This window comes from Argopecten irradians, chromosome 16 (genome assembly GCF_041381155.1).
Source record: "Argopecten irradians isolate NY chromosome 16, Ai_NY, whole genome shotgun sequence".
NCBI classification, from domain to species: Eukaryota; Metazoa; Mollusca; class Bivalvia; order Pectinida; family Pectinidae; genus Argopecten; species Argopecten irradians.
Genome location: NC_091149.1, coordinates 27149322 through 27437679, shown reverse-complemented (window position 1 = coordinate 27437679; position 288358 = coordinate 27149322). Strand labels below are relative to the sequence as shown.

At 35.4% G+C, this 288358-nt stretch overlaps 3 protein-coding genes across 13 annotated transcripts in view; 1 reads left to right on the top strand and 2 right to left on the bottom strand.

Annotated features, from left to right (window-relative positions):
* Positions 1-24865, bottom strand: part of LOC138310479 (tyrosine-protein kinase transmembrane receptor Ror-like) — a 160858-nt gene extending 135993 nt beyond the window's left edge. The window contains exon 1 of the mRNA XM_069251706.1: positions 24483-24865. Within this exon, the coding sequence (XP_069107807.1) occupies positions 24483-24507 (25 nt within the window). The 5' untranslated portion in view covers positions 24508-24865. The remainder of the gene's footprint in view (positions 1-24482) is intronic.
* A 26902-nt stretch (positions 24866-51767) lies between these two features.
* On the top strand, positions 51768-77458 carry LOC138310660 (uncharacterized). Of its 6 annotated transcripts, none has more exons than XM_069251950.1 (11): positions 51768-51909; positions 56804-56894; positions 65308-65664; positions 65938-65970; positions 67115-67237; positions 67973-67991; positions 73901-74040; positions 74598-74663; positions 75156-75263; positions 75881-75982; positions 77079-77458. In XM_069251950.1, exons 1-11 carry the CDS (start codon positions 51907-51909, stop codon positions 77102-77104), a joined length of 1068 nt encoding a protein of 355 aa, XP_069108051.1. In that variant the 5' UTR covers positions 51768-51906; the 3' UTR covers positions 77105-77458. The 6 variants fall into 6 exon arrangements, with proteins under 6 accessions (XP_069108051.1, XP_069108054.1, XP_069108053.1 ...); XM_069251952.1 differs by lacking the exon at positions 51768-51909 and adding an exon at positions 56634-56657; XM_069251951.1 differs by lacking the exon at positions 51768-51909 and adding an exon at positions 56650-56672.
* Positions 77459-80632: 3174 nt separating this feature from the next.
* LOC138310658 (innexin unc-9-like) lies at positions 80633-257370 on the bottom strand. Of its 6 annotated transcripts, none has more exons than XM_069251946.1 (3): positions 256704-257370; positions 195914-195984; positions 80633-89003 (listed from the first exon to the last, which is right to left on the bottom strand). In XM_069251946.1, exon 3 carries the CDS (start codon positions 89000-89002, stop codon positions 87782-87784), a length of 1221 nt encoding a protein of 406 aa, XP_069108047.1. In that variant the 5' UTR covers position 89003; positions 195914-195984; positions 256704-257370; the 3' UTR covers positions 80633-87781. The 6 variants fall into 6 exon arrangements, with proteins under 6 accessions (XP_069108047.1, XP_069108048.1, XP_069108045.1 ...); XM_069251947.1 differs by lacking the exon at positions 256704-257370 and adding an exon at positions 204980-205212; XM_069251944.1 differs by lacking the exons at positions 195914-195984; positions 256704-257370 and adding an exon at positions 171081-173228.
* Positions 257371-288358: the final 30988 nt, after the last annotated feature.

Genomic DNA, 288358 nt, shown 5'->3' with positions numbered 1-288358 from the left:
ACGTAAATAATATCTTTTCATTCATCAAACCATCTTGTTTTCAATAACATATCAAAACTGTCACCCAGTTATAGCACATGGATTTGAACTAGTTCGTATACAGATCACTAGACCGTTCTCACAGGGACATCAACATTCCAATAAAACTTAACGTTGATGAAATAATTAATGTTATCACAGGAAAACTGGTCTCCTGTTACGATATGGTATTTAATCACTGTTCCAAATATCCATGTATTATTTTAATTAAAATTCGTTGTCCCTCAATTACCCTAGTTGTTAAGATGACGTTAATCAAGCAATTAAATATATTTTTATGGTCCATTGGAAATGAGATGCCATAAACGATAGGTAAATGTTCATATTAACTCATTTTGTGATTCTATGCTTTAAAGTTGTTGATGTTAGACTAGTAAAACCGTTTATCCACTATGATGATTTAATATATTAGATGAAACATTTTGATGGTAGTCGTGTCAATATTAGTGACGTCATTATGGTCATGTTTAAATATCATTTACAGTTCTTCATACTTTGACTTGGTTAGTTTATATCATAATCGTGACATGTGAAAGTAATTATATGTATATCTTAAATAGTTAATCAAAACAACAATTTCCAGTTTGTTCACTTGATCCTATGCCATTAAACACATATTGATATATGTTACAACACATTTTAAGAATAACATTTAAATCAGTTAATGAAGTGTATCATAGGAGTTTGTTTTACAGTAGTAAAACAAATGAAATGTAAGAACATACGAGCTATCGATAACACAGATACATGTATCAACTGCAAATAAAGGTATGATTACAGATCGTGTTATAGCTGGAGTCTGTGTCACGTATTTCTGGAAAGGAGTGCCTCTAGAAATGATTTCTGCACATGCGTAGGGTACATTCTTGATGAAATTATATACGCCTATATTTTCACAAATGTCGGTTTTAGATTAAAAGTTGTTTTTAAACATGGCCGACGACTAATAAATTTTATCTTTTAAAAGTTGAGGCAGATGATATTTTCTTCAGTAAAAAGAGTTACTTATTTTACACCATTACTATAATTGAAAAGTTTGAGGTTTTATATTACTTTGATATAAAAGTATTTCAAATAATTAATTGCATCCTGAAAAAAACCCCAATGACACTATGTCCTATGTATATGAAATGGTATACTGATTATGCAAACAACAAAAGCAAAATAAATTATTTTTATTTATTTTGGTATTAACTATACATAAACATGCAATATCAAACATCAATTATTGTCCGTTTGCATTAAATAATAACCTTTCAAATATTTATTTTCTGTTGAATATGGGTCAAAGAAGTAATTCCAACCGTGTGGACAAAAAATGTTATATTTTCGAGGAGATCAGCCCCTTTATCAAGACATACAAACACGATTGCATAATATTTTCTGTTGAATAGATATTTTGTTGTAACCTAATGTTCGTTCCTATATAAAGCTTCAGTTATATATGATACAGACATATAAACAAGCCAATATTAAAACATTAAGTAACATATTATTCTTTTGTAACTGATATAGACATTTCTGTGTATTTATAATAAACACTGTCTACACATAACCTTCACCGTAAACTTCCTGTATGCTGAGCGCTAAGCAGGAACAGAAACTACCACTTTTATAGACTTTGGTGTGTCATGGCCAGGGGACAGAACCCAGAGCCTTCCTCACAAGGGCGAACGCTCAACTCAAGGCCAAAAGTGAGGCGGTGCCAAGGGAGGCATAAGGAAAGATCAAGTCAGTTACAGACAGATAAACAAGCCAATATTAAAACATTAAGTAACATGTTACTCTTTTTAACTGATATAGACATTTCTGTGTGTTTATATTAAACGCTGCTTATACATAACCTTCACCGTAGACTTCTAGTGGTAAACCTTGTTATTATTGACAGCATGTGTCCCAGACCATCATACCTAGACGTCTAGAACGATTTGAGGGAGGGTCTCCCGTATACTGGTATATACGGGTATGGCAAAATAACGTTATTGATAATCGACACATCACTTGCCCAATTCACATTGTGACCATCTAAACAGAAGCGTTAACGTTTTAAGACAATGGTGTGACAGACCCCGTCAAGAATAGTGTCTATCAATCTAAATAAAATACAGATCCTTATTATCACTACGTTTGACAAGAGGATCTGACAACATCCCATTAGGGATCAATTTCTGGTGACCTTTGTAAATGGCCAAACATATTGTTAGAATCTTGAATGTAAATTTCAGGGGACAAAATAGTTGGAAAAAAGCTGTTAGAATTATTTTCGTGTATATAGTCGTGTATATTTTTCAATGGTCGTTTTTACGGCCTATTAAGCCGTTTTAACAAAATGTATCGAAGTATATTTCATAAAATATTCCTATTGTTTAGGTTTGTATATAATCGTTTTCCATGCGTAGGAATACTTTTTACTCGGAATCTCAACGCAGGTAGTTTATATTGCACCTGTGTATTAAGCAAAATTTATGAAATGGCTTTATAAAACCGGAAGACTAGGCAATATAATAAATCATATAGAAACATATAGCAATTACGCTACCTGTGGAGAAATTACAGTGAATATATAATCGAATAATTCATTTGTGTTAAGTCAAACTGAAACTAAAACATATATAAATGTCCCGACTCGTTATGTCAGGATTATATCAGCGATAAAGTTCTCGACACGTTTTTGAGTCTCTGCAGTTTATATTCGGACATAATAACTAAATCACCCATATTGCTTGATAATAGCAGTGAAAACTTTCTCCGCGACGTGTAGTTTTTGTAGTATATGCTTGTAACATGATCATTTAGGTCGTTAAAGCATTCTTAATAGTGTATATTAATAACACAATGCCTCATTCGTTACACAGAAAGCGTGTCACATTCCCGCTCGTTATTCATCTGACTGTCCAGTCTGACCGTGCCGTCACACCTTCGACCAGACGGTACTAGAGCAGTCATACGGTGACCTGACGGTGAACCGACTTATTGTTGTATACAGTACTGACCAGGCAAAAAAGTAGATTTGAAACAACAGCCTTGTATAAACATTGGGCTTTGTACCATGAAACATCACATTCAAATGAATGTACAATACTCCTACCAGATATTCGGCTAATCGCGAACATGTTTTTCGTTGTGTCTGCTTCGTTTATATCAAGGGATCATAGCCGGTCCGGACAAATTACATACCGGTCAAATTTACAGGTAGATAATAGTTAAAGACGCTCCATCGCCGACACAGCATACACAATACCCATCATTTGTACAATAGCTGATGTGTTATCCTGTATATATGTGTCTAATGAACTCAAAAATACACACACGAAATAATTTATTTTGATTTTGGTACATGCGCAATCAGTACCTTGTATTCGTTTGTTTGTTTGATTAATTAACGTCCTATTAACAGCCAGAGTCATGTAAGGACGTCCTCCCATGTATGCGTTTTGCTGCGTGTATGTTGTGCGAGGTGCGTGTTTTGGGAGACTGTGGTATATTCTAATGTGTCTTCTTGTATAGTGGAACTGTTGCACTTTTATATAGTGCTATATCACTGAAACATGCAACCAAAGATACCGAGCAACACACACCACCCGGTCACATCATACTGACAACAGGCGAACCAGTCGTCCCACTCCGTGTATGCTGAGCGCTAAGCAGGAGCAGAAACTACCACTTTTATAGACTTTAGTCTGTCTCGGCTAGGGGACAGAACCCAGAGCCTTCCTCACAGGGGCGAACGGCATAGGTCAAAGTACCATATATTTTTTTTCGGGACGCAAATAATCATTTTTAATATTTTTTATCTTAACTTAAAAAAAGAAGTTCAAACTTTCAACTTTTGTAACTGAAGAAAAATACTCATTCGTCTGCTCCTGTTTCTTTGTCAGCGATGGAACATCTTTAAGATGCTTCAACGACGACAACTAATTTGTTTTTATTTTTAGATAGGTCAAAGTACCATATAAAACATGTTTGGGTATTGCTATCTGTTTTTAATGTTCATATTACTTCATAATACTGGACATGTTGCTGTTTTTACAGTGCCGAGCAGGAGCAGAAACTACCATATATATAAACTATGGTGTGGCTCAGCCATGAAACAAAAACCAGAACCTTCATCACAGGGGCGAACGCTTAATTCAAGGCCAATTGTTAGGCGGTGTCTAGGGACACGTTAAGAAGGACAACATTGATAAGATTCACATTTTTGGAAAATGTCAATTATTATACCAATAATATTAACTATTTTTCTAGTCTGTCAGCGGTGTAGCGTCTCCAGGTTCTCCCGTGCGTTTCTAAATCACTCAGAATGAGATTACCGTCATCTCGGAACATGTAGATTCTCTTTTGTTCTGATTCCTGTCATACTATCTCGACAATAACAACTCTACGTTTATCCTGTATTGATCGGTTAGACATTTTCCGAAAGAGTACTTTTATACACACATAACGAGAACTTGCATGAAACGAGCCAGGCAAAACATAGCGTCTTCAATTGGCAATTTAACGGTGGTTTGTTTGTATAGGAATTCCTCACGTGAAGGGATGTACGAGGTAATTGGCTGGGTTCACAGTCGAGGTCACTAATAAGACCTTTTCTTTGCCCGTCAGACCATTTTTGTCTCATGTGCATCACCGTAAAAAATACATTCGCTTTGTTGTTAAATTTCCGCTGTAAAGGTAATCATATTACTGACAAGTTACCATTGTTACCAGTAAAACATGGACTGGATATGTTTACTATAAATGAAGTTCTGTGGCTTGATTATGAAACATGTGTCGACATACTGATATATGTTCCATTAATGTGTGAAGCAAGGCCAGCATGTTCAATGAAACAGCAATATGTTGTGCGGTGGTATTTCCTGCTCCCGTAAAGCACTTGTCATAAACCGGGTGCGGTATGACGGGTGTTGGAGTGGAATGGTTGATCGGTGTTTTTAGCTTCAGGGTGATAACACTATAAAAACCTTGTTCCACTCACCAGACAAATATACAGCAATCTCTTAAAGGACTTTTATACTAATATACATTTTACTATTTTGTCTGTAATACATATAAATCCTCATCTTTATGACTTTACAACAAATACGTCTTTGTAAGCATTTCCTCGATAAGATAATCAAAATGTCAAATATTTAAAATAAAATTGTTGGCGCGTCGTACCGACTGATTCTTACGAGAAATGTTGACGTGTCATTAAATGTGGAAGGTCCCTTTAAATTAATGTTCATGTCTGGTGTTTGATCAATGAGTTATGTTTATGTCGATTATTTGTAAAACAAATCCCAGTTATTATCAATAATTTGTTTTCCCATATTTGCGGACGTGATATATGTTTCAAAACAGTTTTTTGTTAATAGAAATGCAATGCTACCATAGCTAACGCCATTCATTTGAGTTCATTTTTACAAGATGTAATCTCATAAGCTAATGATAAGTCAATGATATTGAATTACAGACTAAGCCTATCTTGTTATGGCTCATATGTTTCTCAAATTGTGTATAATGTGGAAAAATGATATATCTAGCTTAGTGTTTGAATTCATAGCAAATCAAAACGCCACTTATATAATTCTACCTACTTATACCCACATGCAATGGATCAATACCTACCAGAAGTTAAACACTATGTTCGTTTGCTGTCAAAGGATTGCATACCATACCGCCGGTTTTTAGTGTGGGAGGGGAGACAACCCGCGCGGTCTTAATGGCTTTAATACATAGGTTATTCTATCAACAAGTGGACGTGATATTGACATACAAAGAAATCACTACAAGCCATTCAATGTCTGGTGAAACTAATATCTCTTTAGATAGTTTGGTTATTTAGAAACCCCTCAGTATCACAGTTTCGTAATATTGGTAAAAATGCACCACCGCCGTCAGAGCATACACGATACTTATCATTTAAACTATAATTGTGGTTTTAATCATGTAAATGTTAAAATTAACACAAAAATAACATAAATGACTTAGTTTTGCTTTTGGTACATGCACAATTTTGCTTCATTCCATATAGAGCATAAGGTCATGGATATTTTTTTTTCGGAATGTAAATAAAAAGCTCTAACTTTCAAATGGTGGAAATGACATCCTTCATATCTGAAGACAAATACTAGTTCGCCTGTTCCTGTGTTTATAGAAAAAACACCATTCGTGTAGCACCTTAAAGTTATGTTTGACTTATAATATATATATAAAGGAAAAAACGTTTAATGTTTCACAAATCACATACAGGAACATTGAATTTGGACATTGTTCTGAATTTGATAATTTAGGTAGTGTTCATTATAAGAACGAAACGGGCAATAATTTAAATAATCCGCAATCTGACATTTAAACAGTTTTATGGCTTTCTTCGACAGGAGACATTTACAAATTGTACGATCTTTTTTTTCCCTTTCAAGTAGTTGATTTACTCTTTTGCGATAATATCAACATAAACAATAATACTGATAGTTTAACACCAACACACGCTTCGCATGTATGTTGTATAATATACATTGTAATATAGAAATGAGATCAGATCAACTGCATACGTATTACATTGTAAAATGTTCGATATTGGGGTTACTTCTGAAATCCGAACTCTCTCTAAACCGGTAGAAATTATATGCATCAATCATAATCGGGTTAGGATATTTCCCCTGTACTTATTAGCTAGTAAAACATAATAGGCATATATTTTTTGTTTGTTTGATTAAATTAACGTCCTATTAAAGTGAACAGTCGGGCAAGGATGGCTAAAGTCGGTAAAAATGGTGTGAATGTATCCAGTATAATTTCTTATGAAATAGAAAAATAAAATCTCTCACCAAAATCTGTCTGCGTACGAAGAAATTAATTTAAAGTATAGGAATCCTAAAACGTCCTCCCGGCTGACTATGTCCGTGGTTAATTTACACGCAGCCTCGCTTTCAATGCTTTCAATTTTCCTTTACTTTAATGGTCAGAACTGGGAAACGTAAGCAGAACTTGGCCGTCGTATTAATATGTGAGGCCAATGAACGCATTTAGACTGGTTTTCTTTGCCCGACTATTCACTTTAACGTCCACGGTCAAAACACACATGATTGTCCTAATAGGCAAGACCAAATTTATAATAACCATGTACTTAGCGTTTATGGTTATAGAGTGAGTCACCTTTATGGTATGCTGACTGTACAACATTAATTGGTATGTTGATATAAATATGCCAATTGTGTTACAAAACAAATCCTCATAACATTATTTTATTATCACTATTAATTTATGGGCCATTATTTTTTCCGTTTTATTAAATAATGGATATCAATATAAAGGTGTTAATAATTCCAGTTTTTGTTATTATGCAAAAATAAAATAATGACTCATTTAAATTATTAATTTACACTTCATATTTAAGGTTATACAATTAATTAACGTGCCTTTTTACTTATTTAAAACCCACTCGGCATAATGACATGGTTATCAATGTGACGTCGATCTGATTTACATTTGGCCTTAGCAGTAAGACGGTCAAATAATTAAATTGTATAACGAACGGGTTTAAAGTTAACCTGTTGAATCATTGCATTTCATTTATGATTTGTTATCAACGCATGCCAATGGACGTGATTCATGTTTATCTTGTAAATGTAGGAGATGAATTCATTAGTCACAAACTTGTTATTTAATTAAATTATTCGAATGAATACATAAGACACGTGGCGCATAGGTACTATGTAATGAAATTAAATTTTTAACTTTCATTCCTCTTTTTTTTAGACACGACCCTTCATTTTGTTTAATTTGTACGAGTATCTTAATTCAATGATATTTAATATATAAACGTAGTCGTAGTACGGATCACCGCGATAGTAATAAAGCAATGATTCAAGTAATAATGGCTCATAACGTATCGCCGGTTATAAGTTTTAATACATGCTTAAAACTTTAAAAATCATATTTGCTAGTACTAAATACATAACTTCATTTCAACTGCTGCTTCTACTACATACTGTTACCAGTAGTGATAACACTACTTCTTTTTAATGATATTCACCACAAGCACTAATCATAGTACTGCTTCAACAACTAGTGCCCTTTTTATTATAAATTGCTACCACCACCTTACCTACCACCACTGCTTAAAATATATTACCATTTCTGCTATTACTATTGATTGCTACCACCACCTTACCTACCACCACTGCTTAAAATATATTACCATTTCTGCTATTACTATTAATTACTACCACCACATTACTTCACATACTACTAATGTACAGTATAAACTACTAGCACTATATTACTAATACTTACACTACAACTATTAGTACTACTGGCATTCATTCTATCAGTATTTGTATTATTTGGCATATTATTTGGCAATTATTGGTGTTAAGTCGTCAATATATATGTCTTAATTATACAAAAATACATATATACATGTATATAATGATTTGTTTTTGCTTTTGTTCTCTGAACTCGCAGTATGTCACTCTGTATAGGGCATATTGTTTGGAATTCATATATTTATTCAAAATATATTCATGCTAAACAAATCAAACTTTTCAATGTTGGTAATTGATACAAAATAATTATTCTTATTCGTCTGCTCCAAGCTGCAATATTGTAGCTCAAAGGACTTTTTGACAGAAAATGGTGTCGTCTTAAGAGCTACAATTGGTGCCTATTACTGCTAATGGAGCAAATTAATGATTATGCAAACCATTATAAAACGTTTGTTTGCATTTTTATCGTACTTGTTTGATATCGCTTACCTACTAGGCAATAAAACTGAACCACATAAAATATTAAATTCTCATCGAGGCATTATTTTTTTACATAATACATATGGAGGTCTTTCTGAAGGGAATTTATACGGCAAGTCCACAAATTATGAATTTGACGTCTAGGTAGATATTAAGAATGGTAGTTATGTTTGTTTTGGACAAAAATAATGTAAATGTATGTATACGCATAAAATAATTGGAAACCTACAAAAAAGTATAGAAAACTATTCCCGAGTGATTTTTAGAGGCAGTGCTCCACTACGACACATAGGGACCAATTCGTACCCGGCCGAAAGCTATAGTAGGCCGGGTACGTATATTCGTTCTAGTCTGCTCCCTCTGTAATAGATAAACTTTCGTCAGCACTGTATCACCTTATTATTTGATAGACGTGTTAAAACATTTAAGCAGCTATAATATAACGAACATAAGCATTGTAGGGCAATTAGGAAGGGACGCTTTTCTTAATCTAAGACATATTTTGGATCTCAACAACTATATAAATGCACTTAATTTGAAGAAGAGATTTGATTTCTTCCATTTGTTGACATCATGCAGCTGTATCTGTGTTAGCTGCAATATTGTAGCTCAAAAGACTTTTTGACAGAAAATGGTGTCGTCTTTAGAGCTACAATTGGTGCCTATTACTGCTAATGGAGCAAAGTAATGATTATGCAAACCATTATAAAACGTTTGTTTGCATTTTTATCGTACTTGTTTGATATCGCTTACCTTCTAGGCAATAAAACTGAACCACATGAAATATCAAATTCTCATCGAGGCATTATTTTTTTTACATAATACATATGAATGTCTTTCTGAAGGGAATTTATACGGCAAGTCCACAAATTGTGAATTTGACGTCTTGTGAGCGGTACGGTAGATATTAAGAATGGTAGTTATGTTTGTTTTGGACAAAAATAATATGTAAATGCATGTATACGCATAAAATAATTGGAAACCTACAAAAAGTAAAGAAAACTATGCCCGAGTGATTTTCGGAGGCAGTGCTCCACTACGACTTTCGGGACCAATTCGTACCCGGCCGAAAGTTATAGTAGGCCGGGTACGTATATTCGTTCTATATCTGTGTATGTCTTCTAGTTTTCTAGTATTATGTGATCGGATGGGGTGTGTTGCTTTGTGTCTTCGGCGACATGCTTTGGTGATATAGCACTATAAATAGGGCAAGAGTTCCACAATACAAGAGGGCACACCATTAATATACCACAGTCTCCCAAAACAGGCACCTTGCACTTCATACACACTACACACCGCATACATGGGAAGCCGTCCTTACATGACCCTGGCTGTTAATAGAAAGTTAATTAATCAAACAAACAAACAATCTCTTCTCGTCATAGTCAACCTGATGATAATCACCAGAGACTATATGTGAGAAATTGTGCTGCCTGGCAATCCGCCAGACGAAAAAATACCTCATTACCGTAGCCTGTCGTTGGTCATATTAAACAAACCCCCGGTCAATACATTAATGAGCCCAGCTATAGATAAACGGCACCACACGGCGGCATTAAAAGATAAATGGAAAATTAGGCCCTTGAGTCGCGTTCTGTATCTTGCAGGAGGATGGTTGTCTTCAATGCGTGTCAGTGGCACATTGTACTTAATTTCTCTGTATTGTTGAATAATATCAATGTTTTGCCGATAAAGTTCTTTTTACCTCAGGATGAACACATAGAACAAGTTTAAAACCCTAGTGTATTGTAAACTCATGATCTTTGATGTTAGACGAACATCGGAAAGTTATGTTTTTTATTGTTCTTTTCTGAATAATCTAATTATAATTACATTTATATAAATATCAACAAATATCAATTTTCAAACCCTAGTGTATTGTAAACACATGATCTTCGATGTTAGACGAACATCGACAACATGATGTTTTTTAATTGTTCTTTTCTAAATAATCTAGTTTTAGCTACATTCATATAAAATATCAACAGATATCAATTTCCAATTACGTTTGCATAAATAGGCATCATATCTAACATTTCATGAAAACATATATGGAATTGTAAATGAAGCACGTATCATAAGTTAATATTTCTAATGAATGTGATTGTTTAATGTAAATATTACTCACGTTTTTCAAAGTCAAGACACAATAGAATATACATCCATGTATATACTATTGTTACTAATTTACGTGTGACCTTTTGGTTGTTACATGAGCTGACAGCTGGAATGTTTAAACTACAATTAAAAACCTATCTCTTTCTTAGGTTAAACCAGGTAAACATATACAATCTATATAACTTTATTACATATATAAATCATTCCTATTCTTAGACCAGTATCTGACTCATCGCAACTAAATATCACAACTTGATATGCTTACCCATTAGAAATGCTAAATGCTTAATTAAGACATGTTCCTTTTAATATTTTATAACAAGTTTTATAACAATTCATTTTGGTCATTTGGCTGCTAGCTCGAAGGATGATTGATTTTGCATACTCCATGGAACTTGAACTCGTCGCCAAGAGTCAGAGGTCTTGTGGTAATGAGTCCAATAATGGGGGCATCGAATATCACCTTATCGTATACAATGTGTTGCATGCGAGATATAGAGGATAGTCTCAGCATCTACAGACCTTATTTGAACAGTACACCGAGGCGTTCAGGAAATTACATCGTACAGTAGGGCTCAACAGATCACCTGTTATCGACAATGGACAAATCAGTCGTCCACATCCCTTTCAGCTTTAAGACGAACAAAAGCCACTATTTGATAGACTTTGTTGTGCCTCATTCGGGAAACAGAGCCCAATGTATTTGTTACGATGGCAAAAGGCCAAAAGTGACGCGTTGTCAAGGAAGACGTTAAAAAGTAAAACAAAAACATTTAGAAAAATATGAGTTATATATATGAGATAAAGAAAAATATACATCTAATATATTTAAATTTTATCATTCAATGATAAAGGACAAATCGTACGGCTTAAAAATTAAAATCAAAGCTACCCAATTTGACTAATGATATAGTACGGAAATGTAGATATAAAAGAAATAAAAAGTCACTTCCTACTTTCGATGACCCTGATTTAACCTTCATATTGAACACGTCGAAGACACTAACAATAACAAACATATAGAAAGTATTAAACGTGGCGAAAGAGTTCTTTTATACGATACACGTGTAAACTCAGCTTCCGGTCGTTTCTGCGAAGATCAATCAACGGACATCTTATGGATATAAACAAATGTAATTAAGTATTCTACTTTTACTCTGGTAGGGCAACCAAGACTCCTTTACAAAGAAGAACTTTAACTCACAGGGTTTCTCAGGCAATGTTTTTTTTTTAAAAAAAGAACGTTGAACTCTGTGGAAACTGATAAATTCTCAAAAAACTGCTGTTGAAATTCCGATTCTCTCTTCATATGTGTTGAACGATGAAGTAAGAATTGTTTTTGTTTATTGGATAAATTTAAATAGCACTGACCGTTGCGTGTGTGAATATCTATATCTTTTGGGAAGCTGTGGTATATTCGTGTTGGGATGTGTGAATGTCTATATGTTTTAGGAGGCTGTGGTTAATTCGTGTTATGTGTGAAAGTCTATATGCTTTGGGAAGCTGTGTATTCGCATTATGGTGTTTGAATGTCTATATGTTTTGGGAGGCTAAATTTTATTCGTGTTGTGATGTGTGAATGTCTGTATGTTATGGGAGGCTGTGGTATATTCGTGTTGTGGTGTGTGAATAGCTATATGTTTTGAGAAGCTGTGGTATAATCGTGTTGTGTTGTGTGAATGTCTATTTGTTTTGAGAAGTTGTGGTATATTCGTGTTGTGGTGTGTGAATGTCTATATGTTTTGGGAAGTTTTGGTTTATTCGTGTTGTGATATGTGAATGTCTGTATGTTTTGGAAAGCTGTGGTATATTCGTGTGGAGGGCTATTGTAATAGGTTATGCCCAAATGCTATTTAACGTGGATTACATGACTTCCTTGCTTGTTCCGTGTGGTAAGCGCGTGTGTGTTTTGGGTGAATGCCGCATGTTGGTGTCCTGACGCTTTGTAAAAAAGAACTATATTTTATAGTGCCATTTCACGAACACATGCTACTACAGACAAACAGCCGGTCATATTAAAATGACAAAGGGTATCATCCATACTACTCCCTTAATGCTGACCGCTACGCATATAACAAATCTACCATGCTTTTCGTCACCCATACGTCTTTGAGTTAAACTGCAGATGACACCAGATAACCAATATCACGATGCGACAGAACAAGAAAGTTGATCGCAGTTCCCCAAAATATACGCACTCATTCCACACAACCATAGCATTCAGCAGAGGCTCTTGTCCCCAAATGGCCATCAAGCTAACTAATACACCTATCTATCGGTCAAGTAACACAGAAATAATTCTATCCTATATCTCGCTCTCTAATTTTCTTGGTATGTTTTTATTGAAATGGTTTGTTTGCGCTCAAAAATGACCTTGACTTAAAGCTGTATTATATAGGGAATTTTATATAGAAAAGGAAAATATACAATCCTGCTATTTCCTGACCAAATAAGAGGATACCAATAAGTAAAGATATTGACAATAAGTGAACTGCATGTGATGTATTTCTTCATTCAAACAGTCATTTCCTTCACCTCCAGGAAGCTTGTAAAATCATAACATCGCAAGACAACAATTATACCTCAGCAATTGGCAATTAAAAAAATCAAACGCTGCATAAGTGTCCTTAACAGCAGTTGGACGCAAACAGTGGGTGTTTCGTTTGAGAATGCCTCCTAGGTGATTTAGAGTGAAGACAGTTACACAATTGATCTAACGAATCACTCAATTTTCTATACAAGGCAGACTTCTGATAAAAGAGCCCTACGTGCTTAACGTTCATCTTACCACTTTGCAACAATTATTGTTTTATACGAAACATAATGGATTTTATTAATGGTTTATTTACATAATATTATTAATAGCCAGTGTCATGTAAAGACGGCCTACCCTATATGCAATGTCTCTACAATGCTGGAACACTTTTATCATTGTGTTATGTGTATAGTGCTATGTCAATGAAGTATACCATGTGACAGTTTGTTTGTGTGTTTGTTGAACTTACTATCTTAATTTTTTTACAAATTTATTAATATAAATTAGAATCCTTCAAATTCCAACGAACTGTGTTATGGGATAATAAAAGCCGCAAGTACGTTAAACATGTAAAGCGAGGATACATATTCTTTGACATTTTAATGCAATAGTTATGCATAGGTGTGTCCTTATTATGAGAAATAAGAAATATAATGCACGCGATGCAGTGCTATATCGAGGACACTTAATTGTTTTATCTCGTCATAACGTGGTTTGGTTGTTTCAATTAACGGCCATGGTCATTTAAGGACGGCCGTTCATGTGTAGAAATTGTTGCGGTCGGTGAAGCATCTGTATGATAATGGAGGCTACGGTATATTTGTCCATGTAATAGTGGCCATTATTTAAAGATGCTCCACCGCCGACAGAGCATAAACGATACTCATCATTTGAACAATAATCAGCGTTTAATCGTGAATATGTATGTCTACTTAATACTTTTGTTTGTTTGTTTGTTTGTTTGATTAATTAACGTCCTATTAACAGCTATGGTCATGTAAGGACGGCCTCCCATGTATGCGGTGTGTTGTGTGTATGTTGTGCGAGGTGCGTGTTTCGGGAGACTGCGGTATAATCATGTAGTGTCTTCTTGTATAGTGGAACTTTTGCCCTACTCTACTTAATACAACAAGTAATATAAATAACTTATCTACTTAATACAACAAGTAACATAAATAATTTATGTTGCTTTTATTGCATGCGCAATCAGTACTTCAATCCATATAGGACATAGTGCCGAAAAATTGTTTTTCGGGATGCAATTAATTATTTTTAATATTTTTATCTTAGAAACCCAAACTTTTCAATGGTGTTAATGGTGCAAAGTTAGTAACTTTTGTAACTGAAGAAAAATACTAAATCGTCTGCTTCTGTTTTTGATAGAGAAGAAATACTATTTGTTAGCGATGGAGCATCTTTAATGTGAAGAGAAAATTTATTGTGGCACACGAACCAACAAAAAATAAATTTCTTAGTCAAGATACACGTAATATGACATATTAGGTCATCTTTACTTTATTATACATACAGTATCCATATCGATATCTTTGGTTAAGTTTATTATATTTACATCCTATTGTATTGATATCAAGAATTCGGAAAGTCGAAGCACACAACTAACGAGTATTTATAGGCCATGGGCTAGGAGGGTCCCACATGCACCCCCCCCCCAAACCTCCGAACCAATATTTTTCTAAACCCTTATGACCTTCTGATCACAAATCAAAATGTTAACATTGCATAAGTTGGGATGTACTTCCGGTAATGACCATAGCCTATAGCTCCTAACTGACCATAGCCTATAGCTCATAAGTGACCATAGCCTATAGTTCCTAACTGACCACAGTCTGAAGCTCCTAACTGACCAGACTGAAGCTCCAAACTGACCAAAGCCTATAGCTCCTAACTGCCCATAGCCTATAGCTCCTAACTGACCACAGACTGAAGCTCCAAACTGACTACCGTCTGTAGCTCCTAAATGACCACAGTCTGAAGCTCCTAACTTACCACAGTCTGTAGCTCCTAACTGACCAATGCCTATAGATCCTAACTGACTATAGCCTATAGCTCCTAACTGACCACCGACTGAAGCTTCAAACTGACCACCGTCTGTAGCTCCTAACTGACAACAGCCTGAAGCTCCTAACTGACCAGTCTGTAGCTCCTAACTGACCACAGTCTGTAGCTCCTAACTGACCACAGTCTGAAGCTCCTAACTGACCACAGTCTGAAGCTCCTAACTGACCAGTCTGTAGCTCCTAACTGACCACAGTCTGTAGCTCCTAACTGACCAGTCTGTAGCTCCTAACTGACCAGTCTGAAGCTCCTAATTGACCAAAGCCTATAGCTCCTAACTGCCCATAGCCTATAGCTCCTAACTGACCACAGACTGAAGCTCCAAACTGACCACCGTCTGTAGCTCCTAAATGACCACAGTCTGAAGCTCCTAACTTACCACAGTCTGTAGCTCCTTACTGACCAATGCCTATAGCTCCTAACTGACTACATCCTATAGCTCCTAACTGACCACAGACTAAAGCTCCAAACTGACCACCGTCTGTAGCTCCTAACTGGCCACAGTCTGAAGCTCCTAACTGACCACAGTCTGAAGCTCCTAACTGACCACAGTCTGTAGCTCCTAACTGACCAGTCTGTAGCTCCTAACTGACCACAGTCTGTAGCTCCTAACTGACCACAGTCTATAGCTCCTTACAGACCAGTCTGTAGCTCTTAACTGACCACATTTTGTAGCTCCTAACTGACCACAACATATAGCTCATAAATGACCACAGTCTGTAGCACCTTTACTTTTAACATATTTTATTGTAAATGACAAAAGGATCAGGCACAAGTTATTCAAACTTAAACAGCCGTCTCCTAACATTATAACACAATTAACATATTATACATGATTAAACAAATCAAATATTATTACTTTAGATAAATTTTATAACAATTATTTTGTAAAGTCAAATTTTCATCACCAAAAAGCAGCAAATTAAGGTGTATTGCCAGATTTTGCTCATTAATTTCGCTAATTAACATTGTACGGACATCTAAATAATTTGGACATTCTAAGAAATAATGATAAGCATTTTCACAATGATTTCTAGTTTGTACAACGAGAATTTTCGATTATATTTGAACGGAAAAGATCGTCATTTAGAGTGCTACATTTTTGCCTCAATCTGGTGTGAAAAATATTTAATTTTCTGTCACCATAGCTACAATAAATTGGTCGGTGAGAGACTATTTGTTGGGAAAGAGCAATCTTAAAAGAAGAAATGGGTGATAACTTATTATCATTATCTAAATTATTCCAGTTTCTTAAAGTAGAAGGTAAGAAAGACTTGAGAGTAGAGGAGAGTAAGCACATAACTAAAGAGTATTTAACTACGTCAGCCAAACCTGTCTATCGACACCACCATAAAGACCATGAAAAATTATATTAATAGCCAAGTGGTTGAAATTGACCATTCGGGACAAACAAAAATCTTAGAAAGTCCGGTTCATTTAAGAACGGCTATATCAAGCAGGTAATCTTAAGACAAAGGAGTCCCTAAGGTAGGATAGGCTACAAGGTTTAAACGCTTCTCTGTGTTGTATTGGATATAATTCGCCTGATCCTCACAGTAAATGTATGTTGGTATCATTTAGTTTAGTACAAAAATGTGAATGTTATGGTAATAGAATTACGTGTAGAATTATAACATTATAAAATTATCAGCATCAGACGTTGCCCTTTTTCGTATTTTGTCACTAGTAGTATGATCTAAGAATGTTACAATACCAGAAATAACAGCGAAATCGACAGGTGACAGGTGCTCATACAACGATGAGACACAAGTGCATTAAAATTAAAGTAAACTCATGAACAAGACGTTGGCCAAGAGCTTTATGATCATTTATGTGTAGCAATGTTTGTAATAATTTGTAATATATATCCCCCCAAAAAAGTGAAGTTTTGGATTTTACTTCCTTGTTTATGACACTTTCTGAGTAGGTTTATATCAATGGTGAATTCCTGGTGCATGTCTAGAAATAAGAAATCTTTACAAAAACTCACAGAACATGAACAAAATCAACATCTCGTGTGTTGTTTTCAGTTGAATTTCTCCTAATAAGGACAGTGACAGTGAGACAGTTATTACATTTTGAGACAGACATGAATGAATGCTACTTGAGATACACAACATAATTCTAACGTTGTATGTAGAGTATCTGATCCACAAGAGGTCACGTTCTGGTAACATTTCCTGCTGATCAATCCAAATATTGCTTGCAGAAACTGAATGTTACATTTTAGGGAACAAAATAGTGTATAATAAATAATAGTATTTTGCCCTTGCCGTGGCCAATAGCTACATGGATATTGTCGTTTTCAGCTGGAAAAGCTAGATAGAGATTTTCGGTTGGTTGGCCGTAATGTCCTATTAACATCTAAGGTCATAAAACGACGGTGTGCACTGGCCACAATCTGTCCATGTCTGCATGTTTTAGGACGATGTGATATAGTCTTGTTGTCAAGTATGACGTCAGTATGTATGTCAAAACTTAAAACCTAATAGTTTATCCCGTTCCTACAGTTTGCACCTCACATTAGGCCTTAAGTTTAGCGTTACCGCTGTGGACAATATTTGGGATTGGTACCCTGGCCAAGACATTATGATCTATGAAGAAGTAATTTCTACTCCCTTTTTAATGCTCAGCATAAATGGAGTGGTTTGCATGTTGTCCGTATCATGTCACGGGGAGGGTGTGTTGTTCGTTCTCTCTAGCAGTATGCTTTCGATAGACATGCAAAATGTTCCAGTATTTCAAAGGGACATTACTCCCACGGTAATTAGGAACAAAACCTACCAAGTTTAACATACTATGTTGTGTTGCGGCAAGATGTCGACACGCTCAAATTAAGGCTAAATGAGTCCTATTATTATCAGATTCTCTATGAAAAGGAGTGAGAAGAAAGGTCTGAATTCGAGATTGAACTGAAGCCAGCCATGAGTAAGATACAGCCTATAAAACATATAGATAATACATCGGCTTTATTTCCAAACTCATTAAGAGAAAATGGCTATTTAATGTCGTTTTCTCTCGTTTTAGAATTAATTAGTTTCAAATCCTTGGATCTGCCGTCGTTTAAATACCAAACAAGGTTAAATTATTTCCGGTTAAGCAGGAGAAAGTAATTACTTAGGCGCATTTTATATATAGATATTAATTTAGGTTAGGCTCCCTAAGTTGATGAGGTGCATTACTACTGTTTCCAATATTCATAAAACGGTAAATAAAAAATGATACATGCTGAGAAAGGGAGAGGCGAAAGTAAGATATATTATTTTCCACTTGCATTTCGTGTTATGCATTAAGAGGTAAATAATGACTAATCAAATTTAGATGCTGACTTGATTACGAAGCCAATTCACTTTCAGAAACCTTATTTATTTAATTAGCTGCGTTATCATTAAACGTGCTAGTCGTATCTACTATCAACGTATCGGATTTAAAGCTGTAAGAAGCCAGCGAAGCCCTTAAAATCCGTAGTATAGTAAAGGATAACTTTTCTCTGTTGGTTTTTCATTACTTACAAACCATATTTGATTAAAAAACAGCATTCGTTTTCTTCAGTTAGATAAGGTCGACCTTAAATGACCGTTACGGTTAATAGGACGTAAACTTGTTTGTTTGATAAATTAACGTCCTCGCAATAGCCAGGGTCATGCAAGGACGACCTCCAGAGTTGTGTTGCGTATATGAAGTGAGGTTAGCTGCGTTATATTTGTGCGGTGGCTTTACCACTGACGACACCAAGCAACACATTTTACGCGGTCACATTATACTGACAACGAACGAACCAGTCGTCCCACTCCATTAATGCTGAGCGCTAAGCACTTTTAAAGACTAAGGTATGTCTGCTTCAGGGTACCGAACCCAGAACCTGTATCACAGGGGCAAGCGAGATATTAGGAAGGAAAAAGTAATTCAGAAATAAATAAAAGATAGCTCCTAAATTAAGTCGCCTTTTACGAGCAAACAATAGGGGCAGCAGGTATGAAATACTTACACCTTACAAGTTATAACTTTACCAAACTATTTGTAAAAACAATGTGTAAATTGATTGTATTATGTTCGAGATATATTTGTTACACGATAATATAAAATGATATTGAATTACACTGACGCTGTATTTCTTCTATACCCAACTAAACATTTTAAGTTGGAAATTAATTGATGTCTAAGATAATGAATGATGTGTCAATTTTAAATACACTTTAAAGTAGGCATAGATAATTCCTATTGAATGAATAAGAATATATTCCACAATAGCGACAAGGGTCCTGATTAGTGACACATGCAAACAAAACATAAAACTCAATCATTCTGTGATGCCATGATCTCATGAAAAGAAATAAATACGGCTGATTATTGGACATTTTGTTTGTTTGTTTGTTTTAGTGTTACAGCCAATCGACAACTAAGGTCATTAATGGCCAAACTACAAGTCATGTACTAGATCCACATAAAAGATATATATTGATTGCATCTAAAAGATCGGGTTAAAATATGGGCAGATATGAATCGATATGAATAAAAACACAGATTATAAATCTAGTTTTGATCAAATATTATTGGTGATTAAAATACATGAAAAAATTCATGCACAATGATGATGAGACGATAGAATGTTGTATTGATATAAGATTGTAAAACGTTCATATTTTGTTAAAGGTAGCGTGATATTGGATATGATGTGTTGGAATAAGAGTTCAATCTGAAAGGCTATGTAAATGTTGGTGCTAAATCATGAAAAATGGATACCGATGTGGACAATAGAACAACGATTACAATAAGTCATTGCAGAATGTAACTGGTTAAAAACCAGAACGCTTGATTATAAAACAGTTCGTGACGTAATATAAAATATTTAAAAGTTAGAGTTGATTGTTTTATTATAGATAAAACATAATTAATTGTTTTATTATAAATAAAACAATCAATTCTAGCAACAATTTGAGTTATTTATGTCCGACCTATGTGATGGTTAATTATTTGGATTACCATTAAATACCATATATACATCCGAGGTTGTGTAAGGACGTCTTCAACTGCATATGACGATATCCATGTGATTTAAATGAGTAAGATCAACATTGTAGGTCGTGTATGAATTACATATTAATGTATATTTATCAGAAATAAACACATTTCCAAATTTCAGATTTACGGCCGAAATCATGTTACCTTTTCTGTAACTTACCCCATCTAACTGTGAATATACTGTAAACAAACTGTCATTAGCGGGAGATTTCCTTTCACGAATTTTGCGATCCAAGTAAATTTGCAAAAAATTATCTCCGCGAATTAATATCTGCGTCATCATATATATTGATAGGAATAATCACTCAATTATTAAATCTGCGAAATCTAATAGCCATGAAAGAAATTTGGTTTACAGTATAAATGATACCCTCAGTTCTCGATTGATAACATAATTAGGGTAAATAGGTGTCTAGACTCTTACCGCCACAACTATCACCCCTCCCGCTTAATTATTCCTCGCTTACTAATTGAGTGCAAACGTGGGACCGTGCACTTTGAAAAAACAAAGAATTATTAAATCCAACACAAGTAAAATTTTGCTGCATGTATGTTTGTCTTTGTAGACAGTGACATCTGTTCAAAGTGAAGTGACGGAATATTCAAACAATTTTAAGCAATACATGTACTGCTTAGTGAGTTCAAAGACATTTTTCAGAGTTGACATAAAGATAAGAACGCTTATTAGAGTATCGTTTTATTAACAGCCAGGCTCATTTATGAACACTGCCAATTTCAGAATTTTCAACGAGATTTCCGAATAAGATAATATATCAAATCTTACCAAAAGTAACATTAACCAAAACGATATCTGGTCTTAGCATCACCGAAACAATATCTAGTCCAAGCATCATCAAACAATATCTTGTCCTAGCATCACCAAAACAATATTTGGTCCTAGCATCACTAAAACAATATATGGCCCTAGTATCACCAAAACAATATCTGGTCCTAGCATCTCCAAAACAATATCTGTTCCTAGCATCACCAAAACAATATCTGGTCCTAGTATCACCAAAACAATATCTGGTCCTAGCATCACCAAAACGATATATGGTAATAGTATCACCAAAACAATATCTGTTCCTAGCATCACCAAAACAATATCTGGTCCTAGCATCACCAAAACAATATCTGGTCCTAGCATCTCCAAAACAATATCTGGTCCTAGCATCACCAAAACAATATCTGGTCCTAGCATCACAAAAACAATATACGGTCATGGTCCTGTGACAACCCTTCCTACCGTATGGTGGGACTGTTACAACCCCTACCTACCGTATGCTGGGACTGTGACAACCCCTACCTAACGTATGATGGGACTGCGACAACCCCTACCTACCGTATGATGGGACTGTGACAACCCCTACCTACCGTAAGATGGGACTGTGACAATCCTACAATGTACCTACCGTATGACAGGACTGTGACAACCCCTACCTACCGTATGATGGGACTGTGACAATCCCAACCTACCGTATGATTGGACTGTCACAACCCCTACCTACCATATGATGGGACTGTGACAACCCCTACCTACCGTATGATGGGACTGTGACAACCCCTACCTACCGTATATACCGTATGATAGCACTGTGACAACCCCTACCTACGTATGTGGGACTGGTACAACCCCTACTACCGTATGATTGGACTGTTTGTTTGTTTGTTTGTTTGATTTATTAACGTCCTATTAACAGCTATGGTCATGCAAGGACGGCCCCCATGTATGCGGTGTTTGCGTGTATGTTGTGCGAGGTGAGTTGCCTACCGTATGATGGGACTGTGACAACCCCTGTTCCGTATGATGTGTGACAACCCCTACCTACCGTATATGGGACTGTGACAACCCTACCCATGATGGACTGTGACAACCCTACCTACCGTATGATGGGACTGTGACAACCCTACCTACCGTATAAAACTGTTACAACCCCTACCTACCGTATGATGGGCTGTGACAACCCCTACCTACCGTATGATGGGACTGACAACCCCTGCTACGTAGGACGTGCAACCCCTACCTACCGTATGATGGGACTGTGACAACCCCTATACCTACCGATGATGGGACTGTGACAACCCCTAACCTACCTGTGACAACCCCTACCTACCGTATGATGGGACGTGACAACTCAACCCCATAATGGGACTGTGACAACCCTGTCCGTAGATGGGACTGTGACAACCCCTACCTACCGTATGATGGGACTGTGACAACCCCTACCTACCGTATGATGGGACTGTGACAACCCCTACCTACCGTATGATGGGACTGTGACAACCCCTATACCTACCAATGATGGGACTGTGACAACCCCTACCTACCGTATGATGGGACTGTGACAACCCCTACCTACCGTATGATGGGACTGTTACAACCCCTACCTACCGTATGATGGGACTGTGACAACCCCTACCTACCGTATGATGGGACTGTGACAACCCCTACCTACCGTATGATGGGACTGTGACAACCCCTACCTACCGTATAATGGGACTGTGACAACCCCTACCTACCGTATGATGGGACTGTGACAACCCCTACCTACCGTATGATGGGACTGTGACAACCCCTACCTACCATATGATGGGACTGTGACAACCCCTACCTACGGTATGATTGGACTGTGACAACCCCTACCTACCGTATGATGGGACTGTGACAACCCCTACCTACCGTATGATGGGACTGTGACAACCCCTACCTACCGTATGATGGGACTGTTACAACCCCTATACCTACCAATGATGGGACTGTGACAACACCTACCTACCGTATGATGGGACTGTGAAAACACCTACCTACCGTATGCTGGGACTGTGAAAACCTCTATACCTACCAAATGATGGCACTGTGCCAACCACTACCTACCGTATGATGGGACTATGACAACCCCTTCCTTCCGTATGATGGGACTAGGACAACCCCTTCCTTCCGTATGATGGGACTGTGACAACCCCTACCTACCGTATGATGGGACAGTGACAACCCCAACCTACCGTATGATGGGACTGTGACAATACCTACCTACCGTATGATGGGACTGTGACAACCCCTACCTACTGTATGATGTCACTGTGACAACCCTACCTACCGTATGCTGCCTGATGCCTACAAAATTTAATACCACTCGCATTGTTATGAAATGAACTTGACGAAATATCATCAGTTGTGAATCGAAGTGGAAGTGTATAAAATAGAATGTTAGATGATTTGAAGTATACATATGTATCATACTTTACATCATTTCTGACCATTTCATATTTTGCTTCATTTCGAAATATTTATTGTTTAATGATTCAACATATGGGGAACACGTCACGTCACGTAATATATTCGGTATCATAATTCACCTAATGTAAATTAGAAATCCTTTTATAGTGTTCACTATTAATATGAATTATTTATTTATTGTCCTGTTTCTGCTTTGTTTGTCTTATTTCGTATTGTGCATTTTATGTATTTTTCTTACTATCAATAATGTATGTATTACAAACGTGCTCCATTTGTTTTAGGTTATGCTATACAGTGTATTAACTTGTATTCTGTCGACTTTTAATTAATACCATATTAGTATTGGATGTTAATAGAGCCTTGTTTAGCGGTTGTTTAGTTTAGTTTGTAGTATGTAGCATGGAACTTTTAATACAGCATCATTTTTAGCTTTACTTTTTAAAATGTTAAATAAATGTATCTGCTATATAATTTGTCTTTGTATTGAAACTGCATACTGTGATGAATTTAAATTATTTTTAACTTGACATTATTATTACTATCCTTTTTTTACAATAATACAATCTCATTTGTTATAAATGTTAATACCTTTGTTTGTTGTAAAAATAGCTCTACAGAGCTAATGTTATTTAATCGTATGTATAACTTCTTGTATCTTGTAGATAGTGATACAGTTAGGTTGTACATTGTATGTGACGACTGTCAGATGTAAAGGTAAACTTACCTCGTGGCCTCTCTGTGTTGTTCATGTTTCTCCAAAGATCGAAAACCTATGGCCGTTAATTACACACGTAATACCTCATTAGCAAGTTAAAACAACTGCATTGACACACCTGTAAAATGCAACTCCGGTCAGTACTGCACGTCACAACGATTTGTTGAAAATCAATAAATATAAAATCCAAACTGAAGAACAGTACTTAATGTCATTATCGTCTTTATGTACTAGCACAAAAAAGTTTTTGTTCCTGTGGAACTTTATGATAAAATGACTATATCCATATTCCTGGAGAGTCCGAGGCTCAGGTCCTCAACTGTCGGAAGAATCCAGAAATCAACACATCCGACTTCTTATCGCACGGTTAAATGATCGTTGTTTTGGTGCATGCAAATTTCTGTTTAAATACATATTAGATGAGATGAATTAATGCGATACCTTTTACAGTCACGTACGGCTCGCGATAATATCAATTCTGGTGATCACGCTATGAATAGGTGTTGTGTATAGGATCACAATTACTCGAAAGAATAAATTACTGTTTTACACGTAGAAATATTAATGGAAAAGGAAGCGAAACTTAGATTTACGAAGACTTAAAACCAATATTACTTAAAGTAAATAATCAAATTTAATTTTTGTCTATATTAACTGAAAATGTACGCGAGTAAAGTTAAGGTCATAATTAAATCTGTGGATGTCTTTCCGATTTAAAACAGATACTCTCGCCATGTAGAAGTATATATGTTTACATTACACAGCCCACGCACCACTTGACAATCCTTCAATATTATTATTTTTATACTTTAAAGAAAAATATTAATTTTAAAACAATTGAATTACAATTTGTTGCCTAATGCTGTAAGATTAAATTCCGGAACAACATTAGTGTTGAGTAATGATTTTCAGGATTCGGCAGTAAGTTTTGCTAGATGAAAGACGCTTCAAAATCGACTGTTTAGACGGCGATAATTACCATATATTATAAACTCCAAATATGTATTCCTCGGATGACTACAGACTTGAAAATAATAAAATCCCGATATTCAATATGGTGACAATGTATTACATATTTAACATTATTTATGAACAATGATATTTTTTATTAATGAATCAGTTCGCGGATTAATTGCAAGCACATGTCGTGTCCTATCACTTAACCTTTGCCGTAATTTATCATTTAAGATGAAGTTCAAATTCCATACTGTAGACACAACACTTCCATTCAGACGCTATTTAACACAGCCTGATAATTGTGGTTAGAACTTCGACGTCGTCTGTTAAATCAACATAACATATAGTGATGTGCCAAGCCCGTCGTCCACGAATAAGACGGGATACCTTACAAGTGATAGCGAACTCCGCGTCTGGCCATTAATTATCATAAATGGTCGTAATATGCGTGTATGTATACAATATTAGGCTTTATGGCGGGCTAAGGGGTTAGCCAACCATAAAATATCGGAAAGTTGAATACAAACAACGTCATATGGTCGAGCGAAAATAGTAACCCCCGGAGCATGCCAATATACATGGGGATGCAAGTTGGTCAATGAGAATGTTCCGAATTAATAGCTGATCCATAAAAGTTAACTGTCCTCGACCGGTCACTTCCTTAGCATGGCCTAAGTTGAGAGGCTGTTGTAACTCATGTGGTCAGTTGTACGGGTTCAAATGGGGTCAAGGGATACTTCTACAGTAGTGGTAATCTGTAATGGTCAGAAAGATGCGTCCCCGAGGTCAGTCCTGGAGTTTACCAGATGCATATGGGACAAATTTATCAAATAAATGCCATTAATAATTTACACAGGAATAAGTTTACTGACATTGGTTTAAACTTCAAACCGGACTTGTTTCTCATTTTTTGGGCAAGCATGAACATTTAAATTTTTTTTTTTTAAACTGTGCCATTTCCGAACCTGTTAACTGAAAATACTATACTTACGTGGGAAATAGAGTTAATCTTTTCTCGACCTTTTTTAAGCGTAACATCAATAATGAAAATCATAAAGCCAATGCCTACTTAAACATGCAAATATATAATTTTTCCCGATACTGGAAGCCATTATCTTGTATATCCTGACTACGAAATAAGTTGCAATTTGTGTCCTCTGAAACAATAGCCGGAACGAAAGTCCGATAAAAGTGTCACGTTTATTCTAATGTGATAACATGTCAAGTTAGGTCACCATTCCTGCCGGCCACAACAGATGGGACAGATGTCTAGTGGAGGTTAATCTGTTTGTTGTCGTCAACCCGTGTGTCCGGTTGTTCAAACAAGATATCGTTACCTCACTAATCCAGTCTTAATAGTTATTGATAATTGTGTGATCCTGACTGACGGTCGAAAGTGTCGCATTGCCATTAAAAGATAGGGAGACTAGCTGTTACCATCATTTGTACAAAATCAATACATATTAGTGTTAATACTACATATCCAATAACTAGGTGTGATTAAGATATATTTCTAACGAACCCGTATAATACTAGTGGTAACATTAATGATCTTCGGTACTTCTCAAAGAGAAATTGGCCCATGGACATTGTATTTATACAGTTAAAATATTAAATTTGATTTCGTTTGTTATATATATGTAAGTCATTTTAACAGGACCATTTAATATATGGACAGTATCCCGTGTATGTAGTGACTTGCAGGTGTGAAGTGCGAGTTTTGGGAGACTGACGTATATTCGAGTTGGGTTCTCTTGTAAAACTGTTGTTTTTTATAGTGCTATATCATTGAAGCATGCCGCCGAAGACACCAAGCAACACACCCCACACGGTTATATATATTATACTGACAACGGGCGAACCAGTAGTCCCAATCCCTGTTTGCTGAGCGTTAAGCAGAATGTACCACTTTTAGAGACTATTATACATCTAGAAGAAAACCAAGATCCTACCTCATAGGGGCAATAGTTCAACAGAAGGTCAAAAGCGAGGTGGTGTCAAGGGTGACATTAAAAAAGGAAAAAAAAGTAAGTGAAGAAGAAAACACCCATTCCCTTCGTTTTCTTACATTTGTAGATATTTCCATTTGCTTTGCAAGCAAACTTTTTAATGGTAAAGTGAATAAACAATCCCTACTATATACGTTAAAACTTATAAATTGATGTATGAAATAAGTTTTTTTTTATTTAAAGTGAATTTCGTTTGTATATATTCGCCAACACTCAATATCACAGACGTAAAGATATTCAATATCACAGACTGATTATAAAGCTACTTTTAAGACCAATATTTTCTGCTGAAACGCTCCACTCCTAATGATAGATACTGAAACACTAACGGTATTTTAGTTATTGTATTAAGGGATATAAATAGATGACGAGCCATGATCTGACGTCGATAGGAACTGTTAGGGACCAGCTGATATATAGGTTTGTAACGAAGTTTGTTTGGATACGACCAACACACATTAACGAACACTGTTCATGTCGATCAACACTAACATGGACAGACACTTCATTTCGTCGTCTTCCATATCAGTCTGATTATCGTTCTGTGGAAGCCGACTCGAACGAGCGAAATTGGCAGTAAGCAGACACAGTGATGCTGTACAGTCATTAAATGTAGATGTATTTTCGATAACATTTTATCCTTAAATAAACCAATACTTGAATAGAGGTTTGTATCTTTCTAAATAACAGTTGACATCAGATGTTTTATCACGCTAACATCTCGAAACCTCTGTATCAATCGCTGCATATTGTTTATATCCCAAGAACGGCGCTTAGTCAAACTCGATATACAGATATATAGAAAGTATTGTGGCACTTACTGTAAAAACCATCTTTTTTTGCATTGTGTGTAGGTGGTAATTACGTAAACTGTGTAGCATTATAGCCGCTCCTTCCTACACCAAATGTATTGCACCATCATTACAAACTAAAGCATCGATATTTCATACTGAAAATATCCACTACTTATGTATTATTTTGATAGAGTTAGTGGAATGTGCATTATCGAAAAAAGGGGAACTTACATAATACTTTTATGGAAAGAAATGGCCAGATTTAATGGTTTGAAGGACATATTTTCACGAAAATGGAAATTAGCCCACGACGCAATTTTATTAAAACTTTTTGTAGAAACGTTAGATCCAACATTTTAAATACGTTTAGAAACTTAAAAAGATCCTATAGGCCTGTATTATGGTCAAATTAAGTTTCCTAATAAAGCTGCAAAGCATGTTCCTTTTTTATTCAAAATTGTATCAAAATCGTGTTTTAGGCCGACAAACTTTACTATTTTTTCACAAATAATAAATAACTAAACATTATCATATGTATGTAGGTAAAAAGGTAACAAACCAAATTCCAGCTACATTTAATGACAGAAATTGTCGATTTGTTTACTGCTATTTTCAATCATGTCCAGTTATTAAGAAATCTGATTCACTTTACTTCAAGTTTGAATGCACAAAAATACTTTGTAAAACGCTGCAGTAAAGATTGTGAAACTTGGGGGACGGGTATAAATGTTGAATAAAGGTTACGATATGGCAAGATCTAAATTAGCAATACTACACCATGGTCGCATTTCGAATCATTTCAATAAAAATGAGATTTCCATATCGTTTGTTTGATTACATTAGCGTCCTATAAACAGCCAGGGTTAACTAAGGATGACTTTGATTTGTGCTCGATAATGCCGTTATAATAACCATATTATGTTTTGAAAACTAAAACAATTATATTTAGCATTCTTAAAATCCCTGTAGAGCAATTATCAGCTTATTATATACATTGGAATCCTGTTATGTAGTCATGGTAACTAAAACTGTACGAGTCCAATGCTTTGTTTAAACTAAAGATCATCGACCAATAGCCTTGACTTGTTTAGGTAACTGTTAAAACAAGAATACTAAAAAGACAAAAACACTGTTAGAAAACAAGGCATTACTGAGTTATTAAACAAAGGACAGCTGCAGGAGTGGTCACTGATGCAAAGAAACACAACACGAACATAACGCAGCCTCCCAAGATATAGCATTCAATAACAACAAACAAACACATTACATACAGGCAAAGGAAGGCCGTCCTTAAATCACAATATATTAATTTGTTTGTTTGATTTATTAACGTCCTATTAACAGCTATGGTCATGTAAGGACGGCCTCCCATGTATGCGGTGTGTTGCGTGTATGTTGTGCGAGGTGAGTGTTCTGGGAGACTGCGGTATGTTCGTGTTGTGTCTTCTTGTATAGTGGAACTATTGCCCTTTTTATAGTGCTATATCACTGAAGCATGCCGCCGAAGACACAAAGCAACACACCCCACCCGGTCACATTATACTGACAACGGGCGAACCAGTCGTCCCACTCCCTGTATGCTGAACGCTAAGCAGGAGCAGAAACTACCACTTTTATAGACTTTGGTGTGTCTCGGCAAGGGGACAGAACCCAGAGCCTTCCTCACAGGGGCGAACGCTCAACTCAAGGCCAAAAGTGAGGCGGTGCCAAGGGAGGCATTAGGAAAGATAAAGTCAGTTAGGAAGAAGAGAAAAGATAAGATCCTAAATTTAGTCGCCTTTTACGATCATGCAATAGGGGCAGCAGGTACAATTCTAATAAATAGATATATGTTTGTTTGTTTGATTAATAAACATCCTATTAACAGCCATGGTCATGTAAGGAGGCCTCCCATGTATGCGATGTGTAGTGTGGTGCGTGCATTTGGAGACTTCGGTTTATCCATGTTATTATTTTTTGTATAGTGCTATATCACTGAAGCATGCGGTCGACGACATCAAACCCCAACCGGTCGCAGTATACCGACTACTGGCGAATCAGTCGTCCCACTCTCTTCATGCTAAGTGCTAAGCAGGAGCAGAAGCTACCACTTATATAGCTTTTGGTGCGTGTCGGACAGGGAACATAACCCAGATCCTTCTTCACAGGGGCGAACGCTCTAAAGAAGGCCAAAAGTGAGGCGGTGTCAAGGAAGACGTTAGGGAGAAGAGAAAAAAATGTTTGTTTGAGTTTTAGGGCCAAACTACAAGACATGCACATTTAAAGATTCAGATAGAAGAAAAACAATGATCGCTTCAAAAAAATCAGGATAAGACATAGGCAAGTAAGAACTAAAACACAGATTGTAAACTTTGATTTTATAAATATGTTGTTTGGGATAAAATAGTTTTGGCTAAATCACATGAGCAAACATGCACAATGTTGATGAAACGATTAAATGTTGAGTTGATAAGATAGGAAAATGTTCATTTTTTTGTTTAAAATGTCGATTTCTTTTAGATAATTGAAAATACGATTATGTCTGTCGACATGGAGCAAAGTGTATATGTCGGAGATATCATAATACTTATGTGTAAACAAGAGGCCCAAAGGGCCTTAACGGTCATCTGACTACCTTAGCAATAGTAAAATTAATTTCATATGGTGTCACTTTGTCAGGACCATGTCAGGATCATTTTCCATTTCCTTCAACAAATTTTATTTCAAACAAGAGGCCCAAGGGTCTTAATATGTAGAAAATTAATCAGATATAGTGTCATGGTAGCCTTCTTCGATTTGGGATCAACCAGAGACGTAACAATACTTTGTCGAACCATGTCAGGATCATCTCATGCAGATGAAGTTGCAGCCAAATCACATAGGTAGAACTTGAGAAGAAGTTCAAAATGTGTTTTCAAGATGGCGGCTGTGGCGGCCATCTTGGATTTCGGATCGACCCGAAAAATAACAACACTTTGTCGGGACCATGTCAGGATCATTTCATGCAAGTTTTAGCCAAATCGCACTAGTAGAAATTGAGGAGAAGTTCAAAATGTGTTTTCAAGATGGCGGCCATCTTGGATTTTTGATCGACCCGAAAAATAACAACACTTTGTCGGGATCATGTCAGGATCATTTCATGCAAGTTTCAGCCAAATTGCACTAGAAGAACTTGAGAAGAAGTTTAAAATGTGTTTTCAAGATGGCGGCTGTGGGGGCCATCTTGGATTTTGGACCGACCCGAAAAATAAAAACACTTTGTCGGGACCATGTCAGGATCATTTCATGCAAGTTTCAGCAAAATCGCACTTATAGAACTTGAGAAGAAGTTCAAAAAGTGTTTTCAAGGTGGCGGCCATCTTGGATTTCAGATCGGCCCGAAAAATAACAACACTTTGTCGGGACCATGTCAGGATCATTTCATGCAAGTTTCAGCAAAATCGCACTTATAGAACTTGAGAAGAAGTTCAAAATGTGTTTTCAAGATGGCGGCTGTGGCGGCCATCTTGGATTTCAGATCGACCCGAAAAATAACAACACTTTGTCGGGACCATGTCAGGATCATTTCATGCAAGTTTCAGCAAAATCGCACTAGTAGAACTTGAGAAGAAGTTCAAAATGTGTTTTCAAGATGGCGGCTGTGGCGGCCATCTTGGATTTCGGATCGACCCGAAAAATAACAACACTTTGTCGGGACCATGTCAGGATCATTTCATGCAAGTTTCAGCCAAATCGCACGGGTAAAACTTGAGAAAAAGTTCAAAATGTGTTTTCAAGATGGCGGCTGTGGCGGCCATCCTGGATTTCGGATCGACCCGAAAAATAACAACACTTTGTCGGGACCATGTCAGGATCATTTCATGCAAGTTTCAGCCAAATCGCACTGGTCAAACTTGAGAAGAAGTTCAAAATGTGTTTTCAAGATGGCGGCTGTAGACCCGAAAAATAACAACACTTTGTCGGGACCATGTCAGGATCATTTCATGCAAGTTTCAGCCAAATCGCACGGGTAAAACTTGAGAAAAAGTTCAAAATGTGTTTTCAAGATGGCGGCTGTGGCGGCCATCCTGGATTTCGGATCGACCCGAAAAATAACAACACTTTGTCGGGACCATGTCAGGATCATTTCATGCAAGTTTCAGCCAAATCGCACTGGTCAAACTTGAGAAGAAGTTCAAAATGTGTTTTCAAGATGGCGGCTGTAGACCCGAAAAATAACAACACTTTGTCGGGACCATGTCAGGATCATTTCATGCAAGTTTCAGTCAAATCGCACTGATAGAACTTGAGAAGAAGTTCAAAATGTGAAAAGATAACGGACGGCGGACGACGACGGACGAAACATGACGACTATAGGTCATCCTGATCCTTCGGGTCAGATGACCTTAAAATCAATACAATGCACTAAGACATAATCCACTGTGAGAGGAGAATTACATGCATGACATTTAGATCGATCATCCCTCTGAATAGATAGGGAAGTGTAAAATATGTGAGTCAAGTTTGGAGCCGAAAACATAACAATTTCCGCTCTGCGGTCTCTCCGACTGGACAGTTTAGGATTAAGAGTAGGTTGTATTTTAAACTCTCCGTCTAAAAGATCCTACATTTAGTCGCCTTTGACGATCATGGAATAGGGGCAGCAGGTACAATTCTAACGCTATACCTTGCAGGGCAGTAATAGACATAAATTAAAGATTCTACAGCGCTGGGAAATGGTATTTTTTCTCTATTAAAAACAGCTGCAGACGAAATAGTAATTTTCTTCAGCTATAAAATTATTTACTTTACAACATTACCATCATTGAAAGGTTAGAGCTTTTAATCTTACTCAGAGAAAAAAAATATTAAAAATAATTAATTGCGTCCCGAAAAAATCCGTGACACAATGTTTTATGTGGAATTAAGTACTGATTGTACAGTAAAATAATTATTTTATACTTATTGTTGTGGTAATTAGACACAAACATGTATATATGTGAGTAAACATCAGTTATTGTTAAAATGATGGATACCGCTTATGCTCTGTCAGCGATGGAGCATCATTAACCAACTAAGTGACTATACGATTGTTATATATCTCGAAATACAATATCTTTCTTGTATGTATTCTACATAACATCAAGGTTATCAGGGGCTTAAAATTCGGTTATGAAGTCATCAAGTGTACATGCTATTCCGGTCATGATGTCATCCAGATTGGACCATAAACGAAAAAAATACTAAAAAAACCAATTTGTTGAAAGATATGTATGTTTCAATTGTTTCTAAGTTAAATAATAGGAACACACGGTTGACAATTAATTTATTCTTTGTTATTTTATTGAAAGTTGTATGCGTCATAATGTTCACACAATGTTTCATATGCTATTCACTTCCAAACGTTTTCGAACATTTGAAGAATTACCATGCTCACAATGCATAGGTTTTTAATTTTACAGACAGATAAGAGCTCAAAATGAATTTTGCCAAAAAATCATAATTACGACTATAGTGCAGTGAAATGATGTGTTCGTTTGATTAACAAACGTCCTATACACAGCCAGGGTCATGTAAGGACGGCCTCCTATGTAGTGTGTATGAAATGCGTGGTGCATGTTTTGGGAGACGTCGGAATATTAATGTCATGTCGTACTGTATAGTGGAACTCTTGCAGTGATTATCTTCGCAGATTATTTCATCAAAACTGACGATTTTCAATGAATTACTTGCGAAAAATAGCATTTCAAAATGTTCGGCCAGTTATGGTACATATAGCTTTATTGTCTTTCACGAGAACGTTTTTTCTTTTAATTTGTAAAATGTCTCTATATGTTTGCCTTCACATAAGAAGTTGCCTAAACTAATAACGTCTACACAGTGTCCTGATATATGCAAGTCTCAAACCTACACATATCATGTCGAGTTGACGGGGGCATGACCCCGTGCCCTAGAAAAAAGGAAGACAGGTCAAAAATCAGCATAACCACTGTCTGATGTTACCGACGTATAATTAACACCGAGAGAAGGCGCCAGTTGGAATGTTATTAAAGCTAAGAAATGTTATAGAATATTCCAAGTCTAAAAATGTGACAATTAGTCTAATTATCTTAAATGTTGATTGGATTATTTTCAGAAAATTCCTACACAAACGTATGTATAATTACATACTTAATATAAAGATTAAGTTTCGTATGATTTGCTAGATTTAACCTCATTGACACCCAGAGTAATTGAACGACGATTGTTTAAGACGTTAAAGTAAGGCCTCCCTTGTGTGGTATTATAGAACGTACTTGGAAACCAGCTTCTGTTAGGGTAATTGTATTACTACTAATACATAGCCATGTTATTAATTATGATACGGATAAGTCCTAATAAATAACCATGTTACCCTATGTTATACAGCAGCTACCTTGGTATCAAATGTTTCAGGTATTGGGTATCACACCCAATTATTGACGTTTGTTATCTCTGTGTTTTGCTATATAACTCGCCAGTAACATGTGTACAGAGTCGCCTCCAAGGACTCAATAAACATATCATTCACCAGTCTGTGTTTGAGTTCTACATTTGCACCAGAAAGACTTACAAGATACTCAACTATAAGACACAAAACATTACACATGTGTGTAAACATTATGGTAATTGGTTGGCTGTTTTTTACGTGGTATTAGAATAGGAAATACATAATGCTACCCTTTTAGTGATATATCAATTAAACATGCATCCAAAGAAACCAACACACGTCACCTGATCACATTATACAGACAACGGGCAATCCAGTCCAAATTAGACAAAAAGCCCAAGGGCTTTAACAGTCGTCTGACTACCTTGTAAATCATTGTACCAGCTACCCCTATTGCATGATCGTAAAAGGCGACTAAATTTAGGATCTTATCTTTTCTGTTCTTCCTAACTGACTTTATGTGTCCTAATGCCTCCCTTAACACCGCCTCACTTTTGGCTTTGAGTTGAGCGTTCGCCCCCTGTGGGGAAGGCTCTGGATTCTGTCCCCTGGCCGAGACACGATATGAGCTAAAAAAAAGTGTTGCACAGTATCATACAGGATGGTACATATAGTGTATGGTGACATGTGCTAAGCTTATTGACAGTGTTCTATTAATCTTGTTAATACGTTTTATTTTTTTCACGAGAAAACCTTTAGGTAAAAGTGTTATTTTTATCTTGTAAAGTCTATAAAATGGGCAAGAGTTCCACTATACAAGAAGACACAACACGAACATACCGCTTTCCCCAAAACACACACCTCGCACTTCACACACGTTATACACTGTATACATGGGAGGCCGTCCTTACATAGGGATTGGATTTCGTTTTTATGTTAACCATGCTTGTATGGAGCAATTCCTCTAAGAATATATTCTATGGGGCGCGTTAGCGCCCCATATTGAATATATTCTTAGAGGAATTGCTCCATACAAGCATGGTTAAACATAAAAACGAAATCCAATCCCTATATTTACACTCACACGACTTTATATTTATATTTTATGCAATAAAATCGTCATTTGAAAGTGACGTAATTATTCAATAAAAGTCGGTCAAAAGTGGGAGGAGCTTACTCAATTGAACAGCGAATGATGACGCTTCACGTTAGGTAAAATTACTCATCCGCGAAGACAAAAAAGTTCAATATTTTAGTGTAAAATAAACATGACAAACAAAGCAAATTTCAGAGATAATTTTATTTAATCAGATCAGAACTTTAAATATATATTCAATTTTGCTAAAAGTTAATATATAGCGTAATAACATAAAGAACTTGTACACGGCCACATGTGTGAACTCGGTGACCGTTATTGTGCAGCGAGGCGAAGCTGACGCACGCTTACACTTTTGAGTTTGCCGAAGTTTGCAAAACACCGATTTTCAAGTAGCTCAATGTGTTTGAGATGTCGTCTGACTTGACGATATTACATCCTTGGGAGCCATGTGATTATATAATCTACGCTTAGATCCATATCGCCATCGATAGATGAAACAAATTCACTTGTGTTCGATGGATATGTACAATGTATTTGTGGTGACGCGTAACTGTCAACACGTGGATTATTAGCGGTGCATGTTTTATAATACACATGATTAAATTCTCAAAGAACAAAGACAAGAGGATATGTTTATAACTGACCTCTATCAGAGGGTCTCACGCCCGTCCATCCCAAAGACTCGATCGTAGGACGAACATAGGCACAGAGGTAATGTTTACATTTGACAACCATCATTTTTAACAAAAATGAAAGCACGTCGCCCCGGTCGGGATATTTTCCCGTTTCTTTATACAATTGTTAATTTAAAAATTGTTTGAATCATATATAAATATAAAACATGTATATATCGTTTACATTTTTCCAAAATTCTATGAAAAACAACAATATACACGTAATGTTGCGTCAAAATGTAAACAAAGCCGTGTGTTTCTTTTAAAAAAAGTAGTCCTTTTACGTTGCACAGAACATTTTCATACGCAAGTTCAAAGTTCGATGTTACCATGCAGTTATGGTAAACAAAATCGGCTAGTATTAGCGTATAGTGACCAAGCCTAGCAAGTGTAAATATATGACCTTGGTTGTTAATGGGACGTTAAATAATCAAACGACAAACAAACAAACTTTGGCGATAATCGTATAGGAAACTAATTAGATATAGTGTCATGGTAGCCATCTTCGATAAGGAATCAACCAGAGATGTAACAACACTTTGTCAGGACCACGTCATGATCATTTCAGGCAAGTTTCAGCCAAATCTCACCGGTAGAACCTGAGAAATTCAAAATGTGTTTTCAAGATAGCGGCTGTGGCGACCATCTTGGATTTCGGATCGATCCGGAAAAGAAACCCACTTGGTCGGGACCATGTCTCGATTATTTCATGTAAGGTTCAGCTAAATCGCACTGATAGAACTTGAGAAGTTCAAAATGTGAATAGGTAACGGACGGCGTACGACGACGGACGAAACATGACGACTCAGATGACCTTAAAACGAGACATCAGTGTTCCGTTTCCTATCTATAGAACATGCATATTTGCAATGATCATTCGTTTGTTTGTTTGTTTGATTAATTAACGTCCTATTAACAGCTATGGTCATGTAAGGACGGCCTCCCATGTATGTGGTGTGTTGCGTGCATGTTATGCGATGTGCGTGTTTTGGGAGACTGTGATATATTCATGTTGCGTCTTCTTGTATAGTGGAACTGTTGCCCTTTTTATAGTGCTATATCACTGAAGCATGCCGCCGAAGACACCAAGCAACACATCCCACCCGTCCACATTATACTGACAACGGACGAACCAGTTGTCCCATTCCCTGTATGCTGAGCGCTAAGCAGGAGCAAAAGCTGTATAGATCGGTTAGGAAAACGTGAAATGTTTGATAGCGATTGATTACCTACTATTAAAGATATCCCCGAGGGATCTTGCCCCCCCCCCCCCCAGCAAAGAATCATATGTGTCGTGTCAATTGAATCGTTAACGGACAAAAAGACACACGAACCACGGACGAAAGGCTTTTTGAATAACCGACCATCTGATGATGGTGAGCTAATAAATGTATATGGAACGATTTGTTTGTTTATTGATTAATTAACGTCCTATTAACAGCTATGGTCATGTAAGGACGGCCTCCCATGTATGCGGTGTGTTGCGTGTATGTTGTGCGAGGTGCATGTTTTGGGAGACTGCGATATATTCATGTAGTGTCTTCTTGTATAGTGGAACTGCTGCCCTTTTTTAGTGCTATGTCACTGAAGCATGCCGCCGAAGACACCAAGCAACATACCCCACCCGGTCACATTATACTGACAACGGGCGAACCAGTCATCCCCACTCCCTGTATGCTGAGCGCTAAGCAGGAGCAGAAACTACCACTTTTATAGACTTTGGTGTGTCTCGACTAGGGGACAGAACCCAGAGCCTTCCTCACAGGGGCGAACGCTCAACTCAAGGCCAAAAGTGAGGCGGTGCCAAGGCAGGCATTAGGAAAGATAAAGTCAGTTAGGAAGAAGAGAAAATATAAGATCCTAAATTTAGTCGCCTTTTACGATCATGCAATAGGTACAATTCTAACGCCCTACCTGCAGAGCATTGGAACGATTTGAATTAATTTCTTGATAGCTCAAAATATCTATACTTTAATCACGCATAGGAATTTAAAATAATTGGATTACAAACAATATTTTGGGGATATATTAATGTGTTAGAAGGCCGTTGATGACAACCATACATATACGTATGCTGGCAATTTTAACATAGCCCCCATATATGCAATATGCAGCGTGTATATCTATGCCTTGTATGGTATAAAAAGGGCAACAGTTCCACTATACAAGAAGACACTACATGAATATACCGCAGTCTCCCAAGGCACGCACTTCGCACAACATGCACGCGGCACACATCATGCATGAGAGGCCGTCCTTACATGACCATAGAATAATTAATCAAACAAACAAACAAAAGCATGGTGTATTCAAGTGTTTTTTTCTCGTTGCAATAGTGGTATTCTCACCCTTTATATAACTGATTGGTAAACATAAATATGTTAAAAAGGTTGTGTGCTTGTTAGGCGGAATGCTTCTGTGAGGGAGCACTATAAAACATGTGTTCCACTATAACAAGAAGACACAACACCAATACAGCAATCTCCCAGAAAACATACATACACCGCATCATATTCAATACACTAGAGGCCGTCCTTAAATGCTTTCAATTGGACGTTACTCTAAATTTATTAAACCAAAATGAAACGAAAGTGTTGGTATAGGAAAGAAAAACCAAAAACAAAAACACAGCAATGTTAATCTGACACGATTAGAAAAGAATACAATTACTTCCAGATGTGATCCACGTCCTGTGGTTTGATCTAATCTTGTTTTAATACACGAGAATCACTGAATACGCGATCAAGTTTTTTAATTCCACTTTTTAATAGTAAGAATTTTGCTGTCTTCACAACAAATCCTCATCCATCCAAACAAGAAACGAATGTAGACAAGGTAGGTTTTAGTCTGAAGGCATAAAATATGTTAATTGGCAATACTCTATCAACAGTGCCCAATTTACCATATCTCTCGGAATGTTGTTTAGTCAATTAGAGCCAGGCTTTATACCTAATATACCTTAATGTAATCAATTTGTCCACAATCTCCTCGCGTTAATGAAAAACGCACAGCGTTGAGATACAATGTAATTGATTGCCAGTGATCTCGTCCTGTAAAGCATAACGTCCACACATAACGATACTTCACACCACGATCTTTTTTTGTTATCATGTAGGATCACTTTCTGGCCCTGATTTCTGGAAACAAAATCATGTATGCCGAATTGTTTCTATACAGGTTACATTAAGAGGAATTCTGCACTTTTCTTCTAAAACTCAAAAGTGCATCATAAATAATCAAATATTCTCAGTTTATTCTCAGCTAAAAAAAACACTTCATCTCAAAAACGCATTTATCTGTTGAAAAGTGCAAATTTGCGCGTGCAGGATTCTGTAAGAATGATAAATAGACCGTTCATTAATGAATGATTCCTTACCGCGAATTGAAAATATCATATGTTAAGTGTTTGTAAACAAACGCCGTCTGCGCAATACGCAGTAAGGAATCGTCGGTAGATCATGGTCTACAGAGGGAAAAACTTAATAAACTTTACCCCAATAACTAAGGGAAGGAGAGGGAGTGTTTGTGGCTTATAATGTATACTGTCTCTCGTTTTAATGCTACATTGACATTGAATAATTAAAAGCTAACGAAGCAGATAGATAAACCGACAGTAACCTATTTGTTGTACCAATCACTTCAGTTCACACCATTCCACATTTGATTAAGGGTTTGTTTATGTACATCCTCATTAACAGTCAGTTAAGGATTTCATGAAGGCCTACCATGTATTCAGTATTTATGTGAATATAAGATTTGGGAGAAGAAGTGTTGTGGTGATGGTGGTCTGTCCGTGCACCGTATCATGGTAAGGGGGGCAACTCGCATAAGTTTAGTTCGTGATATGTCCGTTTTGATAATTTGGAATATTTTAAGAAATGCTCATTTATTGTCGACAGTAAGCAAGACATTTTACTCGATGAAGATAGATGGTCAATCTTATTGACCAATATATCAATTTTTGTAAACTATATGATGAAGAACTGTCTATTTTGATTAATTTGTAAATACATGTATAGAATGTATAATTGACAAACGTATTCATATGTAAATTTCTGCAAAAGAGGAAATAAAGAATGTCTGTCTGGCTTTCAAGATTGTTACCACTATTGTAAACATTTGTGAATAGTTGAACGGACTGGAAATGATGGGATAGACGTAGAATTATGCGTTTACTAATATATATATTCGACTTATAACAGGTGTTTACACTAAATGTACGTAAGGCAAATTTATCTCTTTGCCATGAATTAACAAATATTTGAAAGTAATTTCATAGTTCTGAGTAAAATGTTTTCACATCATAAAATCATTATCATTAATTAATGCCAAATTAGATATATTTATGTCACCAATATAACAAAATGAATTGTTTAACTTCCACGGGAAGCAACTCTTATCACAACAAGTCTTCATGATTATTGATGAATAATTGAAAACTACACGATTAATCAAATTGTCCTACCAATAACCAGGGTAATTCAGAGACAGCCAGTTAGAATCGTACCTGCTGCCACTATTGCATGATCGTAAAAGGCGACTGACTGAAAAGGATATTTTCATCTCTTTTTTTTCCTAACTAGTTTCATCTCTTTTTTTTCCTAACTAGTATTATTCCACCTAACGTCTCTCTTAACCCCACACTCACTTTTGGCCCTTGGTTGAGCGCTCGCCCTTGTGAAGAAGGCTCTGGGTCCCCTGGCAGATAGCTGTTAATAGGACGTTAATTAAACAACCAAACCAAACCAAACCCCTGGCAGACACACCGAAGTGGTAGTTTCATGCTCATGCTTAGCGCAAAGCATACTGGGAATGGGAATGGGACGACTTGTTCGCATATTGTCAGATAATATGATCGGGTGGGGTGTGTTGCTTGGTGTCTTCGGTGACAGTCTTCAGTGATATAGCACTATAAAAGGGAAGCGTTTCCGCTATGCAAAACACAACACAAACATCCTGCAGTCTCCTCAGACACTTACCTCGCACTATACACTGCATACATGGGAGGCCGTCCTAACATGACCCTGGCTGTTAATAGGATGTTAATAAATAAAAAAAAAGACAGCCTTCCATGTATGCTGTGTGTTGCATATGTAGTGTTTGTTTTAGAAGAATGCAGTATTTCAGTTTTGTGTCTTGTAATAGAGGAAATGCTGCGTAAAATAAGAGCACATACATATGATATCATTTCTTTGTATGTTTTTCATTTGTATATATTTCTTTTATTCATATAATCAAGGGGAGGAGAGAAAAACCAAAACATTGGTGAATGAACCCGCGGAGTTCCAGCTCTTATTTAAAAAATAGTATTAATGATTGCGTTTCAAATAATTTCTTAATAGGAATGATACAGGCAATATGCAATATTTGTTTTTTGGGTTGATTAATAAATATCCTATTAACATCAAGGGTAAGGACGGCCTCCCATGTATGCGATGTGTTGCGTTCCTGATATACGGTTTGTGTTTTGGTCTTTATATAGACCAAGTGCTATATCACTGAAGCATGCTGCCGAAGACACCATGAAATATACACTATAGAAGACATTAAAGACGCTCCCCGCCGACAGAGCATACACGATACCCATCAGCTGAACAATAATAGGTGTTTAATCATATTTTTATATGTCTAATTAACACACAAAAATTATAGAAAAAAACATTGTTTTTTTGGTGCGTGCGCAATTGGTACTCCATTCCATATGGAACATGGTGTCACGGATTTTGTTGGGATGCAAATAATTTTTTTTTATATTTTTGTCTTGGAAGTAAAAGTACACTTATAAAATTAACGCTACGTAACATCAGTGTATCTAGATTTTTACAGAGCTTATCTGTACAAATATCTGTTTAAATGATAAACTCACCAATTCTCGCCACGCTCTCTTAAATCCAACTATATCGCACACTGTAATTTAAAAATTCTCTTTAGATAATATGTACATTATATATACAGCTTTACCCCAAAAGACTCTTGACCAGTTTACAGTTCTATCAATACAGTAACAAAGTAATGCTATATGTACATACTCAACAGCAACTACACTTATAATAGAACCAACATCTCTATCAAAACTTACTTTCCTTGACCTAATTACTAACTTACCAATTACAGAAATAATGTCCACTCCCTTTCTCTCCAAGCTATCTTTCCTATCAAAGTCCCACAGCCTAATACCTAATTATACTTCAGTTTAGTACGACGACTTCTCCTCCTTAAGAATTGGGACATGGGAGCTGGACGGGTTCAAATTATAGAAAGTCTCGTCTCTCACTGCCGAGCGTAATGCAGCGAACACCTAATCCCCATCACTCCCTGATATCGCTACCTCTCTTAGAGCAATAAAGTTGACATGTCTCAGCTGTATAAGACATGCCTTCTCTGTTGCCTCCGGGGTGCGTGTACCGGGCAGCGCCAAGAATAGTAATTGCTCGCATGCCTCACGCCGCGACATTTCGGGGCAGTCCCCCGTGAGATTTACCGCAGCAGCATCCCAAGCCAACCACCTCCGATCTTGAGTCATCGTCTTCCAAAGGTATGGCGGCCATGCTACTCCATCCACCTTGACACTCTCGTCCTCCACTGCAATCCAACCTCTCCTGGCTGGTGGGAATAGAGGCAGTCCTCCCTTTCGTAGCAGTTCCCACGCTTCTCCTTTGATACCTCTACTCTCTGCTGTCCCTTGGGCTCTGTAAGGAAGGCTCTGGGTTTTGTCCCCTGGCCGAGACACACCAAGTCTATGAAAGCGGTAGTTTCTTCTCCTGCTTACGGGGCGGTTCCGGGAAAAGTGCTTCCAGGTGGATTAGGGTGGATGACGGCAAATCCGGTTAATTACAGTCGGAGGGAGAATCTCCCTCGTCCCCCCTTATGCTCTGGCTGTCCCTCGCAGGGCTGGAGGTTGTCTCTGTGACCGTCACGGCTGCCTCGGTGTCCCATGAGTCCCCCTGTGTGTTGGTAGCAGTCTCAACCACCTTAACCAGAGGTGTTCAGATATCTGACCGTCTTACCTGTTTCCACCCACGCTTTTCCTCTGGACCGTCTTTGTATATGGCCGCCAACACCTGATGTGTCTTCTGTATATGTCTTGTCTAATCTGGCACGCCGACTAGTTGGACAGCCACACAGGCATCCTGGATAGGGACATGTTACTCTGTCTCCATGCTGATCTTCTCTGACATGCTGCCGTAGAATTTTCTGTCGGGTGAACCGCCATGTAGGCATTTCAGACAGACCATCTGTAACATATAAACATATTGCCCCTATAATTATCCTTGTCTCTTTACTCCAAACTTTTATATTCCTTAGGTGGACTCTGAGAAGACAGCCATTGACCTTTAAAGCTTGTAGTAATACCATACATGAGCTTAAGAATGTCCAGCTTGTGGGCTTTATCATTAATAACAAATGAATTCCTTCTTCTTCAGACATCTTCCTAGGTGAGATTAAAACCAACAGCAGCAACCTCCAAGTGGCTCCCTCGGACATCCCTACTAGCCTCCAGTTCATCGCGCTTCACCTATGGGCCCTGGTTCATGTGACTTGATCTCGACTTCTTGGGTTAGTCCAAGGTCGTCTTTGTTAAGATTTCACCTTTCTCGTTCTTCATCTCCTGAGGTTTGTTTCTCTACATCTGGACAGTTAAAATCCCTGATAAGGCTTTAACAGATCATGATGCATTGTCTTACTCTTCGATGACGGACTCTTCTGTAACTCGTACACTAAATCTGTTATGTGTTTTACCACTACATACGTACCATCCAAGCGACCTTGCAATTTGGGCGAACGATCATTTACACGCCTGGTGACCTTGAACCAAACTGTGTCCCTTCTTTTTACTGGTTTTTGTTTACCTTGTGATCATACTTTCTCTTTTGATGATTTCTGGCCTGGATCATGTTTTCGCGCAATTGTTCGTGTATATCAAACAACTTTTTTGTAACTCCTGTACAAATGCTGAACTAAGTGCCTCATCATTATGTTGTGGGGGCCTTCCCAATAACAGATCTATGGGCAGCTCTAACTCCCTTCCAAACATCATCATACTTGGTGTAAACCCTTTACTGTCATGCACCGAGGACACATATAGTACAGCTGCCGGTAAGTGTTGGTCCCAGTCTCTCTGGTTGACAGCCACGTACTTGCTAAGTATATCCTCAACTGTTCTGTTAAATCGCTCGCATAAACCATCGCTTTGCGGATGATAAGGGTAAGTCTTGGTTGTGTCAACTTGCAAGATCTTACCCAACTGTTCAAAGATTTGAGATGTAAACTGTCTCCATTGGTCCATGTGCACTTGTCGTGGTACGCCGAAACGACTTATGTATTGATCGAAAAAAATGGTTGCCAACTTTACGACCTCTTGGTCTGGCATTGCGTAATACTCTACGCAACGCGAGAAATAGTCTGTCACAACAAGTATATACTTTAACAAATTCTATGGACCCTTCCGATTGATCCTTTTCACAGGCCAGGATATGGTCCTCTATTCCTGCCCCTTCAAGTTTTCCGACTGTGTGCCTGACTTCTTCTTTCGCTTGTCTACCTTCTTCTTGTAAAAATAACAATACCTCTTAAAATGTCCCTTCTTGTGACAGAAATAACACTCTACATTAGAGTTTTACTCTCTTTATTGGACTTCATTTGGACCGTCCTGCTTGTGTTGACGTACCCGTCTCTTTTTATAACCGGATTGGAATGCCTCATACTGTAAGGCAATACGAAACGCTTCCTCCACCCCAGTGACTTGTGCCTGGTGCACTGCCTATTCCAGATCTGCGTCGTTCAGTGACTCTTTAAATGCGTCAAGAACTAATTGCATACTAATCTCTTAATATCCGCCACCAACTCCAGTATGGTCTCTCCTTTCTTACGCAATCTATTTTGAAGCTCCATTTTGTAAAGCGTACTCTGATTCTCAGGCTCAAAACGGTCTAAATCTGTTAACGTTTACACCAGTTTGACATAGCTACACCCCACGGAACGTTGTGGCTAACTCCATAGCCATGGCCTGGTTATCCCAACCATTTGATTATGCTACCATTTCAAGTCCCCTGTAACTCGGCAATCTGTTTGCGTAGCTCTAAGTTAGACCTCTCCAACTCCCTAATTGCTCTGTCAGCGCTCTGCTGGGATTGGGATAAACCTAATCCACTGTCCTGCGTAGGTACTCAAAACTGTACTTCCCCACTTGGGGACCCCGATATATACTGGTCAGTCTGGAGGAGTGGCGTCGAACCTACTCCGGGCCCTTCACCTATATTGATGAGTGGTCTAGGGTCTGCCGTGGCCATCTCTCCTATGAGTTGAGTCGTGTCAAAAGTAAGGTATCCCACCGCTGCCAACAATGTAACGCACAATCGCGTCACGTTCGGATTCTCTCGTCAGTATAACGAGTTGTAGTCACAGACTACTACCAATGAAGATGTACGTTGGACACTATGTCAGCTGGTACCAAATACCAGGAAAAGCTATAGAGGTTCTGCACCCCGAAGCTTGTCAATACAGCCTTTAAGGCTAGTAAGGAGCTCAGTTGTCTCCCCTTTATAATAACTGTCAGAATGAGAGACTATGTATCTCATTATCTTCTCATAATATAAACACAATGAAAGAACAACCAGTAACTCCAATATAAAAGACAATGTTGATTATTAGATAACTCAGCAATAAATAAACAATAAATTACATAAAATGTTCACTCGCATTCCATATACACAATGCATCTCTCACTCGCATTCCATATACACAATGCATCTCTCAATATACATTAATTCAGTTCACACAAATATATAAAGGCCAATTGAGTTCCACACAAGGTCCATCACGAGAAATGCACACAATAGTAGCTTCATAAACTTATACAAAATATAGCAATATAAGTAAAATTCTACTTCTTAACCAAATTATGATATCATATCGCCTATTAGCAATAATATGCATTACATAACAAAGTCCATGGCTATGATAGTTATACCAATTCACTCTATAATAGAATTAAATACATTGTATGACCCCAGAAAACTATCTAGACCTAAATATACTGTTACCTTAATCCAATTTCCTTCTAACAACAACTGTGATTGGTGATTACAGCAGTCCTCTTGCACTGTAACCTTAATCTAAATTCCTTCTAACAACAATTGTGATTGGTGATTACACCAATCCTCCTGCTAGGAGGAGAGTGGTGATTACATCCACTCTTCCACAAACAACACATGTGAAAGAAAGCCCCGCCATTCAATTTGCATGAGTAGACAAAGAGGTGATTATACCGTCTGCCGTAATCAGACTCTATCCATATTCTCTAACCTAATCAGCGAGAAACATAAAGGAGTTATGCTATTTAACACTTTTGTAAGACTTTTACCTTTCAATAAACACCGTCATAGAGCCTAAGATATGATAATATACACACAACGTAAATGACGTGACCCTGAGCAGGTCTAAAGCCAGACTGATTTCCGTTGCGGAATTCCGCCTTTTATAGCCTTCAATCGTATCCCTCGCTCCGCCCCCTTTTACCATATATGGAGCATCGTATCTCAAATAGTAACCATCGCTCCGCCCCTTTTACCATATATGGAGCATCGCATCTCACATCGTATCCCTCGCTCCGCCCCTTCTAACATATTTGGAACAACATATATCTCAAGAACGTATCCCAGGACCGAAGCACTCCGCTCCTCCAATACATTTCTTAATTAAAATAGTACCCTTCCGACCAACAAAGTAGGTCTTTCGAATACGTACATAATTAAATACTAATAAGACTTCCTAAACAGAAGCATTGATATGGCTATAACAACCATAAATAGAAACAATTTCCGCATACATTTTAGTTTCAACACGCCGAAACCATTACATAAATAAGTATGTCACTGGTTCACTCGCTCCGCCATTGCCGAAAGTTGACAGAGGGAGCGAGATAAACGCTGTGCAAACCTTCGCCAAATACGGCGTTTTTAAGCCTTTACCGCAAATAAGATTTGAAAAGTTATGTTTCTGATAAGGTATTGTTACAAAGAAAGATTGGAACAGTTATGTTTCTGATAAGGTACTGTTACAAACTCTGCTAATTTTAACCAGTATACAATATTTAAAACCTTACACTTTCTCTCCAGTGAATACTATGACCGCCCTGTTCTACGTCAATGACAACAAAGATGGCGGCGATACTAAAATAAATTTAGCACGACTCGACCAGACCACACAAAATTACGTGTAAATACAGAAAATCCTTACAATTTAGCGGAACCTTATTCAAATTGGCACTTCCATCTTGCTCTCACTATTACTAAATCACAATAATGCTGTACATCGATAAAACTCACGACGCACACCATATTTACATATCTCACTATTACTAAATCACAATAATGCTGTACATCGATAAAACTCACGACGCACACCATATTTACATATCGTTAAATAGGCTACCGATCATCTGATCTCACAACAGCTGATCCACACTGGTAACTCACAAAGAACGTTAGGAATACTCAAATACAATTATGTTGCAGAAGTTCTGTTATAAGTCTAATATCCACACAGTGTTTACAACCTGCACTGAATAATATGCAAACAAATCAAGAATTTACAGGATAATATTCATTACACCGAAATTTAGCAATTATACTTCAATGATACATCCAATATTTTGACAGGTGCTGTATAAAATTAAACCCCTTTCTCACTCCGTTACAATGATTTTTTTTTTGTTTCTTTGATCAAATAATGTCCTATTAACAGCCAGTCATGCAAGGACGGTCTTCAATGTATGCGATGTAGCGTGTATTTAGTGTATGGTGCGTGTTTTTCTTGGCCGCAGTATATTCGTGATGTGTCTTCTTGTATAGTGAAAATCTTGCATTTCATATAGTACTATATCACTGAAACATGTTGCCGAAGTAGAACAAATATACGTACCTGGCCTACTATACCTTTCGGCCGGGTACGAATTGGTCCCTATGTGTCGTAGTGGAGCACTGCCTACGAAAATCACTCGGGCATAGTTTTCCATACTTTTTTGTAGGTTTCTTTGTTTGTTTGTTTGATTAATTAACGTCCTATTAACAGCTATGGTCATGTAAGGACGGCCTCCCATGTATGCGTAGTATTGCGTGTATGTTGTGCGAGGTGCGTGTTTTGGGAGACTGCGGTATATTCGTGTTGCGTCTTCTTGTATAGTGGAACTATTGCCCTTTTTATAGTGCTATAACACTGAAGCATGCCGCCGAAGACACCAAGCAACACACCCCACCCACATTATACTGACAACGGGCCAACCAGTCGTCCAACTCCGTGTATGCTGAGCGCTAAGCAGGAGCAGAAACTACCACTTTTATAGACTTTGGTCTGTCTCGGCCAGGGGACAGAACCCAGAGCCTTCCTCACAGGGGCGAACGCTCAACTCAAGGCCAAAAGTTAGGCGATGCCAAGGGAGGCATTAGGAAAGATAAAGTCAGTTAGGAAGAAGAGAAAAGATAAGATCCTAAATTTAGTCGCCTTTTACGATCATGCAATAGGGGCAGCAGGTACAATTCTAACGCCCTACCTGCAGGGCCATTGTAGGTTTCTAATTATTTTATGCGTATACATGCATTAACAGGTTATTTTTGTCCAAAACAAACATAACTACCATTCTTAATATCTACCGTACCGCTCACAAGACGTCAAATTCACAATTTGTGGACTTGCCGTATACATTCCCATCAGAAAGACCTTCATAATTTATGTATTATCTAAAAAAATAATGTCTCGATGAGAATTTGATAATTTCATGTGGTTCAGTTGTATTGCCTAGTAGGTAAGCGATAGCAAACAAGTACGATAAAAATGCAAACACACGTTTTATAATGATTTGCATTATCATTAATTTGCTCCATTAGCAGTAATAGGCACCAATTGTAGCGGTAAAGACGACACCATTTTCTGTCAAAAAAGTCTTTTGAGCTACAATATTGCAGCTAGTTTCCGAAGATACCAAACATAGCACCACAATGTTCACATAATACTAACAACAGGCGGACCAGTCGTCCTATTCCCTAAATGATGCCCTACCTGCATGCTGCCCCTGTTGCATGATCGTAAAAGGCGACTAAATTTAGTGTCTTATCTTTTCTCTTCCTAACTGACATTATCTTTCCCAATACCTCCCTTGGCACCGTTTCACTTTTGGCCTTGAGTTGATCGTTCGCCCCATATGAGGAAGGCTTGTGGCCTAGACCCACCAAAAGTCTTTTAAAGTGGTAGTTTCTGCTCCTGCTTAGCGCTCAGCACACAGGGAGTGGGACGACTGGTTCGCCCGTTGTCAGTATAATGTGACTGGGTGTTGCTTGGTGTCTTCGGCGGCATGCTTTAGTGATATAGCACTTTACAAAGGGCAACCGTTCCACTATACAAAAGATACAACACGTACAAAACACACCCCTTGCACTTCACACACGCTACGTACTGCATAAACAGAAGGCCGTCCTTACATGACCCTGGTTGTTAATAGGACGTTAAAATAATTTCAAACAAACTCTAAACGCTGAGCGCAAAGCGATATGAGAAACTACTACTTTCACAGACTACGGAATGTCTCGAGCAGGGGGACAGAACACAGAGCTTAACTCACAGGGGCGAGCGCTCAACAGAAGATTAAAAGTGAGGCGGTGCCAAGGGAAACGTTAGGAAAGTCAGTTTTCTTACTTCAACTATTCTGATATCACGTTTCAATCAATAAATCTAAAACTGGTGTATCGAGGATTCATTCAAGGGGACTCTGATTACTCTTTAAGAAATTCCGTCATTGCTCAGAAAAATTAAAACAGAAGCCATGCCAGGACTCGAGGTTTGACAGAGCAAACTTTTGGGATACTAAAGCGAAGGTTAAACTGCTTGCATGACGGAATGCGTGCATCGCATGAGGGAACACGTACAGTTATAATGGATTGTGCAGTTCTACACAACATTGGAATTGACCATAACGATATCATAAAATCAGAAAATGTAGATGATGTCAATGTAAGAGATGTCTCTTAAGAGATGCCTGGGACGGCACAAATGTCCTAGACGACTTTTGCCATGCGTAATTTCAATGAAATTAACTAGTGTCGGACATTTGGATAACTGTCCGCAGGTAGGGCATTAGAACAGTACCTGCTACCCCTACTACATGACCGTAAAAATGCGAGTGCTAAAGACACCAATAACACACATCCTGGTCATGTCATACTGACAACGGGCGAACTAGTTGTCCGACCACTCCCTTTACGCTGAGCGATAGGCAGACACGACCACTTTTACAGACTATGGTGTGTGTTGGCAAAGTATTCTTCGTGTGAATCTACCCTTATACATCATAATAGAGTATTGTAGTACTAAAATATGTATTTATAGCGGTGGAAAGTTCTTTTTCAGCATCTGTTCTAACGACAGGCGATTTACGTTGGTACCTCCCTTGGTATGGTGGCATGTTTACATCTGACAAGTTTTTTTGCGACACTTCTCGAAAACCATTTATATATCATTGTCCGTATCCAAATACATCACAAAATGCAGATAAAAGCGACAATTTTAGCTCTGTTCAAATCCTGATTTTCTTACTCTCTCTTCAGGGAGTACCTAGTTCCGATATAATTACCATACCGTGATCTCTGTGGTATGCCGCCGAAGACACTAAGCAACACACTCCACTCGGTCACATTATACTGACAACGGCAAACCAGTCGTCCCACTCATGCAGCTAAGCAGGAGCAGAAACAACCACTTTTAAAAACGTTTGTATTTTAGTCATGGGACCCTTCCTCACAAGGTCGAGCGCTCAACCGAAGACCAAAAGTGGGGTACATTTTATGTTTTGTTTTCTTGTATAGTGGAACTCTTGTTCTTTTTATAGTGCTATATCACTGACCGCCGAAGACACCAAGCAACACATCCCACCCGATCACATTATACTGACAACTGGCAAACCATTCGACCAATTCCCTTAATGCTTAACGCTAAGCAGTGGCGGAAACTTTAAAACTATGATGCTTTTGGCCAGAGGACAAAACCCAGAGCCTTCCTCACAGTGTTCACGTCTCAACTGAGGTGCTGTCATGGGAGACGTTAGGACAAAGCCAGTTAGGAAGAAATAAAGATAAAAGAACCTAAATTCAGTCGCCTTTTACGATCATGAAATATGGACAGCAGGTACAATTCTACCGCCCTGTGTAAGCTCTGGGTTCTGTCTCTAGCAGAGACACGTCGAAGTCTATAACTTCAACAGTTTCAATGTGTAATTTCTTCCCGGTATGAAATGGTCTAGCGTGTCCCGGTATGAAATGGTTTAGCGTGTGTATTTCCGTGCAGGTGACGACAAAAGGATATGACTGACCTCCGCTAAGTGTATGTATGTACAAGTAAGCTAATCCTTTGTGTACACGCACATTGTAAATAGTGGTAGCTTACACGCTTATGAGAGCGAAAGGTGTTTTGGATTGAATTATTTCCTCAAAATTTACCAAGAGGGATATATCGATATAACTTTGACGATTGTTGGCTTGTGATTTATGGTGAGTTAATAGGAATATAACATATCTTTTTCGTATTGCTTTATTTTCGCTCTATCTATCATGTGATTTCATCTAGCATACGTATTAGTTACTGACATCGTAAGTGCAATATGTTTTTAACTACGTCTGTGTCTGCGTCTGTGATGAATTTCACCGCCAACAGAGCATAACTTATAGGTATCATTTAAACTATAAATAATGTTTTGTCGTATATATTTGTCTAATTAACTCAAACATAGACATTCAAAATGCTTTTGTTGTCTTCGCAATCAGTACTTATATATACGGCATAATGTGATAGACTATTTTAGGGATGCAATTGATTATTTTAAATACCTCTATATTGAATGAAGAGAAATAAAAAGCTCAAACTTGTCATCGATGATACTAGTGTAAAGTAAGTAACTTTTTTACTGAAAACAATTCTAATTCATTTGCTCATGTTTTCAGTAAAGATTACCAGTTGGTGATGTAGCATTTTTATATTAAATCAAAATTAAATGCCCATTTGTTAGGTTCTTTGTCATCATGCACCGTTCGTCATCGTGCGTCGTCCGCCGTGCACTGTGCGCCTAGCGTAAACTTTTCATTTAAACTACTTCTTCTCTATAACTGAAAGCCCAGTATACTCATATTTGGCTAGTACCAAGTTTCAAGTTTGGTAAAATGAATGACTTTGACCTTCATTCAAGGTCACACGGATAAAATAGGCTAAAATCTTTAAACAACTTCTCGAGAACTGAAAGGCCCAGGGCACTCTTATTGACACTGCGTCATGCTGTGGTGAAAGTCTAACAGTTTTGTTCAAATGAATGACATTGACCTTCATTCAAGGTCATTTGGGTCAAAAAGGATAAAATATTTAAACGCCTTCTTGTGAATAACTAAGAGGCCTTGATACCTGATATTGGGCCTGTGGCATGCTGGGATGAAGTGCTACCAATTTTGTTTTCAAATTAATGACCTTGACATTATTTCAAGGTCACAGGGATCAAATAGGCTCAAAAATGTAAACAACTCCTCAAGAATCGAATGGTCCAGGGTACTCCTATTGGGTGACATGAATAACCTTGGCCGTTATTGAAGGTCACAGGGTTCAAATAAGCTAAGATATTTAAATGAATTTTTTTCTAATGGCACATATTGGGTCTGCATGCTGGGATGAAGGGTTACTAATTTTGTTCAAATGAATGACCTTAAACTTCAAAGGTCAAAGGTGTCAAACAGGCTTAAAGTCTTAAAATTACTTCTAGTGAATAACTTAAAAGGCCTAGCGACTGGATATTGGACTTGTAGCATCGTGGGGATCAAAGGACATTCATTCATAGTCTAAATCACTAAATATATTAGAACCTGAACTTCTTCCATTAAAAAAGTTCTTTTGTTTCCCCCCAATGTAGTAAAGTTTTGTGTTAAAATGGAATAACTCTGAAATCATGATTAAAACGGTGCGATGGGGGAGTATTAGAGTTTTTGCGATGTACTTTGGTTTCTGAGTGATGATCTTTAATGGTTCATTTGAGTAATGGTACGCATGTAAACATCTATGAGCAAGAAAAAATATAATTCATATAGTGTGTCTGTTGTTTCATCACCAAGACGCCACAAGAAAACACATTGGAGAATATTTTTCAAATTGAAGAAACGAAAAAAGCATCTGGTAAAAATTTAGGATACTAGAGGGATTTCTCTCAGCTGGCACAAAGCAATATTCATATTTTCGAGAACCTTTGTTTATAAAGGTATTTGTTATATCAGCTTTATTAATGTTAAAAAGGAGTGCTTTAAATTGTGCAGCAGTATTAACATTCGATAAGTTAAAGTTTAAAGCGAAAGAATTAAATTCCCTGGATGTTCTTGGGAAAAAAAAACTAGTAATAGTAACTTGCCGTTCATTGTCATTCTTAGAGGTTATCTCTCATGTTCAAGCTGATATAAAAAAAAATGGTTTGTACATTTTCAATCAAATGCTGTGGAGCAAAGCCTTTGGTTCTGAGTGATGATCTTTGTTCATTTAATAATGGGCATAAACATATGTACATATAGTGTACTGTTGTTTCATCACCAAGGCCACAAGAACACATTGGAGAATATTTCAAATGATCGCGAAATAGGTCAAAATTTAGGTTGCTAGAGGGATTTCTCAGCTGGCACAAAGCAATATTCATATTTCGAGAACCTTTGTTTATAAAGGTATTTGTTTTATCAGGTTTATTAATGTTAAAAAGGAGTGTTTTAAATTGTGCAGCAGTATTAACATTCGATAAGTTAAGGTTTAAAAGCGAACGAATTAAATTCCCTGGATGTTCTTGGGGAAAAAACTAGTATAGTAACTTGCAGTTCATTGTCATTCTTATCTCTCATGTTCAAGCTGATATAAAAATGGTTGTACATTTTCAATCAAATGCTGTGGAGCAAAGCCACGGAGTATCTTAAGCATAAGAATAAGTTTGTGCTTTTGACGCCGATCAGAGAGAGATTCGCAAGCTAGTTCTCTGTAAGGTATATCATGGGATGTACCTCTGCGGAATCCCGTTATAATTCTAGCGGCTTCTGAGTAAACAGACTCTAGCAGAAGTTTACATTACATTGTTCAGTACAATTATCCCATAAATTATCAGCATATTCTAAAATAAGTAAAATATAAGTTTTATAAATGTTTTTTTTATTATTTATCCTTTTAAATGCTAATTATACATAATCTATATGGTGAGTCCATTTACAATCGTCAGAAAGTTAGACTCCTAAATGTCTATGTGTGCTAGCTGTATGAACCGTGTTATTGTCAAAGTATATATCGGGATGAATGGCGTTTCGTTTCTTTGAAATATTAATGATTACGTTTTTGTAGGTAAATTTTATGTCCCATTTCAGAGCCCATGCACTTATATTTGCAAGATTTTTTGAAAGTATATGGACAGCATAGCTTTGGTTAGCATCAATTACTTAACTAACTGAAGTGTCATCTGAAAACAATTTGAATACTAGTAACAGTATTAGTTTATTAGTATGTCGTTAATATTTAAAAGGGCCTAAGACGGATCCCTGGGGGACTCCAGCATAAACATATTTAAAGGTAGAGAAAATGCCTTCAGTTAAAACACTTTCTTTCCTTCAGTAAAAATTTCTAAACCACCCTAGCAATTTCCTTTTAAAACCACAAGTTTCTAATTTATATAATTAAATAAATAGTCCTTCATGCTACATTATATCAAAGGCTTTACTTATATCACAGACCGAACTTCTTTTCGTTTGTCTAATGAGTCGGTGAAATTATTGTATATCGAAAGAAGTTAGTTCACAGTTGAATCACCGGGAACGAAGCCAGACTGATGTATAGTGGTAAGTTCACAATCACGTAGGTAACTATAGAGATACTTACAAATTACTTTTTCTATTATTTTACTGAAGCAAGAGGTGAGAGAGATGGGTCGATATCATTTACATCACCTTTTCCTTTGTATATGACTTTGATGTTAGCAGCTTTCCATGGCAAGGGAATACAACCAGTTTCCATAATTTATTTCATGGAATGTAAAGATTGTACCCATAACTGGCCTATAAGTGCCCTGTAGCCGGTTAATATTCAGATTTTGAACCGCTGACCTGTTTATATATGGTCATTTTTGGACGGTCACTTATTAACCAATTTTTGGTAAATCCTGAGCACAGTTCAAAGTGTCAAGGCATAAACATTTCCTGAAGAGTTTCAAAGACTTTTATCAATATATGTATCTTTAAGAACATACACATATTATTCATAGATCTACACAATATTCAGAAATTCAAGCTACATCCATATTTGAAAATAAGCTTAAATGCATCCTGCTATGTGTCGATGATAATTATAATATTCTTTTAACACTGAATAGAGCATATAACAGTGGTCCATGGAGCGTGTTCCATGTTGCACGTACATATAAACAACAGTGGCTGATCTTTAGCCATTTTGATTTCAACACTTTTTTCCACATTCACTCATAAATTATATAAGCTCCTACCAGCTACGGCTGTTAAGGAATACATGTACATGATGTTAAAGTACATTCATGTAGATCCAAAGGACATAAATCAACAATTCATTAAATCACACATTGAAAATCCCTTTCAACTTCTAGACAAAATGTATCGCTATTCGTAGAATCACCAGTAAGGACGTTGTCCTAGTAGAACAAGGCTACGTCAATCCTCGGAAGGCATTTTAGAAATAAATCATTTTCGTTATTTAAGGATGCACTATGGGTATTTTGGATTCGCCAGGTTTATATGTGATGAATGCTTTGTTCTGGTTGACCGAACGCATAAACATTTTAGTGAAAATGTGCATGCTTTACCCGTTACTGGCATGACATGTGATATTCAGCATATGCTACCGACCTAGTGTATAAGTAATGAATGCTTTGTATAGTAAGGTAATATTAACACAAAAACTGTGTTTTAAGTTTGAGATAAGCCTCAAACTGTACTATATGTGCGAGAGGGAACATCACTCGATCCTAACGGGCCTCGTAGTTGTACCCTCGCACTTATATGCTACAGTGTTTGGCTTATCTCCTTAACTTATTAGTTTACACTATTAAGAGTAAACTAGTAAATAAAAACTGCACCTCGGCCAGCCAAGGATAGTCAGTCACCCAAGGAAGTGTGTACAAGTGGACATTAGGTCTTACTTATACAGCCAATACACGTCAGCGAATATGAATAAGATCACACTTAGGGATAGGCCCTAGGGTCATCTAGAGTACATTGTGCGACAATAGGCAGTTATGAACCTTTTTATTTTAATAGTTTTATTTATGATGAACTTAGTGCTTTTAAGGAACGGTAATCACATACTTAATATTATATTGATAAATCCTTGTGTTATCAATGGTGTAAATCTCCATTTTTTCAGATACTTGGTATTGGGAGAAAAGAAATGACGACAACGATTTTTGCTGCAATCCGACGGGGTTTAACTGCAGTTTTGATTTTTGCTTACTGTGGTAAGTAAAGATAATTAAATTTCTATTAGGTAATAATATTTCAAATTACACTTGTAAAGGTATACGCACATTTACACATTACGTAGGCATACAATTTTGACTCATTCAGTCGGAGTCGCTGTGAGTAAGGCTTTGCTCTCTTCCATGGCGGAAACAAAACACGTTTGTATTCTAATTAGCGTCATCGTTGTTGGTATGGTGTGAACTTACCGTGTCAGTATTCTAAGTTAAAAATAAACTTCACCCAGTATCCGCAGATACATTACAAAGAGAACACGGTATAGACAAATAAGTGACTTTCAGTCATCTGTTGGACGTTGATAGCACGTTTAACCTAATTAACTTACCAACCAGTATTTGTATACCAACATTATAGAATCCAATGATAACCGAAGGCAAGTTGTGTCAATACTCGTATTAACCGACTGATCCATGTGTGTCTTGTATGACAGGTGATTAGTTACTAAAAGTCCAATTAGAAAATTCTATACATTACAATCAGAGGAATTAAGGTTCAACAATACTGATGTAATGAACACTATGTTGATGCATTATGACGTCATAATCAAAAGAATGATCCGATTCTAACACATTGACCATGCGCTTCTTTAGATAGAAACAATAGGTCGATATTTGGAACCTGCGCATCAGCAAACATTTTCCAAAAATATATTAATACAAATTATCTAAATCAAGCATTTACCAAAACAGAATGTAGTGTGTTCGTATTTGAGTGATATTTTGTACTAAAATCACGTTTTGTAGTTTTCAACAGGTAACGTATTGTACCCTGGCTTAACCATCCAAAATCTAAAAAGCTCTAAACAATATATAATGTTACTAGAAAGATAGCTTTATTCTCACTCAGTTTAACAGATGTCCTAAAAAACCAAATTAGAGGTCATCATGGTAGCCTTTCAAATGTCTGGCCTAAGCCACTTGAAGGTAAATTGAGCAGACGAAGTAGGTTTTAATATTTGCAGAAAACGTTTTGATCTATTTACTTAATTCAAGAAAAAATGATTTAGTTACGTACATTGCAATTCTCCAATAGCGCTAACATAGATAGATCGATATAGACATTTCAACCTATAATAGTCTCTGTGTATTTTATATTAAACTTAATTTTGCATCGATTGCAGAATAATTTATATAACTTAAACAAATAACTTTCGATAGAGCGGATGTAAGCGCGCCGATCGTCTATAACACTTATCGTGGAAGGAAACCGGAAATAACCCACACGATCTAACAGGTAACCCCTGACCTTTTCTCGTGCGTGCCGGGGATTGGACCCCGTCCCCGTCAATAAGATGAAAGGTGAGTGAACTAACCACTACACTCCTCGACCACACCGATCATCACAAAATGACCCCTAATGGCATATTGTTAGTGCTAAACAATAAAAGTACATTTGCGTAATGCAACATTTTCATTTATTCTTTAATGAAAAAAACTCATTATGAGTTATGCGTAAACTCTTATGCAAATACTTAATTGTATGACTGAGTCTTCACTTAGTTTAGCGTTCGGCCCTGTGACGAAGGCTCTGGCCGAAACACACCAAAATCTATAAACGTAATAGTTTCTGCTCCTGCTTAGCTAATTTTTACCCGTTATAATGTGACCGATTGGGCGTGTTGTTTGGTGTCTTCGGCAGCATATTTCATTTCAGTGAGATAGCAACATCAATACAAGAATACAACACAGATATACTATAGGCTCCAAGAACACGCACTTCAAACTCACTTCATACGACATAAACGGGGTTTGGGCGTGCCTTTGACCCTGGCTATTCGTATATAAATAAATTTCATATGTAACATCCATTTCGTTTGGTTAGATCTTTAAGATTTAGTGGGGGAGGAGAAATAGGTTACCATGTACCCCTCTGGCAGTTTTTCGAAAGATGGTTTTTAAGGACCGGTATGATGTCTAGTTATCCCCCGCCCAACGAAGTTGGCGGGGGATATACAAATGGGTTCCGTCCGTCCGTACGAATGGTTTCCGGAGCATTGCTCTAAAACCAGTAGAGATATTTCCACGAAACTTCATACACACATTGGTCTAATGGTCTAGTAGTGCCTTTTGCTATTTTTAGGTTTTCATTTTTTGCATATTTTCCGTAACCATGGAAACATTGCTGAAAATATCATATTTTTGTTCCAGGTTCGTTTCCGGAGCATAACTCTAAAACCATAAGAGATATTTCCACGAAACTTCATAGACACATTGGTCTTATGGTCTAGTAGTGCCTTTTGCTATTTTAAGGTTTTCACTTTGTGCACTTTTTTCTGTAACCTTGGAAACATTGCTGAAAATATCATATTTTTGTACCAGGTTCGTTTCCGCAGCATAACCGGAAAACCGGTTGAGATATATGCACGGAACTTTATAGGCACATTAGTCCTATGGTCTAGTAGTGCCTTTTGCTATTTTAAGGTTGTCACTTTTTGTACTTTTTTCTGTAACCATGGAAACATTGCTGAAAATGGCAGATTTTTTGTGTAAGAATCGTTTCCGGAGCACAACTCTAAAACCAGCAGAGATAGTTCCAAGAAATTTCATAGACACATTGTTCTTATGGTCTAGTAGGGCCTTTTGCTATTTTTAGGTTTTCACTTTTTGTGCTTTTTTTTCTGTAACCATAGAAACATTGCTGAAAATATCATATTTTTGTAGCAGGTTCATTTCCGGAGCATAACTCTAAAACCAGCAGAGATATTTCCACGAAACTTCATAGACACATTCTTTTTATGGTCTAGTAGTACCTTTTGCTATTTTTAAGTTTTCATGTTTTGCATTTTTCCCGTTACCATGGAAACATTGCTGAAAATAAGGTAAATGGTAAATGTTACTTTGCAAAACTCCACCCATCTCTGTGTATATAGTCTAATATAAATGTCAAGGCTGTATACCTGATTCAACAATTGCAGCCCCGCTTTACTTGAATTATACTCCATCTTTCTTTAGCTCAACTTCCTTTTTCCTGTTTTTTTTCATACACATAAGTCTCCACAATCAATCATACTTCAGCTTTGATATCTCAATTGGCGGATGATCTGAATGACTATGTCCTTGTTTCATTTTATCTTGTTGCCATTGACAACTAATGCCCCATGAGGTCATATGGCGGCCATGTTGGATTTCAGGTATCAAAAAGGCCAAAATGACTCATTTGCATATATGCGCATAGATAGAGAACCAAACAACATTCAGAGGCATTTTGTGATATGATTGAAACATGCTGAATACGATTAAATCATTATAATGACGTTACGTCTTCTCATTTTTGTGAAATGACGGGAAAAGAATGAAATTTTCAGCTTTTTTCCCTAAAAAAACAATAAATGTCATAATTTTTATCACAAGTAAAGAAAAAATTTTTAAAATATGATTGAAACATGCTGAATACGGTTAAATCATAATAATGACGCTACGTCTTCTCATTTTTGTGAAATGACGGGAAAACAATGAAATTTTCAGGTTTTTTTCCCTAAAATATCGATAAATGTCACAAATTACATCACAAGTAAAACATTTGATGGACAAAACATCTTGTACCAGTCATTTCGAATTGCACTTACCTTTATGTAAACATATGTGTATTTTAAAAAGATTTTATGTTTTTTAACAGATGAATCGTGGACATCCCCCTCCCAACACTACTCATAGAGAAAAAAAATCTCATAAATTACATATTCCCTGATCTATAATTCAGACAGTTCCAAACTACAATTACATTTTTAACAGCCAGGGTCATGTAAGGATGTGCCAGGTTTATTGGTAGAAGAAGTTCCTGGAGAAAAATCACCACCAGCAGTCAATACCTGGCAACTGCCGCTGTAGATTCGAACAAGCTACACAGAGGTGGAGGGCTTGCGGTAATATGTCGAGACATCATACAAATCGGCCACCGTGGCCCCAATTACAACTAGAACGTGGTTAGAACCGTAATGATCCACTCTCTTTTAGTGAACAACTGGAAACAGAATTTTTCATAAATTATCGGCTCGTGCCAGAACGAAACGTACCACTGTGTACGAATTATTATCCTTGATTTTTTTGTCCTGAAGACACGATACACAGCTCATTTCCACAAAACTAAATCCTTTCGGTCTCACGACTATTACTTTGGTTTTCATTAAACTGCTGCAGGTTGGAGTAGGATTTCATCACTCCAGGAAAATAAATGTACACATCTATTTCGACGATTCACTCATACTCCATCTAGTCCAGGAATCGTTGGAGCAATGACAGATGACAGGTTGGGGGCTGACCTCGACGGCCATTGCCAGTCGGGGGAGTTGTCTGGGGATCAGGTCACCGAGCACATCAACGTGCTGGAGATAAGGCTGTTCGTTTGGCTCTGCAGGCTTTTCGGAAGATTCTACATTCCAAGGTGGTTTGTGTGACTACAGACATTTGTCGATTATTTGGAGAGAAAGGATGGGGGCAAAGTCCCACGTCCTTTGTGCCCTCGTCATTCGTGTTCTTCTCTTCTGTCAGAAAATGCGGTTGACTCTCTTAGTCAAGCATCTTCCAGACAGGTTGAATGTTCTGGCGGATACTCGTTCCAGGCAAGCCGGTTGTGGGCAGAAAGGCAGCTAAATCTCCCGATCTTCGAGGGCATTTGCTAGGTGTAGAAAAGACCTCATATAGACCTTTTCGCCACTTGTTAGAATTGTACCTGCTGCCCCTATTGCATGATCGTAAAAGGCGACTAAATTTAGGATCTTATCTTTTCTCTTCTTCCTAACTGACTAGTTGAGCGTTCGCCCCTGTGAGGAAGGCTCTGGGTTCTGTCCCCTGGCCGAGACACACCAAAGTCTATAAAAGTGGTAGTTTCTGCTCCTGCTTAGCGTTCAGCCTACAGGGAGTGGGACGACTGGTTCGCCCGTTGTCAGTATAATGTGACCGGGTGGGGTGTGTTGCTTGGTGTCTTCGGCGGCATAAAAAGGGCAACAGTTCCACTATACAAGAAGACACAACACGAACATACCGCAGTCTCCCAGTCCACTCACCTCGCACAACATACACGCAACACACCGCATACATGGGAGGCCGTCCTTACATGACCATAGCTGTTAAAAGGACGATAATAAATCAAACAAACAAACAATCCCTGAACAACTAATAGTCAACTTTTGTCTCTCCGGTGCCAGACCACATGACTTGGACTGTGGACGCTCTATCTCCTAGATTGGGAGGGGATACATGCTTATGCATTCCCTCCATTCAACCTGGTGGGCAGAGTTCTAATAGAAGTTTCGGGAGCATCATTTTCTCCTCCATCTGATAGCGCCCCAGTGACCGAGACAATCCTGGTTTTCAGAGCTCTTGTTGTTTCTGTTGGTGGATATTCCTCTGGTTTTCCCACTCAGAACCAATTTCCTGCGCCAGCCTCGGTCCCGGAAGATCCATTCAAGAGCGTGGAAGCTGTCCCAGGAGGCCTCGCTCAGTCAGGCTTTTCTTAAGACATGTCAGCTCGCATCGCCTGATAAATAAGTCTTCCTCACCTGCCGTCTAACAGTCATGGAAGATCGTCTGTGATTGGTGTATCGACATGACGATTGATCAGGTCAAGGTATCTACCCAGCTGATTGCGGATTCCCTTCTCTATTTGTTTAGGGAACACAAACTTGCCTCTAGTACTATTGCAGGCTATCGCATGGCTATTTCCAGTGTACTGTATTCTCATGGTAGACCAGAGTTAGGGTCGTCCAACTCTTTGTCTGCCTTGATTAGGTGATTCAGTCTGGACAGGCCTAGGGAACGACAGTTAGCTCCACAGTGGAATCTAGCACTTGTGTGACTGAAAGGGGCTCCTTAAGAGCCTTTGGTGTCGGTCTCCATTAAGGTTTTTACTTTTTACTTCCTGCTAGCTTTTGTTTCAGGCCGTAGGAGGAGTGATATCCATCTATTCACTTTCTGTGCTTCGTTGTGCCAGATATAGCTCTGTTACCCTACTCACTGATCCTGCCTTTTTGGTAAAGATTCACAATCTCTATTGAGTCGAAGGAGAATGATCGGCTGCTTTGTCCCAGTCGGACGCTTAGGTTTTCCCTTGATAAAACAAGGGGGCGATGTACTATTCTTGCCCATTAAACAGGGTCAGCAGGATTTCTCCTCCCAGTACATCTCCAGCTGGATAAGTCAGGTGATCAGGACTGCTTATGAGCAGTCTAATTATTAATCTTGGGCGAAACGCAAGGAGATTGCCCATGAGGTTAGAACCCTTGCGGCTTCTTTGGCTCTCCATAATGGGTCCTGGTTCCAGGACATCATGTCTGCTGCCTTTTAGCGTGGTCAGACTACTTTCACTGACTTTTACCTACGGTCCATATCCTCTCATTCTAATTGACTGTTTTCCTAGGATCCCGGTCTAGCGGCCCAGCCTGTGACTGTTCCTCCTCAGCAGATATCAAATGTATTTGTAGGTTTTAACCTATGCGAGCAGGAATCACAATGGTACACCTTTTTCATGGGGAGGTATATCCAAAATTGAAGGAGAATAATTCGAACACAGTTGTTTTCATTAAAAAGAAATAAGTTATTACTTATTAGGAACTGCCTGAATTATGGATATCCTTTTGTAATGCACATATGTTTAGACAAGAGTCAGTTCAATTCAGAATAACTGTTACAATGTGTGTTGACAGAATATTTGGAGTTTTAATTTATTGATTTTGTTTTTCAATATTTTTTTCATCTGCATTTTCTTTTTGGTGCGGGGATGGGAGGTTCCCTCTCTTTTTCCCAGCTCACTCATGCGATACATCTTTTTATAGTACACGTGTGTTTACACAAGGGTTAGTGCAATTCGAAATGACTGTTACAAGGTGTTTTGTCCATCAATTGTTTTACTTGTGATGTAAATTATGACATTTATCGATTTTTACGGAAAAAACTGAAAATTTTATTGTTTTCCCGTCATTTCACAAAAATAAGAAGACGTAACGTCATTATGATTTAATCGTATTCAGCATGATTCAATCATATTTAAAAATGTGTTTATTTGCCTCTGTTTGTTGTCTGGTTCTCTATCTATGCGCGTATATATGAATGTGTCATTTTGGCCATTTTTTGATAAATTTTTATTGGGGGGGATCCCTCTCTTTTTCCCATCTCACTCATGCGATATATCTTTTTATAGTACACGTGTGTTTACACAAGGATTAGTGCAATTCGAAATTACTGTTACAAGGTGTTTTGTCCATCAATTGTTTTACTTGTGATGTAAATTATGACATTTATCGATTTTTACGGGAAAAAAACTGAAAATTTCATTGTTTTCCCGTCATTTCACAAAAATTGAGAAGACGTAACGTCATTGTTATGATTTAATCGTATTCAGCATGATTCAATCATATTTAAAAATGTGTTTATCTGCCTCTGTGTGTTGTCTGGTTCTCTATCTATGCGCGTATATATGAATGTGTCATTTTGGCCATTTTTTATTGGGGGGATCCCTCTCTTTTTCCCATCTCACTCATGCGATGTATCTTTTTATAGTACACGTGTGTTTACACAAGGGTTAGTGCAATTTGAAATGACTGTTACAAGGTGATTTGTCCATCAATTGTTTTACTTGTGATAAAAATTATGACATTTATCGATTTTACAGGGAAAAAAAGCTGAAAATTTCGTTGTTTTCCCGTTATTTCACAAAAATGAGAAGACGTAACGTCATTATTATGATTTAATCGTATTCAGCATGTTTCAATCATATCACAAAGTGTGTTTATTTGCCTCTGAATGTTGTCTGGTTCTCTATCTATGCGCGAATATGCGAATGTGTCATTTTGACCATTTTTGATACCTGAAATCCAAGATAGCCGCCATATGACCCCCATGGGACATTAGTTGTCGATGGCAACAAGCATAAAATGAAACTAGGCATCAAACCGGTCCTAAAAACATGTTTCGAAAAACTGCCAGAGGGGTACATGGGAACCTATTTCTCCTCCCCACTAATTATTTTTCAATAGATCGGATGCATTGTACGTCAAGTATTATATACAAGACATTTTCGCGGGGAATTTTTAGAGCGGCACAGTCATTGGCCAAACTCAATTATTGGATAAGATATCACTGCGCCACAACTAAATTTATAAATTATAAAAGTAAGGAAATTTATGCCTAATTAGTACCTGAGTGAGTTACCTGAATTAAATTATAAGCATTATTCTCAATATCTTTTGGGGTTATGAAATCATAGACAAAAAACTGACACACATTCTTTTTCATAGACGCGAAGAATTTCCTTCCATTTTTTGTCCATGACTTCATAACCCCAAAAGATATTGAGAATAATGCTTAATATGATAAACCAAACCAAAAGTTTTATTGAAACATAAACAGCTGTAATTGAATTTAGTATCCCTTCAAATAATCTTGTTGTCTTTTCTAGCTTCCTGCCAACTAACCTCAACTGACGACACGTGGATTTTAATAAATAGAGACCGGTATATAATGGCATTCACTGCAAGCCTTTATGACAGGCCACATGTGACGTGGTGGTGGAGATCTCTAGGTCAGGACATTGAATTCCAAGAACTACAACACACGCCGAACTTCCACGAATCTATTACCCGAGGAGTACGTGATAGGACAACTGGCAAAACTTTATTCGACATCAGATTGGAAGTAATCAACGTAACGACGGATACATTCGGGGAGTATAAAGTTGACATAGATGGGAACAGTGACTTAACAAGAGTATTCACCATTAACAAAATGCCAACGACGCCAAAACCGGAAGTAGATGGTGGGTATATATTTGTATACCTCGCACTATTCAGCATGCATTTCATCTCGCAATAATACTGGGATTGGTTTCTCGTATGACATCTATATTTTGATGCTTAAGTCTTGATAATATATTTAAGTAATGATTTTGTAAATGTATAATGAAATGTCTAAAGCGTGAATGTGACGAATAACTATCATTGCAGTAAATACAAAGCTACTAATTTTAAAGTATTCAAACCATTGAAACCTGCCTAACTGAATGACAAAAAAATGCCCGTGCTTTTTACAGGGCTTATTGAGATGCCAGGTACTTCTAATGAAGGTATGATTCAAACAGCTTGTGATATTCATAGCAGTTTAGCATGCAATATACGTTCCTGTATGTGCTATTGTTATAACATGTGATTAAATAAATTTTACTGCACGTTTATACATGTATTTACATTGTGCTTTATAAATGCTAGCATCAAATCTCTTGAATTACTAATTTGCATTCACATGTAATGAGATATCAGATTGACCTGTGAGATTTCTTCATAGAGCATGATTTTAAGATTTATAAATAAAGAAAATACCGATACTAAAATTAGAAGTGGTCTTTAATAAACCATATTTAAAGTTGATTTTAATGCTATTATATTTCTAATACCAAACAGAATATACGATATCAAAGAATTTGATTCGACAAGAACAAAGCATTTCAAAATAGTTTTTTTTTCGTCTTGACGTCTTAACAAGTGAAAATAAATACGAAAATGGTTGGGAGCGTTATTATATATTATCATATCAAATTACGTATGAAAGTTTTTGAAGTTTTGATAATATAGATAAGTCTGCCATTACATTTATCAATGAGTTAAAGATTATTATTATTAGAATTGTAGTTTAAGTTTTATGTGCCGTCACTGGGCGAAAATATTGACGTCTGGTTGTCTCTTCATTAACCTATTAAAAAAAAGGTGTGGTGAATTAAGCTGTGAAAATCATTCAAATGGTTTGCGTTTATGCTTAAAGTATTTTTGGATGGAAACATATCTGCAGAAATCACTTTACAATTACTAATGACACTGTTAAAATGTGTAATGAAATTGTAGACCTCAATTTGACTTCATTCTCTGACCGTATATACTCATTTCACTTCACTATAGATATAAATATAATGATTTTTGCCAGAACTGCCGAAAATCATTTCCAGCTCTTATTTGTTGTGCATTTAAAATTAAAATATATACATTGAAGGTTTGGTGATCAATAACATACTAAAAGCTCATCTTGGTTCGTGATAAGAAGAATAAAGCACATACGATTTAAACAATTGTCGGAATTACATATTCAGTGGCTAAAGGCAATTACATGTACAAAGACAGTATAATTTGGACCAGTCTATCGAATGTTTTTTTTTCTTTCTTTAAATATTTATAAGATGTTTTGCCTATTCAACAAACTGAATTGTTCCTTTTTTGAAGGAGACAAGTCCGAGTTTTCGAAAAGTCAAGTATATATAGCTTCAGGCGTTGGTCTTGGTATATTACTGATGTTCACTCTCATAACAACCATCATCATCGTCAGAGTAAAGACCAAAAAAGCAGGTAGGTTATTGTGTATTAAATGTATCAGTTTAAATTTACATAACCGAAACGTCTTTTAAAATGTAAATTGAGTTTTAATAGTGTTGTTAGCTTGCAGTTAAGGCTACTTTTATCACATTCCTAACAAAATCGATTAGATAAAGCAAATGTTAAAATTCTGTTCGTGGGACGACTGCTTTGATGGGGTGTCCTGTCCGATCTCTGGCAGTATGTTTCATTGCCATACTACTACAATATTTGTAAATGTTTCCGTTATTGCAACGAGAAACAACAAGAACACATCGCAGTATTACAAAACATAGAGACAGTCTTACCTTAAATGAACCCGACTATTTATAGTTGACTAACTACACAGTAATTGATTAACTACACAGTAGTTGACTAACTACACTTTGCCACTTGATAAAACAGCGACATGGACCTTGAGTTTTAACACACTTAATATTGCACTTGTTTGGTACCGTAACTTCACGAATAAATTTATTTTGACGTTAAAATCATTATTGATAAAGTTTTAGTTATTGGTTGTGGCCTTTAAATAAGAGATAGCCATTAAGAGAACATAATATTAGCGCCATTCTCGGATTTTTTTTTCATTGTGGTATATAAAATAGTATTGGCCAAACAGACAGACAGATTTGGTATGAAAACAAAGAAAAAAATATTTATATTTCTGTGATAGCATTTGTTATTGAACCTTCCATTTACCATTTATGCGTAATTCATTTGTTTCAGGTCGTCGGAAAGGAGATATGTAAGTTTATATTTTTCATATTTATATTTTAGCACTGGTATTCAATGGGGACTACCTTGTTTTACTTTGCCCACTTTGCCCTGTTTATTCATCTTTCATACATTTTCCATCTCTAGTTTTAAGCGGGAATGATTAGGAACTGTACACAAACAGATAATATTCCTTATGTATCTACACTTTTACAAGTAACAACTTAACTTTAATGAATAAGACCATCCTCACAGAGGGTGACAGGGTATTTATTAAATTAACATAATATTTGCTTCAAGAATTAATAAATCAAAAAGCCAATGTGGGGTTTACAAAGTAAAAACCGCCTAAAAAGGCAAACAAGTCCTTATGAGATATACAAAAATAAAAACCGTTATAGGGTGGGAAAGGATGGGCGTTCCAAATTAAAGTTTAAAAGCCAAATTCAAAACAGGTTAAAATTGTTGAGGAGTAAAATTTCAATATGGCTGCCTGACGCTTAGGGTTCTGATGAAATGTTTTGGGTCTGGGACCCACTTCGGACACATTGACCAATCAAATGCCTCTTCTATATTCCCAAGGGTCATAACTCGTACTGTGAAAAATGTAAAATCCATGAAAGGGGGAATAAGTCTATTTGCTAAAGAAAAGGACATTATTAACACAAACCAATTCTTACAAAAATCTAATAAAACAAAACTTGTATTGGTATTTCCGATGCATGAATTAAGCTAACTACTTAGCTGCCTTATACAGCATGAATTATGGATTTTATGATGTTTTAACTGCAAAATATATGCAAAAGATGATGTTGTCATTGTATTAATCAGTGTGTTTTTAGGTCACCCAAGACGAAGTCTCAAGTGACCTATTCTAACCGCATTTTGTCCGTCGTCGTGCGTCGTATGGCGATAAACAATTTACTTTTTCGACTTCTTCTCCAAAACTACTGAACCAAATTTGTTGAAATTTTGCAGAAACCTTTCATAGCCAAAGGTTAACCAAAATTGTGAATTATATGGTCCCGGCCCCCCAGGGGCCTGAGGGGTGGGGCCAAAAGGGGTCAAATAGGCTAAAACTCCAAAAATGTTCTTCTGAAATTCCAGAAATGGTAGAATCAAATACTCTTCATAGATTAAAAGGTCTTGAGGTCTTTTACAAAAATTGTGAATTATATGACCCTGGGGTCTCACGTTCCCCCCTGGGGAGGGGGTCAAGTTTACTATAGTTTATACAGGGAAAAGACAGTTTTGAGCATTATTTGGTCATTTGTAATAGGAAATAAGTCAAATGTTGTCAGAATTATCAGTATGAGAAGGCCATTGAATCCTAATAACAATTTTTCCACGACTGACCCCCAGGGGCCTGAGGGGTGGGGCCAAAAGGGGTCAAATAGGCTAAAACTTCAAAAATCTTCTTCTGAAATTCCAGAAATGGCAGAATCAAATACTCTTCATAGATTGAAGGGCTTGAGGTCTTTTTACAAAAATGGTGAATTATATGACCCTGGGGTCTCACGTTCCCCCCTGGGGAGGGGGGGTCAATTTTACAATAAGTTACATAGGGAAAAGACATTTTTGAGCATTATTTGGTCATTCGTAATAGGAAATGAGTCAAACTTTGTTAGAATTATAAGCCTGAGATAGTATTTTAACATCATATCCATATTGGTCCTGGCCGACCACCAGGGGCCAGAGGGTGGGGCCAAAATTGGTCAAATGGATAAAATTTCAAAAGTCTCCTTCTGAATTTACAAATTTGATGGAACCAAATACTCTTCATAGATTGGAATGTCTTTTTAAGGCCCTTTACAAAAATTGTGAATTTCATGGCCCTGGCATCTCAGACTTTCCCCTGATTAGGGGTCAAATCTATTTTAATTGATATTGGAAAAACACATTTATGAGCATTATTTGCTTAATTTTCAATAGGTCAAACTTGGTTAGAATTATTACCCTGTGATAGCATTTTAGCATCATATCCGTATTGGTCCTGGCCAACCTCCAGGGGTAGATGGGCGGGGCGAAAAGGGGTCAAAATGACTAAAAGAAGAAAAAAAATCTTCTGAATTCACAGATTTGATGGAACCAGACACTCTTCATAGATTGAAATGTCAGTTATAAAATCACTGACTGGTTCAAGGGCCTTATGGGCCAATATATATTTTTTGTGTCTTTGTTTCATTCTCTATCCGAACTCATGTGACCGCTTAGGCCCATGGGCCTCTTGTTTATTAATTCATCCATTGTGTATGTTTTGAATGTGTCTATTTATAATTCCACACTTTATTAAAGCACGTGTATAGGTTGTCCAATAATATCAGACTCTTTCATATGTATATATGAAGGATAGTAATATTCTATCTGAGGGTCACAAAAGGTGACTTTGTGATCCCGAGGGTAGAATATCCCTATCCTTCATGCACACTTATGGAAGAATATTTTTCTCTCATAGCTCAACGTTTTATTGCAGTTTTACTACTACTATTAATTTCCGCCATTTTAAATAAATTCGAAGTTGTGAGCGAGTCCTGCATGTAGGGCGTTAGAACCCTATTGCATGATCGTAAAAGGCGACTAAATTTAGGATCTTATCTTTTCTCTCTTTCTAACTGACTTTATCTTTCCTAATGCCTCCCTTGGCACTGCCTCACTTTTGGCCTTGAGTTGAGCGTTCGCCCCTGTGAGGAAGGCTCTGGGTTCTGTCCCCTGGCCGAGACACACCAAAATCTATAAAATATGGTAGTTTCTGCTCCTGCTTAGCATTCAGCATACAGGGAGTGTGACGACTGGTTCGCCCTTTGTCAGTATAATGTGACCGGGTGGGGTGTGTTGCTTGGTATCTTCGGCAGCATGCTTCAGTGATATAGCACTATAAAAAGAGCAACAGTTCCACTATACAAGAAGACACAACATGAATATACCGCCGTCTCCTAAAACACGTACCTCGCACAACATACACGCAACACATCGCATACATGGGAGGCCGTCCTTACATGACCATAGCTGTTAATAGGACGTTAATTAATCAAACAAACAAACAAAATGAGTGAAATATGTGTTCATGACGGATTCTCTCCTGATATGTATCGATAAACAAAAGACCTTAATTTTTCTGAATATGTTATAATGATGTAATTGCCAAATTGCTCTTTTAAGATTCAATATCAATTTATTTGATACTATTTTTAAAGTAAAATAAAATACCTTTTAAAGGTCGTATGTATGTGTTGAAGTATACTTGTGTTGTTGCACTGTCTTTATGGAACTGTTGTCCTTTTTATAGTGTTATCTCACTGAGGTATGCCGCTTACTTTAACAAAATACTGGTGTTTTGTGTAATCCTTTGTGTGTAATTTGTAATAATTTATCAATTTAGTTATTCATACTCTAATATTTGTCCTTAACTATTTTTCGCGATTCTCAGGGCTGGTATGACGCTATAACATCGTTTGTGTATTATAAGTAAGATTTATTCAATGGCTCGACTGTATTTCGTCATTGCTACAAAGTATTTTATCAATATAAAGTAATTTTTCAGTGTATTATATACACGCTTGACTGCTTTGTTATTCGGGAAAGTTAAAATAAGTGCCGAGTTCCTGACTATATAATAACATAATATATATGGTACATTTGTATATATACAACACGGAAGTAATCAACATACTTTACACTTCTGATGTACATGTATGTGTTAACGGATATCAGTAAGGAAAAATATCGCGAAAACCCCAAACAAATTATTAAAAATGTGCTTTAGCTCTTACTTGCCTATGGCTATCCTTGTCTTGTAGATGCGATCATTATGTATCTTTTATTTGGATCTTTAGATTAATGCTTGATTTGTAGTTTCGCCCTAAATGGCCTTGGCTGTCAATAGGTCATAAAACTCAAATAAACTTAGAACCCGGTCCCACTGGCGTTTAGAAAGATTGGCGAATGCATTGGGCACAAAATTGGTTGACATTCATTGAACATGCGCAATATTCGTAAATCGTACTTGTATCAGCCACTCAATATCCGTACACGTCCGCAATTATCCGCAATGACATGTTTTTTCTGTTCCAAGGATTTTTGAACTCCATGAAATTGCGGAAATCATTCGCATTACATACGCTAATCGTACGCAATATATACTCAATACATATTTATCATATGCGCTGTATAACCGCTGTTATTCGTTGATATCCGCAAATGACAACGTTTTGAGATTTGATAGCGATATAGCGTAACTATCACGTCGACATGCGAATACATAACAAACGTGTTGCGTAAACTAAAACTATAACTACTATCGTATTCGCTTTTATTCGTGAAAAGTCAGCTTTTGTTTGTCAGAAATTTGGTGTACGTTATCAATATATCCGTAATTCACACTGATAATTTTGTTATTTTCGTCCCATTTTGTTGCGGATGACAACAAGCGGCTAAAATTTGTAAGCTCAATTAATTCGTAATTAACCCGCTCTTCAGTGGGACCGGGCCTTAGGTACTCTACGTCTTATAAATCTAGTCCGATAGAGAAAATGAAGCAGATGACATCTTTGGCGGTTGTCTGAACTTTTGTTACTAGGGACTTTCGACTTCTAACAATATGACCATTTAACATTCTATTGAAACAGTTGAACGGTAGCAATTGTTTTGTAAAACGGTCAAAGAAAACGTATCCCATTGCCACAATTCTTATGTAGCAATATGGTTAAAATGATTCCGTTTAATAAAGGATCTGGCAACATCCTATAAGGTTGGCGAGCTTTGTATCATATGTACTTTAAATCAAAAGCTTTTGTAAATAAGGATTCGCATTTTAATTATTTTGCTTGTGTAGTTATTTACATGCCTCGTCATAACGTTGATCTATGTAAGTGACACGCTGTCATCATGTATCTGGGGATTATCATGAGGGTTGTTTGATCTTATTTGAAGTCTCTCATATTACATAATTGAGCCATCTTCGGATAACGCATTTTCATGTCAACTAAGGTATGAATAATCATACTCTGAAATGGTAAAATTACACGAGATTTTTCGAAATACTGATTGAGAGTATCTGCAGTGTCATTAATATTATGATAATCTGTACAAAATGATTTTGCTAATTCATTGTGACTTAAAGGACACATATCGATCTTTAACATAGGAAGATTCTGTATTTACGTATCAGTTATCTGCCATTTCGGGTAAGTATTAAGTGTTACGTCGTGTTTTGTAAAGGTGCTTATCGCTCAGCATACACGGAGTAGGACGACTGGTTCGCCCGTTGTCAGAATATACCGCACCCGCCCAAAACACACTTATACCTCTGACACGTTATACACCGCATACATAGGAGGTCGTCCTTACATGACAGTATGATATGACCAGGTGGGGTCTGTTGCTTGGTGTCCTCGGCGGTATGCTTTATTGATACAGCACTTTAAAAATGCAACAGTTCCACTATACAAGAGGACACTACACGAACAAACCGCATTCTCCTAAACACGCACCTCGCACTTCACACACACACTGCATACATGGGAGGCCGTCCTTACATGAGCCTGACTGTTAATAGGACGTTAAAATAATGGAACAAATAAACAAACCTGACATGACCCTGGCTGTAATTAGGGCATTAATAAACAAACAAACAAGTGTACAACGCCAGATGTTTCGATGGAAATGACGTTATATGTGTTCCACATATCCTGACGTCACATTCGATACCTACCAACAATAGAGATTACTCTGTAATATACAAAGACGGGATAAGAGAAATATGAATTTGTTCACCACGCCTTCATAGGCGGCTGTCCTTAAATGACCCTGGCGGTGAATAGGACGTCAATTCAATCTTACCAACAGAACAAAGTTCATTGTATTTGACCTATTGTTATTTCAAACTTGGTATTTACGGCAAGATTGTTGAATGATGTCTTTAATATGCTTGTCATTCTTCAGAGAAACGTCGCCGGAACACTTGAGTGAAGGTGTCTCCATATCGTCCCATCACTACACGGATGTCCATTCTCCCGGCGCATATGAAGGTTTAACCGACAGACGAGATGATCACCAGTATATAACTACACTCAACACACGAGGTTCGCTTCAACATTTGGCTTGCTTTATCGTATAATCTTTCTTATAACAATCATTGGCTTCAAAGGTTATGTTTGCTTGTAACAAGCATTTTCATTGGCTTCAAAGTTATCATCGGATAATTCGTTTTTAATGTTACATTTGATTGGATGATACGATTGCGTAACACTTTCGAAGAGGAAAGAGTCCATCAATAAAATTGGGTTGACATGAAAACAGATTAAACTATAATGATTAACTTGAATATATTATTTATATGTTATGGAGATATAACTTAAAGATCTAATTGCCCTCTCATCATAAACAGATTCATTTAGCGACCATTAGGATTTTGTGTTAAATCTCCATAACATAAATACACGTTCATGTTTATCCTTCAATACGACATTTGAGTTGCAACTATACCAATTAAAATCGTTAACCTTGTCGGGGACATTATTTTCAAAGGATGTAGCGTTTCTTGTCACATGGGTATTTGATAACAATTCGTTTTACTCGAGATGTTTCTGATTTTGATATGACTTTTTAAATGTAAAAACATGACATTTTCCATTTGCAGCAAACAAGGGCGTTTACACCGACACGGCTGTTCGAAAGCCCTTGAAACCAAAGAAAAACACCGTAGGTAAGAAACTTATTTGGAAATGGAAAATGAGTTTGTAGTCCCAATCAATTGAAATACCTGCAATTACTATACCCCCGTAACTTGGTAAGGGTGTATAGTTCAACTAGTCTGTATGTTTGTCCGTAGAAACATTTTGTCCTGACTTCTCCTAAACTATAGGATCATTTTCAATGAAACTTGGCAGCAATGTTGGGGGCTATATGTCTATATTAATACCAGGTTTTTATGGCGAAAGGTTGGTAACCAGATCATTGTATACAGCTTTCTATATACATTGCTTATAACTTGGTTTATTCTTTTTTTAATCAATTTTGTTTCAACTTGGTCAATTATCAACGTCTATGATTCGACGAATAGCATTCTTTCAAAACGTTTACTGTAATGGAAAAAACAAAACAGAAGGATTTGGTTGGCATAGTCTCAACATCAGATTGGAATTGGCTTCCACGTCGTTTGATATCAGAGATTGAACTGCGATTTTATTATTTGCAGTTAACAACATGTACGGGGAATCAACTTTAATCATTAAGTCAGGTGTCAATCCAAAACATTTCTTGAAGCCTGTACCAAAGGCCGCGTATAAAAAGAACCGAGATAAAGGTTTGTATCTTTTCACCTATATATTTATCCTTATTTTATTCCGTTCCTCCTACCACTTCGCGTCTTCGTTAATTTTCGTTTCATGAATACTATAATTTGAGATCCATGGCTGTTAAGTATTGTAGTTTCCTTTTGTGATAACATTTTAAAGCAGTTATCCACGAAATACTTTAATTCGCGTTGGTGTGTCGCAAAATTATGCGAAAAATTTTGCGAAAGGAAAGTGATTTATTGTATAATGACTTTATTTTTAAAACTGTGATGAAAACCTATATGTACAGCAGAGAGGAATACCCACACATAGATGTATCCTAAATAATATCACACTTTGATATAAATATGAACTAGCGCGTACGGTTTACAGGTGCGATTTAAATAGGAGATACGTCTTTTAAGTTAGATATCTTGTACATGTATCATGTATGTTAATGAAAAATGAAAATCCATACAATTCATTGATTTATGTCTAGAATTATGACAACTATTTGAAACAAATTATCACACGTACAACTGGTTGCAAATTGATTAAATGTAAAACGTTTAATACATTTAATTAAGTTTGATACCTGCGCAAATTATTTATTGATAATATATATTTTGTATACAATCTACTGCAGGAAGACGATTTTCCGACTCGGTATCGGACCACGATACAGGTGTATACGAAAACGTAGCAAGGTGTGCACCAGGTGCTAACAATTACGAGAATTGTAATAACTGTAAGTGAAATAATAATCATGATTGAAAAGTCTAAATATGAACGTGTACGTAATCTTAGGGTGAGCGAACTGTACAGTATTTTTTCTATTCAGTAGTTGCATATTACAGAATTGTCTACCCTTGCGGGTAGGTATTGATTGTGACATCATATATTTACGAACGTAACATCTACTTTTAAGAGAAAACAACGGAGTTTCGCGCGCAATATTATGACGTCACAATGGATACCTACTAGCAAGGGATGCAACTCTGTAATATGCGCAGATGGGAAATTATTTCTTCCATTGTTTTCTATACATTGAACATTTCGAATCTATTTTGCATCTTAAATATGTGTGATTTGTTTTCGTCATACTATTGGTTATATTGCTTTACATTAATTTTGTTTTAAACTAAAAAGTAAAGCACGTGTAAAAAATAACGAGACACGGTAATATACTAAATATGTCTGTAAAATGGTAGTTTTTCATTTTTGTTCTGCATACGTAAGGACGCTATAAGTACTACAGTATAGGTATTACGAGTTAACTCCCTTTACATGTAAAAATTGGATTGAAATATGTAATGATATTCTTACACAAAAACTTCAAGAAGTGAGTTTTTTGTATGTGAGGTTGCGATGACTAAAGCGATATTGACACTGTCACCTGTTCAGGCAGCACAATTGCAACTAGAAATGTACGAGCTGTCGTCGAAATGAAAGAATATTTCAGGATCAATTACCAATTTTGATACTGGCACTGCTGAGAATACAACACAATGTTATGTATATATATTGGTTTTACACAGTGGAGAGTTAGTGTGATGTTTCGATGAATAGGACTATGCGGACACTACGCTAGCATAATGAAGAGTTTGTCTGATGAAGTGTATTTATCGACATGGTCACACGCCACACATAAGTTGTTCACTACTTGTGTATCAATATCTTACTTTCCAACCTGAACAGAATGTTTTGGAGTTTTAATTTCAATAAACACCAGAATGTGTATGAATTGCCTTACTAGATCGTGAAAAAGGGATATCTTTTTTACTCAATTAATATATGCCTAATATTGAAATATATACTTATTTATTTATTTTTTTATTTTACAGTAAAACGGACCAAATCTGCACATTGACAGGATTGGTTGGAACACAATCATGATATGTATTTAACGATATAATACACGATTCATGAGTTATTTGGTTGTATATATGTGTTTGATTGTTGTATAGTTATTTATATGATGGATTTAACTGTTAAAGGTTGCTAACTTATTTTGAATTAGCTATGGTAGAAATGAAGTATTAAAAGTATATTCAGGGTTAATCCTAGTGTATCACCTGTTCTTATAAAGATATCGATTGATTAATATCTTGTCACGTTATGAAAGAGGTGTATATTTATTTTGTGTTTTGGTGTGTATGGTTTCCTACTCTAATTATTTGTATATACTGATGTTATTACAAATAAATTTTATCTTATTATCAAATCAGGTATTACTTGTTTTAACTGCATTGTTGGTACATATTTTTACTCTTCTTGCTTAAGGCTCATTCTTCTGTTCCCTGATCCAGACACAATAGTCCATAAAAGTGGTAGTTTCTGCTCCTGCTTAGCGTTCAGCATAAAGAGAGTTTTCCCGTTGTCAATGTATTGTGATCGGATGGTGTGTGCTTGTTTTTTGTGTCTCTGGCTGCTTGCTTAAGTGAGATTGTATTATAAAAAGGGCAAAAAAATTTGCCAGAAAACCCAATACGAATATACATCGTACCACAGTCTCCCAAAACACACTACATACATGGGTAGCCGCCATTAAATGACTCTGGCTGTTTATATGACGTTAACTTATTCAAACAAACACTTGTTTATTGAGTTAATTTAATTAAACAAAAGACGTGATTGACGATTTGACTTCTTATGTAGATAGTTAGATAATCGTGTGACGGCTGTTATTTTGATGCAATTATATGTGTTTTGCGATGTTGAAAATACAGCAGCAAACTTACTCCAAACTTCACTAACGCAAATACAACTATCACGATGAAAAATTTTAAATGTTGAACTTTATATCCAAACAGATCTCCCGAATAGGAATAATTATATAAGGATCGAATGTATTTTTCTTATTTTCATAGCGGCTATGAATAGCAGAAGCTATCTACATATCCTGTGGAGCGCGTTAGCGCTCCTCGAAGATATTTAGATAACTTCAGCTATTCATTGCCGCTATGAAAATTAGAAAAAAAATACATTAAATTCATATACATGTAGTAACATTAGAATAATTTATGAAAATAAAAATTATTGAAAGGTTATTATATATCAAAGAAAATTATGATACCCATATACGACGAGAAACAAGATTAATGGATAAGCTGGATGTCAAAGTTGTTCCACAACGTCACGTTTCAAACTTCCGCCTTCCGGTCGACCTTTTTTCGCAAATGACAAACGATAAACAAGAAATACAGTTAAAATAAGATTTGATTGACTTATTATAGTCAACCTTGGTTGATTCTACATCAAGAAACAACACATTAAAGATTATACATTCACATATTGTGGGGGCTATTTTTATTGATATGAAACTGGCGTGATGTTTGAAATCAGCTGATCTTACAGCACCCTGTAGAAAAAAGAGTGAGATATCTACAGTCGTGTCTCGTTAGCTCAATAACCAGGCGACTGTTTAAATCTAAAAATGTATGATTCCGATTGAGCTACACAATGTTATCAAGTAATGGTGTAAGCTTGATTACTTGTGTAACCTGAGCCTTGTCGATTTCCAGGTTTACGAGCTGCTACAGTATATACATGTACGCCCATAACAAACTAGTCTACCTAAAACATGTGCATAATGCACGGAATATGATATTACGGACTTGTTTCCTGGCGAATTATGTACACCTTAAGTTGTAAGTAGATAGTACAAGCCGGAGACATTGTTCAAAGCCCTGTTTTCCTTAACTCGTGCTATTTTCACTTGTAGGGTAGCGCATCTATCACATAATGATAAAGCACTTGACGCCTATACTAAGTGTATTGTGACATCTCCTCATGGTGTCAGATAAAAGTACGTCACTGACAAGAAATATTTCATCAATATTTGTTTTTGTACATGTCATGCATAACTATAATAGCTATACCGGTGCACGTCCTTTGTCATTTTTGATAATTTAACTATATATGATAGTCATAAAGCCAGATATAATTGTGAATGAATATGAAGAAATGAAACATGACAAAGGTTGAGTGCGCTTTTTAACGTTTTGCACCCAAAATCGTAATTTTAGCCCGTATATTTCGTTTGTGATGTCATAGAAGAAAGCTTTTGTGATGCTACTAAATATAATGTCTTGTTGAGATGACAAATGATACTGTTAAATCGTTCAGATTCACGTAGTCATCAGATTATTACTTATCTGTGAAATTACTGTGTTGTGACCTTAATGACCGATAGACAGCGGGCATAAGTCTTGTTTGCAGATTACATTTGTTGTGGTTTTGGCGACAAATAGCCTCGTTCATTTCATAGTCTCATTATCCGCTGTCGTCAGTGGTATCAGTAGTTGGTCAAACCACAGTCATGTTCATTCATAAGTAAGTGAATATCGCCTTATACGGCGTTCGTACTGCATTTATTTCCACGAAAAGAATGTTATTTTATAAGTAATTCAACGCTCCTTGTTGTATATTCCAATCTATGATTGGCTATTTAGGGTATACCCTATTATGTTTCTATTTGAATTATATCAAGGGCTCAATAATATCTCGATATCTCTACCAAATATTTGTATTGTCGAGATAATCAAGTCGAACGTTCGACATAAGTAAGATATTAAATAAAATAGTCATTTTTTACTTTCCCTTTCTCTATTTCCCTTATGTTAATTGTTTATTTATTAAATTATATACTTATTTTTTATAAAGGACTCACTTGAATATTTTTTGACAGCATATTTATTTATCTTACCTTCCCTCTTCATACTCTTACCCCCCCTTTACCTCCTTCCCCCTTTCTCATTCGCCTTTCTTTTTTTCTTTTTCTTACCCCCTCACCCACCCTCTTTTCATTAATGATAATAAAAAATAACCCAATGTAATTTCTAGTGTATGAGAGGGAAATGGAAGTAAATTAGAGTAATGTACATGTATATGTGGCGAATGCAGTTTTTATTTAATTTTTTGGAAAATAAAAATAAAAAGATATTAAATAATATATAATATGTATATGTCCTAAATACACAGCTAATACACAGCCGTAAATGCTGTACTTTAGAGACTCACTAAATGTATTTAGTTGATTCTTTGTGTACTTGACAATGTCATTTAACATTTGCAAGATATGCTCTGCTTCTCCACTATTCTCATTGGCCGACATAAAATGTTACCTGAAGAACGATAGTTAGTATAACGACTCGGTGTGTCCATTTATCCTCGGTCATTATTTAATTCTACCAGGGCGGCATACCACCATATGAACCACGGCAAATGTCCATAATTGATAAATATCGACAATGTATGTTCTTTCTCCTTATCACTCAAGAGATATCTTTGAAGAATTGCCATATTGTTTATGTTAATCGTATTTATGTTTTTATGTCACACACACACATATGAAAGTAACGTAATAGCATAATATAGAATAACAACAGACATGAAAATCAATATAAATAAATAATTTAAAACTTTATTACCCATTCAACTCCAAAATGCATCATATATACAAAACAATAAATGAACAATATTTGATACAATGTAAAAAGAGATGAGAAACGATAAACGGAACCTCACACAACCCTCAGGTTCTCACGGACTCACAGGTGAACGCACAACCGTAATTACCAAGTATACACACGTACATGTATGGATACGCACATGTACTCTCATAAATTCGTAGCACACATACACTTTAACATGTACAAATCGCAGTATGTGTTTTCTCTTAGTAAAACACAAGAATGCACAGCATCGGGTGAAATTGGAAGTATTATAGAAAACATCATCAGTATACATTGTAATATAATTATAATGTGAGGGTGAATTATATTTCTGTGAACTTTGATTAGGGACGTGTGATTAATCTATACACCAGGGACTCAAGAGTGCCAAAAATATGGTGAAGAAAAAAAATCGCCGAAACCTCGACAATCTATATACAAATAATATTTACTCAAAACCAAATGCATAATGAAAATTGATAATGAAACAATAGACGCATTAGGAATTTAATACTTCATTAATGAAATGAAACACACATACTCAGTATTCATAAAATGTACTCATATAATTGATTTACATTTCTTTGGTAATTAATAAATACCCTTCTCCACATCTTTTTTTAATTCTGCCAAACAGAAGTTGAGTACCCCGATACTTACCGATCTTTTTCCTTTCTTCGTTTATTTAATATTGTATGTTAAAATATTGTCATATTTTGATAAATCTTTATAGTAATACATAATCAGATTTCTAGATTACCTTACTGTAGGCGGTTTCAGCATTGCTTGCTTGATCCATTTTTTTAAGAAAAAACAAACAAATCGTTTTTTACACATCACAAACGGGACTATAACTCAGAAATATTATCATAAATTCGGGAGAGAACATATCACAAACTCTACTTCCTATAAAGTATGCGACTTATCACGAAATATCTATCTCACAACACTTTGTATCTTTAAAAACAAATGTTAACATTGACTAACAACCCTGACAAGTATCACAATTTAGAGTAACAGTAACTACTAACTATAACACGAAGAAGTTCTACACATTATATAATAACTTACCGATTAGATTAGAAAACATGAAAGCGGAAACGGAAAATCAACTAAAATATCTTTCACAATTACTATTTTGGTCTCAATTCTAACATGTTTAATTTAAACAAACACTGAGGACGCTATAATGTATATCTCTCATTTACAAAATAAAGCCGCTACTCTTATGATTTGTTTGTTTTTCTTGTTCATTAAGTAATACTTTGCAACATTTACTATCGAACGGATTGTCAAACCGACAGACGGCAATTATTAGGATATAAATAGACTTGTAACATTATCTTCATCCCTGTGAGGGGTATTTCCAGTCTTAGATATACTTCAAATTGAAATCAATACATTAAAATGAGAAGATTATAACTTTCTCTTTACTGATATTGTAGACATAGGCTTGATCTGCATTCACTCAGATGGGTGCAGAGAAGTAATACATGTGTAAAAGTCACTATATCGCAACGAAGGGCTTAGCAATAAGTAACACCGTTATCTCAAATCATATATCATATTTTGAGTCTTTTTTTGCTATATTTTCAAACGCTGGATTTAACTTAGACTTGAGTACAATATCAGGGATGTGATTGATCCTACACAAATGTATTAGAAAAGGGAAGATCTGTCTAATATGATACCCCACTACCAACACTTTGCATTTTAAAGGGTAACTTTGTCATGTTTCAGATCACAGCTAACATAATTTGTTCCTTTTAAATATTGTTCGAACTCCTCTGAAGAGAGGAATAATCACATTCCTGCAATATCGAAGGTCATTTTGGTAAATATTATAGCTTCAAACCAATCTGGATCTGGTAGTGTTTGTCATGGCCATAGTTGAATTTGTTAACAAACCTTAATTTATGTAATAGATATTCAGAATCAAAATATTAATCATTTGCTATCATTGAAAAATTACATGTTAAATAATATCACGGAAAATACACAATAATAACAAATATACCAACCAATTGTTGACATAGATTGTACCATATATTCTATAAGTTAACTCTAACAGACAACACTAACAGTCTCTTAATAACTATCACAAACAACAAACAACAGAGTCAACACCATCACAAACAACACCAATACTAATTCAGCACGGTCCAGATAGAGAGGAAACGTCAAACAACTATGTTTTAATATAACTAGACTGGTTCCTGCCTCAGTTACCTCCCTTGCGAGAGCTACACAGTGAGCGTAGCGCAGCCTGGCGGACAGTATATATCTAAGAGAACGGAACCAGTCTATGTCTTCAATATAAAAAGGAAATAAGACTAGAGCGTCAATTAGCTCAAGATTTCTAGAAATAATATTGTCACAAATAAATACAAAATAATATTAAAAGATAAATTAATCATCGTTTTGTTGTGTTGTGTACTAACATATGTTCAATAAATAATACATATGATGCATACAATTTTTAAATCATTTCAACTGTTTTAATTTAGTAGGTTTAAGTGGAAATATTTTTGTCGACCTATATTCTTTGTAAAAAATGCCCCAAAACCACATACTATCAAGTATCAGTCTATCTAAGTTTGTCATTTGCACTGCTTCATTTTCAATAAAAAATAACTTGGTGAAAACCAATGATATTCAACCATGGAAATGTAAAAAAAAATACTTTTATTGAATATAATTCCCCGTTTGCTCAATTCCTCCCTTTACATTGTACATTATGATACCGTTTAGATATAACATACACATCAATGGGAAATAAATCAGTAGACGCGCGTCATTAACAATAAATTGAATTCAAATAATACGAGTTGCCTCCCTATAGATACAATCATACAGGCAACTAATGGATGTTTAGACATGCCACCATACCCTAGCCTTACTGTACGTTACTGTAAACAAACTGTCTTTCGCGACCTTTCAATTTCGCGACGGTCATTTTCAAAATAACTTCGCGACTATTTTTATCCGCGGATTGACAAAAATGAATGAAAATTTGTATTACTAAATGTAGTTTAAACGGTAATTCGCGGTGATAGCCTTTCGTGATTATACTTGAATCGGGAACTTCACGAAACAAACAAATCAAGCCTAATGTCCAAGGGACTGGTGGCGAGTCTGACGAGAATTGAATAATATATCAAAATGACCAGTGATATAAACGTGTGATTTGATTACTATTATAAATTGCATGCAAATGTCTGACGATTGGTATTTATCAAAGTTGCATATTTGATATGTGAAGTTGTGAATATTTCTGAAAACTTAATACACAACATTGTGATCATATACATCCTCGATACTCCAGAGCTAATTATCACTAGTGTCGTCATGTCAACCCCTGGTATATGTCAAAGATAGCAAAACCGAAGGGTCGGTATGTAACAATAAATAAGCTGATAATTTGGTCATTAAATTTACATAAATGGAATTGAATAACAGTATGTTACATATATATGGCTTTGCAGTTAGGCGTCGCTAACTATAAATCTTCAACGCAGTCTCTGTAGGATGTAATTGGTTAGTTGTTTGCTCCTAGAATACCTTCAGTTTTGCTATGAAATATTCCAGTGATGGATGCCACGACAGTGAGAAAGTAGTCCCTGGTATATCGAGGACGATACTTACAATAATATCATTACATAATTAGCTTAATCATCCATTGTTACGTCCATTCATCCAATCACACGTCGTAGCAGTTACAGCATGGAATGATCACGGAATAGCCTCAATCTGGAATCTTCCGTACTTCTCGGTTACGGAAAGTACCGAATATTGCAGATTGGGAATATTCTACTTGGCATAGTAATATAAAACAATCCCTTTCAACAGTCATTGTAAATCAACAGGCCACTGCGATATGTTGCATCAAACTTCATTGGTAATTGAAATTTTTTATCAAATTCTTAGTTATTTTTAGTTAAAATCTTAAAATATCTTTTAATATTTTGTTAGTGGATGATATAAATGATATTTTTCTAGAAATTATAATATTTACATTTGTATATGCCTTTCTTGATACTATATAGTAAATTAGCTTGTTTGGCTTATTCATCACATGTAAGGTAAATAAACGTTTTGCTTTAAAACGTTTTCAATTGATATTAATAAATGCATCATAATTACCTATTTTTTATGACTATTAGTAAGTGACAAAGTGTCATTTTTGAAAATAAAAATAATAGATAAAATAAAAATAGTTGTTTAAACAATCAAATGTTATTAATTGAAGGGACCCATATTCACACTTGATTATGCTTTGAGTGTGTATATACTACACTATATTGCAAACGATTTTGCAGATCTTCATACTAAGTATTATTCGTAAGTACAAAACTTTTACTCCTCATCAGAAATAGTTTTTTAAGTCATTCTATGACATACGATTGTAGTAGACAAGTTATTTGGTAAAGTCATTGTTGCTACTTTTAGAATATAAAAAAATTGTCGTGCCGCTTATCGTCAAATCCTTTATGGTTTTTTTTATTTCTTTAAAGAATTAAATACATAATGCACTTTTACAGAAAGAAAATAACAACAAAATCTAACTTATTCCAATTATTTCGAATATGGAAAATCATAACTAAATGTTACTATTTCGAATAAAACGTGGCCATTGTTATCTCGAATTTATTTCGATCATAGTAAATATTCGAATATTGTGAGCTTTCAAGTTTTAAAAATAGATTTTAGAGCGATTCAGAGAAATATGTGACATTGAAATATACACAATTTTTGTTTTTTTGTTATTACCGCGTTTCAGCATTCATCATTTTTCAAACTAAATTATAAACCCGTAAAAGAGTTGAATAAGATGCATAAATAAAGAAAAGTTTTTCGGAAACGACTACTATTCCAGCTATCTGCAGTGTGCACGACTAAACTATATTTTTAATTATTTTTCATTGATTGATTATTTTTCTTATTTTGTTAACCGATGCATTTTTCTGCACCTGCACATACAAAATACCAGAAACAAACATTATGTAGTTATCATGTAGAAATAAAAGAGAAACGTAAAGTACATTCAATAGTTTGATGCATTAGAAATATAAATAAGAAAACAACCGATAACACGTTTTATCGAAAACAAATCTTTGGTCAAGCTAATCATAATAGTCTGGACCAAGCCATCTCCTTTCTCTATAGAGTCAGCCAAGTCCTTGAAACGGCAATGTACTTAAGCATGTAAGTATATTAACATAGAACGACTTTGGCGTCTATTGTTTGGCTCTCAGTTGTTTGGTCCAGGGTTTCGGCATTCCTTCTATGACATAATAACTCACAGACATCTTTTTCTCAAATAGATAAGGGTTTATAGGCCATTTGTATGATGTTGACAACCATATACCGGACCACATACAAAGTAAGCCAGTATAATTCGAGAAATCACGAAGTATACCGGACCACATCACATAATTACCCGGTATAAATCGGATAACACGAAATATACCAGACTACATCACATAATTAGTCGGCATAAACCGGAAAATCCCGAAGAATACCGAATCACATCACAGATTTAGTCGGTATAAACCGGACAATCCAGAAGTATACCGGACACTAACGAAGTATACCGGACACTAACGAAGTTTACCGGAACACTTACAAGTAGTATCTCTGACTAGAACATAAGGGCGAATAGGTATCTAAAGCTTACTAAAACACTAGCGTTATGTCTTATATGCAAAATGTAAACGGTGTTTCAAAGTCTGGGTTCTAGTAAACGCTTTGTAAATAAAACTGACTAGCAACCATCTGGTTCATATGGCCACAGTTCTGGGGTACCAGTTGACCTATTATAACACAATACCAATATGTGTATAGAGACCACCTGGGTTTAAAACCATTGTCCTCTTTTCCTTTTGTGGTCTTTTTAGACATTTGACGACTATATTTCTATTTATTTGTGAACGTAACCCAAACGGTCAAGTGGGTAAAGTCATAATTTAAATGGTAATGTGCAAAAGTATTCATTCAATTAAATACAGTGTAGTTCAATTCCCCAAAAACCAGACTTCGAAACACCAAACAATGGCCATCTACATATGATAGGATGATATTTTCGGTCAACGGAGAGCCGCCATATTGGCTCGAGAGGGGACTATGTAATACTTCACTTCAGTAATGCTACTGCCTGTCATCACACTATTGTTTGGCTGTATATAAGGACGGGAGTCATTTGCAATGGTTTCCAAATCTAAAGCTCGTTAAACGGAGAAACGGCGTAGTAGGTATCAGACTTCCTTGTTCTACCTTTTTGTTCCAAAAGTTCCAAGTAGAATGCGGGTTTTTGTTTTATCAAATCCATTTCAGGAGAGCCAATGAACTATCAAAGCGTTTGGATTTGATGATCATTCAAAACACACTGGCAGCCTTTTACCGGGCTTAGATGTTCCATTCTTGGTGATGATCAAGTGAGATTCGAAAAAAGGTTTGTTTTTGCATCAAATATCTGCATTGGACTAGAGCTTGCGAAACTGACGATTCAATGATCAGCTAGGTCGTTTGAATGGTCCACACAGGAAAGAAAGACATGAAGTAATTCTTGAAAACCACTATTAGGAAAGTGTGTTTAAGTCGTGTGGAGACATCCGAAAAGGACGATATACTCAATACCGAATTCCAGAATTTATATTATCCAAAGTCATATTTTGACCTTATGATGCACACGGCACGTGGCAAAACATTATATCATGTGGACGGTTTAAGATCTTATGTTTTGAATGCAGGTGGATTCAATCAATTGTTCTGGTATTACACTGTCCATTCCCATGAACCGCTATATTCATGTATATAGGTCATGGAAAATGTTCACTGATCTTTACATCATCTGAGATCATAAATTGCAATATCGATTACATATTTACGTATGAGTTTTTTTCAGTAGAAGTTTAAATAATACACCATCATTGCAAAGCCAATGAAAACCTTAAACTCCATATCACTGAAAGAACTGGAGACATTTTGGCATGATTTTACATTGAAGTTACGTCCCATTTTGGCGCGTGTGGTGGCGTTTATACTGTACCGTAGTCCCTCTCGTGCACGACGTGCGACCCTCCGTTACATAGTCATACGTCTTCGCCCTCCGTCTCGTGTCCATTGTTCAAATTAGAGCGGATCTGTATGGATTTCTTACTCCGATACATGTCCCATAGTCCGGCGACTATTTCTGCCACAACTATGTCACTCGAATTTTTACCTATTAACCTCAATGTAAACACACCGTCATGTCTTAAGTATTCCAACACGAACCGACCGGCTAGTTTCCGGTCTGGGCCGGTACCGAGTCTGTCCATCAACTTCAGAAATTTCCTAACGTATTGAATACGTGTTGTTGGAAACATCATATGCCACACCCAGTTTGCGAAGCTGTAGCACGTTACTATGGCTACGAACACCAGCCAGAACCACATGAAAATGTAGATTTTCTCATTAAACAGATTAATTGGTAGCACGCACTGGACGGTATATTGCTGAACATTTGTAATTTGGCGAATTTGAAAGTCACACAACGTGACCCGTGGAAAGCGATGCGACGCTGTCCACTCTTTTCCGTCGATTAGTTCTTCCATCACCTGGAATCCATACACATGATAATCCGTTCCCAGGAAAGAATTGAGCATGAAAAGTTGACCGATGCAATTTGCAATATATAAGGCCTTTATCAGGAGATAGATAGCAACCAGGTAATTACCATATCTCCTGCCACATATCAGTGACAATTTGGCAGACAGGATATGACGTAACGTCACACAACACCACCCACGTGTGTCTCTTTGATTATCTAAGCACCGATCCATATGCCGGACTAAATACTTAATAGTCCGTATACGATTATCCGGACTTTCATATTGTGCATCTCCGGCCAAACTCACAATCCTATCCACATTTATGCCTGAATTTCCATTCATTAATCGCCATATAATACAGGGACAGTAGAATAATAACGCCTGCACAAGAAGCATTACTGGCACCCACTGGTAGTAGTTCAGTTCCTTCTCTTTGCGCATGTGCATTTGCTCTATGGGCGGCACGATGTCCTTCATTGGGATGTAGTAGGTATTTGAGATCCAGCATATATTGTTCGTATAGTCCACGTGAGTGCTGGGGAACTGAGCAGGACACCAGCACCTTATGGGGTCGCCCACATACTGCCGGGCGCTGACCACAACTGTAAAGATGATAAAGATACCTGTGGTATAAAAGTGGTTGACTCGATCCACGATGTCGTCATCGTTACGGACCTTGACATTCGCTACCCGACCGACCGAGCCAATGATACTGTCCATCCTGTCAACATATAAAATGTGCACAAGAATTAGTGACGTCATATAAAAATACACACAAAAATGCAAGTATTAATTACGTCATAGGAGAAATACACATAAATCAATACAAAATGTAGTTCTTCCTGTTACCAGACGAAAATGACCACACTACAAATATGTCATTTTAAGAAAAAACCCATCCACCATATTTATTTATATGAGTGGAATGGATAAAAACATCTAGTTACATTCATTCAGATATAAATATGAGAAAGAATCTGTAGTTTCAAAGAAATGCACAAACATAGAAGTAAATGAAAAAAAATTATTAATGAAATGCTCAAAAACATACCACATTATCTATCTAGTAAAACAGGAAACACAGTTTTATTTGTATCATTTCTGCCTAAAATAAATGCCAATGAACATTGTGTTTTGCTAATTACAACAAAAAAGTCAAAGCATGTTTATTTATACGACATATTTCCTTAATATCTCCCTAATAGACTTCTTGGCGATTTAATTTCTCTTCAATGAGACGTTAAATACAAATTTACATATAGTTGAAAACAAATTGCGGCGATTTCTTTTTTGTTCGAAAACAAAATATAGCGCAAAGTATGCGGAGATACGTAATACAGATACATTTATGCATTTTGTAGCATTCAATATATAGTAAGGCAATGTATACCGCTGTATATTATCGCTCTCGTATTTGAATAAAGGGGAAAATGATTACACACGTGGGGAGGAAAACTTATCATCAATAGAAAAAAACAGGCAGTCGATTCCCCCTCAATGCGTGGGAGGACAAGATGGTTGATTCGTGATTCACAGGAAAAGAGGCATGAAAGTACGTGCTTAAACAATGAGTAAACAAAGTCTAGACTTAACAGTTTATCAATATGGACACTCATGGGAGATTGTGTTTGGGGTCGGGATGAATATGATGGCAGTCGCTGTGATTATACCTATCCTTTTGTCATAGAGATTATATCCTGACAAGACGTAAAATGATACAATGGTCAACATCTTAATATAAATGTACTTAGATTACTAAAATTGGACATTTAAGATTTTGATTTTTAGATTCCAAACGCTTGAGAAGTTTACTTGACGACCACACGAATTTAATCACTCACCATTTAAGCGAGAGCTAAATATAAACCGGGCCAGAAAGTGTCTTATTCTCGTAGCGCTCAAATTTCGCTGTGTCAAATCAAATTGTTTTACAGTACTTTGTTCTGGTTTTGATATCGATCTTCAGTAGATGATATTATGGCACTATTTGGTTTGGGAATTCCAAAGAAAGTCGTCCCATCACAATCTCTACAGTGACATATTTTTAGAAAGCCAATATTATAAAGCTACATTTCAAGGATACGCCTGTAAACCAGTGATAACTAATGACTTTCTAAAAGGATTTCACAACAACATGTCCGATCTTGCATAATACACCAATAACGAGAAGTGATTAATCCAGAACGAGGCTGATACACATACACACTGAAGTGTTTTTACACTTCAGAACAATAATAAATCTAAAAAATGTGACATTCTCTCAAAGACGCCACGCAAACTAATGTCATTGACACATTTTCTAGAGTATCTACACCAAGTGCTCCGAAAGTGACGAGAACCCCCCCTGGGACACTTGCCTCGATTTCGATATATCCACCCTCAATAATAAGGCTCGGTGTTTCATCGTTACGTCTTGTGTGTAAACAATTCTATCATAAATGGCTCCAATGCTACTCAAACCGTTTCTACACTTCCATTAAATAATTATTCCGCTTATTCAATCTAAAGAAGTAAAGATTGTAGATTATTGCAATTTGTGTATATTTTTACTATTCTATATTCGTCTTATATAAGAGAATGAAATAAATCTTATCAAAATGTTTTAACATTTTCAACTGAAATTATATTTCCGGTATACTTTTTAACTTTTGTGGAAATGACATTAAAATACCATATCATTTAATCGTGATCAGGAGTGCAAAAAAAACGTACATGCACTGTCGTGAATATTGTTCATAAAATTGGTCGTAACTGCACAATATCTTCAGGAATTGAAATGAAGTTTGCCCTGGGTTGACTACTGCATTATCTGACAGATTCCTATACATGTGGTTCCATGGTCGCGAGCTCAGCTACTTAAGGAATATTCATCCGGTTGTATGAGCAAAAACACGGAATCGGCCTCCTATGGGTCAGTAATATGCAGGATATTAGATAAAAAAAAATCCAAGTTTTTTAGGAAAATAAGCAAGGTTTCGCAGCCTCTTCTGTTTACAAGCAGATATAAATGTAAACAAATGAGCCATTGGGCTTAAGGTTAACCGATAACTGCGTATATAACCGTATGGTTATATGTTATGTTCACGTCATGTTTGTATGGAACACGGTCGTTACGCCACCGTCACAGACTGATAATGGAATCATAAAGCCATGACCCACACATAAACCTTGCTGGACACTTTGGAAGTGAAACAATGGGATGTAGAAAAGAGCACGCGGGGTTATTTTTGTATCAGTGTTTCATTTAGTTCTAGACTTGAAATTGAATAATTCTATATCAGGAATGCGATTAACAACAAATTCGTGAGAACAAAGTTTTAACTAAATATGGAAACATATCAAGAGCTATTTGGGAACAGTTTAAGAAACACAATCTATTCAGAATCTCTTGTTCGTAAACAAGTAAAACAATTAAACAAAATTATTAAGGTGTCTGCATCACTTGATTGATGTGATATAAAACTTACGGTGTTTTAGAAAGCATCGTTCTTGTAATTACGCGCGTGTAACGTTCTGTCATTCTAGAATACATCGTTCTTGTAATTACGCGCGTGTAACGTTCTGTCATTCTAGAATACATGATATATGGCATCATGATTAGGTAAAACATTTCCATGAAAAGCGTAGATTTTTTTCCGTGGGCTGTGGAAATATTTGTAAATAAGAACATTACATCATCTGACAGATCGGATGGTGCCCTACCACACCATTTAACGTTTAAATAATACGAGCACCTCGGGCTAATGTCAGTATCAGTTTCAATTGTCTGGAAGTCAGAGTGCTGCGGACGCCCATTATCATAATTGTTATTTTCTCAGAGAATTTCCATAATTGCTGGTGTTGTTAACATAACCCACAGGTCTAGACACAGCAAAACCGTAGAGTAAGCTGATAAATACAGTACGTGGCCACTTGCTCACCTCTGAGCTGTGAATGTAGGGACGCGGTCAGCCATTTTCCGGACAGATAGTAGAATGGCTCACACCAAACGGGAAAATGTAACTCACTCTGATTTTTTCTTACAACATTTTTGCAAAATCCAATCAAACTGTTTACTGAATGTGTGTATTTTTGCAATGCAACTGCAGATTATTACAAAGAGACACAACATAAATTTGCCACAGCCTTCCAAATCATAAACAACACACCTAAAATAAATTTACCACAAACTTCCAAATCATAAACAACACACCTAAGGCATTGTACAGTCCGATCTACTAACCAACCCATGTAACAATTTGAGACAGAGGTTTAAATCACGTTAATTTGTGCAACTTGATATTGGTCATTGTCGATCTAACATGTCTTTATCTATATTTCATACTTTCTTGCTGTTGCTTGGTTTGTATCAGCAAATGATCTTTTGTTTTTAAATTGATCAATACCGATGTGTTTTATTATGCAAAGCACGAATTCCACTGACACCTGACAAATCAAAGTAGTTTTTGATTAGTTGGACAAAGTTATGTGCGCGAACGATATCGATATATATAACTAACGCTCGTGAATGACTGGTATAACAAATAACATGTACCACGTTATCTCTATATCAGATCTATATTTTGACGTCAATGATTATTTCATCTTTCTCATGACAATAATATTTTAAAAGGCCACACTAAATCAACTCTCATATACATACCACACACTGGGAAGTCAATAGGGACTTGAACGAAAAATAAATTATAATGAAAAAACAAAATGGTATTGCAGAGAAATTTTCCAATAGTGCATTTTCGTATCCCTGACTAGCTATAGGATATCGTAACAACAGAAATACTCGATGTTAAAAAAATTGTAGTCGTTTTCGTGGTTGGTTTTGAACCAAGAACATAACACAATTGTTTATATGTTATATATAGAATCACTGTCCCATATACATATCGATACGGAATAGTGCTACCCACTACTTTAGAAGCTCTACATCATGCACGTACCAGGAACATTTCATATTATACAGTATCAAACGTTATGTGTTACTGAAGTTTATATGTATATGATGATTAAGGTTTCCATATTTTCCGCCAAATTTCCAAACAACAGTGTAAAGACAGATACAAATTTTACAGGTACAATTATAACAATCAAACGTGCGGAAGGTAACACTCATCGCAATGACCTCACACCTCGTGGGTATTCCGTATTTGCATATTACAGTGTTATCTGCCCTTGCGGGTAGGTGATGATTGTGACGTCGTGTGTTTGCGAGCGTAACGTCATACTTTTCGAAGAAAACGACGTGAATTGCGCTCACAAAATAATGACGTAACAATCGATACCTACCCGCCAGGGAGCTAACTCTCTAATATGCAAAGACGGAATATTAACACTATCAACTAGAGATGTGAGCAGCTACATCTTGTGGTGTACATTGAGAAACATACTTCTCACGCATTATTCAATAATTGATCAACACCGATAAAAGACAGGTCATTGCCTTTTGAATGTTCTTAATATAGTTCAAATGTCTTTACCGTCGGATTCGGAATAGTTATGTTAACGTCCGGAATACACGTTTGTAGAATTCGTAATAATCGACTTAAAAATATAGACTGTTAAGATTATGATATAAAGTTTCATAAGGGTTAGATTGTCATATGACAGGCTTCTGAAATGTGAAAGTCTCATAAAACAGGTACTTGATATACAGCCACAAGATTGTCATTTTCGTATACACGGGAATGTTCCTAGTATAGAAATGAAATGTAATATTAATTGTAATTGATTTCAGGGAACATGCTATAACTTAATAAACACAACCATACAGCCAAACCTGATTTTGAGGATATTATGAAGACATTACAAGGAAGAAGAATTAACGGTCTGAATAACTAAGCCATCTTTATATACAGATTTAAATCAAATGCATACCAATTTTTGTTAAAAAAGTGATCAGTTTATGCAGGTGGTCTATATTTAGAAGTGATCGCTTAGACATGAGTTTTTAGAAGCGACGTAACTGCGGACGTGAGTCGGTAGAGGTTATTCCAGATAAAACAATGTCTCATTCTGTAATGATATTCTTCAAATAAGTAATATGTTGTAGCCTCAGACAATCAATCAACAAGGGTATACACACCGCGTTTGTAAGAGTTATGAATGAGTTATGAATCACATACTTTGTCTTTTTATCAATGCCAAGCTGGATATGTTAGATACATCATTATTTTGTGGCAAAAACAGTTATTATATCATTCAAGACAACAATGTCCGACACAGATATAACTACAATGCATTGTTTCAGTATTCAACAGTGTTATGAAAACCAACAATACATCTCTAATTATAACGGATACACACAACTCTGTTACACCGTTGTACAGAAGCCTCGTATATATTACAATGCAAAAAGTGATATCAATACTATATAACAAAACTAACTCTTACTTAATGATAAAATGGATATATTTAGTTTGATGATGTATGCTGATAATTTTTTAACAAAGGGTTTCTTCCACAAAGTAAATGATGCATTGTTATCTAGGAATAGCTTACACTGCCATTGCAAACAGTAAGAAACTTGTGGTGTGATACAAGGGTACAATCAGCAGTCTCCTTCTATACGCGTTATCTGGTTTACATAGCTTACAATATCATTACAAACAGCAGGAATCGTGTGTTCTGATACAATGGTACAATCAACTCTCTCCTTCAATACGCGTTTTCTGGTTTACACAAGTTTAGACCAAACAGGCGTATGTATGTATGTATGTTCGCTATCTACGCATGCATTCGCCGTAAATATACAAAACTCGTCATGTTGAAACGTTTACACACGTTTTCTTTTTTTTTTTTTTTTTTTTTTTTTTGCAATTTTTACGAAATGCACATTTCCTAGTCACTCATTCACAACAAACACTGTTTGTATTACGACATGATTTTATATCGTCAGACACATTTGTCTAGTGGTTATATCTACGTAAATATGATAAAGCTACTTTTAAACACAATATATGAATGAATAATGCATGTTCAAACTCGTGATAAAATGTCGCAGAGATAAAACAAAGAGATGATTATAATTTACATTAAAACAAAAATGTACACAAAATTCTTCATACAACATACATGTAGAAATTATATCAAATAATCTTGTTGTTGGATAGATGAAAGTATTACACCACGATTCGAGTTGTGATACCTGGATCGTTACACGCAACTTAACGTTTGATAGCAAGCAAAAATAGCACACCTCATACGCTCTATGGTATTAGATCAATGAGGATGATGAGAATTATCTATAGTCGTCTTTCATACTATATGACCTCGCCCTTTGATTTGAAATGATCCTTAGCCCGTTCATCACAATCTGATATCAGGTATAAACCGTGTACATGTAGTTACATCATACTCGCAATGTGGTTGTTATCATGCCCAGTGTAACTGAAATCTTCAGTAAGCACTTCCAGCAGTGAGCAAGCTTCTAGACGCCCTCCTGCATGACCACTCACTGTGATGCTATCGTGACTATGAAGCGTATGTATTTAGTTTTAATTCTTCTGCGCAAACTGCATCTTTAAAGTTTGGAAAATCATAATTGTATTTAAAAGATTAATTTACATTCACCGTAACTTATAATGGTGATGTGTATATAATTTAAACTATCATCAGGTTCTTTGATGGTTTACGTAACAGTAACTGCCACCTATTTGAAAATCAAATCAAGTTGGAAATTCAATACAATTTCGACAAATGATATTCAATGATTACAATGGTCCGAGAAAGACGAATTGACATATGTTCAAATATTACGTCGCTTCGAGAACGCTGACGGCTGATTACAGGAAATGTTCTTTGGAGAAATCTGTTTACACATATATAAGGTTAACCAGAGCATTGACGAAAATTGTAAAAACTAAATCGAGTTACCGAAAGATATGAATTTAAATAACAGAGGAAACCATCGCTTGGGTTATATATCTAAGAAAATCTTACAAATTGTTATATACGTATTTACCAAAAACGTTAAAATACTGATACCATTAGTCAAAATTACCGAAATTAATTTCTATAAAACGTAATCTGTTTCGATCGATGGATTCACACTTTTTTTATATATATATTACAATTGATATTTCTAACGCCCATGTTGAAAGTGAAAGGCAACTCCTGTGTTAAGATAGCGTTTCTAAAAGGGGTATCACACTTCATGTTTACATATTGATTTGTACGGTTGATAAGACTGTGGAGTATCCCACCTGCGAGTTTGGAATCAGCAGATTTTTTTTCGTCTGTACAGACAATATTATGCTCATTTGGCATTAACAAATGAAACAAATAGTATAAAACCCCGGTATAGATTAAGACGTTTACTCGAAACTAGCAGCCATTTTTGTTAAACTTAGTAGATTGTGCCCTATAACTTAGGTACATTTTATATATCAGGAGACTGAATGGACATTAACATACAGAGGTTGACATTTGGTTCAATTTTCGAAATATGTTCGTTATAACTGCCCAGTTATAGTTACGTTTTAATTGTGTTAGTTTCAGTTAGGAATGTTATCTTTTTATATAATCGTATTAGACTATACCACAAAGTTATATAATTACGTGTTCATTTCTGTGATTGTTTCTATATTGCTACATTGTAATATAAATATCATTCATGTTATATACACCTACCTGACTAATCTGTTTTCATCTCAGGTAACAAGCCGGATCTATATCCCGGAATAGCTTAACATCAGTTTAAGATCGATATAAGTCGTATTAACATCATATCCGGAATGTTGCATCTCCCATCCTTAGATATTTGTATCTTTCAATTTCAACCAAAGTTGCGTTTAATTTACTTTACGGTCAAAAAGTGCATTTACGTGATGTTGTCAAAGATATATATAAATAAGATTACATGACGTCATCGCTAATGAAGATTCGGAGACGAAACAGATAAATGTATTGGTAGATGTTTTACTCTTCAATGCACCTCAAGTGATTTACATAAACATGTGTACATACATGTGCTGACATTCTATTCTGAGGCGTATCATTTTGTATACAAATATCTTCAGTTAAAGATGTAAGACAACCAATGTTCTCTATTTATTGGTGCTGTATTGTATATCAATATAATAATGGTCCTCTCCCCATGAAGGTAATCTTTTAATATCAATTAGTACGAAAATGGGATTGTTATTTAGTACATTGTATTATTAAAATTTGTATACAACTTATTTCTGTTCTTCCTCATCTTTCTTGTCAATAACCGAACGGGTGGTACTGAAAAAATATACATTTTACTAATTGTTTAAATATGATTACAGATAACTATTAACGAATATATCTTTTTAAAGTATTTTAGTTTGTAGATGATATCAACTTATGCTTTGTTTTATACAACTGGGAAAGTGAATTTGTCGCTATGGACCTTCATTCCATGTTTGTTACTGTACTGTTAGACAAAACACACTTGCTGGAATATCTTCACACTCCTAGACAGTACTGACATCACATTCTTCGTGTATCATCTTCTTCAATCACTAAATAGTATTGTTAACACTACTCCGACATGACAGTTGACTTGTTCTAGACACTTAAAAACACGGTACAAGAATTCAGACTGGGAATTTGGATCAAGGTAGAGAGTTATATATATATAGTTGGACGGAAGGCGCTCCCTTGTGACAAGTATCTCTGATATAATACAGATTTAAGACTTTAAGACAATTCTCTAGCATAATGGACTCATCGGTTATAGTCTAGTAATAAATTGGACATCAAGGAATGTTTGAACCAAGAAACAAATATAGGCATAAAATACCGAAAATCACCTAGTATTCTGGTTATGACATTAAGTTTTATCAAGCCTCGCCTGGAGAACATTCTATTACGCAGCTAGAAATCTGTGTTGTATTTTCAAAATCCGTACTTTTTGCATCTTCATCTGATGTTTGAACTGGGTGTTGGTCTTTGAAATATGGCATATACAAGTAAATCAAAAATATTTCTTATTGATTCATATAACTTTTTATACAACTCACCAATTTCCACTTTACGACTTTCTACTGACGGACAATATTGATACCAGATTTTATATAGTACAAAACAAGATTAAACTCATCCCGTGGTTCAAACGTATTATAGTTGCAAACAAGCAAGATATCATCAAAATCAATTATCTTTTAAGTGTACTCTCTCGTTCATTAGTAAACGTGTGCTCCACCGACCTTCACCCCGTAAGAACACACAGAGTATGACGAATGTGTGACGGCTTGTGTATAGTGGTATCAATGCAGATGTTATCTCCTATGATCTCCTATGAAAGGCAAACCAAAGAGATAATAGATCTCAATCGGAAAATCAATCTGAAATTTCATAAACAAGACAATTAGCCGATCTCATTCATGATCTCAAGTATCCGTTATACAGGAGGCATTTGACTGTAGTATAGCTTATGTGCAATGTACATAGTATATATCAAATTTCTGGTTTTGTTGTAGCAAAAAGAAGTTTGTATAATACAATTTACTGTGTATTGTTAGACCTAGAATTCAGTGAATATCGTGAATAATCGTGAATATAATAATTATTGTGTAAATACAATCTACAATATTGCAATAGTTACATAACACATTGGTGAAATGGTTGTGACGATAACCACAACAGTCAGCCAACCAACTAACTAGGCAAAATTTAAATATCTCATCTATAATTAGTAGTACTTTAAACACAGTAGATATATTTTATAAATATGTTCTTACAAAAAAGTTTCAGTAGGAAAAGAAACTTCAAAAAAGAAAGCGAATTCTACTAAATTTACGGCGATTGAAATTGAAATTAATATATAATGAGAATCAATACGTAAAAAATAATATCGCAAATGATGTTAGGCATGAGTGTTTTATACACGAAAGTTTAGAACAATAGATGATATCAAGATCTACGATAGGAAACTTACAGAACATGCAGTCTGCTTCACGTAAGTCCAACACACTGATATATGACAATAAAATAGAAATATAGGTATATTCGAAGACATCCATTTGTCGTTTCAGCTATGAAATCGATTTTTTCGATACCTCAATATAAACTCATTCCATCGTAAAACATTGAGTCAGAAAACGATTTGTCATTCTTTCTTATTGACCTGCGTCTTTTGTCATTGCTAGAATGAAACACTTCACTTAACTATCACGAAAGCTCATAGAACAATACCACAGTCACTTATCAAAAGTATTTACAATGACTCAAAGCACAGATGGTTTACAAAGTCATATCTTACATGCTTCATATTGATCATGCTCTTACCTATGACAAACTATCCCTAACCTGTAATACAAAGCTACGATAAATTTTCTGTAAATATCAAATATTACAAAAATAATATTTAAAATATAATTAGAAATTATAAAAATAGTAAATATCTTGGTTTGAAAATATTTTATCGTAATGAAAACAATTATTTCGAAAAAACAATAGTTTATTTATCATTAAGCAAGCCATTGGGCGAATATTGGTTGCGTTTGGTCCCCGGCGTGTAGATGGTACCCAATACCACTGATTAGCTCCCTAGGGGCTATCAACATGCGGGAACCATTACGTTGACTTTGGCATTTGTTCAAGTAAATGATTATCGTGTCTGAATCGATCTCATGATCCATGTATTCATGGAGATGTTTCTTGGGGAAATCTCAACCAAACCCAAAATACACCTTTTAGCGAGGCATTGTATTGCAGGGTCGATATACAAATATTTCCAATTCATACTTGCCAAGTCGTCATGAAAACCATGGAAATAAAATAGCATTGTGGCCATCTGTTTGTTTGCCTGCCCTTTTGCTGGTACGAGGGACAAAGAATCATGTTACAAGATTACCGTAAATGACGTTTAATTGGCAACTAAAACATCTTACTCATGAACACTTCATGACTAAAGTCTGAACAGGTATGGGTTACAAAGTAATTTTGGTGCAGTTCAACTTAAAAACAACCCCTATTATTGAATATTGGTTTATGTCAAAAGTCTTAAATTAATTTTGAAAAAAATCAATCGTCCCTTTTGTTTTGTATTATGACTTACATTTTGTATATCCATTTGTTTCATCATTTTTCCTATTTCTTTTCGCTTAACATATGTTAGGACTAATTTTGAAAAGCACAAAGGGTTTTTTATTCTCGATTCAGATAGGTAATGAATTCATTGTTTAATTTCATAATATAAATACTGAATGATTTACCTTTAGGTCCCTTGTTTTGTTATCAGTTATTGTATTTTACGATATATCTATAACTGCTTCACAAGGGAACTCATAGACTACTCACGTTCTTAAGGCTTAAGCTATAAATGGCTAAATCGTAAACTAGATAAAAAACATGTAAAATATACTACAATGAAAACTTCAAATGCAATATATCAAATTTTGTAAATGTAGAAGTAGAGAAATACACATGTATGTCAGTGAAATATTTTTCTTGGTCTCTTTTATTTTATTCATGAAATATAGGCTAATAACCACAGGTTTGGTTTTGGTTTTTTTTTGTTACAGTTAGCTCCGGTTCATTTCAGCGCGTGTTTCCGGTTTCAGTATTACGTCACTCCCACATGTTAATCTAAAGTATTAACACGTGTTCCCTATCAGCATCAACTAAAGCCGATTACCTGTTTACACCTCGCCGTAACGTTACACAAATAAAGTCATCATTTGGATAATCTTCGTCAGAACATTGTTGTAAAAAAAACCGCAAAGTTTTAGAGTAAATTGATGTATAGGCTATACAAACACTTCAATCGTGGTATCAATAAGAAATAGAAACGCTCTCATACAAAATAAAGGTCATTGACTGCGTTTTCGACATTAAAGAGAACACCATTATGATAATAAACTGAAGTATAACGCCATTATGATAATAAACTGAAGTATAACGCATGGTTTTATAATGCTTTTGAATTATTTTGTTTTTGCTTATGTGTATTCCATATGTCATCGTTATTTTTCAATAGTATTATTTATATACATTATTTCAGCATGGTTTTCAATTATTGTAATTCCATTTCTGAAGTTATAACTATTGTTGTCATTGATGTCTAATGGTGAATAATCAATGAAACTAAACTAGACCGTTAATGTCGATTGTCTGTATATTTAGTTGTATATCACATCTATAAAAGACTGGATGATTCTGCGACATCTTTGTTCTAATTCAACCCACACATATTATAGAAAGCCTTTGAAATAAAACGTTCTTAGGTATAACAAAACCTTTTTTCTCCTGTGCGACACTTGCAGAATATATTTACGATTTATACATGATAATATTATCCAAAGTATACAAATATACAATTACCAAATTATATTTTAAGGAAATCCTTTTTGCAATGATTTTTTTTTTCAAAATGACTGTAAGCATTTAATTATTTTGTACTTTCGTTTTACATATAAAATGTTCTATATCATTGCAAATCGAACAGAATTCTAGTTTGTTAATGTACGCCAAAGCTTTTCTGAAGTATATACTCTTTCAGTTATCTAACAGAGTGTCTTGTCTCACTTACTTACATTTTCATAAACATTAACATATTAATGTTGATGCGATGTAGATTGAAGTCAATAGGTGATATGGCAGTATCTATTTTTGTAAGCAGCGTTAACTTCTCCTGTCATGTAAACCTTACATATACCCATGTATATATAAACATGAATCAGCATTCCCAACCCCTGTGATAACAATAGGACTATATTTCTTGTGTGTATGGATCTCGGCATTTTGCTCTTCCCAGCAATTAACGGTGTTATGACAAAAACCAATACATGTAAACATGTCTGTATAATTAAGCGTGGCTGTGTGACATTCCGACGGCTCGTTGGGCCATCCCTACACGTGTCTGTAGACCCGCTATATAGGTCTGTATGCCACTTGTTGCATTAACACATTGTCTTGATCAAGTATATAGCGTTACACGTGTCGTCAGCCTTAACCAAAGAATTTGTGAACTATTTTTGAGACGCCCCTAAGAAAATTGCTACGTATACACCATCATTCAAATAAAAATACAATTTAAATTTTGAATAGAAAAAAATAACTGATTATACATTGATTATATTAGACCAATTCAATAACAATCATATGCTTTAGAAGCTTTCCGTTTTAAAAAGATTTATCTCCCTTGGTACTATATATCTCTCCCTTGGACCGACTTATCTCTCTTTGATATATACAAATGTACCTCCTTTGATTTTTATTTACTTCATCGTGCTACATGTATATATAAATTTAGACCTTACATCTGCGTCAATAGCGAAGTTATAACGAGATAAAAATGTTATAAAGCTAGTAATTTAAAAATCCAAAATAAAAGGCCAAAATAAATTTCAAAGTAAAATCAAAATCATTTCTATGAAATATATTTTCAGCCACCACTATAGGGCCTTTATATGCTGTACTTCATCATGCTATATTTAAATTTATTCCCAACATCTGCACTCATAGCGTAGATAGACTTCTTACCAAATAGCGTAGTTAGATTTATATCATGAAACACGTCGTCTTGGTACGATATATACCATTTACTCGTGTCATCAGCTTCAACCAAAGACTTTGCGAACTATTTTTGAGACCCCCCTCCCCTTAGAATGGCTACACCGAAAAAACGTTAATAAATTATTAAACATTGTAAAAATAATTTGCTTTGTGTAAATTCTATAACGGTTTATACATTGATAATACTTTACAGACTAAATCAATGACATTTAAAATTGCTTATAGCTTTATCCCCTTTGAATTATTATCTCCCTTGATGTAATAATTATCTACGTGTACCTTGCACTTTATCTCCCTTTGATTACACAGCCAGTTTTGGCTGTACTTCATCATGCTATATTTAAATTTGTTCCTAACACCTGCACTCAAAGCGTAGATAGACTTCTTATCAAAAGTATGAAATAATATTCATGATTTTATTCACAGAATTGTTCAAAACATAGACAGGATACCAAACTAGATAACTGTTCGGTGGTTGAGCAATTCGCATAAGACCTGATATTATGTATATATGTGGTGAATGGACGGCTGCATTTTGATATAAAACTCCACTCCAACATGTCTAGTCTTATCAACAAACACATGTACAACCACTATAACACCACGTCCCAATGTTCAGATCTTGATCACCATGGCATCAGTGTTTGTAATGCTACATATTAAGCGATTCACGCCTAAAATTCAGATCCATGTTATCTTAGCAAATCCGGAACGGCTATAATTCAAAAAATATATTTTGTACATTACAGTTCATTATACAGCAACTTCCTGCTTTTCTTTGTCAGCTTGAACGTCAGGTTTTGGCAAACAGTTATACGGTAGGTATAAATATTTATGAATTTGTTGCGAATAAAATATTAGGTAGAGGGATAGCTGATAAGTCTGACAGCGGAAGTGAAATCCATACAGACGATTCGTTATCGGGTATGAAGAGAATCCGAGGATAGTTACCAGACAATAATTCTCTGTACTGTAAAACACCGTCATCATGATGTACTTCGAGACATGCACGTGTGTTTTATACAACTGTAAAAATGGTTAGCGACCGTTTTTGTTTTTGTTTTTTTTTTCAATATGTTTTTGTTACTTTTTTGGATTTCATCCACAATGAAAATGGTTATATATTATTAATCTTATTTCTTTTTATTGTATGCACTCAAAGAAAAAAACAAATCAATGAGCTGTCAAGATCGTATATTCATTCATTTAACCAAAGGTTCCTTCTTATCTTCCGGACTAGTATAAACCGCAAACACTCCTCCCATCATTCATCATTGTAATCGCAAATGAAACATCACAGGAAAAGAATAAAAAGTTCCATGTAGAATTTTTATATACTAAGGTCAGGTTGTAGTAATATATGTTAATCATATACAGAAATTTTATAATGAATGTTATAGAAATGTATGTTCAGAAATATTAAATCGTTATTACTTAATATCGTTATTCAAAAAAGCGCTTGGTCTCTGAAAAGTTCAGAAGAGAACACAGCGCAAATTAGTCAGCTTAATATTATTGAAAAACACACACACGAACAATCACTAAAACAAAATGGAAAATAAGAAAACTGTTATAACAGAATATTGATAATTGGTCTTACCAGAAATCCATTCGGAACTTCCTCGGGTATTATCCCGGCAAACACACAATGGGGAAATCCGGGATAGTACCAGTGCTGTTTAGGTAAGTTTCCATACATAAGGAATAAGTATAGGGGTATAAGGCACACTCCCTGATTCCGAAAACTCTGACTCCACCAGCACAAGCATGACAGAAAATTAAACACATTAACAGATACAGGCCAAGCGAACCACGCGTGTGCAGTCTTCAACCAAAGGATCAACGCGTTTGTCATCCCTGATCAGGCCAGACAACTCTTCCAGTTTAACTAGGACGATCCTGAGGTTAAGCATGGGCAAGTAGGGATTAAGTCGTTTTTATAAACACATGCAATTATCATTAATATGTCTATATTTATACATCTTAATCTAAAATCTTACTTGCTCGTGCATTTTGCATGGCATGAGGTGTTAACCGAATATGTCATAAGGTATTTTTGTATACTTTTAGGCACATGCAATGCTAAAAGGCATTGGTGCTTACACCATTTTTTTATCGGAAGACACAAAATGAGATTTTAAAATATATCTTAGTTATACTAAACATTAGCTCTACATATGTTTGGGGTGGCTGATGTTCAATCACACACTTTTAAGCATAATCCCACAAGATGTAGGCACACTTGTTAAATCACCAAGCAGTTAATGATATTGTTTTACCTGTATGTACAGTTTCACAATCAATGATGTAAAGATCCAAATAAATCCCCATTTGTGAAACAGAATATTAGTGCAAAGATTTGTTCGTCAGGCACACACCAGTTAAGTTGAATTTGTATAGCTGTGTACTGCATAGCAGTATGTGTGTATCTGACACTGACTTGTTACGAACATAGAATATATGGCAGATTGCATCACTGTAAGCGGTCATATACACTCACATTAGTCAATTCTCAATAGTCCATATCGAACGCACCTTTTCTCAGATGATCGTCGGACTATTCCAATCGAACACGCCTTATGGTCACGATGAGTTGGCCGTATCGAACGCACGTCTTATTCATTAGTAGCAAACAGAGAACTCACTATGACTACGAAAGTTACGAAATACATCGTTTTTCTTACTCACGGTTCATTTCGAACACGTTTACCAAGGCGTTTTCTCATGAATAGTTCCATTGAATACACACATGTTTTCAACTGCGATAAACAGTAAAGGAAACCCTCCTCCCGGGCCGAGAAGACACACAGTTGCATCACTGGGGCGATCCAGGAGTCCTGCATTCCATTAACAAAGATGTATACATAATCTCCACGCAGGATTGTGTGTCAAAACATTACTAGCGTGGCTGGTCTAGGCGGACCTTCCGTTTAGTAGGGATTACGCAGCAGTGGTTGTGTTTACGGTAGTTGTACTAAGTTCTGATCAGACAGTCGTGGTACTCACTGGGCCTCGCTAATGTTACATCTGTCGAATGCAGCGCTACATGCGCGTGCTACTAAAGGCTTGTTATTTCATTTACCCCTGCTTATCTCTTCCAATGTGCAGCATTAAACCCGTGCTGCATGTTCTTTAATCTTGTAATATGCAAAAGGCAATTATATTCAAAACGTTTGTTGTTCAGGAAAACATACGGATGATGCATTATCTGAACAATGCATGCTGTTGTACACGTGTCTGATATAAAGTTGGTTTATTCTTCATTCCGGAACGTCTTACCTTAATCATGATCTACATCTTCTTCGAGGCATCTAATACTTACAGGAAAGTTACAATGCATATTCGAATAATTAAGATAACCATATGTAACTTCAACACAATGCATGAATGCAATATTCGGTGCCCAATATGCTAATATTCCAAACCCGGTGTGTAAAGTTATACTTGTCGATTGTGTCTAACTGTCTGTCAGTCGAGAATAAGGTTCAATTCAAATCCGGAAAACATGTGAACTGTCGTAAGATAATCGATTGGATGGAATATAAACAAAATATTATGTGGCACACACACACTGGTCGGTACAAGACGTTTTATTTGGTAGGAGAATGTTAACGTGTCTGCTTTAATGGGGTTTCCTACGTAGGATAACAAGGGCGTGTTTTCACACCGTCTGAAACTCGTAACAGCGAGAAACAAATCGTAACGTTCGTTTCTACATTTTCAGCCATAAAATAAAATGCATTATTTAAAAAAGATGATAATTTCTCTAACGTGTTTTACCGACTAATCTGAAATGTATTACGGTAAGATAGTATAAGATGTTTTTGTCACTTCATGCGAATAAGATATCTTTCTATGTACACGTATTTTTCTAAATTTGATATTTTTTTCTGCGTTAAGCTTTCTTTATACATATCTTGTAAAAGCTGTTTCCAGTGCCGAACATTCCTCTGGCTCGATATTTCAGGGAAAAGAATTTATATAATCTGTAAGCTTGTTTTCCGATCCCGAAATGTGTATATTTACTGTATTATATGTATCGTTATATGAATAAAAAAAAATAAACTAAATGACTATGTTAACATCAATGATGTCAAGATCAAACAAACCAAATTGTTATTCTAGCGTCCCTTTTGTATAAAAGACTAGCAATATGACCTTCCAATACATAGGCAGTTGATACTGATCCTGCAGTATTTCTGGACGATTTTTGTGTGGTAATATCGCCTTTTTATACGTATAGTCAATGTTATATAAAACGATTCAGGAGACAATATATAGTTAACAATTGTTGAATTCTAGACACTTTTCTATATGGTAACCATAATGAGATTTTTATTCAAAAGAGGCGGAATGGCGATCGAAATGTCGGACATCTTACAAACCCCCCATATGACATCGTACAAATATGGGTAGTGTAGTATATTGTTGCGTTACTAACCAACAAAACCCACGTATTCGTTCCTATGACATTGTAGGCACTGCAGTATGTTGTGACGTCACACGACTATTGGATGTCAAAGACACTTTCTTGTGACATTGGTGGTATGATGTGACGTCATTTGATCAGGTAGACATCTAAACCAACATTTACATTAATATTTTGTGATGTTGGTGGTGGTGTGAGGTCACACGGCCAACGAAAGTCAAAATCTCAAGGCAATGTGTTGTTTGTTTTTCCGTGTTTTGACCAACAAAACAGAAACCCAAAGCAAATGACCGCCAAAAACCAAACGTATTTTCTTGTGGTAAAGACGGCATGGTGTGACGTCACACAACTAAGCAAAACCCAAGACACATTCCTCTGGCATTGATACAATATGTAGTTTGTTAGTTTAGTAGTCAAGGTGACATTGTCGAGGTGTTGAGGGTAAATTGTGACGTCAAGTATTCTGAGAATATACTGATATATTGGTGACTTGGTACTGAAATACACACGACTGAGAAACTCATAAACAATGACAAATGCGAAAAATGGTATAGCTTGTTCTCAACTGTCTCATAACCCTGACAGTCGTACCGTATATTAAGATTCCTCTTGTATTTGTTAGCGTCTTTGTTGTTTACGTGAATAAGTGTAATTAGAATGCATGGCGTGCATGGCGTGAACGGCACTTAAGCCCTGTTGTTAGAGTAGCAATTGTTGTTGAATAAGAAATCTCAATACAAGATTCCTGAAATGATATCAGTACCTCTTCTGTCCTCACGACATGCTCATCGGTATTGTAGCAATACACAACAACCTGTTAGCCACCGTCTAACATAGCTGCACGTTACCTAGCCCGTGTGAATGCATGTACATTGTATATATATATACCGTAAAGTACCAGCATGCGCGTCATTCCCAGTCCTCGTGAACTGATGTGAATAGCGCTTGTCTTACCGCACGTGACCCCGAGGTACATCCATGATGCACCATCTACAAGACAAACGTGCAGATCTGAGAAACTCGGAGCTCAAAGGTTTACTTGTCTGGTTTTACACAAGCTTAAATTCTAGATTAGCATAAAAACAGGATTACGTAAAAAGATCAAATATGATATCATAAAGGCTACGTTATACCTTCCCGGAAACATTCCGCCGCCACGCCCATTGCTAGATTTTGAAGATCAAAAGACTTTGTTATTTTAATGATTTTAAGTAAATACATGTTTTACATCGCCGATTTCTACAGTGAAAACAGGTTGTACATTAACAATATTGGCATTAAATACTTGTATTACATTATTGATAATAACAGTATAAATATCCGTATTCATTATCATTTACGTGTAGGTTTACACCCCGAATACGATATAGTATCAGACATTTCTGTAAAAGCTATATAGATTTTATCAAAGAGATGTGGTCATTGTAACACGTAGCGGCTTTACGAGGTATAAAGTTGATGACGTCATATTTCGTCATATTCCGAAGAGTGCACGTGCTAGATACCACGTGTGTTCTCAAAAGGAGCGGTCCTGGTGCACTTTTGCAAGTAATATTTTTGAGAATGCATATTTATTATTTTTGAAATGCATATGTATTATTTTTGGAAATGCATATTTATTATCATAACAATTTTACATGTATATACTATTGGTTAGGAATAGCAATTGTAGGAACTAATCTAGAGAATGTGGTAAAATTTATTTTGTTTTCTTTTGTAAAAGTAGATATTCGAAAACACATTTTAGTTATACTGACAGTATATTGCTGTTACAGAATGATAACATATTTACAGTACCTAGTATTTATCGCCAACTACATTATTAAAGAACTACGCATGATGGCACAATTGAGATGGTACTCAATACGATTATAGTGTCTCTATCAGCAACGAGTAGATACTTTGGGTAACTGGTATATCTCAACAATTAGTAATTTACTGTAAACATAGTTTTATGGTTTAATATAAAATTTGTGATATTTGAATGTGACAGCATAAACTGAAAAATATAAGACGTTTATTAAATATAAAATAGTTCAATCAAACGATATATCATACTTCGGGGTAGTGGTATTGTTGGGCATGGTTGTATAAGTTCGCGATGGAATTTTAAAAGGATTCTCAAAGTAATGTATTTTTTACCATAACATTCTTTCTAACAACAATTAAAGTTTGGCTTTAGAACACTCCTAAATACCAAAAGTGCCTTTGATTTGTTTTTCTAGCGGGTTAGCTGAGATCGGAGATGGTAAATTCTTTGATGTATATCACAATTATATACATGATTTAGACGAACAGCCGATCGAACTCCATGTATATGAAAGATGCTCAACACTAATGTGCGTGACTAGAAAACACGTCAAAAACAGCGACAGAAAAGTCAATAATATTTTTCAATTAAACTGATAACAATAACGCACGGTTCTGTTACTATGAGTGCAAATAAATCATTACCAAAATAAAAAGATAAAATATCGACAACACCAAGGCATAAGAAACATAGCGATGTAGTCTAAACAGAGAATGCCAAAGAAACGCGTCTGTCTCGTATCAAACGAGCAGGCCCCACCAGAGTCAAGTCAAAAAGTAAACGACGTCCGCGTTATATTTTGGCTGCTTTATGCCTTTAGCTCACAGCCAGTGAAGCTTCCGCCAAGTCGCTGACGGGAAATAGTCCGGCCTAAACGTTGTATGACAACGCCAATATAACTCCAGAATGTTTATGATAACAACTCAGCTTAATTCCGTAATGGTGTGCCTTTCTGGCATTATTAAAGGCCATGGACATGACCAATGACCTATGGAAATATTGAAGAGAAAATATAATAGACAATGTTAGAGATCTGCAAAGATAAGGATTAATTAAATTCGCTTGCATCACAATACAGGTTTAGTTCTTTTCGTTACTTCCTTTTCAAGCTAACGGGGCTTTGGCGTTTATTATTTTGTTATCGAAACATAGGCTTCATTTGTGGCGCGTTTGGGTTGTCCCGCTATCGGGAGGATGATGTGTTGGCCACGGAAACGGAGCGGATGCAGGAAAAAAGACAATTACGAAAATCCGATGTCGTTTAGCGTTGATCTCTTGCTGACGGGCTAATGTCAATAGAGCCATGGCATTACACAGGGACTCCCAGGCATTAGTCTGGAATGACCAAAGTCTATCTTTATAGTCGTTCTGTCATAAAACACTTAATTTATTCACTACTTACAGCTATCGATAAAGGTTAAACGGATTGCCGCGGATCGACAATATAATTGTTCTGCTGCAGAGGAAAATCATAGACAAAATAAACATCTCGGGGATATGGGCGGTATCGCGCGGGATCTCTTCACAATTCGTCATTTAGTATGACGGATTCGGACCGCTGTCTGCGGCGCCGTATAAAAAGAATACATTGAACAAAGCAGCATATTGTTGTAGGGTAATAAAAGTGAAGAACAAAGTTTCAGGAATATGATACAGAAATATGCTTTGCTTTGATTTCACGATTTCAAACTCGGCTCAGAAGAACGCTTGCTTTGCAAATGTTTTAATATGCCGTTTGATTCAAGCATGTCAAACACATAGATGTTTTAGTAGGGATATTCATATGGTTAAGTACATGTACAATGGCAATGTACGACGATAGTACCAACCTCTGAACAATTAACTGAAGATACAGGCAATAAAATGTCCCAGTACAGCTAATTCGGATCTTCGCAACAGTAATGCTTTAATTTACATTCATATGTATACGTAATTACATCGTTAATCCCCAAATAATGTCTTCATATATATACTTGAATGTATGTGAGGATGCTATTAATTAACTCACTTCGGATTCATTATGAATGGTCTTTGGTATTATCAAATTCCATTGTACATTTTTCAGGCAGTTTAAAAAACCTTAGTGTATCATTGTTCAAATTGTATCGTAAAGATATTTTATAAAACAGTCGAAGTACACACTTATTGTAGCATTGTTTTCACTATTAAGTCAAAAGTGTCCCTAGATGATAATACCTGTACTCTATGTTTGAGTGTTTATCAGTTATGTTCCAATTTGAAACTACTTCAGCGGAGCGACACCATGCGGTAAACAGTCGCAATACCGTGATCGACAACCTACTTATTGGAAAGGATAACTCGACGATATATAGTTTTGACTATTGTTCATTGTAACTCATAATAAGTGTCAATTAAAGAAATAAAATCTGCTTGTCATTCCTTATATATTGCTTTGATCGATTGTTTTGAACAATACAGAGAATACATTGTAACAAGAACGCCAAACTAACCTCAAATTACCTCGCTCTTTTTCGTTTTGTAACATAAACAATCTTTTTGTGGGAGAATACGAATACCATTGTAATACTTCATATGTCTTAAAACTTTTAATCTGTTACCATGGTAACCACATTCACCTGGTTGTATATTTCAGGAGAGAACAATTTCCATGATAGATAAATCCCCCATATATTATGATGAAAATAATTGTCACTGACGTAAGGTTTATTATCACAACGTTACTATGGCAACAAGTTCCTACTAAATCCAGAATCTAGGTGCGTAATGGTGACAGACATAACGCGATATACATCCATATTGATAACATTTTAATGTTTCAGAGTCAGAAATGTAGATATTGTCCAGTGTAATTCGAACCTTAACAGTTACATATAAAAGTTTTGTGTTCGTTTTTTTGTTTGATTGTAAAACCATTTGTAAAGACACGTATGTACTAGGCCATAAAACATAAACTATCTAAAACTATGGTCTATCAGCACAGTCGTTTTTTATGTAACACTGCAAAGTTTACGACAAACTGTTTCGCACAAGAAAACAAATGCTGGCAATTGGAATCCCGTTCAATCAGTCTTTTTCTCTCAACCGTTAGCACCCATCTGGAAGTTTAATACTATCCGCACGTTGAATATCCTAGACAATTGTGTATTGAAAACGTTTGATATTAGACGATAAATTGTGTTCAGGACACTACATTGTAGTAAATCCATTTGACTCTGAAATTTGACAGATACGATTGAATATTTCTGCTATCAAATGAACCAGCCATTTAAGACAAATATAAGCTAAAATCGTCAAAATATTTTAGAACATTACATCCCACATTCATAACCCTTTTGCTCTTCCCGACATGCACGCAGCACACCGCGTGCATGGGAGGCCGTCCTTACATGACCATAGCTGTTAATAGGACGTTAATTAAAGAACCAAACCAAAACTTTTGCTCTTCCCGCGGTTTTGAGCAGACCTGAATTTACGATTTGATTACAAGTTGGTGGGACAACTGTCAATCATTGTTTCACATAACCTATTGATTTCCTATGTTATGTAGATTTCCAGGCAAGTGTATTCTATTATTTACTGGACAAATATGGCGCGAGTCAATTTCAGAGTTCAAGTTAGGGGGTCACGTCCGATATTACACAGAGGTGGCCATGGGTTGTGCGGGTCCATTGTAACCGACATCAAAACCATCCTCGATATTCTAGGGGTTTATATCATTGTAGATATACATGTATCCACCCCTGGATATGTCATAACAACACTGAAGGCTCTTTGTGGATCTAACGGCAGGGAAAGTAGGCCCTGGAGTATTCAGGATGCACCAGCCCATGCGCGTGCAACAGTCATTGTTTTATAGGATCATCGTCATTGTCAATAAAATTAAACTTTTTGTTCTATCATTCACTTTCAATTCACATATTATAATGTGTTTATAATTTTTCAAAGGGTATTTAATTTGACAAATTATATTTCAAACGAAAGTAAAACGCACTTTCCTGTCCCGACTGTCATAAACAATGCTAAATTCAGAAACTTTTGTTTGTTTTAGTAAAAGGCAAATCGTTTCCTATCGTCGCCCGAGTCAACCGTTAAAATACTGATGGCGATTTAAGCCTCATTTTGATTCTATTCTTGTCTACGTTAAAACAAAACCATACACAAACTACTAATATAATGTTTCAGGTTAAAATGCCTGTATATCATATGAAAATACGAAACTAAACCCACCTATAACGATAAGTATCTGACATGGCTACACGATGAACATATCATTCAGTACCGTATCATAGAAAACATCACTGCGAAAACCACTTGTTAAAATATGGAGACGGCCAACATATTACGTATCTCATTCTCGCACTACCTCGATCATCTGAGGAGAATCATGTCACTTTTCTAACGGCCTCCACAGAGCGCAGTTACCATTTACTTCGTTAAAGCTCTCTTAAGACGTAAAGACGCGCGTGCGCTAACGTTATGAGATGTTGGCGGCGCGCGTGAGAGCGTGAGCACCCTACGGCGCTGCGCGAGGAGCCTCCACATGATAGCGTGAGCAGAGTCAATAATACGTCGGGTAAAACTCAAAACATCTGAGATGGAAAGATAACTCTCTCTCGGTTTGTGTAAGATGTACTTAAAACCACTTGATCCATGGTTATTTATAGATTGGCAGCACGTGTACGTACGGAGGAGGTTGAAGAGGGTGGGGGAGACGAGATCAGATCTTAAGTGAACAGAATATCACAATTCTATCTACTCCAACCTGTGTTTATACACGTGTATAGTGTTTGTACACAGTTCGGTCGGGACTTAATAGAAATAATTTAGACACAATTGGTAGAGAAATGCCACTTTTAGTTTTCTTGTGTTTCGACTTACGAGCTCTATTTTGTGTTTATATGTGGCCAGTATGATAATAAAGATAGTTTCATACATACATCTAAGTAAACAGTACATTAGAGTAGGTCAACTAAATATATCAACAGGTTTACTTTAGATTAATAAGATATCCGAAAGAGTACTTTGACATATGTTTTCTTTATGGAGTCTCTCAGTAGAAATATCATACGGTGGTCATCTCCCGTTTATTACAATGATATTGGCATATCAATCTTTATTATATCAATATATTAGCATAAGTCACGCTAATTTCTCTTCAATTCTCTGTCTCGACTTTTTGTGTAACTATAACATGTACACTGCTTGCGCCAACTGCAATATGTAATTACATTATGTACTTTCATGGGCTTAATATAGGTACATGTCTAGATTACTTGTACAAGACACGTGTAAATTCCCCTTTAATAAGCATTTCTTAGCGTCTGTTTTGTGAAACGACTTGCTCAATTTACACCGTTCTTGGGAACATTTGGCATTAAAATATGTTTAAATAAAAAACTACACAATCAAGAGGCCTTGAAACCATAAAACAAAATATAGAAAAATGTGCTTTATGTTGAAGTCACACCATTAAAAATAGGATATCGTCCGTACACATGTCTATGTAAGTTGTTTAAGATGATTATCTGTCGCTATATCTATATGATAAAGGCCTTGTATTTATATATACGACCTGTGTGAGTAACTTTATCCAGATCGGCCCAGCCTTGGTTCATACAGACTCCAGATGTCACATCCCGATGTCTACATGTAATCGATTAGAGTTGTCTATATCAGCCACAAACTGACTCCGTAAGTCACTTACAGTCAGCGGAGATGTATATTTCATTCAGCTTTCTTTTATCATACTCCTCAAACGGTAAATAATTTTACACTAGTGATTAGAGCCATCGGCAATGTATATCTGATTTCAGTTATTTTTTATCCTGCCCTTTAATCAGACAGTATATAATTTTACAGGGGTGTTTTAATTAAGGTACAGTATGTATTTACAGTCTACATTGTATAGATAGTGTTTAGTCACAGTCACATGATGGCATTAATTATTTCATTTATTAAGGTTTACGAGTGCATAAATTGTAACACTTATTTGTCCTGTAGAATAAGCATTCGTTCCCTTACATGTAAAAAACAGTTGCTACCCTTACAGAAATAATGACTGCAGCTTAGAATACAATGGATTTAACAGAGTTGTTACGAAAACCACAGAGAGAAATTTATCAATACTTCGGGTTGTAAGTTTTTTATACTACTTCCGTGCACATGCCACGATGTCGAAGATTATCAATGTAACGTTTACGTTACAATTACATAACAAACAATTCAGTTGTGCAGTGGCTACACGATAAACCGGAAACAGGGGAAACAACCGGAAGTAGAACCTCGTGTTCGATTTGGAGGAACACGTAGCACGTCATGCACATGTTATCAAATTAAGCTATACGATTTCTTTCGTACAATCAGCTGGAAGTGATAACATGTCATAGAGCATGAGGTATTTACGTCAGCATGCAAACTCCTATTTGACCAGTTCTATCTGGTACAGATTATGTACCATTGAAAATGTGATCACGATGTCGTTTTGTCCATCATGCGACACACGTTTGCCTTTAACCGTCACTAAGCAGTAAATCAAACTGTCTATGTTAACATCTATAAGGAAAAGCGTGATAGAAAACAATTGACAAAAGTACAAAAGAAGAAATCTATTGTGTTTCATATCGATTTCAAAGTCACCAAATCAAATGAAACACGAGACCACGAGACAAGACGTCCGCACGTGATTCGAAACATCTGTTGCTAAGGACAATAATGTCACGGACGGACGATTTAAAGACAAATAAACTTTAGATATAATTATTACAAACAGATCAAAGTTAATGGAAAAAATAACGATATGGATATAATTTCTTTATACGGTTTTAAAAATAACGTGGTATATATCTGAGTGTCGTGCTACAAGTCCTTGATATTTATATAGGCAAGATGTTACAAATGTACACATCTGCAGCAGGTTTTTGTTATAAAGATTGATATTGCATTATCAGATTCTATTTTAGAATAATCAATCTATGGAGTATATAACTTTTCATATTCGCATAAAAGAAATCAAAATGTACACAGTAAAATGGATATTAGGAGGAAATATGATCTTTATTATTTTTGATATTTTTTTCGTTAAATTGATGTATTATACGTGGAAAAGAAGAAAAATGTGTAACGAAGAGGAAAAACTACCTTAATTTGTATGTTTACCGAGGAAAGGCTTTAGAAAATCACTGACCAATGAGCAACTTGAACAAACCAGACATGGCCATTTTTTGAATTAAAAAATAACGTTTTGTGAAGTTACTGTCAGATGTTTGAAATACACATGGTGAGCTGATCATGACATTCTTCTCGGCACTCCTCGGGTCTTACCTGCATCAATTGTACTATAGCCCCAATCCATATCCCATTCCTCATGCCCTCTGTATCCTACATAGGTCACATTATCCATTTTCGACTGACGTCACACACCATATGATGTAAACATAGTTCAGATTTACGTCATATTGTGTTTTTGATGAATCACGTGCAAAGTTGCGCTATATATATTCCTTTCGAGTGTAAGAATTTAAACTCTAAATTCGAATGTTTTAATTGTCCTTAACTTGATCCAGTAGAGGATTTATCGTAAGTGTAAAAGTGTGTCACAATTCTAGTAATAAAGTCCAGATCATCCAGGTTCTGTTAATATCACTACAGTCTACAAACTATAGGTACATGCATTATCATTGATATGACATCAAAGTTATCAAGTTCAGACAATGGCATATAATCACAAGAGTTATGTAAATCCAGATGCTAATTAAAACACGAGAGTCTCACTTATCCGTTAATCTTCGTTGATATAAAGGCAACTATAATTCAGACTCGCCTTCAAAATCACATCAATTGCATCTCAATACATACGGCTAACTTCATAAAGAATCTCCACAATTATGAGGTGAAATCACAATCTGTCATTTTGATAACTAATTACAAAAAAATTGTCTTTGTTAAAATGGAAAGTTTTTCCATAAACAAAAATGCCATTCATGATAATATTAAAATCCAATGCTTTTCGTAGTATCAAGAAATAAGTTGAGACGTTCTCCACAAACACGTGGTATAAGGCAATCCATCAATTTGATTAAATTGTGAGATAAATCGTGAAATTAGTAAAAATATGAAGTGTAAGCGTCATTCCGCAAACAGTATAACGAGAATATTAAAATCCATTGTAACTCTAAGATCACACTTCAGTACTACTGTACCGTGGTATACTTTCACACTACTGTACGGTAGTATTACGTGTCCTTCAGTCGACACCACGATCTGCTACAACTGACTTTAACAACATAGAGTACCGATCCTAGTAACAATCGCGCCGGTACAGCTGCTGCACAACTACGGAATACTGGCGGGAAAAATACACGACATCTATTACAACCAACTGCATGGTGTAAACAGAAGCTTTCTTTTAATAGAGTTGCGAGTTCAAAAATGTGATTTTTTTTCTCTTCCAATATACTGTACCAACTTTGTCAATCACGTTTATTAGTTTGTATCTTTCGTCACTTGGATCATTCATGCATCTTCATTTTATTGAGGTCGTTGTACGGAAACATACAGCTTTTTTCCCAAGATATTTTGACAAGAAACAGTTTTGCGGAATGATATGAATATTCAATCATGAGTTGTTTTATTGTTGAATATGAACGTGCAATGCCAATGAATACCGGTAAAATATTCAAATGTTCTGTCTACCTCCTGGAACATATAGTAAGACAAGTCAAATTGACTATTTACTGATTACTTTAAAATACTATCCTGTAAGTATTGCACTAATATTCAATGTACTGCTGAGCGATATTAAATTTGCTTGCTGACTATTTTGAAGACACTGTAACGTAAGTGTTAACGCCAGTGGTAGACAAAGGGAATGGATTATACGAAAAGCCTCTGTGTCAGAAGTATCAGAACTACTATGGAGAAGGGTTTGGCATTATATTAATATGCATTTGAAGTCAATCTGTTTCAGACCGATCTTTATGATGTTTCTGAATAATTAATACGATCTATTTGTAGTACTTCGCGAACAAATTATCACGTGACGTACTTTAGACCTGGGATAATGACAGCGAATTTACAGGAATAATGACCAATTACTCGCGTTGTTTACATCATGAAAGAGGGAGTGACAAAGGATATATATGGTAGAATCGTCAAGTCGTTTCCATGGTTACATGGTGTTTTTCTAAATTAATCGTCATTACCTGTATTTCTGAATCGGGTATTTCCGTCTTTCCACAAACATTCGATGTCTGTTTCTAGATAAACTTAGTTATATATAAGATTCTAATGAATGAGCTACGGAATGAATGGGCGAATACTTAATGAATAAATATATAATAAATGAGCTACAGAAAGTGTGAATAGAGTAAAGTATGAATGAGTCATAGAATAAATGTACCACAAATCTCAAATGAATGAAATGAATGATGAATGATTGAATGGTTTGAATGTAAGAGAGTATATCGCCATGTTATTGTAAATGTTGAAGGGTATACTCTCCTGGAAGAGGGCAATTTTAAGCGGATACTGAACAGAAACGTCTTGAGAAATAATGACACTAAGAACAGTGGAAATTTGGCCTTTATCGTAGCGTTATAAAATACAAATTTAAAGAAATCAAATTACCAAACATGACGTGGCAATTTTCTGTTCTAATTTGCGTGGCCAGTACAAGGAGTATTGCTTACTGGCACTGTATGTTTTCATACTAACGTCACAAGCAATCTAACTCATTTCAAATTGCATTTGGAATATTGAAGCGGTATATACTTAACATACATTTTTTTAATTTTCGATATAGAATTTTGCCGTGAGATTATACACGTTTTGACCATGAACATGCAATTGTGATGATTCTGTAACCACAGTTGTCAACGACAGTTAATGTCGCTTATATATATAATTACTTGTCCTGCTAGATGTGACCTTTCAATACTTAAAAAAAATCAATATCAATTTTACTCATTTCCAATTTCGTTAATGAAAAAAACCCTAATATAATCCATAAATACAATAGAACTATTTTTGCAATATGTCAATATAGATCCGTGTTTCACATGCGTGATAATATCAAATGATTTAGAAGACAAGTGTTTTATTCGTCAACATGAATTTATAATATAGCTGCACAATTGGCTGGAGTTTCATTAACGGTAGTGCATGGCTGTACATTTGGCTGGAGTTTCCTGAACGGTAGTGCATAGCTGTACATTTGGCTGGAGTCTCCTGAACGGTAGTGCATATATAGCTGTACATTTGGCTGGAGTTTCATTAACGGTAGTGCATAGCTGTACATTTGGCTGGAGTTTCATTAACGGTAGTGCATAGCTGTACATTTGGCTGCAGTCTCCTGAACGGTAGTGCATGTGTTAGTGTTCTTACCCAGGGAACAGCTTCGATACAAACGTTTACATGTATCCGTACGATGTCTGGAGCCATTGATTTTCTGTCTGGAAATAATTTCTGTGCCATATATGACAATATTCAGAGTGTTTGACAGGCTTGCTGATAACATAACGCCGTATTCTGTACTCTAAATGTAATAGAGATCACTCAGAGTCCACATTATAATGCCCTGATTTCACATCAACTTCCTATTATTTCCTACATATTACCGCTAAATGAAATTGGATGGTATTTTAATTTCCGTTAAGTTTTGCGTAAGGTTCATTATATTTCAATATGAAATGAAACAAACGGAATCTTAGAACTTTCCCGTTTTTTATTTAGCATCATTCCTTAAGCTTGAATATGTTTATGGTATATGGACCAACTGTTATTGGAGGGGGGGGGGCATATTTGCCAGCTCCTGCAATAATGCACATGGAAAAATGAATTTATTTTATTTTATTTTTTATTTTTGTGTTAGGGTTTTGAAAAAAAAAATATTTGTCGAGTTTGTTTATTTATTCGTTAGCAGATGGCGAAGACTCTCGCTGATTTGCCAGACCTGACACTAAACAAACAAATATCGGAGTCGGTTATTGCAAGTGACGGCATGAAATCGACAGCAATCAAATACGAGAAACACAAAATCTTAAGTAGCGCGCTAAAATACGAGCCATCCCGCTTAATTGTGCATCTTCATTATTCATGGAAGATCCGTGAACCATAGGGACAAAAATCTAACATAACGATCACCTCCAGGATCAAAATGACAAATTCCTATCGCTTTAAATTGAATTCGCTGATAACGCGTGAACGCGGGAACTTTAATAAGGTAACACGATAATTCTCGCTGTTTTGTTCCTGGCAGGGTGCCTTGTACCGGCGGGAAAACATTACTTCGCCTGTCCATGAATCAGTCCGCTTATAAAATACGCCGTGATTGGATTTCTTCCCCATCCTAATAAAAAACCGGAACAACCAAATTTAATATGGATTTGTTCTGTAGTATAATCAACGTCGACTAAATATTGTCATTTATGAACTAGGTTCAAACTGCATTCAGACATGGCTGCGACCTGGAGCAGAAGACAAATGATGACGAACGTAATTTCATTTCAATAAAGCGATTCCACAAGACAACCATCACGTCTTTTCAGAATAATGGCTTATAAACGATATCGTAAAAAATACCATTGGCCTAGAAACAAAAATCCCGGCTCCATGACCTCATTTATTTTTTTATTTAACTCCGTTAAAGAAAACTGTAGTGCACCTTTTGGGTTGTTTTTCTCGGCAACATTTTTAATGCGGAATTCATCTTCTTGTACAATGCATTTTCCATAAGGCATATTATTTCGGATTCTGGAGCAAATACATTCAGCTATACCTGTATAACTCCGTATATTTACTCAAACTTTATATTCTTGCGCTTGAAAATCATTCCTTTCGTGAATTAAACACCCATATATTTGTTTGGATGTTTCTCAAGAAATCTATATATTAGTCTAATTACAATGACTATTGAAGACTCTTCGTTCTTTTCTGGTATTTACATTGTACCTCTTTGTCCTTACGTCATGATATTCCACAAATAGTGATTACTTATGTATGATTTCTGCCATGACGCTTTATATGGACTTTGTCAAATCTCTGCAATATCGATCCAGACATATCCAGTAGGTTAAACTTGCATATGCGTAAATGTACTCAATGTAACAGCTTCAGCGTTTACAAAACATGACCTGACTATACATGGGAACAGATCGGCAATAAAACACAATAGAAATCATGCAATGATTGTGTTTTAGAATTCCTCTGGATGGCAGGAACATTTCGAGGAAACGTGACATGGATATGATGTGTTTAATATAAGGTTAGAACTCCTGACATTAAAACATTGACACAGTAGTCCGACACTTGGTTAATGTAATGTGATGTTTATCGGGGGACGAGTCGAATCTTGTAATTTATACAGCTATGGACGCTGACCTGTCACGATGGAAGGTATTGGCCGATAACGTATCAGGACCGCTTGTTGTTTTCAACATAAATGGCGAACTGTCATAGATTAGTGAGAGACGTTCATAGTTAAAGTTGTATACAGACTTTGATAATCGAAAGTGTTCCACACAATTAAAGAAATTGTATTTTACTTCTCATACGAGATAATGCAGAACATTGACTCCGAAAGCTATGAAATGGATTGTCATTCCAATCAATACAAATTCGATAGTAAGGCACACATACAGTGTATAAGGTTTTGGGTTTTGTATGTTGACCATATTCTCGCTATTAAAGTGTACACTACATATCCTTTTGAGTATTTTTTTCCACAATTCAGCTGAGAAACCTGACTCGGTGGCCAGTCAGTACTTCGTGGTATGTAACACCTGTGTATTCTTACGAGGCGTACGGTGGGTGTAGATACTGATACTCACGAATCAGGACGATTATCATGAAATAACAAGGTAAACAAGCCAATACGGTATATTCAAACATTCCAAGGACCTCTGAGTACCACATCTCTGTCTTAAATGCCAACACAGTTAGAGCTTTAAATAAACGTGCACGTGCATCAACAGCTGATGGTAAGGGAGACAATCACACTCTTGTTTGCATTTTGCTTAAACGTTACGGTTTGCCTTCAAAGCCACAAAGTTTCCAGTTTACATGTACAGCACAATTATCCTAGAACATTTATGACTGGTTTTCCCCAAAGGACCATTCATGACAATAGCTTAATTAATGATATTCAATATTGTAAAATTGATCATTTTATTTACATGAACTGAAAGCATTAAATACAATTCATTTGATCGCTGATGACGCATTTGTGCGTGGATTCCGAAATAGTATAAATCCGGGCTTCACAATATATACTAAGTTTAATGTTTGCTGAATGGTATACATAGTATATATGATATGTAATGTACTTAATCCTAAACATGAATAGTAAAATTACCTACAAACCACATTACTAGTACAATTGACAGCAGACCAAATAATTTAACAGAGTTGCGAATTAGGAATACTACTTTTAATTATCTCCCTTTGTCTTACTTTCGGTTTGATATGTTTAAGGCGTTGCGTGTAGAAATCGCGTAGGAAGAGGATTAACGAAAGATATCGACTTAACCATATCTGCAGGTTCACTGAGTACATTAATTCTTTGTGGGGGTGCATACGTAAGAAACAGCTGGTAAAGACTGAATACAAAGCATACAAGATAAGGAAGCATCTCCCTAGAGACAGTTACTATGGAAGGCCGTACACGACATGATCGACTACATACAAAGCATACAAGAATGGATTAAGGAAAGACGTCCCTAGAGAGGGTAATTATGGAAGATTGTACATACAGGACATGATCTTCTCTTATATTTACAGCATAAAGGACATATGTACTTATATCAGGTATAGAATCCAGAAAACTGGGAAAAAAGATAGTCAATACAATGATATGGTTTGGTAACGAACGTGCACGATAAGCATTTGTATGTGTCTGTATGTTTGTTTGTTTGATTATAGAGTCTACCGCAGTCTCCCAAAACACGCACCTCGCGCAACATACACGCAACATATCGCATACATGGGAGGCCGTCCTTACATGACCATAACTGCTTATAGGACGTTAATTAATCAAACAAACAATCAAAATCGGCATACAAGACATCCGACTACTATGTGTAATGGCGGACATTAAGCGAGTTTGAACATTTCTCACACATTTCACTTCAGTGGGTTTTTCTGGCATAAAACCTTAAAACCAACTAATCGAATTTCTATTTAAACTGGTTTGTTTCCGATAAATGTGCAAATTTTAATGTACTCGTTGAATGAATTTTCCCTTTAAGTAAACTGTGCTTACTCTACGAAAATGTTCACAGTGTCGGTATTTAAGTTTTTAAGATTTCTGCATGCATTCTTTGTGTAGAACCCATCCTCTTTGCCAGAATCTAGTTCAAACGCATAGCATCGTAAAACAAAAAATCTTTTGTTGTGCAGACTGTATGTACATTTGTAAGTATAAACAAGCTCTGTCAATCACTCATCTGGCTTTACATTACGTCAAAGAGAAAAACTTTGACACCAAAAAACAAGCTAAACCATTGTTGGCTATTAAAATAATATTTTGAAAAGTTCACAAACGATAATGCATAAAGCCTGACAGTGGCCTTTGTGATAGTGGGCTGTTCGGTGCGATAATCTACGAACGGATACGCACGTTTACGCCAAACTAGCCATTTTTATGACACATGCCGTGGAATAGACGTGCATTATAAGCGAGGGGAGCCGTTAAAAGAAAAGCCATTACTATTGTGGAGATAGTTAACACAGGTAAAGAGACAGACTGAAGGCAGATGTTGACCGCCAGATAGTGGCCGACTTGTCCGATCGTATAGATCGCCGGCGAGTGTTTATAGACGCGCGCGTGAAAAGCTGATGACGTATATGATAATGTGATGATGTTTGACATGATTACCACGGACAACTTAGTACAGAAAATAATAATGCTGCCACTGTATATCAGCTTAGCGGACTGCATACAACGATTAAGTCGCAAGACTAAAATTATCGCCAAAATATTCATAGAAAACACTTTTCAAAACAGGAACTTCATCAAACATAGTATTCAGTTCAACTCTCTTGATCAGAGTTACTTCCCTTTACTTAAACTATTCATTGTTCCACGTATACAAACAATGCCAGAGACTGGGAGTTTATGTAATATTCAAAAACTGATATACGATCATACAACTGCTGGCAAAATGTTACTTTCTTTACAGTTTTATCTATACTAATCTCGCATTTTGGCAGGATAAATATACACTTGGTAACGCGCTTAAAGGCCCACTACCTTTCCGAAGCAAAATTTAAAGGTTTCGTAAAAACACTAATAACAAAAGAAAATGCCTATCCATGGCCTAAGATGAGGTAACAACATCAAACATATGCAAGATTTCCTGCGTAAAAATGATAACTGTGGAGATTCATTTCGCTGTTTTGCCGTCTGACGCAGTAATATTCAACTACTGTGCGGTATTTAGGACGACGGCGGGAAACATAAGACGACCCGCGTTATGAAAATTAACATTTTATTTATTTAAGTTAAAATTTAAATAAGATGAGGATGAGTGTAGTACTAAAGATGAATTAATAACTTTTGCGACTCTACAAAATTATCGATCTCGTTTTACATTCCCATTTTAAAAATTAAAAGCCGTTTTGGAAAGGTAATGGGCCTTTAAGACTAACTGCAGGGAAAGGTTCATTAAAATCAAAATAATAGCGGACGGCGTTTACGTTTAGATTCCATACTTAACATGTGTTTTTACATATACTGCCAATTAAAGTTAGATAGAAATTACCTAGTCTAGATTTCTTTGTATACACTTTTGACGGTTTCACTTCAAATGTTGATAAGTTTACCTAGATAGATATATTAGAATTCTATACATGTTTACTGACACTAGTGAACCGGCTGGCTTGTTGGTGAGGCCTTGTGTGGTCTGGCTATACGTCTAATACAGTTACAGTAGATCGCTGGAACATCCTAACTCATACAGATCAGACAATGTGCAAGTTTTCTTCGTAGCGTTAGTTTGTAATGATAACTCTTGTCGGCCATAGGCTTTTTCTTTCTTCGTCATTTAATTATGATTAAAAAGTAATAAAATGAAATCATTATGGTTGGAATTGTTTTAATACCTGTAACTATTCTTAATCTTTCACAATGTGTTCGATATTGAAGATGAAGGAAAGTCGGAGTACTCGGAATAAAATACCGATATACGTTTAGTACCTGGCACCTGCCACATCGCACATGATTTTGAATTCTATATATGTATGGCTTGTGATGGGATGTCGGAGATAAATCAATCACTTTACCACCGTTGCACAAAAATTGAATCAAAGATGCTCCACCGCCATCGAATGTTTTTTTTTACTATCAAAAACAGGAGCAGGCGATTAGTATTTTTCTTCAGTTACAAAAGTTACTTACTTTACACCATTATCACCATTGAAAAATTTGAGCTTCCCATTTTACTACAAGATAAAGATATTGAAAATTATTATGTGCATCCCGAAAAAATCCGTGGCACAGTTTACTAATGGAATGACGTACCGATTGTACATGCATCAAAAGCAAAATAAATGATTTTATGCTATTTTCTGTGTTAATTAGATATATATATACACAACTAAATCCCAGTTATTGTTCAAATGAAGAATATTATCTACATGTATGTTCTGTCGGCGGTGGGGCATCTTTAAAGGAATGTCTTTAAAATAAAAATTCATTAAAATGTAAATCCCACACTATTGAGACATCGACTGACAAGCTCAGAAAAAATACATTAAGACCCTTAAAGGATATTTGTGTATTGTTATCATGATCAATTAATGAGTATAGTACTTCTCCGAATCAACCGCGAGAATCAAAAAAAAAAAAATTGTGTGGTCGGGTATAGGTGTGGCGTACAAATACACCCTCTGTATCTCTTAGGGATAATATATATGCATGCACCAAACACAATTACAGAAGAATAGATAATGCTATTAAAGGGTACGCTAGGTATTAGTGTTGTGTAACTTCTGGTATTTATCCATTAATTAGCAACCTAATTCGTGCTTTAGTCATCAGACCTGTACATAGGACTCGTCATGACCATAGCGGGCTATAGAACTCAGCACGGACTTAGATATTAATTAGGGGCGAAGTGCAGATACAAATGAGAATGTAGTTAGGGTGTACCTTACCGTAAATTACAGGGAAACATACATGCATATTTTATATCTAGCCTAGATATAAAACATTTCAGGTAGAGTTGAAATCTATGTTCTCCAATATCGCGTACACAAAATACGAGAACTGGTTTCTCGAATGAGAGTACCTCTTTTGACGATGATCTATTATCTACAATTACACATTGTTTGTATATCTTACCGCGAATTACAATGAAGCACGTATACATATTTTATATGGTATATAAAACATTTCCGGTAGAGTTGAAATCTAACCTGTCCAATATCGTGTGCAAAACGAGAAGAGTTTTCTCGAGACAGAGAGCACCTCTTTAGATGATAAGCTATTAAAAGGTGTACAATTTATATTTCTATTAGTCCTACTTATGCTGTATATAGCCGTATAGCCTTTTTTATAGGAATTAAACCAAAGACGATCGAAATACAGAACAGATCGGACTTATTTCCATATCGGTACAGACGCAAACAAAACTGAATATATCCCTACAAAATAGCTGAGTATTTGCAATTATCCATATTTTAGAGATCATTAAGTAACATTAATCTCGTATCTGTACGATATCTTATCGCCTTTGTACTTTATGTAGGTCAAAATTGCGTCACTGATGCTTTAATTATAAAACGGGTCATATTGTCCAGGACATCAGTATAATCGTGGAAATGATAAATGACAATATTTGAAATTGAATATCATTAATGCTCCATTAATCTTGTTCAGAGAATTATGGTATCGATAGCCATGCTAAAGGCTCCTTAGCTGTAAGCGTGTCTTGTCTTTCATCACGTGATTTGGTCCACCAATCGTTGCGTCTGACCCATGCACGTGTCGGTGATAAATGGTCCAAACTACCCGTATTGACATCCTAGGTCACGGATGATTTATAACTGGTTTAGTTGAATTAATATTTCTGTAATTGATGACAGCGCGCTTTGTACCAATATCAGTACATAAGTTTCATTTCATTTGCACCAGATTTTGATTTCATTCACCATCCTTTTAAGCATTTAAACAATTGTTTGATCTTTACATAGAATATAAATAATACAATTTACATGTACTTTAAGTGTCATATTGGCATATTTGACCGTGCATATAGTTGATTGTGCTAGATTATAAGTATTAAAGTGCCTTAGGTGGTGCAATTATACCATGAAGTTATTGTTTATCACAAATGTCAATTATAAACACATTGAAATAGAATAGTATCATGTGAGGTATTCAGACATTCAAACGTATGCGCGACGGTTCCAAACGAACAATCAAAAGACATCTGGCACTCAATGATCGATGATAGGTCAGCTCCGCTTTTATAGTGCAAAAGACAACACATTGACTTCATTATGAAACTGAAAGCTCGTAAATTAAAATCTTAAGTAATATGAGAAGTGTAATAGTTTTTTTCTTTCAAACAGACTTGCTGTTCTATTTGCTGTTCTACATTGTAGTTTAAAGTGTGAATAAAATTAAATATGATAATATTTAATAATGTTTAGCATTTCCGGTATCGGTTCGACTGGCAATGTAACGTGATAGATTGCATACTAATATTGTCTTTATCTAATAGATACTTAATTAAAGACCGCCCCGGGTAAACAAAACAAATTAACGCGATCCCTTCGCGGTCCATTCCGGGCAATCATATGATATAACCGTATCGATCGGTTCGCCCTCCCAAAGCCCGGCCTCCCTCCCATTAGACTGGTAAACCTGATACAACCTGTCCACACAAAATTAACGAGTGATACTATAAATAACCAGTGACACAATGGACCAGTCTGGTTATGGGTGAAGAGGTGATTAGCTGAAGCCCATGTAAGGTTGTTCATGGCTTATAGACATTTATAAACAAGAATCTGCATATATGTTAGTTTGCATTGTATCGATTGTGAAGTCATTATCTGTCGAGGTATAAAGAAAATAGCATAAGGCGTGGGTTTTGTTATCAATGGTCGTAATTACAGGTTTTATTACCAATATGGCCTTATTTGGGCTCATATACAGTCATGACGCTCGTGAAGTTGTGTAAATGCGCCTTATCGCCGACACGTAAGGCACTCAAATCTCACGTGCAGGTATTACAAATATTTATATCATTCATCATTTCCAAGGAAACCATCGTCACAATAATCGCCGTCCATGTAGATAATTTAATTTTATTGAGTATAATTTCATAGAATGACATGTGCGTTCAGTACACGTACTCTATTCTTGAGGTTAAAACCTAGATTTATAGACACTATGAAAACAATATTAACAGAGAATATGCAAAACTATGTTGTCTGATGAAAGTGACAGGGTACACATCGGTGGTACAAGTCATTAAAACGTCACACATACTATTTTCATTGGTTGTGTAACTATATCATCACATTAACCACGCTTTTCTATATGAACAAATAGTTAAAATATATGTTGTTTAAGTTCTGCATTCATATCTGAAAAAAATATGATGTAGAAAAATTTATATTTCCATCGCTCTATATCTGTTAAGCGTGTTTACAATGTAGAATCCCTGTGTTACTTTATACATAACTCAACGTGTATCTGGTTGAATTTTAGTTCATTTTTAGTACATGTATTATAATACCGAAGTGATAAATCCATGCAGTTATTTCATCAAATTTGTTTTTCCATCCGAAATTTTCACCTCCAACTGTACTGTGTGAATATGTACATGTATCTACATTAATGGTATTGTAGAAATAGTGTTTCTGTTTCTATAGCAAATGGAAAATACAATGTATCTAGATTGTATCTTAGAACACGCACATACGCACATGCAATTCTTATAACTGAAACATGTTCTCGGTAGACTGAGATGGTGTTTGTATTTCTGCAGGATGCACTGCATTAAAAACAAACAACTATGTGGCACTTTTCAAAACATTAAATGCTCGTCGCGTGCCTTTCTCTTTTAAGAGCTAACTATTTCGGCACATTATGGCTGTACACGTATATATACTTCGACGAGTACGGATGTCGATGTATGACGCTTTAATGAGCTTACCACATACAATGTAGATGAAATACAACACGTTACATTGTTAGATCGTAGAAATATTTAGGTGCTCATGTACTCGTACGAATGTCTCATTGTAATATCATATATAAAATCTGGAAATAATAAATTGTTGAAATGTTCTTATTTTTTATATTTAGATAAATACATGTTAATTATTGATAAGAAAATTGTTTTACCCCTTCACTCTTTCATCCTCTCTACATAGTATCATATAATGACAAAAGAACACCATATACAATAATATATCAACATATAATGCTTCATCGCTTCATATAATGGTAATATCGCATCATAAAATATTTTTCACATCATATAATGACAAATCGCATCATATAATGATCACGTGATATCGTGCTGTGAAAATTTACATATAAGGCAGCTTTGGCGTTCCATAATTATTGCGTTTCGATATACTTGTTATCACAATTGTATATCATGTCTGCCATCAATTAATTGCTGATAAATGATTGTGATATGTATTGGAGATGACATCATATCGGTTTCATATCTTGTCTTTAATCCTTTGCATTCCTAGACATATTTAAACTGCATGTAATTTACAGTAGACATTATAAGGTCAAAGTGAAACCAATATTATTCTGCTTTTATTAAAAATAATCTGCCTTTCCCGGCACTGAGCGCAGACTTAAGGTTACCAATACACATGCTTTACTAATGGAACTTTGATATATATGTTTACATCTAAAATGCATTTGAATTATGTGCATATATTTTGTAAAAGATCCTCGTCACCTGTTTATTGTAACAGGTGGTTCGTCAACCCATTGGAGAGAAATGTATATGGTACAATGTAGATATAAATAAACGAAACAAATCAATTATATGTGCAAGTTGTACACAATATTCTATATTTCTCCAATACAGAGTAATGTATGTGTATAGTATAGCGATTAAAGCCCTAAAATGAGTTTTGAATAATCAACAAGTTAAATTTGTTTAGAAGTTTGTAACCGAAACAGGCATTGATCTCGAAGTTTGAACATATGTCTTAATTCAATTTACGCATAGTTTCATTTTCCTTCAATTAGCTATCTAGTATGTGCAAACATACACTCTGTTGGGGATCAACATCGTTTACGAGGTAAAATATCAACTTTTTTATGTTTTAAAATATCAATTGATATACACGTGTTGTTCCGTATTCTATTTAACGGAATCCGTCCCTAATGATAATTAAACGGCGAGGCCTAGTGTTGTAGTCGCGGACAAAGGGAGGTAAATATGACATAGATCAGTCTATTTCGTTACATTATCTGACCATTCATGGCCAAGTTACGTGTGTGTGTACCGAACATAAAATTAGTCACTACACATGCAGAATATGTTGTAGGTGCATTTGTAATCACATTGATCTATTTCAAGGTTACTACACTATAGTCTAAACAAAACATAGAAAACCGTCTCAAACAGGAACGTTAATTAATGTAGTGTGTAATTTAATCTCAACATTTCCTAGTTCCCTGTGTGCTGTGCAGTTCACGTGTTCAATATCAGGAAACATTCAGGGAAAACAGAAAATTTATTTTTAAAACAATGTCCGACATTGATCTCCTGCCAGTTTCTATTTTGAGTAGCTAAACAACATACAAACACAATGGAGTTGTGGTCTATTTATAAATACAGCGACAAAAGGAAATGTCAATTATAACAATTATAACATGGACCAAATGTCATAAGCTTTAAGGAAGTCAGTAACTTAAAAATCTGCATAGGAAAACCTTAATGATGTTTTGGGAAAACTAAAGTTAAGTAATTTCACTTCCTTAACGTTTTCCTTCACTAATATTTGCACCGCTTTCCTATGTAAGATGTTAAGTTAAGGATTTACTAGAGTTTAGAAATGATGACGAAACTGCGAACAGAGACTATCTAAATATGAATTATTTTCATTCACTTAACTAGCTTCTATTTTTTTGAAACTCTCATCACTAGGTAAAATTTGCATTATTGGGAAAAAAATATCGAAATATTTCTTTCATGCTATGTATCAGGCATTGAATAAAACAAACTTTTTATACAATGCCAATGTTATTGGTGTAATATTTTCCCGTCGGATTTCGTTGGGGTTCGAGGGTAATATTAGAAACCGATATATAATTCCCCTTGCCAGAACTACAATGGCTGAGGTCCAGCAGTGTCTAGGGTATAAACATGTCAGACAGATGTACATGGAGCTGTATCTATGTTGATGAGAGAAGCAAAATCATTTCTCTGCCATTCCTGCTCGGTAATATGGCAGACTGTTTGATTGACAGGCCACACACCGATAAACGTTAGCGCACCTGTTGTGGCTAGGCAAGTATTAAAAACCTATTGTTTTATAGTTAGTATTTGTTTGTTAAATGTTTATTTCCCTTACTGTGTATTAGTGGCAGGTAAAATTTGTTTTTACTTTACTGATCAGTTTCCGTTTCTAAAAGTTCCAAGGCGGTAGTTATTCAGCTTTCTGTGATCGTGAGTACATTATTTATATGCATAATTTGAATCTGACAGTATCTACTTTGAGTTGTCGTTCCTTAAACTCATTTGGTAAAAGGAACGACAACTCAACTTTGTTAAACAAAAGACCATTCCACTCAGTTAAAGGAACTACAACTTCACTCAGTTAAAGGAACTACAACTCCACAAAGTTATAGGAACTACAACTCCAATTAGCTAAAGAAATTACAACTCTACTCATATAAATGAACTACAACTCCAATTAGTTAAAGGAACTGCATGTACAAAACGTGATTACATGAACGACAACTCAGCAAATTTTAAGAAAGGACAGCTCCTCTCATTTAAAGAAACGACAACTCCTCTCATTTAAAAGAACGACAACTCCTCTCAGTTAAAGTAACGACAACTCATCCCATTTAAAAGAACGACAGCTCCTCTCAGTTAAAGTAATGACAACTCCTCTCATTTAAAAGAACGACAACTACTCTCATTTAAAAGAACGACAACTCCTCTCAGTTAAAGTAACGACAACTCATCTCATTTAAAAGAACGACAACTCCTCTCAGTTAAAGTAACGACAACTCATCTCATTTAATAGAACGACAACTCCTCTGATTTAAAAGAACGACAACTACTCTCATTTAAAAGTACGAAAATTCCTCTCATTTAATGGAGCGGCAGCGATAGCTCGTGGTTAAGTTGGAAGATTAAATATTACTGTAACAAGACAATGTAGTGGTCTTCGCTGTTGACGTAATGATAGGACGTAATCCCAATTAATCAGCCCACTAAAAGTGTGTCCGACACACATAGACACTTGGCGTATAAGACTGTAGCCACAGTGACGAGATTCCCGCCAATTTCCTCCAAATCGTGTTTAATAAAACGTTTTAAAGAAATTAAATGTAGGAATACGCTGAGACGATTTACTCCCAAGTACATATTGCTACCCATCCGCGAGACACTCGGCGTCTTAAAACGTATACTTCTATGTACTTTACGAAAGAACAATGAGTCTATATTTAGGGATAATTTCAAATTCAACATGAATAGAAAGCAGTTTAATTCTATGTGATTCATCTTAACTGCCATTTGTATTGTTTAAGAAGGACTGCTTAAATGAATTTTATCGATCTTCGTCCATGTACAGAGACTTTAATGTGAAGTTATACAGGTTCAGACTTTATTTGTCTATATCTATGTTGACCTATTGAATATAACAAATACACAGTGAAGTTTTAAGTACAGAGTAGTTACAAAATATAAATATAAATATGCATTATGGGGTCTTCGCTATAATGGTACCTATCCGATTAGGAAAACAAATCGGAAGCCTCCTTATACTCTTCAATCCATCTTGATTAAATGGTTGGTGAAAAGTATGGTAAAATTCCTTTAGAAAACTTTGTTTTAAAGGATACTATTTTTTTCACTCAAATAAACCTCACCATGTCGATAGATCAATAATGATTAATTAGACGTTTCAGAACAGGCTTGTTTTCTTATCATTCCATTAAATCACAGATTCATACCGCCTATGATTTTGGCCTGCATGTAAGGGGTTAGAATTTAACTTGCTTCCTCATTGTAAAAGGCGACTAAATTGGGGACATTGCAGAACGGTATCTTTTCTATTTTTTCCTAAATGGCTTCCGTCTTAATGACGTCTCAATTTTTGCCATGCTTTTCGTCTTCGCCCCTGTGAGGGAAGCTCTGCGTTATGCTCCCTGACCGAGAAACATCATAGTCTATAAGATTGGTAGTTTCTGCTTCTTCTCAGCAGAAAGCGATTGAGACGACTGATTTCGTGTTGTCAGTATAGCGTGACCATACTGGGTGCTGTTCAGTGAGATAACACTATGGAAAGGTACAAGAGTTCCACTATACATAGTCAGAGCATGACCATACTGAAGTCACATTTCACATATACAACAGCGGTTAATAGGATTTAATCGACCAACTCCAAATGATCGGTTCGTTTAAATTTGAAAACGAAACTGTGCCGTATGTATTTTAAATGCAGAAGCGGCCAATCAGGAAACTGCAGTCTTCCGAGGATTTAGGTCAATGAAAATGCTTCCAGACAGATTCTCGGAACCTTGAAGGAATCAAATATTGATGGATTTTAGTCTGTTATCTTTGATAGCAGTAATTGCCAACAAAACTGCATCATTTGGGAAGTATTGATATTCCAAGCGTTCTCTGGTAAAATATATAGAACATTCGACGAGCTTCCATCTTTTTAAAACCGGAAGTGTTCGACAATGACGTAACAGTAATTACTGGCGGGAACTATTGGTTTACGACACAATTAGCATCCTTTAGAAAGTTTTTTCCCAGACCGCACTTTGCTATCCAATTTGTCGACGACTTTTATGTCTTGAGATCGATAATAATTTTGCACAATCTCTGTTCTCTGAAATAACCGAACAGTTCAGTCTGCCATTCTTAAAAAGCCTCATGCAGACAGAGCCATTCTTAGTCCATAAAATGGGCAAGGAAAACTAACAAACTACCGTCTGCAATGGAGGTCTATGTAATTGATTAAGGATGAAGGGAGCACAAACTCAAATAGTAATATCGATTTGAAATCAGATGAAGGCAGTGTAAAAATATGTTCCACATTTATGACTTTCAGACAGTTTTTGTCAAGAGAGTTGTGCTCTGTAAAACAGATAAAAATAGAAATGATTTTTTTCCCAAACCAAATGAAAAAAATTATTTTAACATATGATTAAATAGTCTCCTGTGAATATTTTCGGTGACTCTAGATTAGAAAAATTCTTCAAAAAAGTATTTCCCCGAAAATAACTGGACATGAAAATAACGTACTGCAAATTTGACGAAATACAATTTTAGCGCTAATGCGATCTTGAACATTTTTGCGCAATGACGATTTCAAGTAATCGCCACAACAGCTATATACTGTACAGGATAGAAGAAAATACAATAGTCGCGATCAAATTTTAGCACAACATTGCTGAGTATACGCTAACAGCGCTAAAATGAAGATTGCCGCCAAAATATATACGTTAACAGTATTTATGTTCAAAACAGTCGACAGCCGTACTGATTGACCCCAATACTACCGCAGACAATGCTAACAGACAAAAGATATTTAATCTTTACGAGGCGATAAATATTCTGGATTTTACGATATGGTATATCGGATCCAGCAGCCTGTTAAATCCATGATTATCTCAACGGTTCACACATTCAGAGGCCAACCCGCCATCAGCAGACGTATACGTAAGCCCGCCATATTGAATCCCTTGAGATTTTATATAGAGTATAGCAGGATTGTAGTCAGATTGAATCAAGATTATACTGGTATGTTTTGTTTTGGAGTATTGTACCAATTGTTGGTGGGGTTCCTAGGCTAATGTGTGTCTGATGCTTTTCTACTAACAATTCACCATAGGCGCGTATTCGCTAAGTGGTAAACGTGTCCGACTCTCTAAGCAAAGTTATTTAGGTCTAAGGGATATATCCAATATTCCCTCCACCTTCAGATCACTTTGACTGAGACGTTAAGATGTCTGACCATCTACCACTAGCCCTCCACCTCTGGGTCATGATGGCTGAGTGGTTAAGATGCTGAAATTACAGGACAACCCCTCCACCTCACGGTCATGATGGCTGAGTGATTAAGGTGTCTGTAATTATAGGACATTCCATCCGCCTCACGGTCATGATGGCTAAGTGGTTAAGGTGTCTGACATTTTACCACTAGCCCTTCACACCTGAGTCACAGCGGCTGAAATGTCAAGGTTTCTCACATTCTACAGAGTTTCAGTGGCAGAGTGGTTAATGTGTCTGAGATCCTACCACTAGCCCTCTCCACCTCTGATCCAATGTAAACATTGGTTAAGGGGCCTTGCATTTTACAAACTGTCCTTTTCATCGAGGTCGTGGTGGTCAATATATATATGAAGTAGTGAAAATATTACATGTATTGGTGGATATCTGATGGCGAAGTAAAGTTTTATAACTTTATATATCTAAAGGAAACAATAGTAATAAAACAAACATCCATGTCGTAATGTTAAGCAGCTATAATTTGTTAATAATACTTTGTACCATTATTGGAGAAAAACAATAAAAGTTTACCGATGGTATAGGGAGACTGGCTAAAGGGAGATTATTCTTAGTAAATTAATAAACTTAAGCTCATTGTTTTTTTTCTGATAACATATCGAAAATCAAAGTACAGCTCAAGCCTACAATTGTTGGTAATAATTACAGCATCAAACACTTTATATCAATAAACTTTCTTCTCCATCTAACATAAAAAAAGAATTCAGTTTAATTAGTTAAAAAGCTCATTGGATCTTCAATGGAAGGGAATGTAAACGCATTTAATCCCGGTCCCGGAAGTGAAACTTGCGTGACAATATCGAAGCAGCGCGCGGAATTTTAATCTGGATCTACTTTGTATAGTAATCAGCCGTCAACTGTCAAACTGAATACAATATCTGTGTAAATCTTTAAACTTAAATAAGAATGTGTTGACGTAGTCGAAAACCTCTTCGCGACCATTTGGCTTCAGTTTGCGGCAAAAATGAAGGGCGTTGAGTGCAGAATTGATTCCATTTACCGGAAGTTATACACGGCAGAATGTTGACTTCTAACATCAACGACAATGCCTGTCGAGACGTTATGACTTCCTTGTCCCTGCGGACGTTTCGTTCAAGGACAATCGTCAGTTCTTGTTATATCAACAATAAACCACGACTCGGTTGTCACATAGTTTTAGTTTAATCCACCGACGTCAAGAATTTTCCGCGGACGTGCGGTTCCGATAACCAGTATGCTTTCGTAGGATATTCCGTAGATATTGTATGAAATATGTTGTCTCTACGAAGCAAACTGTTTGTTATTATTAAATATAAGAAATAGAACTTGAAAACATTTGACCGAATGTGGACATGTATATAATATGTGTTTATTCGCTGTTAAACCAATACCATACAGGGAAAATGGAAATACGATTAAGAAATATCAAATATGTATACAAAGTGCATTAACAGCTTTGATCGGTTAACAATAACCAATTTTGTCACCCCATGCTCTATAGTGTTATCTCACAGAACCAACCGCAGTCTTACTCAGGGAAATGGAATTAGGGAACGAATTATTCAATAGCCTAGTCCCGACCTCAGTTACTGCCCTTGCGGAAGCTGCACAGAGTAAGTTAAGCGCCACCTGACGGAAGGTAGAGAACCAAGAGCAGGGCATCTTTTATTAATTTTGTCAAATGTCTTGAATAGTGTACATGTCTAATGGTAATATATATAGGGGCAATTAGGGACAGATGCTGTTGACACTTCCATGTTTACATTGGTGTAAGAAGCCAACATCAGTTATTGACTACCTGCCATGCTCTAGTGTGATGGTCTTGTTCGCGGGGTCAAAATTCTTTATATACACCCCCAGGGAGTCTAAATCGATCCAAAGGTTTCTTGAAATCGATTTTGACATGAGACTTCGGAAGAAAGCCTGTTTACTGAAATATGTTCAGGAGTGGTCGTTGAAGACATTTTTATTGATCATCGAATTTAATCTATTCGTAAGAAAAATAGCCAATTGTTTTCAATGATTAAAAGAAATGTTCATTTAAAAGTATCGATTTGCTATACGGGAATCCATTACTCCGAATATGCCTTGATATAAAATTTGCAAACAACTTCTTTCCTACTATAGCATCATTGCATTTGTTTTATCCGTATTGCAACAGCAATTCCATTCGGAGGCCAATCACCTCGATCTAATAGATTGACTGGCTAAAACTTGAATGATCGCCAAGCAATCTTTTAAACGAAGATCCTTTCATAAAAAAACTATATGCAATAAGAGAACCATTTGAAGCAGAAATCGCCCATCTACAAACGATACATTGTCCAAGTGCAGATGTACTAATCAGAACATCTTGGAACAGAAGGGCGTTCAGTCGAATATAAAACAAACACTTGATTCGTAGAATAATGTCCTGTGTACATAGAGTATCCGTTGTGGATTCATCCTGAAGATACACAAGGGAGGATTTACTTCCTTAAACCCTAATATTCTGAAAGAAATTATGTCAAACTGAAGAGCTGCTTTGATGAAACAATTTGTTGGGCTTACTATGTCAATTAAACCAGAGACACCATCGTAAATACAATGTTTACTAATACCAGATTTGATTGGGAGTGTATATAAAATTGATGGCGCAGGGATGCACAACCGTCCGGAGAATACACTTCAATTCCGGGTCCATTATTAGGAAATCCCTTATATTCCAGAGCGGTATTTACAGTGCCAATAACCAAGCAAACCTGGCCTCCCCTGGGTCATATATGGTATCTTTATTAATGATTTATTTGGGTGAGTCTATAGTTATCTATGGGGGTCAAAAGGTGTAATATATGGTTCTTGTTGTGTTTTATTTTTCTCTGCAGACAGTATCAATCACATATATAAAATTAGGATTAACTTCATTAACTTCAGTCCTGGGAGGGATGTTCATCAGAAAACATTTGCTGCTTCAACTATTCTTTATAAATTCCGTTTGTCTTTGACATAGGTAACAAAGAATAAAAAAGCTGACATCACATTATATACCGAGAAAGGCATCAAGTCAAAATTGCTGAAAGTGGAAGTATGAAGCACTGAAATAGCTAGATCGCTCATAAATACGGTATAAAGCTGTGTTGCGAGCTTCAAAACAGTCTGCCTCAGATCGGAAAATCTTACAAAACAAATAACTTTCTTGTCAAATATGAAAAGAAAATCAATTTCTCCACAGAGCGTTCGAGTCTGTCAGTTGCGAAAGAAATATGGCAGACTGTACGTTTTCCGCGCGTGAGGCAAGCAAATAAATACATATAAAAGTCGTCTCTCATGCAGATTTTCCAGCGATTTCTCCCCACTAGTCTGCCGAGACAGATAACCGGGGCTTTGGTCACGGGGCAGAACTACAAATCTCCGTTACTTGTCGTTACAACGGGTGATAGACTTCATTCGATGGTTGGTTTATTCAAATAGAAGTACAGAAATGCCGATCACGTAACAATCCCCTTCAGCTACAGTGATCGGCTGACTTATCGTTGTGTATCTTTGTGTTAAGGTTATAGGGTTTTCTTTAATCGCGATATTACATGTATTTAGAATAGATAATTTATTCATCAATATGTTTGAGTCAAAATTTCGTTTGCTTTCTTCTTCTATTGGTACGTGGTAAAATCAAATGTACATATATGTGAATTGAAATAACCACTTGAATTATATATTGTTTGTATTTGGAACTACATTTATGCAAATTTAAGCTTCGGTTTCGCCTTTGGGTCCATTAAACCATGTTCTATTGTGTTTTTCTGTAAATTCACAATCTCGACAAAGGTATTTGTGAAGTTAATGTCATGTCGACAGCCGATCATGTTAATTATGATTAGAATCATGTCGATTGCAAATTTAATCCTTAGTATTGCATACACAATGATGTATTGGGGATGCAGATATGTAAATCACGTAAGTAGACACTGAGATACCAGGATGACAACAATGCCAGTCGGAACATCACTTGGGGGATTATGAACTGGACAGATAAAATGTATCCATCCGTGGTTGTGGTATGATATGAAGTATCTTTCTGTAGCCTTTGAAATCGTCATTCAGCGAGTGGTTGAAATAGAAAACTAAGCTTCATGGAAAGTTTTGCGAGGTATTAGATTTCGCGAATGAGTGGAATATATTGTATAGAGCTTTCGCACGTAAGTATACCCCGTATAGAAAAGTGTATATATGTACCCGAGGTATCACATGGTATACATAACGTTAAAAAGTTATAATAATTATCTGGATTTTTTTTAGAAACATAGGCCATACCAAATGCCCTTAAAAGCAAACACATTATAAGTCTATAGCTGTGAGCAATAACGTTAAGTCAAAATCTGTGAAACGCCCGAAAACTGGTTCCAATAATTATAGGTTCCTTGTATTCTCCGGAGTTTACCATCGATCACCCGCGCTATTGTGTGTAATGGCTGCCAAATTATCATGGTTAGTCGTTTAGGGCGGAAAGCACCACGTGATCTCCGTATTCGTACAAATTTTAGTGAGACAGAGTAGACATACCATTCGTTCTAACGCTGGCCTCAAAGTTCTTTCTTCAATGAATATCAAATGAGATAAACGTCTTAGAAAATACGGATTAGCTTATGAAAAAAAGGAAAATACCTTATCAAATGGGATAAACTTTGTATTGAAACTCTTAATTCAAGACACAGATAAAAAATGATCACCTTTTTAGGTTCCATTAATTAAGAACTATCGCTAATTAATCTTACACCGAAGCCCTGGCATCATACTTAACATCAAAGTGTTCAAGGCAAAATTGAAGATAATCAAAAGTGTGCGCTTCCTCAAGATAACGCGTGTTAAGCCAGTAGTTTGAGAGTTCATAGGGTATCTTGTTATCTTTCAACATACAGAGGTAGTTATTCTGTTAAAATATTTCACACACTCTTCTGAAACAGAACAACAGTCGATAGAACATTACATTTGCTTTCCAGAAATACCTAGCATACTTTTCCGGTTGCAATTTAAACAAGAAATTAAACTCCTATGTATATAGACGGAAGGATATTTTTTTCATAGGTTTCCTGCGTTCAAATGGTTATTAATATTCTGCGTGCCAGTAAGCTGGAAAGTGTCTATTGCATTACAGTATGTTGCAATAGGTAGCAATATTCTTGGTAAGCCTATTGTAGTTTGATTAGATAAAGAATAAATTATAATTCGTTGTTTGTTTGAAATAATAGTTTTGATTCCATTTCACAAAGGAAATTCCAAATTATAAAGTACCTATATAAGTATGCAGAAATTATGACTTAGGAAATGCAAATTTTAATCATTTGTGTAAATATTTTTGTGTATTCCACAAACAGGATGTTTGACGTAAATTTACACAGTCTGTGAAGAAGTAAACAAGACCCGTGTGTGTATGTAACGTGAACAATAATTATAGATACTCGCCTCACAGAAACTACTAACATTTTATAACATCGGATTTAACCTTTACCGAGACAGTAAAACTGAAACATGATAGGTTTGTGCAATCTCCGCGAGGAACTGTTACCACGGAAACGTATCTCTTTAAATTTTGCCAAACCAACAGTACGGAACTATTTATAGTCGATGAGTCGGTGCTACCTTCTTTTGAACGATTCTTTGTCTTTGCGTGATTTGTATTAAAGAAACAAATTGCTTTTTTCTTCCATCACATGTGATTCGCGGAACAGGAAAACAGATTATGTGTCACTGGGTGTATGGTGATATGGTAGGGGTTATCATGCATACACTGTCTTCAAAACTGTGGTACAGTGTTACATTGTACATATAGCAGTGGTGCCGTGGTGTGGAGGTTTGATTCATCGACTTTGATATCGCTTAACTACACATAAACGCGTCACAATACGTTGATATTCCACATAAATAAATAATATTCAATCACAATGTCATACTGCATAATACACAACAAGTCAACATAGCATTACTGTTTGAATATTCAATCACAAGTTGCATTAGTTAGACTAGCTAGCTTTTCTCAACAAAGCTCTAATACTCACAGAGAGTCAGACAAGATAAGTATATGCAAAAGTTATGTGATTATTTTCATATTTTAGAGATTAGTGTTTAGTCTACAATACAATATATATATAATTCAAAAGAAATAAATATCCTTACTGCTTTGATATTGAATCGCGCTATATTACAGTATATTTTATGAAATGTATATATCACATAGTGCTTCGACATTTAATCCGAGATTATTATAGTTTACAAAACGTTTATCTAAAATATTTACGAAAGAGTATAAGATAATGTGGGATGTGTTCTTCAATAAGGTTTAATGACGTCTGAAAAATAGACAAAAAATATTTTTTATCAAATTTAATCAATTTTGGTACAATGTAAAATGTTTTAACTTTGGTAACCATGACCAATTCTACTCACTTATATAGGGAGATACATTTATGTACCTACAATCTCTATAAAATAAAAACACCAGGTTGGTCTTATAACTATCATCATGGCCGTCGTCGAGTCTCAGTATAGCAATAACAAGGGAGGCAGTCATCTGACGTAACAGGAAGTTTATACAGACGAACTTAGTCAAAGGAAGGGTCGGTGATAAGCCGTGGTTTTATACATACGAGATGTGTATCGTTAGCAATCGTACCGCATCTTAAAAAACGGCTGGCAACATAAGTTATATGATATCCCGATAGCTTATGACTTCTGGAAGAGACTTTATGGAAAAAAGATGAATTAGTACAGACTGATATCAGTAATAGATTAAAGTTCGAGATGTTTTTTGGTGTGAATTACAAGAGAAGTAAGAACATTTTGCTGTAGGTAAGATTGTTTGTAAACATTCAGTTGATAAATTATCTACCAGCCCTACAGTGTATCTTTTCAAGACAGAATCGCAGCACCCAAAGCTATCAACAATAAAGATGGAACCACTGTGACTTAAATTCGAATCAAATTGCTACCTCACTTGCTGTTGTAGAAACAAAAATATTCAAAAGCTATAACATTGATGAAAGTAAAGTATGCAGTAAAGTGTGTGCTGGAATTGTCGTCAATCAGTGTTATACTTGCTATCTATTCAATTAGTTATTTTTATTATGATATCAGTTTTTCGTTCATATCACCTGCTATAGTCGTTTTATACTCTGTAGTGCTGTTTTGATAAACCATTTACTGGAAATTGCATTTTTTGGAAAATAAGCTTTTGGTTTTCTGATTATATTATGTATGTACTTTTAAATTTGCTCCAGATACCGATAATTTTCGTTAGTATTTATACCAATTGAATTTGTGTAACGTTTCAGTTAAATTTGAAAAAAATGCTTGCTCAGCGTCATCCATCATGATTACAAACATAATACAAGACTGCACTCTACATACGGGAAAGTTTTTGGGGTATTACCTGTCCTAAGCTACAGTTAAAATGTAAACAGTTTATGGCATTTGTTGTAACTTTTTAGGGTCAGATCTAGTGACTTCGGTCAATTATCAAAGCTTGTCAGCAATGGTGAGTCCAACAGAGGCAGAATGAAGAGACAGTGTTAAGCTGAATTCTAATTTACGAAAGTACCATTAAGATAGTTATCCTTCCGAAAATAGTTCGAAATCATTAATGACATCATCATGATATTTTTAGAAATATCTGAGAGATATCTTGATAATATATTATTTTAACATCATTTTTTTCTCTTGCAGCTGTTCACGTCTTCGACTGACCCCATAAATGTCTTATCGACTACAATACTTTTTTTATAACCTACGGCCAATAATTGGACCGTCTTCACGAGAGTATGTTTAAAACAAGAGAGCACATGGTTGAAATGGATAAGGACGCCATTTCCTGTCTGACACGTGTTTAGGAAAACATTCAGGGGTTTAAACCACTCAAGGAATAATGAATTACATATTCAAACTTCAAATGTAGAGTAACTGACTAAGTACTGCGGAAGACTTGCAAAAATAAAACGTTTCTGTACCTCAGATCAGAGATGATTTTTTTGACCACTCGATATATATTGAACTCATACAAAAAGCATAACATAAACGTAAAAACTGTATTCAATGAACAAAAATATCCCGATATAAATTAAATAATTTTATTTAGATTTTTTTTTTAGTTTCTAACATGTTCTCAATACCAAAATAGAAATTCTAATAAGCTCATCACCAAATTTGAAACTTGACTTTTCAATTAACATAATTTTGCTAAATTTTTAATGCGTTTCTCAAGTGCATTTAAAAAGTAGGAGAGTGAATGGCAAAATATATCATGATAGTTATAAGTGACGTCATCATGAACACTCATGTCTGTTTTACATTAATGCGCCCTTACTTACAACATTTCCAAGCATGCTGTAGGAACAACATTCCAAGCCGACCATGAGTAATAGGGAAGACATTTTATACGATCACAAAAATAAATTTAGAGCCAAATCGTGTTCGATGTTGATCCAATTCTTTAATTGGACCAAATGTGTTTCAAGGTGAATGGTAGTGAGTTTAGGTAAGACAGGGCCACTGAGACAGAGTGATGCTTACAAAAATAAACACTTGACGTCGATTATATGTTTACTTTTTCAATAAAACTTTTACGTGAAATAAAAAGGGTTGTTTAAACATCACGAAACAGCAGTGTTCGTAAGCCTAGATTCGCACATAGTCTGAGATTTGTTTCCTTCCCGCAAGGGAGATAACTCTATGATATACAAAGACGGAATATCAATAAGGAATGTCGTTTAATGATCGTCATGTTGTCAAGTCTTTTACCGGTACCAAGTATTTTTCTTAATTTCATTCGTAGATGTAGGGTAATATAACATAGAAGATCAGTATTCTGTACAATATGAAGACACAAAACCAATTTATTTAGGATAAAAAACATAATCTGCAACAACAGATACATGAAGGGCTTCAAGCATTTGCAATTTATTTTGCTGCTTTGAACGTCTTAAGTAGTCTGTCTTAAGAGGTTATCTGTCACACAGTCCAGAATCACTAGGATAAAGCCAAGATTATGACGTTTAAGAACACTTCACATATGTCTGTGTCACTCCGCGGACTTGTTTTTATCTGGGAGAAACAGTTTGTATATACCTCCGTGATAAAAGGAAGGATATGTTTCAAACGTCCTAATGGTGGAGGCACTGTCAGGCTAATTCATAACCAGTGCAAATCTTTACTGTAGTATTAATAGAGTATTTCTTCTATTCAATTAGCGTTAAGAATTCCCCATAGAGCGAAAGCTAAATGAAGAAGATGCTTTAGAGTACTTTGCAGCGATCATGCATTTGAAATTTTTTCAGCATATGTTTAATTGTATGAATCTTGTGTATTTCCACATATAACGCCCCTGGCGGGATATCTGAGGGACTATTTACATAGCCACCAACGATTATCAGATTTATTTATTTTGTTAAGAGATAGTGTTTTGTACCTCACACCGATGCCACAGTGATATTATTTTTATCTCTAATTGACATTAATACTTTAACATAAGGATGGTGAGTCGATAACACGATCTAGGCCATAAGGTCAAATTAGAAGCAGTAAATAATCTATCTTTCTGATACGAAATTCAGATTACTTGTTGATAAATAATGTACATGTAGCTTAGTATGAATATAAGAACAAAAACATTAGTTGATTTTCATGATTGACCCAATTATATTTGAAAATTTGTTTCCGTATGCAAGTCGGTTCATTGGCAATTCTTGTGCCACCTCTTACGCATGCTTTAGTTAGTTACCTCTAAAGATGATAAGGAAACCCGAGTTAATTAAACTCTCCATACATAAGATATAACCCCTTTGTTAGTATGTAACTATGAACATGGTGAGATCGTAGAGATGACATATATCTACAATTCGTTAATTCAACTGCTTGCCTCGTTAATAAGCAACACAAACAGATCATAATAGCATGATAGGGAACCATCGCTGAGATACCAAATCCCTTGTCGGTGAACAGGTGCTTATCTTGGTCTTTGATTTGTTTGTTTAAGAAGCTCCTAACAAGACCAAGCTGAGGCATATTTCGATTCAGAATTATATTCATGACAACAACTACACAATGAGTATTTCACCGACGTTTTTTTTTTTTTTTTTTTTTTTTTGGACATTTTACACATGGGTATGCTAATAATTTCGGATATGAAAATGTTAGTTTTGTGATATAATTGAAACCTAGACGAGAATTACTAAATGAGATATGGTGCAAGAAACCTTTTGTGTGCTTTGACATCACGATTCACTTTTAGAACATACAAAATTTACATTCCAAGCAGAAGAAGAAATAATTAAAATGGCCGACTTTGGCTGTTTGTGATGTTTACCTGTAAGAGACTCGATAATAATCAGACATTTTTAAAACCAGATACAAAACTACCTAATGATCCTCTTTGATGTATCTGGCCATTTGGATACATACATCTTTGTACGTGCCAATCATGTATGATAATAAGCTATTTGTTAGAACAGAGGAAACAACTGCTGTACACCAACTCCCGTACGACAGGTAGTATATCAGCTCACTCAAACTTGTTACAAACATCGTTCTCCAATTTGTGAGATACATCAACACCATTGCCTCTGACAACATACCATTTCCAAATCTTCAGATAGTTGATCAACTCAATGTAACTCGTTACATTTTACAAAGGTATATCTCGCTGCTATGAACAAAAACGTCATTTTTTAATTCTTTCAATGTATGGACACTTTGTCACGATAATACAAAGAACACCAAACTGTTGATATTCCTACATATGTTTTTCTTATAATGTCACAAGATAACCAATGCATTCCTGTGCAGTTGTTAATTCCATTTTCGAATTCAAGTTTATAATTATGAATAACAATAATTTAAGTGTTCCAAATAAATTTGTGTTTCAGAGATATGTTTAGTGCTATCAATAATGAATAATGATTTAATAGAAAAACACTCAGTGTTGATGTTTGATAATTAGCATCATTCATCTATTGTGGAAAGAAGTTGAATGCCGTTTTAATGGGATATCAACATTGTGTTCTATGGAGAAAATGGAAACGTTTCCAACTATTAAATAGAGATTACTATGAACTAAAAACATAAGAAAACACAGCAAGCCGGTATCCTAGAACTGGTACAATTTTCAAGCCATCAGCACATCGGCGTGATCAGGCGTTAAATCCATGTTTTTTTTAAACGTGTTGTCTCCTGTCTATTGCAATTCAGTCATGGACATAGGTTAACTTAAGTGTCAGATAGAAAGACGTGTGCCAAGTAAATAAGTAAATATTTTTATATAAACATTATAGTCAGTACATTAGCATTTTACGTACTTGTATTGTTCGATTTCAACATGTTTTATAGTATTAAATTACAATGTTAACATATTAGGCAAACAATATATCACATTTGTGGGCTGTATCCAATTAAGTGCAAATCAATTTAAATTCAAACACATCACATATTGTCAAGAAAATAAGTCAAAATTGAATAAATAGCAATAAGGAAATACAAATAGCTTTTACAAGTAATGCGTCTAACACAGTATATGGGTTTTGGTATTAAACATGTACTGTCGATAAATTGCATAATTTATTTGATACATATAATTTCATACTGCATTACTTCAACTATTACGTTATTGTGATCTAGTTTAACTTGTTTAATGACTCCAGACAGTGGGACGTAACCTTTGAGATTTTGTGTTTATTGTGAAGAATTGATTTTCAGTCATTAAGGAGTATACTAGTGGCTTTGATGACACTACATATAGTCTCCCATATATTATAGACAATACCCTGAACAACCGTTCACATTACAAGCATAGCGGCTTACTACGTTCACAAGTAGACGGATCGTCGATACGGCGATTTAACAAGTGGATAAAGATCGAATACTCACACAGAGCCGTTACTATGGTGTTAAGATCTTTAATTGTTATCAAAGTTACTTAACTCGCGTATGCATATACTTGAATTGTTTGTCGAACTGTTGTCGAACAGACGTATGAAATACCCGGAATGATACATGATTTAACGATTAGATCGACACCCAAGTACACTGTATACATTTGGGTTTAATTTGCTCTCCAGATGGCGCCCCGACCGTCATATAATTCGTTCTGATATAACTAGTGATAGAGTCCCGACACAAGAGGTGAAGAAATCGTTAGCGGACAAATATAATTGACAACATTTCCTCATGACGTTTGTCATCGCTGTATGGATAGACTTAATTATATATAATCGACAATGTGTCTATTGACCGAGCAGAGCGCGTATTTATATAACTCGTTATAATGAACATCGGATACTATTTTCCTTCCTTACATTGATGGATCGTTAACTATGGACTGTGGTGACTTTGTTTACCTTTGTGGCATGCTACAGCGGCGACAAAACGCCATGACGAGACTGATTAACACGTACTACAGATGGTACATACCAATAGTGTCCGTGCGCTGCCCACAGCATCGTCATAAGTTGACCTCGAAAAACCCAGCCAGGTGAAACGTTCAGCTGATGTCGGTTACTGTTTACCGAACCATATCTGTCTCAAGTTTTAGTTCCATGTTTTTATTCACACACAACACGGTTTTACTTTCTTGATATTGTTATTGTTGTTGTTTTAGTGTCATTAACACCACAAAGCGCGTATGTAGTTGTGTAACGTAAACATTAAAACGTAACGTAGCAATCATTCCAATAGATTCAATATGGCAGAAACTCCCTATATGCCATGACCATGAAAACAAAATTGTTCCATTTCATACAGATGTAATCCTTGAGCTTTTATTTTGTTGTTTCATAATTAGTCATATCGAAATATATCACTTTCAGCTCCACGAGATTAACACACAAGGGCATTATCCATGATTTGAAAATTCCTCATTATTTACGTTCCACACATCCGCATTCTTTAAAACAAATAAATCCATTCCTTTATATTGAAATTGAAATGAGATAACACTCCGCAAAAAACTACACGTATTAAAGAAAAAAAATAGTTCATTCCCATCTGGTATTACTCCGCATAGATTGCAGTTGGTTGGTTGCCATGGCGAACACCAGTACCTCAGTATCTGTTAACATATTCCAATCTCAATTAATCCTACTGTGTAATGCAAGTTGAACCTCACCATGATCGCAGCATATGATACAAAAGTTTTCTTTATTCCAAATGTACCGAAACTTACAATTCTCTATTTTTTATCACGATAACTTCCTCTTGGAGAAATTGAAATTAAAACTTTTCCAAAAATAGATTCTCACATGTAGCAGTTCTTATGTGAGGCACGTGCATCAATAGCGTCCAAGCACGCGTTAAATTTATCCGGTATGTGTACAGCCATAGACGTAATTAGGCAACATACGATCGTACATATACATAGATGAGGTGACTTATAATACTTAGGTATGTTTTTATATGAGGTTTTGATTAATTCGAAGATATATGATAATAAACTCCCATCAGCGTTGTATATAAACTTATACACTCAGTGTGTGCTATATTACAAAACACTTAAGACATCTCCTCGCGATCATTCTGAAACTCTCGTGGATGTTATACGTCCGAAAAACGTGGCTCAAAAATTGTAAAATATCCCATCAGGGTAACATCTCGTAAATGAAGTGTTTTCGCCTACAGATAACCTGGCAAGACCCAGGTTTACGTCGAACTCCTATGGTGGGAAGAAATGGCCCGTGCGAAAGAAAGGCAATCAGAGGCTCCCTTTGAAATCAATCTCGGCTAAAAACAGCTATGTATAGATATTAACATCTGTTGGATATATACAAAATCATGGATCATGCGTCTGGAGGTTACGCGCGGACATAGCACCCGACCTTCCGGGTCTCTATCCCGCTAGGAATATATCGCAAAAATGATACAGTCGTTGAGAAAAATCTCGCTACTGATTACTTTAAGCCTGGGAGAGGCGAGTGTGATATTAGCGGTCAGGCTCCTCTCAGCGCTCTACATATATATATTCTCTCTCCTTTGAAGATATTGTGTGGAAGTTGCCTCCATATAATATAGCCAAAGCTTCAAACCAACCGTAATTACGATTTTTTGATCGATTTTGTCCAAAGTATATCAGTTTTGGCTTTGTCGTGAATCTCCATGTAATATCCAACTGTCCATGAACGTAAATAATATTCACTGTATTACCAATCGAACGGTTATTTGGTTATTTCAACAGATAGTGGTATAGCAATATTATCGTTTTAATATGATCAAGGTGTCGCCTCGCAGCGGTCTATAGATTTTTCATCGGTTGTATGAAGGAAGAAAGCTGAGAGCTTGTAGTAATTCACTATTCCATTCTCCTGTGTAGTGTTTGTATGGTAATACGCGAGGGTGAATTGCGATGGAATTGCTTATCTGAATCCCTTTGAATCCGCGAGAAGTGATTGGAAATCACAACATAGTATGACGGCTTTGCTGATAGACCTTGGATCTATGAGAGAGCGCCGACTACTCTCCAATCGTTGAGTGTCACTAGTATGCAAGGACAGCGCAGGGACAATTCTCAAAATTTCCTGCGCTGCTGGAGAAACCGGAAATGACAGGCGCCATGTTGTGGATTAATAGTTTTTACGGACAATGCCCGGATGTTGAAGAGACGTGCCCGTCCTTACTGTATTCTGACATGTCAGATGGTCAGTGTGTGATCAATCACACAGGTCAGTTTTATACTTAACACATTATCTCTTAATCGCCTTACCAACAGGTCTAGAACGACATCCCAAATTAATACCTAGTTGTGAAATATTGATTTTTATAAATAGCACATGTCTAGGTCGTATGATGGACTATTATGGTCGCAAACAGCAGAATGTATTAGTGAAACAAAAGATAAGATATTCAATGAATTTAGATATAAATAAACTGTTAAGTGACATATCATTCCAGGTAATATTTTACCTTGTGAAAGTACCTGAAGTTATGTTCGTTGTTTTTATGTTGATGACTGTAAGCATTTGATTTCTATTTGAAATATCAAAATAAATATACCTTCAAATCCACAAATAAACTTCCCAAAGAAAAAAACCTATAGATATAACCAAGTATTGTGTACTGTCGGATACATTGCCGACAATGTAGACTCCCTGAAGTCTGCTTTACATGTTACAACGTAACATGAAATCAAAGGTTGGGGTCAAATGTCAGACAAATCGACCCATCAGTAATGGATCATGATTCTATAACGGTGTCTGATTTAAATTGAAGGTCTGTCTAATCTATCAATAATGGATTTAAATTCTGTTCTAGATCCCAATTTTTGGCACAACTCATACTACAAATCATCGTGTACTGCGACTGCGATATGTACAACCAAGCCTATTTGCACTTATATCTATGGTAAGAACGTCTAGCTGATTTCATGTGATCAACTATCAATTCATATTCACAAAGAAATGTAAAAGTAATTGTGCTTTTCATTTTCAAAAAACTACAAAGTCATTTATGAAAAAAACCGGTATTTTTTTTGCCAAAATATAAAAAAAAGGAATGATAACGACACATTGACACAAGCATTAGTATGACAAGATATCTTGTCTACACGGAAATGATAACTTCCTTATTCCTATAAGTGATATCAATACAGTTCATCATCAGACTTCTGATTGCATGTCGATAAAACAAGGTCGATATTGATACAAGGTAATATACGTAATCAGTATGGGTACCTGTACACTTTGCAGATTACAGTGAGTAAAACATGTCTTCATACCGGGTGAAACGCAGAAATGATGAAGGTAGATGATTTGCCTGTGTTCTTATTAGAGGTACATGATTTATTATGGCACCAAGTAAATCCCATGCATATGATTCATTTGCTGAAATAAAATCGAAGTATATTGAAGCCCTGAGGAAAACTGCTAAACTATTAACTCGATGTTACAACTAAACTACCAAAAAGGGGAATACTAGCAGTTGATTTACACCATAAAACGCATCTTTCATCTATATTTTCTACCACATAAAAACTAAATTTGCCATTCATACAAATGTACCTTACCTTAGATATTCATAATACAATGTCTAAAGCTTCCCTCCCTCTTTTGATAGCGTGTATGTGTTGTATAAAGCCATGTTAAAGAGTGTAAATTCGTAATGTTTGTAATGATTGTATGTCACATTAGTGGATAATTATGGATGTTACAGTAATGTTTGCGTTTTTTAAAAATAGTTCATCCTATTTAGATAAAATCGACCATTATGATAATATGTATATGTTGGTGAGGAATGAAACTTGACGCTGATTAGAAAGATGATAACAGTACTGTTATGACAGATGCTGATGCGGATGGTGATGCTATATGCTTGATAGTTTGTGTACTATGTTGTAAGACACCAGGCAGATTTGTTTGAAGGCGATTTACTTAAAAAACCTGATAAGTACATTTTCTATTTCTCATTTGCTTCAAACCCTGTGCCTAGGTCGTCTTCAAATAGAACACGAATGTTCAGAAATGAATATTTCAGATTATGTCAGGTTCATTTTTCCAGAAATTATTTTAAAATTGTCGTTAGCTGTGCTGTGATTAGCCTAACTATCGTTTGTACTACATTATGATAATGATAAAGATCATACTGATGATTGTGGGTGCGATGTATTGCTGATAAAGGTGTTGTTACGATGTGATTATACTACGCATGCATACATGTACATCGCTGCTCCGCTAGGAATCGAACTCGGGACACATGGCTTAGTAATCTGACACTTAACACATCAAAGGAAAAAAGAATCTCTTTTTAATATAAATGTATACTGAAAACCAAAATTCGCAGCTATTAAATTTTGCGATTTGTATTTGAAAATAAATTCGCGAAGATCAATATTCCTGACTTTAAAGACTGAGTGGAAATTTCTCCAAATATAAGCAATTTAGATGTTGGTTCTCGGAAAATAAACTTTCACGATTATACATGGATCGCGAAATTCGCGAAATAAAAAGACCGTGACAGAGAGTTGATTTACAGTAGTACATATGTGACGGTGTATGGGTGAATGAGTGTCATGATTTTGTATCGTATATGAACATTTTGGAAAATAAAACGCATGAAAATGCCAAGTGTATGAGTATTCATATGCTTTATATATTATGTCAATAGCGGAAAAACAAATAACATAAGGAATATGGTATTTCAATAATGCACGAACTTCACAGGAATAAGATCGCTTGTGTTTCATAAAACAAAACAGAAAGACTGGCAGAATCTATATTCGCAGATTATATAGACGAGGTGATTCCATTTTCAAGGCGTTTTACCGATGCTAACTATATGCCATATCCCTTTATTTATTTTAGAGTCAAAACAACTAACAGTGGACTAGGATAACTGATGCTTGGCTATAGAAATGCAAATAACATTCAGATCATATGACACAAGAACACGCAGCAGGACCTAGCGTGGAGAAGGTCGCTGGTTATGGTTAGGACCTTATATGCCGATTTACGTATTGATAGACACTAACGATGGACCTCTTCATGCTGCTGTTGGGCTAGACGGTATCAAAACAACGAGAGAATAACGTGAGGATGGAGCAAAATCACTTACAAAGTAATTGAGCGTCTATCTCAACATATCACGCGATACTAAGATACATTTTGTATTGTGGGGATGGCATCTAACAGAACAGCTGCACATATCTACAACGTTTTTCGTTTATTACAATGACAAAAGGAATTGTCATTGAAGATTTTCAATTTTTTTGAAGATTCAAAAGCTATTTTTCATTTGAACATATTCTCGTATATCAACGGGCAACTGCATACATATATTCAGATAAAGTGACTAGTTACTGTGATGGAATAACTAATAAAAAGAAGATATCTGGTACTGTTGAGATGATAGCCTTTACATTTGAAGTCCTTCCTAAGGAAGCAATTCAACTTCATTGTAAAACATTATATGACCGAAACTTTCCAAAATTAAAAAAAATGATTTCCTTTCTTGACGTTTTAAAGTTGCACGTGTTAATCACTTTGTCAATTATTTATTTTCAGTTTACTTATTGATTTATATACAAAAGATAAGAAAATGTATCATATTAATACAACATTGAACAATTGTCTTATCACTGAATTATCCTAATTAACAAAACTCAAGTGTACTGAAAACGCATTGTGGAAATGCAGTTCTGAGCTCTTTTGTCGGTTTCAATTGTCAATTAGTAGAATCTTTAAACTACGTCGTAGAAATTAACGATGCCGAAGAGGGTGCCCTGTTAGGTGACTTCCTAAGTATGCTCCAAGACGTTGATAATATTAAGAAAATAATAGTCCCTTTGTGCTTCCAAAGATAGCACGAACTAATATTCAGTATACCCAAAATCTCGTAATCAATACCCGCATGCGGTTGACATTCAGAGGAGAACACTTATAAATGGCATAAAAATCAAGAAGTCAGTAATTGAATTTAAGACGGAAAACAAGAACAAAATTTGAATAAAAATACATAATGTTAGAACGTATGTTTTTCCTTTTAGAAAAGAAAAATCGTTTAAAAAACGTTTATTTTTCAATTCTACGACAGTCGTCTCAATGGTCGACAGTTTAATGAAAAGCAGAAATGGAGGCAACACCCGTCAGGTAAATGCTTCAGTATATTTGTTGTCTATGAAAGCATGTTCGTGCATTTGAATAAAAAAGAGATTCAATACGGGATATGGTATTCCAGTTGTGAGCCCACTATGGCGACACGACGCTTCGGAATCTTAAAGGCGATGCATTTAGCAGTAGTCCTGTCTGTTGCTCTTCGATCGTGATTTTGTAGACGGGTTTTACATCTTTAAAGCTTGAACTGTATTTACCAGAAAGACCTATTGATTTATTTTCTGATGTTGTTAAATATTTATCGCGTTGCCCATATTCAAAATGGATGCGTTGGGTGCGTTAAAGGCCACACAGAACCGGCTATTTGATAAGAGAAACTGCTATCCCCCACTTGTTGCGTCTACCAAAACCAATTAACACTCAAGTAGATGTTCATTACAACTTGTGTGCTATAACAAAACAATTAGTTTTCGAATCTAGGGGTGAAGAACAGCTGAACATAACAAAATACTCATGAATTAGTAATTATCACTACAACAAAACAGCAAATTAGAATCCTGTTAAGATGCCAGTATAACACATTAGAGCCTCGAGGATTGGTTCAGAACCTCAATCAACCCTTATCACACTCTCTCATAACTGGATAATTACCAATTAAAACATTCAAACACCAATTTAATCTTAAACATGATTTGCTTCTCTCGTAAATTCCGATTATTAGGATCTCATTGGGATTTCCTTGAGAGCTGCAATTAAGCTACAATAAAATAAGATGGACCCTTCGATCATACTGCAACACGATCACATAAAACACATGCAAGCAATCGAAATTTGATGCCATGTGCCCCCTAGAGCTGATTCACATGCATTGCGACATGTAGGAGATATAACATTGTGATGCTTAAATGATTATCGTCCATGTTCAGTGATCCGTGTAAAACATTTATGTCACAAGCATCCTGTAATTTCCAGGTGAAATATGATATTATGACTTTTTGACTGTAAAAGACATTCGAAATAGAAAATCATGATATCACGTAAGGACATCGTAATATTAAGCCTATTACGCACGAGACTTTGTTGTCTATCCATGGTTTTACGGCAATGAGTCGTATTTTGTTCTTATTTACCAAGTATGCCACATTTCCCCATAGCATACGAAAATGAGAAATTACGTCGTGAGCTATTAACTATATGAATGTCCTTCTACGACGTTTTATGATTTATTGCATTAACTTTACAAAATCATGCTAACATAACAATAGGGAAGATTTGATGATACTCACACGTAACTCATGTCCACAAGGGGCATCGAGGAATCCCTTCGACTCGGCATTGTGACGAATAAAATCCAAATCACAATTTTTACATGTCAAAATGTAAAAACATCCTAGAAACCTGTCTTGGATTATTTGTTTGTTTGAACTAATAAACAAGCCCTAGATTAAAACATAGCAACTATCCTAGAATTCCACCATAGAATGTTATGATCCAGCCATTCCAATCAATCCTAGAATTTTGTGTATGGTTTAAGAAGTGTAAAATTGCACAGAGATATATCAACTCTCCACTTATTGACCTGGGACTAAGGTTACCGTGATCGGGCTGTAGGTCTTCGTGAGGTCGCGGGTCTCCTCGCCTCACCCCGTGGTGCATTACTACCGCAGTAGGAACGGAAGCTGATCGGGAATAACTGATTGAAATATACACAGACTTACAGTAGTATCTTCATATTAGGAAAGAGGTACTTAATAATATAGATATAAAACAAACTATCATTTACTCACTTCAGGACTTACCAAATAGTCATGTGAGGTAATGTTGCATTGTTGTAGCGAAATGTTTCAATATTCTAGTATCTATTGATGTTTACTAATTTGATGATTGTTTCGCGTGTTGGAATACATATATCTCTGAACAATGGACAAACTTTTAATATATTACTTCAAGAGAGATTGGATATACCGAAGCAGTACTTCAGGTCGAATTTTATCACATAGATGAAAATAAACCATGGACAAATAAAACATCTTGGTCATGATATGAAATAAGTCCCGTCCCTACACAGGGAATATTTCTTCACGTGATTTTTTTCACGTGAAATCCACATGAATTTCAAGTGAAGGCCCTTTCACGTGAAATTAACACGAAGTTCACGTGAAGAAATATTACCTGTGTAACGATTTATATAGAAAACGGTAATAATTTGTATCCAAATCTGCATCATTTCTCTTTTAAACGTGCGATATTGCTTTAATTTACACATTAATTCGGTTTTAAGAAACTCGATGTGCAATAAGTTTAATCCGTCAGTAAAATGTGACCGGGTGGGGTGTGTTGTTTGGTGTCTTCGGAGGCATGCTTCAGTGGCAAGCACTATAAAAAGGGCAACAGTTCCACTATACAAGAAGACACAACACGAACATACCGCAGTCTCCCACAACACACACACGCTACACACTGTATACATGGGAGGCCGTCCTTACATGACCATGGCTGTTAATAGGACGTTAATGAAATCAAACAAACAAACAATACAATAATGTTTTTCCTATGTATATCATCTCACATAATCCTCTGTATGACATAGCCTAAGTATAGTAAGATATGTTTGGTTAGGATTGGTTTAACTTATAGGGTCACTTAAGGACAGCGTGGAATGTGTTGTGTGTTTGGATGTCTTGGGAGGCTGTATTATATCAGTGTTGTGTTAATAATGTGACAAGAAAGCTCGTGATTATTGAAAGATAAAATCATTTAAATAGGCTGTTTTAGAGGGTATTATACGATAATAATACCCCGGGGATAGTATTTTCGCGATATCTCTGGATATTGTTATAATCGCAAAAACAATCATCCGCGAAATATTGAGAAATGATGTAGTAGTATATATTGGTATTTGCCCTGAATGTGGAAATAAATTTGAAACATTTGAAAGAACTAAGATTTAGTTTTCTCGTCTGTGGTTTAAATAGTTAAACACGGCGCGCGTAACTAGCTGGTGATACATTATATTATATTTTTGACTGTTACAGTATGCATTTAACTATATATGACTTCTTTTTTATTGTATATAAAATTATCGTAAGTATTACATAAATACTACCTGCATTAGAGGGTAACAGTGCCTAGTGTCACCCCGAGGATATCATGTCACCCGGGGCGAAGTCTGATAAACAGACTAATTTTGCAAAACTATTAATAAATATAAATGTAGCTTCAGATAATTTTTGTTTATCGTACAGCACGGATGTTTCGCGATCAAACTTTGCATGAGTTGGACAATAAATGAGAAAATGATATTATGGCGGACTTTTAATTTCGCGATTTCGCTATAGAGTTATATTACAACAATTTCTAAAATTTCGGCGGATAAATTTCTGCAAACGAATCAACATCTCGCGGCACACAAAACTAACCAGCATTACGGTATCCTTGATATAACTCCAGAGATGGGTGATTTAAATTGTACATGTGTTACATAATACATCTGTTCTGGCTGTGATCTGAGGAGAAGAGTATGTTACATCACCAGGACGACTACAGGCGTATCGGGAAATCATCTACAAGATCTAATCTAATAATGTTGTTATTGTGAACTAAAAACAAAAGATAAACATAAGAAAGCCATTACCTTAGCATATAGAACTAAACATATCATCATTAACTGGAAATAAAAATTCAAAATGGAATTCACATCTACCGAAAAGGAAGACTCCTTATTTAAAAATTAATGAGGATGCATATACACATATTTAAAGATAACTACATTTTCTCCACATCAAAAGGACGTGCATCGTTTGAACTTGTACAGCGGTGTCGTTAATTATCTTATCTTGTGTAAAATTGTAATTAATTTATCCGGAAATATACATCTGGAGTCTTAAATCTCTCCATCAATATTTCTCATCGATAGGACAAATAGTTGTTCAGTGCATTGCAGACATGAATGTAACACTTCATTCTAATCGGCTAGGAGTCGCGCCATTTTGTATATTACATGTAACTGCATAATTGTACGGTTATCATGTTAATTAACTGATGAGTACGCCTTTGAATACGCCTCTTATAAATGTGGTTTAGAGCATGTGTATCATTCTACGTATAACAATTAACTAATAAGTCTAAGTATAAATACAATGTAATTCATATCCATCTGGTTTCGTTGTCGCAATTACTGTAAAACATGTTCAGATTAACGTGCATTACTGATATATTGTTCTGTACGAGTCATATATAATAAACAATTACTGTAATTAAGCCATGCCATATTACCAAATTCACTGTTTTATGAAGCTTGTGGCTGCCACATCCTTGCTGGTATATTTTTGTAAGTAAGACTTATGGTATAACTTAATGCGTATTCGTCATTAGCACGACACCTCATGTAACCTTAGTAACGCGTTATTGTTATGGGTATTTATTACCTGGAGTGTCGCCATCTATAGTAGATACATACTGCGTGTTTGCTGCACAATTGCTGTACAATTCATTAAGGATGGTTTGGGCACATTTGAAACACATAGTAAGATCCGATTTATCAAAAGACAAGTTAGTAATGATAACTTTGTCGTCAAGACAATAGCTAGCATTACACTAAGGATATTTGTCCATTTTCGTGTTGTAAAATATGCTATCATATACTTTTTATCGTTAGCAAAGAACTTCCTGAAACAATATCGAAATAAGCTTATATATACTTTGTCATATTTGTTAAAAAATAATATTAAATGTAATTGTATATGGCGCATCATTTAATAAAAACTTGACACATATTTCATCAGTTGCGCATACGTTAGGTAATTCTTTACTCGCAGTTCGCTGTGTCTAGTAACATCTGAACCAGGCACCACAACTTCCTATATAACAGGTTTCCTGATATAGATGTAATTCTAGACTATAACTGACAATTTCTCTCCGTTCTGGAATACGGGCCGTAATTTATATCACACCCATTCATTGCCGCGTTTCCATGCTGTCGGATTTCGTAATTTATATCAACTCTAGAGATTTCACTAAAAGGAAAACTAGCACGAGACGAAATGAAACGACTTTTAACTGTGGAAATGAGACGCAGGTCCAGCGCTTGACGAGGTGATATTTATTGGATTTGACCAGAGCTCCGCATGGACGTGCAATACAAGGAAGGGCAAATATCGTATGTTTTATTCTCTGCCATATGATCGTAGTACTGTGCGTTTGATGTTTGTCACGTGACACGTTAGTCTGCAGTGGTCTTGATGGGACAGGCACTCTATAACTTTATCGAAGTTTCAAGTCACATACAGTGTTTAATATTGATAACGTCATTGGATAGTACATTTTTGTAATTGTCTGTGTCACCTTTGATAGCATATTTAAATCACTCTTTTTGTTTTCTGCGATATGCTTCAGTGAGATAGCACTATAAAAAGAGCGAGAGTTCCATTATTACATGGAGCCACCAAACGAATATACCTCAGCTTCCCAAAACATTGGAAGCCTTGTGTAAATGGTCCGCACTGATAATAGGATATTAAGTTTAATAAACAAAATTAAACTTTTGAAAGGATAATATCTAAAATATTACATATATCAATTTTGCACGATACGATAGGGGAAATAGTTCAAATATTTTAATTGTCTATTTTGAAGAAAATGTGTTAGCATTTTGTCGTTTGTTCTGCGACATATGTGATCATAAACAATCTGCCATTTTTTCAGTTTTCGGAATCTATATTGATTCTTTAATAGGTTTAATATGTGTTTAATATGTTTTGAATTCTAGTATTAATACCACTTTTGTAGTTTACTTTTGTTTATTATAATTAATATCCCATTTATGCTTCCAATTGTGTGCAATGTATTGCAGTTTGTGGATGCTTGTATGTTTTTTGAGGCTCCTGTATATTGGTGCTGAGTCTCCTTGTACATGTCATAGTGGGTCTCTTGCTCAATGTACAGAGTGTTTTAGAAAATAGATCCCGACTTTAAACTGTGATAATTTCTTCATGTAAAATCTTAAATATACGACTTACAAATATAAGGCAATATTGAAAGCAAGTGATACCACCATTTGTTGAAATAAAATGATTTACAAAAACAACGATATACTAGTTTTTCCAATTAACATTCGATCATAAAGACTTGCGGTATTGTAATAAAATCATTGTTTAAACAATGAAAATGAATCAGAGAGGTGAATCTTTTGCAAGTTATTTATTTAAATATTACACAGAAACTAGAAATTGTTTTTCTTCCATGAATGTGACTATTTGAATCTTATTGTAATAAATACACACAAAATAACGAGACATTCCGACTGATTATTGACTAATTTCCAGATGACGTTACTCATTAAAATGACGTCATTTCCGAAAACTTTTGTAATTACAGAAGTTTTTTTTATAAGTAGCATTATAATAAACTTAATGTGTGTTAATTGAACATATTTACACATATCAATCAAATTGTATGGATGTACATGTCTGAATTGTATTTAGTTTATATATGGACCTTTGTGGGTTTGGGTTTTATTAAGCATCAAAGTTGGGACATTTTTCTGAAACACCCTGTATAATGCTTATCTCACTGAAGCATGCTACCAGATACACAAAACGGAACAACGGGAAAACAAGTCGTCCCACTCCCTGTATCTGAACGCTAAACGGTAACAGAGACTACCACTTTTACAGACTATGGTTTGTCTTGGCCAGGGATACACTCTAATTACAAGTAGGAAATGGACAAAAACGCCATACAGTGGAGCTTTTACGACAGTTGTCTCTATGTGGTATACCATCAAAATAACTGTCGATAGGACATTCACGTACAGCCAAGTAGGGCTGTACAGAGAGTGTGAAACCAACAAGTAGTAAAAGTGCTAGACGCTGGGCATCAAGTAGACAGAATACGTGTGGAGCGGAGAAAGAAATTGAAATTAGAATAAAAGGTCCAGTCAATTAATTCTCATAAAATTCGATTAACTATCAGTCTGGACGCAATGTTCTCAGAATTACCCGTTCTCAGAGCACGTGTTTAATCCACAACAACGATCGTTTGTGGAGGGATGGCGAGAGTGTGGCCAAGCTATGCGAAGCACTGCATACTGCAAATGGCTATTAGAATTGACTGATCGGTGCCATCTTTACTTTGTACTTTTGGGAAGAAGGAACGCGGAGTGCTGAGAAATGAATGGAGTAGGACGGTCGAAGATAAGGCCAATGGCGAAGATGTATGAATCACATACGTACAAAGCCTGATTATCTCTGTAAGTGACCGAGCATGCGTAATGGCCGCTGTTGTATGTCCTACGGTTTTACTACCAAACTGATTTATGTGTACACTTTACTGCCGAATGAATATCTTTCATTCGGAACTCCTTTGTTGCCATGTGTAATTGACTCTTTGTGAGTATATGAAAGAACTTACTAAGTAGTTCTTTCATTTGTTGTCGGTCGTTGAACACAGTGATGAGTTAAGGGTAAATCAGTTTCAACATAAACGGTATATGCGACAAACTTCTAAGAGATTAAAAACAAGTATTCAATGGTAATATAAATCAAATAAACATTCTTCATTTTGAAGATACATGATGATGTTTATTTATAAGCATTGCGTTATCTTCCCTCGCTAACAAGTTTAAAGTCAGTCCAATAACAGACATATTTTACACACTATCGCTAACAAATAACATTCCAACAAATGAACACCAACTTTTCTGAAATGAGTATTTTCCATATTAAGTAGAATGACCAACTGAACGTATGTTATTAATAACAGTTTCTCATCAAAATTCTACTCCCCTAGTTTGACACTCATATTAAAAACTTGTCGCAGAGACAAATATTATCAACCCATATGTTAACAATGTTTCTATTTTTTTAAAACTGGTGGCTAGACTACCGTTGACCGTGGTGATGGCATACGTAGCCATTGCTTGTTCTATAATCATTATTTTAGCAGTTCGTTAAACATAATGTTCACGAGGTAACTCAAATACTCAAAACAATTGGAGTTGTCGTCCTTTATTTAATCGATTCTAAACCTGTACAAATATTAACAATGTAGTAATCCTTAGACTCAACGATCAAGCTTCATTAACTCAAAGTTTATGCCTTGTACCAATGCAATTAAACCTGGTCCAAATACAGCATGTTCATGTCGTGTACAAAAGAAACCATTACCCGGTAAACACTAATCCAATCAAGCGTAATGAAGCAAGTCCCCGGAGTCCCTCGTCCTTTATCATTAGGATATAATCGAAAGAATGGCATAGATGTATAACGCATGCGCAATACAGGCGGAAATACAAGTCTTCATCGGATTGGCAAGCACATGAGAATTTGTGGCAGAATACAGTGTGTTTGCTGCGGTATTTAACCCATTATTTCAAAGTTTTTAATCAATAAATGCTTCTAACATGATATGTATTTATTATAGAAATATTATTGCCACCTTAAATCATTTGTGTAAACTCATTGTTATTTGTAGAGAACTGAAATCGACACTGCCTGTTTTTTTATCCCTTTTTACCTTTGAAATAAAAGTTGATGGGATGAAATGAATCAACCTTTATGTTATATGTACATTTTAATGTATTAATTTTGTGGGTTATGTCATAAGCAATGATAAATATGATATATGTAAGAACATGCTATTGACCTAGTTCATCTTATTATCTTATTTTTTTCTTTTCAATAATATAATGAAGTATCGTTATGATTAAAATACAGTGTATAAGAGTAACTTATTATTGCATTTTAACTGATCAAAAGGCTAATAACATCACATATCTAATCATATAATAAAAAAATAAGATAATTGTGAAGGAAATTAAGTAATTAATAATGTCATGTGCATGATAATGATAGAGTTGCTAGTAGTCATTTGAAGAAGTTATATGGGGTAATATGTAAAATGCACAAATATGAAGTTATGTAATATATATTTAAGGTCTACAGCTGCCGACTGTATAGATGAAACACGGTTTATTCATTCAGATTGCAGAATATACAAACAAAGCGATTTGAAGTTATGCGATGATCTTTACTAAAGAAGACATTTAGCCTTAAAGCAGTCTAGCCAATTCCATTTTAATGTATCTTTTTGTAGGAAACAGGGACATATCATAGCTTCAAAGAATTAGATTTGTTTTAGTGCAAACAAAGTTTGTTAGTTTAAATTTTCTAATCGCAATTCCTTTGAAATGAATCAGTATAGAAGTAAATTACGAGCGGATGGGTCCATCTGTCTGAATGCAGCAAGCACATGATAACTCTTATAGTCCGCACGTGCCCATGTGCATCAGTCTCGATTTAGATTTGAGACATTTTGTTTCCTTTGTACATATTTTGTATCACTGTTTATATCTTACTTAAAACAAAAGTATCGTATCACTCACAGAAACCCAGCATCATTGTAATAATTGTATTTTGAAATTCAATTTTTCAAACTGAAATATTTTCTGATTGTGTATTTATAAACGAATATGCTGAAAATGGTAAGACATTTATAAGCAGGAATATGTATATTATGGCTGGCAGTGTTTCATTGCTTTAGCCTGGTGCATTTTGACAGTGAGACCCACTGATAATATAAACATATATGTTTCCGTCCCACGTAACTGTCATTAATGTTACAGAATTAAGATGTATACCAGAGTTGTTTAGGTTACAGTTTCTCATAAATGAACATGCGTAACCCATATAAACCGCATACCGGATATGTACGCAGAGTGTTTACAAAATCAATGGTTATCACTAAAGTTCCTATTAATAGACAATGAATTGACCTCTATCCTGAATCTGTGAATGACCACTACCTGTACAGACCTATCATTAGAGGGCACTTTATACTATAGACGTTAGGCAACAGATACTTACAACCTCTCAACCAATAATGGGCAGCGGAAGACCACGTTGGTTGATAAGGTGTAAACAGGTCATTAATCACTCCGCATCTCGAAGGAAATCTAATGAGGAAATCTCCTTACTGACATTGATCTATACGATAGAGGGTCGATAACGGGTTGTGTTTTTGTATTTATATTTATGTACCGACATAACTATTTAATGACAACAGGGAACATGTGATTATGTTTTCAATTAAGCCTTATAGAAATGATTCAAAAATCAAACTTCCCCTCTCCATTAATGAATGCAATTGGCAGATTGTAGCTAGGTTTTAAAATAGAATAATCCGTTCGTTTAGAAACTCATTATTTATAATTATGCCCAGCTTTGTACACGAACAAATCGTATTCCTCTCTCGTTATACTAAAGGTTCTGATGCAAATAAGAGTCAGCGGAATTTTATAGTAACTGTTTAATGCAAAACGCTTACCATAAACATCAGTAATAAAATATAACATTAGAAGTTAAAGAAACGTGTATGTACCTCACGTGCATTGCATTGATGTATATACTTTATAAAATACTATGCAAATTTCATAATATACACCATTCCAGATATCATTGTTTTGTCATTTATTTATATGTAGGTAAATATCCATCCTCTGAATTCCGTTCTAAACAGCCTCTATTGGATTTTAAAACTTACACCGCACATACGGAGGTGAAATGTACATCAGGTCTCAGTTTCTGTCTGATTTCGATTTGATTTGCCCTTTGGGATAATACGTAACACGTGTAGACGTGGATCATATTAGCGAAAAAGTGCGGGTTATTTTAAGAATGTGCCCGTCAATTCAAGATTACGAAAATGCCAAACAATAATTGAAGAAGCATTTTCAGTTTAAGTGGTACATTGAGACACTCGTGCATTTCATCAACAACATGATCTGTTTAGTTTTTCTCTCTGCGTTTACAGTTATTTTTGTCTCATCCTCATAGGTTTAGTAAATTATTTTTGTATGTTCTTTTATTTTGAGTAGGGACATAATGTTAGGTCATCGTTAAGCTGTAGGTAGTGTATTTTATAGTAGATTAGATAAAGTAGAAAATGAACGCATGGAGAATTGTCAGGGGGATTGTTCTCCGTATAAGTAGACAGTACTAAATGTGATTAGGGATTTGATTGTTCACAGACAGTGGCTAGCGGGACAAAGAAAGGAATATACGGTACTAAAGGGGTAATGTCATACTATAGTTACATGACGGCTACAGTATATGTACGGGTGTAGAAGTCTACCAAGTCATTGTGAATCGTGCGGCATCAAATAAATAAGGTACATGGTCATTAAACCATTTAATAGTATTCCTGTTACGTATTGTGGGTAATGACAAAATAACTATACTGAGTACTTTTAAGAGTTAAAATAAAAGAACACTATTTTTTTCTTTTATGAAATTATTGAATCTGATGGCGAAAATAAATAATACTTAGAAACAATCATAGCTACATTCTCAGTACTTTACGAATTATCCCATTTGGATTAAGTTTTTAATACTTAGAATAGCTCATACCATATCAAAAGATATGGATCTGATCGGGAATCTTCGTTACTTACAAAAATACATTTCAACATCAAACACGAATAAAAAAATGATATCCTATGGTAAGATAATTATTTTCCTGATATCGATTTCAAGGACATTTCATATATATTATCTAAATATTTAACAGTTCTGTAGCAAAGTTACCTAAACGAACGACAACCAAAGACGTTAGGACGTTAGTGTAAGGGTTAATTGATGTGATATTGTAGGCGACCATTGTGTGGTCACGACATGTCCACATTAGAATTACTTTTACAATTAATGCTTCATTTCTCTTGGCGTATTGTTATACAGGAAGTTTAGCGATGATCAGGGAGCTCACGCAAGAGGATCACCTGGGCAGTATTGGCCAGGAGTCCCAACAGGGAAGCATTAAGGTTCAGGACAAGGACATACGCCATATAGCAAACAAGATCAGGCTTGCGTGTATCATCGTAAAGGTTCATGGCAAGGTTCGACATGGCACTTATTGTCAGACTTGAGGAAGGCAGCAGGTGGGTATCAATGTAATCCCACACCACGTACTGAGGAATGGACTAGAAGGTGATGCAGGGTGGATCTATTGTCTGTTTTCTAGTCCAATAAAATACTGTAAACAAGTTTCCTTTCGCATGCGAGTTATTTTCGCGAATATCGCGAACAAAGTTAATTGGCAAAAGTTTATTTCCATTAATTAAAATCTACTACAATTCTTGTACAATTAAATTCAAGTGTATTTCTTTTAAATTTTAAATCCGGAAACTTAATATCCGGGAATCGCGAAATTAAGAATCTATAAAAAATTGTTTAAGGTAATCTGAATGCCGAAATACTGGGTTAACCAATAACAATGACCTTAATGTTTATAACGGCCTTTGTAACGTACTCGGTAAAAACCAAATATAGTTTTTAATATGTTTTATTACCTTTTTACTTATATTAACTATTGTCCAAAAACGATACTATTAGTCTACTATAGTGTTAATTTTCTTTATCTGCGTTAAATTAACTCACATTTATAATTATATAAACGTCATTGCGTAATGCAAGAACAATGCAATATTGCAATGGTACTTAAATGTATTTTTCCAAACAAAAACATTTTTAAATACATGAACATTATGTATAAGCATTATGAACAATGAGCCTTCACTATATTTCATTGAACATTGCTACATGTACTTAAGTGGGTTTTGTTTTTGGAATCAGCTTTATTAGTTATCAGCCAGCGTTCACACAATGGGAAAATGAGCGAACAGCATATTGTGCTTTTAGAATTATACAAGTGTACGCGTAGACGTTTGAAGAAGTTCAGCAACCGCTCCACGAGGATATGGAGACGAGCGTGGTCTGCCATCCAACATCTATGGTATTACATAGAGAACATGATACGGACATACAAAGCCCATTGTTATGATGTAAGCACCCTCAGTGACACTTGTTACGAGAATATTCTGTGATTTTATCCGATATACGGGGAAACCTCATCACATGTAGTAGGGATTTACATACTCTATAGGGTTCGAGTGCTGAGACAGACAGATGAGTTTTGAAATATTATGAACCGGTGTCCTTTACAATTTTCACCCCCAAAGACCTCACCCGGGTAAATATTTTATGGTGGTCAAATTTTATATGACACCGGTACGTCAATCTATGCGAATGATTTAAGTTGCTAAACAGATGACGAGTTTCATTTTGCGATATATCAAGCCTTTTTAAAGATCAACTATACATTCAATTTGTCTATAAAGACTGGTACTAAAGGTAAACAGAAAAAATATCCTTTATGCAAAGTGTTGAAATTTGTAAATAAAAGTGGTCTTATTGTGTAGGATGTTCCTATACTATTATTAATTTTCTTATAATAACTGAAGTGTCTGATGTTTATTGGACTTAAAATCAAAGGGACAATTACTTCCCTTACTGTAATTTTGTTTCATAGAGCATATGACACCATCCCATTATTGGGATCGCGTTCTGATGACCTGTATCGCTTTGTACTGAAGTTTATATCAGTTGAAAACCACATTTCGTCACAGCAAGCGATACGCCCTTACACAAAATGGATTCTGCAGTTCTGAGAATTATTTCGGTTCATTAGATTTCATTCCAATCATTCTATGATTCTGAAAGCAAAACTTCCATTGGCCAAGTTCACCAGGACATGATTCTTAATGTGATGTTGTCAGATCCGCAATGTCAGAGAAATATCTACATTTTATTCAGGCTGAAAGAAAGGATAACATAGATAATGTTAAACACAACATCTGCCGATCACAAAAAGCGTTTAGAATTGGAAAATACATTTAGATCTCTACATCATTTCAAGCAATGACAAATGTACTTGCCAACAAGTGAAGTTTCTCCAAGATATCTACACGAACACGGCTTAATTATCCGAGTTTATTTGCTCAAGACATTGTTTCGGGTAGATCAATCATAAAATTGCTACACAGTGGTTTGTCTGGTGGCGTCTTCACATTGTTTTACCAGCCCCAAACCAGACAGACCTTCGTTAACATCGACTTAGCAGACATTCTCATCTCAATAACTGATGTACCATTCGCCCTAGGGATAATTTAGCCGGAATGATTACCTGTATGCTGTATAATGGTTATGTGATTCCCGTCACATGGTAAACTCGTGTTGGTGTAACTGTAGAATGCCATCTACATTTCACCGATGAGTAGATCACCTTTTGTTTAATATCTATATTATGGATTGCTACATCAAAGGCGATGGAGTCATTAAGGTCAGATAATGTCACAGCTTTCTCTGATAAGTGTTCTTTACGATCAGGAATCAAGTCTACACCCTCGCTGACTATGTACCCTAACGTAATAGTGAAGTCTGTTCGAGAAATTACAGAATATAGATGAAGCTTTAACCTTGCATAGTGTTTGTTTGTAATATTACTGTTTAAGGTATTCGTTCTTGAATGTTTATATCCCTATGGATTTTTGTTTACCTTAAATGTATAGTTTGTTTCGCTTATTTTTTATACATATACAATTTACAAGATACACAAAAGTTGATGTCTTCGGCAGCATGCTTCAGTAATATAGCACAATAAAAAGGGCAACATATCCACTATACAAGAAGACACAACACGAACAGACCGCAGTCTCCCAAAACACGCACCTCGCACAACATACACGCTAAACACCGTATACATGGTAGACCGTCCTTACATGACCCTGGCTGTTAATAGGACGTTAAAATAAACAAACAAAAGTTGGCCAGTCGACATATAAAATAAAATATAAAATGTTAGCCCCGATATATATATATGTCTTTTATGAACTAAGTATCTTCAAGTACACCTTACAAGTGATATATAGGCCTACACCATATCACTAGTTTAATAAATTGGCTATTACCTCAATCCGAGTTTATAATTTCCCCAAATTGCAAATTATTTTTCAAGATTTGGAAACGCATGTAGTATACTTAATATTTATTATCGCTTTTATGTTTTTTTTTTGTAAATTAGAAGCAGAATTGGTATTTGAAGAACGAATGAACAAACTCCATTTATGTTTATATACCGTAAAACATGGTTATACCGAACATGCTTACAACGAACTGGTGGTTATAACATACTATTTCTCTGTCTCCGTCAATTGTCCATGTTCTCCAGGGGTTCATTATAACCGTGTTGTACTGCTATCGAGTTTGTTTATTGTGAATTGATGCTTTCTATCTACTTTTATATTTTTGTCTCTCTTTTCAAAATGATATGAATGCCCTTCTCGGTCAATAAGTTTAACATCGTTGCATTTTAAATGCATTTATAAGCCCACTATACAAACAGTGTCCATTATGAATCACACTAACTTCTTTAAAAATGCAGTAATTACTTTCTCAACAACCGCTCTGGATAGATCCCTATTTTATATGGAAATATCAATTAATACTTTTTGGTATTGGTTAAATTTGTTTTCTCGTTGCGGAAAGGAGCGTCAAATTCCCCATGATAATTGAGATGGAACTAGTTTTCTCTTATTATGGTACTATCGGGTGTCCAAGACGCGATTCTCTGGCGTTCTTCCCATTAAAATTTAAATCCAAAGCAACTCGCACATCCAACCAGCATTGATTTTGCCTTGAAACTGATACCTCGGAAACATTTGGAAAAAAAACCAGCAAGATTTTAAAGTTAGTAATTTGTATCGTGTAACACTAATTAGGCAATGTTTTAAGTAGCATTACTTTCAAATTCGACCAGCGAAAAGAAAATTTTAACATAAAATCATGATAAAAATGTGCATCGTTTGTCGATCGCATTTTGGATTTAGCTGATTAGAAAAAAAATAAGTTCGCGTAAATGATTTTACAGGCACACTAATTTAATTTAAGGTCGTTGCACAGTTTTCACAGCAATGCAGCTCTGGGACGTTGTTTATAGTGATCAGTATGGTAAACAAGAGACTACTTGTATGTTTATTTATTCAGACACGGATCTGTATTAAAGTGATTTTATTGCTTAAAGTGGTTATTAAATGAATTATAATAACACTTTTATATGTCCAAATTAAAATATACATGTACATTGAATTACGTATATACGTGTATTGCTAATGGACGATTTATATGATTCAAATGTCTTACAGTCAGCGTAAACGGTATCGTTTTTCAGCAGAAAACACGAATGTCCAGACTGTTTGATGGTTTTAATGCATGTCCTTACCAGTAATATATCGCTGGAGGTTCCAATTTGCATCATACATCATCGACATAGTGTATTATTTAAAGTCTCACGAGATTTGGAAGTTATGATATATCTCGCGAGATTGTAAACTAAGGGAACGAAAATCATGGTTAGTGACGACCACCGTCGTTCAAACAGAAGGCATAAACTAGGAGTGATCTTCCACAGTGTTTATACAACTGAACTTCAGTTTGGCAAGAATAGCCTCACGATGTGTCAAACAGCAACAAATTGCACCGAAATTGCATATTCTTTTTTGGAATATCAATGCATTTTGTTTACATAAAGACACTGGAGTTTCCGTTGTATTTAAGACAAACAAACATATACTGTTTGCGAAACTAATCTTATAGTTTGAACAACGAGTGAGCAATTTTCAAAACTACTCGGACAAATTACCAAGTATTGACCTTAATCCTGTAAATTTATCATTTTGTCATGACACAGGCATCTTCAAATAAACGTCTAAATATAAACGCATAAAATAATAATTAAAAACTAGTTAATTGTCTTATCAAATGGACCACATAAAATTAATGAAATCGTTTTTAGTTATGGAAAATGTAATTATTAGTGAATTTTAAAGAGCGGAATGGTATTATCTTGTTTTACTTGTGATGAATGACTATGACTCAAATTTGTCTTTCCCCGTGGTCTTTAATAGAGTAATAATATACTGTTTTAACTGACTAAATATTGATTTCCCTTATATATTGTAAACCAAAATATCTTAATATATTCTAACCAAACTGATTTAAACAATTCAATAGTCAATGTCGAGTGCATTATAGTATTGAAACCAACTGATATAAATAAATGAAGAATAATTTGACAGTAACTGTGACATAAGTACCAAAACAATAGCCCCAGTCTATATCACTCTTAAATGTCACGTACGATGAGTTGTGTTGGTTACTACACGTAATCATATAGAGGTAAATTGCTGGAAAACATTAGTTGATTAAAGCAATCATGTACTTTTTGTCTGTACTGTTGTTACTATGGATACAGATAACAGGATGTGACTTTTTTTTGTCCTGCCGTAAATATCGTCAATGCGAATATGATTTGTATAAGGATTACATGAGAATCACGCTATAAAATTGATACAAATATTTCATTAGTTACCAATAACAATATTTGCTAATGTTCACAAAATGTGGTTTGTAAATTAGAAAAAAGGCACGTGGGTACTTACAAATGGGAGCCTGCTCCGTCACCACCCGACTCATGCGCAGAGGGTGTAGACGATTGTGACGTCAGATGTATTGTTGTTTCTAAGTGTTCTCCTATCCCTGACCCGCGCCGTAAAGTGCTCCTTCTTCGTCCACTGTGACCCGCTCCTGTCGCTGTGGCCAACTCGCCAAAGAATCTTACCATTCCCGGCATGGTAACGTCATAATGGTCAGCAAGCACGTGATGTCATAGCAATAATAAAGCTTATTAATACACAGTGAAACACTTCCGGAGTTCAAAGAATACCTTTTGTAAATTCTAAAGCATCAGGTCAAGGTCAGACCTGTGTTTTATCTAAAATTGATATCACGGAGCTGCCAAAACCAAATAGATATCAGGTTGTCCCACAAATTGTAAACAGAACATCCATCTTAAGACGTAATACCGTTCCTCGTAAGATTTTGTTAATAAGCCTTCATTTCAGCAGCCCCTTCCCACACAAGTGTAGCCTCAAAATGCTTTTAAATCACAAACAGACATACAGAATGAACCGTGGTGATAGACACACGTGCATTACGTATACAACACGTGTAAAACACGATGAACCAACTCCGAGATTCAGTAAATATCTTCCGTTGTTTTATCAGTGATGAAGAATATAATTATTGATATTTCCTGAAATGAGACACACGTAATCCCGTGCTACGAGCGATGTCACAGAATACGACCTGATAGCAGTGTACCAAAGAGATAACTTTCTATATTGCACAACGCTCTGACGGTAGATGAGTCCTGCTTTCACAATCAACAGAATACTAGCAACAAACCCATATGCTTGATTTTTACAACATTGAATACTGGCTCTCTACGGGTAAGCCGAGCCATAACTCAACGATATCCTTACACCGGCGAACCGTGTGTGCGATTCTACTTCATCAAGTTAGCAAGATGACAGACATGTCATGCTCAAGGTATCTATTCCTGGGTGAGTTTTGTTTTCCGGAACATTAGCCACCTTTCCTTTCTCGGTTTAGTTATAACCGTTTCCCCTCACTGTTGAGTCGGAATGACATGCTGTCCGGCGTTCGTCAATACAACTCACACGTTTTTATTGGTAAAATGTCTGTGCAAAACTCGCATGAGTGGACTTTACAGTTCTACCACGTACTTCCATGCACTGTGTGGTCCACACAACATCTAAAGACGTTTGTTTGGAGCTCAAAAGGGATTAATAAACACAATTAAATATTGTTTTTACTTTGTAGACGACTCGTTGGTTTACTACGTACAGTAGTAGTCTGTAACATCATTCTAAAAATACCGGTGCCGTAGTAAAACAACAAAGCACGCCATCCCTTAATACTGTGCTATATATTAAAACCAGGGTATACCCGTCGATGTTTCTGACTTCGGAGGTTGATTTGTATAAGATGGGCTGGGCTTACGTAAAACATTACTCTAAAAACACGCGTACAGAAAGTCCATTACAAACACAGGCAGGGCGACGGACAGATATTTCCGTCAGAGCAGTTATCTGGGAGTTCACCAGATAACACGGCTGTTATAACTCTACCTCCTGAACGAGAGGTCCTCACAGCACGTAGATAGTGTCAAACACCAGGGATATCACAGCTTTCGCGAAAATCACTGCGAAATAATTCCTCTTTGGATAATTTTTGGATTGATGGAATTATTTTGTCTGGCGTAGATACATGCTGAGCAGGTGTGGACTTCAAGGATATATTAACCCCAACAGAACCGATATATACTGTAAATAAATACGAAAATAAGGTCACTGCACCCGCTTTGAGAACCACGTGGTCTGTATATGAAATTATAACTGTCACGTGATTATATGCTCTACTCCAATTTCTAACGTCTGCTAATTATATTTATTGACAAAACGTTATGTTGTTTCTTGCAAGCGATTGGTCCACGAATTCCAAAACTCCTCTCAGATTGTTTGTCGTGTGTTGCTTATTTATAAAGGCTATATGTTTTATTTCGTCTGGTGTCCCAATGCAAAAAATTGCATATTATGTTCAAGCGTTAATGGACATGTTTCAAATGTTCACTAGCCTTTATATCAGACGGATGCAGCTCATGCGAAAAAAGCAGCAATATGCAGTGCAGGTGTCATCAATGTAAATAAAGTACAAAATATGAACACAAATCTTTACAGTTTGGATTTTCAAAACAACGAGTTACTAAGCCATCAGGCCTGCCTATTTGTTAGACAATATAAGTTGATATCGTTTTTTCATCACAGCATAATTGAACACTGTTCTATAGTTACGACGCATATTGTTCTTAATAAGCGAAACGTGTTATCCATAAATATGTATTTGAGTCAGGTGTTTAAAGACTCACAATTCATTATTGAAGGTAGAGTATCTGCTTCAAATAACTGCTTTATTCTATTTTAAATGTCAGTATTTTTTTGGAACCGTCGTCCTATAAAAGGCAATATAATTCCATTACAGTGTTATAATAATGGAATTCCCGCCTCTTTGTTCCCTCTCCAGCGTCTGTATCTAGCCGTGTCACTACTGACATAACAGCCATGGAAATCGACGTTTTCAAGCGTGAAACGAATTTCCACGCTCGACAGGATTAAGATTTCCTCAAAGAAACTTTCCAATCGACTGGGAGTTCCGTTTACTGAAGACTTGATAAAGACGTAATGACATCAAATGGATAGTTTCCTCAGACTTACACAATTCACAGATTTGTAGTTATTACTCCTCGTAAAATGGTTTTGATGCTAATTCATTAGAAGGTTCGAACAATCGATGTCTTGTTGACGTCACTGTTGATCCTGACGAAGCTATTCCGCGTTTCTAAACTCCCCATGGTGCTTTGTCGATTGAAATGTTGTTGTGTCGACTGCAGACATGGTGATGTGGACATGAATATTGTAACTCGACATAACTTGTTGTTCTTGTAAATATGCAGATGCTAGTCTACCTGGATATAGACGGTGGTGTCTTCAGATATCGGTGAAGCGTGTGTGAAATATTGACGACTTATTTCTTGAATGGCCAACACACGATGTTATATTTATATTCATATACCGTTCATGAATGGCCATTTTTCGCCAAAACCTCGTAAGAGAAAATAAACAAAGTTGTATCATTTCCAATCAGTATTTTGTTTTGTCATTTATATATGACATTTGTTATGATGTCAGCATTGGTATCATTTCCACCAAACTTATCTAAGAGACATCTCTGACAGGCCGATGAAACAGTTTAAATCTGTGACATTTTATCACCCATTAACAGGGACTCATACATGCAGCTCTATCAATACGTCCAACACTACAGAGAAACCTTCTGTTGACTGTCAGGAATCGCTCTGTCATAAACATCCTTCTATCAATCCTTTACCAAAATCAATCACACCCTTGACCTGGAATGACCTCTGTGACCTTTATGGCGCCATCCTACCTTGATAGAGTCACGTGACTTCCGTTGCATGAGACAGATTAGCAGTCCATGTGCACACTTGGCCGGATGCCTAGCGTGTGCAGTCACATTTAGATCGATGTCGTTGGTCAGCCCATCACCTCCCGGTATTGTCGATGTCAACCATATACAGCTAGGAGTTAACTGAGACGCCGAGAAATGTATTGGTTTCATCTTTGTATAAATCGATTTTTCAAAAACGGATGGACATGCATAAATAAGCTCAGGTAGTGTAGCTGGACGATAATTGTACATCGACCAACACCGAAACAAATTTATCGATATTACGCTCAGTACCATTACATCAAATACATTAATTTTTGAATTCGAACGTCTATTGAATATTTGCAATATTCAAATATAAGAATATTTTTGCACTTTTTTAAGAAAAGCGAACATATTGTTTATGAATGAAATGCTATAAAAATATGTTTGTTTTATATTTTGTACATTTTATATACATCTTGTCATGCTATGTTTTGTAAATCACATACATATCTCCTCATGTAACGTATTTTTTTATAAGTGAATCGATGAATCGATATAAGTCTTTAATATTTAGGTCCCGACTATGTTAAAGATATTATTTAATTTGGTGTTGTGTTTTCAATCTAACTAACATAGGTGGATATGGTCTCACAATAATATCAAACCTTCGCCGAAGTGACAACATGTTAACAATATTGTAATTTATACTCAACAATGAGAAAAAATTCATTAGATTTTTACTCTAATTATACAAACTAACTACAGAATCCCAAGTATAACAAGTGTGTTTACATGCAACATATAGGTTAAATCAGGGTCGCAACTTTAACAACCTAAGTAAACGTTGATATATTTTTTCCTTTATCAACAATCAGCTAACCAATGAATGTCTTGTGTAGTAAACCTGCAGCTACGTTATAGATACATACAGAGCACGTGTTCTTTTGTTTTTTGAGCACAAGTAATAGCAAAGAACGTGCTGAGGTCGCCAAGAATGTGTTGTACTATTGTTTAGCACATGTTGTATACAGTCTTATAATTAAAACGGATTTATTACACGCGATAGTCGAGTAAGTACATGACCTGGAACAATTAAAGACACAGCTAGCTTGTTTTCGTTGTAACGCTGATTTCGGATAAAGGTGCTACAATGTAAATTTAGAAAGATATATCGCTTTTTAATTTTAGAGAATTGCGATTGACGATTTAGTATCTATAAAATTCAAAAGGTGTTGTGAATTAAAACTTCATTAATGTGTAACATTAGGATAATTGGACACTGGCAACGCAATATCCCAATTCTTTCCTAGGTACATTGTGTTTTCCTTAAAAATATAAAACATGTTATGCTTTACATCTATGCCTACTTTCATGGGTTATGTTAAAATGTACTGTTATATCAAAAACAGCCACATTCTAATAAAATTCCATTTATGCTTATACATCTCTTAAAATAGAAATACGGTTTAGATGAAAGACTATCGTGAGATGCAAATACTCGCCAAGTTACCTTGAATATTAAACATTGGGCAATAAATGAATGGTTTAAGCGAACCAATCGATAGTCAGATCGATATATCGGTTGATATTTATCTGTAGAGAAAGGCATTGATTTCTGTAAACACAAGATATGTCGTCATTTTACCGCCTTTGACAACACACCGTCAGCCAGATCCAGCCCAAACACAAACCGGCTGATCACATATGTTTTTCAATTAAAATTTCCCCGTAGAATAAAATCGATAGGTGATGTTTGAGGCATTGGTTGTGTTGGAATCCATATATGGGTCAAGCCATGGGGATGGTTTGCGTCTCAATATAGTCTATCCTTATTTCTACATTGTATAAAGAGCGTTGGTTAATAGCTAATCTAGAACTTTTATTTTGTTTGTGTTATATCCGGACATCCGCGGTCATGTCTTTAATGTGTAAACAAAACTTAAGCATATTTTCATACTCTGATCTAAGGTGCAACAATACACTGTTGTATTTGTATCCTTAGATCATTAACATCATCCACATACAATAGCCTGGTCCTGATTTTTAAACGATGTCATTTGAAAATTAGGTTTGTCTTCTCAAAGATAACAAGACTAAACACCTTGAGATAGCAATTTAGGTTCAAGGATTTTTGTTTTGGTGATTTCTGTTATATTTGCAGTATTTATACTGGATATGAATTGTATACATTTATATACGTGATCCAACACTAGCGCTATGTTGTTTGTAGTACAACTTTTGTCACACAATACTACTAACGATGAAGCTGTCGACTGTACGTTCCAGTACAACAAAATCGTTCTCAGTGACAACTTGTTCTCTAAATCAACACGGTACTACCTGTGTACACATACCTTTTGTATTATTTACCCTTCGGATGCCTTTATAGACCAGTATTATATATACATACTGTACAAATTTACTTATTCTTAGCGATTTTTGCGCTATCTTAAAGCGATAATAATTGTTCATCGCCGCTGATTTTTTATTTTATATTTTCGTTATTGAACCCCTGAATTACGTTTATTTATATTCAATAATGAATCATAATTGTCATAAATGCCCGACAAAATGTGTTCCGTTCCAATACATATATTTTCCAATCACGTTTGAATTTAGTTAGACCATATCAATTAACATGTTCTAATGCACTGATTGAACACTAATATGTAGGAAGAGGAATGTACAGAAACGTTGGCACCGACTTAGTTATCTGGATGATTATGATCGATATATTATAACGTTATATAATGGAATGGCATGGTACATGATGAAATATTACTGTAACAGTTACCATTTGATCACACTAACAACAATAAACCCAAATGAAGAAAAATAAAGTGCGCAGCTATAGGTGTTTCAAGTATTGAAGCAATAATGTAGCAATGTAATACATTAATGTTATTCCATACATATACTGATTTTGTCAATGAGTTTTATTTTAACAGAACCCGTTGAAAAATAACTGATTCTGCATTCTACACGAGCGAATCTGGAAGATTTATCGCCATTTTGGAAAACGAATGATTTTGACATGAATGGCCCCCCCAAAAAAAACCACAATCAAAACATACTATCATATGCTGATTGTCTTATTATGCATACTCAGGCATTCAGGGAAGTGCAGTTATTTTTTGGTTTTGGGGATTTACTAACCTCCAGAGTATGACGGAGTGTATGTTTTCGACTCGGGCCTGTTAGATATATGACGGACTTGGGTCTGCCTGCACACAGGCACTGGTTTATTGCAGAAGTAAAATGCATCATATCAGCGACACTAACATGACACTGCAAGCTCCTTTCTGTGATCGTTTTTATCAAACCTAGTACCGTTAGCAATTTTATCTTTATTTCTCGCCGCGTCAAACCGATGAAGCCGGCGGTGGGGTAATATGTTTTCTCATGCTCTCAATGCCACATGATTAGTTAATGAAATTTTGTCATACTGTATGCCATCACCGCGGTGCGATCTAATTGAAACTTTACAGATTTTATTAGGCCTCTTTCAGTAGCTCTCTACTGGCGGGTTTCCCCATACATCTTCAGCTGTTACCATCTGACAGTAAGAATGGCAATGGGATTGGTGAATGCCTGTCATGTGACTCCGACCAAAATGGCTAATACGTGTAGTTAACAGGAAAATGGACTTAACAGCTAACGGACATCGTGTGTTGAAATTGGCCATATAAAATGTCGTCAAGTCGATTTGTAGTTACTCTTAGACACTTATGATCGAATAGAATGATGATATTGGGTTCATTTGGAGGATAAATATTTCGAAATAGTCTCTTTAAAATACTCCAAAAATCTGTTACCGATAATGATAATTGAAAAATGTGAAGTCTGCTGTGCTTGGCGTGATCAATTCTTGTGTCTTTATCTAGGGTTCCGAAGTGGTTGTGTTTGACAATGATGTCAATCTTTCATAACCTTTATTATAACTACAATGCAATGATAAAAGTTTATGTCGGCATAAGTCAATTGATATAAATTGTTCGCTTTCTTCGAAACTCCGGTTGCGTTATATGTGACAATTGCAGTTCCAACCGAGAACTATTTGCAATGGTGCAACGAGTATGGAAATCGTATATTTGTTGAAGGTTGATAAACAAGTGAATTATATAATGTAGACTAAAAGGTTGATTTTATAATCACAGACAGTATATACAGCAGTATTTCAACTGACAGAATCGCTTTGTTGTATTGTACGGAAACAATATAATTCAAGAGAAAGCAATTTATACTGGAATTTGAACTTTCCAATATACAGATACAAACATCGGTACACATGTTTATTTTGTCTGAATCAATTACCACTGGCGATGATTGGAAGAACCAACCAGTGTAGATTTAAATATCATCAGTTTAACGGAAAATGTTGAATTCCTATTATACAAAATCTGTTTTAAATTGGTGTTGGAGTTTGGCAAACTCCCACACAGACATACTTTAGGTAATGACTTTTCGTGATTCAAGTTCATGTTTTTTAATGTTTTTGTACGGCCGCAGCCAAACTTACCTTCAGGCAAATGTTTATCTACACTCCATGTAAACAGCATCTTCTATAATTTATATAAAGGGGATTGAAAGAATTGAAAAGTCGATATTGATTTAAATGCTGTATATCAGTGCTATCAAGTGATGTTAAAGCTGTATCACAAACTTGTATACTGTCAACGTACTTATTTTAGCGGTAGTTTCAATTTTGCGGTATTTGCGCTGTCTTTGAAATGCGTATTCATGTACAGCGATAATTGTGGTATTTCTGTTGATTAACCACCGATTTCCGGTAATTCATATCCGCTCTAATACATCATAATTCACTGTGTTCGCATTGGCCCTAAAACTTGATTGCACTAAAATAAGTATGCTTACCATGCTCGGATTACATTAGAAGAGTTCACTTATCTGAAAATTATCTATCGTCGTACAAAATGTATTTTCCATTTCCGTTGTAATTGTCTTATATGTTTACAAATTTGTACACCCTATATCTGTCATGTCTGTCTATAACTCTTGGCGATCTACTGGATTTAAAGTACATTTTGTCTAACAAAACCTGAAAAAGTTAATGTGTTTTCTCCTTTTTATTTATATTTCTTCTTGCATCAGTATTTTGTTCTTTTCTTTGTATTTCTTATTTTCTTGTCTTATTTATTTTTGTTTTTCTTGCATTTTTCTTCTTCTTTATTTGTATGTTCATGTATTTGCATTTCTTTAATGACCGTGAAATAGGTCACCTTGACATTAAAAACTGTTTTATAATACGTAAACTACCCTAAAAATGTGCAAAGACAAAATAAAAGAATTTTTAATTGAAATCGCTTAATTATCCTGATTGGTTTTTTTTTTACTTTATATGCAAATGTGCCAGGAAATGGAGAAATGCGGATCATATGCAAAGAAATGTCAAATTAGGTCAATGAAGCCACAAATTCATTTCGTTATTAAAAGCATTTGTTGATTTCCCTTGTTGTGTACATCATGCCGTGATATAGAAGAATAAATGTCGTGCAATTCTAATGCTACAATACAAAAAAAAAATCTTACAAAAGTGTATTGCATCATTTTAATTGCAACCATACCATAGTTCTTTAATCAAATATATCGAACCAGGTTTTTTTTCTGTACATGTTAGCAGAAAATGGTTCATACGACAGAATTAGCACAACTAATAATAAAAACAAATCAAGGGTTGGAACCCTGCGTTCATTCCTTATAGAATATGCAGATTTTCTCTTAAGAATTATTTCATTTCACTCTTTTCACTCGATCTCTTTTTTATCTTCAAACTCATTAATACAAATTGAATCCATAAAAAAAACTAAAAATGTAGTAAAGAATCTACTTTTGCATACGTGTTAAACTTATCTGTATCGATTGGATTTAAACTAACCAGAGTTACGCCGTCTCATATGAAGTACATTATTGTTATAATTGAACTGTATACGAATGTCTTAATTACTGGTTTATGTTGATAAAATTCACTTAGCACTCCCCTTAATACACATAAACACAACCTTGGCGTCACATGAAACACGTGATGCAAGCTAATGAAATACATGAACCATCAATGGATACAAGACACTACTATTGTGAGATCTCTACCACTCGGACTGGCAGGATCAGTCCACATAACCGCTGGTGATAGCCGAATATCACTTACAACTGTCGATCTCGTTTATTCGATCGATAGTGACATATGGAGATCTATCAGCATTACCAGCAATTGTCAGCGGATCATACAGAGGTATAAATCTCTTCTGTTAGGATTATAACCGTTAAAAGGGTGCTTGATAACCTTTATGCTTGGTTTTGTGCGAGATTACGGCAGCAATCGCTGATTAAAGAGTTTTGGTTCCTAAGCGAAAACACAGATCGGACCGATACTCCTGCTATTTTAAGAAGTCAATATATTACTCGAAGTTATATATGGATATGGAAATAGAAAATACATTTCTTTTTACAAAAAAAAAAAAAAATCAAATCATTAATAATGATTAAAATTTGATTGATATATTTAACTGTAAAAACAAATATTGCATATTCCATTTCTGAAAGTATACATTATTGCTCGAACTGACCAGAATTAGAAAAAAAAAGATTTCCGAATACATGTATCGTATCCTCGCCAGCTCACACAAATCTACTTAGAAATGATATCTAGTAAGGCAGGTTTTTTGGTCTCTTCTGCATGGACATATCGCTACCTTACGTACTGATTTCGACTCCATTTTCAAATAAACATATTATGGAGGAAATGCTGTCTTTTCTAAGTGACAGACAATATCAGTACAATGTATTACCGAATATAATGCATTTTTGCGTTTTCAATCGTTTTAGTTACATTACTATTTTTCTCCCATTGCGTGTTAGACATCTCCAGATGAAAGAAAACGAAACGGATTTACAATTCAAATTGTAGAAAACTAAGAACAAAGCCTGATATGTGTAGATATCTTAATTAATGTGACAATAAAAACTAGTAAAGGCTCACTAAAGAGCGATCTCAAGAATATCTGTCATCAAGATTGCGCTTCATCGTATTTCAGAATTAACAAAAAACTCTCCATATGTAAAATGGGAGCAGTCTCGGAAACAACACGAATACGGCACTTGTCGCTCCCCAGTTTTCCCCAAATTGTATGATGTTTGATAATGATGAAATGACAGCGATATATATTTGGCATATCAGATCTAGTTAACACATTACTCGGGAATAGAAGTGTTTTGTGCTAAAACTATTTCAAACACAGCCTTGAGATAGATTAACAGTATCTTAGATATAGTAAGGAATATAGTTATTCATATATGTCCATATATGGTGGTAATTGGACTGTGTTCTGTAACAGTAATAAAGACAGATTACCCGCTAGGAACTCAAACTACATGCGTAGAATTAGAAACACCATTTAGTACCAGATCGATGGAGATTCCCGTGAAGCTGCGAATCGAAATCTACGCCACAGTGAGAAATATTGAATTCGAGATGACATAATTTCTTCAGAGACGTTTAACCTTTTAGAACTTGGTCAACGGTAATACAGACGTCTTAGTCTTCATAATCAAATAATCGATTGTTATTTGTTTACATACTAATCATGCCTTTTTGATTGATGTTTTTTTTCATTCATCTATGAACAAATAATCTGAGAATGGCGCAAAACCCGACGCTATCGTGACGTCACATTGACGTTGCGGAATGATTTGGAAAATTCAGTAGAATCGTATGTTTACTATTGTATCAAGTCGTCTGAAAAATTAACATGTTTGTTATTTTTTATCAGTTTATGAAAAATGGTACTATGGTTTATGGGTTTTAACAGGGAAAATCCATTAAAACACGTGTGGCGGTATGCGGGGAAGCCGGTACATCGGATAGCGGACGGTATAGTGAAGGACAACTCTACACTATATTTATATATTTTCACACATTTTTCATTTTTCTATACGTTGTCTTTTTAAAAGTTTATTTTCAGTTACTTTATGTTGTTTATTTAATTTTTACTTTATGTTACCATACCTTCACCCTGTTTGATAAACTGTATACGATTACTACCAATCGGCTCATATACTACCACTCTCGTACATCTGTGGCGTCTTAGCCATGTTGAGTAAACAACTGACCAATTACATTAATCACGCATACACCACTTTACGTTTTTTTGTCACAAATAAGCGTAAATAATAAGATTGTGGTTACACTGAAAAGGTATACACCCACACAGATTGGCAAGCAATAAACCACAACGCTATGTTTTCTGGTTGAAAATAAAGCTTGCCGTATCCTAGCAACATCTTATAATAAATATCGTATTTCGTTTATATGTTCTTTTATCAATTGTGACAACTAATTAGCAGAACAAAGCATACAAATATGATGAAAAGCTAGAATGAACAAAATAGATTACCATAGACGCTCCTTTCCTGAAAAGGACATATAATATTACTATTTTCTCATAAAATAATAATACTAGATATTTCAGTTCAGCAAGTATAGTTTGCGTCATTTCTTTCGTTGTTAAGGATTTGAAAAGACTTGAGGTAAATGGGATCCTCCTGTCAACAAAGCTTTTGTAGTAATATCATTTTACCTACATCATTATCTATTATCAAAGCAAACATAATATGGATACAAGGTATGCACTAATTATAGAGTTCGAATCCCATTTGGGGTAGTTGCTGGTTACTGGCCGCTGACAGGTGTTTATGTTCTCCGTGTACTCCGGTTTTCACACACCAACAAACCTGGGATATCATTAAATAACCCTGTCTGTTAATAAGGCGTTAAATTTTAATAAACCAAAACCGTAATACCTCGTTAGTTGTACATGTGCTACATGTATATACAGGGGATTCAAAGCTGCAATGTTGTATTGGAAGTATCGAATGTCGGTTCATCCTTCCAGTTCATCTGAATTTAGTTGTGTAATGATCATGTACCTCAGATATACCTTCCATGCTATTTTTTTATTTAAATGTGAATATATAATACTCAATGCAAATGTCATAATCATGTAAGCTAAATAATAGCCGTAGTGTTGTAAACTATACGGTATTTTTTAATTTTCGTTAGCATTGTTGCGTTGGGATTTGGAGAATACGTTGGTGCTCAGTAAGCGAAATGCGCCTTGCCAAATCACATTTTTGCTTAATGAGGTATTTAAAGAGGACGCCAGAAGCTCAATCTTTGTCACGTAATGCAGTCTTCTGTTCCTTCGAGCTAGCTGCATTTCTTATCGCACGTGTACATGATAAAAAGGGAAAGTAATCCATTCTCGTAACATTCTTGAGAACTTTCTAATTAAAATAGAGGAAAACGAAAGTTCCATTTAACAACGATAAATTACAAAGGTAGGTTGCACGGAATCATGGTATGCCACAACATACGCAAGCTTATCAATCTTTTTTGTATGTTTAAAATTGAAAACAACACAGTCGAATCGTCAGGGTAACGAAACCGGAACAAGAAAACAACTCAAAGACACGAAAAAAAATAAAGGGAATGAATATGAAAAAAACCGACTCGTTTTATGAATTTCCCTCCAGTTTAGTCTGAAGCTCCTATCTGACAATAATTAAGGCTAAATAAGCCAAATAGGTGGTTGTTGAAATCAACCGTGAGTAAGGCTTTTGTTGAGAGACTATATTAGGTTTCATCTTTTGCTAATTATGTAATGCAATGGTGTTTGTTTGCGTCGTTGACCAATAATACACGGTATACAAAGGTTGGTACAGGTACAAAAGATGTATTTGTTATCACATGATTAAACAAAGGACAAAAAATATCACATTAAATTCAGTTTTCGACTGTCTAATACACAATAGAAATTGAACGGGTTTTTTTCAATTCTACGTATGTAGATTTTCTAATGTGAGATTCAGAATCATTATCCTTTGACAATGGAATAATGTAGTTCAGGATTTATTAAACTCATTAAGTAGTTTAACTGTTCAAGAAAGAACTCTTCTTAAACTTCTTTAATAAATCCAATACATTACAAAGTAAGATGATATATATAATTATAACTCAATACCTGAGATGAGAATTTTGGACTGTTTTGGTTTCAGTGTTTATTTTCTATCAGTCTATAGTGGCGATACTGACTACACACATCCTACAATATTTACACAGCTGTTGTGTTAGATCCCCAACCTGTATATGATATCTGTAGACCTGACTGATAAAGCGAGAAATTTATGGAAAGTTAACCGTATAATTAAGACAGCAATATATAATTTATTATATCTATAGTAGAAACAGGTACCTCAAAGCCGTATTGCTCTCGTGCCGCACGTGCGTTCATCTGTCACGCGCTAGCCAATGAATCTCGTTTTTATCGTTTATCATATACTCCTCCCAACCTTGAACATACACTGTATCATCAATCTGTCCAACGTGTGCCTTTATTGATAACAAAATCGTGATTTACAAACCACTGTATATCATCCTTCCTACTGGTTTTACTGCTGCCTATCTCAAATACCAAAGCATGAAATTGACCGATAATGTCAGTTTTAAGGACAGTTTCTACCCACCCACTATTTCTGTATAAAGGTGTGTAAAAATTTGTCTAACGTAACGAGGTAAAGACATAATACATAATTTTTCCGAGTAAATGGTATAGAACATAGGTAATAGAATGAAGTCATTAAGTGAAGCCATTGTATGATTTACTTTCTTGTTTCTGATTTTCTGTCTCCAGTTACCTTAATAAAACCAGATCACGTAACATTGACAGCGCTTTGTTAATACAAACTAAAATATCACATCATTAATGGATATTAAAACATATCATAATAAACATATTTTGTGACATTATTTGTTACTCTGGCTGTGGAGGCATACAAACAATGTACGCATCATAGCAAACGTACTTGGAAATACTGTTTTAATGTACATGAATACTAAACATATTAAAATATATGACAAATGCCAAAGGAATGTTGTTTCGTAATAGATCATTATAATAAACATATTTTGTGACATTATTTGATATTTGCAATGCCATACAGACAGTGTACGCGTCATATGAAAAGTACTTGCAAACACTGTTTTAATGTGTATAGCTACTAATCATCGAATATTCAAATGTATATTTAATGCCTTAGGAAGGTTGTTTCATTATACGATCTTATAAGATTGACTTATAATGCCTGTGACATTAATTAAGAAAACTGGATATTATAGTAAAGACTTGCATTATGTCTCATGATTTATGTTAGGGAACGATAAGCTGAATTTTCTTCGTAAATAAAGTCATTGCGTTATTTTTTTCCCGAAAGTATCAAATGACACACAGACCTGCATATTTCTGTCGTTTTATTTACGACAAAATGGAATCGGCATCGACACTTTATGTGAGTATATACATAGTCTACCTGTCTATGAAGGCCATTAAAAGGTCAAAGGTACTATTTTCAGTATACCTAATTGGACTTTATACACAAGTTTAATCATGTTTTAATTTATTATTTGAGACCCTAGATAAATGGTCTTATTAAATATGTCTACAATTGATTATATATCTGTGACAACGTCTTTAAAATGAGACAATTGACCCAACACAAACTGAGTACACATGTACCTGGATTATATTGGTAATGATCATTATTTCCGAACGTGACTTGTAACAATGTACTAGTATTTCACACGGCAGTATTTCTTGTAATGTCTATGATCTTTGATACAGACGTGTACTGTATGACATGCATTTAGATTAAATGGATATTAAACAGTTCAGTTTACTATTTCTATATCTCCGTCGTATTCTGCCAATATTGCAACCGTCAAGAGACTGGTTGTGGATTTCATTATATATATTAGAATGTAAAATTTAGCCAAGCAAAGAACTTTGTATAATGATAACTATTTTCATTACGACCAAATATAATCAACGTTCATACATTTATGGACTCTACTTATATTAAACACTAAAGAAGTTGTGAACATTTTATTAAGGTAACTAATATTATTTACTTGTCCTCATTAACTCAACCTACGCATGTAATGAAAATAAAATAGTGTTAACCTGAATCAAACACTCATTGTATATTATATGCATTTATATACATCGTGAAACTGTTTTCCTGGGCATATTGCTGTTGAAACAAAAATATATGAATTTTATTTTTTGTTGTATATGCAAATACAAATGATAATAGAGACCATTTACTATATAAAACTTCTCGCCCTTCTGTATTAGTATGGGCTATAAATTCGGAATTGTAAGCTCCCAAGACAACCAAAGTTCGTTTAAACTGCCGAAAAATCGTTATCTATTTTAAGAATCAGCCGGACTAAATTTCACAAAAATCAATCAATGTTTAACAAGAGAAGAAAACAATGAGAGCAATAAAGCTTTCTGATTGTTATACAAAATGATAGTGAATGAACCGCGTGGAAACTACGAATCACTGAGAGCCACATATTTACATCATAGTAAACCTGGACAATTCAAACACTCATAACATGTTCTTTTTCGCAGATAAGTTTAACAAACTTGGATGAACCCACAGCTTCACTCTCAAGTGGTTGCCATGGTAACAAGGAATCGATATCAAAAGTGATAAGAAAGCACGGGCTGTCCTTCTTCGCCAGGTAATTGGATAGGTTATCTGTATGGAAGCCCAACGGTGGAACCAAGCAAATGATACGCAATGTTCTATTTGAAATATATATTTCAAACACAAAAAAATATTTTTTAGTAAGACATAGAACTATCTATTTTGATGTAATATCTTTGTGAATTTGTTCCAAGAACAGTGTAGGATGAATCCTGAAACACTATGAAGTACCTAGTAAGCTTTTAGTGAGACTGCTATGTTTCTATAGCATAATGTAATCTGCAATCTGTAAAACATTACATCATATCTCATTACAGCTATTGAATCTCTTAATATAGCGAAACTTGTTAAAGAGAGTGTTACAATAAGAAAATAACTAAAACTGACATATCTGTAGTGTCTTTTTGTTCAAATATCGATCTCGGAAGAATCTGAATCAAAATCAGATTCATCATATTGATCCGTTCCACTTCACTTAAAGATCTCACACAAACATACGAAAGCTTCCATAGAAAAACAGCAAACATAAATGTAAACATTTTTTTTATCTCTTCAGACACAAATTTAACAGAGATTGGTTGTATGATCGGTCCTGTCTGTAAACATACATGTCTAGTATTTGAGCTTGTCCTGAAACTCTTAAGTAACGATTATCATTGCTAATAAATAGTTTGGGAAAGGAACAGGCCCTATTATATGTTACGATATTTAAAAAAAACTTAACACAAGTCCAGTATCTGTTTACAAATGATAATTCTGATATGTGTAGACTGTTCAGGCAATAAAAGCTAAAACTCATAGAAATAAAAAATGCACATCATGTCTTTCTTTATGAAACACGAATTTTAATAATACATGTCTATGTGTTTACACAGTTGCAACATATCTTCTTATTGGTTTAAAAACGAAATTCGAGAATAAAAAATGATTTTGTAAACATTAACTATAACTTTCATAATCTTAGCCTATACAATATTTCGCGGTCATAGCCATTTTCATTACATTCGCGATTAATTGTTCTTAATGACAGTTATTCATCCAAATACAGATAAACGTTTTACGGACTTATTTGCGAAACCTTTAATTTTGCGTTCCAGGTTTCTTACGAATGAAAAAGAAATTGTGTATATCGTGAAGCGATATTGGTTGACAGATATACGTAGAATCGTTTGGCCTTCGGTTGAGCGCTGCCCCATCTCTGGGTTGTGTCCACTAGCCGAGACACACCACAGTCTATAAAAAATGGTAGTTTCTGCTCCTGCTAAGAGCTCAGCATACAGGGAGTAGGACGATTGGTTCGCCCGTTGTCAGTATATTGTGACCGGGTGGGGTATATGTCCTCGGTGGCATGCTTCAGTGATACATGTTCCACCATACAAGAGGACACAACACGAACATATCGCATTCTCCCAAAACACGCACCTCGCACTACATACCCGCTACACAACGCATAGAGGGGAGGCCGTCCTTACATTACCCTGACTATTAATAGGACGTTTATTAATACAAACAAACAAACAAATATTTATAATGGATAAAGTTGTTTTGGGAAATGTAGATCAGAACTTTAACTAGAAGTAATTGGCAGTTACAGATTGTGTATAAATAGTTTTCTATCTCTATTCCATACTTACCTACAATCGTATCGACTTATCTAGTCTAAGCTGAGCCGATAATATCAGAAACACCTGTCTATATGTGTTTTATTAGACAATTAGGTTAAATTAACCCTCCCCACTGACGGAAGTACTTAGGATAACTGATTACTCCCCCCAATAGCTCTCGTCATTACCGGTTCGCGGCTTTGGTAATTTGATAAACAGCGGATGCCAACACTAGGATGTGGTATACCAGTGTAAACTCGTTATACTATAGGCTTAAAGCCGTACACAGGTAGTGTGTGTGGTAGGTTTCAATCAACAATGTATCTTTACAGAGATAATAACATTATCGCTATGCAGTTAATTGTGTTCCGATATAGAAAGTAAAAGTACATTACATTATGAAGAGTACAGTCAATGGCCTAGGATACCATATCTGTTCCGAAATATTCACTAAATCTTGCCTTTAGCACGTAATTACTCAGCCCTTTCAAGTCATTGAAATGCATGTTTCGAGCAACAAATGTTTGCTTAAGACCATGACAAACCTGCATACATTCGTATCATTTTCTCTATGCGAAATAAAACAACTATACATTAGATAGTATTCATTGTGATGAAAATATTCCGACGGTGGTTGTGTAATGATGATATATATTTACAATATGTATAAGGCGAACACTTTGACATGCTATTTTTTCTTCAGTTATCTATTGAACAAGTTTTGATGAATCATCTTCTGAAAATCATTCAAATGGACCGACAAACATTTATGTAGTTACTACATAGCATTCATGTCCACTAAAAGTTCTTGTTGTTAAGCCTCATGTATGTTTAGATGGAAGCATACCTGCCGAAATCACTTTGTAATTACTAATAACACTATACAATTGTGAAATGAATGCAGTACTGCCAAAACTCAATTTCAGCTCTTATACAGTGTACTTATAAAATCAAAACCGGTGTACATCTATTGTAAGTATTGTAATTTTCAAATGTTGGTAATTTTTGATCGTGAATGAAATATCAATAGCAATTCTTAATTCGTGAAAATGATTTTTTTTACCCAAATTTATTTTGATGGTAAGGGACAGTTCATGTTGAGAATGTCTATTGCAAGTTTTATATAATATTAGTACACAACCAGTGGATGTCTGTGTGACTTTGCGATGACTAGTAGTATGTGCACACTGTCACCTACAACAGGCAAATGACTTTTGTAGTATATAATGTGCACACTGTCACCTACAACAGGCAAATGACTTTTGTAGTATATAAGTACACGAAAGTGTAGAAGTGTATGTGTTATTTTCTAAATAAATTTCGAAGATCTATTCTAACAAGGTATGCTTCCATGTTGTTGACAGGAGGGGGTACACAACAAATATGGCTTTGTGTAGATTTAATAAGAAACCATATGAACTTCACACGGAATTCACGACAAGGTTTTTCAAGTGAAATTCATGTTTATTCATTTCTGTGTAAAGTTTACCTTGAAAAATATTGGCTCAGTTTGATATAAAAGTACAGTATGTTCTGTTGATGTAAGACTTACGTGTCATGAGCTAAAATCACAGTACAAATTCCTTCTGATAGTGCGTGATAAATACCCCATGTTGTCCACGAAATAGCAGACCCAATAAAAGTAAAGAAATTAAATTCATTTGTTTTAAAATCAGTAATATTCCGTTCTCTCTGTGTGAGCCAAGTGCACCCAAGTCATCTGTTCAGCGTCTGGTGTACCAAGAACGATAACTCTTACTACTCTGTGGTGATTTAGAGTGAAGTGATCGCAAAAATGCACAGTGGATGATCATTCTTTCAATGAAATGAGTAAACGTGGCAACTGAAGTTCAAATGCAGTGGATATTTCATGAAAAAAAATGATAGCATACATGTAACACCTGCGCAATGGTTTAGGTATATGCTGTGATAGATATGTATATTTCATATGAATTTAACGGATGTATGTCTGTGAGCATAACTCAGTGAATGCAAGAATATTAGAGTTGTCTCTCTTAGTCTGGTGTATCTCAACCGTACAATTGCTGAGAAACATGTCTTTAACCAGTATAACAGTATCAACCAAAGAAATAGCACATTTTCTCTAAAACCAACACGTGCAATACTGGCTTGACTAGGACACTCATATCTCCTGAGGCGGTATTGCATGGCTATCATGCAATAAAGCCTCATGACGTCATAGCATTAACAAAACAACTATTTTCTCGGTACAATTTTAACATTTTTCTTTAAAAGATATAAACAACGGAATTTGCGTTGAAAACTTCAAGCAAAACAGATTGACTTGATGTCGGTTTTTTTCCAATTTATTTCAAAATGGCGGGGAATCATAGTAGTAAGAACGGAATTTGCGTTGAAAAATGTTGAGGTATGAGAGAAAAATACTCTTTCATACGTGGATATGAATGATAGGGATATTTAACCCTCGGGATCGGGTTTCACAACATTTTGTGACCCTCGGGAAGAATATCTCTATCCTTCATATCCACATACATTGTATGAAAGAGTCTTATAATATAACCAAATGTCAACATAAATATGGTAAATGTGATCCTCAAGGGAATGATATAACAAAGTAACTGCATATTATGCATACTTATTTCATAGTCTGGGTCAGTATCAAACGTTTATATTCAGACAACAGATATAAATAAAATATTCCATTCTCTTAATTGCGTGATTATACATCATACATATTAACAAACCATAACAATTGCTGTAAAGCAGTTGTACCACGAATATCAATTTGTCCTCCATCAAAATGGTTAGAAAATAATCCATGGTATAACGGACATATCTATCGACAGGAGACAAATTAGTTGCACCTCTATTATGCAATTATATCAATTTTTGAAGATTCTCTAACTGAGTAGTGTTAAAATAAATTAAAGATAAAAGCAGCCAAACGTATTTAAAGATGTTACCTCATTAGATTATCCCGTTAAATTAATCCCCTCAAGTAATTTATACACTATCGCACTAATTAACCTTTTTATAACGACAGATTACTAGTCATCCAAAGCATTAAACAGATAGTTAACTAACGTACTGATATTGGTATCAATGATGTTGACCTCTATTTCGAAATCAGTTCGAGTCTATCTCGTCAGAAAAAAATGAAGCCGATTTTAGAAAATGACTTATCTCGATCTACTAATGGATCTGGCTTTACTGATTGGCAGGTGAGGATCTGTTAAGAGAGAGGGCAGAGGTCACATAGACACAACACGGTTCACGTTACTAGGTGTATGGTTCTTAGTATAAGGATGTTATGGTTTGAATACTTTAAAACAAACATTGACTTAAATTTGAAATCAGGTAGGGAATTGCAGAATTGATACAATAACATATAATTTGTGTTATATGCCCACGTTTCTCTACTTTTACCTTTACTATTTACTCTTCCACCTTTAAAGGCCCACTACCTTTCCGGAGCAAAAATTTAAGGTTTCTTAAAAACATTAATAACAAAAGAAAAAATATATCGATGGCTTAAGATGAGGTTACAAAACGAAACATATGCAAGATTTCCTGTCTAATGTACGATAACAGTGGAGATTCATTTCGCTGTTTTGCCGTCTAGCGCAGTGATAGTCAACTAGGACGACGGCGGGAAACATAAAACGACCCGCGTTATGAAAATTAACATTTTATTTATTCTAATTAAACAGTTCTGAAGGTGATGATAAGTGTGCTAGTAAACGTATAGTTAATAACTTCTGCGACTCTACAAAATTATTGATCTCGTTTTACATTCCTTTTTCAAAAATTAAAAGCCGTTTCGGAAAGGTAGTGGCCCTTTAATAACTTTCGATTACGTCTATATACTGTTGTATGAATGTATTCAAGATTCAATAATAAAAAAAGTCAGTTGCACGTAGTTTACTACTAAATTGGCATAATTTAAATGCATCATTTAGTTATTTGACAAATGATGTACCTGATCAACTAATTTACAATGATGATACAGGATTTTATAATTTATAATGTGATACAGGATTTACTTTAATTGTGTTATAGCCTCAAAAATATATCTGCTCAGCTCAGGGAAAAGTTTGTAAAACATCCCGAGTTCATTAATAAATCTTGCATTTAAATACAAATTACTAACACATTTGAAATTGATATCATTTCTCAGTTAATGTAACATTCTGAGCTCAAAGTCCAACCTGCGATATAAGTGAATATTTGCATTAAAAGCCACAAAGTAATAGCGCATTCGATATTTCATCCCTAATGCCAGACAAAAAATGTAAGCTAACTATTCAGATTCGTAATGTCATTTTGTGTAATTACATGCTTAGGTTATGCAAGTGCTTGAATCTTATAATATGTTTTATGAAAATGAAAAAGCCGGAATGAGCGGTAATTATCAGCATTAGCCTTACGCCGATGGTATTCTGTTTCAGACATTCAGACAGGATATTTTACCAAATGTAATTAAGAATATAACGATTTATTATTTTAAGTGTATGTAAGTGCGAACCGTTGAGACACAACCATTTTATTGTGTCATTTCTCAAATAGCAACCTCTTCTTCAATAAAATTGTAACTTAAGGAGATTTCTTTGAGGTTGCGTAACCGCCTGTTGATATTCGGAAATAGAATATAAATGCAGAATAATCTAAATGTTGTGCGAATCTGGCTTTCCTCTAGATATAAAATCATAACTTTTTACCTATACTTACATCTGTTACGTGATGTCTTGTCTAGACAAACGATAAAAGTGCATATGGTTTTATTTGCACAGAATTGACATCTATAGGATATATTATTTGATATACCTTCTCATGACGTGAGCATGTATTTGAGTAAATACTTATAATTAAACTTAATAGTCAATACTTGTCAGGAAAATATGATTGATTTACTGCAGAGCTCCAACTAATACAAGCCAAAAAAATTAATGATATCATCAATATAAACTTATAAAAAACTTGCTGAGTTTTAAAATAATTTCTTCAGTGATTATTAAGAATCTTATATTAATGTTAAGTTTTTGAGTCCACCGGAAAGATAATTAAAATGTGTCCTTAGTGATTTGATGATTTCATTAAATTTTGATCAGGGTATGCATATTATTGCTGAAATAAATAGTATTTGATTTCACGGTCCAACTTCAAATAAATGTTTCATACACGATATTACTTTTATGCTCAAAGTATCATATTATACTGGTATTTGACAGTTTATAGAGTAATTACCCATTTCAAATTAAATGATGCTAAGAAAGTTTTTATGTATAAAGGGACTTAAAGTGATATTAAATTGGTACATGTATTTTATCAGAATTGATCGAAGTTTGTAAATTCAACATATTCTATAATGGCTACGGAGAAGATATCTACAGACAACAGCTAGCGTTATCAGGGTATTCATATTATATCTGGAGTTTCATAACGCATTTAAATATATAGATACTAAGAAATGTTATCTAATTTACACTTTCATTGACATAGTTAGTAATGTATCGAACATTGTATCACGCATTTCAATATATAAATAATACACATTCTTATATGTATATACACATTCATTGACATAAAGTGTGTATTTTATCCGAATTTATTGAGATTAGTGGAAAAACGTAGTTATTCGACCTATTTTATGATGGTTATTGATAAGAAATCTACAGACAACAGCTAGCGTGGTATGGGTAATCCACTGCCCACCTGTCACATATATAGCGGACCACACCTCAACAGCGGCTGACTTTACAAACTGTAGGTCCCGGAGATAATCCCCTACCAACACGTTCTGTTTGTCTAGACACGCGCGCCTCTAAATCCACGTAAGTCTGGGTAAGGAACAGCTGGCCGGACTATCAAATACCAACCATCAACACAGGTCCTCCTGCCAGTTAGCGCGGAAAGTGCACGTGGATGCAAAACCTGTATTTACCTAGCTTGTTTTCTTATTCGATTTCCGTCGATTTGTGCAACAGAAGCAGTGAAAGAAAATTGTAACAAGCAAACTTTTTATTAAGATACAGACGTTTGGTTTTAATTGGGATTTGGACGATATTCTATTTAACGATTCACTTGAATAGTTTCATGATGTTAAGTTATGTGACGAATATTGCAGTATAATTAAACGTAGGCACAATTAAAACATAAAAAAATCATGATAAAAATGTGTAAATCATTGTAATTGCGATATTCTTATATTTTACTTGAATATTTTCATGTTAAGAATAAAGATGACAAATATTAGCGAAATCAAATTTGAATATGGTTTAATAAGTGATATAGAGCTTATGATAGCTTATGATGGCAGTACAACATGATTACCTACGCACTATTAAGAATGCATTAAAGGTTATCCGAATTATTAATATCACTATATACGTTATACTGCGTAATTTGTGAAGGGCTTTTTCTTCTAAGAAATCATTGCACAGTGATTTCACAAACGCCAATCTCATTTAAGCTGCAGTATATCATACATTTCAAACGGAAATGCTAACTTACAAGTCAGACAAGATTAGACTAGTATAACCTTGGTTTCATATTCTCTTATAGGCGTCATAGTTACGTGAAATCCACAGTTCATGTTGCCAATTGGTCGTTTAGAAAATCATATTCACATATCGCGTAAATGATAGCCGTATTTGTAATAAAAATTAATTTATTAAAAACGTTTTCCCCAAAGTAGTTTTTTTTAACAATGTCTTCTTTTCGTTATTATATCAAACCCTTATACATATAGTCCATATACATTTACGACCGTTACATTTGTAATTATCGTGAGTAGAAGCATTCTTCAATGTTTCAATATCGTGACATAATGCATAAAATATGCAATTTAGGTTCCATCTACGTCCGTGTCGGCATTTAACGTTGTTCGATTTATGATTTTTCTACATTTTTTCTTCCACTTTGTCATCACTTTAGGGACTGTTGGTTTATCGCAACAAGTCATTGGATGAAAATAACATTTCTACTCCAAAATCCCGTAAAATTATTGATACTTGTATTCTTGGTTTAATGTACATGTTGGCTTCTACGGTCTTCAAAATAGACTTTATGAGTATGGGACTGATAATAGAACGTTAATCTAAAGTATGCTACTCATTAACGATTATCAGACATTAAACATTCTGATACTGGACATTTCTGATATCATATACTGTGTCAGTGTATCTGTCCATGTTAACTGCACAATGTAGTTAAGGTCACTAAGAACTGTATAATAAAATCTTGCCTACCTTAGAGAGGTTGCCCCGGAAGCTGGTGAGGGCCCGGAGTCTCATAAATCTGGATAAATCCCAAAGAAGGTCTGAAATAACAAGGTGAATCTTTCTACAAAATTTCTCTTTATTATATACCAGTAAACATCAAAGATTACAAGTTTTGCAATGATGTAAGCATGCTACATTATACGAGTTATAATTCCTTTACAAACTTTTTTTGCAATGATACAAGCTTCCTTACATAACTTCAGAACACTGCAGACGTTATGCAAGATTTTATATGCAATTATATGAACAATGCTCGCAATGTTTGAACAATGTGCAACAGATATATTTTTTCTTCCTATATAAACAATGCCTAACTATTTCCTGTCATAATTGTATTTTGACATTTACGATAACTTTGTTGTAGGTAATATTAAATAACATACAAAACGTTAACTCACTTATAAGGACACCAGCAGATGTAGACATTTAACATTAAAATTAACACAATCCATTCCTACATAAACGGCTGAGACTTATACGATACACTAATAATGACAGCCATACAGAATAGATATAAACGTTCTTTAGTTTGTAGTAACTGTTATGGAGTTATATCTAACACGTGGTATAATGAAGCGGCTGGTGTTTCCGCACAGCTGTGCGGCTTATACTAGCCAAACAGCATCCTACAGTGTAAGTAAAACCTGTTGGTGGTAAAATTATTCAAACAAACTCTGATCACATCATCACATCGCCATTGGTTGATTTTACACTACAATTCAATAAATTGTTTCAGATACATGGATACTGTAAACCAACTTATCACGCGGTGATTAAATTTCGAGTTAAATACCAGAGGACATTTTCGCGGAAATCTAAATTCGCGTTTTTGTACCCAAGGACTTTTTCCCGATGACTTAACTTCGCTTGGTATATTTAAGAGGAATTTTGAGATCTAGACTTCTGAATTTCTATTTTACCTATGATTGAAACAGTTTCGCTTACATTCTTTTCGAGATCTAGACTTGTGAATTTCTATTTTACCTATGATTGAAACAGTTTCGCTTACATTCTTTTCGAGATCTAGACTTCTGAATTTCTATTTAACCTATGATTAAACAGTTTCGTTTATATTCTTTTCGAGATCTAGACTTCTGAATTTCTATTTTACCTATGATTGAAACAGTTTCGTCTACATTCTTTTCGAAATCTAGACTTCTGAATTTCTATTTAACCTATGTTTAAACAATTTCGTTTATATTCTTTTCGAGATCTAGACTTCTGAATTTCTATTTTACCTATGATTGAAACAGTTTCGCTTATATTCTTTTCGAGTTCTAGACTTCTGATTTTCTATTTAAGCTACGATTAAAACAGTTTGGTTTATATTCTTTTCGAGATCTAGACTTCTGAATTTCTATTTTACCTATGATTAAAACAATTTCGTTTATATCCTTTTCGAGATCTAGATTTCTGAATTTCTATTTTACCTATGATTGAAACAGTTTCGTTTATATTCTTTTCGAGATCTAGACTTTTGAATTTCTATTTTACCTATGATTGAAACAGTTTCGCTTATATATTCTTTTCGAAATCTAAACTTCTGGAGTTCTATTTGACCTATAATTGAAACAGTTTCGCGGATATTTATCGCTGTTATTCCTGATCTCCGTGAAATCAGCGAAATTTAGTCGCACGTGAAAATCAGATGATTTACAGTAAGATTTAAAGGAGGATTTTTCGATTTTACAGAAGCTTATCACATAATATATATGGTGAAAATGAAATAAAAAATAAAACTTTTTAAACGTGATGGCAAAGCTAACGATACAGGTTTAATTACCAGTAAAACAACAAGGGTCATTGATAATCTTTGCATGACGCTACTTGTGTATGTTTACGCGTGCACTATGTATATGTATAATCAAATCTTGCCAAAAATAATAAATAAATAAATAAAACATAAAAAATAATAAAGAGAATAACTTTTTCGCCTCGTATTTTTTATCATAAAGTTTCAAGTTATTGTTTCATCGAATAGCATTTATTTCCCAAGCATAAATGCACTATATGGACGTCAGAATAGTAACACAATAAAGAAGAAAGACTTTATTTTCAATAAATGTATGCCTTTTTATACAGAATCGGAAGAAACGCAATGCACTCTTTTTATATCAATCAACTTTATTGAATAAATAGAATAACTGTAAAACGTATGGAACATCAGGCTATGTCAGTTTTCTCTTATCCAAATATTTGACATACGCTAATTAAGATACACAAATTAATTATGTACTCATTAGTAGATACACAATTAACAGTGATACATACCCTGAAGTAATGCTTGTTTCTAAGGAACAAATAAACTTGTGTTTATGATGTAACAAAGCATCACAGCTGTGGTATGAGGAATCGACACACCCCGGAAACATATCAATTACCGACAGTTATCTGTCGTATTGTTGTGAGCGTGGAGATGTTAAGTGGTATGGGAGCGTTCTCTAATTCGTTAGAGATACAAGTGTTCCCTTCACGTTGTGTTTGTTGTATATACTTAATGAGTGTTAATTGAAAGTTATATGGGTTTATAATGGTAGGTAATATATGAAGCGATGCTTTTTAGACACATTACTTGACGGAACCTCCTTTGAAGAACATTCTTAATTTTACAGAGTTGTACGAAAGAGTCATGTGGCAGACATATTGTTTCGTTTTGAAAAGAAAAAAACGCAATTAAACAAGAATTTATATATACAAGAAATACGTGTATACTTTGAATCAACTCTCGGATACTTTATTTCGTGATTTTCATTTTACATTTGAAAATCATTTCGCGGAAAATTTCTTTATCAATAGGATTAAGAAACACCTTCAAATATGTTCACGGATGTAAACGCATATTGATATTGATCTCAAAAATAACAAAACAAAATATCACGGGGAAAACGATTTACAGTACAGTAAATACTTGGTATTCGACTCATCCAAGGTTGGTCAGGGTCGATCATTGACAGTCAAAATGTCTGGTCTAAAACTATAACAAACAAGATGTATCATTGGCATTTTAACTACCGTGATTTGAAGCATTTTGAGTTTTTATGAAAGTGGTTTTTGATACCAATATCAAGTTGTAAACAATAGGTATTACAAAAAGATGAGCGTGTGAAATGTATTCGATGGAGCGGGGATATATTTCTGTTCGAGGAATAAGGTGAATAGGGACACGGTCGGAACTATGCGACCAGTTCGACGAATGAGGGTATTGGAGGAATGATAAATTTATGGTACATAAACATGTGAAGTTCACTTGGAGAAATGCGGTAGCAGGATCACTGATAAACTGCATGTGAACAGACAAACGAAATATGGATACTACTGTATAGTCCTCTTAAATAATCTACAATATTTCAATTTTGCTTGTAACAGGCATTTTCATTGACTTAAAACTTACTTTATCAGCCCATAAAAGGAACAAATGACGTCGCCATTTGTAACATCGCTTGTAATTGGCTGATATAATGGTGTAATGATTTCATAGATCAAAAGAGATCCCAAATGAATTCGGAATTAGATTATCGGTAAATTGAATTATAAGCATTAATTTGGATAGATTTTTTTATGTTATGGAGATATAACACCAAAAATTATAGTGTTATATCTCCATAACATAAAAAATCTATTTAAGTTAATCCTTACATGTAAATAAAAATCTGCTTTCACTCATTTAAACAACATGTATTACAAGGCGACACACCACGATTATTAAACAGTCTCCAAAAACAGTCTTCGGTTACACACACACACACACAATATACCCCCTACAGGGAAAGTCATCCGTAAAACAGTAGCCCTACGTTGATCCAAACAAACTTATCAAACAACTGCTAAATTATGATATATAACATTATTGTCTGTGGTTAGAGTTTGATGAACTCTACTATGTATGACGTTACACGAAATATTCGCACTGCTTACAAATCTACTCGACAGATGGCCCAAAACGTCACGTGGTATACTTGACCAATAAATTAATGTTCAGACATTTACCTACTTCTCTAACGGTTTTGATTATGTAAATTAGGGTTTTCCGGTGAAATATCAGGTTCAATAAGATCTTGGCTAGGTGAAGTAACGAAGCAATTTGTCAGATACCTGGTATCCCAGCTGGTGTAGTAGTAACCCACATATAAACGGATTTACGGGAGTAGTAACATCATAGAATCTTAGTTTTGGTTATACGTTGTAACCGGAACAAGGACGTTAAGTCCCATCAATCAATCAATAGTAACCTCATACAAATACATTTATATTACAGTCATCGTACTCGCCTAGTATACCCAGCATTTATTGGCAATTGTGAAGAGTATTATCAAAATTGTGTTTTAGTAAAACGATTTTAAAGCTGAATAAAATAGTTTCGTAATTCCAATATTGAAGCAAATGTCACAAAGTAATCACAAAATAATAGTACAATGTCACATTTACAAAGCGTTTTCCACCATTAATCATATTTCATTTTGCCCGAATTTACTACATTGTAACATAGTTATATATATGGATTTTTTTAAGTTTCAGAATATGAATAGACATTCAGGTGCAGTTCATTTGTATTCGAAACCAGTTTTGCGATAGAACGATATTTATACTAGTAATGCGATATATACCAAAATCATTCAGAGCTTTAAATATGTATTTAGCCCATAGATAGGACTGCCATAAGGTAGCCATAAAAGTAAATTTAGAAATAATAGAAAGTTTAATTTTAAGCATTGGTGCTAATAATGTTCAGATGCTATGTCTTTCCTGACACAGTTTCCCAAAACTTCGGAAACCTTCCAAAACCTTTGTTTTATATGTATCAATGGAGTTTATCGACATAAAGTACATTGTACGTAACTGTAATTTATCAGTTTAATAATATAACTGCTGACACGGTAATCTCCTAAAGCACAAAAAAATAAATCAGGTTTCTCAATGATTTATGACATCTTAATAGTAGAATTGTGACTTTATCAAAAACATCCTCAATTTTGAATCTTGGCATTTTTATGATATACCGCTATAACTTTATGGGAATCAACAGCGATCATCTATTTGACTCGTTTCAGACCTGATTTGATCTATCAATGTGGATTAGTGTCGGTGATATGAGGAGCCCAGAAAAAGGCTCTATCAGAGATAAAGCGGTTAGGTGAAGCAATGAGAGTAATGGTCATATGGAGGGGGCAATATGGCGTCCCTATCATACCTACTATCACTGCAGTGGAGTGGTATATCTGAGGCTTAGTTAACGTATCTAAATGTTACGGGCAATACACTAAATGTTTGTAGTGGTTTGTCTTACTACAATTTATAGTATTGTACTTGATCAGCGCTAATGTATATATATCGGACAGACTTACACAAATCGGATCTACAAATAATGAACGCACAGAGTTACCATATAAACGATATAATATTGTAATAGTATTTTTGCAATGTTATTTTTTCAATGACATGGCACATATTTACACATCATAACGTAACTGTCAAACCTGTGACTACCATTTGAAACATGTAGACACGACAATTAAAAAAAATATTACAGAACTTAAAAAGTCAAAGGCATTATAAGAAATATTATTCTAATGTTACAGCTCTCATTTTTTTCTAAAACAAAAAAATTAACACGTTTATGTATATGATTTAACGAGGGAAATGGTATGCCTCTTGTTTTAAGAGTTGTTAATATAATTAAAGTTTGCGTCATAACAATGTTTTTCATATTGATGATAATGACTTTCCTACACGTCTGATCCAATAACACTTCACTAGCACTAAACTACCCCTCTAGCACCGTGCATTATAAAACCTAGACCTGTTATGTTACGTAAAAGCTTTCAGTTAGGAATTTTCTCCTTCACATGTAAACACAATACTAATTAAAATCACATGAATCAATTTAATTGACCACGCACTTTTTTGTGATTGATTATTGATTCTTTAGTTTCAGTCCAATTTTGTTTCGGTGAATCTTTGTTTGATTTATTTGCCCTTTGTGTTTGATGAAGTTAATTTGTTTTAGCTCCTATTTTGTTTCAGTGTAATTTAAACATTATGTCTTCGCGAAACTTTAAAGCTATGACGTCATATAACAACCGCCATATTTACAATATATCTTACCTCACTATTTACTAACGGCAAACTGCTCATTTATAGAGGGGTCCTTTATAGCAGGTTTTACTGTAAATACTGTATGTATATCCTATTATATTCAATTCTCTACAAACATTATATAAGTCATGCAGTATTGGTTCTAATTATGCTCATTCTATAACGCAACTAATACGTAAGATATTGGCTAATCGACAAGAAGGGATTATGTCCAACTTTGACGCCCACTGAAGTTTTTACTATCTTTTAATTTCAATTGATAGACGATTTCTAAAAGACTACTGTATATATAAACGTAATTGGAATCTTCAATCTTAAATAAAAAATAAATTTTAATGTTTGTACACGTCAGTACAAACTTTCGACATACGCACGATTCTCTGACTTATTGGCCTTTACTGACGTTTACTTTGTATCAATTCCATCTGGCATGTAAAAGATGGAAAATGATGGCGCCCATTGTTCAGTACCGCAGTTACGAGGAATGTGCCATGTCGCGGTGTTGATAATATGTTTAGGTAATGATTCTTTGTATGATATTAAGGGATTTGTCTTGTTTTTAAATTGAAAATGTTTGAAAAAAAACGAAGTTACAGTTTACCTACCCTTCAAAACATACAATACATCCTTCAAACTGACAATGTTAAGGAATGCTATTGTTTTAAAACATTACAAAAATAGCCGGCGTTTTGACGATACCTGATGCCATGTTGTTCTGCCCCGAGGCTTACAGATGTAGCAGAAACATGCTCGTCGGAAATTTAACTGATTCTGGCAAAACGCAAACGTTTTTTTCATCTGTATTACTGGCAAACAGACAATTGAAAGGCAGATGAAGATTTTAGTTTCACTTTGTGACCCAATTAAATTGAAATAAATAAATAAAGGATATACAATATTTACGACCAGATTTATTCAGTTATGAAAACTTCTTAAGAACAACAAACAACAAAATTGTTTCAATTTAAGAAAACAATAAATCAATTATACAACAGGGCCAGACTAGATTATAAGATGATTTATGACAACGAAAAATTGAACGTCCCAGCGAACCGAAAATTCTTTTGATAATTTCAAACAGGTTGGCGTCGTTTTAGTTGTTTTAACAAGCTGACGTTACGCTTAAACTTTACATGTGCTACAGTATGCAGCAGTATTGTGACTTCGCGTGATCCAATATTCGCAAAAGAAAAAAAACGATAGACCACCCAGTTACCACAGCACCCATCTTTTAAAATACGTATGCTATAGCTTGATTTAGTGTAAACGAACTAGGTCATTGAGAAAAATGCGTTGCGACTGGCACAATGGGCTTTGAGATCGTGAATTGCAGGATACTGAGTGAATTACAGGTATACATCCCCCAAACAACTCCAGCCATGGCTTCGACGTCGATCTGGTTTTTATTAAACAATTCTTATAGTTTTATATCGATTCTATTTGATACGAACAACTATTGTTATAAATCAGTAAACGGGTTCATATCTGGTAACCTAATAAAAGTAACATCCAATGTTAAAAAACACAAATTGTATATACATGTGTTACGATGATTGAATATAATTTTATCATAAAATTTGTATTATCTGTTACATTAAACTACCCAACGACAGAAATAACGCTACTTACTGCAGTTCATTATATTTATATAAAAAAGTTGTCCGATATTTATTTTGTTAATTTTCTGTAAATCAGGCAACTTACCTTAGTGGGATATTACCATCACTTCTTACGGTACGTGATCTTACATTACATAAGTCAGTTTAGGCCTTTACGATTTAAAGATTACTTTATAGGCTTTAGTAATGACTAACTACTCACTGAAACTGGTCCAATTTACTTAAGAACCATAAAGATGATTAGTACCAGGTTACGTCGGTCTATGACGTATAAAATGTGTTTACCTTATATTTTTTATTCTCCGACTTACATAATAACTGTGAAATGCTACATAAATAACAGTGATGGTTCTCTCACGGTGGGAGTTTTGTCCACGGTTGGACAGATCTAGAGTAGTATTGGCAGACATGGACTATAACGTACGGAACATAAAAATGTCGGTTAAATGCCCAAGTGTTTGACCTTGTTTTAGAACTGCTTGATTTTCAATATCGTTATTATTATAGTAGTGTGGATTCATTTTCTTTTCTTATTGAAATTATTGAGGATATTTTTATATATCAATTATAGCAAGTACAATTTACTGTCGATTAGTCACCCATTCTGGTTATTGTGACATGACAGTCACAAAAAGGTTGGGCTATTCAATGGTAAATTATTCTTTATCTTCATTTTGTTAGCAGCAGGAAATCGACATATATTTTTCCTATTATGTTAGTAATTTGCATCAAACAGCATGCATGTCTTGTTTTTATATTTGTACATGTGATAGTTGTAGACATTGAGTTTACGCCATGCGTTTGTAAATGTAACGTCATATTTAACTGCGGAAACTAAAGGCAACGTAACAATAATATACTAAAGAGGGAATAAAAACAAATAAAAACTTCAGAAACAAATCACGATCTAAAGTTTACACATATTACTAGGTTAAAAGCCAGAAAAACAGCGACAACATCTGTATACAGACCACCTATTCCGACTTTGCATATTACAGAGTTAGCTCCCTTGTGGGTAGGTATCGATTGTTACGTCATTATTTTGTGAGCGCAATTCACGTCGTTTTCTCCGAAAAGTAATACGTTACGCTCGCAAACATATGACATCACAATCAATACCTATCCGCAAGGGCAGTTAACTCTGTAATATGCAAATACGAAATATATAAAGACAATATTCTTACTAAAGTCACAAATAACCATTTATAGCAGAATTTTATTAGCTATGAAGACCACTTTCTCCATGTCCAAAGGGTAATATTTATAGACAGGATTGACTGTACTTGAGGGAGAGTAATTATAAAATATGACTAATTCTTACCTTTGCAAATGAAATGCGATTGTTATAATCCACAGCGTGATAGGTAAGTAACATTTTAAGTACTAAAATATCTCACAGTGCTGTTTATCGGCTATTGTACTGACGTGATAATTAATACATTCCTTTGGTCCTTCACCAATGTTATACCGTGGTGTCTCCTTGGTGATATCTCTATTATATTTCACAGTTTAAGTGTTATCTAACTTTAAGCTCACATTTAAATCCAATCACAAGAATTTTATCTTGCGCTTTCTGCATAAGTTTTTGTTTCATTTTGACCCATCGAGAAGAATGTCTGTTTAGCTTTACTTCCTGTATGATGAACATGTTGTCGCGTACGTGTATCCATATATGTTTAAACATGCAACCGACATTCACTTAGAAAAAATAGTTGTTTAGTTAGCAATGCCATTTTTTTTACTCTATCCTTGTTTTAGTCATATGTACGTATGAATACATTACAGTGTATTATCATGATACATCATTTATAGCTGATTGGTTGGTTTGATCGGTTTAGCGTCTTGTTATAAGCTAGGATGCAAAAGGGCGTCATTTCCTGTATATTGTCTGCGAGTGCCTGTGTAAGTTTTAGGAGACTGCGGTATATTTAACTGTATTCTTTGTATATGAACGATATTTAGGATATTTGATTATCACGGTCAAAAATTTATGAAACAATTTTAAGTCTAAAATAGTCTAAAGATCAGACTTAGACAATCACAGATGAGTTACAAAAATAAATCATTCTTGATTGGCTAACGAACAACTTAAGTCTAAGATCGTGAAAAACCCCCTCCAAGTGAGCAATATCTAGTGGAGGTAAGAACTGTGTTGCTACAAATCTATAGGTAGGCTATCGTGACTATAACACAACATCAAAAGTTTTATGCTCGCAAATCGCGAAATTAAGCACTCGCGAAATTTTGCACTTTTACAGTAAATTAAAGGGTGGAGAACACATTGCTACATTGATCAGACATCAATAGACCATAAACATCTGGTCATAGTCGCTGGTTTTATGTTTTACATTATAAGATTGCTTTCAGCTTGCAGAATAATAAAGTATAATCTAATATAATATGATGCGATGTTTTAACTGGACAGCTGGCATTAATTTTAAGAAAGAGCACAAGCTGTATTAATTTTGGTATTTACTTCAACTTTAAATACGTAAAGATATCCTTTTGCATTTAATTTATGAAAAAATCAAATTGATCAAAGTCTGAGTTAAAACCACACGCAAAAAATTAAAGATAGAAAGACCACCCATCCTCCATTATATATTACGTACATGTCATTTCTAATGTGCTTTATACACTGTGTTATCTGTTTGGACAGACAGCAGCACGCTTAAACAGCTCACCTCTAATATAACGTTTTCCTAACGGAGATTAGCTATTATTGCCGCATACTTTAAGGACACCGGGATATGTTGGCATTTGGTTACAATATATTTACGATTGTATGACTGAATTAATGAACTATTACCATACAGCCGGGTATTTCCGCGGGACTTTTTTTCGCGATTTAAACTACATGCAAGAAAAGTAAATTTTAGCATTTTTATTTTTATACGATCTTGTTTCCAGTGTATATATGATGAATCAATCATTTCTGAACATTATAAAAGCAAATTTTCGCGATCATAGCAATATCCTGCGATATCATGAAAATAAATCCTACTAATAAATAGTATTTTCAGTCCAAAACTAAAACATCTTTACAGGTGAATTTTGTGTTTTTTATTAAATAGAAATAGCACCTGTTTAATACTGCCTTTTAAAATTTCCTTTACCCCACGAAGTCACACCGCGTGTAATATGCGTATCAACACCATTTAGTACCTATTACAAATCTACCATGCTGATTCTTCTGTGAAATTTCTTATATTTTATATGTTTTTCCGAAAAACCCCGTTTGTCTCAATTTGTTGCTTTAAATGTTATATTTGAAATACGCATTAGGTTTTAAGACTTATCTTGGATTCCAAAAGCACCTGCTAAGATTTACGAAATGTTCAGCAATTATACGAACATATATTAGTTTTCTGACATATTAAAATGTTAATGTAGTTCATACATATCAACGCACTGAGTGTATGGATGATATATGTATTTCGTACCGTGTGATGTATGTATATATTGACGTTTTTGTTCTTACATAGGCGCACCTGTTAAAAAATCTGGTAATACATTACGAATATATTCATTTCCAATTAAACTAAAGAATGGATAACAAATTAATAACTTCAGCATAAATATAAAACATCACATTTATAAATACTAGAAAAAGCATAACAAGAAGTAATCATCTAATGCCAAACTGATATAAGATTATCTTTAAATTGATTTTAAACGGTGGAATGGATTCAGAAAACATTAAAACTAGATTGCATTCGGTTTTATATACTATGCGTTTTCACATTAACTATACTACGCTGACAATAAAACTGATTGGAACGACTTGAAAGTTAATTACGGCTAGGGACAAAAAACACAATTGGCTGACTAGGTAAGAACAATTCTACTATTGACACAATTAAAATAAAAGACCATGTCCTAAAATGTCCGTCTACTTCCCAAGACAGGAAGATGTTTACAGATGTCAGCGTAAGACATAGAAGATTCCATTAAACAAGAGTCTGTTGTTTTATGATGTATGATATCATCAAATACTAGTTTATATGTTAAATGACATTTACTAGTCATTATTACACACATATCCATAAGCCAAATAGATATACCGATATCAAGTTTGCATGCATATATTACAACGAGACTTTCGATTTTACAACATTTTTCCCCATCGTAGCCAAGTTTGGCCCCGTATACCTAATTTGGCTTTGATTATATTCTTCCAGTAATGAGTATCCATGGTTATGATAGCTGAGATGGATTAGAGAAATATGTTCAATAAACAAGTGAAACTTCTGCCAAAACAAAAGATGTTGTAGATTCGAGGCGAGCATTTATTCTGTTGTAAATCTAAACCAGGAGATACGACAAATCACATATTATAACACCATCATTCATATCCGGTATAATCAAATGTCATATATAGGATGAGATCTATATCTCGAACATTGGAATGATTGTATATTTACTAATGATCAATCATATAGCCCGTTAGAATGTGTACCAGTATACCAGTATCGCTACATTCTTCAAGAGAGCAATATACGATAAAGATGCCACGTGATTAATTATAAAACATATCTTGACCTTTCCAATAGATACGTTTGTTGTCATATACGCACGGCCGCTCAGAATACAATATGTTGTGGTTTGGGGATGACTGATAGAGTTGTGTCACATTGTAATAGTTAGGTCCATGCTGTTCGTATAGTGGATCATGTAGCTAAAGACTCCGAACACCACACTCCGACTACTGTTTGTTCCTTTATCGGAACATCAGGCGTTCGTGTTTGGTATTATGTTTCATGTAATTTTGTATTGAGATGATACTATATAAGATGATACTATAAAAGACAATGATTATCCATTTACACGTGGCCATCAAAGTCCCATCATTGGTACAAATACTCACCAAAAAACACTGGATATACCTATCATGAGCTATACAATTTTAACAAAATGAAAGCGAAAGTTTTAACCAGAATCCAATACATTAGGTACCAAGAGATATATCTTAGTGAACAGAAACCACATTTAAATCATTTAAAAAGAGATATATAAATAACATGCATTATTGTATATAAATTACTCGAACAAAATGAACACAACAGGCATCAGCTTTTGAACGAAATGCAAGCAGGTATACCGTATCTGTAATGTACAACAAGATGTGGTGATACTAGCAGGTATACCGTATCTGTAATGTACAACAAGATGTGGTGATACAAGCTGGTATACCGTATCTGTAATGTACAACAAGAGGTGGTGATACAAGCTGGTATACCGTATCTGTAATGTACAACAAGAGGTGGTGATACAAGCTGGTATACCGTATCTGTAATGTACAACAAGAGGTGGTGATACAAGCTGGTATACCGTATCTGTAATGTACAACAAGGTGTGGTGATACAAGCTGGTATACCGTATCTGTAATGTACAACAAGATGTGGTGATACAAGCTGGTATACCGTATCTGTAATGTACAACAAGAGGTGGTGATACAAGCAGGTATACCGTATCTGTAATGTACAACAAGAGGTGGTGATACAAGCTGGTATACCGTATCTGTAATGTACAACAAGAGGTGGTGATACAAGCTGGTATACCGTATCTGTAATGTACAACAAGAGGTGGTGATACAAGCTGGTATACCGTATCTGTAATGTACAACAAGATGTGGTGATACAAGCTGGTATACCGTATCTGTAATGTACAACAAGAGGTGGTGATACAAGCTGGTATACCGTATCTGTAATGTACAACAAGAGGTGGTGATACAAGCTGGTATACCGTATCTGTAATGTACAACAAGATGTGGTGATACAAGCTGGTATACCGTATCTGTAATGTACAACAAGATGTGGTGATACAAGCTGGTATACCGTATCTGTAATGTACAACAAGATGTGGTGATACAAGCTGGTATACCGTATCTGTAATGTACAAAAAGATGTGGTGATACAAGCTGGTATACCGTATCTGTAATGTACAACAAGAGGTGGTGGTGATACAAGCTGGTATACCGTATCTGTAATGTACAACAAGAGGTGGTGATACAAGCTGGTATACCGTATCTGTAATGTACAACAAGAGGTGGTGATACAAGCTGGTATACCGTATCTGTAATGTACAACAAGAGGTGGTGATACAAGCTGGTATACCGTATCTGTAATGTACAACAAGAGGTGATGATACAAGCTGGTATACCGTATCTGTAATGTACAACAAGAGGTGGTGATACAAGCTGGTATACCGTATCTGTAATGTACAACAAGAGGTGGTGATACAAGCTGGTATACCGTATCTGTAATGTACAACAAGAGGTGGTGATACAAGCTGGTTATACCGTATCTGTAATGTACAACAAAGAGGTTGTGATACAAGCTGGTATACCGTATCTGTAATGTACAACAAGAGGTTGTGATACAAGCTGGTATACCGTATCTGTAATGTACAACAAGAGGTGGTGATACAAGCAGGTATACCGTATCTGTAATGTACAACAAGAGGTGGTGATACAAGCTGGTATACCGTATCTGTAATGTACAACAAGAGTGGTGATACAAGCTGGTATACCGTATCTGTAATGTACAACAAGAGTGGTGATACAAGCTGGTATACCGTATCTGTAATGTACAACAAGAGTGGTGATACAAGCTGGTATACCGTATCTGTAATGTACAACAAGAGTGGTGATACAAGCTGGTATACCGTATCTGTAATGTACAACAAGAGTGTGGTGATACAAGCTGGTATACCGTATCTGTAATGTACAACAAGAGGTGGTGATACAAGCTGGTATACCGTATCTGTAATGTACAACAAGAGGTGGTGATACAAGCTGGTATACCGTATCTGTAATGTACAACAAGAGGTGGTGATACAAGCTGGTATACCGTATCTGTAATGTACAACAAGAGGTGGTGATACAAGCTGGTAGCTGGTATACCGTATCTGTAATGTACAACAAGAGGTGGTGATACAAGCTGGTATACCGTATCTGTAATGTACAACAAGAGGTGGTGATACAAGCTGGTATACCGTATCTGTAATGTACAACAAGATGTGGTGATACAAGCTGGTATACCGTATCTGTAATGTACAACAAGAGGTGGTGATACAAGCTGGTATACCGTATCTGTAATGTACAACAAGAGGTGGTGATACAAGCTGGTATACCGTATCTGTAATGTACAACAAGAGGTGGTGATACAAGCTGGTATACCGTATCTGTAATGTACAACAAGAGGTGGTGGTGATACAAGCTGGTATACCGTATCTGTAATGTACAACAAGAGGTGGTGATACAAGCTGGTATACCGTATCTGTAATGTACAACAAGAGGTGGTGATACAAGCTGGTATACCGTATCTGTAATGTACAACAAGAGGTGGTGATACAAGCTGGTATACCGTATCTGTAATGTACAACAAGAGGTGGTGATACAAGCTGGTATACCGTATCTGTAATGTACAACAAGAGGTGGTGATACAAGCTGGTATATACCGTATCTGTAATGTACAACAAGATGTGGTGATACAAGCTGGTATACCGTATCTGTAATGTACAACAAGAGGTGGTGATACAAGCTGGTATACCGTATCTGTAATGTACAACAAGATGTGGTGATACAAGCTGGTATACCGTATCTGTAATGTACAACAAGAGGTGGTGATACAAGCTGGTATACCGTATCTGTAATGTACAACAAGAGGTGGTGATACAAGCTGGTATACCGTATCTGTAATGTACAACAAGAGGTGGTGATACAAGCTGGTATACCGTATCTGTAATGTACAACAAGAGTGGTGATACAACTGGTATACGTATCTGTAATGTACAACAAGATGTGGTGATACAAGCTGGTATACCGTATCTGTAATGTACAACAAGAGGTGGTGATACAAGCTGGTATACCGTATCTGTAATGTACAACAAGATGTGGTGATACAAGCTGGTATACCGTATCTGTAATGTACAACACAAGGTAGTGGTATGATACAAGCTGGTATACCGTATCTGTAATGTACAACAAGAGGTGGTGATACAAGCTGGTATACCGTATCTGTAATGTACAACAAGATGTGGTGATACAAGCTGGTATACCGTATCTGTAATGTACAACAAGAGGTGGTGATACAAGCTGGTATACCGTATCTGTAATGTACAACAAGAGTGGTGATACAAGCTGGTATACCGTATCTGTAATGTACAACAAGATGTGGTGATACAAGCTGGTATACCGTATCTGTAATGTACAACAAGAGGTGGTGATACAAGCTGGTATACCGTATCTGTAATGTACAACAAGAGGTGGTGATACAAGCTGGTATACCGTATCTGTAATGTACAACAAGAGGTGGTGATACAAGCTGGTATACCGTATCTGTAATGTACAACAAGAGGTGGTGATACAAGCTGGTATACCGTATCTGTAATGTACAACAAGAGGTGGTGATACAAGCTGGTATACCGTATCTGTAATGTACAACAAGAGGTGGTGATATACAAGCTGGTATACCGTATCTGTAATGTACAACATGATGTGGTGATACAAGCTGGTATACCGTATCTGTAATGTACAACAAGAGGTGGTGATACAAGCTGGTATACCGTATCTGTAATGTACAACAAGAGGTGGTGATACAAGCTGGTATAACGTATCTGTAATGTACAACAAGGTGTGGTGATACAAGCTGTTATACAGTATCTGTAATGTACAACAAGATGTGGTGATACAAGCTGGTATACCGTATCTGTAATGTACAACAAGATGTGGTGATACAAGCTGGTATACCGTATCTGTAATGTACAACAAGAGGTGGTGATACAAGCTGGTATACCGTATCTGTAATGTACAACAAGAGGTGGTGATACAAGCTGGTATACCGTATCTGTAATGTACAACAAGAGGTGGTGATACAAGCTGGTATACCGTATCTGTAATGTACAACAAGAGGTGGGTGATACAAGCTGGTATACCGTATCTGTAATGTACAACAAGAGGTGGTGATACAAGCTGGTATACCGTATCTGTAATGTACAACAAGAGGTGGTGATACAAGCTGGATACAAGCTGGTATACCGTATCTGTAATGTACAACAAGATGTGGTGATACAAGCTGGTATACCGTATCTGTAATGTACAACAAGAGGTGGTGATACAAGCTGGTATACCGTATCTGTAATGTACAACAAGAGGTGGTGATACAAGCTGGTATACCGTATCTGTAATGTACAACAAGAGGTGGTGATACAAGCTGGTATACCGTATCTGTAATGTACAACAAGATGTGGTGATACAAGCTGGTATACCGTATCTGTAATGTACAACAAGAGGTGGTGATACAAGCTGGTATACCGTATCTGTAATGTACAACAAGAGGTGGTGATACAAGCTGGTATACCGTATCTGTAATGTACAACAAGAGGTGGTGATACAAGCTGGTATACCGTATCTGTAATGTACAACAAGAGGTGGTGATACAAGCTGGTATACCGTATCTGTAATGTACAACAAGAGGTGGTGATACAAGCTGGTATACCGTATCTGTAATGTACAACAAGAGGTGGTGATACAAGCTGGTATACCGTATCTGTAATGTACAACAAGAGGTGGTGATACAAGCTGGTATACCGTATCTGTAATGTACAACAAGAGGTGGTGATACAAGCTGGTATACCGTATCTGTAATGTACAACAAGAGGTGGTGATACAAGCTGGTATACCGTATCTGTAATGTACAACAAGAGGTGGTGATACAAGCTGGTATACCGTATCTGTAATAACAAGATGTGATACAAGCTGTATACCGTATCTGTAATGTACAACAAGAGGTGGTGATACAAGCTGGTATACCGTATCTGTAATGTACAACAAGAGGTGGTGATACAAGCTGGTATACCGTATCTGTAATGTACAACAAGAGGTGGTGATACAAGCTGGTATACCGTATCTGTAATGTACAACAAGAGGTGGTGATACAAGCTGGTATACCGTATCTGTAATGTACAACAAGAGGTGGTGATACAAGCTGGTATACCGTATCTGTAATGTACAACAAGAGGTGGTGATACAAGCTGGTATACCGTATCTGTAATGTACAACAAGAGGTGGTGATACAAGCTGGTATACCGTATCTGTAATGTACAACAAGAGGTGGTGATACAAGCTGGTATACCGTATCTGTAATGTACAACAAGAGGTGGTGATACAAGCTGGTATACCGTATCTGTAATGTACAACAAGAGGTGGTGATACAAGCTGGTATACCGTATCTGTAATGTACAACAAGAGGTGGTGATACAAGCTGGTATACCGTATCTGTAATGTACAACAAGAGGTGGTGATACAAGCTGGTATACCGTATCTGTAATGTACAACAAGAGGTGGTGTGATACAAGCTGGTATACCGTATCTGTAATGTACAACAAGAGGTGGTGATACAAGCTGGTATACCGTATCTGTAATGTACAACAAGATGTGGTGATACAAGCTGGTATACCGTATCTGTAATGTACAACAAGATGTGGTGATACAAGCTGGTATACCGTATCTGTAATGTACAACAAGAGTGGTGATACAAGCTGGTATACCGTATCTGTAATGTACAACAAGAGGTGGTGATACAAGCTGGTATACCGTATCTGTAATGTACAACAAGAGGTGGTGATACAAGCTGGTATACCGTATCTGTAATGTACAACAAGAGGTGGTGATACAAGCTGGTATACCGTATCTGTAATGTACAACAAGAGTGGTGATACAAGCTGATACAGTATCTGTAATGTACAACAAGATGTGGTGATACAAGCGGTATACCGTATCTGTGTTGTAATGTACAACAAGAGGTGGTGATACAAGCTGGTATACCGTATCTGTAATGTACAACAAGAGGTGGTGATACAAGCTGGTATACCGTATCTGTAATGTACAACAAGAGGTGGTGATACAAGCTGGTATACCGTATCTGTAATGTACAACAAGAGGTGGTGATACAAGCTGGTATACCGTATCTGTAATGTACAACAAGAGTGGTGATACAAGCTGGTATACCGTATCTGTAATGTACAACAAGAGTGGTGATACAAGCTGGTATACCGTATCTGTAATGTACAACAAGAGGTGGTGATACAAGCTGGTATACCGTATCTGTAATGTACAACAAGAGGTGGTGATACAAGCTGGTATACCGTATCTGTAATGTACAACAAGATGTGGTGATACAAGCTGGTATACCGTATCTGTAATGTACAACAAGAGGTGGTGATACAAGCTGGTATACCGTATCTGTAATGTACAACAAGAGTGGTGATACAAGCAGTGTATACCGTATCTGTAATGTACAACAAGAGGTGGTGATACAAGCTGGTATACCGTATCTGTAATGTACAACAAGAGGTGGTGATACAAGCTGGTATACCGTATCTGTAATGTACAACAAGAGGTGGTGATACAAGCTGGTATACCGTATCTGTAATGTACAACAAGAGGTGGTGATACAAGCTGGTATACCGTATCTGTAATGTACAACAAGAGTGGTGATACAAGCTGGTATACCGTATCTGTAATGTACAACAAGAGGTGGTGATACAAGCTGGTATACCGTATCTGTAATGTACAACAAGAGGTGGTGATACAAGCTGGTATACCGTATCTGTAATGTACAACAAGAGGTGGTGATACAAGCTGGTATACCGTATCTGTAATGTACAACAAGAGGTGGTGATACAAGCTGGTATACCGTATCTGTAATGTACAACAAGAGTGTGGTGATACAAGCTGGTATACCGTATCTGTAATGTACAACAAGAGGTGGTGATACAAGCTGGTATACCGTATCTGTAATGTACAACAAGAGGTGGTGATACAAGCTGGTATACCGTATCTGTAATGTACAACAAGAGGTGGTGATACAAGCTGGTATACCGTATCTGTAATGTACAACAAGAGGTGGTGATACAAGCTGGTATACCGTATCTGTAATGTACAACAAGAGGTGGTGATACAAGCTGGTATACCGTATCTGTAATGTACAACAAGAGGTGGTGATACAAGCTGGTATACCGTATCTGTAATGTACAACAAGAGGTGGTGATACAAGCTGGTATACCGTATCTGTAATGTACAACAAGAGGTGGTGATACAAGCTGGTATACCGTATCTGTAATGTACAACAAGAGGTGGTGATACAAGCTGGTTATACCGTATCTGTAATGTACAACAAGAGGTGGTGTGATACAACAGTGTAATGGAGATACAAGCTGGTATACCGTATCTGTAATGTACAACAAGAGGTGGTGATACAAGCTGGTATACCGTATCTGTAATGTACAACAAGAGGTGGTGATACAAGCTGGTATACCGTATCTGTAATGTACAACAAGAGGTGGTGATACAAGCTGGTATACCGTATCTGTAATGTACAACAAGAGGTGGTGATACAAGCTGGTATACCGTATCTGTAATGTACAACAAGAGGTGGTATACAAGCGTATACCGTGTAATGTACAACAAGAGGTGGTGATACAAGCTGGTATACCGTATCTGTAATGTACAACAAGAGGTGGTGATACAAGCTGGTATACCGTATCTGTAATGTACAACAAGAGGTGGTGATACAAGCTGGTATACCGTATCTGTAATGTACAACAAGAGGTGGTGATACAAGCTGGTATACCGTAATCTGTAATGTACAACAAGATGGTGATACAAGCTGGTATACTCGTACCTGTAAGGTACCACAAGAGGTGGTTTTGATCAAGCCTGTATGTACAACATCTGAATGAAATTGATTGACTAGATGTGTGGTGATACAAGCTGGTATAAACCGATATCTGTAATGTACAACAAGAGACACAATGTGGTGATACAAGCTGGTATACCGATGACTTGTAATGTACAACAGGAGATGGTGTAATGATACAAGATATGATAGCCGATGATGTAATGACCGATGTTGACCTGAGGAAAGATATGATTGTGTAATGAAAGACGATGTTGACCTGATGATACTGATATGATTGTGTAATGAAAGCCGATGTTGAACTGGAGGATGATATGATTGTTGTAATGAAAGCCGATGTGACCTGAGGATATATGATTGTGTAATGAAAGCCCGATGTTGACCTGAGGAATGATATTATGATTGTGTTAACTGAGGATGAATAATGAAAGCCGATGTTGACCTGAGGATAGATATGATTGTGTAATGAAAGGACGATGTTGACCCTGATTGTGTAATGAATAGCCGATGTTGACCTGAGGATATGATTGTGTAATGAAAGCCGATGTTGACCTGAGGATAATGTGATTTTGTAATGAAAGCCGATGTTGACCTGAGGATTATATGATTTTGTAATGAAAGCGACGATGTTGACCTGAGGATGTGATATGATTGTGTAATGAAAGCCGATGTTGACCTGAGGATGATATGATTGTGTAATGAAAGACGATGTTGACCTGAGGATGATATGATTTTGTAATGAAAGCCGATGTTGACCTGAGGAATGATATGATTGTGTAATGAAAGCCGATGTTGACCTGAGGATGATATGATTGTGTAATGAAAGCCGATGTTGACCTGAGGATGATATGATTGTGTAATGAAAGCCGATGTTGACCTGAGGATGATATGATTGTGTAATGAAAGCCGATGTGTGAGGATGATATGGTTGTTAATGAAAGCCGATGTTGACCTGAGGATGATATGATTGTGTAATGAAAGCCGATGTTGACCTGAGGATGATATGATTGTGTAATGAAAGCCGATGTTGACCTGAGGATGATATGATTGTGTAATGAAAGCCGATGTTGACCTGAGGATGATATGTTTGTGTAATGAAAGCCGATGTTGACCTGAGGATGATATGGTTGTGTAATGAAAGCCGATGTTGACCTGAGGATGATATGATTGTGTAATGAAAGCCGATGTTGACCTGAGGATGATATGATTGTGTAATGAAAGCCGATGTTGACCTGAGGATGATATTATTGTGTAATGAAAGCCGATGTTGACCTGAGGATGATATGATTGTGTAATGAAAGCCGATGTTGACCTGAGGATGATATGATTGTGTAATGAAAGCCGATGTTGACCTGAGGATGATATTATTGTGTAATGAAAGCCGATGTTGACCTGAGGATGATATGATTGTGTAATGAAAGCCGATGTTGACCTGAGGATGATATGATTGTGTAATGAAAGCCGATGTTGACCTGAGGATGATATGATTGTGTAATGAAAAGCCGATGTTGACCTGAGGATGATATGATTGTGTAATGAAAGCCGATGTTGACCTGAGGATGATATGATTGTGTAATGAAAGCCGATGTTGACCTGAGGATGATATGATTGTGTGTGTAATGAATGAAAGCCGATGTTGACCTGAGGATGATATGATTGTGTAATGAAAGCCGATGTTGACCTGAGGATGATATGATTGTGTAATGAAAGCCGATGTTGACCTGAGATGAATGACTGAGGATGATATTGTGTAATAAAGCCATGTTGTGTAATGAAAGCCGATGTTGACCTGAGGATGATATGATTGTGTAATGAAAGCCGATGTTGACCTGAGGATGATATTATTGTGTAATGAAAGCCGATGTTGACCTGAGGATGATATGATTGTGTAATGAAAGCCGGTGTTGACCCTGAGGATGATATGATTGTGTAATGAAAGCCGATGTTGACCTGAGGATGATATGATTGTGTAATGAAAGCCGATGTTGACCTGAGGATGATATGATTGTGTAATGAAAGCCGATGTTGACCTGAGGATGATATGATTGTGTAATGAAAGCCGATGTTGACCTGAGGATGATATGATTGTGTAATGAAAGCCGATGTTGACCTGAGGATGATATGATTGTGTAATGAAAGCCGATGTTGACCTGAGGATGATATGATTGTGTAATGAAAGCCGATGTTGACCTGAGGATGATATGATTGTGTAATGAAAGCCGATGTTGACCTGAGGATGATATGATTGTGTAATGAAGCGTGTTGAATGAATGATTGTGTGTAATGAAGCGATGTTGACCTGAGGATGATATGATTGTGTAATGAAAGCCGATGTTGACCTGAGGATGATATGATTGTGTAATGAAAGCCGATGTTGACCTGAGGATGATATGATTGTGTAATGAAAGCCGATGTTGACCTGAGGATGATATGATTGTGTAATGAAAGCCGATGTTGACCTGAGGATGATATGATTGTGTAATGAAAGCCGATGTTGACCTGAGGATGATATGATTGTGTAATGAAAGCCGATGTTGACCTGAGGATGATATGATTGTGTAATGAAAGCCGATGTTGACCTGAGGATGATATGATTGTGTAATGAAAGCCGATGTTGACCTGAGGATGATATGATTGTGTAATGAAAGCCGATGTTGACCTGAGGATGATATGATTGTGTAATGAAAGCCGATGTTGACCTGAGGATGATATGATTGTGTAATGAAAGCCGATGTTGACCTGAGGATGATATGATTGTGTAATGAAAGCCGATGTTGACCTGAGGATGATATGATGATTGTGTAATGAAAGCCGATGTTGACCTGAGGATGATATGATTGTGTAATGAAAGCCGATGTTGACCTGAGGATGATATGATTGTGTAATGAAAGCCGATGTTGACCTGAGGATGATATGATTGTGTAATGAAAGCCGATGTTGACCTGAGGATGATATGATTGTGTAATGAAAGCCGATGTTGACCTGAGGATGATATGGTTGTGTAATGAAAGCCGATGTTGACCTGAGGATGATATGATTGTGTAATGAAAGCCGATGTTGACCTGAGGATGATATGATTGTGTAATGAAAGCCGATGTTGACCTGAGGATGATATGTGTTGGTGTATGAAAGCCGATGTTGACCTGAGGATGATATGGTTGTGTAATGAAAGCCGATGTTGACCTGAGGATGATTGTGTAAGCGAGTTGACCTGATGTTGTGTAATGAAAGCCGATGTTGACCTGAGGATGATATGATTGTGTAATGAAAGCCGATGTTGACCTGAGGATGATATGATTGTGTAATGAAAGCCGATGTTGACCTGAGGATGATATGATTGTGTAATGAAAGCCGATGTTGACCTGAGGATGATATGATTGTGTAATGAAAGACGATGTTGACCTGAGGATGATATGATTGTGTAATGAAAGCCGATGTTGACCTGAGGATGATATGATTGTGTAATGAAAACCGATGTTGACCTGAGGATGATATGATTGTGTAATGAAAGCCGATGTTGACCTGAGGATGATATGATTGTGTAATGAAAGCCGATGTTGACCTGAGGATGATATGATTGTGTAATGAAAGCCGATGTTGACCTGAGGATGATATGGTTGTGTAATGATGCCGATGTTGACCTGAGGATGATATGATTGTGTAATGAAAGCCGATGTTGACCTGAGGATGATATGATTGTGTAATGAATGCCGATGTTGACCTGAGGATGATATGATTGTGTAATGAAAGCCGATGTTGACCTGAGGATGATATGATTGTGTAATGAAAGCCGATGTTGACCTGAGGATGATATGATTGTGTAATGAAAGCCGATGTTGACCTGAGGATGATATGATTGTGTAATGAAAGCCGATGTTGACCTGAGGATGATATGATTGTGTAATGAAAGCCGATGTTGACCTGAGGATGATATGATTGTGTAATGAAAGCCGATGTTGACCTGAGGATGATATGATTGTGTAATGAAAGCCGATGTTGACCTGAGGATGATATGATTGTGTAATGAAAGCCGATGTTGACCTGAGGATGATATGATTGTGTAATGAAAGCCGATGTTGACCTGAGGATGATATGATTGTGTAATGAAAGCCGATGTTGACCTGAGGATGATATGATTGTGTAATGAAAGCCGATGTTGACCTGAGGATGATATGATTGTGTAATGAAAGCCGATGTTGACCTGAGGATGATATGATTGTGTAATGAAAGCCGATGTTGACCTGAGGATGATATGATTGTGTAATGAAAGCCGATGTTGACCTGAGGATGATATGATTGTGTAATGAAAGCCGATGTTGACCTGAGGATGATATGATTGTGTAATGAAAGCCGATGTTGACCTGAGGATGATATGATTGTGTAATGAAAGCCGATGTTGACCTGAGGATGATATGATTGTGTAATGAAAGCCGATGTTGACCTGAGGATGATATGATTGTGTAATGAAAGCCGATGTTGACCTGAGGATGATATGATTGTGTAATGAAAGCCGATGTTGACCTGAGGATGATATGATTGTGTAATGAAAGCCGATGTTGACCTGAGGATGATATGATTGTGTAATGAAAGCCGATGTTGACCTGAGGATGATATGATTGTGTAATGAAAGCCGATGTTGACCTGAGGATGATATGATTGTGTAATGAAAGCCGATGTTGACCTGAGGATGATATGATTGTGTAATGAAAGCCGATGTTGACCTGAGGATGATATGATTGTGTAATGAAAGCCGATGTTGACCTGAGGATGATATGGTTGTGTAATGAAAGCCATGTTGACTGAGGATATATGTTGTGTAATGATGAGTAACACCTTAACCACGTGTGAAATATTAACATTACTGTGTTACTCGATGACTTCCAGATCCACTTAATTTTTGCGTTCACCAAGTTAATAAGTTTCTAATTCAGGACATAAACCTGGTTTAATGGATACGTACCCCGCTAACAAAACAATGAGGTAGGCTGGAATACAATTAGAAAACTAATACTATCTACAGTTCGGTATCGATAATAATAGAAGTAGTAAAATAAAGTATACAATTTAGATATATTGAAGGACTAGTTGGTGGCGACTATTATTTTAACAGGGGTGGAATACACAGCATATTGCCATTTATCGCAAACCAATTATTTTATAATCAGGCGGCCAGTAGATCGTACGCGGTCTCTGTGGAAACGAAAATAATTTCCTCGCCACAGGAAGATAACAAAATACCCTTGGTAGAGATATATTAGATGATACAGCTGCAGGTAGATCTAGGCAACAAGTGTTGATAAAGAGTATACGGAATACACTGTAACGTGTATCTATATACGAGGACCGAACAGCTGAGTGGTGCAATGTGAATTGCATAGTGTACTGAGTAACTATCAGATGGGAAAATGTGATTATGCATTTGAGTCCCCTCGGGTTTTTCGCCCCCTCATATTAATACTTACGTTGATTAAGATATTGATGAATCAATTAGTTGTATAGGTTAATTAGGAATATTTCTGTTTTTACATTTGCAAAAAAAAAACCAAAACAACAACAACACCCTGAAAAAACCCAACAACACCCTGATCTACCTTTTCAAAGATTAATTCACGGAGAAAAAAACATTGCAAGCGCCAAAAAATCCCGATACATACATTATGATGAATTTCTGTCCCCTTGTTTTTTTTTGTCCTTCCTATAGACGCTTACTTTCATTAAGATACAATATTTAGTTACGTTCGATAAGATGAGGAATTTGTCTGTTTTTATTTTTGCAACGACATATTGCATCCCACGTTTTCCAAGATTCATTAATGGAGAAACACAGAAAGCGCCAAACACTGTCTAAATATGTTTATTTTAAAATGATATATCTTTCATCACGTTTCCGATAATCTAAACCATAAAATTAATTAAAATATACCAAAACGATAAACAAACAAAATTGTTCGTGTATGCTATGGATGGTGTGACCGGAAATGCAATGTTGCATATTTCAGTCTATATCAAAATATTCACACCAGATCTGTTTCGTGTTAATGAATGAAAAGCCTGTTATTGTTACAGTGTTGATATTATGTTTCATCACCGATAGACGATCCATTCTATCTCCCGATCGTATCGAGTGAAACGAAGACAGCACGGTTTACATTCGGCACGTGCAATGTAAACACAAGAGTTGATCAGCAGCATTAACAGCTAAGAGCATGCGCTGATCGCAGTAAATCTTCACTTCCTGTTGGTGAAACAAACAGATGACCTAAATGATAGAGCAAATCTTTATGGCATACCTGTCACTTTCGGTTTTAAAATTGATGGTTAATCGTGAATCGTACACGTTATTCATTTTAATGAGATATAAACACTTTCCTGAAAGTGATTGTGTCTACTATAAAACAATGTCTTCATTTTCTTTACCAATTATTTTTCGCCAATCCTTGTTTTTGTTTCGGTCAACGAGGAAGGTTATATCAGTGCAACGCAAGACACATCAAGTACAGTACTATTTATGTTTAATTTCTGAAGAGTGTTATACTTGATTCTAGTTCTTCTCAAAATAATATAGTTTTATAAAAACTGGTAGAAATATAATAACATTACACGATGCATGGATTATTGTGATATAAGTTGGAAGTGTCATAACTTTAACAGGGAATATTTTGACCTGCTATTTTCCAATTACACGTTATTGGACACCCTCTACCGACAACTCTTCGTATTAAATTGCTTTTGTTTGTAATGTTGGTAATACACAGCTATAATCAGTACATGCGGTACGCTTCTTGTCGTATATTCATAAATCGTTATGACATTGTAACTGAAAGGTAAATTACTTCAAAAACTTACATGTTTATCCGTAACATTTCTTTTTTTTTAATTGAAAAACAATTTATTAATGAATAAGCCAAGTAAACAGAGTTAATGTACCTTTGTGTTAAAGTTATTTGTGCCGTAATTGGGCGAACCATTTGACATGTTAATTTTTCATTAATCTGTTGAAAAACATAAGGTTTAATGAATTAAGCTGATGAAATCATTCAGATGGTTTCAAATGTGTTATAAATTGTATTTACAATACAGAAATCATGTACTACAAAATAAATGTTTGTATGCCTTATGTCTGTTTAGATACCTACAGAAATCACATTACAAATACTAATAGCACAGTTAAATGAAATTGTAGATCACAACTTGGGTTCATGGTCTCACCGTAGGTAGTCATTTTACTTCACTATAGATGTAAATGTTATGATTTTTGACAAAAAAAACCCCGAAAAATACGGCACAGAGAACCTTAAACTGTTTGTAAAATCTATAGAAGAACGGACAGTGTAACAGACATGATTAATACTCTCAACTGGCCACTACTGTCACAAAGGCGTTTAAAATCTCGCCTAGTTGTTTTCTACAAAATCATCCACTGTCACTTAACAGCTCCTACCCTCTCGTCCCTATCATCAGCAACATACACAAAGCAAACAACCAAAATTTCGGCAAATATCTACTTCTACTGACACTCTCAAATATTTTTTTCTTTCCGCACACTATAATCCACAAAAAGCCCTTCCTGCTTCCATTGTTGACACTCCTACTGTAGATTCATTCCGAGATCAGCTGACACCGACCTTTCTCACATCTCTCCACTATTAACTTCCTACCTTGTATATAGTTTTACATATATATTTGAAAAATAACAAAAATAAACAAGTTTTAATTTCTGTGTCCCCCCAACAAACTCCAGGTAATCTTCTTTGTCAAGAAGGTCTGGCGATATTGAAAGAAGAAGAAATGAGTTCAACAAAAACGGAAAAACGAGGAATGACAATATAGAATACTTGTACATTAATTCCCGTGATAGTATTGCAAAACCTCAGCATCACGTTAACACTAGACGGTTTGCATGCGTTCAAATAGTTCACGGGGGTAATCAGTTATATGTATGTTGGAAATAAATGGTATACAACATTCGATAATTTATCTCCCCTTCTTATACCGAAATCTCACCTGTCACAATCAACATTCATTATAAAAAGGTTGGCAAGGAAAGACATACCTTATCCCCGTATGTATAGATAAAGCAGACATGCGAGATTAGGCACGTGATCCCCTCTATCTATCACTTTCTTGTAGGTGAAATGGTAACATAAGTCTTCTACATTATCATACTCTACCTGTGAAGGTTCTAAAGAGATGGACTACGGCCGTGATGTAGTTGGATTTTGGTATATCTTTGATGGTCGCCTAACATGCGGAAATGACAATTGAAATCGGGATTTCCAGTCGTAAAGATAATATTGAACGATACACACGTATGGTCCGTAAATAGTCCAGTTAAACCTGTCTGTAATGACCACTAGTAGTAATTATACGCATGACAATCTGTGATGAACTTGACCATTTGCGTCTTATTAAACAGGCGATCTGTTTGACTTTAAATGCAAAGAACCTCTTCGCTTGATTTCCACTTGTAAATGTTCGTTTTGTTATGTGGCTTTCACTTGGAACCATTACATTGCATTGTATATAAAGACTTCTGCCTATACCAAAGTTATCTCGATTACATTGGATATATATTATATATTAATGAAATTCAGTGGACATTGTAATGTGTGACCATTACAAAAGACCCAAAACAAATCCCCGTAATCTTAACATTTCATTTGGCACCCTTTTAATTTCGAACAACTAAATCGCTAACTTGTGTACGATGAAAACATATGTATTTGATTCCTGAAAACACTTTTCAGTGTAAATATGAAATTAATAATTTAATAGAGGTTATACAATGAGTGATTGTTGAATATATAATTTATTGTACACGAGTGAGTTATTTTTCAAAAGTTGTAACTTTTAAAAAATAATTTACGAGCGTGGAATAAATTTATATATTCAACAACCACGAGTAGTGTGACCTGTTTCTACCAAAATCATATTCGTTTTTAGCCGAGAGAAATACGACGGTGATATGATAACGTGTATTTACCGAAATATGCAAATAAGGTGTAGTAATATTTCAATCAGCAAAAAGACACTAATAAGTATGTAAAAAATGATCGTATGATAAAAAAATCTATCGATATATTTTTTACTGTTTGGGAATATCTTTAGGGTTAAATGATACCCATTTGAGTTCAAATCTTCATGTTGCTTCCAGAAAATAAAACTCAATGTCGGACTACATATACACGTAAAAGCGTTCGTACGACACGGCATCGTCTATTTCACGCCAGATAATCATCGAGCCATTACCATCAAGATCAAGTTCGTTTCATACACGTTAAATCTACAAAACTCATCAGTGAAATTGTTCTCCGTCAAGATGTATTATTAGTACTTAAGGTCAATTTAACATGTATAAAAACGTCACGTATTTTGTCATAACGAACACGACGCATACGCTTTCTAACTACGGTTTTGGACGTCTTGCGGCGATCACAACATAGAATGACGTCATCTGATTATTGATGACGTTGGGAATAATGACGTGACACTGAGAAATAAGAAGCTCGGTCAAAGTTCACTGTGTCCGCCAATCAGAATGCGTACAGAGTTTATATAAACGTGTGGTATAAACAAATTGTTAATCAACAGCTGCAGTGTTTATCTAATGTCCTGAGAGTTGAATAACACCACCTATTTTGGTAGAATGAGTTGTTATCAACAACAGAGCAGTTTCTTTTTTATTACTTTACGCATATTGTAATAACGGTCATGGTTAATAAATACTAAATAACAAGAAAGAAGTCAAGAAAAAAAGATCAAATAGGTTAATAAAACTTTCTATTAACCTGTAGATTAAACACAAACATAACATACTATCTAGTTCAATGGAAGGATCTAGCTACTTATCCCCGATCCATCTTGTTAAACACCAATGATAAACATTATTTTCGAAATGATCCCAACATTGAATAGCAGTAAAATAATACATAAGGCTACATTTACCGTGGCTCCTTACATCGTCTAAGCATAACATTACATATTGGATTATAAGTTTAAAGACATGTACCCTTCCTTCCGGTGTTTGGTTTCGCAGACATCCTATTAGGCCTTCGAGGGCTATATTTTCCCCACAGCGAAAATCAATCATGGCTGTGAAGGTCTTAGTCGTGGAAAGAGTATTAGAGCAGGGTGCTTAATGCATTAGCCTTTGACCCGAGACTGGATATAACTACCACATTTATAAATCATAAATATTTTCCTCGCATGTTGGTATCGTATGACGTCGCTGCACTCGCGGAGTTTCTAATTGGCAGAGACACAACTTGTTGTCTGGTCAGGTCTAAAATGTTACAAAACCATTGCATATGGTTGTGCATTAGTAAACTTCATACACGTCCTATCTATAAGATTAATTAACTTCATTAAATGTAAACGTAATTTACGTGGAAGACATATTTTCAAATGCGCACAAACGTTTCCAGTGCGTTGGTCCAAACAAGTAGTAAGACTGATATTACATGTATTATTCAAAGAACGTTAACAATTCAGAAATATTTTCAAAGTGATGTTCTTTTCTTCGCTAATCTAGAAACAATACTTAATGTTTATCTTTCATCATAATGTCAACAATTTTACATATCACCAGAATGTATAATACTTGTAGCTAAGAATATGGAGACTTTTGTTGCCTTTTTGTTGTTGCAATGGACCGTGCCTTACTTGAATTCATTTCTTAGATTTTTGACGTTGTATGGCAATCATACTTTGCGGGGGTAACATTCCAGTTCCAGCTGAAACATACATTTGTCCAGTTAAAGGGGCAAAGTTCATAAGGTGTTATTGCAAGAGGGCATAGTCCATAAGAAACCATCCATCATGCGTTGCTAACGGTCAGACCATCCTGGGCCAGCGCGCGTGAGAGCTGCGAGAGCGTGTTTATACGAAACACGTGCTCGGAGTCATACAATGTTTGAAAACCACTTCGTTTCCTAATGGTGTATGTATAGGAGAAGACAAGCCTTAGATTTGTGTGTTTACCTACCGTGATAACACAGATAGGCAGAAAACAAACGCTAGCCACGGAGATTACTTGTATCTACAACAGAATATAAATACACTTTACGTTCAGACTCTCTGTAATATGAGCCTGAACTGTATCTTATCCTGTGAAAATATACTGAAGTTTAATATATATCTATTTTTTTGTTCTTTTCTTTCCTTGCTACCACTCAGTTAACTTGGATTTGTGGAAAGTGAACTATATTTTTGGAAACATAAAGCTATTGAAGAATCAGTGTTTTCATTTTTTTGTCCTAAGACGTCTATGATTTTTGAAATAAAACGAAAATCCAATCGTGCATCCTTAATGAATTCATTCTTTAATTTCATATTCAAAGGAAAAATACCACAATTTAGTCATGTAATCCATTGCTTATGATTGATAATAAATATTAACCAATATTACTTAATCATGTAAATCTGGAATATGAATTTGTGTTTTGAATTTATAGTTTAAATATTGTAAGAATAATAATTCGTATATTTATTTCAGTAACAGGAAATTATTGTATGGTTTATCAATGTAGTTGTCTAATTGTATGATTTTGCGTTCATTAACAGCTTTAGCCTGACATAAGATACAAAAGCACAGAGGCTTCAACACAAAAACAAGACATAATGCAGCGTAATGTTTGAAACATCAACAAACCCCACAAAATGCATAATTCGGACATGAACCTTCGACAAACCTGGCAGTATACTATCCCATGACCCTCGAATTAGGAAGCAGACTAACGACTTTTACCTCCCAGGATGTCGATGTTAAAACAGACATAAACAAATAGAACAGATTGGTGTTGCTCTACCTATTAGAAAACCTGCTGTGACATTCTTTGTTGTAAATTACTTTATAATTCCCCCATATGCCTCCGTCACAAATTGTTCATTATGAGAGCGTCACAATAATTACATCACTAGTTCTGTCAACTAAATTATTTAAAAAAAAAATAGTGTGATTCTATAGCACTTAGTTATGTTTTTCGATAGCAATACATTATCATACCCTGCAAAACATAACAACAAATAAATGTTTGGGATGGAAATACTAAGTAAGTGTAACTCACTACACTATAATAACACATATTGTGTATTTTATGAGGCTACGTTATTGTATTCAATACAAACGAATTATTATGTTTATCTCATAATCGGGATGGGACATAATTCCGGAAGTATTATAACTAAAATAGAACATTTAAATTAAGAATTGAAAACAAAAATCCAATGTATTCATTATATATGTCAGTATATCACTCTTCAACTCAAGTTAGCTTAGATGTACAGATCGCAAATTTCAAAATTCATCGGATAACTCGTATTTCTCTTAGTCATCGAGTAGTCTTACTTCCATCTTGCGAGCCTCTGAAGTCCGGTAGAGTCACATAGAATAACGAATGTGTACATTCGCCATTTATATACAAGGATGTTTTAATTTGATAACTGGGATATTCGAACATGGAAGATGGTGACTTAAATGACATATGCAGTGTAATTCCAACAAGGCTGAGTAGTCGAACATTTGACATTAGACACGTTTTTTGTTTTATCTAATCAGCATATGACTTCAAAATAGATGTATTAACTTATCATTCATTTCCGAATGAATGAGTAAATAAATAAGGTTAATAAACCAAAACATTTCTTTCCTGAATTTCCGTTATCTTCGATATATATGACTCATAAGACTGCTGCCGTGAAATATTGGAAAGAGATATAATATTACTTAGATAGTGCCAATCATTTGATTTGTAATTTAATTCCGATAGGAGGCGCTTCTTACTTATCACCTTTACACTTATATTATCTCATTATTAAAACGAAAATTGTGTAGCAAAGTGGAGATCAGTGGACTGACGCGCGGGTCCTGGAGGTATATCTCTATTGAAGAAAAGGGCGTTGACCGGATTAAATACATTTTTCATCTTTTGAAAAAAAAACAACATCTCTATGAATTAGCATTGAGGTTTTTTTATCAAAAAATGAAACATTAGTCAGAGAATACCGATATGTGGTGCCTTATTAATTTGTAATTTAATTCCGATAGGAGGCGCTTCTTACTTATCACCTTTACACTTATATTATCTCATTATTAAAACGAAAATTGTGTAGCAAAGTGGAGATCAGTGGACTGACGCGCGGGTCCTGGAGGTATATCTCTATTGAAGAAAAGGGCGTTGACCGGATTAAATACATTTTTCATCTTTTGAAAAAAAAACAACATCTCTATGAATTAGCATTGAGGTTTTTTTATCAAAAAATGAAACATTAGTCAGAGAATACCGATATGTGGTGCCTTATTAATGTATAGTATAACTATGAAATAGTTTTGTGTTTGAATTGATCCTGTCACATTGAACCAAACGTGTACACGGCCTGGTGAATATACAACAAACTGAAATAGTCTGTCTAACATTTCTCTATATTAACTTAAGTCAGAAACGGACTTTAACAACTTACTATTACTTATATTACAAAATGAATAAAACTGTAGTTTGGCTAAAGTTTATGCAATCTGTTTCGACAAATTTGGAGTACCAGCTAGATCATCTAGATATTGTATTAAATAAAATAAACAGACCAGAATAGTCTGCCCACGATTTCCTGAAATATAAGTCAAAGTCGGTCTTAAGTAATGTAAATTACTAGTGAATAAAACTTTAGTTTTGTCATAAGTCGGTGCTTCCTGTTTCGGGAAGTCCAGGCTAGATGGTGTATCAAACAAAATAAGCAAACAGGAATAATCTGACCACGATTTTTCCAAATAAAATTTAGTCAAAATGAACTTAAATCAATCACGTTCGCTTATGCTATAGAATAACTAAAACTATAATTACAAATAACATACCCTTAGTCGATTGTCAAACTTTTCTTTCGATTGCCACCTCGAAAAGCTGGTATGTCTGACGTTTCGACCGTGCATGTGATTGCATATAATATCCCCTTTTGATACGTCAGTGTTATGTTTATGGCTACACGAGTCTATCTGATAAAGTATCTTGTGGTTATAACCATTGTTTAAACACTGGGGTTGATTTAGTGCACATAGCATGTTGGGTCGAAATAACCCGCCGTATACATCAAACGGGCCGAGACATTTCGTACCTGCACACAATAGATGTAAACAAACATGTAGACGAACACGTTGTGTTAGTGTTATTTCGGACTGAAGAAGGCCCTATAGTGGCTGAATATATATTCCATAGAAATGATTTTGATTTTACTTTGAATTTATTTATTTTGGCCTTTTATTTCGGATTATTAATATACTAGCTTTATACCGTTTTTCCTCATTATAATTACAGTGTTTTCTGGTTTCGTAAAATCGGGGCAAGAGGCTAGATAGCACACAAAAGTAGTTTAGCCCCGATTTCCCGAAATAAGCATAAGTCAATGTCAGACTTTTTTACTGAATAAAACTTAGGTTTTGACTTATGTCGGTGCTGTATGTTTCTTGTAATCGGAGTCAGATGCGTATAAAACAAAACAAACAAACATGAATAGTCTTATCGAAATAAACAGTATCTACAAGTAGACAGATCGAGTCAACGGTCAAACCTTAACGATGTGTACATTGGAGTAATTTTCCGTTGTTAAAAGCCATTATCACGACATATGTCTGGACTAAATCCAGCACAATAACCTTGTGATACGGACGTCGATAATGTGCAGTTTGGGGGCGCGTGTGGTTACTATGAGTTCCTAGTAATGATGATCTAGCGCCTCATTGTTCTGCTGCCAGATGTTAACTCGCCAGACCGAGTCCCACTTTGGCCATTAACACCCACAGATGGACTTATATTGACTTTTCGAAAGTCCAGTTCTGTATATTTTTCGATATCCCAGTCCTGTGCATTTTTAGATCTACTGGTAATGTTTTACGCGTTGGAAACGAAACAATAAGGGCTACATTTTATAGTCCTACATATAGTCGTATTGTCTAATATTAAATATCTGTGTCATTGTCGTGGTTTTTGGCCTTACCTTATTACGTAGGCTATATCATTATATAGACACATACAAAGTGTCGCCACAATCCTTTCACTTTTGGGTCGCGATTTCGAATCCCATTTGGGGCAGTTACCAGGTACTGAATGATATTCAGTCGTTTTCTCTGGATACTTCGGTTTTTCTCCCCCATGGAAACACTTCACTGTCACTTAATAGGACGTTAAACGAATCAAACCAAAGTTAGTGGTATGACAAGGAGACTGACACTATATCACAGATTGCCAAAACACACATGTCCCGCAGTGATACCGTTATTGGGAGTCCGAACTCAGTGGACAAAAGCTTTTTTTAAAAAGACAAAATGATAAATTGAACCATTCACGCATATAATCAGAGCTGTTAAAAGTCAGCCAAGTACCTTAAATCCTGCCTCTGTAATGCGTCGTGATAGATGTGTGATATTTTGGGATATGGCCATCGTTGTCTCCATTACACAGACAATATTTCTTCACATGAAATTCACATTTTGTCGCGGTTCACATGAAATTCACGTGGAGAAATATTGCTTGTATATCCTTCATATATAAACGGATAGTATTAAAGGTGCATTATAAGTGTTTCTTTAAAAAAAAAAGAGGAAAACCTTTGTTAAGAAAAAGTAAGCACTTTATACCTATGGTATTTTGCTGGTTTGTATTAAATCTCAGACAAAACAGTATTGTTGTTTGAGCTTGAATGTATAATGAAGAATTCCCAAGTAAATCACTTAAAGTGTCTAGGATGGAAGATGAATCGCAAAGAGGTAGTATATCAAATTAGAAAATTATCTTAAAAGACTTAGAAGTATTTGATAACACCAAAGGAACGAATCTGGTTATAAACCACATCAATTTCCCCATCGTTTACTCTATAATTGGCGACCCATTCTGTCTAGCGCTCGTCTAAACTAATCCAGAATCAACATATTACAATTGGATCATTCATGTATTCGGCTATTCAAGGCGGAATACCGAGTGAAATAACATTATGTTCATATATAAATATCACATTAAAGCATTACTGAAATGAAAGTATTATGGAAACACTTAAAATAACTTCACTTTTGAACGAAGAATGCATGTACTTGTTAATTGTATCTGTCTTCAAATGTGATGTATACAAAACATAAATGCTAACTACTCAGAAATTAAAATACTGGTCGTTTAACGACTTACACAGCGTATTTAAGTATATTCAATTTTGCATTGACTAAGACTCGGCTCTGTAAAATTAACATTTTTTGCGAATAATCACTTAAACAACTTTGTATCATTTCAATTATTAGTTTGGAGTAAGTGCTATGGTGTTAATAGGCGTCGACTGTCTTGAGAAAGGAGGATGTGTGTCACACATGTAGACAACTATAAAAGCGATGACAGTTTAAACATACAAACTTAAACATAAACTGTATTGACGTCAATTATATATTTGACTTGTGGACTCGATAATTGTCTTTGACAAGTCTAAAACACACGTGGGGGTACAAATGGTATGATGTGTATTTGTATTACATTAATTGTAAAAATATATTCAAAGCTCGACTGGACAGGTGATAAAAGTACTATTAACTAGTAAAGCCATATACGTACACTCATGTAATTCATCTATTGCCCGCATACATAAACGATATTATTCTGAATGGAAACTGTGACAAATGCATTGTAGATTTCAAGGGTGATGCTTACGTTTTGCAAAACGCATTTCCCTTTCCTTGCTTTGATAATTTAGTGATTTCACCAAACAAAGGACTATGCAGGCTTTGTGTGTTCCCCAGTCCATAACATTTTCAAATCCTTGCAATGTTGTGGTTAAATTGATGAATTTTAAATTTCGAATACATCACCGATGCATTAATACGATTGCTGTTGATCATAGCAGCTGTAGTTACTAAGTTACCCATCTTCAACATTTTGTCACCGTAACAAACTTACTAACAAGAGTCATTTTGTTACCTCACAGAGCGTATCTCTGACAATATGTGCTGAAGACGTGTACAGATGTATATTTATTAATATAAATGTGATCTGGGATGCGCTTTATGGTTTCTTAGAAAAAGCAATGACTTACAATGGCAGTAAAAGCTGCAAAATTTAAACTGTCATTATAATAGTCTCATATTGGATTTTATAAATGCAAAAATTTAATTAATTAAGTGAATATTTGACTTTGGTGCTAAGAGAAAAGAAGTCAAAAAATTGTTTTGGTTACGTTTGCCATGTTTCATGGTATTTTCTGTAAAGCAAACATTTCTTTCCAAAATAACAATGGAAGCAGTTAAAATGTAGTTATTGGTGTATAGATTACAAACTTGATGTTTCGACTGCCTAGAAATCACTTTATATGAACAAGACACTGTCATCAATTTACGTAAGCATCTGTTTTGAGAATTCCCTAAGATATAATGTACGAGCCACGATGGCTATATCACATGGAAAAGCAGGATAGATAGATAACAAAAAATATCGATGTTTTCTTATCAAGTAAGCACATACGAAGTTATTCAAATGACATATTGTGGTAATTCATATTGAATCGTAAAGTAATAACCGGGATTTGATATGTGTTCAAGCACATTGTCGTTAATACTCATAATGATAAAACCATATCTATTTACTCTGTGGTGTTTTGTATATTAAATCCCTGTATAATTTAAAGTACATGAACCAATGTTCTTTTAAGCCCTCATCTCCAGTTATACCTTTATATAAAGCTTTATACTGTAGTTCTCCAAAGTGGTATAGCTATGGGTGATACATATGAAGTAGCGGCTAATTATATACCGTGTATACTGTTTCATGTATAATAAGTGAAAATCAATTTGACTTATCGTAAAAGTAAGTAAAACCACGAAAATTGATGCCGAATTAGCACCTGATTGAGTTATCTGAATTAAATCATAAGCATTATTCTCAATATCTTTTGGGGTTATGAAGTCATAGACAAAAAGCGGGCGGACATTCTTTTTCATAGACCCTTCGCGTATATGAAGAATGTCCTTCCTTGATATAAAATTTACATACCTAATTGTGCTTTATAATTGTAGAAATAGGAACGAAGTATAAACTGACAAAATTGAAGTCTAGCACGTCCAAGAAAACACAAAGAAAAGATTAAAACAGACCCATTGTCTCTCGCGCAGTATCAGTTTAGCTTCTCTAGCTATATAGAGATAAAAGACACTTTAGTTTCAATTTAGATGTACGTGTATTCGTAACACTAATACAAACAATGGGGAAAGGAAAACAGTGATGAGGGTTAAAACTAAACGATAATTTGTTATTTTTATTTCTTTGTCTGATCTCTAAGTTATGTCAAGTTAGACCTACATTTGTTTTATTTAAAGAAAAAATAACAACAATCTCCAAATGACATACGAACAATAAAAGTATATATTTTGACATTTTTTTTAGATGACAACACATAATGCATAAATTATTTTTAACTTATTTTTGAAATTCACAAAGCCGTATTTAATCAAGGCAGAAACGAACCTGAAATGAAACCAAAACCTCAGAAAAACACCATATCCTTGATAAATTATTGTGCCTTGCCATGACGACAAATGATGAAGCAAACGCATATCGTTATCTTAAAATGAATAGAGGCATCCTTTGTGTCTGTATGAACTGAATAGCTATTTGGCTGCGCTATCCTATTGTTGAGCTATAAAAACATTTGCTAAAACGTAAATAGATTTACAGAATGATAAATAACATATCTGCTAATAAATTCCCAAGATATTTTCGAGAACAACTGTTCGCTGGTCATATTTATAGATCATTACTGTTGACCCTACCCGCCAAGTCTCCTGTACAACAGTTGCTGCGCTCACAGAACAACCTGCGTATTGATATATCCCTATCATTACGTAACTCGAAAGTAAACTTCGTCCTAGGGTCTGCAACTCAAAGCCGTAGATACCGATCTTCTAGTTCTTGAGATAATGATTTACTGCTACCTGCCAAAAATTCATGTTCTTTTCCATAAATTGTATTCTTGAAGCTATATCTTGATTGATAGATTGCCTCCATCAAACGATAGACGAGCATGTATATAGATCCCGGATGAATATCTAAGGGGCATAACTCTAAACTTGTCTTTATGACGTGCGGAAGATTTCATTTCTTATAGTTGGTTGTTTATCTGCTTGAAATACAACCTGTTACATTGAAAATTTAAAGACATGGCTACTGCTGTTTTAATTGTGAATAGCACCTGTTGTCGATTACGCATGGAAGATCTTTAACGCTCACTCGAGAGAAGATTTTTACTGCAAAATAAAATCCCTGTCTATGCATACAATTTCCTTTTTAACAGTAAAGGATACGACTTATTTAATGTATAATGAATATCATCCCTGTGGCAAAACACAGCAAACACCAAGACTTTATCGGTAGCCTTTTCGTCCCCACGTACCCACTTTGTATGCTTACATTACATGCTAATATGGGCGTTGTAAACATGAGTGATTTGTGGACGTTTTTAAGGAAAACACATAGAGTTGATTTTTAGCAACTGATCATTGGACTCTTTGGCCAGCATCATTAATGTGCTTTCTATACTTATCCTTTCAACAGAAAACCAAAAAGTGTCATAAAAAACAACCACATTTAAACTTCGGCAACAATACCCAGTAAAAAATAAGCGAAAATTTAATACGAAACGGATTTCGTCACCTATCACATAAAATAATTCAAATTAAGTTTTTTATATAACAAGACGAATGTTTTTTCTGTCGATCAGACCTTTGTTCATACTATGCCGACATACTATTCATAATATCACCTAAACAAATGGAAAGCGTCCCATGCCATATTACAATAGTAACATATACAAACATAGCAGATAGCAATTACAATATTATCATTGGTAACATCTGTAACAGAAGAATGTAACCACCATCGAAATCGGACATAGCATACACATAGCATCACAGCTGTTCCGTCCTTAATGCATACTGTCGTAGTAATTAGCATTTTTGTGAACTCTATACAAAGCCTGGTGATTTGAATATTTCTTAACTTGATGTTTGTGAAATAACTGTATACCGATGCATTTTATCTACATAAATGACATATTAAGAACAGCAAGTACAAGGAAATAAATTCAGTAAATATATCTCTACATACATCATCGTAACAGAAGTTGTCTGTACTATTCTCGTAATGACCTTCAACAAAATCGGAGTAAAAGAAGATGACTTCATAGAACATTTCTGTCGAGGCAAAATAATAAATGATAATTGAATGAATGAACAAATTAATAAAAAGTTCACGCTGATGTTGAAAATAATAATTTGAAACAAAATCATTGTTATGGGCTTTTTTGTCTGCTTAACAGAAAACAATTGCGTATGCTTAGTTTACTTACTTCAAAATAAGAATGCATTTTACTGTTAGACCAACCAAGGTTTATTACGCCATGTGGGTAGCCATATTGATTACGTTAGCATAGAGGCCACGTTGAAATAGACACCTATCACTGATGGAGGGTGTTCAGTGAGTTAGACGGGGATTTTTTTTCTTACTTCAATGATATCAGTTACCATTCAAAATCACAACTTTCAACACTTATCTTATCGACGGCCGAGTGGCGTGGTGATTGAAACATTTAAAATTTAGACAGGTAGCTATTATATGAGGTAGACACAAGAGTTAAGGATACTTATAAATCAACTCTAAGGGATAATAACTCACCATGCTGCACATGTTTCCCTGAAAGAGACGGTTTTTTTCTTCTTCGACTGTTATATCTTGAATAAACCATTCACCATCCCCGACTCCTAAGTAAGTTGCACAATGTTTTCAACGTAGATATTTTATTATTATTTTATTCCGAGTTTGCTGCCGCAAAATGCTTTAACTTATTAAATATTTGCAGCAGTAATATTCTTTTCATTGAACTCCAATTCCAAAAGCTGCAGCAAACTCTGTGCACTATAACATCTTATCATTGCAATGATGCATTCGTGCATACATCAGAGTAACTATTTTGCAGTAAATTGTATTCTTATTATAAATATTGTTTTGCGTTCAAAAAGCTTAGTAGGTGCGTTACAAGCACCCTTTGTCTATGACAATCACTACAAGTGATAAAGGATAAAAATAGAATGATATCAACACTGCCAATCGACCGAAACTAAACATCTTGGGCTTGAATGAATTTGCAGGTACGAAACTGCGGAAGCTAGTAATAAAAGTCAGCTCTTCGTCTCGTCGTAGGGGGCACTCAGAAATGCTATGATAAATTGCAGTTTACATTGATTTTGAGTGAGTGATATTACAAACATAATGAACAAATTACTTCAGTGGTTCTATGCAGAGTCACGTGCGAGATAATGCATGTTCTAAATATAAATGCCGACACATGCCATGTCTTTAAAACCAAAGAGCAGTATTTATGCACGGGACTTCTGAGTATACAACTTTTATAGAAACTTTGGTTCGGGACTGTCATGTTATATTCGCCATCTTACATACATAAGGTCAGCGGATACAACATTGATACTTTCTAATATCTAAAGCACGCGTAAAAAGTTTAATTTAATCTGAATATAACTACAGGGCATCGGGAAGGTTAAGTGTTTTCAAGTTTCATTACGAACATGACAAATAATCATTAGAATGAACTTGTAGGGGAAGTCCGGATGTGTATAAAGAATTAGCGATACGTTCTATGGATGCATAGCAATGAAGATGGCAATTGTGGGTGGCTACTTATGTCGGGGAATTGTGGGAGGCTAGTTATGATGGGAAAATTTTGGGTGGCTTCTTATGATGGGGTAATTGCGGGTAGCTACATGTACTTATATCGGGGAATTGCCGGTGGCTAATTATGGCGGGGTAATTGCGGCTGGCTACTTATGACTGTGTATTCGCGGGTGTCTACATATGGCGGGACAATTGCAGCTACTTGTGCCGAGGCAATTGCTGGTGGCAACATCTGGCGGAACAATTGTGGATGGCTAATTGTGACTGGCTAATTCCGGGTGGCTACGTATGCTTGGACATTTGTGTGTTGCTACTTATGGCGGGGTAATTGTGGGTGGCTTCTTATGACGGGGTAATCGCGGGTGGCTACTTATGACTGTGCAATTGCCTGTGGCTACATATGGTTGGACAATTGCGGGTGGCCACTTATGCCGTGACAATTGGGTGATTACTGATGACTACTAGGGGCTCACGTTTTTGCTTCAAGTTGTTCGTAGTTTAGGATTATACTTATTTGTCAACGAGTAATCGAGTATAATGACGATTTTTAATACATAACATACGAACACAGAAGAAGTAGACCAATTTGGGTAAAAAATATATATGAACGAGTGGGAAATATTTTATTCAGAATTATTTTAGTAATACCGGAACTATGCCATGATTTAGGTCGTGGATATATGACTTTGATTGAGCAATTAATTTGACAAACATTATTGATATTATTTAGCCAGCTATCAATATCCACGTTCCAACGTAACTGAAATCAGACGTTTGATTATTATCTTAAAGTACATTTAATATTACACACTATATATTTGCTCCTGATGAGAGCCATTTAACTTACCAAAAAGGTGATACTTTGTACTTAGCTACAAAAATTATCAGCTTTAAGATCTAACACATATTATACATTAAGTGTGTTAATATTAAATATGCTGCATAGGCGTTTTTGAGTACCTGATAGGGGTTAATTTGTATTTGATATGTTTCATATAAAGAATAATAATTATTTTATGAGGTTTGCTTTGATGTTTACGATATAAATAAAGACCCTATTTCTCGACATTGATTTACTTCAGATGTTAAAAGCGACGTAATTAAATATTATGTAACGATAAAAAAGAAGAGAACGTAGGAGAAACCACTTAAACGAGTTCCGGAATTTTATTACAGGTTGTTAATAGACGGGATCTTTAATTAGTTAGGACGTTACTTAACATATTGGAGTTTGTATTAGACGGTGCTTTAGATGAAAACTGATGAAACTATACTAAACACGTGTTCTTAGAAGGTATAAATGGCAGGCTCTGATCATCGAGACATACAAACAAAAATATAGTACGTCGCCACTTTTCAAGTACAAAAGTCAATACAATTGTATTAGTATTGATTGTAAGCCACATTTTATGGTTGATGCAAAAAGTGAAATTCATAAACCCAGAGACGTCATATTAAAACATAAGTGAAAAGTCGGAGCCTTGGCGCACACATATAACAGTCAATTGTAGTGATTTAAATGGCTCATTTCATTGGAATAAACTGTATTTATAACTGTTAACCGTTGGCTTAACTTTTTAACTTTCATCTGTATCAGTGTAACGGACCCAGGACTAAATATCGTAACGACAGACGCAGTGTTAAGTAAAAATGTAATTCCCTAATCCTGTTTTGTTGATTTTTGACATCAGGACAAACAGAACACTAATACTCATTAATATTGTGTTTTCGTTGAAAGTAATCGTAACGACAAATTAGAAAATTGGTGAAGAGTCGGAACCTTGGCACACAATCATGACAGTTCATTCATTGATATTTGCATGGCTCATTTAAGAAGAATAAACTGCACTTTGCTTGAAAGTTATTTACAGTGACGAAACGTGTACAGAAAATCTTTGCCAGTGTAATAATAAAAAAACTGTCAAAAGGTTATCATTTTAAACACCAGGGTAAAAAATCTGAATAATTAAACCTCGTCGTTACTTTGATGTTAACATGGCACGAATATTGCATTATCATTGGCAGTAAGTATACACTTGTGCCGTTCATGTCCAAGTACAACTCAGAAGTCACATAAATAAGATATTAAAACCTTTAGGAAAAAGTCGGAACCTTGGCACACCCACACGACAGGCCATCAATTTACATCATTGTGGTTTGTATAGCTGATTGCATGAGAATCAACTGCACTTTGTTCAAAAGTTGTTAGAAGTGGTGATTCTTCAAAATCAAAAGAGCAATTTCCATCCGTGTCAGTGTTAAATATACAAAACTAAATGCCGTAACGACAGACGTAATTATTAGTATAAGAAGAAAATCCGTCTTCAATCATGAAAGGTTAGCAATGGCGGTTTGTTAGCACCAGGGTAAAACATATCAATAATTAAAACTCGTCGTTACTTTCATGTAAACATCGCACGAATGCTGCTTTATCTTTGGCAGTAAGTATAAAATTGTACAGTTGATGTCCAAGCACAACTAGGAAGTCACACAAATAAGATATTAAAACAATTAAGGAAAGTCGGATCTTGGCACACCCACATGGCAGATGATTCATTCATTTTATCGTGGGTTGTGTTGTTCTTTGCATTAGAATAAACTGCGCTTTGTTCAAAAGTTGTTAGAGGTGATTGACGATGGAACTAAAGAGAAAGATTTATATTTGCCAGCGTAAAAACGCAAAACTAAATACCGTAACGACATACGCAATTATGAGTATAACAAGAAAAGTCCTTCCTCAATCATGAAAGGAGGTTAGCATTGTTGTTTGCTAGCATTAGGGTGAAACATATGGATAATTAAAGCACGTCGTTATTTCCATGAAAACATGGCAAAACGTTGCTTTATCGTAGGCAGTAAGTAGAAACTTATGCAACTGATGTACAAGCACAACTCAGAATCTCACGAATAAGATATTAAAACATAAGTGAAGAGTCGGCACCTTGGCACACTCACATGACAGGCCATTACAATGTTGCGATTCATATGGTTCATTGCATTAAAATAAACTACATGTTGATTGCATGTTGTTAAACAGTGGTTAGCCTTTACAAGACAGTTTAATGTGTTTCAGTATTAAAAACGAAAACCTAAATACCGTAACGGCAGACGCAATTATAAGTATGGGGTAAACAAAACCCATTTCACCAATCTTGTTAAAAGGTTATCAATTGAAGGCTGTTACAATCGGGAAACACGTAAAGAAATAATAAAACGTATCGTCAGGTTCATATGAACATGGCACGAATATTGCATTGTCTTTGGCAGTAAGTGTACGTGACGTAATGTCCAAGCGGACCTAGAAAGTCACAAAAACATTCTACTAAAACATAAGTGAAAAGTCGGAACCTTGGCGCACCCACACGACAGTCCATTCATTCACATCATTGTGATTTGTATGGCTCATTTCATTAGACTTAACTGCACCTAATGAAAACGTACACATAATGGCTGAACTTGGAAATGAAACAGATCTTGTGCCAGTTTAATAAAGACAGAACTAAATACCGTGTCGGAAGGCGCCATGTTAAGTATCTGTGAAACCAATAAATTGAAGGCCTTTTCCCGACATTGGTTACGTGTTGAGGGTAGCATTAAAAGGCAGGCACAATCCTTCATAAAGAGATTCATTAACCACTAACGGAGACAGTGGTAGAATTAATAGGTTTAGATGTCTCGTTATCGTGATAACGGCGTGTCATTATTAGCTCGACTTATCTAGATGTGCAGTGAAGTAATTACGCTTTCTTCACCTTCCCACGACTCTATACAATTACATGGTCACTAAGTTGTCTGTGGTTGCTAAACTAGAGGGATGCAGTTGGTTGATTGACCAGCAGGCACAGATTCTTTGTCTTTGGATATTATTTGATCAATATTTTACAGATCATCAAGATACTTTAGGTTTACAATTAACGTCAATACCCATTTAAAAGATGACCTGCAACAAATGATAGATGGACGTTCGTCTATCATCTAGGTTTGATGTCATTTTAAAGGACAATTTAGGTCTTTTTGCCACACTTCTAACTTCAGCAAATTGAAGGTTTGCAATACATATTAAACAATTTTACAGATCTTCAAGGGTGAATTTATAGCTAAAATAATTGTCATGAAGTATTGCATTATCTTTTTTTTACAGCATATTTTTTATATTTGTTAACATCAGCTAACTAAACGCAGTTAAACAAATCTAAGTTTGAAGGTATTAATTAAACAATTTTACAGATTTTCAAGGGTGTCTTTATAACTTGACGAACTGCTTTGAAATATCACACATTATCCTAGTCTATACCAGTTCACACTCTAACCAACACCTGTAGACCAATCACCCGTATCCTTCCGCCTTTTAACATCACCTTGATCGTTACCGAGGTCTATATCCCACAGATTGATGGCTGAGATACAGCGACGTGATAGCTATGTGTCTACGGTGCCAACAGATTTAAGCGACCGTTTATCTACAGTTGTTAATACAGAAAGTTTTTAAAATTTTAAGTGACGTATTCAGATAATGTTGCGAGATAGCTGTTCGTTTTTGGCGCGTTTCTCCTGCAATTGATCCGACATACAGATGAGATAGTGCCCGGCTATAAGTACCTGTCGGATCTGGTGACGAAGGTGTATCGCGGAGTGATACAGCAACGCCAAAATCCTTCGATATTGTTAGGTCGCCCATATACCATGTACCGATATTATACGCTTTTAGATCTTGTTTTAGCTCAAAGGTGGAAAGAAGTGCCAGAATGTAATTTGTATATGCGTATAGAAATCTATGCACATGTTTGAATCGAAAGCATTTCTTATCACTCATAATATATAACACGTAACAAGCTACATGACTAATTTGATAGTTTAAGTGGGAATCTACCGCCAGACACTGTGGTATAGAATTCGCAACTGAATATCATCCACAGGTGGTATATCCAATGGAAGGAAAGTGTATGTAAAATACACATGTCGAAATTTGGCAAACATTACGACAGCTGTTTAAGCTTTCTGACAGTGACAACAGTTCGAAATATCGGCAGGTAGAATTTATTGATGTGAATATTTATGCACCATATGCAAGCGATAAACCAAGCAATCATATCAGCAGACATGTTCTTTAATTCCATAGAAATACGTTAATCATTTAACATTAGTATTATAACTGATTGATTGTTCCAGTTCGTCGTCGAATGTTAATATAATTGCTAATTTGTAAAAGATATTTATTTCTGAAATTATGTTTGTTAGTCTGTGTATATTAGATGGTTGTATCTGTTACGGTAAATCTAGTCACCCAATTACCTCGCAGAAACAAATATATCTATATAAGACATTTATTTTTATCTTTTTGTCATATTCGCTCAACTGAAAGATGATTTCGAAAAGTACAGCAATGGTAACACTTTGAATTTGAAAATATCTTTTCTTTAATACATAGATAATTTTTCTATTTTTATTGCAACTATACCGATTTCCGGATTGTAACGGTTTTATTCAAAGTTCCTCCTTTGTTTATTTTCTCAAGCGTCGCTGTGGATATCTTAATCAAACCATTTCCTAGATATGCAGTCACTGATTGTTTCTTCAAATACAAGTGCGAGAGACATTCCAATGATGACTTATGAGTGTTATCGTGTTAACAAAAACAGATGATGACCGACAGACAAGTCAAGGGAGGATCATCAGAACATCTAATAACCTCATAATTGGCTAGTTGACCGAGAACATAAGAATAACAGGCCCGTATGGTATTCTGACGTTACATTCAATCTGCCGAAACAAACACTAGCAACTTCGACTGGCATAATATGAATATAACTTATCGTGAAGTACATCACACCAATAAGAGCTTGGGATATACGGTCATTTAGTGAGGTATCAAAAATTTTGTTTTTGATATCCCGAAATGAGGAATTACATTGTATGGATATGGTTTTTGATTGCTTATATATTAACAGAGCTATACTCAAACTGACAAGACATTGTAAGATAGCAACAGAGATAAAATATTTATTACAAGAGCAATGTAAGCCTAATCATAAAACAGTTTTTTGTTTGTTTTGATTCGCTTGTAGTCTCAATTTCATAAGTAATTGAAATCCATCAAGATGAAATCGTCAATTTTACTTCAAACCGGGTATATCAAAATTTTCATCATATTTGATTAAAGCACTTTATGAATGAATTAGTGGTTAAAATTGAAGTCCTTAACACGTGAATATTATACAATTCCCAGTTGTTAGAACGTCAATGACTAGTTAAACACTCAATGGATATCAATGCAAACAATATGAACTTTTTTTTAGTTTTTATGTCCTGTTAACATCATGTAAGGATGTACCAGGTTTGGTGGAGGAAAACCAGAGTTCCCAGAAAAAACACCTTACCGCCAGAGGTCAGTACCTGGCCATTGGCCCACATGGGATACGAACTAGCGTCCCAAAGGTGGAGGTCCTGTGGTAATATGTCGGGACAATCGGCTACCGCGGCCCTGACCAGAAAGGTGTGTAGCACCATACGTGTATTTGTGGACAAGCAGTGATGATAAGTTTTATACTTGATAACAAATAAAACAGCTGCAGTATTATTTTGTTCACTTTTTATGCCACCTATCCACTTCGTAAGGATATATATACTATAAGCATAATTGATCAAACTTGATAGTTTTTAAATTGCTAAACATACCATCATCTATTGTACAGTATGTTTTCGCATCGTTTGAGAGTGAATTAAAAATAGTTATTGTCATTTGAATGTATATGTTTTAAAATAGATAAATATATTAGTTGCTTTAAATTGAAGATGACACATTAGTCATTTCCATCACTATATCGCAGTTGGTCACTTAGATTTAAATCGTTTAAGGTAGACGTTTGTTTCGGTTGCACCGATTTAAAGATCAGGCAATAGTCAATAGTATATCACTCTATTGCACCGAGATCAAAGGAACTGATGGCAATCAAACTAAATCACTTGTAAAATTAAATCATAACGTTATGAAGAAGATCGCTTTCTTACACAAAAGGCGTTGTGTGTTTGTATCCTCTGTCATAGAGAGCGTATTTTCAAAACTAAACTTTCATTGCAAAATAAATAGTTTGTCTTGTCGGAAAATTGGGAAAATAACATACATATTCCCCAGCACGTGTGATCTGTTGCCAAAGGAAAGCTCGGTGGGGAATCTATTACCAATTACATGATACTCTACTCGTGACCTACATTTAAACGTATCCAGTGGGCCAATATTTCGCTTTAACTTTTCTATTTACATTAGTAAGGTTTTAAAGTATATATCCTGGTTCTGAATATTTTGTTGATAGCCATTAGTAAAGGATCAAAGAGTCACATTATTCTTAAAATGTACTACAAGTTAATGTATGGTGTTTCCTTTAGTATCCAGGGTATAATTGGTCTTTCGAATAAATCCTTAATATCGAGAACGTCATTGATAAAAAAGGATTGTGTTTGAGTTATGGTTAAAATAACTAGAGTAAGTTAAGGAAGGTCGTTCATAGCGTTTGGAGGTAACAAACCTATTTTGGGATTTTGGAAGTATACGGCATGTGTTCGTGTGATGTCTCCTCATGTCATATTGCCGGTTTCATATGCATATACATACATCGTCCAAGACACCGAATAGCACAACATAAAAGGCCACATGATACTGACAACGAACAGCCAAACGTCTCACCTCATTTAAGCTGAATGGTTATAGACTATGGCGTATTCCAACTAGGGAACAGAATGCATGAAATGACAACTCACGACAAAAAATAAGGCGATGACAAGTAATGAAGGATAAAGTCAGACTGTCAGATATTTGATGTTTTCTTGCCTTTTTCAAACATGTATTTTAGGTAACAGTACCACCGTTTTGTCTATTTTAAAGTGATATCTCACTGCAGCCACACTCTAGTTTGGCAGGGCGATAAGCGAGACTATCAGCGTCGTTTTTATTGTCAATAGTATGATTTGGTTATGGGAGCAGAGCACAAAACCTTCCCCACATATGTAAAGACTGGCCTCAGGTACGATGTCAGTCTCTAGCAATACGAGAAGTGTGGAATAAATAGTTTTGTATAAGTTTTATAACAGATACAAAAATAGACAAATTATCTATTATGGACAAATATTGCAATAACCCCAATTTTACGGATATACGCCTTGCACATGGATACTTATATTTCGAGACGTATATTATAATTAACGACTAAGGACTGAAATAAATTGCACCCCGAGTAAACAATATCATTATATTAGCTTCATTTGATTTAGTACATGTATGTTTGTGTTATCAAGTGCTGTAATTTATATCACTGTACGTAAACTTATGTGTTAATGAAAAAGTTTTGTGAATGATTCACTGGTTGGGAAGGCTATATAATTGTATACACAGTGTTTCTACTGTTTTTTGTGATCTAATTGTTTATCTTTATCAATATTTGATAAAATTTGAACGTACACTCAAACAAATACGTCAAGATTATATGTAGTGATTATATATGTATATGATTGTTGGTCATTTCGCTCGGGGGTTTCCTTTGCTTGTCAGACAATGATTGTAAATTTTTAATTGGGAATGAATTAGATGTAGACAAATATACAATACAGTTTTTAGCCTTTATGGATTTTCGAAAATGGTTTGTTTGTTTGGTTGTTATTTCAACAAAACTCATGCTTCACCTATTCAAATAACTTAAACATAAATCGATACCAATTATTCGTATATGTATATGAACGTAGTTTAATTATTTTGTCGTAAAAATACTATTACCACTGTGTGATAAACATAAATGTAAGAAGTCCCAGTTTTATTAAAGTTGAACTGAATCGAATGTAAATGGAATCTGATCATCACTCGGTGGTATACTTATACATTAAGAAGCTAATAAAATTCCCGTAAAAATACTATTAGTAGTGTTGATAAAATAAATATAAGAGGTCCCTATTGAGTTTAATTAGGACTGGTCGTTTTTCAGAAAATCATTGCAAGATATGAAACTGATTTGAAACGAGAATCTAATGACTGATTAAGCTAGAACAAATAATATTAAGCAAGGAACGTTTTTGTGAATATAATGTAGATCTAAAATAGGTTTTAGGTTGAAGCATATGGCTTCGTGGTGTTTTCTTTTCATTTGCATACAATACCTTCGATTAATTGCAATAATGTAGATCTAAAATAGGTTTTAGGTTGAAGCATATGGCTTCGTGGTGTTTTCTTTTCATTTGCATACAATACCTTCGATTAATTGCATAAAATAGCAATAGATGAATGGTTGGGATGAAACTAATAAACCATCTTATTTATACATATTCATTCGACTGTGTGTAGGATCCCATGGTTTATATTTATTTTCAATGTGAAGTATATGTATTTGGAAAAGGGTCAGAGATTAAATCCTTTTGGATTCCGACTACAGGTAAGGATTTTCTGACAGACACTTAAGTGTTTTGTGGAAAGTGTTTGTTCAGCTACTTTCCATTGGAATGAACGTCAAAGGATCGTAGCAGCAGATATGACGAAGTTTGTAAGAAACCTGTTGCGGGATGTGTATGTTTGTTTCCAGTCTGACAAGTATCAGATACATCATCGTATTACGTCAGTGTTATCGATAAGACTTTAAACAGCCTAATGTAGGATGTGATAGCTACAAACTAAAAATATTTACAGACACTGCGGTGTTTATGATAAGTTATCAATTTATGAGAAAAAAGAACATCTTAATGTTTTGAAATAAAAGGCAAACAGCACCTTGTCGCCAAATATTATCTGATCTACTACATCGCATTGTTTGTAAAGTGCATCGGATGAATGTCTACCAAACATTCAACTGTGTTAAGATGTTTGACATATTTGATATGTAACAGGTGAGCATGAAATGTAGCCTCCTGGGCTCGAATCCAGGACCTCTGACCACTAGCCGAATCTTCATTGATTGTGCTACATGGTCGGTCGACGAAAACCGAACCAGTCAAGTATAGTGCATTAGATAAATGTCGAACCAGCATTCATCTGCGGCATTTTTTTCCGAAAAAAATGTTATGTGTAACAGGCGAGGCGAATCTAGCGGCCATGGACCATCTACAACTAGCCGAATACTATGCTAATTGAGCTACCTGATCGCCCATGTTCGTCCCTGTCCAGCTCTGCTACATATGCGTATACCCCTTCCACCGCATGATTGTCACCCAATCCCGTCGCGTCTAGTCCTATCTGGCCGTAGCCAAATGCATTGGTATCATTAAGGTACGGTAAATCGAATCAAATAGATTTTTGGGCTGTCCATTTGACGGTTTACCAACACCTAAACCTTGGCCGAAAGAAGGATTACTTCAGCGTTCACATTTGTCATGCTTGTAAAGAACTTATAGGTAATACGTTCTTTGCGTATTTTTCCTCTTTCACATAAAGTAGTGAACTACTTTGGGACTTTGGAGAAGTTCAAAGGAGGAAAATGTGGGTATTTCCGAAAAGTAATCGTCGTATACATCTGACATTAGTGGCCCAATAATTGTAAGCACCATACCCAGAAAACTCTTTAAACAAACAAACATCTTGATCAAAACTGTCGGATGGTGCTCGACACTCCTCGATACTGAATGGACTAAGTAGAAGTGATACATACAATGTCTGTACACGGTTGTAAGTATACCCATCCCTGAAGTACAGATGGAGAGACCACTACTAGTTTAGTCGTAGGTCTAATACGTTTCTTAATGAGTAAGTAGTCATTTAAAGTATTCAAAGATTTTTTCCAAAGGAGGTATTATATGACAATAAAGATATAAACTGTTTGCATTCACTGTTTCTAATGACCTGATCAGAATTTTCAGAATTTTATCTATGATCTGCATTGACATTTTTATCTTCCTTTTAAAATCCCTCTCGGTCTTTGTAAATGAACAGCCATTATACATGTACTGTAATCAGGACCAGATGTTTGTTAGGATAGTAGCTTGTGTGAGGATGGACCACAACTACTTACTTTGGGAGCGGTGAAGATGGATATTTTTACGACATATATCGAAATTTAGGTGCAAAGAAAAGCCTGTTATTTCGTATTTTTTTCATTCACATGTTTGGGAGTGGTAAATCCGCATATTCCGTGTACCTTCTTCGATAAATATCATGTTTAGATCGAAAGAAATGCCTGCCGTTTCGTGTATATCTTTTGCATGTTTGGGGGTGGTTAATTTGCATATCTTTATTAGTTTATACACTGTACGACAAATATCAGGTTTAGGAGCAAAACATGTCTGTCGTTTCAATTGTATACTCGAGGGTGGTGATCGAAATATTTTTGACTTCGGCTTTACGACATATAACAAGTTTAGATGCAATGAAAATGCCTATTGTTTCGTGCTTTTAAATTAACAATAATGTTTCACACGTTTGAGTGAAATGAATTAGTGTGAAATTACTTTCTCCCGTGAGTTGTCCGCTAGGTGGCGGTGTAATGCACGTGCATGCTACCTGGGTAGGCCAAGTAAGGCAGTTCAGGCAGCGCACCGGGCGAGGACAGTCGGGTTTTAAATTTTAGTTAATTATACAATTGTGGAAGTATGGATACCAAGATTGTATATTGGTTATATTAACTTTTTGATAAATTGATTGTTAATCTAAAACATTGTCATAGATTAAAAGGCATCGCACGGTGCGTTGTGGAGAGTATGTATGTGTTTGTTATTCATTGCCATCTGGACGGTGGCCTGCGGGAGAAATATATTTTACAACAGTCGAGATACAGAAAAAATACTCAATACTTATATGAATCTGTTTCCATATTATATACACTCTGGTGATAACGTTTAACACTATAGTGCACTAGCTCTGTTTTATAATAACAAGTATCTGATAGTTACTTAAACTTGGATGAAAAGAGAGGAAGGAGAAAGGACGGAGTAAAATATCTATTCTCTAGAGTATAGCTAATTTGACACAGAAGTTAGAACGTACAAATTTATACCTCAAAAACGTTTAATCGTCAAATTATTTCACACTTTAAACTTCTCGCTGAATACTTATAACAATGCTGGGTGTGTGTGTGCACCTATAATGTACCGACAGAAATGTAAAATGCCTGTGAGTATGCATTTGTTACATATAGTTTCTGATGTTTAGGTACGCCGATTGTTATCGTTTACAACAACACACCCGTCAGTAAAATCCGTCTGTACAGTGTTTTCCTATCAACAGTGCGGCCTGGAGATGGTGTCAGGACTGATTCTGTCCCAGTAGAAACCCATTTGTACCGACAGATAACGAACATGTTATTGTGACGTAAGGTGGGCGAGGAGTCTGATGTCCAGGATCTAGGATAATGGAACAATCTGAGGCTTCGGTTAGAAATTAGCCTATCAATTATTACATAAGATTTTGTAACGTCATTTTTGATTGGCTGTGTCTAAATTTGAAATTGTTTGACATTAAAATTTGTGTCTTGATTACGGGACTAGATCCCTTAAAATTTTTGTCTTGATTACGGGACTAGATCCCTGTTTAGTAACTTTCCAAACCCTAGTTTCATCATTATTGCTTAACTTTAAGGAAATCTATATCTGAAGATTTTCCATAGGGAAACATGGAAGATTTAATTTTCCTTAAAGTTGATGATTGGTTGTTGGGTCTGGTTAGAATTATTTTGGCGCTCCGATTATCAGGTATGAAAATAAAACTAATGCAATTACAATTTGTATATATCATTGGACTCATTCACGGACCACGTCTTACCCGATAACGTTTGTGCGGAACTATTGTACCTATTGGTGATGGAATGACGTCGCTAACGTCATTCAGAGGGAAGGTTACAAAGAATAACGTTCCATCACCACTGGAGATACTAGTCCTGCCAAAACGTTATCGGGTATCACGTGGTACATGAATGAGTACCATTGCTGTATCAAATGTTCAAATTTCATGTGGAGATCGGAAATTAACCGTAGTCGACCCTGACACAATTCACTTATATACGATAATATATGCAGACTGGAATAATTTGTTAGATTTATGTAAAAGTTTATTCTTTTATTTGATGCAGTAATGTTTTAGAAAGTCCTTTTGAAACCCCCATTTTTCTTCATGTTTGATCGTTCATTTAGTCTAATACGGTATACCAAAAATTGTCTATTAATTCTAATATATAGCTTTCATACGATTCAAAATAACAGTCAGAAAGTTAAGAAAAATAAAAATAAACGCTACTCAAATACGAAACATATTTCTTAGCATATAAATCAAATAGCTGTTCTGATAAATTAGTCCTAACGAAACAGATACATGATCCATTCAATTCGAACCTACAGTTAAGATCTACATTGGCAGAGCTGTGATACCTTGCTCACAAACATCTATTGATACTTACCGCAGGACCGCCGGTAAAGAAACCAAAATAACTACAGTTTGATGGAAGCTTTGAAAAGGCAGTACACAATTTGGGGAACATTATGTAGATTTCGGTATTTAATGCTCACTTCAAAGGGACATTGGCATGTAAATATAGACTGCAGCAGGTGCTTAGCAACAGATGTGTCTCGTGCCAGCACGTGCGGAACCGAATGACCAGGCTTGTTAGCGAAGGTCAAAGGTCGTAAATGCACGAGATGTTAAACATATTTCATTGGAATCATACTGTGCGCTAGGAAACGGTATAGTCTTGTTGGCAAATAGATTTATCAGTAGAGACAGTTGTCACTCTCACAAAGAAACATAGTGCTATCGTTCTATTATTTACGAATCGTTTGTTTAAGTGGGAAAAGTGAAATGGAATTATGTATCATCAACGTGATGAAGTTTAGTGATTAATACAGTGAGATACTGTATAACTCTGTCTACTTTACAATTGACTAATTAAGTAATTTATCATTAATTATTCGAATGTACTTAAAACATTTATTTCGTGGCGTCTCAGTTTCGCCTTCTTTTTATGGCAACGTCATAGACAAATAATGTTCTGTGCTGTTACAATAGGAGTAATATGACAATTATACTTTTCACATTGGTTCTACATATCGCAGTTACACATTTATGAACCAAGGTTCAGTTGAATTGAGTTATTTTAATACAACATTTATATTACGCTTATTTAAATCTTGCATAAGTGGGATTGTTGCAAAAATCTAAATACCAGAAGATATTCCTGTTTGCTCTGAATCATGATTGAATAATTACCTGTAACTCTTCCCTTTCATTTGTTTACGTAATGTATGGAAATTTCAGGATGTCATTGGAGGATCAACCAGTGCACCCTGCCTAGAACGTTAGTATGGTTTTCTATGTTAGATAAGGTTGTAAAGGTACTGAAGCAATATTTTTTAATATGTTAATGCGTATTTTATCTCAAACGATTAATTTCACACTGGGATTGGCCCGTTGATGCGCTCGACTTAAAGAAATATCGTCATTTTCGTCTTTTTATATAAAAAATAAAAATCATCGGACTACAAATCTTTATGAGAGTACTAAGTTGAAACATTAAATAAATATGTGATGGGTATAATAGCGTTAAGAAGACGACGGCAGTCTGCATTAACATTGCGATGGTGAAACGCAATACCACACATAGTTACTGGTTAAATGAAGTTTTTGTAGGTATATATACAATCGTCTAGTACAAATCATATTGTCTAATTGGCTTACCCATACCATATCAATTAACAGTTGGGTATAGAGATACAAATGTGTAACAACGACGTCCCATTAACGAGTTTGAAAATGATTCATGCACCGAGTAACAAGGGACCGATGTAAATTACCGAAACCAACAACGAAACTTAAGATATTTCCTGTTAATTATATTTACGATCTGCAGTTGTCAATAGATCTGCGCATTCAAGCAGGAAAAGAAATCGTAAGGAACCATGTGGGAACGGAGCAAACATGTATTGTCCTGTATTACATGTAAGTGCCAAACACTTGACACGGCATCTTGGCACTTGATTCATTTCTATCACTAAGCCAACAAGTTAACTACATGACAGGAATCACTTGCCATTAGAACTATACTGTATTTTTGTAAGATAAACATATTGATATGTTGTTAAACATCTTACCGAGATCGTAAAGAATTTATTTAAGATTATGAAATTATGGGAACGATTGCATTTGTTATCGAATGATCTATGGTGTGATTGTTTAAAGTCATTTTTCAATCAATAGATTCATTTGCGTTAATTTAATTTTAAAATGAGAAAATACACATCAAAGTTTGCTTTATCAAATACTCCATTTACGTTTGCCAGCCTCCCTCGTATAACAACACTTTTCTTAACTAATTTGTTTTTATATATGAAATCAGTACGCTTGACAAACAACCAAGGTTTTTAGCAGTAATACATGGTAGTCAATGTGTTTAAATATTACATATTTTGTTGAAACGTGTTTAGAAAATTATGTGAATCCATAAATTATTGGATATTCAGTTATTCTAACCCTTACACAACCAATGATTTCTGTTTCAAATAGAAATACAGGTGATAACACAATGTCTATGTGATCACGTTCATCTTTAACAGGTAAAACATCACTTAACCAAAGATCGAACCATGTTCATGAAACTTCATCATTGCTGATGAAAGAGTTAACGTAATTTACGTAGATATGCAAATACTAACTAAGGCTGTTAACATACACTTGTATACGCTTACGTCAGGAAACAAGGAGAACTAAGACTCAGGTTTAAAACACGTGTTTGCTAACAATAGCGTAGATATGAAAGTTTCAAGGATGAGAAAGACAAATGCATTCATTGCTCGCTTTCCATATACAAATACGCCAAGTATCTATAGCAGATTGATTGGGGTCTAACACTAGGCCATTTATAAACGGATTCCACCAGAAATAGATAGGCTCCTTCTCCACTAGAAATGTTTTAATGCATATACACTGCCCGTTTTTTTTATATTCCTGTAACTCTTGTACACGGAGTGATGAAATGTTTTGGATGTTGCTTATACGTTTTCAGTTGCATAACGTTTCAGAATTTGTATTCGTGAAGAACATGTAATTTTGTAAATAGTTTGTACAATGAAAGATTTTACTTTTCAAAATTCAACACAGCTAATATCCTTGATATGTCATAACTAGTATGACTGGAAAATAATGAATAAACATCATATAATTATAAAGAATGCATGTATATTTTTCTGTTACATTCGCTATAAATGTAGTGTAAGGATTTCTGTTACTGTTAGTCATTAAGGAAACAAAAAAACAGTGCATTACGTTTGTAGATATTGAATGTTAATGTAGTATGTCTCCGATGATTTGATGATATTGGTCGATTACCATAGCGAAAAGTAGATCTAAACACAAAATGATCTATATAATTATGTTTAAAAATGTGTTTATTCCTTAATTTCCATATACTTTTCAAGAAGTAAATATTTCTATGATATTTTGATAATTAAGGAAAGACGCGATCTTTAAATTACCCTGAATAGATGTCAAAGACCACCTGCTTAAAAAACCGCTTTTCTAAGATCCCAAATGACCGAGTTCAACCTGTGTTTAAAGGTATTTGGTTGTTCAGACCATTTCCCACTGTCCCTCTTGGTCAGGTTTGACTTTATAACTTTGTCGTTCATTCGAACCGATTGGTAAGTATCATAACACAAATTGAGTTTCTGTATATCAGTTCGTCATTGATCTAATGATGGGGAATTTTATAACAGAAACTGTATTAACTCCGTGGTTGATTTTCTGTATACAAATCCGTGGTTGATTTTTCATTTCTCAGCCTATAGTTAATTTTTCTGTGTCCCAGTCTATATTTGATTTTCTGTGCACCAGTCTATATTTGATTTTCTGTGTACCAGTACGTAGTTGATTTTCTGTGTCCCAGTCTATAGTTGATTTTCTGTGTCCCAGTCTATAGTTGATTTTCTGTGTCCCAGTCTATAGTTGGGTTAATGTGTCCCAGTTTAAATTTGATTTTCTGTGTACCAGTACGTGGTTGATTTTCTGTGTCCCAGTTTATAGTTGATTTTCTGTGTCCCAGTCTATAGTTGGGTTTCTGTGTGCCAGTACGTGGTTGACTTTCTGTGTCCCAGTCTATAGTTGATTTTCTGTGTCCCAGTCTATAGTTGGGTTTCTGTGTCCCAGTGTATATGTTGGGTTTCTATGTACCAGTCTATAGTTGATTTTCTGTGTACCATTACGTGGTTGATTTTTCTGTGTCCCAGTCTATAGTTGATTTTCTGTGTCCCAGTCTATAGTTGATTTTCTATGTCCCAGTCTATATTTGATTTTCTATGTACCAGTCTAAATTTGATTTTCTGTGTACCAGTACGTGGTTGATTTTCTGTGTCCCAGTCTATAGTTGATTTTCTGTGTCCCAGTTTATAGTTGATTTTCTGTGTCCCAGTCTATAGTTGGGTTTCTGTGTGCCAGTACGTGGTTGATTTTCTGTGTCCCAGCCTATAGTTGATTTTCTGTGTCCCAGTTTATAGTTGATTTTCTGTGTCCCAGTCTATATTTGATTTTCTGTCTACCAGTCTATATTTGATTTTCTGTGTACCAGTACGTGGTTGATTTTCTGTGTCCCAGTCTATAGTTGATTTTCTGTGTCCAAGTCTATAGTTGATTTTCTGTGTCCCAGTCTATAGTTGGGTTTCTGTGTCCCAGTCTATAGTTGGGTTTCTGTGTCCCAGTTTATAGTTGATTTTCTGTGTCCCAGTCTATAGTTGATTTTCTGTGTCCCAGTCTATAGTTGGGTTGCTGTGTCCCAGTCTATAGTTGATCTAATGGTAGGTAACATCCTAGTTACAGTTATCCCACCAGCCGTACAATCAAGTGTTTCCGTCTGTCTTGTTATCTCGTCAGTACGTAACGTGATATCGGGATGTAGCTCTACCGTACTGTGCTCTGTATTCTATGTTAAAAATAAGGCTTAATTGTACTAAAAGGTCTACCTTACCTTGGGCTGTATTTAAAAAACTATGAAAAAATCCGACCGTTACAATAAGGCTCATTGCTTATCTAGGGATCATTTGTGGCTAAACGTTACATAGAGTAAACTAAAGTAAAAGAAAACTAATTTGTACTATATTCTTTCGTCAACGTTTACACCAAACAAATCAAGTATAAACATCCGAATATCACTATGGATGTTGGTCTACCTTACCGTACTTAAAGTTAAAAATAGTCTATAATGTATTAAATAGAAAAACACCAAAATAAAACCCCATTCGTTATCTGTCTAAAAATGAAGTTTAGCTATTATTTATACTGTGTATAAATTCAACGGATGGCCTTTTTATACGAGCTTTTCTTTGTAAACAAATGAAATGAAACCTTGTTTAGGTTTTATTCTAATTGAAATAGGTCAAAATTCGGTAGGCGTTAATTTCGGTATTACACTTTTGTTTTCGATATCATTACATAGTTGACAATTTGACACGTTTGTGGACAGAATCATCGTAGATGACATTGTTAAAAAGGTGATATTCAAAGGTAGATAAATCTGGTTCGCATTGTAGATTCGATTCAATAACTTATTGGAAAATGTATACAAAAGTGGGTGACATTTTAGCTTTGAAAAAAAAAATTGTGCCAAATATTGGTAAAATACTATATAAAATTTCATAAGATTGTACAAAAAGTAGTTTCCTATCTAAAATAATAAACACAAATATCTAAATGTATCGAAACACTTACCTTATACCACGTATATATATCCGTTTACTATGTACAATCCACATACACCTCGAAACACAACAAATGCATATATAAAATCCACACAGGATTCACTACATGCATGCCCAATACTGCACGTGACGTAGCGCGTGGGTCATGGTTTGATTCAGATTCCTAACACACCAATGACTGATTTTTACGGACGAATGATCGGACTAATGAAACGCCGTTCTGCAATGATTGCGCACACGTGCTTACAAAATCTCTCTCTGGTGTGGACTCGCACGTGTCTTGGTACGTTATACTCCAATGCGCGTGGAAAACCTGTTTAGTAAAGGGTCAAATGCATCTGCGCATCTGAGCCAAGAATTTGAATTTTTAAACTTTTGGCTGTTTCGATGATAATCCCTGGGCGTTTTAGATGCACTCATACGTAAATTTCGGATTAGATGATAATCCGTACATCACCTGTTGGAATTCACACTAATACAAGTATGTTCCAATGCATCATGATAAAATACTATCAGTTGTTGCTCTTATCGCAAATATCTTAACTTTCATGAATGTTCATATTTTTATACTTGTGGCGGCTTTGCATACTTGTCGACTTTTTAGCACCAGATAGTTGAGATATGAGTAACTAAGAAATATTTAGAAGATAAATTTCCACGTTGATAAATCGTTGCATAGTTTGTGTGTATGTAAGGTGGTATATACAGAGAGAGGGGGTAGCGTATTGGTTATAAAGACCACAGACTACGGTCATGCTTGAGCGCGATAGATTCTCCAAGACTCCGATGAACGCATGCGTATTTTAAAGTCTGCATTAGTCAGGATAGGTATATACGTATCTACGGCCGGTCTGTTGGGTAGTGTCAGGAAGGAGACAGGGAAGCAATTGATAGAAAATCGCAGTTGTCTATGAGGTATTGTTATGATAATCAAGGAGAGGCCTGTTAAAGCTATCAGGCCAGTTTTTAGGGAGGGCGCTCCAGGAACGCTTTACAGCAAGCCAATAAACAACCCACAAAATATCCTCAATGTCCGTGATATACTCCTAATTGTATTTTAAACAGTCTGAAACAGTGAAAGGATTTTCAATTAAGAACGATATAGACGCGAGTATGATGCAGATAGTGCTCTATAAGAAAAGCATGTAGTATAATTTGTCTTTGTTATAAGAAAGAATATTTTGAGAACCAACACCTTGGAATTTCTGATTGAGGCTGTTTAACAGTTAAACATCAGTACATCTATCAATTTTGGTGAGATAAAACACACTGCAACTAATCAAAATTACTTTGAAAAAAAGGAAATGTTGTCACAATACTAAATAACCGTTTCGGTTTATAAAAAAAATAAAATGGTGTCTGCATGTCAATACATTTATAACAAAAAAACGAAGAAGAATAAAAACAATATCAAAATAAGTTTTCATCATAACCTTTTTACATTGCTTTCCGAGTACATAGTTCTAGTGCAAAGTTTTTGTTCACAAGTATCGGTCTAAATTCGTATTTTTTTAGGTATTCTTGATTTAATGACATTAATATCGGTCAAATAATTCCAATAATGCCAAATTGGTTAAGCAACAAATTTAAGACTTGAATCATCGATCAATTTGACCAAGGTAAACCAAACACAAAAAGAAGAAGAAACGATGATAAAAGAGGGTTGGTCTTGGAAGCCATGAACATTTTATGTTCAATAATATTTTTTTTCTGTAACCACTACCACACAAATTCTCAGGAATGCAAAAAGAAATTGATAATGAGTCATGTACAATTGGCCGTCTAAACATCACTTTGTTTATAATTAATACTTAATACTAAATACTAGTGGTTTGTGAGAGACGTTGCTAAAGCGTATTTATGCATTTAGTACTTGATAAGTTGACAACTATGACGAATAAATGTCATAACCAATACGGAGGAAACATCAAAAGATCAAGGTCAGTATTCCATTATAAAACAACAATAACATATATGTACCTAATTTCATTAATCTGTCCAGGAAAATAAGTTGTTTTTACACAATTACATAGAGACAAATATATACATTGTACATGCATTTCATTTCAACAGTGATTCTTTTTATATCAGAGTCATCAAACGGATTGGACATCAGACAACGCCTATTTAAGTCATTGCAATATATTTGCATTTATCTCGGAATTATCCGATTTTCATGGTGGAAAGGTCCATAGTGTTGCAGTGTTATTACATTGGCGGCGAAAGGCAGATCTAGACACAACACAGTGTGCCGATGGGGATACAATACCAGTCCCATCATTACAGAACTAGCCCCTGTATGTCTGTACCGTTATATCTTAAACACTGTCCAGATAACGAACTACACATGTAAGTGTCTGGCCACTAGGCCGTAAGATCCACCTAGACTAACACAAAACAGATACAACACCACATAATGAACAGTTGGTCGACATGAGGCTTGCATTACCTGAGATGGTGTATGATATGTGATGTAGCAAGGAATCTCTTTCGATACAGATAAATTGTACAGGTGATGTGTTCAGCAATTTGTCATAATTAATCATTATTTCGAAGAGAAAGTCCCTTTCGATACAGATAAAATGTACACGTATTGTGTTAAGTCATTTTTCATAATTAATCTTTATTTCGAAGAGTTATGGTCAGCACATATCCTTCATCCAGCATTTGGTGTTGTGTTCCCCTTAATACCGGTTGAGTGTCAAAAATACAAACCATTTGGAACTTTTCTGTTTTGAAGAGTTATTAGGAAATAATGGACCAGTATCAAATGAAAACAGGCTATCGAACATATATGACCAGGTTTCGACCCATTATAATACAATTATATTAATCATCGATTTTCAACTTTTATTTTTAAAACGAATTTTTACACTTTTCACATATTAATGCACTTATGCTGCCTGGTTATTAGTCTGAAGAAGAACATCGTACTAGTTATCGAAACAACACATAAAATATTCACGGGTCGCATAATATTATCATAGCATAAGGAAACAATGACAAATCTAATTGTGTTGTGCCGCGTAACGTCCTTTTCACAGGTGATTTCATCATGTGACGCCATCCCCAGTGTGCGGAGTGGTGCGTCTGGTTGCATCGGTATTGTCCATTATAAGTTGTAATCTCACAAAGGCCCACTGCAAAACACACAGAAAAGCATAAGTAATAGTCTAGTAAGCATATTGTAATGAAATATGAGGTGAGGTGACTGATTTTAAATACAAACTTAAGTATAAACAAACGCATAGATTATTTTAATACGTACGTGGGAAGCAGTTGCCACATACAAACCGACTGTTTGTAGCAGAAAAGTTACTACTCCTGCGGAATCAGCTTATAACAACTGTGCTTTATTAATACCATACCAAAGTGGTAGGTTAATTTACACGAGAAATGGAAAACAAATATAAAGCGTATTGATAGCTGTCAACATTTTATTACTGAAAGCAACATATAAACAAGAACAAAAAACTGATAGCAACATTTAAATAAAATATAAAACAAAACCAAATCAAAATACGACTGATGTAGCATTTTAACATAGAAATCATGATTATTAAAAATCAAGATTTGTAAATTGTAAGCATCAGTCTAAAACATATACGTAACAACCATGAAGTTTGAAAACATATATTCATGCATTTCAGTTCACTGAAATTACACTTTAATTTCACCCAAGTGATGAATAATGCAAAATGTTACTTAATTGAAGAGAATTTCTTGTTAGTCTATTAAACATTCGCGCTATAATCATGATGGACACATACAATATATATGCTGTCGTACTTTAGCGCGGTATTTTAGGCACCAACATAAGGTTGATTACCGCTAATTAACTATTATAAAACAATCTAATATATATATCTTAAAAATATTTCGAAATTCATTTTGGCACACTTTTAAAAAATATTACGCCGTTATAACAGCTAATCGGAAGCGACTTTACAAATTAGCGACGTCATTTTTTTCTTTATTGAATTTGGTAAATTTTAAAGCCAATAGGATTGTTCGATATATGCAAAAATTAATTGTTAAGAACAACGCACACATATGGAACTTCAACGATGATGCTGGCTTATGAATCATGTCCTAGTCAGACTAAAATCGTACCTATATATAGCTATAACATACACTAGTTTTCTACTGACTAATACTATTTAGATACATATGATGTTGTTAAGTTTTCACATTGCCGCCACCTGTATAATGTATTGAGCTGAAAGGTTTATTACAAAATGTATGATTTAATTGGTGTAACGTCCTATTAAGAGTCATGCTTATTCAAGGGCGTATCAGGTTTAGGAGTTGTATTATAGCCGGAGTAGCCTGCAAAAAAATACCATGCAGCGGTCAGTATCAGGCAACTACAGAACTCACAACTCTAAGCTGATTGACCTTAGTAGTATGTTGGGACATATAAACCGCTCGGCCACCGCGACTATATTGTAAAAGGTGTAACTGTCAATATCTATTTAGGATATTAAAGACTTTATTAATCCACATACATAACCATCCCATAACAGTTAGTGCCCATTGATAATTTTAGTGGAATAAAATGAATAGGGAACAATTTATACACAATTTGAATTTTGTTATTGTAATCCAATTTAACCAAAAACGTATACACCATATACCATTCAGATTTTGAATTAATTTCCATCGTTGTTCATTTTGCTAAATTTATAATATGGAAAGTGAAACAAAAGTAGAATGATTGTAGGGATGTGTTGATAAAATATATCTTGTCTATCCATGTTTTATGGATTAAGAATCACTACTGCTTGGAATTACCTATCAAATGCTAATTTAATTGTTGATCATGTAAGGTCACTCATTATAAAGCATTATACCGTCTTTTTATATTACAGAGTTAGCTCCCTTGCGGGTAGTTATCTATTGTTACGTCATTATTTTGTGGGGGGAAATTCACGTCGTGTTCTCCGGATAGTATGTCGATATGCTCGCAAACACATGACGTCACAATCAATACCTACCCACTAGGGAAGATAACTCTGTAATATGCAAATACAGAATATTTATAGAACAAGATATTTCTATAAAACCTCTCCAAAAATGTATCGTTTTGGAAATATTATACATTTATTTTGTGCTACATAAAACTGATGAATATCATGAATATGTACTGTACATGTGTGCTATATATTTACTTGTCTTTACCTTGACAACTCACTATCCATATACATAGTCAAAATATATACATTTCTGAAATTCGCTACAGCAATATACTACAATATTCGTAGTCTTTTGCTTATGTCTATTATTTATTTTACATTTTCAAAAATGAACTAAAAGAACAAGTACATCAGTACAATTAGTGTTTGTTTGTTTGTTTGTTTTATTAACGTCCTATTAACAGCTATGGTCATGTAGGAAGGCTCTGGGTTCTGTCACCTGGCCGAGACACACCAAAGTCTATAAAAGTGTTAAGCAGGTTATATATCCAAAATCAGAGATAAATAAAATGTTGAGGTCTATCTATAGTGATCACTCAAAATGATCTGTGAAGACATGGAGTGGTCAGTGTACACAACTAATGCAAAATTGGTCACTGTTGCCACAAGAAAACATTGGTCATGTTAGGCCGGTGGTCGGTAAGTAGTGTTCACTAAGCCGTATGTCATTGTATCGTTTAGATCTATGAAAAAGAATTAACTCACTCGCGTGGAATACATACCATATTCAACAACCATTCCTTGTATAACCTCTATGTATACATAAACGTTCGTCTATAGTAGAGGTTGACATTGTGATGACACGAGTTATCCATCTTTCTCTAGATAGCTTTATTTTCCTGTACAATAATTACATGTATAATTTACTCCACAGGACATTATTTCACATAACACAGGACAAACTTCATTAGTGACTACTTCATCATAACGACTACCGGCTTGATATGGCCAGTGATTTCATGCGACCAATTTATACACAAATTTATACACTTTATACACAACTGTGTATAAAGGCCACACCAAGACTACACTGGATCATTATCCTAATCCTTTTGGTGATCGCTACAAACCTTACTGTTTTACTTGTCTGTGATATTTATTTTTTACAAAATCTGCTTGGAACCAATTTTACTGACATTTTTGTTTTAGTTGCTAACCACATTTAAACACATTTTTATCACAATTGCATCTAAACATCAATGTTAAATTCGACTAAAACACTATAAGTCTACCTATCGAATCAACTCTGGCATGAATTTGAAATAAATATAGCGTAAAGACCTATATAAATGTACGCCACATGAATCATATTTTGATAATTAGTAGAATTGGTTTACGTAGGTCATTGATCGGCAATAAACTTGTACTTTCATATCAAAAATATAACTAGCACTTATGATACAGTTACATACTCATCTTTTAATTAGGATTGGCATATGTCTACCTGGCACGTAGTCATTGACTTTCCGACTGCTTTCATACTTTTGTAGCGTAATTTGTAACCAGTGCAATAACTACTTGTAAAAAACACTTCTTGCTTAGAGAACATGAAATTATGTGTCAGGTCATACAGATCAAGACTTTAAGAATGGACCGCACACAAGCATCGCTCTACAGTAGGATGAAGGGAACTTAATTAGTCAGCAACTGTTTCTCTTCTATCTCTCTACAAGTGCCTCTACTCAATACACAATGTCCATGTCTGATTTTTGGGGTTTATGAAATCAACTTGAATGGAAATATATTACATATACAATGTATGTATCATGTTTATGGTAGATGACGTGCATAACATTTGTTTTCATTTACAAAAATTCAAACTCTATTATAGTTGACTTTAGAAAGTAGACAATCAAGATTATCCGGATGTTCTTTTCAATACATTTGTCATATTTGTTTATTTTTATGAATTTCATTTTAGGTAATGTTTGTTTCAATGTATTTTTACGGTTTAACGTCGCGTATTATGCTAAAAAATGCTGCGTTGTACTTTAAGTCTCAACATTTTTACGATTTAACGGCGCGTATTATTTTCAAAATGTTGTGTTGTTCTTTTAGTGCCAATATTGTCTCGGCGATTGATTCTCAATCAAATACAATATAAGACTTATCTAATTCAATGCAAAAGTAACGTTGAGGATGTGTGCTTTGTGCGAGATGCAATATTCTTCATTTCGATGTTGAATATTTGTTTTACTCATATTATACTGCTCGTCTTTATAAAGCTACCAAAATATTTATAGACATATCTTCGACATTACGCAGAGCTAGAACATATCGTTTGATTCCTGTAAATGTTATCACATTGTTAATTTGAACAATGGTTGACGAAATATGCCTTGAGTGGCGAGTTGGGACGGTTATGTGATATTATTTACATGTAGGATTTATATATTAAAAATTAAAGGCAAGGTACGTAGATCTGAGTCAAGTTGAACAGATATTTATAAAAGGAGATAAGGCTAAAAAATTAAGTTGTACAACAAATGATAAATTAAAAAAAAAAAAATGGTACATTTGGAAGTGTTTATAATAAATCGTTTATTTAGATGAACAAAGAATAAATGTTGTATTCCCGTATTAATCACCTACAAAGTTTGATTGAAACTAAACGTAGATTAATGTCATTTTAATAACATAATTCGTAAGCAGCAAATGGTAAAACAATGATATTACTTTTGATCCCAATTATATTCCGATCTAACGCGTATCGCCCCCCCCCCCCCAAAAAAAAAAATATATATATACATGTTTCGTTGCAACGTAATATTTCATCCCCAGCCACCGTACCATCACGATAAAAAAATATGTATATAAACATAAAACTAAAAATTTGTACATATAATTCCTGCAAAAAATTATTATAGCAAAAATTATAAAATCATACAATTTGAAATTGGGGTTTAATCGTATATATATATAATTGTATCAAACAATATTTGTTGATTTTAGTGCATCATTAAATCAGTACTTCATTCCATATAGGATATAGTGCCACGGAAGTTTTTCGGGACGCAATTAATTATTTTTAATATTTCTATCTTTAAGTAAAATTGGAAGCTGAACTTTTTTCAATAGTGGTAATGGTGTAAAGTTAGTTATTTTGTAACTGAAGAAACATACCAATTCTTCTTCTCCTGTTTTTGATAGAGGAAAATATCATTTGTCAGCGATGTAGCATCTTTCAGAAAGTCATCGATTGTGATATACATAGATCAATCGACCGTAACAAATGAATGTGCTATCAGTAGCTTCAACATATAAACCGCATGATTAGGGTTTCGTTTTTTCAGGGTTTGTTTTCGAAAATATCCGGTAAAATGTATTTTGAAAATGTTAGTTGACATAAACCACTTTTAAACATTTTTTCCTCGTTTGGCCAATAGTACTCACACTCCTCTTCCCATTTCCTATGCCAAAATGTTCATTATTCAAATAACGTCTGAGTCAAAGCGCTGTGTTCTTTTTTATTGTAAAATACTTTTTCTTACTGCCAATAAATTAAGGTAATTGTAGCAAAAAGTGAGCGCGCCTTAGAAGATCAACGTCAAATTTATTGTTGTGGAGACAATGCCGTCTTTGATCCGTCCGGAATGTTTGTTCAGAAGATTGAGCGTCTGCTAGTTCTTCAAAACGTCAATTATTGAATCAGCTTTTCAGAGATATTGTAGCTGGACGAACTACAACTAATAACAACAATCAAAGAAAATCAAGATAAAGAACGTTTTCAGAAACTTTATAAACAGTCGAGTTGTAAACTTACAATCGCTGTCAATTAAATGAATCATGGAGTTATATATATATATGATAAGGACTTGTGAGTTCTATCGTAAATGAGAAATCGTAATTATAAATTACGGAGTGCGAGGAAGTATCTATTAAGACAATGTGATAGTGCTTTGGCTTGAAAGTTAGTATGTTGATTACTGTTTGGTTTATAAGATACAATTACGTCCTATTAACAGTCAGGGTCATTTACGTACGACCTACAAGGTGTGCAATGTGGTGCGGTGTAGGGGGGGGGCTGTGGTATATTAGTGTTTTGTAATGTATATGTGTATATTAGTATAATAGATGAGCTCTCGATTCATTATGCTGATTTCCTTTTAACAGTTATTTCAGGTCGGACGCATGTACACAATGTATGAATGCTATGGTTATTGGAACAATATTTTTTTTTTTTCAGTAGACTATGGCATTCTCGTGCTGTGTCTTATTATGCGAGTGAAACGCTTTACTAATTTCATACTGCTATCTTACTGAAACAATATGCAAACATTTCGATTGGTGTTTCCAAAACATTTTATTAAATAAATCATATATGATAGTAATATGTGTCCATGTATTCTCTCCAAAGAAGGTACTCGCATCATTTACCGTATTTAATGTGTTTTAAGTTTGAACATATACCTGCATCACTCTCACCTCAATTAAAGGTTTATTTAGTTTTTTCTACTTTTTTTCACATATAATTAATTCACTTCGGTGCAATATTGTTTCAGCACCTATGGTGGAAAAAGATTTCTTATGTTATAGCTTTATGAAAATATATTTATTGGTTTACCAAATATGTACCACACACATTTTTTATGTATTTTTATACGTAAAATGACGTGTATTTAAATAATAATCTGGAATACAATTACTCGTTTTCTATTCAAGATATACGTATCCTTATTTTCGTAATGTTCTGTTTCGATATATATAAAATATACATAAACATTTTCATAACCATACTGTCGCGTTCATCTTTTACAGCACCAATAATGATCATTTGTTTCTATCTCTAATTATATAAATATTTCTCATCTTAAATGATCATTTTTCATTTTCAAATATTGTGATCAAATTTTTTTTCAATGCCTTATACATATGAACCCACAGTTGTTAGAAGTAGTCACGTTTGCAGATCTGGAAAAAATCGTACAAATCGAAAGGAATTACAAAATACATTATATATTTGCAAATTACACGAATTTAAAAAAACCGTGTGTCACTCATGTAGTTGTCCTCTGGTGATAGCTGTGACATTGATTGTGGTCTCGAATGAAAATTGGATTGCCAGAAAGGTTCCTTTGGACATCTTATAAATAACAGAAAGACAATTGACAGAACGACATCAAATATTTGTCATAATTTTTACCATATTCAAGGGACCAGAACAATTAAATGAAAAGAATATCTTAATAACTACGTAAAGAAATCAATTTCAGTACCAGATTTTCAAATAAATATTCATAAAACCTGACGCACGATCGCGAGTGTTTCATTTGTTGATGCATAATGAGACGTGGACATTTTTAACATTTTTATTGTAAAAGTTAAATATATTTGAACAAAGAGTGGAACACCGAATAGATGGTGTTTATCTTATACAGCTATTTGATGAATGACCTCGGTGACATATTATTGTCATTTACTTAATTTCCGTGTCTGGTAATATTGTCGTAGTCAAACAGGTTCACGGTATATAGTGTCATAACAACAAACGGTCGCAACCTTTGTTTTAGAATGAAGGGAAAACATGACAAATTTCGCCTCATAGGTGATGGAACATCTGTACTAAATGGGTAACATGTTGATGATAGAAAATAATCTCAATAGCAAGTTAACACTTCATCTGTTGTGGTATTTACATGATCGTGAAATAAACGTCTGGATGCTGCCTTTGCAATATACATGTATAGCTTTGCTTTTAAAATATGAAGGCCCTGCTGGTATGGAGTTAGAATTGCACCTGTTGCCCCTATTGCATGATTGTAAAAGGCGACTAAATTTAGGATCTTATCTTTTCCTAATGTCTCCCTTGGCACCACCTCATATTTCGCCTTGCGTTGAGCGTTCGGCTCTGTGAGGAAGGCTCTGGATTCTGTCCCCTGGCCGAGACACACCTAAGTCTATAACAGTTGTAGTTTCTACTCCTGCTTAATGCTTTGCGAACAGGGAGTGGGACGACTGGTTCGCGTGTTGTCAGTATAATGTGACCATTTGGGATTTGTTGCTTGATATCTTCGTCGGCATGCTTCAGTGATATAGCACTATAAAAATGGCAACAGTTCCACTTTACAAGACGAGCCAACACAACATACCACAGTCTCCCAAAACACGCACCTCGCACTTCACACACGCTACACGCTAAATACATGGGAGGCCGTCCTTACATGTTCCTGGCTGAAAAGACGTTAAAATAATCAAATAAGCAAACAAATAATTTTAAAACATGTTCTATGAGTTCAGTCACTAAGCTTAGACAAATTACAACCTACTAAATGATGTGGCCCTGCAGGTAGGGCGTTAGAATTGTACCTGCTGCCCCTATTGCATGATCGTAAAAGGCGACTAAATTTAGGATTTTATCTTTTCTCTTCTTCCTAAACTGACTTTATCTTTCCTAATGCCTCCCTTGGCACCGCCTCACTTTTGGCCTCGAGTTGAGCGTTCGCCCCTTTGAGGAAGGTTCTGGGTTCTGTCCTCTGGCCGAGACACACCAAAGTCTTTAAAAGTGGTAGTTTCTGCTCCTGCTTAGCGTTTAGCATACAGGGAGTGGGACGACTGGTTCGCCAGTTGTCAGTATAATGTGACCGGGTGGGGTGTGTTGCTTGGTGTCTTCGGCGGCATGCTTCAGTGATATAGCACTATAAAAAGGGCAACAGTTCCACTATACAAGAAGACACAACACGAACATACCGCAGTCTCCCAGTACACTCACCTCGCACAACATACACGCAACACACCGCATACATGGGAGGCCGTCCTTACATGACCATAGCTGTTAATAGGACGTTAATAAATCAAACAAACAAACAAACAATACTAAATGATGATTACACGTATTATACAGCATGAAGGACTCGAATGAATATTATTCCTTTTTTCTGGAATACGTCTGATTTCATTTAATTTCATTTTGACACATTTCATTAAAATTTTAATAGTCAAACGAATTGAATAACAAACAAAGCCTACATAATTTTTCATTAACATATTTGATGACAAAATACATCTGCATGAACTCAACTACCATATCAGTCTGTCGGGAGAAGCCTTCCCTCACCAAGACCATTGTACACGGGGACATCACCGCTGAATGATACTTTTATGTTAATACGATGATCTACATAATCAACTATCCCACCTTAACCTGACACAAAACGAACGAAACCTCTGTCCTGCGTCCTTCAAAATATGACTTTTTTTCGTTTCTAAAAGTCCTATAAAACAGATACATACATTACAAGACCGAACTTGCTATATATCCATTTATAAGGAAGAAATTTACATATGATTGTTCTTTTTTAAATCTAGAAAATATGCCTTTTCTATGGCCGTCTCTAGAGCATTCAACTGTCTTTTTAAGAAATTTAAACCAAATGGTTAAATCAGAATATCCCTTACAGTGAATTATCAGCTAAAACAAATCTGATTTTCGAAGTCGCGGTTACAGGAAATAATACTTTTCCGAACTAACATGGCAAACATTTTCGTAAAGATTTTGGTATTCCAAGATGGCCGCTGGCCCTCTTCCTGTTTTAAGGTTTCAGTCTCCGATCTCAATGAAAATTGGTCTATAGGGGTTTTAATTGATGCCGAACAACATGCAAACATTTTCGTAAAGATTTTGGTATTCCAAGATGGCCGTTGGCCCACTTCCTGTTTTAAGGTTTCAGTCTCCGATCTCAATGAAAATTGGTCTATAGGGGTTTTAATTGATGCTGAACAACATGCAAAAAAATTCTTAAAGATTTTGGTATTCCAAGATGGCCGCCGGCCCACTTCCTGTTTTAAGGTTTCAGTCTCCGATCTTAATGAAAATTGGTTTATAGTGGTTTTAATTGATTCAGAAGGGGAACTTCATTAACATATTTGCTGAAATTTGGCTTTAAAAATCTGACTCCTCCTTATATTAATCCTTGAATGGGTTTCGACCATATTTGGATGAAGGGCTACCAAGTTGATGACAAAATACATCTGCATGAACCTCAACTACCATATCAGTCTGTCGGGAGAAGCCTTTCCTCACCAAGACCATTGTACACGGGGATATCACCGCTGAATGATACTTTTATGTTAATACGATGATCTACATAATCAACTATCCCACCTTAACCTGACACAAAACGAACGAAACCTCTGTCCTGCGTCCTTCAAAATATGACTTTTTTTCGTTTCTAAAAGTCCTATAAAACAGATACATACATTACAAGACCGAACTTGCTATATATCCATTTATAAAGAAGAAATTTACATATGATTGTTCTTTTTTAAATCTAGAAAATATGCCTTTTCTATGGCCGTCTCTAGAGCATTCAACTGTCTTTTTAAGAAATTTAAACCAAATGGTTAAATCAGAATATCCCTTACAGTGAATTATCAGCTAAAACAAATCTGATTTCGAAGTCGCGGTTACAGGAAATAATACTTTTCGGTTCCAAAACAACGAATACCTTCAAAACAGCTGTTCTTTGAGGTTTGAAAACTAGTTTTAGCTAACCAAAAGAGAATATTCAACTCTGTTTCAGAACTAAAAAAAAAAAAAAAAAAAATATAGAAGGCTGTTCCGACAGTGGAGAATTATTCCGAAGTCTATTATATGGAAAATGTTGCCGTTCCACTCGAAAAAAATGTCTTGAAAACAACCGTTCTTTGAGGTTACTACGAAAGAGTCAAACTATAACAAACAGCGATGAGTTTTGAAACAAGTATACATAAACAGCGTTATTGGTGTTTCGTGAGATGAAACCCAGCAGGGCTTACCTTTGTAGGATTTATACCAAGCAGATATTTGTTACCCGTAACTGTCAAAACATACTGATGATTGGGACGTTAGCTCCGGATTAAGTGGGCATGAGCCGTTATAGTCACTACCAAGGCACGGTTTACCGTCTGGTGTTTGATACTGACAGAATTAGTAGTTATCATTTCTTGTTTTACGAAATAATTGATGTCGTAAACATTACCGGGTGTTGCGACGTTAGTGAAATTAAGTGAGCAAACATTATGTTACGTTTGTATGTGTTAAACGTATACCAAGCTTGTATATGTTGATCTTAATTTTCTGAAAGTCCACTTAAACACAATGCTACATGGCTTGCATTTATCCACGTTTCGACATCATAACAAAACTGTATTGTCAACTAAATATGAAATCATCCGAAAACATGGCTTTAGGATTTCGGCAGTGGATTTAACCAACGGTAAAACAAGTAAATACAATGATTAATGATGTATTATTTTACTGATGAATATGGTTATAAAAAGGTCTCGTCTTAAGATTTAGTAAATGTTATATTATAGGTCGGAGAAAAAGGCTTGACCAGTTTTTTCTGATGTCAGTATTAATGTGGAAGGACGTTGAAACAAACAAAAAAGCACAAAACGAAAAGTTTTGCTTTCCATTACACATGACGTGAATTAGCTGATCAGAACCCTCTATTTCTTGAAATAATTCTAAACATACTACAGTCTCCCAAAACACAAACATACTACAGTCTCCCAAAACACAAACATACTACAGTCTCCCAAATCACAAACATAATAGTCTCCCAAAACACAAATATAATACAGTCTCCAAAAACACAAACATACTACAGGCTACCAAAACACAAACATACTACAGTCTCCCAAAACACAAACATACTACAGTCTCCCAAAACACAAACATACTACAGGCTACCAAAACACAAACATACCGCAGTCTCACAAATCACAAACATACTACACTCTCCCAAAACACAAATATACTACAGTCTCCCAAAACACAAACATACTACAGTCTCCCAAATCACAAACATAATAGTCTCCCAAAACACAAACATAATACAGTCTCCAAAAACACAAACATACTACAGGCTACCAAAACACAAACATACTGCAGTCTCCCAAAACACAAACATACTACAGTCTCCCAAATCACAAACATACTACAGTCTACCAAATCACAAACATAATACAGGCTACCAAAACAAAAACATACTACAGTCTCCCAAAACACAAACATACTACAGGCTACCAAAACACAAACATACTACAGTCTCCCAAACACAAACATACTACATGCTACCAAAACACAAACATACCGCAGTCTCACAAATCACAAACATACTACACTCTCCCAAAACACAAATATACTACAGTCTCCCAAAACACAAACATACTACAGTCTCCCAAATCACAAACATAATAGTCTCCCAAAACACAAACATAATACAGTCTCCAAAAACACAAACATACTACAGGCTACCAAAACACAAACATACTGCAGTCTCCCAAAACACAAACATACTACAGTCTCCCAAACACAAACATACTACAGGCTACCAAAACACAAACATAATACAGGCTACCAAAACAAAAACATACTACAGTCTCCCAAAACACAAACATACTACAGGCTACCAAAACACAAACATACTACAGTCTCCCAAAACACAAACATACTACAGTCTCCCAAACACAAACATACTACAGGCTACCAAAACACAAACATAATACAGGCTACCAAAACAAAAACATACTACAGTCTCCCAAAACACAAACATACTACAGGCTACCAAAACACAAACATAATACAGGCTACCAAAACAAAAACATACTACAGTCTCCCAAAACACAAACATACTACAGGCTACCAAAACACAAACATACTACAGTCTCCCAAAACACAAACATACTACAGGCTACCAAAACACAAACATACTACAGTCTCCAAAAACACAATCATATCGCAAGATCCCAAAACACACATGCCATCATTATATTCAACACATCACATCAACTTGTTGGTAAGACTGTCGAGATGTACTTATATATAAACCAATTTACAATTTCTAAAATTAAGAAAGTAAATCTAAATTTAGGTAACAACTATTGTTATAATGTTATTAGTTCGACTTGCTCTTTGATGGGATTTCTTCATGCGCCAACACGTTAATGCTAATGCACATTAATTCTTTACTTAAGACATTTCTTTAAGCTATGGATCAATATTGTTGGAACTGGTCGGGAGTTCTTTAACGGTTTGTCATCGATATATATGCAGCCAATGAATGTATGCATTCCGATTGAAATCATTTATATGTGTGCTATGACATATCAAAGACATTTCCATTATCTATGTGCTTTATGAAACCATCACTGCGATGAAAATGATTTTATATAATATCTAATTAAAAAAAAACGTAGGGCCAACGTTGCATATTTGAACAGGTTGTGGATTGACACAAAGATGAACAAAATATCTGAATGAGAATAAAGAAATCAATCAAATTGGCAACTTTTGGCAACGTTGCTGCCAAGAGAGTCTTCCAATGAGGTACCAGACCACAGGGGGTAGGATAAGGAAGCTATATGAAATCGGTACTGTTTAATTAACGATGTGATTTATTATACCGTATTTATCTTTATAATTTAAACCGTTTCGTGATCATCATTTGGCATTTTTTTCTATATTTTGTTTTAGCTTAACAGCACATTTACTGATAAATTACAGAAAGTAATTCTTTGAGGCCATGCCTAGGCATTGATAGATACGATGTAAGTGCTAAACGAAGGCAAACTGCAAATAGAAACTGAAAACCCGGCGAATGATAGTGAGATAACAGTAGATACTTCAGACGAGAATTTGTTTTTCTATATAAAATCGGTTTGCATGTCAGATTGCATTAGTTCTTGTTTAACCGCAATGTGATATGGGAAATCGTATTTCTAGATTGATGGTAGAAACCTGAAACATCAATGAAAAACTATTTAAACGATTACTTCCAACTTTTATTGAATTACAACAGGTCGTTAGCAGATATCGCCTGCTGTTAAAATGAACTGGAAATATTATATATACTCAAAAAAATACCTCCAATTATTCTATTTTAATTTCATTACTACATGATCTTCTTCATTAGTCATACTATTGCTTACAGTCCACATAAAAAAGTATTACTGGTATTACAATTGGTACATCTGGGTTTTTTTCTGTAAAAGACAAATAGGAACAGCAGCCTTGCTATATGATCAAAGGTGTTAGAATATTATCTGATTTCGTAAAATATCGTGATCCGCAATATCAGTTATATCATTCGCTATTCCTAAATTTCTATGTAACCCAGCCTCTCTTTGAATAAAGATGTGGACGGCGTGTCAGTAAGAAAACTTCTGTCTACTTGTATTTGTTTCATATAACAACTCCACAACACCAAAGGTGCTAGATAAATTATTAAAGTGTTATATATACTTTTTATTACTTCGATGTTTTCATCACTCACAAAATTTGTTTGTATGCTGAAATAAGTTGCGTAAATATGAATATTACTTTTAAATAACTAAGTGTACATATTCATATGACGATATTACAAAGACATAAGATGTTTTGTTAGATAAGATATAAACCTCTAATCATACCTACCATTCACATGATTTTATATTAGCAGCTGATAGGTATTAGAACACTCCTTCAAAATAATAGAGAGTTTATTGTTTTTACATGCATTATCATGTCTGAAAAGTGTGCCAGGTGCTTAAATCCTACCATTTCTTCCACTCGTTTAGGAATCCTAAAGATATATACAACCGACGATTACGTTATTTGTGTGGATTTAAGAGCTGTATAAAAATACTGTAACAAACAAGACACCTGTCATACCAGTTCGGTAACCTTTCTGGTGTAAGTGATTCCATTACCAATCCTTAGTATTACCGATATATCATGACGCCTGGCGGTAATTCTTCGACAGTTGGTGTAACAGTTATTGCTGTACTCTCCACAAGGGAATAAGAATGGTTTTGTTTCCAAAACACATGTATGAATTCGACAGTATATGTACTTACCATTTAAAAATAGGAACAGCTGTCACGATTGCCACTGACACAGACCAAGATAAGTTTTTTTACGAATTATTTGAGTAACATGTAATTTGTAAACGTTAATACTAGTAGGCTGAGAAATGATAAGAGAACCTCACCAATAATATTTAATGTTTTTGATATTTACTACTTTATAAATGCGCACAAAAACATACAATGCACTATTTTAATGTATATAGGTAAACACCGACATTTTTCATTAAAAACATGGTGCTTTCTTCTTAATTTGTAAAAAAAATAGTTGTTCCTTAACAATTTTTTCTGCAACCTGGTTTCTTCCATTCAGTTGAATATATACTTTAACAGTAGATGACTACAACTAGACACAATAATTCAAGATCTTTGTTTACACATGCGCAGCTTCATTATTAATTTTCTCTAGCAGACTCAATGCTAGGACTTGTATGATGTCATTAACTCTTAATTTGCATATTTATCTTTCCTCTTGGATAGGTACTGATTGTAACGTCATGTGTCTGCAAGCGTAACGCCAAATGAAGAAAAAATTATATTTATCGTAATGGCGAACGAGTCGAACTCCCTTAATTCAAAAACTACCACTTTTATAGGCTTATAGTTTAACTAGATATAAGAATATCGATGCGATATAAATAAGATAAAACATTCAACCTAATTTGGCAATGCATATTACACAAAAATGACAAAACTTGACCTGAATTTGTATGTTGAAATTACTTATAATGTTAGCTTTCATTAATAAGACAAACTTAGCATACACAACCCCCCTCTATCTCTATCTGTGTTGGCGCATGATCTGACATCCGTGTGAGAAATGATGTTTACTCTCACACGTAATTAGACCGTTTCGCATTTATTGTTTATTTGAATATTCTATCATTACTGACAGAAAGCAATGTGATTTATCACTTGTTGAACCATTTTCATATCTGAACATTCACCAGTTCGGGAATATCTGCCAACAAAAATATGAAATGGCTCAGGTCAGGAAATCCCTCCAATATGTCCTATATGACTTAAAGATCGATTTCATGTGATGATTTTGTTTGTTTGAGGATAAACGTATTGTTAGAATATATAACCACAGTCTTATAAAATATATATATAAAAAAATATTGTTTATCAAATTTCGATCAAACTATATTATTTTGCTATAAAGCATTGACAATTATTGTTTTGATTCATTTGTTTTGTTACTATGAAAATGAATAAAATGAAAAATAAACTTGACAAACAACACAGGAAAATAGTATACAAAGGAGATAGAGTTGAGAATGAATTAGGTAAAATGTGCAAATTTCAAAATACGCCCTATATTTTGATAAATTACTTATTATAATTATTAACATGAAAAAATATATATGTAAAGGTGTCATTGTGACATGGTGTCGCATTTAATACGTACCGGGCAAAATAAATACAACGTAACTAACACCATAAAGAAAGGTGTCATTCTTATGTGCGTGCGGTGTAAAATAAATACCACTACTTCTTATTACCTTACACCATAACAGCTGTGGCCTGACTGGGACGTCCGAATAGATTTAAATGTGTATTTATGTAAACAGTATGTTAATGATAGGATGTCACAGTAAATGTTCTGTTAAGATGTGCACAACATGTTAATAATGGCAAATTACTTTTTTGTATAAATAAGTAATGTTTCACCTTTTTATACGTAGGCATTGTTTAAATGAATATGGAAATAAAACGCGTTGAATTTACTTTGAAATCAACTTTGTATTTTAGAATTATTGTTTGACCTATGTCAAATATAAATGTCAATTAGGCACCGACATCACTTTATAGTACAACAATGACAGACAATGTTCGTAAATTACCAAAAATCACGTCCTTGAAAAAAATGATTATCATTAAAACAAGGTCCTTATTAAAGAAAATTTTCATTTTAAAACGTTTAGGAATATCTGTTTTCGGCATTAGAAAGTAAAACGAGTGTTTAAAAGTTTGAGAGAAATAAAATGATGGAAGAGAGAGAAAGAAGGAAATGGAAAAAAGAAGAGTGGGGACTGGGATTGAAAGTGGTTGATTTGAAATAAAACTACTTAAATATATTCCTGTATAAACGAATTGAGAAATAAACAGCTATTTAAATACATGAAAAGAAAAGAAAAAGTAGAGGAGAGGAGATGGACAGACATATTAACTTGTATCTAAAGGCAAAATGACAAACAGATAGTGTTACCTACATGTTGACATCAGTTATTTTAATGTTTGACATCACAAAGAAAACTTTGGATATAAAAACAATAGATACATTATTCATCCAAAAACCAGCTGGAATATAAATATCCATACAATTATTAAAACTATTTCATCCAAGACATGTTCTCGACTTTTACCTTTCGCAAAATGGAAATCATAAATGCGATTTTTTTAATATTGAAAATCGTCGTAACTAAGCACCAATTCACACAAATATACATGAGGTTATTATGAGTTATGAAGATGACGTAGACTTTAAAAATACAAACTGCTCTTAACAATAAGATTAACAACATAATGTATTGGTAACGGGAAACGAGGTTCTAGTTTTTGGATAAAGTAACCGAAAACATTATTTGAATTTCCCAAACATGCATTTTTAATACTTTAGATTAAATTTAACATTTCAAGCTTGCAGTATTCATGCATATGTGGAGGATTGCTATTTTTTTTCCAACATGTATTGATTAGAACGCATCGATGAGCTAAATATTAAACCAAATTTAGGAAAGTTGTGTCTTTAAGTTATTGTCCAGAAACAAAAATATTGATATAAATGGTTATTAACAGTCTCAATAAATATCGAAGATATTATTATATATGTTTTGGGAGGCTGCGGTATATTAACACTTGTGTGAAAATTAAGATGAAGTTGAAAGGAGTGTTTTTAAATGAACAAATAAACAAAGGTTATCGTTAAATGTGAGCGCCTATTTTGCCCAAAGCATGGATTATTAAAATAAACTAAATTTGGAGGAAGGGTTTATATTCTATCACACATAAATTTCAATCTGTCAGCAAATGAAAAACATGGACTATTTCATTGTTCCATGCGTATTGTAAATCTACATGATCATGGAAACAAATCAATTACGGGATATATGAAATTAATATATGTGACTAATATTAAAAAACACGATTATGTAAAGGAAATGTATGATAAAATGGTTACATAACACAAAGAAGGTCGTGTACAGTAGGTCATGCTGTCATTGAACCAAGTACGCTGATTTGCTAATATGCTTGAACTTTGCACAAACAGTGTCTGCATACAGAGTTTAAAACCATATGTTACATAACACATGTCCTGAATGGAAAACAGAGGTTCAAACCACATCAAACAATGCCTGCCGATCTGGTTTATCAGGAAATAGAACACAGTAATCTAACTTACTTGATAAAACAAGTTATCATCGAATTTTTTTTAAACTGACAGAAAAGACATGATTGGTCAGAATATCTCAACGGTCTTTTTGAAAAGAATGTGTCCTAGTTTAATTTTCAAACCGTAACGACGTTCTTGATGTGTAATTTACATGCAGTAATGGACATTGGATAATTCAACCTGTTTACAAAGACCACATGACTATAAAGACTGCTGCCCCTTAATTGACCAGGTGGTATTTTTATACAGGTTGTATTATGGCTGCCTGTGAGCTTATGTCATGGCGCGGCGTCCGTCGTCCGTCGTCCGTCGTCCGTCCGTCCGTCGTCCGTCCGTCCGTCCGTCTGTCCGTCAACATTTCCTTTAAATCGCTACTAGTCATAGAGTTCTGCATGGATTGTAACCAAATTTGGCCACAAACATCCTTGGGGGAAGGGGAACAGAACTTGTATAAATTTTGGCTCTGACACCCCGGGGGCAGGAGGGGCGGGGCCCAATAGGGGAAATATAGGTAAATCCTTTAAATCGCTACTTGTCATAGAGTTCTACATGGATTGTAACCAAATTTGGCCACAAACATCCTTGGGAGAAGGGAACAGAACTTGTATAAATTTTGGCTCTGACCCCCCGGGGACAGGAGGGGCGGGGCCCAATAGGGGAAATAGAGGTAAATCCTTTAAATCGCTACTTGTCATAGAGTTCTACATGGATTGTAACAAAATTTGGCCACAAACATCCTTGGGGGAAGGGGAACAGAACTTGTATAAATTTTGGCTCTGACCCCCCGGGGGCAGGAGGGGCGGGGCCCAATAGGGGAAATAGAGGTAAATCCTTTAAATCGCTACTAGTCATAGAGTTCTACATGGATTGTAACAAAATTTGGCCACAAACATCCTTGGGGGAAGGGGAACAGAACTTGTATAAATATTTGCTCTGACCCCCCCCGGGGGCAGGAGGGGCGGGGCCCAATAGGGGAAATATAGGTAAATCCTTTAAATCGCTACTTGTCATAGAGTTCTGAATGGAATGTAACAAAATTTGGCCACAAACATCCTTGGGGGAAGGGGAACAGAACTTGTATAAATTTTGGCTCTGACCCCCCGGGGGCAGGAGGGGCGGGGCCCAATAGGGGAAATAGAGGTAAATCCTTTAAATCGCTACTTGTCATAGAGTTCTACATGGATTGTAACAAAATTTTGCCACAAACATCCTTGGGGGAAGGGGAACAGAACTTGTATAAATTTTGGCTCTGACACCCCGGGGGCAGGAGGGGCGGGGCCCAATAGGGAAAATATAGGTAAATCCTTTAAATCGCTACTTGTCATAGAGTTCTGAATGGAATGTAACAAAATTTGGCCACAAACATCTTTGGGGGAAGGGGAACAGAACTTGTATAAATTTTGGCTCTGACCCCCCGGGGGCAGGAGGGGCGGGGCCCAATAGGGGAAATAGAGGTAAATCCTTTAAATCGCTACTAGTCATAGAGTTCTACATGGATTGTAACTAAATTTTGCCACAAACATCCTTGGGAGAAGGGGAACAGAACTTGTATAAATTTTGGCTCTGACCCCCCGGGGGCAGGAGGGGCGGGACCAAATAGGGGAAATAGAGGTAAATCCTTTAAATCGCTACTTGTCATAGAGTTCTACATGGATTGTAACAAAATTTGGCCACAAACATCCTTGGGGGAAGGGGAACAGAACTTGTATAAATTTTGGCTCTGACCCCCCGGGGGCAGGAGGAGCGGGGCCCAATAGGGGAAATAGAGGTAAATCCTTTAAATCGCTACTAGTCATAGAGTTCTACATGGATTGTAACAAAATTTTGCCACAAACATCCTTGGGGGAAGGGGAACAGAACTTGTATAAATATTTGCTCTGACCCCCCCGGGGGCAGGAGGGGCGGGGCCCAATAGGGGAAATATAGGTAAATCCTTTAAATCGCTACTAGTCATAGAGTTCTGCATGGATTGTAACTAACTTTTGCCACAAACATCCTTGGGGGAAGGGGAACAGAACTTGTATAAATTTTGGCTCTGACCCCCCCGGGGGCAGGAGGGGCGGGGCCCAATAGGGGAAATAGAGGTAAATCCTTTAATTCGCCACTAGTCATAGAGTTCTGCATGGAATGTAACCAAATTTGGCCAGAAATATCCTTGGGAGAATAAGAACTGAGTTTGTATAAATTTTGGCTCTGGTCCCCGGGGCAGGAGGGGCGGGGCCCAATAGGGGAATTATAGGTAAATTCTATAAATTGCTACTTAATTGTCCTAGAGTTTTGTATGGATTGTAACTAAATTTGGCCACAAACATCCTTGGGGGTAGGAGAACAGAACTTGTATAAATTTTGGCTCTGACCCTCAGGGGGCAGGAGGGGCGGGGCCCAATAGGGGAAATAGAGGTAAATTCTATCAATCGCTACTTGTCCTAGAGTTCTGCATGGATTGTAACCAAATTTGGCCACAAAACATCCTTGGGGGAAGAGGAACAGAACTTGTATAAATTTTGGCTCTGATCCCCTGGGGGTAGGAGAGGTGGGGCCCAATAGGGGAAATAGAGGTAAATCCTTTAAATCGCTACTTCTCATAGAGTTCTGCATGGATTGTAACCAAATTTGGCCAGAAACATCCTTTGTGGAAGGGGAACAGAACTTGTATAAATTTTGGCTCTGACCCCCAGGGGGCAGGAGGGGTGGGGCCCAATAGTGGATTTAGAGGTTTATATTAAAATTCCTTCAGAAAAGAAACAATGAACCTGTATTCAGAAAATTATTTGGCATTACAAACCAGGTGAGCGATACAGGCCCTCTGGGCCTCTTGGTATTTTTATACAGGTTGTATTATGCTGCGATTGGTCATTAGGATTGAAAGAAAGTGTAGCTAAAGAAGCTTTTATAGTATTTAGTTATACACAAACAATAGTGAATACAACGATACTGTCATTTTAACATAAAAAATAAACAATGTGTCCTGGGATTTCTTGTTTCAAAGTGAAATTCCCCTTTAGTCAAAACAAATAATATGTAACATTTACGAGGCGTGCTTTATGTACTTTTCTTTAGCAAGTATCGTTCAACATGACTCAAAACTAAATAACCCGATAAATTGAAATTGGTCAAATGAGGGGGTACCAATATTGGCAAATAATGCGCAGCCATTGGCTCTAGTTTAAAGCCAAGCGATCGTCTCATAACAATAAGGTTTTTGGTGCCAAATCATTTACCGGTATACAGTTACACATCGGTTTCATTGGACGCTCTCTCAACATGACGTAACATATATTTGTTGTTTGTCATTTATATTGTAAACACACTTATTTCCACAGCAACTTAAATTCGCTTTGACATTGTACTGTTACATTGATTGTTACTTTTTACTTTTGAAAATCCTCAAAATTCTCAAATAGTAATACATCAACCAAATATAGATGATACATTCAGTGTAATTTGGTGGTATGTTTAAAGATATGTTTGTGCTAAAAGTCTCAAAGTAACATTTAACCCTTTTAAGTTTATATCTAGGTTATTTTTCTCTGATGTAAGACGTTCTTTGTAGAGTTAGCTCCCTTGCAGAAGGTATCAATTGTTACGTCATTATTTTGTGAGCGCAATTCACGTCGTTTCTTATGAAAAGTATCAGTCAGAATAAATACAGTTACATAATAAGTTTTTTTTTTCAAAATACTAATGTTAAAATTTACAGCTAGTCCGCGGGATCAGTACATATCGGTATTTCCCATCACCGATGCAGAAAAAACAATATACGATACAAATAGAAGTTTCTCCCACTACCGAATATGTATCTATGTTTTGTTTCAGTAATTCAGTATTTCTATTGTTTCATTTGACGCTACTAATTCATACGATGTTCAATATTGCTTCCCATTTTCATGAGAAATACATACGTGAGATATATTCCTTTGAACTAAAAGCGCCAACTGGAAGTTACAATTTACGTACCTTAATTCGGGCCAACTGTAAATGTACTGTGGGTGTTCAGACAAGTCATTCATTTCCGATTTATTGGTACTGCCGGTTCTTATGCCGTTAATGACAGACCGAGAAAACGTGATCAAAAGATTTGCTTTACTTCTTTTGAGGTCTTGTCTACACAATTTGTGAAACAGACTACAGGATAATTGTTTGATGTAGCCTTTCACTAACGTACCGTGGGTGGAACAATTCAAGTTGCCCTGACTAACAAATGGTGCACATGTAAAACGACTTTTTTAAAACAATTACTTTGTCTGCATTCTTTGGATGCACACCAGACGAATGATGTGCACCTACATGTATCTTTTGAGTTTAGATTTATTGAACATGCATATTGCTATGAATTTTCCTTGTCTGGATTTCCAAGTCGACGCCCCTGTTTTAGGTATCCCCAATACGATACAGGTACATGGTTGTAGCTATGTTTTTTTTAGTTTTGGAATTACGATGAATTTTGCACCGCAAAAGTCATGAATTTTAAACATGTAACTATTCATTATCCAATTTTATATTTTGAACCTAAATTTGAATCTGGGTTTTCGAATTTAAAATGTTCCCTTGAGATAATGACTTCTCATAAAGCATATGTACTTTTTAAATCCACTTCTACCTATACAGAGAGCCCATTTCAAAGTAGTTGGTTATTTTCTATATTCATAATTAATAACTAATACGATATAATGAATTAATACTACTTTTGATTAGCATTTCTATTTGGTACTATTGTATTACAAGTGATACGATATCTTTCTCCCTTAGAAATAATAATCACTAAACAAATTTGTGGAGCGTTATTAAATGAAAACATTGTGTTTTATAATATCAGGATCTGTATGAAGAACTGTTGATTATTGTATTTAACTTGTAACACACAAGTGCAAACTTTTTTTTTTTTTTTTGCAACTCGAGGCCAAACGATAGGCAGTGGCAAGGGAGACGTTAGGAGGAAGAGCAAATATAATATCCCATATTAAGTCGCTTTTTTACGATGCAATGGGAATGGCAGGTACAATTTTAACGCCCGACCTACAGTGCTGACGCACTAATTGCGATTGACAATCCGTCTACAAGTCCGTTAACAGGTTGTAACGTTCCTGTAGCACTTCCACCAATCTACCCTTTTTGCTCCATGAACAACGCCATATCTTTGATGTTCATGTGTTCCTGTGAACCTGAACAACGGCAAGTGATCCTGTGATGTATATGTCCTGCCGTCCTATTTATAATGATATAAATTGCATCTGTATGCACAGGTGTTCAATTACTTACATTGTCTTGTGGCTATGGTGAATGAATTCAGTTCATCTAACACTATATGCGTTTATTTAGACGTTTTCTGTCTGCCTTCTCTTTATATTTGGTGTTTATTTGTTAACGTCCTGTACAAATAACATCTGTATGACTGATGATGACTATAGTTTATACAATGTGTTCAACAAACTAGATGATGTCTTACTAAAATGTTCATCTTCATTTAATATTTCCAACTCTAAGTCGATTGCGATTACTTTATCTCATGATCATTTCATTTGGTAAGAAATCTGTCAAGTGAGGGGGGCTGAAACGGTGTCAAAAGAGGCGTTATGGAGAAGAATGGTGGTTAAGATGAATAGAAAAAATAACACCCCATATTTAGTCGCCTTTTAGGATCACGTGTTTTATTTATTTCTGATGGTGATGAGGCTTAATATGATCATTACTCAGTATAAAATCAATAAACCATATGTTATATCTACACTAAAGAGTTGCAAAAATAAGTAAATGCACATTTTTAATGCATGTGTGAATGGTTTAAATGTATTTAACTGTATGGCATACTTTTTAACACTCGTATAGTCCAGAATGATACATACATATATACCAACTGATTACTCACGGTACCGGTATCTCTAACATGTGTCTGTTCTGATACTGGCTCTGGTATCTTGTCAGGATACGTCAGACATATGCGATGCACCCGGTTATTAATTAGAGGTGTGGTGCTACATGTTTCATTGTTTGAAGTTTATTTCACGAAAATAATTGCTGATAATGTGCACGCGACCGGCGCGAGAGCAACGATTACTAACACGTGGTGTTAAGGTCATGCAATAATGTTATGTCTCAAACACGGTGTGCAACAGCTATTAGCAAAAATAACACAAAATAAATTAGATTTTTAGGAGATCATTTCAGGAACAAGCTGGCATATTGCGTGATCTGGGAAGTCTTTTATAAAACTCCACATTATCGCTTTTTCTATCACCTGACTCAGCTTGGTTTTTATGATTGCAGATGTCGTGGTTTTCAAAATGTCGTTAAAAATGGCGGAAAAAACGCTTTGAATAAAGTATCGCAACTGACCAAATCCACATGTCCTTTTTTCGGCCAATTATACATACATGTATATGCGGATAGGGAAAATATCTTTTTAAAGTTTTCTAGACATGAAAGATATATTTTATGGCATACATGTTTGATGATTTTAAGTGTTCCTAAAGATTTGAACAAAAATAAAACATATTCCATCTGAGGAAAGATTGGTTTTCCTTGGTTTGGTTTATCATAGTAACGACCTATAACATTCAGGGTTATGTAAGGACGGCCTTCTGTGTATGTAGTGTTCTGCGTGTGTGAAGTACGAGGTGCGTGTGTTAGGAGACTAAGAGAAATAGATTGTAAACCAATATTGCAAATATTTCTTTCTAAATGTCTTCCCGGGATTCATATATAAGTTTATGACGAACAAATGTTTGTTCTTAATGTTAAATGTCTGGTTGTATTGGCATGCTACAGAAATAAGACAACTGGTAACCACAACATACAGTTTCAATTGACACTCAAGAATTAGTTTCAGTGGAACAGAAGTACACGTTTGATGTGAAGAATAGTATTATGAAACATGTATCTGCCTCAATTTGGTTTTCACCACAACTAACACAACGGGCCACATGTCAGTTTATGATTGTGAGTGAAATGATGATAATCAAACAGTTGCTAAAAATTTCAGAACACTCATTTGTAAAATTGTATTACTCATCTATCTTATGCTTACCTCAATGTTGCATGCTTTGAAGTATGTACACGTACAATGTACTAGTCTTCTCTTGCTAAACGTTATGTATTGCAAACTGGTGTATTTCAAACAAATACATTTACCAAACATATATCGGAAACACGACATCGTTATTCAGAACGTACTATTGACATTATACCGACAAAATTTACTGTAATATATTTGACCGAATATTTTATTGGGGTTGCGGAAATACAACTTCACTATTCAGAATTAGCGAACTATTGGCACAACACCGACAAAATGTCCTGCAATATATTTGACTGACTATTTTATTTAGGTTGTGTTACATCAGGGTTTAGTTTGGCTGATTAAATTAAAGGTCCTATTTAAGATGTTCCACCGCTGACAAATATTGTTTTCTCAATCAAAACCAGAAGCAGACGATTTAGTATTTTTCTTCAGTTACAAAAGTTACTTTTATTGCACCATCATTACCATAATTCGAAAGTTTGAGCTTCTAATTTTACTTCAAGATAAATCTAATAAAAATAATTAATTGCATCCTGAAACAATTCCTTGGCACTATATCGAATGATACGCATGCGCCAAAAGCAAAATAAATTATTTCATGTCATAATTTTTTTTAGTTAATTAGACACATACATATACAAGATTAAACATCAGTTATTGTTCAAATAAAGTGTATCGTTTATGCTCTGTTGGCGATAGAGCATCTTCAACAGTAAATGACATTCAAGAACGGCATTTCCTTGTGTGTATTGTGTTGAGTTATTGAATGTCAGTATATTCCAGAAGTCTGTGGTATGTTCGTGTTGTTTCGCTTTGTAATAGTTAAACACTGCGTTATGATTGTGATAAATATTATGTTGTTTCGCTTTGTAATAGTTAAACATTGCGTTATGATTGTGATAAATATTATAATATATGGATATATTGATATGCACAGGTTAACACATCGCATACACTAGTGTCTAGTGTCGTATATAAGAGGTTGAGTCTGGGGAACTCGCTCTACATTTTAGTGATAGAAACAAGAAAACACGTCTTTTCAGTTCCACGTCTTTTAATCTACCCTCAAAACATGTCTTTTATTATAAGAGATTTACAATAAAGGGGAATAACTCGTATAAGTTACAGTTACAATTATCTCCCTTAGAATAAACAACGTAATCTACTTTCACCCATATAACCGTATACACAACATCCCCGCCCACAAAATAAAATTGGGTTCATATAATTTTACCATGCGTGTAATAGATTACAATAGAAAATGAAATGGTATTTAAAATTATTAAACATTTTATAATGCCATAAAACTTATAATTTTTGTTATAGTATAAAATTGGTTTCATACAATGCAATTATATATATCAAACACTCATGTTCCTTAAAGTTGTATGGTCTATAACTTTCGCTCTTTTTGTCATAGTGAAAACTGTTTAAGTGTTATACATATTTTTCTCCGTCTGCCTGAGTTTTAAACTTTCTAATTTTACAATTTTTTTATATAGTTGCAGCACTGGAAGTATCTTTAATTATAAATGTAAAAAATCTTTTTAACGTGTACACGTGAAAAATAGGCGCGAAAGATGCCGAATCATTCCGAACTCTTCCGAACATCGTCGCGACAATCTCGAAGTAAAACGAGAGTTGTGAAACCAAGAGAAAATATCAACAATTTTTCATAAACAAAACATGTGGTCGACCTGATCAGACTCTATCTATAAAGAAAATAATGATCGCACATTACAATATTTGATATACACAATATTTTACGGTAATGTGTAAATCGGATGTTTCAAAAATTAATCTGTGGACATATACCAGCATGATTTGCTCATATAGGCCAGAGGGAAAAAGTAAACAAACACATGTGTGCTTACGCTAGTTAGCTGGCTCACCACGTGCAGGTCGTGTCGAACGTCAGTTACGTGATACGATTCGGAATCCGACAAAACCCGAAGTCGCTGAACATGGCGATGATTGAAGGCGCTTTATTCAAAACCAGGAATATATGATTCCTAGATTTCGGCTCTCTTATAAGCCGACATATGCTTTTGGGGAGCTAAATCATCAAGTTACATGTCAATGTTTAAATATCAAATGTTTAAGTTACATATCGTTACAGTGAAATTAGCAGCAATACAACTTTAATATATCACAAAGTCACAATTTACAATAATGAAATCACGAAACCTTCAAAAAACATTTCAATCAATGTTAACAATTATAGAATACTACTACACCATCCATTCGTTTCCTCGAAAAGTTGGTATGTTTGAATTATATGCTTACAATGTATATCTGGAAAAGTTTACCAAATATGACATGTTATTCACAGTTATATCAGCAGAGATTTCGCTCTTAATTAATATAGTATATTTCTGATTCATTTTTTGAGAAAACAGACATTTGCATTTAGAAAACATTTATGCTGTGCAATATAATCAATTAATGGCAGTTGAGAAAATCATGGGCTAGATAAAAGGTGCAAATTGATGAATAACTTCAATATAATAGTTTAGATATAGATCTATTATTCAAATGTCAAAATCATGAGTTCGTTTTCTTTTCGTTTCGGCGACAGTTTCTGTAGATCTAGAATAGAGGACGGATTTTAAAATGTCAGACTGGAACTGTGTATAAACGAACTCCAAACACACAAGTCACTCAAAGTGGATCCCGTTAGGCGTATGACAACATCTGGCTGTGACTTGTGCACATGATCCGGAGCCAATCGAGGAAATTGTAGTAAATGTCGGAACATCCCATCAGGCATTGCATCATAAGTATAAAGATCCAGTAATAATAGTGATGGTCAATCGTACAAATTCTGGAAGAAAACAGGAATCCGTTTCTTCTGATTAACTAAATAATTTCACAATGTTGGTGACGTCATCAAAAAAAGTCGTCGAGGAAATATGATTTATAAATATTCATTGAAATTCTAATTCATTATTCAACAATGTCAATTTAAAATTGAAATGGCAAAATAGCCAAACAATGTGGTCGACGCACAAAGAAAAGTTCCCGCAAACACACATTGCTAATGTCTGATGTCTGGCCGGCGAGCTATGACCGACGAGTAGGAAAACTCGCCGGGCACACATGCAAAATACGTGTTTAAAGTTACATAATATTCATATTTCAGCAACAAACCGAATCGGTTTCTCCACCATGCCGTAGATGAGAGATTGAGTCTGGGGAACTCGCTCTACATTTTTAGTGGTAGAAACAAGAAAATACGTCTTTTTAGTTTCACATCTTTTTACCTACTCTCAAAACATGTCTTTTATTATTAAAGATTTACAGTAAAGGAGAATAACTCGTATAAGTTACAGTTACAATTATCTCCCTTAGAATACGTAATCTACTTTCACTCATATAACCATATACACAACACTAGAACACGTTATATGTCATATATCTACAAGAACAAAAGGAAGACATTTAAA

What these genes read in the sequence shown, in the direction of transcription:
- LOC138310658 (XM_069251944.1), bottom strand. Translation starts at nt 171,271, where the DNA reads ATGCCGGGAATGGTAAGATTCTTTGGCGAGTTGGCCACAGCGACAGGA. An exon ending in GACGGAGCAGGCTCCCATTT is followed by an intron (nt 89,004 to 171,080) that starts GTAAGTACCCAC and finishes ATATGTTGACAG; the next exon opens with GATGGACAGTATCATTGGCT.
- LOC138310660 (XM_069251950.1), top strand. An exon ending in AACTACACTCAACACACGAG is followed by an intron (nt 74,041 to 74,597) that starts GTTCGCTTCAAC and finishes TTCCATTTGCAG; the next exon opens with CAAACAAGGGCGTTTACACC. An exon ending in ACCAAAGAAAAACACCGTAG is followed by an intron (nt 74,664 to 75,155) that starts GTAAGAAACTTA and finishes TATTATTTGCAG; the next exon opens with TTAACAACATGTACGGGGAA.